This window comes from Rhinoderma darwinii, chromosome 1 (assembly GCF_050947455.1).
Source record: "Rhinoderma darwinii isolate aRhiDar2 chromosome 1, aRhiDar2.hap1, whole genome shotgun sequence".
Taxonomy (NCBI): Eukaryota; Metazoa; Chordata; class Amphibia; order Anura; family Rhinodermatidae; genus Rhinoderma; species Rhinoderma darwinii.
The window spans coordinates 324,458,947-324,698,218 of record NC_134687.1 but is presented as its reverse complement, the minus strand read 5'-3'; the positions used below and the strand labels follow the sequence as shown (position 1 = coordinate 324,698,218).

At 44.0% G+C, this 239,272-nt stretch overlaps 1 protein-coding gene across 7 annotated transcripts; it reads left to right on the top strand.

Moving 5' to 3' along the window:
* The first annotated feature begins 99,408 nt into the window (after positions 1-99,408).
* TDRD7 (tudor domain containing 7) lies at positions 99,409-199,129 on the top strand. 7 transcript variants are annotated; one of them, XM_075825634.1, is made up of 18 exons: positions 99,409-99,532; positions 109,689-109,773; positions 118,844-119,061; positions 124,709-124,850; positions 127,168-127,372; positions 128,092-128,177; positions 133,275-133,483; positions 134,356-134,936; positions 135,189-135,372; positions 157,694-157,805; positions 164,946-165,148; positions 166,682-166,816; positions 167,009-167,095; positions 168,379-168,513; positions 171,521-171,631; positions 182,643-183,124; positions 183,828-183,988; positions 198,610-199,129. In XM_075825634.1, exons 3-18 carry the CDS (start codon positions 118,849-118,851, stop codon positions 198,828-198,830), a joined length of 3,267 nt encoding a protein of 1,088 aa, XP_075681749.1. In that variant the 5' UTR covers positions 99,409-99,532; positions 109,689-109,773; positions 118,844-118,848; the 3' UTR covers positions 198,831-199,129. The 7 variants fall into 7 exon arrangements, with proteins under 7 accessions (XP_075681749.1, XP_075681752.1, XP_075681753.1 ...); XM_075825635.1 differs by lacking the exon at positions 99,409-99,532 and adding an exon at positions 99,635-99,684; XM_075825633.1 differs by lacking the exon at positions 99,409-99,532 and adding an exon at positions 100,062-100,415.
* The last annotated feature ends 40,143 nt before the right edge of the window (positions 199,130-239,272 follow it).

Sequence of the window (239,272 nt, the reverse complement as noted above, 5' to 3'; positions counted from 1 at the left end):
TCCTCGAATCCGAAGTCCAACAACCGAACCTGTAAAAAAACACAGACACACAAAAATAATCCGTAACACATAAAGAAGCAAAATTATTATTCTTACCTATCCTGGGTCCAGCGCTGAAGCCGCAATGTCAGCGAGCTGAGCCCTGTATCTAATCCAATCATGTGTGATACTGTCTGCTGAGCTGTGTATCTAATCCAATCATGTGTGATACTGTCTGCTGAGCTGTGTATCTAATCCAATCATGTGTGATACTGTCTGCTGGGCCCTGTATCTAATCGTATCTTGTGTGATACTGTCTGCTGGGCCACTGTATCTAATCCTATCATGTGTGATACTGTCTGCTGAGCCACTGTATCTAATCCTATCATGTGTGATACTGTCTGCTGAGCTGTGTATCTAATCCAATCATGTGTGATACTGTCTGCTGAGCTGTGTATCTAATCCAATCATGTGTGATACCGTCTGCTGGGCCCTGTATCTAATCGTATCTTGTGTGATACTGTCTGCTGAGCTGTGTATCTAATCCTATCATGTGTGATACTGTCTGCTGAGCCACTGTATCTAATCCTATCATGTGTGATACTGCCTTCTGAGCCACTGTATCTAATCCTATCATGTGTGGTACTGTCTGCTGAGCCACTGTATCTAATCCTATCATGTGTGGTACTGTCTGCTGAGCTGTGTATCTAATCCTATCATGTGTGATGCTGTCTGCTCAGCCACTGTATCTAATCCTATCATGTGTGATACTGCCTTCTGAGCCACTGTATCTAATCCTATCATGTGTGATACTGTCTGCTGAGCCACTGTATCTAATCCAATCCATAGTTTATAGGGTCGTAGTGCTATAGATATGCTATGCTTATACACACACTTTTTTTTGGGCGGACACATATGTATTGGGGCTATTTCCCCTGACATTTTAAGCCCTGAGGGTATGTTCACACGGCAGCGTCCATTACGGCTGAAATTACGGTGCTGTTTTCAGGAGAAAACAGCACCGTAATTTCAGCCGTAATGGCATGTGCAGGCGTCTTTCGCTGCGTCCATTACGGACGTAATTGGAGCTGTTTTTCTATGGAGTCCATGGAAAACGGCTCCATTTACGTCTGAAGAAGTAACAGGCACTTCTTTGACGCGGGCGTCTTTTTTACATGCCGCCTTTTGACAGCGGCACAGAACATCGTAAGACCCATTCAAATGAATGGGCAGATGTTTGCCAACGCTTTTGAGCCGCATTTTCGGACGTAATTCAATGCTAAAACGCCCGAATTACGTCCGTAAATAGGGTGTGTGAACCCAGCCTTAGTGACGCCCTGGCTGCTAGTGCTGCATTGTTGGGTCACTTAGGAGACCCAGCGATGCAGCTGAAAGCTGCGGACCGTCGGCCATGAGAAGTTTGCGGGGGGGGGGTAAGAATTCTTGCATCGGGGCCCATGAGCCTTTAGCTACGCCCCTGCTCCCAGTTCTAGTACTTCGGGACCTTCTAAACAGTGACTATCTTCAAGCAGACTTGGTGGCTGATAAGGTATCGCAACTATTGATCCCATTGTTTGACAAACGTCTTGAAGTGCTCCATACCTCAATAAGTTCCACGCTATCTCAAATTACTAACAATGCGCAGAGGATAGTGGAATTGGAAACTCGGGTACAAGGGACAGAACAAACTATCGCCCACCTTGAAACCGCTCTACAACGCAGCCAAACACTGGAGGCGGCACATGACAAGGTGGACGACTTGGAAAACAGACATCGCCGAAACAATCTGCGCTTCGTTGGCATCCCAGAGAATGTAGGAGGGGGAACACCTTTTAGACCATCTGACCAAGGAACTGCAAGCGGCTCTGAAACTGGATACCTTGAGTGACCCGCTGACAATTGAAAGGGCGCATCGAATTGGCCCTCCGGATGCCAACAGGGGCAATAGTAGACCGCGTCAGGTTATCTCAAAATATCTAAATTGGTCGGTGAAAGAATTCTGAGGGCATATAGACAGCAAAGGGAGTTGCGGATTCAGGGTAACAATCTTAGGCCGGATTCACACGAGTGTGTGAGTTTTGCGCACGCAAAAAACGCTGCGTTTTGCGTGCGCAAAAGGCACTTAGCAGCTCTGTGTGTCATCACCATATGATGCGCGGCTGCGTGCTTTTCGCGCAGCCGCCATCATTATGACACTCCGTTTGGATGTTTGTAAACAGAAAAGCACGTGGTGCTTTTCTGTTTTCATTCATACTTTTCACTGCTGTTGCGCGAATCACGCCCGTCCCACGGAAGTTCTTCCGTGTGGTGCGCGTGATGCGCGAAATACACACAAAGAACAGACATGTCGTGAGTTTTCGCAGCGGATTCACGCTCGTAAAAATCACGCACCTGTCTGCACGGCCCCATAGACTAATATAGGTCCGTGCGGACGTATATCCCGTTCTTCTGAATAAACCCTTACTGCGGCAGAAAAATCTTGGAACATTATCGCAAAAAAGAAGGACGTGTGTGCCCATCTGTAAAATGCTAGCGGAGAACACGAAATTTCAACTACCATATCCGGCTAAACTGAGAATTAGGCTAGGTTCACACGCACTATTTACAGACGTACACTACCGTTCAAAAGTTTTGGGTCACTTAGAAATGTCCTTATTTTTGAAAGAAAAGCACAGTTTTTTTTCAATGAAGATAATATTAAATTAATCAGAAATACACTCTATACATTGTTAATGTGGTAAATGACTATTCTAGCTGCAAACATCTGGTTTTTAATGCAATATCTACATAGGTGTATAGAGGCCCATTTCCAGCAACCATCCCTCCAGTGTTCTAATGGTACATTGTGTTTGCTAAGGGTATGTGCACACACACTAATTACGTCCGTAATATACGGACGTATTTCGGCAGCAAGTTCCGGACCGAACTCAGTGCAGGGAGCCGGGCTCCTAGCATCATAGTTATGTACGATGCTAGGAGTCCCTGCCTCGCTGCAGGACAACTGTCCCGTACTGAAAACATGATTACAGAACGGGACAGTTGTCCTGCAGAGAGGCAGGGACTGCTAGCATCGTACATAACTATGATGCTAGGAGCCCGGCTCCCTGCACTGAGTTCGGTCCGGAACTTGGGGCCGAAATACGTCCGTATATTACGGACGTAATTAGTGTGTGTGCACATACCCTAACTGTGTTAGAAGGCTAATGGATGATTAGAAAACACTTGAAAACCCTTGTGCAATTATGTCAGCACCGCTGTAAACAGTTTTGCTGTTTAGAGGAGATATAAAACTGACCTTCCTTTGAGCTAGTTGAGAATCTGAAGCATTACATTTGTGGGTTCGATTAAACTCTCAAAATGGCTAGAAAAAGAGAGCTTTCATGTGAAACTCGACAGTCTATTCTGGTTCTTAGAAATGAAGGCTTTTCCATGCGAGAAATTGCCAAGAAACTGAAGATTTCCTACAACGGTGTGTACTACTCCCTTCAGAGGACAGCACAAACAGGCTCTAACCAGAGTATAAAGAGAAGTGGGTGGCCCCGCTGCACAACTGAGCAACAAGACAAGTACATTAGAGTCTCTAGTTTGAGAAATAGACGCCTCACAGGTCCTCAACTGGCAGCTTCATTAAATAGTACCCGCAAAACGCCAGTGTCAACGTCTACAGTGAAGAGGCGACTCCGGGATGCTGGCCTTCAGGGCAGAGTGGCAAAGAAAAAGCCATATCTGAGACTGGCTAATAAAAGGAAAAGATTAATATGGGCAAAAGCACACAGACATTGGACAGAGGAAGATTGGAAAAAAGTGTTATGGACAGACTAATCAAAGTTTGAGGTGTTTGGATCACACAGAAGAACATTTGTGAGACGCAGAACAACTGAAAAGATGCTGGAAGAGTGCCTGACGCCATCTGTCAAGCATAGTGGAGGTAATGTGATGGTCTGGGGTTGCTTTGGTGCTGGTAAAGTGGGAGATTTGTACAAGGTAAAAGGTATTTTGAATAAGGAAGGCTATCACTCCATTTTGCAACGCCATACCCTGTGGACAGCGCTTGATTAGAGCCAATTTCATCCTACAACAGGACAATGACCCAAAGCACACCTCCAAATTATGCAAGAACTATTTAGGGAAGAAGCAGGCAGCTGGTATTCTATCTGTAATGGAGTGGCCAGTGCAGTCACCAGATCTCAACCCCATAGAGCTGTTGTGGGAGCAGCTTGACTGTATGGTACGCAAGAAGTGCCAATCAATCCAACTTGTGGGAGGGGCTTCTGGAAGCATGGGGTGAAATTTCTCCCGATTACCTTAGCAAATTAAGGCGGGATTCACACGACCGGGTCGTTCCCAAGCCCGAGTGTCGGCCGGTAAAATCGCCCATTTTGCCCGGCCGGTTTGCATTAAGTTTTGCATCCGTGCCGGGCCGGGCAGATCCGGACAGTGACATCAGCGGCAACTCCTGAAGGGGAATCCCCATGTGTTCGGGGATTGCGCTTCAGGAGTTTCCCCTGATGTCACTGCCCAGATATGGACAGAGACATCAAGCGCTCTGTCCAGGAGCGGAATCCCCGAAAACACGGGGATTCCGCTCCTTCAAGGAGCTAAAGTGCGACTAGCACATAGCAGAGCGGGGAGATACCTCCCCGCTCTGCTATAGTGTCGTCGCTACAGTAGTAGCAGCCGCAGCAGCTGCTGCTGCTAGCGGTGCCATCGAAGGTGTCGCCGGGCCAGGGTGCTTTTAAAACAAGCAGGAGAAGGGAGCCAGCGCAGCACTCCCTTCCATCTGCTGTTCACCCCGGCCCTGCCACACAGTGTACAGCGATGCCATTCGTCAGAATGGCATCAACTCCTCCTCCTCACATGCACTCTGCGCTGTGAGGAGGAGGAGATAGAGCGCAAGCTCCAGAAAACCCGGCCATCACTCGGGACACATCCCGGTGATGGCCGTGTATTACCCGGCCCCATAGACTTCTGTGGGAGCCGGGCGGCCGCGTACCCGGGCGAAGATAGAGCATGTCCTATTTTTTGACGGCCGGTTTTCCCGGCCGTCAAAAAAAATCGGTCGTGTGAATAGCCCCATTAGGGGTCTATTATTCCTAATGCAGCCGGGTGCCGGCCGATTTATGAACGGCCGGCACCCGGCCGGGAAACCCTGCCGTGTGAATGAGGCCTAACAGCTAGAATGCCAAAGGTCTGCAATGCTGTAATTGCTGCAAATGGAGCAGTCTTTGACGAAAGCAAAGTTTGAAGGAGAAAATTATTATTTCAAATAAAAATCATTATTTCTAACCTTGTCAATGTCTTGACTATATTTTCTAGTCATTTTGCAACTCATTTGATAAATATAAGTGTGAGTTTTCATGGAAAACACAATTGTCTGAGTGACCGCAAACTTTTGAACAGTAGTGTAATTCGTGCGTTTTAACCTCGAATTACGTCCGAAAATACGGCTCCAAAGCGCCGGCAAACATCTGCCCATTCATTTGAATGGGTTTTACGATGTACTGTGCCGGTCATTTTTGTCAAAGGATGGCGGGTAAAAAAGACGCCCGCGTCAAAGAAGTGCATGTTACTTCTTGAGACGTAATTGAAGCAGTTTTTCATTGACTCCATAGAAAAACAGCTCCAATTACATCCGTAATGGACGCTGCGAAAAACGCCTGCACATGCCATTACGTCTGAAATTCAGGAGCTGTTTTCTCCTGAAAACAGCTCCGTAATTTCAGCCGTAACGGACGTGCACGTTTGAACATACCCTAAATCGGGGGTCTCAAAATCGGCCGGGTAAGTGGGCCGCATATAGAAAAAAATGTGAAGTGGTCGGGCTGCATTACTTTTAAATTTGATACAATACAAAATTATTGTTAATCAATTAGTTATTTGAACTACTATAAACACTATATTACTATAATACTACATTACTGTAATAATACTACATTACTATAATAATACCGCTAGGTTTACATTTTGAGAGTCGCTAAATGCAGTCCGGCGGCTCAGTTAGCACACGTCAAGATTGGGCAGCCCCTTTTTAGATAGTGCCGCAGTGCCCTCGGTGGATGCTGCCACAGCAGTGCCCTCGGTGGATGCTGCCACAGCAGTGCCCTCGGTGGATGCTGCCACAGCAGTGCCCTCGGTAGATGCTGCCACAGCAGTGCCCTCGGTAGATGCTGCCACAGCAGTGCCCTCGGTAGATGCTGCCACAGCAGTGCCCTCGGTAGATGCTGCCACAGCAGTGCCCTCTGTCAGGGGCTTGCCCAGAGCTGGAGTCCCGGAGCAGAGCTGCTTCTGGCACTCTGCCTGGGATTCCAGCTCTGCTCCTGACATCACTGTCTATATATGGACAGAGATGTCAGGGGCAACCCCAGAGCTGGAGTCCCGGGCAGAGCGCTAGTAGGCTCTTCCTGGGACTCCAGCTGTGCTCGTGACATCACTGGGACTCCTGCTCTGGGGAAGCCCCTGACATCATTGTCGATGTATGGACAGCGATGTCAGAGGCTTCCCCAGAGTCCCAGAGCAGAGCCGATAATAGCGCTCTGCCTGGGACACCGCTCTGGGGAAAACCCTGACACACTGTCCATATATGGGCAGCGATGTCAGGGAATTCCACAGCGTCCCGGAGCAGAGCCAATATTAGCGCTCTGCCCGGGACTCTGCTCCGAGACTCTGGAATTCCCTGACATTGCTGTCCACATGTGTACAGCGATGTCAGGGAATTCCAGAGTCTCGGAGCAGAACCGATACTAGCGGCTCTGTTTCCCGCGGGCCGCAGATGACAGCCCCAGGGGCCGAATGCGGCCCACGAGCCGCGTGCTTGAGACCCCTGCCCTAAATGATGGAACAAGATCACTAAATATTCGATGATCCTTTAGCTGCCAGGCGACATCTTCACATGGAAGGCGGAGATTTACAATCCACACTTAGGAGAGACAGTCCCAACTTTACCATAATTCTTTCAACTTGTTAAAGGGAAGGTGTCACGAAAAAAAAAAAATTATATGTTTTTGATTTTAGTATGTTATTAAAATAAATTGTATTTGTGTTTTTGCTTTTTTGCAGCCGGACAGTAAGATGGCTACTTCCGGTCGCGGCTTCCATCCATATGTTCCGAAGCAAGGACTAGGAGCGGAGGGAGCGGCGGCGGCAGGAGCAGGTAAGTCATGTTTGTGTATGTTCGTGTTATAACCACTGTATCTAATCCTACTACACTGTGCATTTGCTAAAAAAATGGCAGCACACCGTGTTGGAGGTTTGAACATTCAACCCCCTCCTCTCTCCTGGCACTAGCCAGAATAAAGGAGGGGGCATTGTTTGAGCACACTAGAGCGAGTGAGTCTTCTCCAATTTTGCAGCATAAAGCAGTGAGGTTGCTTTACCACATGCCAATGCTGCAATTTTGGGAATTACTCCCTCTAGTGACCAGCACATGGAAATGTTATAAATTAGAATCTAAAAAGAACAATGTGTAATCATTTATATACTAACTGTTTAACTAAAAAAAATAAAAAAAAATTCTAGCGACACATTCCCTTTAAATTGCAGATGTACTATGTACTAATGCCTAAACTGTTGGTTTGTTTTTTGTTTGTTGTTTGGAGCCAGCCATGCTCTTTTCTTAACCTTGCTTATATTTCTGATACCATATGACCTACACCAAAGCCCTCGTATGCCACTTGGGGTTCAGCTGTTCCGGCAGCTCGCTGGGACAGCACTATAATGAATGACTTTACAGTGATGCCCTGGTTGACACCGCACAGATGAGTACAAACGCCGATACATACCACACTCCCTCGGGCATAACATTTTATTCATGGAACGTAGCAGGACTTAACACTCCCATAAAACAGAAAAAGGTCCTTTCACATATTAAACGCTCATCCCCTAATGTTATTTAACTCCAAGAAACACACTGGAGACAAGACCACTCTGGTACATTAAAGGCCCCCTGGCTGGAGACATGTTATACAGCCTCCCATAGCTCTTCCTCTAGGTGGGTAGCCATACGAATACGGAAAGGTCTGACCCATGTGGTGGAAAACACCATCACTGACCCTCAGGGTCGGTACCTTATACTCCGGGTTCAAATAGCAGTGGCGTAGCTATAGGGGTCGCAGTGGTCGCAATTGCGACCGGGCCCCGAAGCCTGGGGGCCCACGGCCCCCCCACCACATTTTCGTGAGGTTACTTATGTAAAAACGCTGCATAAGCAGCATTAAAGCTGGACAGATGCCGTTTTCTAAAGGACCTTTAATGACGTCATGCCCATGTGACCTGATTCACCTTTGAGGAACAGAAGCCACGCCCACCAATCAGGTCCTTCTACCACAGTATAGCAGCAGCAGAGTCGACAGAAGAAATGGCACGTCCACCTCTCAGGTCCTGGTGAGCGCTTCCTTAACCCCCTCTCTCCCTGCATCCTCCATCATCTCTTCTTTACTTGGCTCTCCTGACCCCAACTCCTGTAGGGTTTGTTACGTTTTTTAATTCACCATGGGTTTTGCCGTGATTTTCGTAATCGCGGCAAAAATGGTGCGGTTTTTCCGCGATTATGAAACTTGCAGCAAACCACACCATTCATGTCACAAATTCGAAGATTGCTTAAAAGTAGTACAAGATGCATAAAAACATTAGGCTTAGGGCTTATTCAGACGAACGGGATATACGTCTGTGCAACGCGAGTGATTTTCATGCGCATCGCACGGACCTATATTAGTCTATGGGGCCGTGCAGACAGGTGCGTGATTTTTACACAGCGTGAATCCGCTGCGAAAAACTCACAACATGTCCGTTCTTTGTGCGTATTTCGCGCATCACGCACCCATTGAAGTCAATGGGTGCGTGAAAATCACGCGCACCACACGGAAGCACTTCCGTGGGACGCGCGTGATTCGCGCAACAGCAGTGAAAAGTATGAATGAAAACAGAAAAGCATCACATGCTTTTCGGTTTACAAACATCGAAACGGAGTGTCATAATGATGGCCACTGGCGTAGCTATAGGGGTCACAGCGGTCGCAATTGCAACCAGGCCCCAAAGCCCACAGCCCCCCGCACCACATCAATAAAAAGTTACTATAGTAACTCGGGCCGCAGCACTCGTACGAGAGCTGCTTCCCTTCATTCCGGTCACACTGTGAATCGATGTCGGCGATTCACAGTGTGAGCGAGTAGTGAAATGAAGGGGAAGCAGCTGTCGTACGAGCGCTGCGGCCCCTTCAAAACAGCTGATTGGCGGGTCCCGGGAGACGGACCCCGACACATCAGCTATTGATGGCCTATCCTGAGAATAGGCCATCAATGTTTAGGGACTGCACAACCCCTTTAAGTCTACGATGTAGCAGGCTTAGAGGGCCCAGGAGACAGGATCACAGATTGTGTGATTCTGTCTGCTGGGCCCTGTATCTAAGCCAATCACATGGTAGGCTTAGATACATGGCCCATGTGTGATCATGTCTGATGGGCCCTGTATATAAGCGTACCACACTGTAGGTTTAGATACATGTCCCATGCGTGATCCTGTCTGATGGGCCCTGTGTATAAGCCTACCACACTATAGGTTTAGATACAGGGCCCAGCACACAGTAATCTTATACTACCTTGTGGTAGGCTTAGATACAGGGTCCCACAGTCTTTGTGGTTTTTTTTCTTAACTATATTACCACCGCCTTAGTAATGGCCACGGCTGATTGACAGCATCCATTGCTAAGGCGGGGCTTAGTGTTAGCCGGTGCAGAGGCTAACACTAACCCTCATTATTACGCCGGTACCCACCGCCACCAGGGGTGCTGGGAAGAGCCGGGTACGATCCAGTACCTGACCATCTGTAGTGATGGTCGGCCACTGGGGTGGCCGCAGGCTGTTATTATCAGGAGGGGAAAGGCCAAAAACAGTGGCCCTTCCCACCCTGGTAATGCTAGGCTGCTGCTGCTTTATTGTATCTGGCTGGTTATGAAAAATGGGGGGGCCCCCACGTCATTTAAAAAAAATAAATAATAATAATTGGAAAGAACGATGTTCGGTCCCCCCCCCAATTTTCATAACCAGCCAGATACAACACAGCAGCAGCAGGCAGCATTACCAGGGTGGTAGGTGCCACTGTTTTTGGCCTTCCCCAGCCTAATACTACCAGCCTGCGGCCGCCTCGGTGTCTGGCTGTCACTACAGATGGACGGGTACTGGTTCGTACCCGGCTCTTCCCAGCACCCCTGGTGGCGGTGGGTACCGGGGTAATAATGGGGGTTAGTGTTGGCCTCTGCACCTGCTAACATTAAGCCCCGCCTTAGTAATGGAGGTTGTCAATCAGCCAGCGGCCATTACTAAGGCGGTGATCATAAAGTTTAAAAAGATGCAAGCACATAGAAAAAATATTTTATTGAAATAAAAAAAAAAAAACACAACCCTCATTAACCATTTTATTGAGAATAAAAAAACGCTGTCATTGAAGTCCTCGAATCCGAAGTCCAACAACCGAACCTGTAAAAAAAACACAAACACACAAAAATAATCAGTAACTGTAATGGTGGGGGGGGGGGAAACGGACAAGTGAGCCCTAATCTACCCGCCACTCTGTCCCTGCCTACTTGCAACGACCCGCCTTAGGCGACGGGGTACAACTGGGCGGCGGTCCCTGCGCTCAGTAAGTGCATGACAAACACGACAAACAAACAAGGGAATACAAGCAAGGGAAATGGGCAGTTGCTCGCGGAAACACCGTGAGCAACAGAGTAGTGAACGAGCCGAGTCAAGCCAGGAGAGTGCGAGGTACAAAGCGAAAAGCAGAAGAGTAGTCGGTAAGCCGGGGTCTGTATGGAGCAGGATCAAAAAGTAGCAGGAGCTGTAGCTGGGCCAGGAAACCTCAAGGAAAGAATTCACAAGCACAGATGGACAGGAAGAGCAGGCTTAAATAGACCGAGGGCGGGAGCTAGCTGAGTCTGGCCAGGTTGCGATAGGCTCTCCCACTCCTAAGCCTGCCAGCCTGAGTGGAGGAAGCTGGTGTCTGTCTCAGGGATGTACACTCAGGTGTTGACTGATTAATTCTGGGAATTAACCCCGAAGCAGTGCCTGGCAGATCCTTTACAGTACCCCCCCTTTTATGAGGGGCCACCGGACCCTTTCTAAGTGGACCTGGCTTACTGGGGAAACGCAGGTGGAACCTCCTGACCAATACCCCAGCGTGAACATCCCGGGCGGGTACCCAAGTCCTCTCCTCGGGCCCGTATCCTCTCCAATGGACCAGGTACTGGAGGGAGCCTTGGACCATCTTGCTGTCCACGATCCTGGCCACCTCAAATTCCACCCCCTCAGGGGTGAGGACGGGAACAGGAGGTTTCCTCGAGGGGGCCAAGGACGGGGAGCAGCGTTTCAGGAGGGAGGCATGAAACACGTTGTGTATACGAAAAGACGGGGGTAACTCCAGCCGGAAAGAGACAGGACTGAGGACCTCAATGACCTTATACGGCCCAATAAACCGGGGAGCAAACTTTTTGGACGGAACCTTGAGACGCAAGTTCCTGGATGACAACCACACCAGATCCCCGACCACAAACAGGGGGTTAGCAGAACGTCTTCTATCGGCCTGAGCCTTCTGTATGCTCTGGGACGCCTCTAGGTTCTTCTGAACCTGGGCCCAGACTGTGCACAGATCCCGATGAACGACCTCCACCTCGGGATTGTTGGAACAACCAGGTGAAACGGAGGAGAACCGTGGATTAAACCCAAAATTACAGAAAAAGGGAGAGACCCCTGACGAGTTACTGACCCGGTTATTAAGGGAAAATTCGGCGAGGGGAATGAAAGAAACCCAATCAAATTGACAGTCAGAGACAAAACATCTTAAGTATTGTTCTAGAGACTGATTAGTCCTCTCCGTTTGGCCATTGGTTTCAGGATGGAAAGCAGAGGAGAAGGACAGATCAATCCCCAACTTATTACAGAAGGCTCTCCAAAACAATGAAACAAATTGTACCCCCCTGTCAGAAACAATATTGACGGGGACCCCATGGAGACGCAGGATGTGTTTGATAAACAAGGTAGCCAACGTCTTGGCGTTGGGTAGTTTCTTGAGGGGCACAAAGTGGCACATTTTACTGAAGCGGTCTACCACCACCCACACCACCGACTTGCCTTGGGATGGAGGCAAATCGGTGATAAAATCCATGGAGATATGTGTCCAAGGTCTCTGGGGAATGGGCAACGAACGCAGTAAGCCCGCTGGTCGGGACCTGGGAGTCTTGGACCTGGCACAAACCTCACAGGCGGCGACGTAGGCCTTAACGTCTTTAGGCAAACCAGGCCACCAATAATTTCTGGTAATGAGGTGTTTGGTACCCAGGATGCCTGGATGGCCAGATAGTGCGGAGTCGTGATTTTCCCTAAGTACCCTTAGCCGGAATTGCAGGGGAACAAACAGCTTGTTCTCAGGAAGGTTCCCAGGAGCTGAACCTTGATCAGCAGCAATTTCAGAGACTAAATCGGACTCGATAGAGGAAATGACTATACCTGGAGGCAAAATACAAACAGGATCTTCCTCCGAAGGAGGGCTGGCCATGAAGCTACGCGACAGTGCATCCGCCTTAATATTTTTAGACCCGGCCCTATAGGTAACCAAAAAATTGAATCTGGTAAAAAACAACGCCCATCGAGCTTGTCTCGGGTTTAGCCTCCGGGCAGATTCTAGGAAAACCAGATTCTTGTGGTCGGTAAGGACCGTTACCTGGTGCCTAGCCCCCTCCAGGAAGTGGCGCCACTCTTCAAATGCCCATTTAATGGCTAAAAGTTCGCGGTTGCCAATATCATAGTTACACTCCGTGGGCGAAAACTTCCTAGAAAAGTAAGCACAGGGGCGGAGATGGGTGAGGGAGCTGGTACCCTGGGACAAGACGGCCCCCACTCCCACCTCGGACGCGTCAACCTCCACAATAAATGGCTCCCTTTGGTTGGGCTGAACCAGCACGGGGGCCGAGATAAAGCACTTCTTGAGGGTCTCAAAAGCCTGGACGGCCTCAGGGGGCCAATGGAGGACATCAGCACCCTTGCGAGTGAGGTCCGTAAGAGGCTTAGCGACGACCGAGAAGTTAGCAATAAATCTCCTGTAATAGTTAGCGAACCCCAAAAAACACTGTAGCGCTTTCAGGGAGGCAGGTTGGACCCATTCAGCCACAGCCTGAACCTTGGCAGGGTCCATGCGGAATTCATGAGGAGTGAGGATTTGACCTAAAAATGGTATCTCCTGTACCCCAAATACACATTTTTCGATTTTGGCAAACAGTTTGTTTTCTCGAAGGACCTGGAGCACTTTCCTGACATGCTCTATGTGGGAGGACCAGTCCCTGGAAAACACCAATATGTCATCAAGGTACACTACAAGAAATATCCCCAGGTAATTTCTCAAAATCTCATTTATGAAGTTCTGGAAGACCGCAGGGGCATTGCACAACCCAAAGGGCATGACGAGGTATTCGAAATGGCCTTCGGGCGTGTTAAACGCAGTCTTCCACTCATCCCCCTCTTTGATGCGAATAAGGTTATACGCCCCCCGTAGATCCAATTTAGAGAACCATTGGGCCCCCTGAACCTGATTAAAGAGATCAGGAATCAAAGGAAGGGGATACTGGTTCCTTACCGTGACCTTATTCAGGCCACGGTAGTCAATGCATGGCCTAAGACCCCCATCCTTCTTCCCTACGAAGAAGAAGCCAGCACCTACCGGAGAAGAAGAGGGACGAATGTAACCCTTGGCCAGGGATTCCTGGATATACTCCCTCATGGCTTCACGTTCGGGACAAGAAAGGTTAAATATCCTACCCTTAGGAAGCTTAGCTCCTGGTACCAATTCGATAGCGCAATCGTATTCTCTATGAGGCGGTAATACTTCGGAGGCCTCTTTAGAGAAAACATCAGCGAAGTCCTGAACAAACTCGGGTAGCGTATTCACCTCCTTAGGGGGAGAAATAGAATTAACAGAAAAACATGACGTACAACATTCATTACCCCATTTGGTTAGCTCCCCAGTATTCCAGTCAAACGTAGGATTATGCAACTGCAACCAGGGAAGACCTAGAACCAAATCGTACGATAATCCCTGCATCAATAGTACAGAGCATTGCTCCAAATGCATGGAGCCAACAAGGAGTTCAAAAACAGGGGTATGCTGTGTAAAATAACCATTAGCAAGAGGAGTGGAGTCGATACCCACTACCGGAACAGGTTTAGGCAAATCAATCAGAGGCATAGCGAGAGACATAGCAAATTCCACAGACATGATATTAGTAGAGGACCCTGAATCCACGAAGGCACTGCCGGTAGCAGACCTACCACCAAAAGAGACCTGAAAGGGAAGCAATATCTTAGTACGTTTCATATTTACGGGAAATACCTGTGCGCCCAAGTGACCTCCCCGATGATCACTTAGACGCGGGAGCTCTCTGACAGCATTCTTACGCTTGGGACAGTTGTTTACTTGATGCTTGACATCCCCACAGTAGAAGCAGAGACCATTCTTCCTGCGGAATTCTCTACGTTGTTGAGGGGACACGGAGGCCCCGAGTTGCATAGGTATTTCTGAGTCTTTAGGGGAGAAACGAAGCAACGGGACTTCGGGAGGCATCATGGGGGAGTCGGAGGAAAAAACACATAAACGTTCACGTTGTCGTTCCCTGAGACGTCGGTCAAGTCGTACCACTAAAGCCATAACCTGGTCTAAGGAGTCAGAAGAGGGATAACTAACTAGCAGGTCTTTCAGGGCATTCGACAGACCCAACCTAAACTGGCACCTTAAGGCAGGGTCATTCCACCGAGAAGCTATGCACCACTTCCTAAAGTCAGAGCAATACTCCTCAACAGGTCTCTTACCCTGACGTAAGGTCACCAGCTGACTCTCGGCAAAGGCAGTTCTGTCAGTCTCGTCATAAATAAGTCCGAGGGCAGAAAAGAAACAATCAACGGAGGAAAGTTCAGGGGCGCCAGGAGCCAAGGAGAAGGCCCACTCTTGGGGCCCTTCCTGGAGCCGGGACATAATTATACCCACCCGCTGGCTCTCAGAACCTGAGGAGTGAGGCTTTAAGCGAAAGTAAAGCCTACAACTCTCCCGAAAGGAGAGAAAAGCCCTCCGGTCACCTGAGAACCGGTCGGGCAACTTGAGGTGGGGTTCAAGGGGTGCGGTGAGGGGAACTACCAAGGTAGCATCAGGCTGGTTGACCCTCTGAGCCAGGGCCTGGACCTGTAGGGAGAGACCCTGCATTTGCTGAGCCAGGGTTTCACGGGGTTCCATAATGGTGTCAGGGACCAGGGTAGACTAGGTATAGGGCTTGTGAATTTGTAATGGTGGGGGGGGGGGAAACGGACAAGTGAGCCCTAATCTACCCGCCACTCTGTCCCTGCCTACTTGCAACGACCCGCCTTAGGCGACGGGGTACAACTGGGCGGCGGTCCCTGCGCTCAGTAAGTGCATGACAAACACGACAAACAAACAAGGGAATACAAGCAAGGGAAATGGGCAGTTGCTCGCGGAAACACCGTGAGCAACAGAGTAGTGAACGAGCCGAGTCAAGCCAGGAGAGTGCGAGGTACAAAGCGAAAAGCAGAAGAGTAGTCGGTAAGCCGGGGTCTGTATGGAGCAGGATCAAAAAGTAGCAGGAGCTGTAGCTGGGCCAGGAAACCTCAAGGAAAGAATTCACAAGCACAGATGGACAGGAAGAGCAGGCTTAAATAGACCGAGGGCGGGAGCTAGCTGAGTCTGGCCAGGTTGCGATAGGCTCTCCCACTCCTAAGCCTGCCAGCCTGAGTGGAGGAAGCTGGTGTCTGTCTCAGGGATGTACACTCAGGTGTTGACTGATTAATTCTGGGAATTAACCCCGAAGCAGTGCCTGGCAGATCCTTTACAGTAACACATAAAGAAGCAAAATTATTATTATTACCTTTCCTGGGTCCAGCGCTGGAGCCGCAATGTCAGCGAGCTGAGTCCTGTATCTAATACTATCATGTGTGATACGGTCTGCTGAGACACTATCTAATCCTATCCATAGTTTATAGGGTCGTAGTGCTATAGATATGCTATGCTGTCTCCTATACACGCATTTTTTTTTGGGGTGGACACATATGTATTGGGGCTATTTCCCCTGACATTTTAAGTCCTTAGTGACACCCCCGGCTGCTTGTGCTGCATTGTTGGGTCACTTAGGAGACCCAGCGATGCAGCTGAAAGCTGCGGACCGTCGGCCATGAGAAGTTTGCGGGGGGGGCCCAATAAGAACTTTTGCATCGGGGCCCATGAGCCTTTAGCTACGCCCGTCAAATAGATAACATATCCTACCTCTTGGTTAACCTGTATGCACCAAACCAGGATCAACATGTTTTCTACACTGATATGATGCAGATCTTGTTACAGCATAAACACACAAAACATGATTATATGGGGAGATTTTAATGGGGTACAGAACACTCGGATCGAAATACTCGAGGATCACAATTGAGCTCTACTGCTGCCTCCCTGGTCCACTTTAAGGAACAATTGGGATTATGCGATCCCTGGAGAATCACAAACTTAGACGGGAATACACGTGCCATTCTGCAGCACATTACATGTTTTCTCGTATCGATTTTGTAATCTCCACCTTGCTTTTTTACACACCATCTCGCTTCCTGTATTAACCCAATCACAATTTCAGACCATGCACCTAGACATATGACACTCCAGATAGTCGCCCCACTACCGAGAACTGCATCTTGGAGATTCCCAACATACCTGGTAAACTCAGGAGACTTTAAGTCCTATTTGAGGATACAATGGAATAATTACTTGGATGATAACATGGAACACCTGGGAGACGCACCCTTGTTTTGGGCAACGGCGAAAGTCGTAACGCGAGGTCGCATAATGAGCTATATGGCACATAGGAAGAAGGTACAGCGTGACCAATTCAACACACTTCATACATCTCTATTGTCAGCTCAATTGAAATATGCTCAGGACCCAGACACCCGGGCTCAGCAAATATACTTAAAGAGGCTCTGTCCCCAGATTATCAAATCCCTATCTCCTATTGCATGTGATCGGCGCTGCAATGTAGATAAAAGGAACGTGTTTTTTTTTTTTTTTGAAAAACGATCATTTTTGGCCAATTTATGAGCAGTTTTATATTTATGCAAATTAGCTTTGAAATGGACAACTGGGCGTGTTTTTTTTCGTATTTCCAACTGGGCGTGTATTGTGTTTTTACCAACTGGGCGTTGTGAATAGAATTGTATGACACTGACAAATCAGAATCATACACTTCTCATCGTTTCCACCCAGCTTCTTTCACAGCAGACAGCGTAACGTCACCCACAGGTCCTTCAACCTGGTCGTCGGGAGTTGTAGTATTACAAATGATGGAGTAGCGAAGGTTGCTTTCCCCTGATCTAGGATATATTATAAATGCTTTATAGAGTATATGTCCGACTAATAGGGAGTCTATGGTTTTGAATGACATCTTGAAGCATACGGGGGTACGGGGGGGTTGAAATGAAGTGAGCAACACTACATATGGTAATGAGCATGAGGCAGCACTCTACCCCAATTCTATTAAAAAAAGATCATGCGAGTCGATTGAGGACTAAACACAGTGCCGCTCCTGTCCAGGTCAGGTGATCATCTCAGTGTGACTAAGCTGCAATACCAGACACCACCCATGCACAGGAGAGGCGCTGTTTCTGAATAAAAAGCAGTCATGTTTTTGGAAACCTCAAAACCGCCTTAACATATGCTGCCATCTTCCAGTCAACCCCGTTCTGAAATTAAGGATTTCACTTACAGGGGGCATTGATGTCCTGATTTAAAGCGCTCTCTACTACTCTGATCTGAGTGGCTTCAATAAGAGAATACAGGTACAACAAATATGGCTGCCATCTCAGCTCCCACGGGGCTCTCCACAACTCTGAATGGCCACTCGACATTTAAAAATTGCCATGTATAGCATCACTATATAACTAAGTAGATTTGCTCTTCAGGACCCTAGAAAAGCTGGGTGACCGCTGTAATGTGGGTCATGTTGGGTATTTTTAATTTTCCCCTTATATGACTTGGCCTCACAGACTCAGACAATCCACGGGGCTGAGATCTGATGATGGATTTGCAAAATTTGAAACCACATCTGAGGTAAATGGATTTTCCGTATAAAAGTAAAATTCAAAACCATAGACTCCCTATTAGTCGGACATATACTCTATAAAGCATTTATAATATATCCTAGATCAGGGGGAAGCAACCTTCGCTACTCCATCAGTTGTAATACTACAACTCCCGACTACAAGGTTGAAGGACCTGTGGGTGACGTCACGCTGTCTGCTGTGAAAGAAGCTAGGTGGGAACGATGAGAAGTGTATGATTCTGATTTGTCAGCGTCATACACTTCTATTCACAACGCCCAGTTGGTAAAAACACAATACACGCCCAGTTGGAAATACGAAAAAAAAAAACACGCCCACTTGTCCATTTCAAAGCTCATTTGCATAAATATAAAATTGCTCATAACTTGGCCAAAAATGATCGTTTTAAAAAAACAAAAAAAAAAAACTGTACTGTTATCTACATTGCAGCGCCGATCACATGCAATAGGACATAGGGATTTGATAATCCCGGTTAACAGCTAAACACCTTCTAGATACTTTTGCACAAACGAATGCACAATGGCAGATAAAACACACAGAGAACAGATTCTATAGATGGGGAAACAGGGCAGGTTCCTTACTAGCCAATATGGCAAAGGAGAAAAAAAACCTTACAAACCAATCCTGACACTACGTGATCCTCACACGGAGTGCTTGACCTTGGACCCAGACAAAATAGCGCACATACTCCATGATTATTTTGAAGATCTGTTCCGTGCTGCCCCGGTGGACCCAGTAACAATCAAATCTTTTCTTAATACCTTACAAGTGCCCACTTTAACAGAGGAACAGCACAATATGCTAGACTCTGTTATAGAAGAGGAGGAAGTCCGTGGCATGGTCAGGGCCTCTATGAATGGTAAAATACCAGGACCAGATGGCTTCTCCACTGAATTTTATAAAATGCTGCCTCCAGAAATAATTCCGACCTTAACTAACCTTTATAACGTCGGCTTTATCAGATTATTTCACGGACTCCAGGACTATTCTCTTGCCAAAACCCAAAAAAGATCCGGTAAACCCTCAGTCATGCAGACCCATATCATTGCTAAACACCGATTATAAATTTTTGTCTAAAATCCTGGCCAATAGATTACAGCTACTCAGTTCGGCACAAACAGGCTTCACTCCGGGAAGGCACTGCATAAAAAATTTCCGTGCGGCAGTGGCGGCCACGGTGATGGCTCAGTGCCCACAGAGCCCGGTAGCTATACTTATGAGTTTAGACTCAGAGAAAGCTTTCGATAAAATGGCGTGGCCTTTCCTGACCAAAGCCCTAATTCAGCGCAAATTCGGTGCTACTTTTCTGAACTACATAGCGCTACTACAAACGGACACTAATTACGGTTAATGGACATAATACACCTCATTTAGATATGTTCCGGGGGGGGGGCACGTCAGGGATGTCCACTTTCGCCCCTAATTTTCAATTTGTCAATAGATCCTTTGTTGAGACATTTACAAACCTCCCCAGCATTTCAGGGCAAAAAAAAAAAGGGAGGACTGGGCCGAACTCAAAATTGTAGCATTTGCGGTAGACATACTGTTGATCATCTCCGACCCAAAACAAGCCCTACCTCAGATAAATGGGGGACCGGACTGCATTTGGACGCCTTTCGGGTTATACGCTCAACATCGATAAAACTGACACTTGATTAAGGGACCGTCAAAACCTTTGTGGTCTCCTGCATACCCTTTTTGATGGCAACCGAACTCACTGAAAAACTTAGGGGTACGGATAACGAAAAATCCAATCGGATCTATATAAAACGTAATATCCGCCCATATATACAACAGTTGGAGGTTACACTGAAAGTTTGGGGATCCTTGGCCCTTTCATACCTGGGGAGAGCATACGGATAAAAAAAACGCATCAATTTCTTATATCGTACTTTTATCTGGGGGGGCGGGAAAGAGACCGAGGATAGCATACAAATTGTTACAACAACCCAAACTCAATGGAGGGATAGCTTTCCCTAACATCCGAATATATATAACTTAGCATCTTTACTTCGGGTAATAAGGGATTGGATAAATACTACATCACACTTTTCAGATACAGGATTAGAACAAAAACTTCTCCCGGACTGTGCACTACCCACCATGCTTCATTTACAGCATCATATGCTGTCGGAAGAAATAAAAGATAACCCTCTCTTGCGATCTACATGGAAGGGGTGGAATAAAATCAACGGAGAAACTCCCAATATGTGTCTGATCTCCCCTTATCTGACCTTAGTCAAGAATCCTGGTTTTCAGGATGGTGGGTCCCATGCGATATTTGGTAACGGATTTAGGGCAGGTATCAAGAACATATATTGTCTGCTGCATATTGCGGAAAAGAGGATGTACACGAGAACAGAACTTCTGCAAAAATATCCGGATGTACCGTTCCCTCACTTCATGTATTTTCAGGCGAGAATTTATATTAAACACTCTGCTACATAAACTGACAGGGATTGGAACCCTGCTGTACATGCAAAATTCAACAAACTCCTGAGTAATAGGGGAGCGATATCTCGTAACTATCAAGCTCTACACACACTTCTAGATTATGCGGAAACTTAAGTTTCCCTCTCCAAATGGGTATTAGATGACTCCACTCTAACTTATGGGAATACGGTTAGCGTTAGAGCAAGCCTATAAATATTTACCATCTGCCAGGTATTTGGAAATGAGAATAAAGATATGTCACAGAGCATACCTTACTTCCTCAAGGGGTTATCTGATGGGTATATATACTAACTCGAATTGTTTTAAATGTGGCAAGGCTGACGCAAATCTATATCACGGCTTGTGAACATGCCCGGTGATACAATTTTGGGATAGAATAAGAACTTTTACTTTAAAACACACCTGACTAACTTTGTTCCTAATGATGCCTTGTGGGCTATTTTTGGATATCTGGACAAAGGATGTTATAACTATACATGGGGAGCAGGTAAATTATTGCATATGATAGCGGCAGCGGGTTTAAAATCTATTTTGCGCACATGGTTGCAAAAACGAGCGCCGCCATTCCAATAGTTTTTGGATAAATTCAAATTTTTGTTCAAGATGGACGGAAACCTCAAAACGCAAGACTGTGCTCATAGAATCCTTTTTTGACACTTGTGGAAGAACAGAGATAAAACTACCCCAACGGATTAGGGAGGCTATCAAGACCAATTTCCAGAACACTGTGTGGTACCAGGAAAGGGTATTGATGGGATCACCACTGATGTAATAATAACAATATATGTGAAACCCGGAATTACGTGTTTGGAACCTGTTAAGCGGGTCCGCAGGTTTCCCATTAATGCACTCTGGGGCATTTATGCCTGTACCTACCGCAAGGGAATAAGGTATACAATATTTGCTGGGTGGCGGTGTTTTGGGGAATGTGGGGAGCATGGCTTGTTCTAAGCTCCTCCTAGGAACTTCTGCTTGCACTTGAGAAAAGTGCAGTTTGATTTTTGATTTGCGGTTCTTTTATTATTTTCTTTATGACTTACTGTACTGATAGGGGCATTGTTCCTTACCTAGCTACTGACATGGCAGACTCCTCTATACTTCTGATTTTTGTGCACAGGACTAGCTGCATCTTCTGCTATAGTATCGCTAGTTATTACCACAATGCCCTTGTTGCTTTGATGTTTGTTTCATTGTAAAAAAAGTGGTTTATGGTGAAAAATCACAATAAAAACATTTGTTAAAAAAAAAACAAAAAAAAACAAAACACCCAGTTGTCTATTAAGAAACTAATTTGCAGAAATCTAAAATGGTTTATAACTTGGTCAAAAATGATCATTTTTCAAAATAAAAACCACGGTTGTTATCTACATTACAGCGCCAATCAGATTATGTAGGAGATAGGGCATTTATAATCTGGTGACAGAGCCTCTTTAAGCTGGTCTTTTCCTGCTCAAGTTGCTTAGCATTCAACAAGTATTTCTGCAACAGTTGTATACCTCTTAATCTTTTCATCTTCTGAGAAATCGTTTTTTTTAAGTATCTCAGAAATTTCTAAATCGAGTCTGTGTGTAAACTAATTATGTTTGTTCTAGTTATTCAGAGAATTTCTCTGTAAACTATACAAATAGTGTTTAGGAACCATGTACATTTTCTCTGTATATTCCTTTATCCGTTAGTCAGAAGTCCAGTCAGAGGTATAGCAAAACCCAGCAGGGAGCCAATAAAAACTGCCCGACTGCTTCACAAGGTGCTTACGTTTGCCAATTGAGCATTTCCTGTTGCTTAGTGTTTTTATAACATTATGCCACTTTTTAAAAATACCTACATGGCGGTGTTTTAAGGGTATTTTGTCTTTCAGCACATTGAGCGTTATATCGCATATAGCGGTTACCAAATCATTCAAAGCACCGCACAAAATAGCCTTTGCTGCGGCAATGCGCTTGTTAGAGCTTTTAAGCTCTGCCAATTGCGGTGTATCCTCTCAGACATACTTACAGCCTTCAAAGGATCTTACACAAATGAACATATCCCAGAAAGTCAGCTCCTTTTCGATTTTTTTTAAAAAACATACAAAGAGGGATAACCTGAAGCCCCAGTTTATCCTTGAGATGCACTTTAACCCCTTGACGCACCAGGACGTAGCGGTACATCATGCATTGCAATGATTTAGCATACCAGGACGTACTGGTGCGTCATGGATGTAAACGGTCACCCTGTCAAAAGGACAAGCTAACAGAACTGTGCCATCAACTGTTTGACAGTTGATCGGCACAGTAAAACGGCAGGGGATCAATCACAACGGTCCCCTGCCGGCGATTGCAGCAGACGAACCAATCACAGCTCCTTGACAACAAAACTGGCTGTAAACATTGTTACAGCGTCTGATCTCCTCAGTGTGAAAGTGAGGAGATCGGACATGTAAGTGTGCCCACTTACCCACAAAATCACGTACAGTTACGTGATGGGCGATAGGGTGTTAGCACCTTCTCTTGTAACTGTACGTGATGAAGCAGGCTCAGAGGCTGAGCCAGTGCCATCACCGCCGAGTGTCGGCTGGAATATAATTATATATATATATATATATATATATATATATATATATTACAGCCGACAACATGCTGTAACAGCCAGGTCCGGAGCAATCGCTTCATCTAGGTGTGTGAAAGAAGTATTCGGCACACTCTTGGAAAAGTGAAAATAAACTATTATTTTATTTTCTCTGATGCCAGTGGCTTCGTGCAACGTTTCGGTCGAGAGACCTTCATCCAGCACTGAGGAGATATAGATAGAGATATATATATATATATATATATATATATATATATATAGATATAGATATAGATATAGGTGTCGTGGAAGTCAATGGCTCAAAATATATTAGACTGAAATTTAGACGAGTATTCTAACAGACTCACGCCAGGCACTTTATCCAGCATCCTATCAGTAGATTTCATACCGATATATAAATCGAGAGAGGAGAAATAACACACAGACGCTGCTGGTTTGCTCAAAATACTCCTCTGGAGTTTTATTGCCAAACTCAACTATAATAATATCATTCAAAAGGGGTGCAGACTTGAGCTTAACCAATCAGAGGCAAGGTCACAATATTTCTCTCCACCATGCGCTAAGTCACCGCATTCCAAAGGGGGGGAGGTCTTACATTTCTCAACTTTTTCTGGTTAATGTAATGGCCAGCAAAAATTCAGGTCTTTCACATCAACAGTTCAAATTTGCGTACACACCTGCAATCTTTCATCGCACAAGAAGTTTCAACATACCTTTTTGGATTTATCCTTTCATAATACTACTGGATAAAGTGCCACGTCCAGAAGATGTGACGTAATGACAGATAAATTCCGAGGCTTATGCAATACATGTGTGAATGGTATAAGAATAAGCTCCTTACCTACCACGTTTTTTTGGTAATTCACAGATGTAAAGCCACACCTCTCTAGCGACAGCTATCAGACGTGCAATCTCCCGAGTTTCGACACCATTACTGTCATGGAAGTCAAGGGATCAGAATACATTAGGCTGAAATTTAGACGAGCGTTCCAACAGACACGAACGCCAGGAAATGTATCCAGCATCCTAATCAGGAGATTTCATACCGATATATATCGAGAGAGGAGAAATAACACACAGACGCTGCTGGTATGCTCAAAATACTCCTCTGGAGGTTTATTGCCAAACTCCATTATAATAATATCATTCAAATGGGGTGTAGACTTTAGGTTAACCAATCAGACGCAATGTCACAATATTTCTTATTCAGCCAATAGCCAACCATAAGAATACTTTAAGTATATAATTCTAATTCTTCGTTAAAATGCTGACATCAGGTAACAACTGGAGACAAGCATATAATGGGCAGTTGTTAACGGATCTATCCCATGGGGGAGTTTGTTGTGCTAATGAGAAATCATTGCACTTTATGTCTGAGCGTTCAGCCAAACCGCTACAATGAGGTATAAAGACCATATTATGAACACATGAAGATAAGACATTTCCTTGAGACTCATCTAGAATTATATATATTCTCCATTTTGTAATGAACTTTCCTCTATATCTTAGTAATTCGGCATCCTGCTTGAGAATTCATAATGTAATTTCATACAGAGAATATAAGCAAATAAACCATCCTTCACATAGGTGATAGACATAAAAACAAATTCCACATACATAAATCAGGATATAGTGTGCTCATAATTCCAATTATATACAAGAAGTAGCTACAAAAAGATAGAAATATATACAAAAGGCAGTTTAAAACAAAAACAGTACTGAGCGTCAAGCACCCAGGAGATGCTCAGATTAGAAACAAAATACATGATACAAGTCACGGAGCAGCGAGTGGCATATCCTTGTTTAGAGGAAATAACGCGAATGCTGCTAGTATCTATGTAAAGTCTGTTAAGGGGGAAATAGACATGTCTCGGTAAATCGTACAAAATTATACAAGATTGGGTGAACTAGGCCAGCACTGCTGGTATACATGAAATAGGCAACCAGGAGGGGAAACAAATGTAAATTGAATCAATGGTCTAGAAATAGGCCTAGAGCAAACATAGATAACCTAAGAAGAAGTCAGGACATATGGTAAATAGTAAAAGTACATGAAGAAATTACATAGCATTGCATACAATTACATAGCATTGCATACAATAAAAGTAAGATAAGCTCTTACCTGAGCCGTACTGGGGACGGATCAGAAGTTTCACTGGCGCTTAAAGGAACAGTGTCATCACAAATTTTTTTTTCATATGTTAAAGATGTTAGTGCTTTATTAAAAACGTTTATATTTATTTGTGTGTTTGTGTTTTACTTTTTCGTATTTTTACACTTTTTCTTCCCTATGGGGGCTGCCATTTTTTGTTCCATTTCTGTATGTGTCGATTAACGACACATACAGACATGGAATACGGCAGCCACAGTACCATAGGGACTGCGAACGGCTCCCGTCCCATCCACTTCTGTGTACGCCGTCTGTGTGGGAACTGCGCATGCGCCGCTCCCACACAGTCCAATTTGAAATTGGCGCCGTCCGGCGCCATTTTCCTGTGGACCGGAAGTCGCGGCCGGACAGTAAGATTACTACTTCCGGTCGCGGCTTCCGGACTTGTGCACTTGGACCAGCGGCAGCAGACGGAGCTGACGGGCCGGAGGGAGCCGCGGCGGCAGGAGCAGGTAAGAGATTTCAATGTATGTTCGTGTTTGTGTACGTTTACTACTGTATGTAAACCTACTACACTGTGTGTTAGCTCAAAAAATGGCGACACACAGTGTAGGAGGATAGACCGTTCAAACCCCTCGTTTATCCCGGCACTAGCCAGGATAAAGGAGGGGGGGATGCTGAGAGCTCACTAGAGCGAGGGCTTTTTACCCAATTTTGCAATGCTGCAATTTTGGGAATAGCTCCATCTAGTGACCAGCAATGGGAAATATTATAAATTAGAATCTAATTTATAATATTTCCTGACTCGTGAAAAAAATAAAAAAAATTTGAACAATGTTTAATCACCTACACACTAAATGTTTAATTAAAAAAACAAAAACCTGTTTTTCTGGCAACACATTCCCTTTAAGGAATAATAGCGGCTGTCATTAACATTGGCGATTTTGGGCCAATGTTACAAAAACCATCAAAAAAGACCTCAAATGCGCATTGCGCTCTTTTACTCCCAAGCCCTGTCATACGTCCAGGCAAATGATAAATCCTTGAGGGGTGTAGGTTTACAAAATGGGATCACTTCTCACAGTTTACCACTCTACTCTGGTGCCTAGGGGATCTCTGCAAATGCGACATGGCGCCCATACACCAGTCCTGCAAAATCTGCACTCTAAAAGTAAAATGGCGCTCCTTCCATTTTGAGCTATGCCATGTGCCCAAACAGCAGTTTAGGGCCACACATGGGGTATGCCGTACTCCGAAGAAATTGGTTAACAAGTTGTGTGGTATTTTTTCTCCATAACCCCTTGTGAAAATAAAACAATGGGAGCAAGAACTACCTATTTGGGGAAAAAAAAAACAAAAAAACATTTTCACTGCCCAATTCTAATAAAATCTATGAAACACTTGTGGGATCAAAATGCTCACTACACCCATAAATTAATGCCCAGAGGGGTATAATTTCCAAAATGGAGTCACTTCTCAGTGGTTTCTACTGTACCTCAGGGGCCCTGCAAATGTGACATGGCGCCCAAAAACAGATAAATCAAAATCTGCATGCCAAGTAGCAACTTCTGCCATTCTGAGCCCCGCGGTGTATTGCCGTACTCATGAAAAATTGCTTTACAATTGTTGGGGTGCTTCTCCCTTATTCCATGTAAAAAATAAAAAAAAACATTTTAGTGGAAAAAAAAAAAACTACGATTTTACATTTTCACTGCCTAATTCCAATAAATTCAGCAAAAACACTGTGGGTTCACTATACCGCTAGATAAAATTCCTTAAGTGCTGTAGTTTCCAAAATGGGGTCATTATTGCGGGTTTTGCAAGTTTGACACTGCGCTGCAAACGATTCCAGCAAAACTTGAGCTCAAAAAGTCAAATGGTGTTCCTTCCCCTCTAAGCTCTGCTGTGTATCCAAACAGCAGTTTATGACCACATATGGGGTATTGCTGTACTCAGGGGGAAAAATTCTTTACAAATGTTGGGTCGCTTTTTCTCCTTTATCTATTGGGAAAATTTAAGCTAAAACTACATTTTATTAGAAAAATTTAGATTTTCAATTTCACCGCCTAATTCCAATAAATTCTGCAAAAAACGGCAGGGTCAAAATCGTAACTATACCCCTAGAACAATTCCTTGGGCGGTGTAGCTTTCAAAATGGGGTTACTATTGGGGGGTTTGCATGGTTTTGGTCCCTCCAGGGCATTGCAAACACTACATGGCACTGAAAACTGCTCCAGCAAAATCAGCGCCTCAAAATCCAAATGGCACACCTTCTCTTCCGAGCCCTGCCGCGAGTCCAGCCAGCAGTTTATTACCATATACGGGTTATTGCTGTAGTTGGGAGAAATTGCTTTGCCAATGTTTGGGTGATTTTTCGCTTTTATTCCCTGTAAAAATGTTTATTTTTACAGACTAACTCCAATAAGTTTAGCAAAAAACCTGTGGGGTCAACATGCTAAGTATTTTTGTGGGGTGCAGTTTCCAAAATGGGGTCACTATTGAGGGGTTTCCACTGTTTTGTCAGAGGACCGCTTCAAACCTGACATGGTGCCTAAAATATATTAAAAAAAATAAATAAAAAAAAAAAAAAAAAGGGCCCCAAAATCCACTAGGTGCTCCTTTGCTTCGGAGGCCTGTGTTTCAGTCCATTATGACACTAGGGCCACATGTGGTGGGATATTTCTAAAAACTGCAGAGTCTGGGCAATACATATGGGAGTTGCGCTTCTCTGGTAAAACCTTTGTTACAGGAAACAACAACATGTATCACAAATTAAATGGCAAAAAATTGTTATTCAAAAATTTTAAATTTCACCTCTACTTTAATTCCTGTGAAACGCCTAAGGGTTTGAATAATTTGAGGGGTGCAGTTTTTAAAATGGGGTGATTTATGGGGACTTTCTAATATATTAGGCCCTCAAACAGAACTCGTCTGAAAAAATAGCCTTTTGACATTTTATTGATAATGCGAGAAATTGCAGCTAAAGTGTGACATCGTAGAAAAATAAAATAGACATATGGGAAATGTTAGCGAGTAACTATTTGGTGTGGAATTTCTCTGTTTTACAAGCAGATCCGTTTAAATTTCGAAAAATTCTATTTCTTGCAAATTCTCAAAATTTTGGGCTTTCACACAAATACTGAATTTAAAAATAGACCAAAACTTTTCAGCAACAAAGTGCAACATGTCACGAGAAAACGATCTTCGAATCGCTTGTATAGGTAAAAGCATTCCAAAGTTATTACCACATAAAGGAACACGTCAGATTTGATTTAAAAAAATGGTCTGTGCCCTGATGGCCAAAACAGGCTGTGTCCTTAAAGAGGCTCTGTCACCACATTATAAGTGCCCTATCTCCTACATAAGGAGATCGGAGCTGTAATGTAGGTGACAGTAATGCTTTTTATTTAAAAGAACGATCTTTTTTCACAATGTTAGGAGCGATTTTGGTTTATGCTAATGAGCTTTCTTAATGCCCAAGTGGGCGTACTTTTATTTTCGACCAAGTGGGCGTTGTACAGAGGAGTGCATGACGCTGACCAATCGGCATCATGCACTCCTCTCCATTCATTTACACGGCACTAGCGATATAGTTATATCACTATGTGCAGCTACATACACAAACCCTAAGGCCTCATGCACACGACCGTAGTGTTTTTCTGGTCAGCAAATTCCAGGACCGTGTTCCGTGAAATGTCATCCGCAGTTCATCCGTATGTAATCCGCAAAATGCGGATGAAAAAAAAAAAGCCTAGGTAAAACAGGATGACGACAGAACTCATTCCCGGTCGTCGCCTAGCAACACTTCCGCAGAACTGCGGATGACACACGGAGGTGTATCCGCAATTTCCACGGGCCCATTGACTTCTATTGGCATGTCCGCATCGAATTTGCGGCCCGTAATAAGACATGTCCTGAGTTTCTGCGGCACGGATGTGCGGACATGCGGAGACCCGTCAAAACACGGATAGTGTGTATGGGCCCATAGAAATGAATGGGTCCGCAATTCTCCCGTGGATTTGCGGGGGAATTGCGGACGCAAAAACACGGTCGTGTGCATGGGGCCTTACATTACTACAGTGTCCTGATAATGAATACACATGACCATCCAGCCTGGACGTCATGTGTACTCAGAATCCTGACACTTCTGACTCTTTTCTGTGAGATTCCAGCAACTGATACGAAATCTCGTTTAAATCCGTGATCTCGCGAGATTTGGTTTCACTTGCCGGAATCTCACAAAAAAAGAGAGTCAGAAGTGTCAGGATTCTGAGTACACATGACGTCCAGGCTGGATGGTCATGTGTATTCATTATCAGGACACTGTAGTAATGTTAGGGCTTGTGTATGTAGCTGCACATAGTGATATAACTATATCGCTAGTGCAGTGTAAATGAATGGAGAAGAGTGCATGATGCCGATTGGTCAGCGTCATGCACTCCTCTGTACAACACCCGCTTGGTCGAAAGTAAAAGTACGCCCACTTGGGCATTAAGAAAGCTCATTAGCATAAACCAAAATCGCTCCTAACATTGTGAAAAAAAGATCGTTTTTTAAAATAAAAAGCATTACTGTCACCTACATTACAGCGCCGATCTCCTTATGTAGGAGACAGGGCACTTATAATGTGGTGACAGAGCCTATTTAACACCTTAAGGACATGGACTAGTTGGCACTTTCAGGACGCAGCCCCATTTTTTTAAATCTGACGTGTCACTTTATGTGGTAATAACTTCGGAATGCTTTTACCTGTCCATTCGGAGATGGTTTTCTCGTGACATTGTACTGTATGTTAGTGGGAAAAATTTGAACAATAAATTCAGTATTTGTTTGTGAAAATCACCAAAATTTAGAGAAAATGTGCAAAAATTTGCATTTTTCTAAATTTAAATGTATCTGCTTGTAAAACAGATGGTAATACCACACAATATAGTTACTAATTAACATTTCCCAGGTCTACTTTATGTTGGCATCATTTTTTGAACGTCCTTTTTTCTAGGACGATACAAGGCTTAGAACTTTAGCAGTAATTTCTCACATTTTCAAGAAAATTTCCAAAACCTATTTTTATAGATACCAGTTAAGTTCTGAAGTGGCTTTGAGGGCCTTCTATTAGAAACCCCCATAAGTCACCCAATTTTAAAAACTGCACCCCTCAATGTATTCAATACAGCATTTAGAAAGTTTAACCCTTTAGGTGTATCACAGGAATTAAAGCAAAGTAGAGGGGAAATGTACAAATTTCTTTTGTCGGAAAATCCATTTTAATCCATTTTTTTCTGTAACACAAAAGGTTTTAACAGAGAAACGCAACTCAATATTTATTGCCCAGATACTGCAGTTTTTAGAAATATCCAACACGTGGCCCTAGTGTGGTAATGGACTGAAGCACAGACCACAGAAGCAAAAGGCGCACATAGAGGATTTTGGGGCACCCTTTTTATTAGAACATATTTTAGGCACGTCAGGTTTGAAGAGGTTTTGTAGTGCCAAAACAGTGGAAGCACCCCCAAAAATACACCATTTGGCAAACTATACCCCTTGTTAAATTCCTTGAGGGTGTAGTGAGTATTTTAACCCCACAGGTTCATTGCTGAATTTAGTGGAATTTGTCCGTAAAAATAAAAATCTAAATTTTTTTTCAATAAAACGTAGAAATTATAAATTTTTACAAGGAAAAAGCTACCGCGAAACGCGCGTCGGGGCTCCTGGCGTGGAGTTCATTTTTGTGTTATTCATGCTACACCTGGGTTGGTATAGGTTCTGGGACCGTACTTTGATTCATGGTGACTTCCTGGTCTCTATTTAGCTTTGTACACACTGTACTGTGTTTGCTGCCATCCCTGTTCATATATTGATGGGCCTATTTCATGTTGTTGTGCGATGACATGGGTGTCTGAACCTTGTGTGGTTTGCAGATTTCCTCATACTATATACACACAGCTTGTTTGACTAAGTGACCCGCATTGCTGCTATATATATACAGCACTTTTGTGAATATGTTATTTTTTGAATAGCCCTTCTGTTCTCTATGCCAGTGTATTTTAAATTGTCTGTTGTATTTTAGGTCCTGATGGATAATATGTTTTTATGATTTAATGTAATAAAGGATTTATACATTTTTGCAGATACAATCTGTATTTGGTGTTATTCTTCCCTCAGTGGAGGTGTGATATGTCCTCACATTGAGCTATGGGTATTTATTGATACCATATGTATATAGGTTTTTTTATGTTTTACAGTGTTTGCCCGATAAAAATCACGGTTTAAAAAAATTAAAAAAAAAGGAAAAAAAAAAAAAGAATAGTTTGTGCCGCCATATTCTAAGAGCCACAACATTTATAATTTTCTATCAGGAAAGCTGTGTGAGGGCTTGTTTTTATCGGTACATGCGAATTTTTGATCCCTATTCATGCAATTATTTGGTAGCTGAAGTGACTGACAAATAGCGATTCCAGTATCGGTTTTTTTATGACGATCACAGTGCGGGATAAATTACATTATATTTTTATAGTTCAGGCCGTTACGGACGCGGTGATACCAATTATGCATAGTTTATTTCTTTTTTTTCTAATAATAAAAGGACTTTAACCCCTTCCCGCTCCTGGACGTACTATTAGGTCATGGCAGCTGTATCGTTCGCGCTCCATGACCTAATAGTACGTCTCGGGAGCAACGGCCGTTTCGGCCGTCCTCCCGACACATACAGGAGCTGTGACAGCTGCTGTCTCGTACAGCAGCTGTTACAGCTCCTACAGCAGGGACCGATGGCTGTGTCCCCGCTGATTAACCCCTTAAAAGCCGCGTTCTATAGAGATCGCGGCTTTTTAGGGGTTAAGCTTCCATCGCCGGCCTGCTACACGATAGCAGCCGGCGATGGTGACTATGGCAACCGGACACCAAACAATGGCGTCCGGCTATGCCATAGACGGAAGCCTAGTGGGTCCCGACAACGTCAGGACCCACTATGCTTGCTGTCAGTGAGTAGCTGACAGTTCTAATATACTGCACTACGCATGTAGTGCAGTGTATTAGAATTGCGATCAGGGCCTCATGCCCTCAAGTCCCCTAGTGGGACAAAGTAATAAAGTTAAAAAAAAGATGTGTAAAAATAAGAAAATAAAAGTTTTAAAAGTATTAAAAGTAAAAATCCCCCTTTTTCCCATATCAGTCATTTATTATTAATAAAAATATACAAACAAATAAACTATACATAATTGTATCGCCGTGTCCGTAACGGCCTGAACTACAAAATTATTTTGTTATGTATCCCGCATGGTGAACGCCGTAAAAGAAAATAATAAACCGTACCACAATCACAATTGTTTGGTCACTTCACCTCCCAAAAAATGGAATAAAAAGAGATCAAAAAGTCACATGTACCGAAAAATGTTCCTGATCAAAACTACAGTTCGTTACGCAAAAAATAAGTCCTTGCAAGGCTTTATTGATGGAAAAATAAAAAAAAGTTATGGCTCTTAGAATAAGGTAACACAAAAAGTGCATGATTGTTTACAATACTTTTATTGTTTATTAAAATTTTATTGTGCAAACGCCATAAGACATAAAAAAAACTATAAACATATGGTATTGCCGTAATCGTAGCGCTCCGCAGAATAAAGTGAATATGTCATTTATAGCGCACGGTGAACGCTGTAAAAAAAAAAATAGAATAAAAAAACAATAGTAGAATTGCTGTTTTTTTAGTCACCACGCCACCTAAAAATAGAATAAAAACTGATCAAAAAGCCGCATGCACCCCAAGAAAACTACAATGGATTCCTCAAGGGGTCTAGTTTCCAAATTGGGGTCACTTTTGGGGGGTTTCCAATGTTTTGGCTCCACAAGACCTCTTCAAACCGGACATGGCGCCTAATAAAAAAGAGGCCTCAAAATCCACTAGGTGCTCCTATGCTTCTGAGGCCGGTGCTTCAGTCCATTACAGCACTAGGGCCACATGTGGGATATTTCTCAAAACTGCAGAATCTGGGCAATACGTATTAAGTTGCGTTTCTCTGATAAATCCTTTTGTGTTATAAAAAAAAAAATTGTATAAAGAGGATTTTCTGACAAAAAAAAAATAAAAAAATTTAAATTTCACCTCTACTTTGCTCTAAATTTCTGTGAAACACCTAAAGGGTTCATAAACTTTCTAAATGCTGTTGTGAATACTTTGAGGGGGTCTAGTTTCTAAAATGGGGTGTTTGATAGGGGTTTCTAATATATGGGCCCCTCAAAGCAACTTCAGAACTGAACTGTAACCTAAAAAAATAAATAAATGAGGCAATACTTCCCTTCTTACATTATACTGATAATGAGCCGTGCCCACCCAGAGATGACCCCAGTTTTGACCGTTTGTATAAATGGAGACCCCTATTAGACCGTTTCAGTGCCCGGTTTTCCCAAGCATTCACCCCCGAGAAGTGTATTTCTATTGAGGAGTCCCTGGTACATTTTAAACGGAGGCTTCAATTCCGCCAGTACCTGCCGGGTAAGAGGGCAAGGTATGGCGTGAAGATGTATAAGCTGCGAGAGTGCATCAGGGTATACCTACAGGTTTAGGATATATGAAGGAAAGGCCACCCCCAAACCAGACTGCATCCTGGACTACAATAGGTACATGGGAGGGGTGGACTTGTCAGATCAAGTCCTGAAGCCCTACAGCGCCATGCGGTGTGGTATAAGGCTGGGTTCACACGAGCACATTAAAGAGGCTCTGTCACCATATTTTGCAACCCCTATCTGCTATTGCAGCAGATAGGCGCTGCAATGTAGATTACAGTAACGTTTTTATTTTTAAAAAACGAGCATTTTTGGCCAAGTTATGACCATTTTTGTATTTATGCAAATGAGGCTTGCAAAAGTACAACTGGGCGTGTTGAAAAGTAAAAGTACAACTGGGCGTGTATTATGTGCGTACATCGGGGCGTGTTTACTACTTTTACTAGCTGGGCGTTCTGATGAGAAGTATCATCCACTTCTCTTCAGAACGCCCAGCTTCTGGCAGTGCAGATCTGTGACGTCACTCACAGGTCCTGCATCGTGTCGGCCACATCGGCACTAGAGGCCACAGTTGATTCTGCAGCAGCATCAGCGTTTGCAGGTAAGTAGCTACATCGATTTACCTGCAAACGCCGATGCTGCTGCAGAATCAACTGTAGCCTCTGGTGCCGATGTGTCCTCGCTCGTCTGACACGATGCAGGACCTGGGGAAGTGACGTCACAGCATGATCTCTCGAGAACACGGCTGTGTCTGCACTGCCAGAAGCTGGGCGTTCTGAAGAGAAGTGGATGATACTTCTATACACAACGCCCAGCTAGTAAAAGTAGTAAACACGGCCCGATGTACGCACATAATACACGCCCAGTTGTACTTTTTCTTTTCAACACACCCAGTTGTACTTTTGCAAGCCTCATTTGCATAAATACAAAAATGGTCATAACTTGGCCAAAAATGCTCGTTTTTTAAAAATAAAAACGTTACTGTAATCTACATTGCAGCGCCTATCTGCTGCAATAGCAGATAGGGGTTGCAAAATCTGGTGACAGAGCCTCTTTAACGTCCGTAACGGACGGACGTATTTCGGCCGGAAGTCCCGGACCGAACTCCGTGCAGGGAGCCGGGCTCCTAGCATCATAGATATGTACGACGCTAGGAGTCCCTGCCTCTCCGTGGAACTACTGTCCCATACTGAAAACATGATTACAGTACGGGACAGTTGTCCTGCAGAGAGGCAGGGACTCCTAGCATCGTACATAACTAGGATGCTAGGAGCCCGGCACCCTGCACCGAATTCGGTCCGGGACTTCTGGCCGAAATCCGTCCGTCCATTACGGACGTTAATGTGCTCGTGTGAACCCAGCCTAAGAAGCCGGCCGGGCACATCATACAGATGGCATTGTACAATGTGTACGTGCTACGTCGATGTACAGGCCAGAGGGGAACTTTCCTGGAATTTCAAGAGGTGATTATCAAGAACCTAATCTTTAGGGACCAAGAAGGGGGGGCACCCAGTACTTCTGGAAGCAGGGCCAGACGCATCGTACCAGGGCAACACTTTCCAGGAGAAGTTCCCCAAACTGGCAAGAAGGGAAAAAGTCAAAAGAGGTGCAAAGTCTGCTATAAGAGGGCGATAAGGGATGACACAATATATCAATGTGACACGTGTCCCGAATAACCAGAGCGCTGTATGAAAGTGTTTTAAAATTTATCAAACATCTCTTGGTTTATAATTTACCCCAATTTTACTTGCCCTGATGCACTCCGCACATCTTATCCCCCCTCGTCTTTCCCCTCTGGGCCCTGCTGTGTGCCCAGGCAGCTGATAACAGCCACATGTAGGGTATTGCCATACCCGGGAGAACCCACATTACAGTTTATGGGGTGTAGGTCTCCGGTCAAAATGCTCACTACACCTCTAGATGAATGCCTTAAGGGTGTAGTTTTTAAAACTGGGTCACTTCTTGCGTGTTTCAACTGTACTGGTACCTCAGGGGCTTCTGCATACATGACTTCGCACTAGAAAATCCCAAGTAGGCCAAATGGTGGTCCTTTCCTTCTGAGTCCTCCCATGGGCCCAAACAGCAGTTTTCACCACAAATGGGGTATTGCGGCACTCAGAACAAATTGCGCAACAGAATGGGGTATTTTGTTTCTTGTGGAAATAAGAAATTTTCTGCCAAAACTACATATTATTTGAAAAAAATAATTTTGTTTTAATTCCCAGCCCAATTCAAATAAGTTCTGTGAAAAAACTATGGGGTCAAAATGGTCACAACACCCATAAATGGGGTCATTTGTGGTGGGCTTCTATTGCTTTGATACCTCTGTGGCTCTGCAAATGCGATATGGCACCCGAAAACCAATCCAGCAAAATCTGGATTTCAAAGAACACATAGCGCTCCTTCCCTTCTGAGGCCTCCCATGGGCCCAAACGGCAATTTATCGCCACAAATGGGGTATTGCTGCACTCAGGAGAAATTGGGCAACAAAATGGGGTATTTTGTTCCCTGTGAAAATAAGAACTTTTGATAAAAAAAATTACATCTTATTGGAAAAAATGAAATTTTTTTCATTTCACAGCCCAATTCAAATACGTGCTGTGAAAAAACTGTGCGGTCAAAATGGTAATAACAACCATAAATGAATTCCTTGAGGAGTGTAGTTTCCAAAATGGGGTCACTATTACAGGATTTCTACTGTTTTGGCACCTCAACACCTCTTCAAACCTGGCATGCTGCCTAAAATATATTCTAATAAAAAAAGAGGACTCAAAGTGCACTAGGTGCTTCTTTGCTTCTAGGGCTTGTGTTTTATTCCACGAGCGCAGTAGAGACACATGTGGGACATTTCTAAAAACTGCAGAATCTGGACAATACATATTTAGTAGTGTTTCTCTGGTAAAACCTTCTGTGTTAGAGAAAAAAAATTGAATAAAATTGAAATTCAGCAAGAAAAATGAAATTTGCAAATTTCACATCCACTTTGATTTAATTCCTGTGAAATGTCTGAAGGGTTAAAAAACTTTCTAAATGCGGTTTTAAATACTTTGAGGGGTCTAGTTTTTAAAATGTGGTGTTTTAACAGGGTTTCTATTACATAGGCCCCTCAAAGCCACTTCAGAACTCAAGAGGTACCTTAAAAAAAAGGCTTTTGAAATGTTCTTAAAAATATGAGAAATTGCTGTTTATGTTCTAAGCCTTGTAACGTCCAAGAAAAATAAAAGCATGTTCAAAAAACGATGCCAATCTAAAGTAGACATATGGGAAATGTGAACTAGTAACTATTTTGGGTGGTATAACCGTCTGTTTTACAAGCAGATGCATTTCAATTCTGAAAAATTCTATTTTTTCAAAATTTTCTCTAAATTTTGCAATTTTTCACCAATATACACTGAATATAATCGACCAAATTTTACCATGAAGCCCAATGTGTCACAAGAAAACAATCTCAGAATCGCTTGGGTAGGTTTAAGCTTTCCGACATTATTACCACATAAAGTGAAATATGTCAGATTTGAAAAATGGGCTCTGAGCCTTAAGGCCAAAACAAGGCTGCGTCCTTAAGGAGTTAAAAAAAAAAAAAAAGTTACAAAAAAAAATTTACAAAAAGTAAAAATTTTAAAATAATAACATTTCAAAATAGCCTGTCTTCCCTTTTATATTTATATTTTTTTTTAGTCCCACTAGGGACTTGAAGATCCAATTGTTGGATCGTTATAATACCCTGCAATACTTCTGTATTGCAGGGTATTATACCGGTTATGTGAAATTCACACGAACGTGTGCGTTTTTGCGCGTTGCAGTTTCGTGTGTCATAAGTGTTTGCTACGTGTTTTTCACGCATATGCCATCGGTTTAGAAAAATAAATGAGGTGGTTTTATTTTTCCCTTAATTTGCTTGATCTACTGTTGCGCGAATCACGTACAGCCCACGGAAGTGCGTCCGTGTGCTGCGCATGACTTTCACGCACCCATTGACTTCAATGGGTGCGTGATGCACAAAAAACGCTCACATATAGGACATGTTGCGAGTTTCACGCAGTGGACACACGCTGCGTGAAAAACACGGAATGTCTGAATGTACCCATTGCCTTACATTAGGTCCGTGTGAAAACACGTTCATGTAAATAAGGCCTTAGTTTCACACGGACAGGAGGCATTTTAGGTCCTGCCTCTGGCAGGACGTAATCGCCTTCAATAGTTGGCAGACCGGAAGCCTTTGTTAGGCGTCAGTTTGCCATAGCAATCACCCCCGCAAGAATCCGCCCCCACAACCGTGTAGCGGGATGGCAATGTTGCTATAACAACTTAAATGCGGCGGTCGCTATTGACTGCCGCATTTAAGGGGTTAATCTGTTCGGATCATCGCTGTGATCCGACCCGATGTTTTCCCCCAGTACTAAGGCTGCTAGTAGGAGCCTGTACTGGGAGATCACGTTTTGCGGGGAGTGCCTGTCTGCTCTGTTAGGAGCAATAACGGACTGCAGACACAAGAACCAGCTCTGCAGCCCGTTAATCTACGTGGGGTGGTCGGCAAGGGGTTAAGTTAGTGATAAAACGGTCGATATATTCAGTATTTTGTTATGAAAAACACCAAAATTTAGCAAAAAATTTGCATTCTTCTAAATGTATATGTATCTGCTTATAAAGCAGATGGTTGGACCACACAAAATAAATGCTAATTGAACATACTTTTATTTTTCTAGGACGTTACAAGACTTAGAACTTTAGCATAAATGTTTCACACTTTCAAGAAAATTTCAAAAGGCTATTTTTACAGGGACTAGTTCAGTTGTGAAGTGTTTTTGAGGGGCCCATACAATGCAAACTCCCACAAATCACCCCATTTTAAAAACGGAACCCCTCAAAGTATTCAAAAACCTTTAGAAAGTTTAACCCTTTGTTTTACAAGAATTACAGCAAATTAGGGATAAAATGTACAAATGTAATTTTTTTTGCAGAAATTTTTAATCATTTTTTTTTCTGTAACACAGAAGGTTAACAGAGAAACGCAACTCAATATTTATTGCAATAATTCACTGTATTTTAACAATATATATTGTGCTCCCACAAATATGAACATTTGAAAATTCACTGAAGCGATAAATGAGTAAAATGTATCATTTTTATTTCATAGCTATCTAAAAACAGGGGTACAATCACCACTGTGAAAAGCCCAACCGTGTATTTAAAAACGTATTAAAACACAATACTCCCAGTCCTAGTTTGTTTGCGAACCCTTTGTGACTGGGTATGTAAACAGAGATCTCAAAATATGGAATCAGCGTATAACATTGGTAAAGCAGTGGTTTGGACCCTCGTTCACACAGGAGCCTGCGTTAACCGCACCGGATTCTCCCAATGTACAGATGCACAACAATGCCACTGCCCCCTACTCAAAATTCCCTCACTTCACCCGACCCTACGCGTTTCTATACTTATCATCAGGGGTCTGTCAGTCTGGCCAGGATGCCAGCAATATATCTTCAGCAGGAGGTATTCTACTGCACAACACGGAAGCATGCACGCATAGATGTCAGCGGCATGCTTCACTCTAGGACTCTGAGTCACTATGAACTGAATACTCCGCCCCCTGGCTCCGGCAGCATACATCAAACAGCCAATCACACTGGCCCAGCGCATCCATGATGCTCAACCATGTGACTCCCGGCTGTCAGCTGACATACCCGGAAGTAACAATGTAAACAACACAGAGCATGCTGACTCAATGGGAGGCTGTAGAAGTATCTGTTTGCTACACAAACACTCATGCTATTCAAGGATGGAGTATAACACTATTAGGTTGGATATATGTTGCGGATCAGCTCAGGACCGCAATTGGACTACCACGATAGGAGCACCTACCCTGAAAATACATAATATATGGATGGAAGAACGACGTAATTGTAAACCTCACATAAAACATATGACACACTCCTGGACCCAATTGCCATACCTGCTACTTATTGATTGATATATTACAAGTGACTACACTGGGACTAGGAATGCATTACCATACCCCAACCCAGAGGACCAAAAAAGCCCTATGACTTGATATGGATTGTATATTAAATAAAACAGGTATAATTTGATTTGCTCGTTTAAACCTTCAGGATGTACGCAAGCCAGTCTGTAGATCCATTGGGCCTCTTTACGCAGAATGAGGTTATAACAATCCCCTCCCCGTTTAGGAGGACGTACCAATTCAATTGCCTGAAATTTTAAACATTCTGCCCTGCCTTGATGTTTTGCATGCACATGTTTTTATATGGAAGTATCTCTTTCATTTTTAACATCTCCAACATGTTCCCTAATCCGGCACCGAAACAGCCGTATCGTCTTGCCCACGTAATTCAGTGGGCACGGACATGTGATTAAATAGACAACTCCAGCCGTTTTGCAGTTCACAAAATCTCGGATATCATACTCAACCTTGGTGGTAACACTTTTAAATTTTTTTCCACTTTGAATGAAATCACAGGCTCTACAACTCACATCTGTGTGTACCCGGTATCTGCCTGTCTAACCAAGTACCCTTTTGGATTATTGGATCAAAACAACTCTGCATCACCCTATCCCTGATGTTTTTACCTCTACGGAACGTGACTGAAGGCCATTGTGTTATCTGATCTGCCAAGTCCGCATCGGCTCCTAGGATACGCCAATACCTCTTGAGGATTTCCATGATCTCAGATTGTTTGGAGTCAAAAGTACCTATGAGCCTAGTGACCCTTTCCTCTTGACGTTGTCTAGGGACTAAAAGGCTCTGCCTATCTGCATCCCTCGCTCCCTCATAGGCCTTTCTAATTACCCCCTTAGGGAAGCCCCTCTCCTTCAATCTGTTTGTGAGGTCATGTGCCTGTGACTCAAAATCGTCCATTGAACTACAATTTCGGCGTACTCTCATGAATTGGCCTCTGGGAATCCCACGTTTGAGGGGATAAAGGTGACAACTGTTCCATTGTAGGAAACTATTGGTTGCTGTCTCCTTTCGGTGTACTTTAGTACGTATTGTGCCTTCCTTAGTTTTAATTATCTTAAGACCTAAAAAAGATAATTCCTGATCACTGATTTCACATGTGAACCTGAGCCCTAAATAGTTTGTATTAAGGGCTGCCACAAAATTATTGAATTCCTCCACTGTGGAATTCCAGAGCAACAACACGTCATCAATATATCTAATCCAGATACCTATTGATGAAGTCCACTTGACAAATTTATCCCCAAAGACCACTGTCTCTTCCCACCAACCAAGAAACAAGTTTGCATACGTGGGAGCAGTGGGACTCCCCATTGCTGTACCACGTTGCTGATCAAAAAATACGGTCTTCAAAGATAAAAACATTCCTTTCTAACACAAAGTGTAATAATTGCAAAACAAGCTGGTTATGAGCCACATATTGAGTGCCCCTAGATTTTAGAAAGTATTCCAATGCTTCACAGCCAAGTCTATGTGGAATGGAGGAATACAAAGCCTCCACATCCAAACTCGCCAGAAATGTATTTTGTTCCAAAGTGATACCCTCAATTTGTTTTAAAACATCCATGGTATCACGTACATATGATGTGAGACCTAGCACAAAACGGACGCAGCACCTGGTCTATATATGTACTCACATTCTGGGTTAGATTATTAATACCTGATACAATGGGTCTACCACGTAGGGGAGGATAGCCCTTGTGGATTTTTGGCAGGCTATAAAAGCATGCCATAATAGGAAATTGAGGAAATAGAAAGTTGAATTCGCTAGCACTGATCAAAGACCTGCTCTTTGCATCCCGCAGGATACCTAAAAGCTCCTTCTTGAACACTGCTGTGGGGTTATCTTTTAGAATGGTGTAACAGTCAGGATTGAGCAATATGTCCTCACACATTTTCTTATAGTCTTCTCGACTCATAACCACAATGTTCCCACCCTTATCGGATGCTTTTAGAATGATATTACGTCTTTTTTCCAAAGTGGTAAGAGCTACACGTTCAGACCAAGACAGATTGTTATCAATGCCCCTCATATCCTGACTCAAAGCTTTGATCTCTTCACCCACCAAATCTACGAACAGATCTAAGTTGGTAAAATCTCCCAATGGCGGCAACTTCCTACTTCTAGTTCTTAGATTAGTAAAAGGACCCAGTCCTGGGGTTCTACTTGATTCTTCAAGTAACCCTTCCAGTGCTTCTAGTCCTTCTAAATCAGATTCCTCTAGACCCATTTCCAGACATTTTTTCCTGTTGTAATGTTTGAAAAACTTAATCCATTTTAATTTACAAGCAAACAAATTCAAATCCTTGATCCAGGTAAATGAATCAAATTTTACTGTGGGGACAAATGAAAGTCCCTTCTCTAAAAGCATGATCTCAGATGGACTCAGATTATGTTCCGATAAATTAATTATTTGTAACTTATCCGTTCCTATTCCCTTTATAAATCCTTTTGTCCCCTCAGCATGTAGTGGGAAATGGGGGGATTGTTGGATAAAAAATTATTACTGCCACTGTTGGAAGAAGCTCTGGCTCGGCCTCTATTCCTACCTCTGGCACCTCCCCTAAATTTTTGTCTACCACCACCAGTCCCAGAGAATGGGCCTACTCTTTCAGAGTCTGTTGTTTCACTCTCAGATGTAGAGGGGTCAGATTCTCTTTGACCCCTATTTCCCTGCTGATGTTGTTGCTGATTAACAAAATCATAAGCTTTTTTCTCCCTAAATTCCTTCAGATCTCTCTGGAACTGGAAGTGCTTACGCTCTTTTAGATGACAAGTAAACCTCTCTAAGGATTGTTGCAAGGTTTTATCTTTTTTATCAAAACCTGGGGTATCAACCAGAGTCTTGACTGTCTCAATCTCTTTTTTCAGTTCCACACTGATGTGATCAAACTGAATAATCTCTTCCTCAACCAAAATGTGCATAAATCTCAGTGAACTCCCTGTAATCTCCTGCTCCCACCTCTTTAATGTTAGGTGTCTTTAATCTGGGGGCTGGGGTAATAGGGACTCTGAGGCCTCTAGGCACTATTTTGTTCTTAAAGGGAATGTGTTGCCAGAAAAACATGTTTTTTTTTTAATTAAACATTTAGTGTGTGGGTGATTAAACATTGTTCAAATTTTTTATTTTTTTTCATGAGTCAGGAAATATTATAAATTAATTCTAATTTATAATATTTCCCATTTCTGGTCACTAGATGGAGCTATTCCCAAAATTGCAGCATTGCAAAATTGGGTAAAAAGCCCTCGCTCTAGTGAGCTCTCAGCATCCCCCCCCCCCTCCTTTATCCTGGCTAGTGCCGGGATACACGAGGGGTTTGAACGGTGTAACCTCCTACACTGTGTGTCGCCATTTTTTGAGCTAACACAGTGTAGAAGGTTTACATACAGTAGTAAACACACACAAACATACATTGAAATCTCTTACCTGCTCCTGCCGCCGCGGCTCCCTCCGGCCCGTCCGCTCCGTCTGCTGCCGCTGGTCCAAGTGCACAAGTCCGGAAGCCGCGACCGGAAGTAGTAATATTACTGTCCAGCCGCGACTTCCGGTCCACAGGAAAATGGCGCCGGACGGCGCCAATTTCAAATTTGACTGTGTGGGAGCGGCGCATGCGCAGTTCCCACACAGACGCCGTACACAGAAGTGAATGGGACGGGACCCGTTCGCAGTCCCTATGGGACTGTGGCTGCCGTATTCCATGTCTGTATGTGTCGTTAATCGACACATACAGAAATGGAACAAAAAATGGCAGCCCCCATAGGGAAGAAAAAGTGTAAAAATAAGAAAAAGTAAAACACAAACACACAAATAAATATAAACGTTTTTAATAAAGCACTAACATCTTTAACATATAAAAAAAAAATTGTGATGACACTGTTCCTTTAAGATAGTTCTCTAGACTCTGGATTTCCCACCAACTTCTTGTATAATCCTTGTGTAATCTAGTGAAGTTTTTAAAAGTGGATTTAAGGGACACACCCTGCGTTGTATACGCCAGTTCACACTCAGAGAAGACACTTTTTGCCTCACTCATCCATCCTTCTGTATTTAGGTCAGAGAGTGCAAAGGCTGCCATACCCAGATATATTAAATTGTATAATGAACTGTACTAATTCGTAATAATTCACTGTATTTTAACGATATATATTGTGCTCCCACAAATATGAACATTTGAAAATTGTGCAGGACACTTCTTTGCCACGTAATTTGAGCTGTTCGTCATTGAACTCAATGAAGCACAGCTCAAGATTTACGAGCGTCTCAGACGCCTCGTAAATTACGAGGAGGAGCATTTACGTGTGAAACAAGGCAGCTGTTAACAGTCTGTCTTTTCACACGTAAATGCCTCTCATCGTGTGAACATACCCTAACACACAGGACAGCCGTGATAAAAACAGCCCTGGAATTCATAAGCGACCCAAGAGCCGTTAATTATCTCATTACCATCCAAAAAATATCTACCTACGGAATGTTCACCGCGCTTTAAAGAATGTTTTATGTCCTTATGTTCTACATAAAAGTAACCACTGTATGGAAAGCATTGAAAATATTTCGGTCCCTTGTGGTAATTGTCTGATGGCACAATGGCTATGGTGTCTGGGTAAAATTTTAACCTGTACATACCCATGCAGACAGACGCCAGTTTACGGAGTTGAAAAGGATCGATCTCTCAAGTTTCCATTTCAAGTTCACCATCCGCATTAAATTTAGTCTAAGGCTGGGTTCACACGAGCATGTTACATCCGTAATGGACGGAACGTATTTCGGCTGCAAGTCCCGGACCGAACACACTGCAGGGAGCCGGGCTCCTAGCATCATAGTTATGTACGATGCTAGGAGTCCCTGCCAGACAACTGTCCCATACTGTAATAACGTTTTCAGTATGGGACAGTAGTTCCACGGAGAGGCAGGGACTCCTCGCATTGTACATAAGTATGATGCTAGGAGCCCGGCTCCCTGCAGTGTGTTCGGTCCGGGACTTGCGGCCGAAATACGTCCGTCCATTACGGACGTAACGTGCTCGTGTGAATCCAGCCTTAGTTTCCTTTCTCATTTCAATTATACTTCTGTAACAGACGCAGGCTTCTTTTAGAAATTTTACATCCTGAATACAGTATTTTTAAGCTCAGTCTGAAAATCGAATACGTAGTTTTGATTAGTGTACCAAGCCATGACTTTCACTTTATGAGGCATCATGGTTTTAAAACCATATTGGTCTACAGAAGGCATAGAACCAATGTAATTTTGATTAACCGCAGTGTTAAAAAAAAAAAAAAAAAAAAAAAAGAAGTGTGAAATAGCCTTTGGAGCCGATTAAACCCAACACCAGTGGTAACTTACAAAGACTCATGGGCAGGAAATTTAAAGAAAAAAAAAAAAAAAAGATAAACCTAAGGGTATGGTAACACGTACATGTCCGATACGCCTGAAATTACGGAGCGGTTACCAGCTCCTGAATTTCAGACGTAATGGAAGGCGTTTTTCGTGGCGTCCACTACGGACGTAATTGGAGCTGTTTTTCTATGGAGTCAATGGAAAACGGCTCCAATTACGTCCCAAGAAGTGACAGGCACTTTGACGCAGGCGTCTTTTTTAAAAAAAAAAAAAAAAGGACCATCGGCACAGTACATCGTAAAACCCATTCAAATGAATGGGCAGATGTTTGCCGACGCTTTGGAGCCGAATTACGTCCGTAAATAGGGTGTGTGAACCCAGCCTAATTCCTAAATCAGACACGGACACTAAGTAATTTACCTCCTTTGGCCAATAAATCAATTAAAAGTTTTTCTTCAAACTAGTTGTTTTACGACAAAGTAATCATACCGGCTGGCATTATGAGCTATAAACATACAGCCTTGGAAAGCAGTGTCTATAAATATTTTAAAGAGGCTCTGTCACCAGATTATAAGGGCCCTCTCTCCTATATAATCTGATCAGCACTGTAATGTAGATAACAGCGTCATACACTTCATCGTTCCAGCCCAGCTGGTTTAACTAAACACACAGCGTGATCTCGCTGTGAATGACAGCACAGCGTGATTTCACGAGATCAAGCTGTGCGGTCACTTACTCACACATTAACTTTACCGAAGTGTCTTGTGAGTGAATAGACATTGCCTCCAGCCAGGATGCAATGTCTACTCACACTCGCGATACTTCGGTAAAGCTTCTGTGGGACTTAATCACAGCACAGCGTGATCACGCTCTGCTGTGTAAGTCCCACAGAATTCAATGTGTAAGTGTGAGTGACAGCACGGCATGATCTTGCGAGGTCACGCTGTGTGTGCAGTGAAACCAGCTAGGCTGGGACGATGAGACGCGTATGACACCGATTCTTCAGCGTCATACACTTCTCTTTACAATGTCCAGTTGTCTATTAAGAAACTAATTAGCATAAGTCTAAAATAGTTCATAACCTGCTCAAAATGGATTGGTTTTATTTTGAAAAACTCTGTTTTCTACATTACAGCGTCGATCAGATTAAAGTAGGAGATAGGACACTTATAATCTGGTGACAGAGCCTCTTTAACAAAATCCTCTGGACACGTTGAGCCCGGAAATTCACAGGACTTCTCCCCCAGTTATACCGGCCTCCTGCATACACTCAAAATCATAAAAATAAAAAAAATATGTATCTGTCTCTTCCGGCGTAATGTTTCTCAAGCATCAAACGCAACATTCAAAAGTTTTAATCACGGCGTAGCAAATTTGACGTTTTAAACATTCACATTCGTGCGGCTCTACTTAGAAACTTACTTGCCGCAGTAATCACAGTATTCCTGAAGTTCACACTAATTTTTTTTCATGCGGACCATATTTATGTGTGCCTTTAAACAATTGTTCGAACGACAAAACGTGCGGCAGCTGGGGCACCTAGGAGACAGCTTCCCTCAACACAAGTTTTTCTTTGACAAGCTTTACAAAAACAAACGGCACGAATGGTTATTTTTGTGTTGAAAGGGCGTGTGGCAATAATCGCAAAAGTAATTAAAGCCAAAAATTGCATTTACGTTTTGGATACTGTAGTAATGCTCCGCATCATGCAATAGAAACAGAAATTTGTCTTTGCAGTGAGTTGTTGCGTGGAAACACGACCATTCACCCTGGTGATAATAGACCTGAACGGTCACATTCAAATGCAGGTAGGTCGCTAAAACTGACTAGCCAGTCATCAGGTATGCCCAAAGCCTTATGAATTTGAGGCCCTCGCCAACAATACAGAGTCAACAACCTTTTCGGTGTCTAAAAGGGCACAGAGACTGGGAGCCAGACAAATTGTTTTCGGTTTTATTTAAATCATAAAGCCAACGCCTTTGTTTTAATAATTCAACTGTAAGGGGGTCGATCGGAGTAGTCTACGGGTCATAACACCTCCGACTAGGTTTCTAACAATTTTATTAACGAGTCTTAATGTTCAATGCCTGATAATTTCAGCGTTACTCTGGAGTAAATTGGTGACATGGTTCTTTTGGTAGACTACAATTAACAATTGAGGCAGTCATTGGCGAGTCTTAACTGAACAAAATCAGTGTGCCCCACATCAGCCCTCAGTCAGTTTAAGAGCTCCTGGATAGCGTTACGCACACCCGGAGAGCCATATCAAAGGACTGTAGACGTTCTATATTTGCAAGTCTGAAGTGCTGATCACGCTCAACAGCGTTAAAATTGACAGAATCCCTACGGTACGAGTTGAGCAGCTCCAAAAATACAGGGTCTTCTGCAGCACCGTTGGGGTTGTTCAGTTCATGTTATACGGGTACTTCTTCAACAACATTCTCTGGGCCAGGAGACCCTTGGCGTACGGGCGATGCATGCAGCGCTTTTTCATTATGTGTAGGGGTGTTAGACGTTCTACTGGTAAAGACACAAAATTCTCAGGAGAATATTTCCAGAATATTTTGCATACTGTAAGGCACTTTTCCACGTTTAAGACTAGTTAAGATTTTTACCGCTTTCTTGACAGACCTACGATACCTGTAGATAAGAATATTAGGCACACAAATTGAAGGTGGAAAAAAAATAAAATATTTTGAACTTTTGATGCCAGTGGCTATGTGCAGTGTGACATTTTGTTCACAGTGACCATCAGACAGTGATAAGAAAAAAAACAAAAAATACACACACAAAAAGTTCATGTAGAATATATACACAATTAGGTAACATGTACACAGGCATTTGAAAACCATATCAAACGATGCTTCTTAGTAATCTTAACAAAATTATGCAATTGAATCCTCATATATGCTTATATAATATTCATAACTACATGTTGTAGCCCAATACGATATGTCCGTCTGTTAATCTTCATAAAATTCTCATAAGTCTTTTTTTTTTTTAGAAATCCTGTATGAGTATTCAATTGCATATTTTTTGTTAAGACTACCAAGAAGAATCGTTTGATATGGTTTTCACATGCCTGCGTATCTTACCGAATTGTATATTTTCTGCATGACATTTTTGTTTGATATAGATGACGCAAATATATATTTTTGTCCTACTATCACAATGTATCTTTATAGTGCCTGATGTAGGTCAATGTGATCGAAACGTTGTACTGTATATAACCACTTGCATCAAAAGGTTAAAAGTAAAATAATTTCTTCCACCTTCAATTTGTGTGCCAAATACTTCTCTCTATCGGATACTGGGTTGGGCCCCTATTTTTGCACCTACCTGATCTTGTGCTAACTGAACTGCTACGCATCCACTATACCCATAGTTAGTTAGTCATCCGTGTGTCATCAACGGTTCTCTACAACATTTAAGACAGTCCCGAGACACGTCTAGTCAGAGTTGTTCTAGTGCTTTTAAACCTTTGTGAAAATCACCGCTATACCATGTGATTTTCAATTCAGAACGTTTCGATCGTTCGAGAGTACCAAAAACCTAAAGAAAGTATTATGCAAATCGACAAAAGCTCTAGCAAAAGCCTCCAAACCCCGCCGGAAATTATATTAATCTACGAGACACTCTCCATCAGAACAGATGGTAGCTGGCTGAGTGAAGTCTTTGCTCCATAAATCTATCAATGGTCTTTCGTTTAAGTTAATTTCGCAAGCTCTCAGGCAAGTGATGCCACTTTTAAAAATTCTTTTTTTTGGCAGGGTTAAGGCTTTTTCTAAGTTTTGCTACTCTTCAAATAGAAGCACAATTATTAAAGACACCCGGCCACAACAAATCTTGAACACCCCTTATTCTTTGTTCGATCTCGCTTTTTATAATCGGCCTCAAAAACGGTTTCCCCAAAGTGCCACTGCATAAATTCATATGTTATTGTCACACTATCTATATTTAGTTTTGAAGCTTTTGTTTGACTTGTAGTTGTTGGTTTCCCATGTGGATTCTCTCTAGACTCACAATCATAGGTTTTCTTTTAGTAATTTCTGATCACCGACGAACGCTCTAGAAGATTCACCGTAGGCTTTGATGTGTCGTATGCAAAGGTTGAAGGCTTTTCGTTATCAGTCGGTTAAAATCTGAACATCTAGCGTTGCGTGCTAAAGACCATCATGAACCTGTAGATACATTACATATAAAATTAGTACGTAGTAGGAAAACAGAAAGCCTAGTGGTGCTTGCTAAAGACTGTGTAAATTAAAACATCTAAAATTAGTTCATAGTAGGGATAAATAAAATAAATTATATATATATATATATATATATATATATATATATATATATATATATATATAAATAAAAGAAATTACTTGGTTCATGAGTTGCTGCACCCTGTAATTCTCCATACTTTGCAGTAATCAAACTGGTATTAAAGAAAGTCGCCAGTCCTTTTTTTCCATTCCCGCAATCCGTGTCCTGCTTGATTAGCAGTCTCACTGTTTTGAGTCTGAAAACACAGATTGTCTCGTGTAAGCCTGCAGTAAGCACCAGGAGCCAGAGAATATACATTACTAGGGCAACAGATAGTCATCAAAAAGGAAGAGTTCTAAAATGAATGTAAAACACATACCTACAACTGGTCAGTGCACAAAATACAGTAAATATCAACGCCATGTGTATATTTTGCATACATAAAAAAAGGCTTGTAACCGATAAAAAAAAAAAAACATACAATTAAAAAGTAATCAAAAACTACACTTTACAGATTTACTATTAAAAATGCGGTGCTACCATTAAAAATATTTGTAACAGCTAACAACGACTTGCAGAGGCTTAATTTTAAAGCTAAAAACAAGCAACAGGTGTTGCCTTGTCCATTGGGGTTTGTAGAGTTCTGTGTTTGTAAGGCTGGATTCACACGTGCACATTACGTCCGTATGTATTTCGGCCGCAAGTCCCGTACCGAACACACTGCAGGGAGCCGGGCTCCTAGCATCATAGTGATGTACGATGCTAGGATTCCCTGCCTCCCTGCAGGACAACTGTCCCATACTGTAATCATGTTTTTAGTACGGGACAGTAGTTCCACGGAGAGGCAGGGACTCCTAGCAATCGTACATGACCTGCCTAGGTAGAGTCGTGTGTTAACCTTAGACCATACTATCCCCCCCACCCCCACTTAGTAAAGACACATGACACCGAGGTTGGATGTGAAATGGCCACAGCAGCCGTTTATTAATTTCAGTTTTATGAAAACAATTTAAATCCGAAACATTCGGATAACTAGTTAGGAATCCACCAGAGAATTCCTCCTAATAATTCACATGACCCAACATGGGTCAGAATCATAAATAACAATTAAACGTTAACATTAACCCGAGCAGAGGAAGTCCTTGAAGCCCCTTCAGATGTTCCTTATTAAGAACACACCGAATTAGCCATCTGCAAACCACCAATTACCTCCAGCCGTAAACCAGCTCGGAAGCACCGTTCACCTCTGCAGATGGCTCCAACCACTAGAAGTCCACTTCAAGGGGATAACACCCGATGAAGCCCTCAAGTGATATACCGACCACTAGAAGTCCACTTCAAAGGGATAACACCCGATGAAGCCTTCAAGTGATATACCTTCTACCAGAAGACCACTTCAAAGGGATAACACCCGATGAAGTCTTCAACCATGTACCTTTTTTGGGGGACGCATACCCCCGATGCGACCCCCCCACCATTTTGTACTGACTGGCCTCAAGGACTCCCCCCGCCACAGCGAAACAGGCCTTGACCCCCTTAAGCCTGTGAGTTCCTCCACACCACCACCGCCCTTTCTATGCCTTCTGCTATCGCCAAGCTCCACAGATCAATGCCAACCTCGGTCAGATGAACCCCGTCACTTCTCCAGAAATTCCCCACTCCTGACTCCAAATCCCTATGCCTTACGCAAATGCCCCCGTTCTTTGCCACAAAACGGGACACCGCCCGGTTAACCTTTATGCGAGCCTTATTGACTCTCTCCACCGATCTAGCTAACCGCCAATGCTTTCTTGGGACTATGTCCGACCACACTACCACCAACTTGGGATAAGATACCCACAAACACAACATATCATGTTTGATATCCCGCACCAACTCACGAAAAGGGCGGACTCCTAAGTCATTCCCACCCACGTGCAACACTAAAACCTCCGGAACCCTATCAAGCCGCGCATATGTCTGGAATTCCGCCAACACCCTGTTCCACGACATACCTCTAAAACCCAGCCAATGCACAACCGCATCCTGTCGCGGAATGCGTAACTGGCGACCATCCGGGCGGACGTCCGCCCTCAAAGCCCCCCAGTGCACGTACGAATGACCCATCAACCACACCAGACAAGGAGGCGAATCTGAAACGGAAAAAACAATTAGGCACCACCAATATAACATTTGTAAAGCGTAAACAACCCCAATCATAACATATGGGGGCGGACATAGGACTTAAACCTTTTAGACTCCCAACGACCAATACGCCTCACCCCTTCATCATCCAACCCCCAGCGCCCCGCTTCCGTTGCTGCGCCAATCCTGAAGGAATGAGATGAATATGACCCTGCCGCAACACCAACTGCCGCCAAACATTTTTTAAATACAGCTCCAAACTGAAACCTGGACAAAAACGACCCGTCCACATGACGTAACAGAGGCAAATCTGGAGACCCCCCGTTTTGCGTAAAACCCCGCATGCACTCTACAGGGCACATGACCGACCCCGGGAGGGCGAACAAAACTATCAGCTTTCCCTTCCCTACTTGGTCAGTTTTTGATCGACGCAACCATACCTCTAGCCGATCTGCAAATAGGCTCACCTCCCCAGATCTCAGCCCCCCTGCCCGTTTTGTACTTGGCGACACCAACTCCCCTATTCTAAATGCTCCAAAAAACGCTAACGAAAAAGCCAATCGAAACAAAACCATTTCATCTGCAGAACGACATACCGATGCTAATGAACCGCCCAAAGAGTTAAGCAAAGCAAACGACACCGGCCTTCTACTATCCGCCTCCACCCTACCTCGACGCAACCCCTTCAAAGCCTGCGATACCAGAAATTCCTTCGATACATCCCGAAAACCCCGCAGCTTAAACCCAAACGCCACCGCAGATATGAACCGGTTCACCTTCGCTACTGAAAACCCCGACTCCCAGGCGTCCCCTAACCAGTACAAAAGTGCCACCAACCTGTCTCTATCCGTATTGACGTCACCCAACTCTCTTAACCACTCCTCCCACTGCCTCCAACAAGCAGCATACGCACTCCACGTCGCGCGCGCCAAAGACCTTTTTAACAGCTGCTCTACGGGACCGATACCAGATCCCACAGATGCTCCGGACACGCCAACCCGAGACGTTCCGCTCCCGGTGCCAATTGCCGAAACCGGTCCCACTGCGAGCGAGAAAGAGCATCAGCGATACAATTCTGAACACCTGGGACATGCACCGCCACCACCCACGCGTTCAATGACAAACACACCAACACTAAATGTCGCAACAATTGAACTACCGGAGGAGAGGACGCCGTGATGTTATTAATGGCCAGCACCACCCCCATGTTGTCGCAGTAAAAACGGACCTTCTTATCCCTGAGCCTGTCCCCCCAAATGGTAGCCGCCACCACGATGGGAAACAGCTCGAGCAGGGCCAGATTCCGCGTGAGTCCACTGGACACCCAGCTAGCCGGCCATTGACCCGCGCACCACGGACCTCCCCCATAAGCTCCAAAACCACCCACCCCAGCCGCATCCGTAAAAATATTCAAATCACTCGTATCCTGCGCAGGCGCCATCCATAGCGAGCGACCATTGTACTGGCCCAAGAAGTCATCCCAAACCTGAAGATCAGCTCGGTGCTCCTCCTTGAGCCGCACAAAATGATGCGGCGCGCGCACTCCTGCCGTTGCCGCCGCCAACCTCCTACCAAACACCCTCCCCATCGGCATAATCCGGCAGGCGAAATTCAACTTCCCCAGCAGCGACTGAAGCTCCCTCAGCGCCATTTTCTTCATTCTACAAGCCCGTCGAACCTCCAGCCTCAAAGCCCCCAACTTATCCGCCGGGAGCCGACACTCCATTGCCACCGAGTCAATTTCGATTCCCAAGAAACAAATCGTCGCTACCGGGCCCTCCGTTTTTTCCGGCGCCAAAGGGATCCCAAAATCCCTCGCCACCTTCTGTAGTGCATGAAGCAAATTACCGCAAACCGGCGAACCCCCCGGGCCAACGCACAAAAAATCATCTAAGTAATGGATCAACGAGTCGACCCCGGATACTCCCCTCGTTACCCACTCCACGAAGCTAAACGCCTCGAAGTATGCACAAGAAAGAGAACACCCCATCGGAAGGCACCGATCCACGTAAAAGGCCCCATTCCAAAAACAACCCAACAGCCGTTGGCTTTCTGGATGGACCGGCAACAACCTGAACGCCGCCTCGATGTCGGTTTTTGCTAGCAGCGCCCCCGGACCCGCAGCCCGCACTAACCCCACCGCCTTATCGAATGAGGTATAAACTACGGAACACAACTCGTGATCAATCCCGTCATTTACCGACGAACCTTTGGGATACGATAAATGTTGAATCAAACGAAACTTTCCGGGCTCGCGTTTAGGGACAATACCCAAAGGGGACACAACTAAATCTTTTACCGGCGACTCAACAAATGGCCCCGACATGCGCCCCAACGAAACTTCTTTTAACAACTTTTCCGACACGACTTCCGCATGCAAGTAAGCCGATTTTAAATTCCTCCGCGTAACCGGAACCTCATAAGGAGGCGGAGGAATAACAAAACCAACACAAAACCCTTCATAAAGCAACTTAGCTGCCGCCCTATCCGGATACTCACTTAGATAAGGGGCCATCCTTTCCACCCTCACCGGCGACACCCCCTTGACCAGCCCCGTGCTGGTTCCCTGACCTCTTTTTTCGCATACATTTTGCCGCCCCGTGTGATGCACCATTACACTCGGAGCACACGTGCTTGAACTTGCACGTGGCCCCGAACTTGCACTGACCTTCATTGAATTGCCAGCAAAACCCCGCCTTTCCCCCGCCGCTTTGTCCACTCTGACTAAGCTGGCCTCCCTGGCCACCGCTCCCGGGAAAGGGCTGCCTAACCGGAGCCGTAACCCGTAACCAGAGAGCAATATCCTTCTGGTCCCACCGAATCGCCGGCCGAACCGCCTTCCGCTGACGGAATTGCTCGTCATATCGCAGCCACGCCTGACCCCCATACGCCCTATGAGCCTCCCCAATGGCATCAAAATAACAAAATAACGCCGAACAATTTTCCGGCGCCTTTTCCCCTATCACACTAGCCAATATGGCGAACGCCTGCGACCAATTAACGAACGTCTGCGGGATAAGCCTATACCGCCGCCGTTCCTCCTCGTCCTTTTTACTCTCATCCCGCTTGCTCTTATCCAAATTAAATTTAGCCAGCGGCAAGAGAGAAAAAATTTCAACATATTCGTCTTTCCAGATCCGATCACGCACCTCCTGCTTTAAATGCGCCCCCAACGGACCCTCAAAACAAACATACACCTCCCCCCGAGCACGATCGTCCATACGCACTCGATCGCCGTCCTTCTGTGCCTCGGTCTGTACCGACACCGCGACCGCCTCTCTAACCGCCACCACAGGACGCGCCTGTAACGATCCCACGTCCCTGGGGCCTTCCCAAACTACTGCAGGAGACACTTCCGTTACTACCGGCGCCGCTGCCCTATCCAGGCGCCCCACCAGCTCCCTTAAGCAACCCACTAAGTCTGCCAAACCCGCTCCGTCGCGTCCGCCCGCGCCACTACCGGCCCCCGATGCAATGCTAGCCGCCCCCCCGCCGACACCTGACATAAAAATCGCTGGATAAGACAAAGATGGAGTTATACACTCACCGGGCTGCACAGGCGCTGTGTTCCCGTCAGCCGGACCATCCTGACCTCGACGATACACGTCCAGTTCACCTTCCTCCAGTTCTTCTCTCGCCGACGACTGTCCCTCCCAACGACATCTTCGGAACGGGGATGAGGACGCGCTGACCGATGGGCCGGCAACCTGCCGCCCGACCGCCGGGACCCAGACTTCCGACCGGACCTGTTGCCTTGACGTCGCTGCAGATCTAGTCGTCCGTCTAGATGATCCTGACGAAGCCTGCCCCCTGGCCGGAACATCACCATGCGGGGCGGCCGTACCTTGTTCTCCAAATCTTCCATCTGATGGGGGAGGGGTGACAGGGAGCCCAGCCTGCGACTCCCCGCTTACCGCCGGACCCCGTCGCGGCCTGGGATTCCTGCCAGGACGCAGGGCCTGGGAAGGGGCGGTCCTCCCAGCTGCCTGGCCTGCAGCGTCCGGGATCGGGCTCCCTCTGCGACGCCGTGTCCGCGGGACTACCTCCGGACTGAGGCGCTCTGGAGGCCGGGACCGCCGAGAGGGACGGGTCGACCCAGCCTGCGTCGCCGTCACCCCTGGCACCGCTCTCTGCCTGCCCAGCGCAGGAGCGGTTGTTGCCGACTCCCCCCCCGCCGCCATAGCCATGCTCGTAAGGGGGCCGGGGGAGGGGAGCCTGTCCCTTTCAACAGACCCCGAACGCCGTGCCCGACGTGGCGAAACGGCGTCCGGGATCCTAGTTATTGCAGCCACGGTCTCCTCTAGCCATCCGGGACCGTGGTGCACAGCAGCGGCACGCAGCCGCTCTAACATAAGGGCTTCTGCCATTACTAAAAGCCGGGCAACGGGGAGCTTACTTGCTTCTTATGTTACTCCTCCCGCTGCTTCCGGCTCAATGCCGAGAAACAGCGGGAAGCGCAGTAACGGCCCCCCGTCCCCCTTAACTCCTCCCCGTCCCTCCTTCAGCTCCTACCAACTCTCCCTCACCTAATTAACCCTTTCCCTACCAGGACGGTCATGTCGGCCTCCCTTCACCCTGCTGCGTCCAGCCTCTTCTTAACTATGATGCTAGGAACCCGGCTCCCTGCAGTGCGTTTGGTCCGGGACTTGCGGCCAAAATACGTCCGTCCATTACAGACGTAATGTGCTCGTGTGAATCCAGCCTAACACAATCTAACCCCATGTGTCTTACAAAAAATTAAAAAAAAACTGTTGACAAGAAATTCTATGACCTTTAAACTTTCCAGTTAGGAAATTCAGCATGTCATACATTCTGTTTCAAATAATAATAATAAGTCAAAGAAAGTAAGACCAGTCTGATTGTGTTTGATTAATATAAAATGTTTATTACACATTCAGTTTGAGGCACGGGTCATCATTTTATAACAGTCACACGTTTGCATTATCCGCCGTGATAAAATTCTAAGATTTATAAGTCGTCGATATTTTAGCACAAAACTTTCCACTACATGGTCACGGTTTTAAAGATTTGTTTAAATAAATTTAATATATTTTTAAATGACAACCCTTTACACATTTTAATGATAAAAAATATGCAATATCGTCCGCATACAGAGGAGAGTGCTCTGAAATTGTGTTTTGAAACCACGTTGGTAGAATTTTTATGTAAATAGGTCAGTATTTCTTAAGGGTATATCAACTCAAGGGGAAAGCCAATACGAGTCAAAAAAAAACTCCCTGCTTTTCAGATCTAATGTAAAGCACCAGCCAGTGCTCGTCCAGCCTTCTAGAGTCACGCGCATTTACAATAAAGGCCGCAGGCACCACATTCAGTTTATGTCCTGGTAGCAAGTCATAAGGCAGCACACCTAAATATTCCATGAGTGTAGGGGTTCCTATTTAAAATACATAAAGCATGAACATGCTGGAGATTACGCATATTTTAGAGAAAATCATAAACAACTTCGACTCTGAGTGATTTCTATGATATGATAATATATGGAATATTTGATAACATTAATTGTTCTTTCCAAAAGCACTTGACAAGCATATTTCAACTCCCATTGCGAATGAGTGAAAAATGTCTGGCACCTTCCTTATCCGGTGATAAATCAAAAGCCGCCAGTGTATAGCCGTTCAGAAATTCTTCTCCGTTTATCAGTAACCCGCTATCTGCATTTTGCTTCCTCGCTATATGCACCAATGACATGTATTCTCTAACAGAGTTACCATTCTCAAAATCAGGTTGGAAATGCTTTGTGGGTATTTGCTTACCATTCACATAGAGAGCCACAAAATGCATGCGATTATGTTTAAAACAGAGGATTTTGATCATAGGTCCCTGAAAACGCGTCGTTATCAACAAATCAGATAATAACCGTTCTTGGTAACGGTCCCAGAAACAGATTTTTCTGGCTGCATACACGACTGCCGACAGGATGCTGAAGACCTTAATGCTTACACGATCAATAGCGTGTTTTGCGTTACTCCTTAAAAGGCCTTGTGTGTGGCCTAGGCATACCACGGGAGAGATCTGTACTCTTGACAAAGCGTTTAGAATCTGTATCTTGAAAGGCTCAGCTTCAGCAGACAGACAGAATTTATCCTTCCAACGGGTAAATTTTATGTTCAGATCGACGCCATTTAAAATCAACTTTTCTTGGAAAAATAAGCCACTATGAAGGAGGTCCCAGAACTTTAACAGCTTTACTGCGATCAGTCATTAGCGCAAGTTTTGTGAAACCGGTGTTAGCGCCACCAATTTCGTGTTTCTGGTGCTGTCCTGGTGTGTACTTGTAAAAAAAAGTCAGTTATGAACTACGTGGATAAAGCGTCCGAGCTGTAGTAAAGGAATGTTTCTATATGGGCTCTATACGGATACAGGCTGTTAGAGGTTTCACTAGGTGACAGACTTATATCTCAATCTAATTGAGCTAAACAACGTCGCTATGGGGTAATTGGTCAGGACTCCATCAGCTATCGGTGTATTGTCGGTTTTAACGATTCAGAGCATTAAAGAGAACCTTTGACCTGCCCATATACGTCTCACTTAAAAAAAATTCCCATCTTTCTTCGTTATTTACAGATCGATGCCATTATATTTGGCACCTGATATGTAAATAAGCCCCTGAACGGTCAATGGGGCGTTTCTGTCTAACTAAATGGCCGAGACAGAGAGCGCTCTAAGTAGAACCACCAGTCTGTATGTGTACTCGCGGGAGGGAACACAGAGCAAGCTGCCCTGACACTGCCTGTAGCGGATTGGACAGTGTCAGAGCGGAGACATCACGCCCACTGCCATTTAGATAGAAACGCCCCATTGACAGTTCAGGGGCTTATTTAGATATCGGGCGCCAAATATAACGGCACCGATATGTAAATAACGGAGGAAGTTAGAAAAATGATTTCAAGTGAGTGTTTGTGAAGCCTTTCCTATAACATGCTGCACATGTATGGGCAGGTGAAAGGTTCTCTTTAAGTAGAGTAGCGTGTTGTTTAGGTCTAAATAGTGTTAACCACTGCTGGCTATGTAGAAATCGAGTGGTGTGGCTTCTGCTATGGCAGCTAGCGGTTGAACTTCGACGTAAGGCTTTTTTCAATGCTGGTCTGCGTAGGCTGTATTTTGAAATAGGTCCCGTTCTGATTTGGCACATTCAACGGATGCATTATGAATGAAAGCCATGTCTGCTAGAGTTCTCGCCGTAACGTTCAAAATATGTTATGAACTTCATGGCGGGCATTTTTTTTTTCTTTTTATTGTTTTAGGGTCCAACCCTGTTGCTATGGGTTTGGGTCGCTCTCCATTGTACTGCCTTTGTGCTTCCGTTTCGTTTTAGGATTGTTCTTCGAGATGTAAACTAATCCTGAACCTTCCTGCGGCTCTCCAGACATTTCGTTCATCATAGCGGCTGAAACACGACATCTTGAATGATAACGCTTGCAGCACTTTTCACGTGAGATTTTACTATTTCCAAACGACACGTTTTCCTGAATAAACTTTGAAAGACACCACCTAAACCACGACCAGACATGTACACATTACCGTGAAATCCTGGTAAGCCGTTACCGGCCTGTGCCCTATAGTAACTAGTGTAAATATGCAGCTCCCCATAGTTTTTGGTTTTTCCTTGACCTCCTCAGCAGCAGCACCCATGGGGGATATTCTATCCTCCTAGAATATAGGACAGGTGGTATCAATTTATTTGAATTAATTGGCTACCCTATAAGAGCTAGCCTCACAGCTGGTCACATAGGGTTTTTTCTTCTGTCCTCTCTGAAAGGACAGGTGGTGTCTCTGAGAAGCGACAGGGCTGGGAAGTATATTTTTATTTATGCTCCATTTTCTTCCTTGTTATTGTGTACACTTATGCACACGTGCATGGGTGTGTGTTGCTTTGCTGTCCTCTACTTGTTCCCTGTCTTGGAATCTTTCTAAGACTAGGGAAAGAAGTTGCCTGTAAACTTATAGAAAAAACCCATCAGGATTACCTGTATTGTTCAGGAGGTGAAACTGCCACCTAGCAGTATCCGGCTTTCTGAGTCCAGGATGCTGGGTATAGAGGATCCGTCTGAGCATGCGCCGGCGTGTATCTTGCCGCCGGCGACATTTTCCTGTAGACAGATTGTCTCTACTATTATGATTTACTGCACATGCGCCTATTCTCGGCCGCTGAGAAGGGACACTAGAGAGTATTATTTAAATCAGCCAGGAATGTTCAGCTCCCTGACCGCTCGCCCTGGCTGATCCTGGTATTGCAACTGCAATTTAAAAAACAGGTACAGTTCTCCCTATCTTAAAGTACCTTTTTTTGCTGAAGTAGTGTTTCCCTTCTAGTGTGCTGATTGTATAGTCTCTATCCACAGATATCTAGCCAAGGCTCTGGAGATAGAGGATCCGTGAGGAAATCCGCTGGAAAACGCAGGCATTTGTCCTGCAGGGCATGTGATATTCTACTGCCATATGGTAGCGAATATTTTTTCTGTGCCGATTGCAGATCCAACGAATTTCCCATGTTATTATGGATGAAAGATTTTGTGCATTACTCCATCTCTGAATTTAGGAATCCTTCTCCCATGAGGAGAAAAACAAAACAAAAAAAAAACAGGAGAATCATCTCAATCCCATCACAGACCCAGACAGTTAGGGGAAGTAGTCTCATCCCCTAGGGAGTCAGACATTGTGGATGGTTTCAGGGTCATCGATGAACACTTCCCCATCCGAAAGACGATGACGAGGAAATAAATCTCTTCCCTATAGAAAAGACGTCCAGACTCCTTAAATCCATCCGCTCAGATGAACGAGTGCAATATGATGAAATTGGGGAAGATTGATTGCCCAAGAAAGTCAGGGCATTCAAAGTTGACTCCATCACCAAGATATTAATGGAAGTCCCCAGACAAAGGTCCCATTCTAAATAAAAAGGTTTAAAACAACGTTAGTCATTGATGATAAAGATAAGGAATGGGGGGACCCCCCTAAAGTTGATGTTGCGATTGCAAGACTCTTTAGACGTACAATGGTCCCCGGTGAAGACCGTTCAAATTTTCATGATCATACGGCCTGCAGAAATCGATAGTGCTTTACGAAGAGGGTACCTAACAGCCACAGCTCAAGCAAAGACCGTATTAGCATCTTATACTATCGCAAAGAATATGAGATCATGGCTCCTCCAGATGGAGGAAGACAGACAATGACGTTCCACGAGACAACATTCTAAAAAGTTTTAAATAGGTCTCATTAGCCTCAGATTTTCTTTGCGACGCCATGGTCCAGCAGTCCAGATTTGCAGCAGCCCACGCAATGGCCCTATCATCAGCTGGTAGGAGATCCTGGATAAAACCATGGGGGCAGATGTGCACTCCAGGAATGCACTTTGCTCAATGGAGTTTCAGCCTAGTAGGCCGTTTGTCAGATGGATTCTCTAATGTAGAATCTAATTCTGCTCCAAACAAGGTAAATCTCTCCCTCAGTCAGGGAAACACAAATTGAGAACCTCCTTTCGTGGCCTGTCTAGAGGTCAAAGCCGAGGAGGGAGACAAGATTGAGGAGGAATTTTGCCCTCTAACAGTATACAATGCTCCTAGAGAGGCTATATAGACGTCAAAGGTAGGGGGGGAAAAAAAACATCCAGCCCCTGGCAGGAAGCTGGATTTATGACGCCAGAGATATACCTGTAGGAGGAAGATTGTCATTATTCCCCAATGGGAAAAGGTCTATAAAAGGACCTTTGGGTGCTAGACATAGTAAAAAATGGCTACAAGATAGAGTTCGTATCGCACCCCCCAGACAGACTCCTTACCACTTCAAAATTTGCCATAACCAAACAGTCTCCTAGAGGGCTATTCTAGAGTTTATTGATATGAAAGCTCTAGAAAAGGTTCCCACCGCAGAACTCCAGACAGGAGTTTACTCAAGAGTATTCTTAGTTCCAAAGCAAGCGGGGAAAATGGAGAACAATAATAGATCTCAGATATCGAAACAATTTTATACGCAGAACAAATTTCCGTATGGATACCATCCGTTCAGTACTCTCTACTGGACAAACTGGATTTTCTCGCCACAATAGACCTAAAAGATTCTTATCTCCACGTACCGATTCATCCAAGATACTGGAAATTCCTGAGAATTGCCATCTGGATGCAGAGAGTTGGTACAGCTACAATTCACATCTCTGCCTTTCGGGATATATAGTCGGCCCCCTACGTGTTCAAAGTCACGGTGGCAGTAGTAGCCAGTTTCAGGAGGGAAGGTATTTCCAGAATACCCTATCTGGACTACTGAATTGGCTTTTATCAGCTAGAGGCAGCCCTCAATACTCATCTACAAATTGTGCTGTCAGAGATTCAAGCATTGGGATGGCTCAATGGGGGAAAATCCCACATTCAGCCATTGCAAGAGAAACAGTTCCTGGGATTTCTCTTGAATACACAAATGATGATCTACCTTCCACCAGAAAGACCGTCTTATACAGGAGGCCACACGGCATCTCAGTCAGATCAGGCCAGTATCAATTCGTCTAATGATGAGAGTTCTGGGTCTTATGACATCGGCCAGCGAGGCTATTGAGTGGGCGAAATGGCACATGCGACCTCTACAGAAGGAAATCCTGCAGGTTTGGAACCGACACATAAAAACTCTGGAAATCACTGTATTGGCCAGAGACACAAGAGCCTCCCAAAGATGGTGGTTTCGTCTAAATGACAGATCCTTTGCCCCCCAGTCGTGGGTCCAGCTCAGGTTGGGGAGCTCCTATGGCAGGACAAATGGTGAAAGGCAACTGGTCTCCGACCGAGAGATGTCTATCCTCAAATCGCAGAGAGATGCGAGCAGTCACGAGAGCCCTTACATATTTTCACCAAACTGTCCAGGGGAAGCGATCAGAGTTCGCTCCGACAATGCGACCAGTCTCCTACTTGAACCACCAGAGAGGCACCAGATCCATAGCCCTTCTTATAGAAGTGGCACCAATCCTATCGTGAGCAGAAGTTTATGCTCAACAGCTGATGGCTGTGCATATTAAAAAAAAGGGACCCTCAACATTATAGTAGACAGGCAGAACCGCGACCTTCCACTACCAGTAGAATGATCTCTAAACCAACAAGTCTACTATCAGATAGTGGAATTCTGGGGTCAGTCACAAGTGGACCTGATGGCCACACGACAGAATGCGAAGGTGGACCTATTTTGCTCCCTGTTCAGGGCAGACAAGCCGTGGGTCATAGACGCTCGATCCATACCATGGAAGTTCCACCTGGCATATATATTCCCACCTATCCCGATGTTCCCGTTTGATCTTCTGTAAGACCTTTGGGATCAAGTCTCGACAATTGCCATCTGCCCTTTCTGGCCAAAAAGAGAGTGGTTCTCCCTACTCATGTCAATGAGCAAAGGAGTCTTCTGCGTTCTGCCTCAGATTCCATCCCTTGTGACAAGGCAATCGCTATTGTCCCCATCTAAACAGTCTCCAGTCGACAGCATGGAGGTTGATCACTCCCTTTTAGCCAGATCAGGCCAACAGTCATCAACACCCTCTAAGGGTAAGTTCACACGCACGGTTTTCAGATGTAATTCGGGCGTTTTACACCTCGAATTACGCCTGAAAAAACAGCTCCATTACATCTACAAACATCTGCCTATTGCTTTCAATGGGTTTTACGATGCGCTGTTCCCACGAGGTGTAATTTTACGCTTCCTGTCAAAAGACTGAGCGTAAAAAGACGCCCACGTCAAAGTGCATGTCACTTCTTGGGACGTTTTTTGGAGCAGTTTTTCATTGACTCCATTGAAAACCAGCTCCAATAACGCCCGCAAAATACGCAGCGAAAAACGCGAGTTGTTAAAAAAAACGTCTGAAATTCAGGCGAAAACAGCTCCATAATTTCAGATGTATTTAGTCACCGTGTGAACATACCCTTGCAATCTAGAGGAGTTGCGACCAACAAAACCTATGGCAGGATTAGGTTGGCATTTTTGAGATGGTGCAAAGACCACCAACATTCCTCCTCCTCCTCCCCAGCCATCCAGAACATACTGGATTTCCTACAGGAGGGTTTTGACAAAGGGCTCAAGCCAGGCACAATTAAGGTACAAATATCAGCCTTCTTAGGCAAGAAACCATCTGAACCCCTCATTCAGAGATTCATAAAGGCAGTCCAGAAGATCAGACCAACTGTAAATGATCCAGTCCCTAAGTGGGATTTGTGTTGTGCTCAATTACCTCTGAACCCCCATTTGAGCCCTTGGAGTCGGGGACATTGAAATATCCATCGCTAAAAGTGCGTTTTCTAGTAGCTATAACTACAGCCAAGAGGGTCAGTGACATACAGGCTCTTGGATCGGCTGAACCTTCTCTACTTTTTCTTCAGGACCGTGTCCTGATGAGGACATTAACTTATTTCACCCCAAAGGTGCCTTCAATTCAAAACATTAACCAACAGATTGAGTTACCCGTGTTCTGTCCAGAGCCATCAGAAGAAGAATGGAAACTGCACTCATTGGATGCTGGTAGAGCCTTAAAAACATATATTCAAACCAAAGAGTTTAGGAAAACTCACCATCTTTTTCTATCATTTCAAGGCCAAAACTCATCCAAGTCATCCCTGTCCAGATGGATAAGGGAGGTGATTACTATCTGCTACACGCAGGCTGGGTTACAGACTCCACAGAGCCTCAGAGCTCACTCTACTAGAGCCGTATCCACATCATGGGCAGAGGAAAGCTGCATTCCAATCGATCAGATTTGCAGAACAGTCTTGTGGACCTCTCCACATACGTTTGTAAAACATTATAAGCGAGATATCCGAAAAGATGGAGAAACGGCTTTTTGTCAAGCGGTCATTTTGTCCGCAATTCAAGAAGACCCACCCTAAAATGTTTACGTGCTACATCCTCATGGGTACTGCTGCTGAAGTCAAGGAAAGTGTAATTTCTACTTACCGTAAATTCCCTTTCCTTTAGTCCTAGCAGCAGCACTCCATTCCCCCCCCCCCCCCAATAAAATAGGTTTCATTCAATAGACCTTATGTCTGTTTTTTTTTTCTTTTACTGTTATATATGCACGATGTGACCAGCTGTGAGGCTGGCTCTTATAGGGTAGCCAATTAATTCAATTAAATTGATACCACCTGTCCTATATTCTAGGAGGATAGAATATCCCCCATGGGTGCTGCTGCTAGGACTAAAGGAAAGAGAATTTACGGTAAGTAGAAATTATACTTTTTTCAAACTGTTTACATTGTCTTATGTTTTTTTTTTAGTGACAGTTTCCCACAGGGCGGGAACATTTATAACTTATCAGAGCTAGGATATCGGTAGTAATAGTAAACATTTTGATGCAGAAATTAAAAAAAAAAAAAAAAAGTTTTAACAAATGTACACATTAAAAATGCTATGGTATAAATTAAACTCTGCTCCCCATAGTTTCTCACGACTGCCATGCCGTCTTTTTAATTAGTACGTGCCTCTACATCAGGCAAAAGTGTAGTTTAACACCTTAACGACAAAGGACGGATATATCCGTCCTATGCAGGAGTTAGTTCCCGCATAAGGACGGATATATCAGTACTCTGATCGCGCGGGTACTGACGGTGTACCCACGTGAGCATCGGCAGGAGCACGGCTGTTATGCACAGCCTGGCTCATGCCCCAACTGCCGGAATCGAAGCACGCTTAGATTCCGGCAGTTTAATCCATTAGATGCCGCTGTCAATAGCAACAGCGGCGTCTAATGTGTTTGACAGGGGGAGGGAGCACCCTCTGTCACCCCATCGGCGCCCCTGTAAATAAATCGCCTGGGCTTGGCGGGTTTCTATGGCAGAAACAAACTAACAAAGGCCCCCAGGTCTGCCTTCAGCAACAGTTTTACACTGTCAGTATACCAAAGCATTATTGCCTAAGTATACCAAAGCATTATATCTGCAAACTAAAGATCGCAACGTAAAGTACCCTAGTGGGACAAAAAAAAAAAAAAAGTTTACAGTAAAGACCTTTCTTTCCCCAGAAAGTGGTCAAGTGTCAATACAAATAACACACATAAGGTATTGCCGCGATCGTAATGACTAACAATAAAATGAAGACATTAAACGGCGCCCAAGGGAAAAAAAATAACATTTTTCTCCCATTGTTTTTTGTGTTTTAATTAAATTGGCGGTTTAAATTAATGTGTTAAATTGTTAGAGCCGTTACGATCACGGTGATACCTTATATGTGTAATTTATAAAAAAAAATAAAAGTTACATCAATAAGTTCCATGTACACCATAATAGTACTAGTGAAAACTACACCTTGCCCCGCAAAAATTAAGCCCATGTACGGCCACATGACGGAAAAAGAAAGAAGTTACGGCGAAGTTGGAATGCGGCGATGCAAACAAGCACATTTTTAAAAAAATAAAATAAAAAAAAAAAAAGGGTTTATTGTGCAGACGTAGGAAAACATAAAACTTACATATTTGGGATCCCGTAATCGTGCCGACCCATAGAATAAAGGGAACAGGTTATTTACTCTGCATAGTAAACGGCATCAATTTACAACGTGACAATCAATTCTGGAATAGCTGCTTATTTTCAATTCTCTCCTAAAACAAAGTTAAACATATTATATGCATCCAAAAACGGTGCAATAGCAAAATACAAATTGTCCTGCAAAAAAACGAGCCCTTATACGGCTATGTTAATTGTTAAATTAGTAACAATTTGTGTGGTATTACTGTTTTGCAAGCAGATATGTTTACATTTAGAAAAATGAAAATTCTCTAAATTTTGGGGTTTTTCAGAAATAAATACCAAATTTAAAGTCAACCAAATTTTTTCACTAACATAAAGTACAACATGTCGCGAGAAAACAATCTCAGAATCGCTTGGATAGGTAAAAGCATACCCAAGTTATTACCACATAAAGTAACACGTCAGATTTGAAGAAAAAAAATGAATAAATAAAAATTAAAATAAAAAATCGGCTGTGTCCTGAAGGACAAAACATGCTGGGTCCTGAAGGGGTTAAGCCTACCATGCGGTAGGCTTAAATACAGGGCCCCAGCAGACAGTAATCTAGGTCTGTTTAAGATTACTGGCTGCTGGACCCTGTATCTAAGCCTACCTTAGATACAGGGTACAAACAAACAGTATCACACTTGCACATGGGCCCTGTATCTAATCCTACCATGTGTGTTTGGCTGTGTTCACATCACCGTTGCTTTCCGTTGAAGGGTTCCGTCTGAGGTTTGTCGGGTAACCCCTCAACGGAAAGGCAAACTGAAGCCTCAGCTTCCGTTTCCCTTACCATTGATCTCCATGGTGACTGAAACGTTGCTAAAGGTTTCCGTTTGTCACTGTTGGGACAGGGTTCAGTTGTTCTTGACGCAACCATTAGCGCAGTCGACCGCGCTATTGATTCCGTCAAAACGGAAGCCCCCCAATCCCAAGAACCACCTTTGGATCAGGCCTCTTAACTACGCCCCTGGCCTAGAGTTAGTTCAATATTCTCCAGCTTGGTTAATAAACAGCCTTGACATGCTCCTATAATACCCACCTTTCTCTCACTGCATCGGCTGCCCATAAAACTGAGAATTACTTTTAAAATTTGCTTGCTAACGCTAAAGCCACTGAGGATTTGTTGCAGACATTTCTGCGACTGAATATCAATTCCATACATGTGAAGGGTTGTTTCTGCCGCAGGTGCATAGATTTTTGCTTCCCCATTACAAATGAATTGGACAGTTGCAGAAATGTCTGCAACAAATCTGATTAAGATCTGTTCCAAACTTGTACCTCCCTAATCAGGACCAGGCCCGAGTGGGTCATTTGTTTTTGAAGAAATTGGAAGAGTTCACCGAGGGCGTTTTAATTGTGGGAGGAGATCTTAATTTGACTTTTGATTCCAGGCTTGACACCTCCTCGGGTAGGTCTACTGTTCCTAAGTCGCACTTGGGGGCACTAAAGACTGATGCATTCCATGCAACTGATTGACTTGTGGATGATTCTGCACCCTCAGGTAAGAGTATACTTTCTTCTCCCCACTGCATAATATGTATAGTCGGAGAGACGCTTTTTTGATTAGCCACCATTTTCTTACCTGGCATCCTACTTCTGATGTGGGCCCCGATATGGTCAGATCATGCCCCTGTGTTTCGGACTCTTACATTTCCTGACTCTGTGCCGAATTTCCAGTCATGGAAACTTAATGATAAACTTATTACGAGATACAGTGTGCGTGTCGGCCCTTAAGGATTCGCTTTCGGGTTTTTTTGAGGTCCATGAGCATGACTCTACTCCCTTGCCATTCCAGTGGGAGGCGCTGAAATGTGTCATTAGAGGAGTCTTGATACAACATGGGGCACGATTGAAGCGGGAAAAAGGGGTAACTATTGCGCGTCTCCTCACTCAGATACGGGACTTGGAATCCTGTCATAAACGGGTTCCATCTTCACAGGTTTTTGCGGATCTTACTACAGCGAGAGAATCCTTACGCTCGCTGATAGATTAGTCCCACGCCCAGTTCAGGGCTCGGATGAGGAAGCACTCCTATGAATTTGCGGACAAGTGTGGTAGGTCTTTGGCACGCATAGTACATCCCCGTACACAAGCGTCCTACATCCCTAAAATTATATCTCCTTCGGGCAGTGAGGTTCATGACCCGGTTGGTATTACTCATGGCTTCAGACAATATTAAAGGCCAATTTCACGATATGCAGGCGGAGGTGTTACGGGATAAAATCGACCGTTATGTGCATAATACTGCGTTGCCATCCTTTGAGGATGGGGAGGCCTTGGGGCTCGAGGAAGAATTTGTGGAATCGGAAGTGGAGCGTGCAATTGGAGACTCACCCTTGGGCAAGAGTCCGGGGCCCGATGGGTTTAATAACAAATTCTATAAGACGTTTAAGGATCAACTGGCTCCTTTTTTGAGGAAAGTCTTTAACTGTGTCTTCCTCGTGTCCCTTTGCGCCCCAGTCCCTCGAGGCTCATATCACCCTCCTACCAAAACCAGGCAAGGATCCGACATCGTGCGCTAACTTCCGGCCCATATCATTAATCAATGTCGATGTAAAACTTTTCGCGAAGTTGCTTGCCTCTCGTCTGTCACCGTTACTGCCTGGCTTGATCCTGGATGATCAGGTGGGGTTTGTATGCGGTAGGGAAGCGCGGGATAAGACTAACAAGACTCTCCTTTTAACATCATACTGCCAATCCCGTAAGATACCGATGTGCTTACTCTCGGTGGATGCCGAAAAGGCCTTTGACAGAGTGCACTGGGTGTTCCTCCGCAGTGTTCAGACGCAGGTTGGCCTTGGCACTACTATGGTGGATAGGATAATGGCCTTGTACCATAGGCCTACTTCTCGAGTTCGTGTTAACGGACTTTTATCTGACTCTTTGTCGATCGCTAATGGCACGAGACAGAGGTGCCCACTCTCGCCCCTTTTGTATGTTCTGGTCATGGAACACCTGGCCGTGGCACTGCGGAGCAACCCTAATGTTAATGGTGTACGGGTTGGCTCACAGCATCATAAACTGGCGCTTTATGCAGACGATCTCCTAGTGTATATTACAACTCCCATGATTTCTTTGCCATCTTTGACGGAGGAATTTGAGCGTTGGTCATTTAAGTAATTTTAAAGTCAATTATTCTAAATCTGAGGCCTTGAATATATCCCTGGATGCTCCTCTGGCTACCCATCTCGCTCGGGTTTTCCCATTCAAATGGCAACCAACGCCCTTAAAATATTTGGGGGTGCATGTCCCCACGCAGCAGTCGGACCTGTATGCTCTGAATTACACACCCATTCTGCAGCGTACCCTGAAGGAATTGGCGGAGTATGGTGGGAACCGTATGTCATGGTTTGGGCGTATCAACGCGGTTAAAATGGATATTTTGCCCAAATTTCTTTACATCTTCCAGACTGTCCCTATTGTAGTACCATCGGGCTTTTTCAAGACCTTACATAGGGCCATAACTAAATTTGTGTGGGGATCCTCTAAGCCTCGCATCTGTTTTGCTGTCCTTAGTCGGCCAAAGGTAGACGGGGGCGCGGGTCTTCCAGACTTTAAACGATACCATCAAGCTGCAATGATTATGCGCGTTGTAGATTGGTTCCGCTCAGAATCGGGTAAGCAGTGGGTGCGCATTGAAAAAGCTATGTCTCCTCTTGCATTGCCCTTTCTGCCGTGGTTGTCTGTCCTTCAGCGACACGTGCTTTCTTTGCCTTTCCTCACACGTCAGTTCCTTGTGGTCTGGGAGCGAATCTTTGGTGCCGCGGGCCTTATTCATTGCCCGGGTACTCTGACAACCCTTCCTTCCCCCCGGCGGTGGGTGTTAAAACATTCCTCTGTTGGGGGAGAGGAGAAGGTGGATATTTGGCTGAGACTCTTACTCCTGACGGTGCCATCTTATCAATGAATGCTGTCTCTAGGGGCCTACCCGGGGAGACGATGAACCTGGTGGTCCTATTTACAGCTACGCTTTTACCTTTCTTCCACGGGTGACTCTTGTTTTGCTACAGGATAAGACTCCTCTGGAACATTATCTATCCTTGACTACTGCCCCTTCCCATGTGTTGTCCTATTTACATGGGATCCTTCTGCCCAAATTCTCGTTCTCTCAACTGTCCTTCACTACTGCGTGGGACGAGGAAATGGGGGTTCAGCATTCGGAAGAGGAATGGGGTACTTTTCTTTTTAGCTCACAAGCTCCCCAACGTCTTATTTCGCTCAGGAAAAGAACTACAAGATACTTACCAGGTGGTACCGTTGTCCTGCGTTGTTGAATAGGATATTTCCTGATGTGTCTGCTGATTGTTGGAGGTGTGGGGAGGCTCCTGGAACCATGTTGAATATTTGGTGGGATTGTCCCAAGCTACCTCCCTTTTGGGAAAAAAAATGTTGACCTAGGTAACAAGCTCTTTCACACTGAGGTCCCAACCTCGGCTTCTATTGGATTGCTTTCAATGGTTCCTGGATCACTCCCACACCTCAAAAAGGGTGTATTTAGGCATTTCTTGACTGCGGCGAGAACGGTGATACCTCGTCACTGGAAGTCTCATACTGTCCCTTCTTTGATGGAATGGGTAACGGAGGTGAACGGGATAATGAGGATGGAGGAGTTGCTGTCCGCTGATAGGGGCAAATCTGTGCTCTTTGTCCAAACGTGGGCAGTGTTGTCTGGATTCTGGGGTGGTGCTGATCTATCTCTCTGGCTGGATGGAATGTTCTGAACAAATTCCGTGACCCTACTCTGTGCGCTTTGTCTGTATGTGTTTCCCTTTGTTGTCTGGTGCCTTGTGTTGGTGTGATATCACAATTGTGGCACTTATACGTACCAACTCTTATTTCACTGGGGCCTGGTCCCCTGACTATTGCACTATCTTGCTGTGCACATGGTACAGTCAGTACCACTACATTTCGATATATACTTAATTTGGATGGTCGGGAGGCTACCTCCCACTGATGTTTATATACTGTTCTTACATTGTGAAAGTTTGTATATTGCACTGCGTGCACATTTTTTGGCAAAAATGTACAATGTTTTATATGCGGTTATATTTTCAAAATAAAAATCTTGATAAAGAAAAAAAAAAGAAAAAAAATAGATCTGTTCCAGAAGGAAAAAAACAAAACAAAAACCACATGTGTGGGTTAGGTTCCTTAAAAAAAAAAAAAAAAAAAAAAAAAATCATCTTGATGGAACGGTTTCAATCTTTTAGATTATTCTAGAAGTTGGAATCTCATATAGATGAATGGGTTCATCAAAGGATCAATGGTGAAAGTCAGCCAGCAACAGTGATGCTTACATTATAGTGTGTCTCCAAAACGATTAGTTTAATTCAATTATATGCCAAACATGCTAAAAACTAAATGTGTGAAAGTTGTCTGCATTACAAAAGGCATCAGCTATATGCTATGTCAGGGCAGACAGGCCGGAGTCATAGTGGACCACCTTTGACACTACCACTATCTGAACCAAGAAAACAACTGATAAGGGGGCCATCTGCTGTCTACATAACTTAATGGCTGGTTATGACTCAGAAGGCTTCACAAAATATCCCAAAGATAACGTAATACAATAGGTCTCTCTTCACAAATCGCAGTTTAGCAAAGTTTTGATGTTTTTGTTTTTTTTTACCAGAAACAAGGATTGAATCCAAAAGGTAGCAAAGAAATTACATTTTATGAACATGGTCAAGGTAATAAACAGATGAGGCTTCGTTCACATCTGCGTCAGGGTTCCGTTCAGGCGTTCGTCGGGGCTTTCTGTCAGAACGGAACCCTGACAAACCATACATTTCCGTTTGCATCACCATTGATTTCAATGTTGACGGATCCGATGCAAATGATTTCCGTTTGTCTCCGTTGTGCAAGGGTTCCGTCGTTTTGACGGAAGCAATACCGTAGTCTACTAAGGAATTCCTGAACGAAGCCCTGACGCAGATGTGAACGAAGCCTAAACTAGGTATTTCATGGCCAACCACTTTGTGCATCTATATTAATTTGAATAAATATACAAAATAATAATTTGTCAGAAATTGCTGTAATTCTATTCATAAATCTGCTCCACTATCACATTGCCCCCCATAAGCACCAACCAATTTTTCCCCAATATGAGACTCAAATGAAAAGTGTGTAATATTAGACTGGAGGACAGGATTTTCCATATACAAATTCTGCCTCATTTTCACAACAAACTTAGAGACTCTGTCACCACATTATAAGTGCCCTGTCTCCTACATAAGGAGATGGGTGCTGTAATGTAGGTGACAGTAATGCTTTTTATTTAGAAAAACGATCTTTTTTCACAACGTTAGGAGCGATTTTGGTTTATGCTAATGAGCTTTCTTAATGCCCAAGTGGGCGTATTTTTACTTTCGACCAAGTGGGCGTTGTACAGAGGAGTGCATGACGCTGACCAATCGGCATCATGCACTCCTCGCCATTCATTTACACTGCACTAGCGATATAGTTATATCACTATGTGCAGCTACATACACAAGCCCTAACATTACTACAGTGTCCTGATAATGAATACACATGACCATCCAGCCTGGACGTCATGTGTACTCAGAATCCTGACACTTCTGACTCTTTTCTGTGAGATTCCGGCAAGTGAAACGACATCTCGTTTAGCTCCGTAATCTCGCGAGATTTCGTTTCACTTGCCGGAATCTCACAAAAAAGATTCAGAAGTGTCAGGATTCTGAGTACACATGACGTCCAGGCTGGATGGTCATGTGTATTCATTATCAGGACACTAATAATGTTAGGGCTTGTGTATGAGGCTGCACATAGAGATATATCTATATCGCTAGTGCAGTGTAAATGAATGGAGAGGAGTGCATGATGCTGATTGGTCAGCGTCATGCACTCCTCTGTACAACGCCCACTTGGTCGAAAGTAAAAATACGCCCACTTGGGCATTAAGAAAGCTCATTAGCATAAACCAAAATCGCTCCTAACGTTGTGAAAATAGATCGTTTTTTTCAATAAAAAGCATTACTGTCACCTACATTACAGCGCCCATCTCCTTATATAGGAGATAGGACACTTATAATGTGGTGACAGAGTCTCTTTAAATGCTGCGGAATGAAATTTCACAGAATTTCAATTTCTGCATGTCTTTTCTGAAGTTTTTTTTATGCAGGGTGCATGAAATGTGTTTACAGTAGCATCACAGTGAATGAGATTTAAACGCTACAGAATTTCTGCATGCAAAATGTATTTACGCTACTTTCGGCCTTACCCTTAGGGTATGTTCACACGCCCTATTTACGGACGTAATTAAGGCGCTTTACGCCTCGAATTTCACCCGAAAAAACGTCTCCAAACATCTGCCCATTGAATTCAATGGGTCTTACGGTGTTCTGTGCAGACGGGGTTTTTTTTTTTCTGTCAAGAGATGGCGCGTAAAAAGACGGCCTCCTCAAAGTGCATGTCCCTTCTTGGGACGTAATTGTAGCAGTTTGTCATTGACTCCATTGAAAAACAGCTCCAATTACGTCTGTAATGGACGCCGCGAGAAACGCGTGTACTTGTCAAAACGTCTGAAATTCAGGAGCGATTTTCGCCTGAAAACAGCTCCGTAATTTCAGACGTAATTGGTGTTGCCATGTGAACATACCCTAACAACCAGCCTAGAAACTTCAGATAGGCATACAGGGGGAGACTTATGAAGACTGGCGTTTCATGCGCCAGTCTTAACCAATTCATTCGAGTAACGACAGCGGCCGGGCGCCATCCATTTCCCAAACCGAATAATACCCCGAATGATACTAGTGGTCCTAGTGACTAATTGAAACTAAACCAGAACAAGAAACAAGTCACGACCAGGTGTTTGAAAAAATACAAATAATCTTTATTAAAGTCAATTAGACACATGGAGACAACGTATAACACTTAGACATAATAAAATGCCATGGACCCTCGAACACAAACGGAATCCGAACGTAAAAGCAGAGTAGCCCCCCAGATGTAAAAATGGTCTGACACAACCTATATATGGCTAAAGTGCATAAGTACATATTAATGAGCAGGTACTAGGCATGGTACGCTTTGCACAGATGAACACATAAATAAGTATAGAGAATATATATAAGGTACAGTCTAAGTAAAAACGACATATAAAGTAGTATACCTACACCTGCGTATAAGAAGATAAATAGGAGATCAAGACCAGGAGGGGGACCTCTGCTTAACCCAACGCGCGTTTCGCTGGTGCTTCGTCAGGGGTTGATGTCCAAATGCCCCAGTTACCCCTAGATATACCTTCCTCAATGATGTTTTACCGGTAAAATCACAGCTGTTTCCTATCGGGTGGTTAGGTGTTCAGCGTCGGTCACCAATGACAGACGGCGATACATCCCGCCCACCCACGATAGCGTCCTATCGTGTAGTCTTATGTCAAAACAGTCCTCCTCCCAGAACCGCCTCCATCGGTATAACCACACCAGGCGGGCGGGGGAATGAAATCAGGCCGCCCGCTCGATGTGGAGCTGCCGAAGGTCAGAAGCAGGGATATAAAGAGGAATGAAATTAGAAGTTTAGTGGCAATCCAGTTTTGGCCCAAGGTAGAACTATCTATCCTGATCATTAAGGTGAAAAAATAGGTTAAAAAAAGCCCAGCCGATCACATTAAACAGCAACAGCGGTTGTGAATGTGAGAGAAGTGAGGAAACGTGAAAAAATATCAACAAAAATGATTAGAAAATAGGATAACACAACAACATTTTTGTTGATATTTTTTCACGTTTCCTCACTTCTCTCACATTCACAACCGCTCACTTTGATCATATGTATTTTGTGTATATGTAGGTACATATATGTATGTATGTATATATATATATATATATATATATATATATGTGTTCATGTATGTGTGTCTAGGTATATGTATGTATATCCTTGGTCACTTTTACTTTCTTTCCTCTTTTCATTTTTTACTTTTCACAGCATTACTGGTTAGTTCCGGTACTGTGTTTCAGCTCTGAAGTGTGATATGGACTTGGATAGTCAGCTTCAGCACCTTGGACAGTGACTGCTCTAACTCTCTCGGTTATTTAGCTTTGACGGCTGTGCTGAGCATTTCAGCACGTTGGACAGCGACCTCGGCTCTTAATGCTTTGCTATGCTCTCCAGCGTGTTTAACAGCAACTGCTGCTCTCACGCTGGACTGTCACCTAGCAACGGGACGCCTTGTCCCGCTGCTGCTGTTTAATGTGATCGGCTGGGCTTTTTTTAACCTATTTTTTCACCTTAATGATCAGGATAGATAGTTCTACCTTGGGCCAAAACTGGATTGCCACTAAACTTCTAATTTCATTCCTCTTTATATCCCTGCTTCTGACCTTCGGCAGCTCCACATCGAGCGGGCGGCCTGATTTCATTCCCCCGCCCGCCTGGTGTGGTTATACCGATGGAGGCGGTTCTGGGAGGAGGACTGTTTTGACATAAGACTACACGATAGGACGCTATCGTGGGTGGGCGGGATGTATCGCCGTCTGTCATTGGTGACCGACGCTGAACACCTAACCACCCGATAGGAAACAGCTGTGATTTTACCGGTAAAACATCATTGAGGAAGGTATATCTAGGGGTAACTGGGGCATTTGGACATCAACCCCTGACGAAGCACCAGCGAAACGCGCGTTGGGTTAAGCAGAGGTCCCCCTCCTGGTCTTGATCTCCTATTTATCTTCTTATACGCAGGTGTAGGTATACTACTTTATATGTCGTTTTTACTTAGACTGTACCTTATATATATTCTCTATACTTATTTATGTGTTCATCTGTGCAAAGCGTACCATGCCTAGTACCTGCTCATTAATATGTACTTATGCACTTTAGCCATATATAGGTTGTGTCAGACCATTTTTACATCTGGGGGGCTACTCTGCTTTTACGTTCGGATTCCGTTTGTGTTCGAGGGTCCATGGCATTTTATTATGTCTAAGTGTTATACGTTGTCTCCATTTCCCCATGGAGCATAAAATGAACCCCTTAATGACCAGCCTATTTTAGACCTTAACGACAAAGCTATTTTTTAAGTTTTTCCATCGTCTCATGATTGATTTACACGAGCGTGTGCGTTTTGCGCACGCCAAAGGCACTTAGCTGCGTGTATCAGTGTATGATGCGTGGCTGCGTGATTTTCACGCAGCCGCCATCATTATGACACTCCGTTTGGATGTTTGTAAACAGAAAAGCACGTGGTGCTTTTCTGTTTACATTCAGAGTTTGACAGCTGTTGCACGAATCACGCAGTTCGCACGGAAGTGCTTCAGTGCAGCATGCGTGGTTTTCACGCACCCATTGACTTCAATGGGTGCGTGATGCACCCATTGACTTCAATGGGTGCGTGATGCACGAACAGTGCACAAAGAAAGGACATGTCGTGAGTTTTACGCAACGCACTTGCGCTGTGCAAAATTCATGCACTGTCTGCACTGCCCCATAGACTAATATAGGTGCGTACGGCACGCGTGAAAAGCACGCGCGTATATTACGCTCGTGTAAATGATGCCTTACTCAAAGAGCTATAACTTTTATTTTTGCGTCGACATAGCTGTATAAGGTCTTGTTTTTTGCGGGACAAGTTGTAATGTTTAAATAGCACCATTTTGGGGTACATAAAATGTATTGATTAACTTATTAACTTTTTGGTGGGGAATAGAAAAAAAACCCTGCAATTTCTCCACACTTTCTTTGCATCCTAAATTTACGCCGTTTACTGAGTGATATAAATAACACAATAACTTTATTCAGCGGGTTGTTGTGATTGCAACGATACTAAATTTATATAGGATTTTTTTATGTTTTACTACTTTTACACAGTAAAAACATTTTTTTTTCTCAAAATAATTTGTTTGTCTCCATATTTGAAGAGCCATAACTTTTTTTATTTTTTCGCCGATGCAGTTGTGTGAGGGCTTTTTTTTGCGGGACGACTTAGTTTTTATTGGTACCATTTTGGAGTAGATGCAACTTTTTGATCACCATCACATTTATTTTTTTTTAAGGCAGGATTCAAAAGAAAACAGCAATTTTTGCATTGTTTTTTACGACGTTCACTGTGCGGGTTAAATTATGTAACAACTTTATAGTTGGGGTCGTTATGGACGCAGCAATACCAAATATGTGTAACTTTTACTTTACTTTTTTAATAAAGTAGTTAAAGAGGCTCTGTCACCAGATTTTGCAACCCCTATCTGCTATTGCAGCAGATAGGCGCTGCAATGTAGATTACAGTAACGTTTTTATTTTTAAAAAACGAGCATTTTTGGCCAAGTTATGACCATTTTTGTATTTATGCAAATGAGGCTTGCAAAAGTACAACTGGGCGTGTATTATGTGTGTACATCGGGGCGTGTTTACTACTTTTACTAGCTGGGCTTTCTGACGAGAAGTATCATCCACTTCTCTTCAGAACGCCCAGCTTCTAACTAGGCTGCGTCCTTAAGGGGTTAAGGGAAAAAAAAGTGGGGTTTCTAAATTATTTTTTTTTACTAGTCCCACTAGGGGACTTTACTATGGGATCGCCCGATCACATTTATAATACACTGCAATACTTCTGTATTGCAGTGTATTATGCCTGTCCGTGCAAAACGGACCGGCATCTGCTAGGTCATGCCTCTGGCATGACCTAGCAGGCATACGCTACAGGCAGACCTGGGGGCCTTTATTAGGCCCCCGGAGACACTCGGCGATCTTTGAGACTCTCTCCAAAACAACTCCGATGCAGCGCTCGCTATTGAGCGCCGCATCTGAGAGGTTAAACGGGTTAGAACAATACGGATATCGATCTCACCAGTTAGAGCAGGGATGCCCCCTGATTGAACGGCTCCCTGCTCTGTTTATTTATTCCAATGCAGCGCCATAAAAAGGGCTATTGCATCGGAATAAAGCCGGTTAGTGGCCACCGTAAAAACACTATGGGGCAGTCACTAACGAGTTAAAAAAATAAAATAATTATACTCACCTCAACGCTTCTCTTTGCTTCTCCCCACAGGGTCCCCTCAGCATGCCGTGACTTATACAAGGTCCTGACCCCATTGGTGCAGCAGCAAGGTCCTGAGTGTGATATCAAATACAACATCCGGACGCTGCCTGGCATCAGTAGTTCACAATAGCTGCGGCATGCTGAGGAAGCCTGAGAGAGGTATTTTGTTAAAAAAATAAAATAAAAAATATTAGAACACTGGCAAGATTAGTACCAATGGGAGAGAAGAAAACCTCGACCGCATATTCACTATGCTATACTTAATCTATTGCAGATCGGCACAATTAAAATTTTTTATTAACATGAGGTTCTTAGTTTACATTTTGATCGAACTGTATGAGCCCACTTGCCACTTCACGGCGACCTCTTTGAATACTACGTCACTGAGAGCGAAGTGATTAGTCATGCAGTCCACACCGGTCGTGCTCAGTGACGGAATAGTAAGTCACGGGGAAAATGCATCGCCATTTTCCGCCAGCGCGTTCACGAGCTGTGACAGCTGCTGTTTCAGACAGCGGGCTATCACAGCTCAATACGCCAGGACTTGTCGCGATGGTCCCGCCTCCTCGATCGCCGCTATTGGTCAGTCAGTAACTAACTGTCCAATAGTGGTGATTGGTCTCTTCACTTCCTCTCTCTGACACCACATCCTGCTGCAACCGCCGTGAACGCCTCTGTTGGAGATAGCGAGGCATTCAGAGCTGTTGTGAGGAGAGAGAGAAGAGCAAAAAAAAATAAAAAAAAATTATGCTTCCCATCTCCCCCATCCACTACCCACTCCTGTACCCTTCCTTGGGTTCCCCCCATTTTTTTGGTCAGTGATCACGGACCACGTCTTAGTCTTCAGGACCAATTTATTGGTCCCTGGGGATTACTTTTTTTTTTTTCATTTGTTTGTTCAGACAATTTAACTGGTTAGTTTAGTATTAGTGTTAGCTAGTGTCAGGGAATCGTCAAAAAGCATAGTTAGATCTAGCGTCATCTCGGAATAATGTAGTTAGGTTTAGGGCTTATTCAGATGAACGTGATATACGTTCATGCAACGTGCGTGATTTTCACGCACCTCGCACGTACCTATATTAGTCTATGGGGCCGTGCAGACAGTCCGTGATTTTTACGCAGCGCGAGTCCGCTGTGTTAGGGTATGTGCACACGATAACTGCATTTACGTCTGAAATTACGGAGCGGTTTTCAGGAGAAAACAGCTCCGTAATTTCAGACGTAATTGCATGTACTCGCGTTTTGCGAGACGTCAATTACGACCGTAATTTGGAGCGGTTCTTCATTGGAATCAATGAAAAACGGCTCAAATTACGTCTCAAGAAGTGTCCTGCACTTTGACGAGCCGTCTTTTTTACGTGTCGCTGTCAATCAATGACAGGTCGTCGGCACTGTTCGTCGGCGAACCCATTCAAATGAATGGGCAGATGTTTGCCGACGTATTGGAGCCGTATTTTCAGACGTAAATCGAGGCATAAAACGCCTCGTTTACATCTGAAAATAGGTTGTGTGAACCCAGCCTAAAACTCACGACATGTCCGTTCTTTGTGCGTATTCTGCGCATCACGTACCCATTGAAGTCAATGGGTGTGTGAAAATCACGTGCACCACACGGAAGCACTTCCGTGGGATGCGCGTGATTCGTGCAACAGCAGTGAAAGGTAGGAATGAAAACAGAAAAGCACCACGTGCTTCTGTTTACAAACGGAGTGTCATAATGATGGCGGCTGCGCGAAAAGCACGCAGCCGCGCACCATATGATCATGACACACGGAGCCGTTTAGTGCCTTTTGCGCACGCAAAATGCCGCGTTTTTGGCGTGCGCAAAATGCACACGCTCGTGTGAATCCGGCCTTAGTGTCATTATTAGAAGTTCAAATAAAAATCTAGATCGGTTTAGTTTTCGGAACCCTCGCCCTAGTTAGGTTTAGTCTCAGGGAAGCCCACTCGTTCTATAAAAACACCAAGACTCTGCTTGGGCAAACTCAGAAGGGGTGAGAGCAGGGCACATTCTAGCAGCAACATATTGTGTGTCAAGTACAAGGACAAGAGAGAGGTCCTTGTATTGACAATACATGGCCACACCAGTACCCATGTACCTGTACGAGGTACCAGTACAGAGACCCCCAAACCAGACTGCATCCTGGACTACAATAGGTACATGGGAGGGGTGGACTTGTCAGATCAAGTCCTGAAGCCCTACGGCGCCATGTGGTGTGGTATAAGAAGCTGGCCGTGCACATCATACAGATGGCATTGTACAATGTGTACGTGCTACGTCGATGTGCAGGCCAGAGGGGAACTTTCCTGGAATTTCAAGAGGTGGTTATCAAAAACCTAATCTTTAGGGACCAAGAAGGGGGGGGGGCACTCAGTACTTCTGGAAGAGAGGCCACACGCATCATACCAGGGTGGCAACACTTTCCAGACTAAGTTCCCCAAACTGGCAAGAAGGGAAAAGGTCAAAGGAGGTGCAAAGTCTGCTATAAGAGGGGGATATGGAAGGACACAATATATCAATGTGACATGTGTCCCAAAAAAACAGGGCTCTGTATGAAAGTGTTTTAAAATTTATCATCCATCCCTTGATTTTTAATCTACCCCAGTTTTACTTACCCTGATGCACTCCGCACAGCTTATCCCCCTCATTTTTCCCTTCCGAGCCCTGCCATGTGCCCAGGCAGCTGTTAACAGACGCATGTAGGCCATTGCCATACCAGAGAGAACCCACATTACAGTTTATGGGGTGTATGTCTCCAGTGGTATATGCTGGGCACAATATATCAGTCACTGAGTTGGCATATATGTATAGAAAATTGCAAATCTCACTCTGCACAATCTGCTGCGCATTATCTTTTACACAATACCTGTGGGGTCAAAATGCTCACTACACCTCTAGATGAATGTCTTAAGGGGTGTAGTTTTGAAAGTGGGGTCACTTCTCGGGGGTTTCAACTGTACTGGTACCTCAGGGGCTTCTGCATACATGACTTTGCACCAGAAAATCCCCAGTAGGCCAAATGGTGGTCCTTTCCTTCTGAGCCCTCCCATGGGCCCAAACGGCAGTTCATCAGAACAAATTGGTTATTTCCACACTCAGGACAAATTGGGTAACAAAATGGGGTATTTTATTCCATGTGAAAATAAGAAATTGAGCCAAAACGACATCTTATTTTAAAAAAATTATATATTTTTTTTAAATTCACAGCCCAATTCAAATAAGTGCTGTGAAAACACTGTGGGGTCAAAATGGTAACAACTATAAATAAATTCCTTGAGGGGCGTAGTTTCCAAAATGGGGGAATCCTACTGTTTTGACACCTCAACACCTCTTCAAACCTGGCATGCTGCCTAAAATATATTCTAATAAAAAGAGGCCCCAAAATTCACTAGGTACTTCTTGGGTTTGTGTTTTAGTCCACGAGCGCAGTAGAGCCACATGTGGGATGTTTCTAAAAACTGCAGAATCTGGACAATACATATTTAGTAGTGTTTCTCTGGTAAAACCTGTGTTACAGAAAAGGTTTTAATAAAATTGAAGTTCAGCAAGAAAAATGAAATTTGCAAATTTTGCCTCCACTTTGCTTTAATTCCTGTGAAATGCCTAAAGGGTTGAAAAAAAACAAAAACCTTTCTATATGCTGTTTTGAATACTTTGAGGGGTCTAGTTTTTAAAATGGGGTGTTTTATGGGCGTTTCTAATACATAGGCCCCTCAAAACCACTTCAGAGCTGAGCAGGTGAACAGGTACCTTAAAAAACAAAAAAAAAGGCTTTTTAAATGTTCTTAAAGATTATGAGAAATTGCTGTTTATGTTCTAAGCCTTGTAACGTCCAAGAAAAATAAAATAATGTTCAAAAAACGATGCCAATCTAAAGTAGACATATGGGAAACGTGAACTAGTAACTATTTTGTGTGGTATAACCATCAGTTTTACAAGCAGATGCATTTAAATTCAGAGAAATGCAATTTTTTCAACATTTTCTCTAAATTTTGCTATTTTTCACAAATAAACACTGAATAGATCGACCCAATTTTACCACTAACAAAGCCCAATGTCTCACGAGAAAATCTCAGAATCGCTTGGATAGGTTTAAGCATTCCAAAGTTATTAACACATAAAGTGAAATATGTCAGATTTCAAAAATGGACTCTGAGCCTTAAAGAGGCTCTGTCACCACATTATAAGTGCCTTACGATCTCCTACATAATGTGATCAGCGCTGTAATGTAGGTAAGTGTTTTTTTTATTTAGAAAAACTATCTATTTTCACCAAGTTATGAGCGATTTTAGCTTTATGCTGATGACTTTCTTAATACCAAACTGGGCGTGATTTTACTTTTAACCAAGTGGGCGTTGGGGAGAAGTGTATGCCGCTGGCCAATCAGCTTCATACAATTCTCTCCAGTCATGTACTCAGCACATAGTGATCCTGCGTTGTTCAGTACCTACTGTCAATTACTAACCTAACACTTTAACGTTACTGAAGTGTCTTGACAGTGAATAGACATCACTACCAGCCAGGACGGGATGTCTATTCACAATCCCGACACTTCGGTAACGTTTATATGGGACTTACAGCCATGGCCAGCCTTAGCTTCGTGCGGTCACACAGGGCGCCGGCCGCCATGCTGTAAGTGGGGGCACTAGTGGGTGAATTTCTCCCGCTCTGCAGCTACTGCTCGCGGCGCAAGCAGATCAGGTGTCACTCACTGACCTCACTACTGGCTGCCGCGACTACCGCTCCCCTGTTCACCCTCTCCCCCTCCTCGTCTTACGTCCTGAGTGATGATCAGGCGTGATGACACTCAGGACGCAAGACAGAGCAGGACCGTCCTTGACTTCAATGGGTGCGTGATGCGTGAAAAACACACAAATATAGGACAGGTCGTGAGTTTTACACAGCGGACATACGCTCATGAAAATCACGGACTGTCTGAACGGCCCCATTCACTAACATAGGTCCGTGCGAGGCGCGTGAAAATCACGCGCGTTGCACGAACGTATTATACGTTCGTCTGAATAAGCCCTAAAGGTAATTTCACATTACATCCTGCCCATCCGTGTAATGTATGCGCCGGGAAAGCTCCCAGAACGTATGATAAACAGTCCCATACACCTGATGGAGGTTAAAAAAAGCCTCAGTTCAGGTGGGACTGTGCTATTTTATGCAGTGGCGTCCAGCAAAAAAATAAATAAACGATACTGTATGTTTTTGTGTCTCCATATAACGTATGCGCCAGGAACTTTTCTGCCGCATATGATAAATGGACAGGCAGGATGTAATGTGAAAACAGCCTTACCAAAACATAGGCCTTGTTCACACTGTGCTAAAAACGGCAGAAGAAAAAAAAAACAAAAAAAAAAAACACTGAAGCAGAACGCCTCCCATTCCCAATCTGCCCATTGGGAAAACGGCATTCTGTTCCAACAGGGCGTTTTTTACGCAGCAGTTTTAAAAAAAATGGCTGCGGAAAAATACAGCCACGAAAAAGTGCATGTCACTTCTTCGGCCGTTTTTCATAGACTATAGAAAAACAGCTCTAAAAACGGCTGTTAAAAACGCGACTTTGAATAAAAAACGGCTGAAAGTCAGGAGCTGTTTTCCCTTGAAAACAGCTACGTATTTGGAGACGTTTTTTTATTTTGTGCGTGCACATACCCTTAAAAACATTTAAACTACAGGTCGCTTTTGACGCGTTGTCATCACGTTTTTTTTACACTCAATCAGAACTCCCATTGACTAGAGAAATTTGGTGCGATTTTGGCACGTTTTATGTGCCAAAGAATTGACCCGACTACTTTTCTCATGCGACACATTTTTAAACAAAACGTGTCGTATGCACTAACAGTGCGCTATTCCATTGATGTCAATGGGACGCTTAAACCAAGCATTTTTTACACGTTTTTTCGGCATGACAAATGCACAAACAAAAGCACCAAATGCCGACAATACATAACAATGATAGAGAGTGGGGGGGGGGCACCAAAGGGCAATTCCGCACAGGGCACCCTGTAGCCCAAGGCCGGCCCTGCTTACAGCACATCAAGCGTGATCTCGCTGTAAGCTGTCATTTACAGCGTGATCTCGCGAGATCACGCTTGCTGTGCAGCAAGTCCCACACAAACGTTACTGAAGTGTCAGGATTGTGACTAGACATTGCGTCCTGGCTGGAGGTGATGTCTATTCACTGTCAAGACACTTCAGTAACGTTAATGTATGTGTATGTAACAGCACATAGTGAACAACGCAAGATCACTATGTGCTGAATATATCAATGGAGAGAAGTGTATGACGCTGATTGGTCAGCGTCATACACTTCTCTCCACAACGTCCACTTGGTCAAAAGTAAAAAACACGCCCAGTTGAGCATTAAGAAAGTCATTAGCATAAAGCTAAAATCGCTCAACTTGGAGAAAATAGATTGTTTTTCTAAATAAAAAGCACTGTTACCTACATTATAGCACCCATCTCATTATGTAGGAGCTAGGGCACTTATAATGTGGTGACAGAGTCTCTTTAAGGTCCAATACAAGGCTGCATCCTTAATGGGTTAAAGTGGGTCCCTACTCTATCAAGTGCAGTATTGCATGGCAACCAGTGTCACTACAACACCTGCACAGGGAGCAATCCAGAAGACTAGCGACACCCATGCTGCCAGTCTAAGCCACCTTGGCTCTGCATCACGTTGCCCCACATCCCGCCACGGATACAGCACTACTGACCACCAAGAAAAGTGAACAGATGGAAAAAGCTCACCTTTCCTTGTAGTGTCTGCGGCCAAACTGAGAACAAAATCGGCAGAAACTCCTATGCAGACTCCTGCTATTTAAAACCACCTGGGCCAAATGGGTGGAGTGCCGGTACCAGGGGAAAAAGAAAAAAGAAAGACCATATATAGTCACAAGGGGAGAGAAGAAAACCTGGACCGCACATCCACTTGCTAGACTTGATCTATTGCGGATCGGCAAAAAAAAACTTATGAACATGAGGTTCTTAGTTTACATTTTGATCAAGCTGTATGAGCCCACTTGCTTCTTCACGGCGACCTCTTTAAAGTGGGTCCCTACTCTATCAAGTGCAGTATCGCATGGACACCAGTGCCGCTGCAACACAACACCTGCAGAGGACCAAAAAATATTGGAACACTGGCCAGATTAGGGTCAAATGGCAAAATATTGATGGGATTAGGTCATAGAACATTGATTTCACCGATGTTATGGCCTTATTCACACAACTGTGACCGATTTGCGTACACAAAAAAACTTGTGTGTTACGTCCGTGTGGTTTCTGCATTTCATCTGTTTTTCTCCCATTTTTATTCTGTATTTCTTCAGCAACTGACCTGTGAAAAACGGATGTCATCCTTGTGCTGTTTGTTTCTTTTCACGCACCCACAGACTTTAATGGGCGAGTCTGATCATGGACAGCAGACTGACAAGAAACACGTTCATGTGAAAAACGCCTAAGAACGGGAAGGGTTTAGGCGTATTCTGGGTTTTCTATAGCTGTCAATTTCAAGAGGACGATACCAAGCCTGATTTCCTATTGCCAATGGGACTACAATTGGCCAATTTTTGGATTCCAGCAGTTGGAGCCCCACAAATACATACTATTTGTTGATGATGTCCAAGAAAGGTCTGAAAACGGCTTATAATTTTTCGATTCCATTTCTAATTGTCTCGATGCCATAAATATCATTAGCAGAGTCATTATTGGTTGTATGAGATTGAATGTCATTCCTAGTATGGCAGTTGACATGTTAGGCCATGTTCACACGTTGCGGAATCTTTCCAGATTTATGCGGAGATTTCGCAACAAATCCGCTATGACGTGAATGTTTTTTTTTATATTCCATTCACATCTCTAGCAAAAATCTACACAGAAAAATGGCCGCATATTTTAATGGCCGTTGAAAAGTAGCAGATTACTTTATGGAACTTAAAGGGTTATTCCCAAGTTGACTCAAATTTTTTTTTTTTAGACATTCTAAGCAAGAAATGAATTTTAAAACATTTGCTGTTAAAATGTTTTCAAAATTAATTCCCTAAGTACCTTTTTTTTACACTTGATAACTCAGTAAGTGCTGGTTATCTTTTCTAAAAAGGGGCGTGAGCGGCTCGATGTCAATCAAGCCGCTCCGCTCTGCAGTGTGCGCGTTCCCGACGTTGCTAGATACTGTAGTTCTAGCAACATCGGGAGAATGTTCGTCTCAAGCGGGCATGGTAAGCCCGATTGAGACGAACTTACCGTGAATGTCAAATACACTACACTACACTACAGTATATTCACCCCGTTTCGGCAAACAACTCCCCCCCCCCCCACCCTGTCGCTACATGTAATGTTTGTATCTGCCGCACCGATGCTGCATCAGCACCCGGCGAACAACAAAAAATATATTTAAAAAATAAACTCACCTAAGACGTTCCTACGGAGCTCTGAAAGGTCCCGTCACTTGCCATCTTCCTTCTTCTTGGCGCCGCTCGCATTCATAGTGACAATGCGTTGTGGCGCAGATGACGTAATCATATCAGGCACACGTGATTACGTCATCTGCGCCCACCGCTCTGTTATTGTGAATGGGAGCATTAGAAGAAAAGTGACGGGACCTTTCAGATCTTGGTGGGAACGTCTTAGGTGAGTCTATTTATGTATGTATGTGTATATGTGCATGTATGTATGTTTGCATGTATGTATGTTGGCATGTATGTATGTTGGCATGTATGTATGTATGTGTATATGTGCATGTATGTATGTATGTATGTATGCATGTTGCCATGTATGTATGTATGTATGTGTGTGTATATGTGCATTTATGTATGTTGTCATGTATGTGTATATGTGCATGTATGTATGTATGTATGTATGCATGTTGCCATGTATGTATGTTGTCATGTATGTATGTATGTATGTGTGTGTGTATATGTACATGTATGTATGTATGTTGGCATGTATGTTTGCATGTATATATATATGTACATGTTAGTATATATGTGCATGTTAGTATGTATGTACGTTTGCATGTATGTATGTTGGCATGTATGTATGTGTATATGTGCATGTATGTATGTATGTATGTATGTGTATATGTGCATGTATGTATGCATGTTGCCATGTATGTATGTATGTATGCATGTTGTCATGTATGTATGTATGTATGTATGTATGTATGTGTATGTATGTATGTTGGCATGTATGTATATATTTGCATGTTAGTATATATGTGCATGTTAGTATGTATGTTTGCATGTATGTATGTTGTCATGTATGTATGTATGTGTATATGTGCATGTATGTATGTTGTCATGTATGTATGTGTATATGTGCATGTATGTATGTTTGCATGTATGTTGGCATGTATGTTGTCATGTATGTATGTATGTGTGTTGTCATGTATGTGTATATGTGCATGTATGTATGTATGTTTGCATGTATGTATGTTGGCATGTATGTTGGCATGTATATGTGTGCATGTATGTTTGTTTGTATGTATGTATGGTTGCTTGTATGTATGTTTGCATGTATGTATATATGTGCATGTTAGTATATATGTGCATGTTAGTATGTATGTTTGCATGTATGTATGTATGTTGTCATGTATGTATGTATGTAAGTTGTCATGTATATATGTTGTCATGTATGTATATATGTGCATGTTAGTATGTATGTTTGCATGTATGTATGTTTGCATGTATATATGTGCATGCTTGTATATAATATATGTATGTATGTTTGTATGTATGTTTGTTTGTATATATGTCTGTATGGCCATGTATGATACTGTCTGCTGGCGCCCTGTATCTAAGTCAACTTGGCGGCAGGCTTCTATACATGGTATAACAGTCAGTATTGGGCCTCATTTACACGAGCGTAATATACGCGCGTGCGACGCGCGTGCTTTTCACGCGTGTCGTACGCACCTATACTCTATGGGGCAGTGCAGACAATGCGTGAATTTTGCACAGCGCGAGTGCGTTGCGTAAAACTCACGACATGTTCTATAATCGTGCGTTTTTCGCGCATCACGCACCCATTGAAGTCAATGGGTGCGTGAAAACCACGCATGCCGCACGGAAGCACTTCCGTGCGAACTGCGTGATTCGCGCAAGAGCTGTCAAACTGAATGTAAACAGAAAAGCACCACGTGCTTTTCTGTTTACAAACGTCCAAACGGAGTGTCAGAATTTAGGGATGAGCGAACCGAACTTCACCGGGTTCGGCCGAACTCGTTTTGACCGAACCCGGCAAAAAAATTTCTGGTACGCGACGTCAGGAGACAGTCACTGTCCAGGGTGCTGAAAGAGTTAAACTGGTTCAGCACCCTGGACAGTGACTTCCGATCACAATATACATGAACGTGTAAAAAAAAAAAGAAGTTCTGACTTACCGATAACTCCCGGCTTCTTCCTCCAGTCTGACCTCCCGGGATGACAATTCAGTCCAAGTGACAGCTGCAGCCAATCACAGGCCAAGCACAGGCTGCAGCGGTCACATGGACTGCCGCGTCATCCTGGGAGGTGGGGCCGGATGTCAAGAGAGGGACGCGTCACCAAGGCGACGGCCGGGAGACCGGACTGGAGGAAGCAGGAAGTTCTTGGTAAGTTTGAACGTCTTTTTTTTATTCACAGGTTGCTGTATATTGTGATCGGAATTCACTGTCGAGGGTGCTGAAAGAGTTACTGCCGATCAGTTAACTCTTTCAGCACCCTGGACAGTGACTGACGTCGACTAGCCTCATCTCTATGATGGCGGCTGCGCGAAAATCACGCAGCCGTGCATCATACACTGATGACACACGGAGCTGTCAAGTGCCTTTTGCGCACGCAAAACGCTGCGTTTTTTTGCGTGCGCAAAACGCACACGCTCGTGTAAATGAGGCCTCACACATGAAAGTGAAACTAAGCCTACGACATGTTTTATTTCTTTTTTTTATATCTTTTTTTTTACAGGTTTGGTGTCTGGACTACGTCGGTTTCGAGGACTACGTAGATTACGTTTTTTTTTTCTACAATAAAATGGTTAACCCCTTCCCGCTCCTTGACGTACTATTACGTCATGGCAGCTCTATCGTTCGCGCTCCATGCCGTAATAGTACGTCTTGCAGTTAGAACAGCGGTGCGCGCGCCCAGCGCGTTCATGCGCTGTGATAGCTGCTGTTTCTGACAGCAGGCTATCACGGCATAATGGGACGGGACCATTTACTATGGTCCCGCCTCGCCGATCGCCGCTATTGGCTAGTCAGTGAGTAACTAGCCAATAGCAGCGATCGGTCTCATTCAGCACAGCAGTGCTCGAGCCCGGCGTTCCTGAGCTGTGAAAGCTGCTGTTTCTGACAGCATGCTATCACAGCATAATGTGCCGGGACCATTTACTATGGTCCCGCCTCGCCGATCGCCGCTATTGGCTAGTCAGTGAGTAACTAGCCAATATCAGCGATCGGTCTCATTGAGCACAGCGGTGCGCGCGCTCGGCGCGTTCATGAGCTGTGATAGCTGCTGTTTCTGACAGCAGGCTATCACAGCATAATGGGCCGGGACCATTTACTATGGTCCCGCCTCGCCGATCGCCGCTATTGGCTAGTCAGTGAGTAACTAGCCAATAGCAGCGATCATTCTCGTCACTTCCTCTCTCTGACCTCACATCCTGCTGCAACCGCCCTGAACGCCCTGTTGGAGTTAGCGAGGCGTTGAGATCGGTTGTGAGCAGAGAGTCAGAGAGAAAAGAAGTGAAAAAAAGTTTCTAAAACAACGTTTTTTTTGCTTCCCACCACCCCATCCACTACCCACTCCTGTTCCCTTCCTCTTTGAGTTCTACCCACGTTTTTTGGTCAGTGATCTCCTATCACTGACCACTTTTCAGTCTTCAGGACCACATTTCTTGGTCCCTGGGGATTTTTTTTTCATTTTTTTCTATATAAAACAAAAAAAAAAATATAAAAAGAAAAAAAAGAAACAAAAAAAAATTGTTAGTTTAGCCAATTTTGAAAATTTAACTGGTTAGTTTAGTATTAGGGTTAGTTAGTGTCAGGGAACCGTCAAAAAGCGTAGTTAGGTATAGTGTCAGGGAATTTAGCGTCAGGAATCGGTCACCGTAGATAGGCTTAGCGTTAGGGATCCATCACCGTAGTTAGGTTTAGCGTCAGGGAAGCTCGGAATAATTAGATAGGTTTAGTGTCAGGCACCCGTCACCGTAGTTAGGTTTAGTGTCAGGGAAGCTTGAAATAATCTAGATAGGTTTAGTGTCAGGGAATCGTCGCCGTAGTTAGGTTTAGCGTTAGGGAAGTCCACATAAAATTTAGTTAGGTTTAGTGTTAGGAACCCTCGCCCTAGTTAGCTTTAGTGTCAGGGAAGTCCACTTGCTCTCTAAAAACAAAACACGCATTTGTGCTAATTGTGCTATCCTATTGCTCCCAGTTAGGGATTTATTTTTTTGCAGTATATAAATTTTGTCTTAGCACAACAAGCATGTCCCAACGGACATTTACTGCTGAAGAGGCGTATGCATTTCTGGCCTCCGACACAGACTCGTCGGATGGCGATACACTATTTTATTTGTCTACCTCCTCATCCAGCGATGAAGAGGAGGGACCCCCTAGGAGACGCCCCAGGACCACCACCATAGTAGAAATCCCTGAGAGAAGTGACCCCACAACAAGTGATACCCCTGAGCGAAGTGACCCCATTTGGACGCCCACACCAGACCATTATGAACCCCAAATCCCTGAGTACACGGGCAGCCCAGGGATCAAATTTAACACGGCAGGGTTCAGTGAGATGGACTTTTTCAAGTTCTTCTTCACTGATAACTTTATAGAGCTAATGGTCACCCAGACTAATTTATATGCCCAACAGTATATCACCAAGAACCCCAACTCATTTTATGCCCAATCCCAGAGGTGGACTCCTGTAGACGCATCAGAGTTGGGCAAGTTCTGGGGACTGCTCTTGAACATGGGGCTTCTAAAAAAGCCATCCATTAGGACCTACTGGAGCACGGACATCCTATACCACACCCCGATGTACCGTATGGCCATGTCCAGGATGCGTTATGAGGCAATACTTCGCTTCCTACATTATGCCGATAATGAGCAGTGCCCACCCCGAGATGACCCCAGTTTTGACCGTTTATATAAACTGAGACCCTTATTAGACCATATCAGTGCCCGGTTTGCCCAAGCATACACCCCCGAGAAGTGTATTTCCATTGATGAGTCCCAGGTACATTTTAAAGGGAGGCTTCAATTCCGCCAGTACCTGCCAAGTAAGAGGGCAAGGTATGGCGTGAAGTTGTATAAGCTGTGCGAGAGTGCATCAGGGTATACATATAAATTCAGGATATATGAAGGGAAGGACAGCAGTATTCAGCCCCCAGAATGCCCCCCCTTACTGGGAATTAACGCAAAAATTGTGTGGGATTTGGTGCACCCACTGCTGGACCAGGGTTACCACCTCTACCTGGATAATTTTTATACCAGCGTCCCACTCTTCAAGTGCCTCGCTTCCAGAAGGACTGCGGCATGCGGCACTGCTAGAAAAAATCTTAGAGGCCTCCCTAAAACACTGCTTGGGCAAACACTCAGAAGGGGTGAGAGCAGGGCACATTCTAGTAGCAACATATTGTGTGTCAAGTACAAGGACAAGAGAGATGTCCTTGTATTGACAACAATACACGGCCACACCAGTACCCATGTACCTGTACGAGGTACCAGTACAGAGACCCCCAAACCAGATTGCATCCTGGACTACAATAGGTACATGGGAGGGGTGGACTTGTCAGATCAAATCCTGAAGCCCTACAGCGCAATGCGGAAATCGAGGGTGTGGTATAAGAAGCTGGCCGTGCACATCATACAGATGGCATTGTACAATGCGTACGTGCTACGTCGATGTGCAGGCCAGAGGGGAACTTTCCTGGAATTTCAAGAGGTGGTTATAAAGAACCTAATTTTTGGCGACCAGGAAGGAGGGGCACCCAGTACTTCTGGAAGCGAGGCCACACGCATCGTACCAGGGCAACACTTTCCAGGAGAAGTTCCCCAAACTGGCAAGAAGGGAAAAAGTCAAAAGAGGTGCAAAGTGTGCTATAAGAGGGGGATAAGGAAGGACACAACATACCAATGCGACACGTGTCCCGAAAAACCAGGGCTCTGTATGAAAGATTGTTTTAAAATTTACCATACATCCCTTGATTTTTAATTTACCCTGATGCACTGCGCACAGCTTATCCCCCTCATCTTTCCCTTTTGAGCCCTGCCATGTGCCCAAGCAGCAAATAACAGCCACATGTAGGGTATTGCCGTACCCGGGAGAACCCACATTACAATTTATGGGGTGTATGTCTCCGGTGGCACATGCTGGGCACAATATATCGGACACTGAAATGGCATATATGTATAGGAAATTGCAAATCTCACTTTGCACCATCTACTGCGCATTACCTTTTACACAATAACTGTGGGGTCAAAATGCTCACTACACTCTAGATGAATGTCTTAAGGGGTGTAGTTTTTAAAATGGGTTCACTTCTCGGGGGTTTCAACTGTACTGGTACCTCAGGGGTTCTGCCTACATGACTTAGCACCAGAAAAGCTCCAGTAGGCTAAATGGTGGTCCTTCCCTTCTGAGCCCTGTCGTGTGCCCAGGCAGTTAATAACAGACACATGTAGGGTATTGCCGTACCCGGGAGAACCCACATTACAATTTATGGGGTGTATGTCTCCAGTGGCACATGCTGGGCACAATATATCGGACACTGAAATGGCATATATGTATAGGAAATTGCAAATCTCACTTTGCAACATCTACTGCGCATTACCTTTTACACAATAACTGTGGGGTCAAAATGCTCACTACACCTCTAGATGAATGTCTTAAGGGGTGTAGTTTTTAAAATGGGTTCACTTCTTGGGGGTTTCAACTGTACTGGTACCTCAGGGGCTCTGCCTACATGACTTAGCACCAGAAAAGCTCCAGTAGGCTAAATGGTGGTCCTTCCCTTCTGAGCCCTGTCGTGTGCCCAGGCAGCTAATAACAGCCACATGTAGGATATTGCCGTACCCGGGAGAACCCACATTACAATTTATGGGGTGTATGTCTCCAGTGGCACATGCTGGGCACAATATATCAGACACTGAAATGGCATATATGTATAGGAAATTGCAAATCTCACTTTGCACCATCTGCTGCGCATTACCTTTTACACAATAACTGTGGGGTCAAAATGCTCACTACACCACTAGATGAATGTCTTAAGGGGTGTAGTTCTTAAATGGGGTCACTTCTCGGGGGTTTCAACTGTACTGGTACCTCAGGGGCTTCTGCATACATGACTTAGCACAAGAAAAGCTCCAGTAGGCCAAATGGTGGTCCTTTCCTTCTGAGTCCTGCCATGGGCCCAAACATCAGTTTATCACCACAAATGGGGTATTGCCGCACTCAGGACAAATTGGGCAACAAAATGGGGTGTTTTATTCCTTGTGAAAATAAGAAATTTTGAACAAAAATTCCATCTTAATGGAAAAAATATCATTTTTTTAATTTCACAGCCCAATTCAAATAGGTGCTGTGAAAAAACGGTGTGGTCAAAATGATAACAACAACCATAAATGAATTCCTTGAGGGGTCTAGTTTCCAAAATGGGGTCACTTCTGGTGGGTTTCCATTGCTTTCATACCTCTAGGGCTCTGCAAATGCGACATGGAACCCGAAAACCAATCCAGCAAAATCTGGACTCCAACAAACACATAGCGCTCCTTTCCTTCTGAGTCCTCCCATGGGCCCAAACGGCAGTTTATCACCACAAATGGGGTATTGCCGCACTAAGGACAAATTGGGCAACAAAATGGGGTGTTTTATTCCTTGTGAAAATGAGAAATTTTGAACAAAAATTACATCTTAATGGAAAAAATATCATTTTTTTAATTTCACAGCCCAATTCAAATAGGTGCTGTGAAAAAACGGTGTGGTCAAAATGATAACAACAACCATAAATGAATTCCTTGAGGGGTCTAGTTTCCAAAATGGGGTCACTTCTGGTGGGTTTCCATTGCTTTCATACCTCTGGGGCTCTGCAAATGCGACATGGAACCCGAAAACCAATCCAGCAAAATCTGGACTCCAACAAACACATAGCGCTCCTTTCCTTCTGAGTCCTCCCATGGGCCCAAACGGCAGTTTATCACCACAAATGGGGTATTGCCGCACTAAGGACAAATTGGGCAACAAAATGGGGTGTTTTATTCCTTGTGAAAATAAGAAATTTTGAACAAAAATTACATCTTAATGGAAAAAATATCATTTTTTTAATTTCACAGCCCAATTCAAATAGGTGCTGTGAAAAAACGGTGTGGTCAAAATGATAACAACAACCATAAATGAATTCCTTGAGGGGTCTAGTTTCCAAAATGGGGTCACTTCTGGTGGGTTTCCATTGCTTTCATACCTCTGGGGCTCTGCAAATGCGACATGGAACCCGAAAACCAATCCAGCAAAATCTGGACTCCAACAAACACATAGCGCTCCTTTCCTTCTGAGTCCTCCCATGGGCCCAAACGGCAGTTTATCACCACAAATGGGGTATTGCCGCACTAAGGACAAATTGGGCAACAAAATGGGGTGTTTTATTCCTTGTGAAAGTAAGAAATTTTGAACAAAAATTACATCTTAATGGGAAAAATATCATTTTTTTAATTTCACAGCCCAATTCAAATAGGTGCTGTGAAAAAACGGTGTGGTCAAAATGATAACAACAACCATAAATGAATTCCTTGAGGGGTCTAGTTTCCAAAATGGGGTCACTTCTGGTGGGTTTCCATTGCTTTCATACCTCTGGGGCTCTGCAAATGCGACATGGAACCCGAAAACCAATCCAGCAAAATCTGGACTCCAACAAACACATAGCGCTCCTTTCCTTCTGAGTCCTCCCATGGGCCCAAACGGCAGTTTATCACCACAAATGGGGTATTGCCGCACTAAGGACAAATTGGGCAACAAAATGGGGTGTTTTATTCCTTGTGAAAATAAGAAATTTTGAACAAAAATTACATCTTAATGGAAAAAATATCATTTTTTTAATTTCACAGCCCAATTCAAATAGGTGCTGTGAAAAAACGGTGTGGTCAAAATGATAACAACAACCATAAATGAATTCCTTGAGGGGTCTAGTTTCCAAAATGGGGTCACTTCTGGTGGGTTTCCATTGCTTTCATACCTCTGGGGCTCTGCAAATGCGACATGGAACCCGAAAACCAATCCAGCAAAATCTGGACTCCAACAAACACATAGCGCTCCTTTCCTTCTGAGTCCTCCCATGGGCCCAAACGGCAGTTTATCACCACAAATGGGGTATTGCCGCACTAAGGACAAATTGGGCAACAAAATGGGGTGTTTTATTCCTTGTGAAAGTAAGAAATTTTGAACAAAAATTACATCTTAATGGGAAAAATATCATTTTTTTAATTTCACAGCCCAATTCAAATAGGTGCTGTGAAAAAACGGTGTGGTCAAAATGATAACAACAACCATAAATGAATTCCTTGAGGGGTCTAGTTTCCAAAATGGGGTCACTTCTGGTGGGTTTCCATTGCTTTCATACCTCTGGGGCTCTGCAAATGCGACATGGAACCCGAAAACCAATCCAGCAAAATCTGGACTCCAACAAACACATAGCGCTCCTTTCCTTCTGAGTCCTCCCATGGGCCCAAACGGCAGTTTATCACCACAAATGGGGTATTGCCGCACTAAGGACAAATTGGGCAACAAAATGGGGTGTTTTATTCCTTGTGAAAATAAGAAATTTTGAACAAAAATTACATCTTAATGGAAAAAATATCATTTTTTTAATTTCACAGCCCAATTCAAATAGGTGCTGTGAAAAAACGGTGTGGTCAAAATGATAACAACAACCATAAATGAATTCCTTGAGGGGTCTAGTTTCCAAAATGGGGTCACTTCTGGTGGGTTTCCATTGCTTTCATACCTCTGGGGCTCTGCAAATGCGACATGGAACCCGAAAACCAATCCAGCAAAATCTGGACTCCAACAAACACATAGCGCTCCTTTCCTTCTGAGTCCTCCCATGGGCCCAAACTGCAGTTTATCACCACAAATGGGGTATTGCCGCACTAAGGACAAATTGGGCAACAAAATGGGGTGTTTTATTCCTTGTGAAAGTAAGAAATTTTGAACAAAAATTACATCTTAATGGAAAAAATATCATTTTTTTTATTTCACAGCCTAATTCAAATAGGTGCTGTGAAAAAACGGTGTGGTCAAAATGATAACAACAACCATAAATGAATTCCTTGAGGGGTCTAGTTTCCAAAATGGGGTCACTTCTGGTGGGTTTCCATTGCTTTCATACCTCAACACCTCTTCAAACCTGGCATGCTGCCTAAAATATATTCTAATAAAAAAAGAGGCCTCAAAATGCACTAGGTGCTTCTTTGCTTCTGGGGCTTGTGTTTTAGTCCACGAGCGCACTAGAGCCACATGTGGGACATTTCTAAAAACTGCAGAATCTGGACAATACATATTTAGTAGTTTTTCTCTGGTAAAACCTTCTGTGTTACAGAAAAAAATGGAATAATATTGAAATTCAGCCAGAAAAATGAAATTTGCAAATTTCACCTCCACATTGCTTTAATTCCTGTGAAATGCCTGAAGGGTTAAAAAACTTTCTAAATGCTGTTTTGAATACTTTGAGGGGTCTAGTTTTTAAAATGGGGTGTTTTATGGGGGTTTCTAATACATAGGCCCCTCAAAGCCACTTCAGAACTCAAGAGGTACCTTAAAAAAAAGGCTTTTGAAATTTTCTTAAAAATATGAGAAATTGCTGTTTATGTTCTAAGCCTTGCAACGTCCAAGAAAAATAAAAGAATGTTCAAAAAACGATGCCAATCTAAAGTAGACATATGGGAAATGTGAACTAGTAACTATTTTGGGTGGTATAACCGTCTGTTTTACAAGCAGATGCATTTAAATTCTGAAAAATGCAATTTTTTCAAAATTTTCTCTAAATTTTGCAATTTTTCACCACTAAACACTGAATATATCGACCAAATTTTACCACGAACATGAAGCCCAAAGTGTCACGAGAAAACAATCTCAGAATCGCTTGGATAGGTTTAAGCATTCCGACGTTATTACCACATAAAGTGAAATATGTCAGATTTGAAAAATGGGCTCTGAGCCTTAAGGCCAAAACTAGGCTGCGTCCTTAAGGGGTTAATGAGGGTTGTGTTGGGGGTGCTTTATTTCAATAAAATATTTTATCTATATCTTTGTCTTTTCTTTTCAAGTTTTATTACTACCACTTTAGTAATGGCCGCTGTCGGAGTGACAACGTCCATTACTAAGGGGAGGCATAGTGTTAGCCGGTGCAGAGGCTAACACTAACCACCATTATTACCCCGGTACCCACCACCACCAGGGGTGCCGGGAAGAGCCAGGTACGATCCAGTACCCGACCATCTGTTGTGATGGTAGGGCTCTGGGGCGGCCGCAGGCTGGTATTATGAGGCTGGGAAGGGCCAAAAACAGTGGACCTTCCCACCCTTGTAATGCTAGGCTGCTGCTGCTGTGTTGTATCTGGCTGGTTATAAAAGTGGGGGGGACCCCATGTCATTTTTTTTAACATTATTTATTTATTATTTTTATTAAAAAGACATGGGGTTCCACCCAATTTATCATAACCAGCCACAAACAACACAGTGTTATTAGCCTGGGAATGTACTAAACAAGTGGCCCCTCCCACCCATGTAATGCCAGGCTGCTGCGGCCTTGTATATGGCTGGTTATTAAAAATGTGGGGGACCCGTCTATTGTTAAATTTAAAAAACCATTTTTATAACCAGCCCGATACAACACAGCAGCAGCAGCCTAGCATTACAAGGGTGGGAAGGTCCACTATTTTTGGCCCTTCCCAGCCTCATAATACCAGCCTGCGGCCGCCCCAGTGCCCGACCATCACAACAGACGGTCGGGTACCGGATCGTACCAAGCTCTTCCCGGCACCCCTGGTGGTGGTGGGTACCGGGGTAATAATGGGTGGTTAGTGCTAGCCTCTGCACCGGCTAACACCAAGTACCACCTTAATAATGGACGCTGTCAATCAGCCAACTGCCATTATCTAGGCACTAATAAAGTTTGAAAAAAAAACACAAATACAATTTTTTTTTATTGAAATAAGAAATCCCCAACAAAACACTCGTTAACCATTTTATTAAAATTCGCAAAAAACGTAGATCTACGCAGTAGTCCAACGAATCGAAGATGTAGTCCAATCGGTACATCAAAATCTGCAACAACATAAAAAAAAGTTATCAATGTGAACAATACCGATACTTATACTCACCTACACACACACACAAACAACCACACACAAACATATACACAAACACATATAAACACACACCCATATATTACACAAACACACACAAACACATACACACAAACACACACACACACAAACATACACATGTACACAAACACCCATATATACACAAACACATAAACACATACACACCCACATATACACAAACACACCCATATATACACAAACACACACACACACATACACAAACACACACATATACAAAAACACACAAACATATACACACAAACATATGCACAAACACACCCATATATACACAAACACACACATAAACACAAACACACATATACACACAAACATATACACAAACACATGTACACAAACACACCCATATATACACAAACACACATATACAAACACACACATATACAAACACACACACAAACATATACACAAACACATGTACACAAACACCCAAATATACACAAACACATAAACACACAAACACACCCACATATACACAAACACACCCACATATACACAAACACACCCATATATACACAAACAAACACACACACACACACATATACAAAAACACACAAACATATACACATGCACAAACACACCCATATATACACAAACACACAAACACAAAAAAACACACATATACACACAAACATATACACAAACACATGTACACAAACACACCCATATATACACAAACACACATACACAAACACACACATATACATATACACAAACACACCCATATATACACAAACACACCCATATATACACAAACACACACATATATACACAAACACACATATACACAAACACACACATATATACACAAACACACATATACACAAACACACATATACAAAAACACACACAAACATACACACAATCATATACACAAACACACCCATATATACACAAACACACACATAAACACACACATATATACACAGACACACAGATATATATATATATATATATACACACACACACTTACCTTTAGCGGAGCGCAGACTTCTCCACGCGACAGGTGCCTTCCACTGCATCTCCTGCGCATGCGCCGAGATGCGCGTTCACGAGTAAATGACATCCTCTGCTCAGGACGCAGAGGATGTCATTACGCATGCGCGGCCACCGCTAAAGGTAAATAGCGGTGGCCGGGAACCTAGGCAACGAGTAAGATACAAAGAGGGACCGACCGCAACTTCAATCAAGAATATCAAGAAAACGACATCGCTGGACGACGGACATGTAATTAGAAAACTTCTTATTTTTACATGGGGGAGCTTCCTAGATACAGAAAACGACATCGCTGGGCGACGGACAGGTAATTAGAAAACTTCTTATTTTTACATGGGGGAGCTTCCTAGATACAGAAAACGACATCGCTGGGCGACGGACAGGTAATTAGAAAACTTCTTATTTTTACATGGGGGAGCTTCCTAGATACATTTATCAATTTGGGAATAACCCTTTAATTGGAGCGAATCTGCGTGCAAATCCGTGACAGACCTCAAGTTTCAGCTGTGGATTTCTGACACAGATTTCCTTGAAAATCCATGGCAAATTTGCTTCTGCCAATACTGACCCGTACATGCTTTGGGCCAGCTAGTGAATTTATTTAGGGCCACTTGATGCTTTTAGGGCCACCTTATGCATCAATGATGGTTAATTTTTATTTATATAGAACAAAAAAGAAAACCTACAGAATACAACAACAACAACAAAATGTCGTAAAATCTTGGCCGTCTCGCATTATGACAAAAACACAACGTTCTGTTTTTAATCGCTTCTGCTATTCCCCCCACCCACCGCATATCGATCCACGAGGAGCGCTAGGACCGGAACACCGCACTGGGCCGGGTGACCGGCACACGTGTTAGAGGCGGGTAGAGGGCGGGCGTTTGTCGAGGACGAGGAAGAGGGATCGGGAAGACGAAAGTGAAGAGAATCCACGGTAGCTGGAAACGAAACTGATAGGGAGGGGTCGTGTGAATCCAGTGAGCCTCATCCACTCCCGCGTCAGAGACACAGCCGGGCATGTCAGCTACCCGCCATCACTGAGCCCTCCCGGGAGAGCCACGGCGGGGCCGTTACTATCACTGGCGTGCGGCAGAAGACAACTGACACCCTGGTAAACGACGTTTGTATACGGCGGTATGCTCTGTGTGTGGTGGTATGCTCTGTATGTGGTCTAATGTTGTGAGTGGCACACCCTGTACTGGTCAGCGCAGCATAGATGTGCCAGGGGCTGCTGAGGAAAGTCTATGGAGTCCTGTAATTGATAACATGGCTGTGGGGAAGCCTTGTGTGGGCGCACAGGTGTGTAGGGAAGCTTCAGGCCTGCTCTGCCGGAGCTAAACTGGTATAATCCGGCATCTATTCGTTCACAAACTCTGATAATCCGGCGCTTGTTTACAGCATTTCACAAAACCAGGTGACCGAGCAGAGAAATCCCATTGTTTATCCTCTGGAAATAAATGAAGGGATCGTGTTATAATATGTGGAAGAATTTCATTTTGGGCTGTTTTAAGATTCTTTACTCTTTCAAGTGAAATGTTTCAATATTTGTTTATGTCTGTATTATTGGCTAATTCATGCTGCCATTTATGCTGTACTTTCCTAAAGTGGCGACGCCGAACGTATTGTCAATCTATTCTTCTGAATTATGCCACCTGATGGTTCCCTTGTTTGTGCTTAGATGTCCGTTACTCATGGAATGACACATCCCAAAGGAGAGGGTAGATCTCAGAACCGCGCAAAGCTCTAGTGCCCGCGTCTATATTATTATACACAAAGTGACACTGTGTGTGTGACAAAATAGAAGCGGGCCCTATACTACGCGGGGTTATCGAAACAATTTCAGGGCGCAGACTGTAACCCTTTTACATTTGGACTGGCTCACAACATAACTAAGTTTATTTGTGTTTTTACCTACTGGAGGGTTGAGGGGCAGTGCCTTGCTGAGATGCCCCCCCCCTATAATTCAATAACAGGTGGGGGAGGTCTTGGGGGTTCTGATATTTTAAGAAAAGGGTACGGTTGGACTGGGTGCAGCATTCTGATATATACCCCGTATCTGCCCTGCCTCTCTGCATACGTAAAGATTGGCAAATCCATATAAGCGTATGTACAGTAAGTACATGTATATGTAGAAGCACCCACCTCTAACATAGGCATGTACCTGGATGTGCAGTTATATCTAAAGTTTAAATAGGTAAGGTATTGATCGTAAGGGCACGGGTTGTTCTGAACTTCTTATCAGTAGTGTTCATTGGACTCTGCAGTCAACCTCTCCCAGACTAAAATGACTAATAACAGGGAATATGTTTAAATTAAAGGGGTATTTCTATCTTAAAAATGTATAATGTATCTACATGAATGACTGATAGGTGTGGTTCCCATCTATAGGGAGAACGAGGGTACCATCTATAGGGAAAACGGTGACGTGATCAAAGAGGGGAGTTCCCTTTGATCTTGCCGTGGTCACGGACCGCGGCGGTCAAAGGTTAAACAGCTGGGGCCCAATTGTTTTGTATTCTGCAGGCTGCTCTAAGATCAGGAGCCTATAAGTCAATGGAATCTGTTAAGGTTAGTTAGAAAATGGGTCTGTAACACCTAGTATGGATTTCATATTTAAAAATATAAAATATGACGCCAATGTGACCGATCAGGACTAACTTGTGCCTTGTGTTTGATTATAGAAAAAGTTGTAAAGTCACCATTCATAAGTTTATCGTAAACCCTGCAACGCTTTAATAAATGTTCATTAGGACAACCCTGGTCCATATGCCATATTACAGTGTATATAGACCTCACGACATGGGGCCCCTCTGTTAGCCAGAGCAGAGAGCTGCCGCAGAATAGTTTCTGCTCTGGTGGACTTAGCGTGTTCATGCATAACGTGGTTGCCTATTTGTATGAATGTGTTCCTGTTTACACGCACTAATATTTTATTAGGAGACAACCAATTCTCTTCTTTGTAATATAAAATCATCCCGTTCCCTATAATGGAGTTGTATTTCAGTTGCTGTTCACACACTACAGTTGTTATGGTTGTAGTGATTGACGGACAAATCAGTTTTCTGGCAAATTTCATTTGATCCATAAACCATTTACACATGCACACTTAGGCCCCATTCACCTGTCCTGGAAAAAAAATCGGTGCAGAAAAATGAATGCGCCGTGGTTCGTTATTGTACGGATTCTGTACAGAAAAACTGCCCGCTAACTCCATTAAATTACAATTTGAAGCAAAAATCTAAGTTTCTTCCGTGGATTAACTTCAAAATCCACAATGTATTTTCTAGTTCATATTCTGACCTTGTGACCATACCCTTAATCCCTTCCCCACAACTTTCATACATCTACAGTGATGTGGGAAAGTACTTTGCGCAACCCACTGTAAATGTACGACACAGGCTCTGGCACTAAACCCGTGGCATTAGCAGCTGGTATAGGTTATACCATACAAATGGCACCCTGCTGCAATGGCTATGATCTGACATAACTCTGATCCCAGCCCTTAGATACCGTGGTCAATAGCGATCGCAGGGTACAAATGGGTAGTCATGGCAGCCAGGGGCCTACTGAAGGACCCCAGATTTGCCATCTTAGTATATTTATTATCCCTTTAAATGTACACTAACTTTTCTAGCAACTTATGCAAATTTAATAGTATACCTGATATAGATCAACTTTGTAGTTTACTTGCTGTTAAAATATAGTTTTATCCATGCAAATTCTGTGTGAAGTTACTGCCACTAGGGGTCTCCCTTCCTGTAATCTGCTGTCCGGCTGTTGTCAAGCAAAGTTTGTCCCTGGTTACAGAGCAGAATTGACTGTCTGTAGAAGGTGTGAGTATGTCTCTTCACTGTCTGCCTATATATGTCTATGGAGGGGCAAGTGAAAGCAGAAAGAGAGTGACTCGGCAACACACGCTGCTGAGGGTAGGCGTGAGCAGGGGGAGGAAGTAGGAGCAGAGTGAAACACACAGACGTGGTGGTAAGGCATCTGTCACCCCAGTGCTGGATTCTCAGCTACACTGCTCATTACTGCTGTATAATTTCCTCCATGCTGCAGCTTCTATGTATATGTGAATTATAGTGCCTACAGAGGGGAAACTGCTAATTAATGTCCTATAATGGACAGAAGTTATTCCATGTACACACATATGACGGCTTATTCAGAAATGTTACCTAAAGATACCCTTTAAAGGACGGGTGTCGCGGAATTTTTTTTTGATATATCAATTTGCTTTTAGTGTTTTATTAAAAAATGTTTTATTTATTTGTGTGTTTTGTTTTACTTTTTTTTTTTATTTTTTCACTTTTTCTTGTCTATGGGGGCTGCCATTTTTTTTTTCCATCTCTGTATGTGTCGATTAACGACACATACAGACATGGAATACGGCACATACAGCCCCATAGAGAATGCGAACGGGACCCGTTCCATCCACCATGCTGTACGCCGTCTGTGCAGGCCCATAGCAGTCTATGGGGTTCCCGTAATTACGGGTGACTACGTGTGTGCACCCGTAATTACGGGAGCGTTGCTAGGCGACATCAGTTAATAGTCACTGTCCAGGGTGCTGAAAGAGTTAAACGATCGGCAGTAACTGTTTCAGCACCCTGGACAGTGACTTCCGATCACAATATAGATCAACCTGTAAAAAAAAAAAAAAAGACGTTCATACTTACCCAGAACTCCCTGCTTTTTCCTCCAGTCCGGCCTCCTGGGATGACGTTTCATCCCATGTGACCGCTGCGGCCAATCACAGGCTGCAGCGGTCACATGGACTGCCGCGTCATCCAGGGAGGCCGGACTGGATGTCAAGAGAGGGACGCGTCACCAAGACAACGGCTGGGTAAGTATGAGTTTCTTTTACTTTTTCTGCAGAAAGGGCTGTCCCATCTCTATCCTGCACAGATAGAGAGAAGGGTTGCCGATTACTGCAGTGCAATTTTGCAGCGGAAACGTGCCCGTAAATACTGGTGCAATACGGGTCGAATACGTGTGACCAAGGACCCGTATTTACGGGAGGACAAAAATACGTTCGTGTGCATGAGGCCTAAGACAGCAGTCTGGCCTTGCCCTTATATTAATTACATCATCAGCTTTTTATTTTATTTTTTACACACTATGGGAGCCTATTGGCGACGTATGACACTTTAGGCTATGTTCACACGGGGTATTTTGCCGAGTTTTTTGACGCGGAAACCGCGTCGCAAAACTCGGCAGAAACGGCCCGAGAACGCCTCCCATTGATTTCAATGGGAGGCGTCGGCGTCTTTTTCCCGCGAGCAGTAAAACTGCCTCGCGGGAAAAAGAAGTGACATGCCCTATGACTTCAATGGGAGGCAGGAGAAAGCGTATATCTCGCTGTTTTATGCCCGCGGCGCTCAATGGCCGCGGGCAAAAAACGGCGCGATAATTGCCGCGAAAATCGGCGTGCAGGGAGAGGAATATCTGCCTCAAAGTTCCAAACGGAATTTTGAGGCAGATATTCCTCCCCCAAAATACTCCGTGTGAGCATAGCCTTACGCTTATACAGGCAGTCAGAGGTATAAGTCAGGAAATCCAACCTCCGATGGAAGGCTTAAATGTGAACTAGGCCTCGCTTGTTGGGTTGTTTTCTATTGATGTCTGAAGTTCCTTTTTGTTTCTGGCTACAAAAAAGGAATCAAACTGTCTCCTGGCGTGGTGTAACTGACTGCTAGTAATTTGCCCATCCCTGGATTAGTATGACTTTCATTTGCGTTTGTTTATTCTTGCCAATAATGACGTTGTTTGTTACTGCACCTTTTATGCTATGTGTAGTCTGGCAGATCTCATGCTGTCAGTCAAAATCTGCCTGTCCTAAGCACTGCCGGCAGCAAATTACAGATCTTTACGGTATCACGTTAAGGCCCTGTTCACACAGGTTTTTTGCAGGCCGTTCACACAGCACAAGCAGCTGTGACACTCAGTAGCTGATTGGACAGTGTCACAGTGATAGTAACATTCCCCCTTGCCATTTACACGTCCCATTGACCGTTCAGGGGGTTATTTACATATCGGACACCAAATATAACGGCACCGATATCTAAATAAGGGTATGTTCACACGGCAGCGTCCGTTACGGCTGAAATTATGGGGCTGTTTTCAGGAGAAAACAGCTCTGGCATTTCAGCCGTAATGGCATGTGCAGGCGCTTTTCGCTGCGTCCATTACGGACGTAATTGGAGCTGGTTTTACATGGAGTCAAGGGAAAACGGCTCCATTTACGTCTGAAGAAGTGACATGCACTTCTTTGACGCGGGCGTCTTTTTTTTACGCGCCGCCTTTTGACAGCGGCGCGTAAAAAAAAATGACCGTCGGCACAGAACATCGTAAGACCCATACTAATGAATGGGCAGATGTTTGCCAACGCTTCTGAGCCGAATTTTCGGACGTAATTCGGGTCTAAAACGCCCGAATTACGTCCGTAAATAGTGTGTGTGACCCCAACCCAGCCTTACGGAGGAGGATAGGAAAATGTTTTTAAAGTGACAGGGTTTGTGCATCCCTGCCCATTACATGTGCAGCTGAGTGCCAAGTGACAAGTTATCTATAAAGCTGCAACCCCTATAGCTCCGCCACTGGGTACGATTAGATACAGGGCTCAGCAGACCGTACACACATGAAAGGATTAGATAAAGGGCCTAGTAGACCGTATCACATGTGATAGGATTAGATACAGGGTCCCAACAGACAGTATTCTTATACTTACCCTCCTCGCTCCTGAATCAGGTCCTCTATTTCTCCGAACGCAGTGCGGGTCTTGACTCCATTCAGCGTCCCGTCGTTCGCGCTTGTGAAAGGCGTCAGGACTTAACGTTGCGCCCAGACAAGACGTAGGTGTGAGGTGGGTAAGTATGTTGTTACGTAACGGGAGTCTGTAGTTTACTACATAGGCCCCACTTACTATAATAACTGTGGATAGATGTAATGCAGGGTGTGATGGCCCCCCTGGCTTCGGGGGCCTGGTCGCGGTTGCGACTTGTGAGCCATATAGGTACGCCACTGGTAACACGTCTATAGATCACACAGGATCCACCATTGACAATAGGTGATGGACACCGCTCCCCTCCTATCCCTTCCTGCACAGTGACCCCTGCACAGATCACAGAGCATGCATAGACATCTCCCACACAGTCAATTGGTTCCCTCCTGTTCCTATGGTCCATGTGGCTCTCTAAATGCTGTTCACAGAAGCTCAGGCAAAACAGCTACAAGTTGTGCTGCCATGGCTGATCCGCCTCAAGGGTGGCTTTATACGCAGGGTTTTTTAGGAAAAATGGCACGTTCAAAATCGCAGGCTGGCTTTTTTTCCAGAATTTAGTGCCGTTTTTCTCTAAGATCTCCCCAGGTTTCTCTTGCCTTGTTAAGAAATGCATGTGCCAATGTGTGGGTTTTGTTTTTTTTAGAATAAATCATGTGTTGCAAAGAGGAATCTTTGCATTACGTGATTTGCAATGTGAAAAACGCCACCTTAAAAAAAATATATGGTTGTAGTAAACTCCATAAAAACCGCATGTACCATTTTACAAAAAAAAAAAAGTGAGGTTTTTGCGACTTTTTTTTTTTTGGGGGGGGGGCCAAAAAAAGCCACGCAAGAAGTGTTTGAAGGAAGCCTTAACCCCTTAATGACCAGCCTATTTTAAACCTTAATGACCAAGCTAATTTTTACCATCGTCTCATTCCAAGAGCTATAACTTTTTTATTTTTGCGTCGACATAGCTGTATAAGGTCTTGTTTTTTGCAGGACAAGTTGTATTTTTTAATAGCACCATTTAGAGGTACATATAATTTTAGGGATGCACGATGCATCGAAACTTCGATACTGTGCATTCCCAAACGGTTATTCCCAAACTGTTATTTCACGTATTTCGATACTAAGCTTTGCGGCCTCACCGCTCCGTATAGTAACACATGAATGTATGAGAGCGGGGCTGCGGCTGTGTAATACAGCCACTGCCCCGCTCCGGAGTCCTGACAAGTGCGCACCGTCAGGTTGATGCGATACGACCAGCCCTGCACTAATGAGCAGCGACTCTGAAGACAGAACATGGCGGGCGCACTGCAAAACACACCCATATTCTGTCTCCAGTGCCTGCCCTCATTAGTGAAGCGCTGGCCGCATCTCCTCATGCTGACCACACGCGCACTTATGTCAGGCAATGGTTGTATTACACAGCCGCAGCCCCGCTCTATAACGACGGAGATCAGAGAAACCTCTCATCTCTGCCGCTATTCCCCTGAATTCTGCGATCAAAGCTGACTGCAGCATTCAGGAGAAAATGAGAAGGGGGATGCCCATGGATCGCATCACAGGGAATTCCTGTGATGTGATCGAAGGCCATACCATATATGGGCAGACAGCCCAGTGTTCATTGAAGAACCCCAGGGCTGTCTTACCATATTTCCTGTTAGGGCATACTTAGGTATGTCCTAACCACTGCCTGTGTACTATACGTCCGCAGGCTAATGTACTGACATATATCTGATATATGCCAGTACGTTAAAGTTTAAAAATAAAGTAAAAACATGAAGTAATATTAAATCTAAAAAAAATACACATACACCTTTTTTTACAATAAACATTAAAATAAGTCTCAATACATAAAATATACACATTCGGTATTGGCGCGGCCGTAATAACCTGCAGAACAATTATTTTTTTGCAGCATTTATGATGTGTACGCTGTAAAAAAAATAAAATTTAAATTATTTTCACTTATTAATGTGAGGCACGAGGTGTGATTCATTTAACCTCCATGTGCCTCACATTAATAGTAACCCCATCATGTAACTCACACATTAACCCATTATGACTGAGAAACATGATGGGGTTAATTACTATTAATGTGAGGCACGTGGAGGTTAAATTCAGCATCACACCTCAAGCCTCACATCAGAAAATGGAAGAACTTTTTTTATTACTGTTGGCAAAGTATCGTTGTGGTATCGAAATCGCAATACTAAACGAAGTATCGGTATCGAAGTCCAAATTCTGGTATCGTGACATCCCTAGTGGATACAGATATTTTTGGTAGTGTCTTCTTATCCCTATATAATTTATTGATGAACTTTTTTTGGGGGGGGGGGGGGTTAGGAAAAAAACGGAGATTTCGCCACACTTTTTTGCGTCCTAAATTTACGCCGTTTACCGTGTGGTATAAATAACACAATAACTTTATTCAGCGGGTTGTTACGATTGCAACGATACCAAATTTGTTTAGATTTTGTATGTTTTATTACTTTTACACAGTAAAAACACTTTTTGTTTTCAAAATTATTTGTTTTTGTGTGTCCATATTTGAAGAGCAATAACTTTTTTTATTTTTTCGCCGAGGCGGTTGTATGAGGATTTTTTTTTTTTGCGGGACGACTTTTAGTTTTTATTGGTACCATTTTGGAGTAGATGCGGCTTTTTGATCACTTTTTATCAAATTTTTTTAAGGCAGAATTCACAGAAAACAGCAATTTTTCCATTGTTTTTTATATTATTTTTTTTGCGACGTTCACCGTGCGGGTTAAATAATGTAAAAGCTTTATAGGCGGGGTCATTACGGACGCGGCGATACCAAATATGTGTAACTTTTTAACTTTATTTTGTTTTTTTAATAGTAAAGCATTTTGTAAGGGTAAAAAGTGGGTTTTTAATTTATTTTTTTCATTTTTTTTATTAACTTTAAACTTTTTTTTTTTTTACTTTTTACTAGTCCCACTAGGGGACTTTAATATGCAATCATCCTATCGCTTTTATAATACACTGCAATACTTCTGTATTGCAGTGTATTATGCCTGTACAGTTTAAAATGGACAGGCATCTGCTAGGACATGCCTCTGGCATGACCTAGCAGGCATTCACTACGGGCAGATCTGGGGGCCTTTATTAGGCCCCTGGCTGCCATCGGAGACACAGACACTCGGCGATCTTATCACCGGGTGTCAGTGGGATGAGAGGGAGCTCCCTCCCTCTCTTCATAGCGAGCGCCGCATCTGTGGGGTGAAACAGGTGAGATCGATACTTATATCGATCTCACCTGTTCGAGCAGGGATGCCTCCAGCCCTCAGCTACCTCTGAGAGCAGGGAGATTTAACGGCTCCCTGCTCTGTTTATTCTGATGCAGCGCTGTGAAAAGGCGTATGCATCAGAATTAAAGCCCATTAGTGGCCGCCGTGAAAAGGCGTATTGGCGGTCACTGACGGGTTAAAGAAATTATTATTTTTTTTGTTGCGGAAATGAATAATAAAAGTAAAAACTTGCCCGCACAGTATCAGACTACAGGATTTTCTGCATATTTCTGAAATAGTCTTGTAGAAATCTTGCATAAAACATAGGGTTCGTTTCTTAATAATCCCGTCCATTTTTGTCTAACAGTTGCTGAGGGGCGGTGCTTAGCGTTCCTGGTCTTTTGTTGCAGACCTCAGTGGGGGAATACTTCTACTGCAGCCAGTTGCCTTATGTAAGTTCAAATTTTGTCCACCGTGGAACCCTCTAGAATATGCAGTAAATTGTCATGTATTGAGTTACCCAAAGGAGTATTTTAAGCCAAGGAGGAGCACGTCATTTATAGTAATCCAAATGAATATGTGGTGTAAAAACTCAATATTTTATGCAGGGAAACAGTACTTATACGGTAACAGGAGTTAACCCCTTCCCGACATCCGCTATATATATATATATATATATATATATATATATATATATATATATATATATATATATATATATATATATAAATATAAATAATATACAGCGCACGTTGGGTGAGGGAGTATGGAGTGGGCTCACGGGTTGAGCCTGCGCCATAGAACGAGTGTCTGCTGTATTTTACAGCTGAGACTTCAGTGTAACGAATGGGATCCTGCTTGTTTAACCCCTTAAATGCTGAGGTCGATTGCAAACGCTGCATTTAAGTGGTTAGAAACAGGGGGAGGCCCCCTGTAACATTGCAACCACACTCACTCACACTCACTCACTCACTCACTCACACACACACACACACACACCCAAACCCCGTGACGCGATTGCGGAGTGACGATGGTTGGTATGCCACCTCTGGCAGGTCTTCATAGTGTCAGTATGACGATATACTGCAATACATTAGTATTGCAGTATATTATGCAAGCATTCCAAAGACTGCTGGTTCAAGTCCCCTCGGGGGGACTAGTAAAAAAAAAAAAAAAAGTTATTTATATAATATATTAAAAAAGCTTTAACTGTATCTAACATTTTCCCCCTAAACGCAATGCAAAGAAAAATTAGCATAACTGGTATAGCCGCATCCATAAAAGTCGTAACTATTACAATGTCGTTATTTAGCCCACACAGTGAACATCGTAAAAAAAAAAATTATTTTAAAACTCCTGAATTGCTGTTTTCTGTTGACTTCATCTCCCACATAAAAAGGAATAAAAAGTGATCGAAAAGCCTCATATACCCCAAAGTAGTACCAATAGAAACTACAGCTCGCAGCGCAAAAAATAAGTCATCATACCTACCGCTCAATCAACAAAATTATATTTTTTTTTTATGGCTCTCCGAATATGGTGACAACTCCTATTTTACTTGTAGCAATCCGTTTTTTTTTTTTTAAATTGTAAAAGTAGTAAAACATAAAAAAACTATAAAAATTTGGTATTGCCGTAATTGTATTGACCCGCAGAATAAAGCGAACATGCAGTTTTTACCGCACGGTGAACGCAGTATAGACTAAACCCTCCCAAAAGATTGAGAAATCGCAGGTTTTTTTTTCCTATTCCACCCCTAAAAATAAAAAAGTTGTTAGAAACGTAGATGTGACCGGTAACAGCTCGATCCTGCATGTCAGAGACACGCAGAACCCGCTGAAACTGAACCAGTCAGTGCCGCTGACCTGATGGATTTAGGTCCTAGCGCAAGATACAGATGCTGTGTATACAAAGCAGCTGTATCTCAAAAAGTAAAAATAACTTTTAATAAAAGGTATTTAGAAAGTTGCACCAAATTAATTATTTTTTTTAAAGGTGTACATACCCTTCAAATTGGCATTACCAGGGTAATCGGTTTATGAATACAAAGGGAAAAGTTGTCTTTTCCACTGTAGATGATTATGGTGGATCACACAATAACCTCTCGCTCTGCGCCAGATCATCATTTTGAGCTGCCAATGAATTCCCCTATTTATATGTAAAACGAGTACATTGAGATGGTCTGAAGCCAATGTGGTGGTGATTCCCAAGCACGAGTACAGATGATTGTGGGGGGACACATACTGTAGTGAGGTCCCCCCATGTGGGCAGCCATTCAGCTGTTGTGAAACCACAACTTCCTGCCTGCTCCATCTCTTTTGCTCCCATGTGAAAGTCACCAAAGGTCAGGAGTCATGTGGTGACCAAGGTCAGAGCAGCCTCCAGGAGATGCCGTCCACACGACAGTTTTCTGGGCCCCATGTTGGGAAAAAAAAAACCTGCTTAGGCCTCATGCACACAAACGTATTTTTGTCCTCCCGTAAATACGGGTCCTTGGTCACACGTATTTGACCCGTATTGCACCAGTATTTATGGACCCGTGCCTGTAAATATGGGTCCGGTGTCGCCAGTTTTCCACCCGTATTTACGGGTACGTTTTCGCTGCAAATTTACACTGCATTATTCGGCAGCCCTTCTCTCTATCAGTGCAGGATAGAGAGAAGGGACAGCCCTTTCCGCAGAAAAAGTAAAAGAAATTCATACTTACCCAGCCGTTCTCTTGGTGACGCGTCCCTCTCTTGACATCCAGTCCGACCTCCCTGGATGACACGGCAGTCCATGTGACCGCTGCAGCCAGTGATTTGCCCTGTGATTGGCTGCAGCGGTCACATGGGATGAAACGTCATCCCGGGAGGCCGGACTGGAGGAAGAAGAAGAGTTCTGGGTAAGTTAACTTTTAATACTATTAACTCCAGCGGTAGTCACTGTCCCGTGTGCTGAGAGTTACTGCCGATCAGTTAACTCTTTCAGCACCCTGGACAGTGACTATCCCCTGACATCGCCTAGCAACGCTCCCGTAATTATGGGTGCACACACGTAGTCGCCCGTAATTACGGGAGCCCCATAGACTTCTATGGGCCTGCCCGTGCCGTTATTACGGCCTGAAATAGGACATGTTCTATATTTTTCAACGGCACGGGCACCTTCCCGTAAGCAAACGGGAAGGTACCCGTAGCTAATAGAAGTCTATGGGCCCGTAATTACGGCTCGTAATTACGGGCGTTTTTACGTTCGTGTGCATGAGGCCTTACTAAGCATCAGCAGAACCCTTCTCTTCCCCAACATCTGCTGTCGGTGAGTCGGGACGCCTCCATACGCATTAGATGGTCGGCAGGTTTGGCCGACATACGTCTAAGGCCCCCTTCACATCGTGCTCGTGCCCTATGTTTATCGTGTACTTTGGGGAAAGCTTCTAACATCCACGATAAACATGTTCATAGGGCTACATTAGCCCGATTGAGACCAAAAGAGTCTCTTCTTTTGGTTTGTCGGGCTTGAATACATCAGTATACCTAATATACAGTATACACCAGTCATCATAAATGACACTATACATTTGTTGTGCAGGTTATTACGGTCCCAACGATACCAAATGTGTATATTATTTTATGTATTGGGACTTGTATTTTAATGTTTATTGTAAAAAATTTGCATTTGTGTGTATGTGTGATATATATAGTTACATAGTTACATAGTTAGTACGGCTGAAAAAAGACACATGTCCATCAAGTTCAACCAAGGGAAGGGAAAAGGGAAGGAAAAATTTCTACACATAGGAGCTAATATTTTTTTTTTCTAGGAAATTATCTAACCCTTTTTTAAAGCCATCTACTGTCCCTGCTGTGACCAGCTCCTGTGGTAGGCTATTCCATAAATTCACCGTTCTTACTGTAAAGAAGCCTTGTCGCCTCTGCAGCTTAAACCTTTTTTTCTCCAGACGGAGGGAGTGCCCCCTTGTTTTTTGAGCGGGTTTTACAAGGAACAGGATATCACCATATTTTTTGTATGTGCCATTAATATATTTATATAAGTTAATCATGTCCCCCCTTAGTCGTCTTTTTTCAAGGCTAAATAGGTTTTTAATTCTTTCAATCTTTCCTCATAACTTAAATTCTCCATGCCCCTTATTAGCTTCGTTGCTCTTCTTTGTATTTTTTCCAACTCCAGGGCATCCTTTCTATGAACTGGAGCCCAGAACTGAACTGCATATTCTAGATGAGGCCTCACTAATGCTTTGTAAAGTGGCATTATTACATCCCTGTCCCGCGAGTCCATGCCTCTTTTAATACACGACAATATCCTGCTGGCCTTTGAAGCAGCTGATTGACACTGCATGCTGTTATTGAGTTTATGATTTACAAGTACACCCAGATCCTTCTCAACAAGTGAATCCGCCAGTGTAGCGCCCCCTAGGACATATGATGCATGCAGGTTGTTGGTACCCAGATGCATAACTTTACATTTATCTACATTAAACTTCATTTGCCAAGTGGACGCCCAAACACTTAGTTTGTTTAAATCTGCCTGTAATTCATGAACATCTTCCATAGTCTGAACTATATTACATAGCTTGGTGTCATCTGCAAAAATAGAAATAGTGCTATTAATCCCTTCCTCTATATCATTAATAAATAAGTTGAATAATAGTGGTCCCAGCACTGAACCCTGGGGTACACCACTTATAACCGGTGACCATTCAGAGAAGGAATCATTGACCACAACTCTCTGGATACGGTCCTTGAGCCAATTCTCAATCCAATTACAAACTATATTTTCTAAACCTATAGTCCTTAATTTACCCATTAGGCGTCTATGGGGGACAGTGTCAAATGCCTTTGCAAAGTCCAAAAACACTAAATCCACAGCGGCCCCTCTGTCTAGACTTCTGCTCACCTCTTCATAAAAACAGATTAGGTTAGTTTGACAACTTCTGTCCTTAGTAAAACCGTGCTGGCTGTCACTTATAATGCTATTTATTGTCACATAATCCTGTATATAGTCCCTCAATAGCCCCTCAAACATTTTCCCCACGATGGATGTTAAGCTTACTGGTCTATAATTACCCGGGGAAGACCTAGAGCACTTTTTGAAAATAGGCACCACATTTGCCCTGCGCCAGTCCCTTGGCACTATACCAGTCACTAGAGATTCTCTGAATATTATGAAAAGGGGGACAGAAATAACTGAACTAAGCTCTTTAAGAATTCTAGGGTGTAACCCATCTGGTCCCGGGGCCTTGTGCACATTTATTTAATTTAGCTTGGACCATCTCTACATTCATCCAATTCAGTATATCAACTGATATATTAACAGCACTGGCACCGGCTACATCAGCTGCTCTTTCTTCAGTTGTATATACAGAGCTAAAGAACCCATTTAGTAACTCTGCCTTCTCTTGATCCCCTGTGATCAACTCCCCATTACCATTATCTAGGGGTCCTACATGTTCAGACCTTGGCTTTTTTGCATTTATATGCTTGAAGAATTTTTTAGGATTTGTTTTACTATCCTTGGCCACCTGCCTTTCATTTTGTATTTTTGCTAATTTTATTACATTTTTACAGATTTTATTAAGCTCTTTATATTTTACAAAGGCTACAGCTGTACCCTCAGATTTGTATTTTTTAAATGCCCTTTTTTTGTCATGTATTGCCCCTTTCACAGAAGGTGTAAGCCATGTGGGGTTTAATTTGAGTCGTTTATACTTATTACCTGTAGGAATAAATTTTGCACTATAATAACTCAAAGTAGATTTGAAAATCTCCCATTTATCATTTGTTCCATTATTTGACATTAGTTCTTCCCAGTCTATATCCTGAATTGCAGCCCTCATCCTGGGGAAATTGGCTTTCTTAAAATTAAATGTTTTTGCCCTCCCAGCCTGTGTTTGTTTTTTAGAGTATAGGTAAAATGTAACTATATTGTGATCACTGTTACCGAGGTTTTCACGAACATTGACATTCCCAACAAGATCTGCATTATTAGAAATGACCAGATCCAACAGAGCTTCACCTCTAGTCGGGTCTTCCACAAACTGGCCCATAAAATTTTACTGCAACAGGTTGAGGAAATGTCTCCCCTTTGCAGTTGAAGCCGAACCATGACACCAATTAATATCCCGGAAATTAAAATCTCCCATTATCACTACAGTACCCGCCTGTGCAGCCCGCTCCATCTGTTTATATATCTGACCTTCCATCTCCTCAGTTATATTGGGGGGTCTATAGATTACACCAAAAGTAATTTTTTCAGTGTTTACCTCTCTTTCTAGTTCCACCCACAAGGTTTCAACCTCCTCACAGTCTTCACCCACTATTGTCTCTTTCACACTCGCCTTCATATCACTTCTCACATACAGACATACACCACCACCTTTCCTATTTGTCCTGTCTTTACGAAAAAGTGTAAAACCCTGTAGATTTACAGCCCAGTCATGTGAAGAGTCCAGCCATGTTTCAGCAACACCAACTATATCTATATTTTCTTCCAGTATCAAGGCCTCCAGCTCCCCCATTTTGCTTGCTAGACTTCTGGCATTTGTGAACATACACTTTAACTTGCCTGTCAGTTTTTCACTTTTATTATCAGAAATGTGATTTGACATTAATCGGTCCTTTTTATTTACACTGCTGTTTTGTAATGAAAGGATCTCCTTATCTTGTTGTCTAGTCCTCTCCCCACATTCTGTTTCTCCCCCCACCAATATAGTCTGACCCCTCTCTAACCTGGCTACCCCTTTTTTTTCTACATTATTTATTCTTAAGGCTCCTCCACCTACCATTTATTCTGTCGTTGGTACCGACATGGACCACGACAGCTGGATCATCACCAGCCCCTCCCATCAATTTGTCCACCCGTTCCACCACATGCCGAACCCTGGCACCAGGGAGACAGCAAACCATTCGGTTGAGGTGGTCTTGGCGACAAATAATTCTATCCGTCTTCCTGATTATAGAATCCCCTACGACTATCAATTGTCTTGGCTTACCTGCATTACCATCCCGCCGACTACTAGCTGGGCTGTTCTCCCGGCTGTTAGGGAGATCAGTATCCACTAGGGCTGCCATTTCTGAGACTGACACCCTCGCATCATCACCCAACTTGGCAATTTTGCCTGGAATGTCAGAAACCGGAGCGGCCTTCCTTTTCTTTGACCCCTTTCTACTGCCCCTAACTACATTAACCCAGCTACTTACCTGATCCTGCTCACCCATGTCTTCACCCTCCAGTTGTAACCCACTAACTGCATGCTCTGTGAGCAGCAAGCTCCGTTCAAAATTGTCTATCCTCCTCAGTGTTGCATTCTGCTCCTCCAGATCTCTAATACGAGCTTCCAGGTGAACAATATGCTCACATCTGCCACAGAGATATTCAATTGGAGATAGAGGGCAGGGTAGGATCCAGCGCTGAGACGTTTAAAATGGAATTCAGTTTTCCAAGTTTAATGTATTCGTTAAAAAGGGAAGTCCAGTGGTATCAGGTCCTAGGCGTGCATGAAGTGAAGGGAAGAAAAAAACAAAAAAAAAAACAGAGATATTCACCCTGGAACTCCGGCTCCGGCATTATTTCATTTTAATGTACTGGCCTATATCTATATAGTACACAGGCAGTTGTTAACGCTATAAATGTGTTATTACGGTCGCGACTATTACCGAATGTGTGTATTTTATGTATTGAGACTTCTTTTAATATTTATTGTGTGTGTGTGTGTGTGTGTGTGTGTGTGTGTGTTTTATTTTTTATTTAACATTACTTTATTTTTACTTTTCTATTTTTAAACTTCAATGTATTGCCATATATCTATATGCCAGTAGATTAGCCTGTGTTCTAATAGTACCTAAGTATGCCCTAACAGGAAATATTGTCACAGTCCTTGTTTTTTTTTAATGGACCCTGGGCTGTCTGTCCATATAAGGTATATCCCTGGATCGCGTGTCAGGTATTTCCTGTGACGTTATCAAAGGGGGTTCGCCCTTCTCATTTTCCCTTTGAATACCGCATTCAGCTTTGATTGCAGCATTCAGGGGATATCGGCTGATATCCAAGGTTTTTCTGATCTCTGCCATTAAAGCGGGGCTGCGGCTGTGTATTACTACCATTGACCTGCTGCTGATCAGCATGATGTAATGCGGCCGGAGCTGCTCTGAGTGGCGCCGTGGGTACTTAAGACCGAGCATTGGGGGTATTTTGCAGTGCTTGCGCCATGTTCTCCATCTTCAGGGCTGGTGCTGCCACTCATTAGTGCGGTGCCGTCTGCATCACATCATCCTAGTCACTAATTTCATATAATTATCTTTATACAGCGCCAACATATTCCGCAGCACTTTACAATTCAGAGGGTTCATGTACAGACAATATCGACATTCCATAGTGACAAAAATAATTTACAATTCAAGCAAGAGGAGTGAGGACCCTGCTCACAAGAGTTTACAATCTATGAGGAAATAAGGGAGACACAAAATGTAAAAAAGTACCTAAAGAGGCTCTGTCACCAGATTATAAGTGCCCTATCTCCTACATAATCTGATCAGCGCTGGAATGTAGATAACAGCAGTGGTTTTTATTTTGGAAAACGATCATTTTTTAGCAAGTTATGAGCTAGTTTAGATTTATGCTAATTAGTTTCTCAATGGACAACTGGGCGTGATTTTACTTTTTACTAACTGGGTGTTGTACAGAGGAGTGTATGAGGCCGACCAATCAGTGACTAATCAGTGTCCTACACTTCTCATTGTTCCAGCCCAGCATGATCCACAGCACAGTGTGATTGTGCAGTGAAAGAAGATGGGCTGGAACAATGAGAAGTGTATGAGGCTGATTGGTCAGCCTCATACATCCCATATTCTTATTGTAAAGCCAACTTGTGAGTGATGTAGTAAGTGAGGTCAAATAGACACGATACATTTGGCCATACATTTATAATCCTGGCGAGAACTGCAAAAGGGTGGGGGTCATTATTTTTATCGCTGCTTTGGATCATCCCAAAAAATTTGTGTGAAAAGATGCCATTTTTTGGATTGATATTCTTTTGGTTATTGATGGCACTTTAGGCTCTGTTCACATCTGCGTTGGGGTCCTGTTCTGCCGGAGCTTTCCGTCAGAACGGGACCCTGAACAGACACAAACTGACGGGAACGGACACCAGAGGTTTCCATCACCATTGATTTCAATGGTGACTGATCCGGTGCCCGTGGTTTCCGTTTCTCTTTTGTGCACCGGAACCGTCGTTTAGTCGACAATGGGTCCGGTGCACAACAGAGACAAACGGAAACCACGGGCACCGGATCGGTCACCATTGAAATCAAGAGTGATTGAAACGGAAACTCTGGTGTCCGTTTCTGTCTGTTCAGGGTCCCGTTCTGACGGAAAGCTACGTCAGAACGGGACCCCAACGCAGATGTGAACAGAGCCTTATTTCTTCCTGACCTATTTAGCATTTGAAAGATAAGGCATGTTATCCTATTTCATACTATACTTGTTGGCTTGGCATCTCACGGTCTTCTTTTTCTTTTTTACCTTTAGCAAAAATGCTGGAGCCGGAGAAAGAGCTAGTTGCAAAGATGCTGCGGGCAGTCTTGCAGTCCAACAAAAATGGTGTGGCTCTGCATCGTCTACAAAATGAATATAAAGGTCTCACTGGAGAATGGATTCCTTTCAAAGAAATGGGTTTCCACACACTTGATGCGTATCTAAAAGCTATTCCAACTGTTGTGAGGTTGGATATCGGCCGAGCTGGTGAGGTAATGTGCCGTTCACACTGTATTATGCAACGTGAATTGTTTAATAATTTAATTTTTTTTGCAAAAAAAACGTTTATTTTGAGCAGCGATGAAGAAAGTGTGTGTCTGGGAAAATGAAGTAAGCTACTCTCCTTGAAAAAAATGGTTGAACTGGGTTCTATATGTTGAATGGAACCAATCTGGGCCAGTGGGAAGAGGGTGTGGCTGAAAAAGGAAATGATCTCTACGATGGTTTGCACTCTCACCTTTCCAAAATTAGAATATTCAGAAGTGTGGTATAAAGCAAAATTCCAATTAAAGGGCTATTTCCAACTAACACCTATGTGCAAAACTGGGATCCCTGCCTGGTGACGCAGTTGCCCTATCCCGGCGGAGAATGAATGCAGAGGTGTGCGTGACTTTCGTTCAGTTCTTCGGGATTTATCTAAACAGCCGAACAAGTGACCCCGTTCTCCACGTACTGTTGGTGTGGGCATAGTTGCCAACAGTCCAGAATCTGCTGGTACTGTCCCTATTTCCTAAGGGTAATCACGGCAAATATCTGTCCCTGCTACTGTCCTGCAAAGCCGTTACCTACTGGATTAATCCAATAGGGGAGGCTGAAAGTCTGCCTGAAGAAGGGGACCTTGCAGAGGCATGGTTCAGAAGACTAGAGGCCTTGAGATTTGGCAGAGCGTATCTTCCTACTACAAGGACGAAGCAGATCAGGCCATGCAATGATGCCTGCCAAGAGAGGCTGCTGGGCACCAAGGAGACCAGAGTACAGCACATTAGGGAGGTTCTACCCCCAAATTTGGCGACAGGTACCACTGCCAGGGAGCTTCCCATTTGGCTCCAGAGACTGTCCAGCTAATAAATCTCCTCCCAGGGACTCAACACTCAACAGGGACTTTAAAAGGATCCCTATGCGCTGATTAAATGAATGGAGAGGAGTGCATGACGCTGATTGGTCAGCGTCATACACTCCTCTGTACAACGCCCACTTGGTCAAAAGTTAAAACACGCCCACTTGGGCATTAAGCAACTAATTAGCATAAATCTAAAATCGCTAATAAAGTGGTGAAAACAGATCTTTTTTTTTTTTTTAAAAATAAAAAGCATTACTGTCATCTACATTATAGCGCTGATCTCCTTATGTAAGAGATAGGGCACTTATAATGTGGTGACAGAGCCTCTTTAAGGCTGGATTAAAAAATGCAGCAATTTTTGCATGGTTTTTTATGACGTTCACCGTGCGGGCTAAATGACGAAATAAGTTTATAGTTGGGGTCGTTACGGACGCGGCGATACCAAATACGTGTAACTTTTTTACTTTGTTAATAATAAAGCAGTTTGTAAGGGGGAAAAATGGGTTTTTCATTTCTTATTTTTTTTCACTTTTCTTAAACTTTTTTTTTTTTTTTTTTTTTTTTTACTATTCCCACTAGGGGACTTAACTATGCGATCCTACGATCGCATTTATAATACACTGCAGTACTTCTGTATTGCAGTGTATTATGCCTGTCTGTGTAAAACGGACCGGGATCTGCTAGGTCATGCCTCTGGCATGACCTAGCAGGCATACACTACAGGCAGACCTGGGGACCTTTTATTAGGCCCCTGGCTGCAATCGGAGACACAGACACTCGGTGATCTGATCACCGGTTGTCAGTGGGATGAGAGGGGAGCTCCCTCCCTCTCTCAAAACCACTCAGATGCGGCACTCGCTATTGAGCGCCGTATCTGAGGGGTTAAAGCGCTGCTAAACTTTTGCAAAAAAAAAAAATTTAAACTGCTATTATGTCCCTCTGTGACTTCATTACTCACAGAGACCAGTGCACACAGTCTCTTCCATGAACTGTGTAGTGTATAGAGGCCGAGAGACCTTCTTGACGTCACGATGGGGGCGTGCACATCTGACGTCAGGATGGGGCCACTACCCACCTGTACTCCTAGGCAGCAGAATCCGTACACTGATACATTCAAACGGTGTACGGATTTCTGCTAGCAACAGGAGAAATACAAGAAATAAAATGTGGTAGAAAAGTGTCAGTGGCCATTTAAAACGCATATAACACAAAAAGGAGCCCAAATTCATTAATAAAGTATATTACAAAATATATTTATATTACACATGCTGCTAGAAAATAAAAAGTTGATCGAACGTTTAGTTACGCTTTAAACGGGTGAGATCGATACTAATATCGATCTCACACGTTTGAGCAGGGATGCCCTCAGCTACCTCTGGCAACTGAGAGCAGGGAGATTTAAAGGAACAGGGTCATCACAATTTTTTTTTTAATATGTTAAAGATGTTAGTGCTTTATTAAAACCGTTTATATTTATTTGTGTGTTTTGTGTTTTACTTTTTCTTATTTTTACACTTTTTCTTCCCTATGGGGGCTGCCATTTTTTGTTCCATTTCTGTATGTGTCGATTAACGACACATACAGACATGGAATACGGCAGCCACAGTCCCATAGGGACTGCGAACGGGTCCCGTCCCATCCACTTCTGTGTGCGCCGTCTGTGTGGGAACTGCGCATGCGCCGCTCCCACACAGTCCAATTTGAAATTGACGCCGTCCGGCGCCATTTTCCTGTGGACCGGAAGTCGTGGCCGGACAGTAAGATTACTACTTCCGGTCGCGGCTTCCGGACTTGTGCACTTGGACCAGCGGCAGCAGACGGAGCGGACGGGCCGGAGGGAGCCGCGGCGGCAGGAGCAGGTAAGAGATTTCAATGTATGTTCGTGTTTGTGTACGTTTACTACTGTATGTAAACCTACTACACTGTGTGTTCGCTCAAACAATGGCGACACACAGTGTAGGAGGTTAGACCGTTCAAACCCCTCGTTTATCCCGGCACTAGCCAGGATAAAGGAGGGGGGGATGCTGAGAGCTCACTAGAGCGAGGGCTTTTTACCCAATTTTGCAATGCTGCAATTTTGGGAATAGCTCCATCTAGTGACCAGCAATGGGAAACATTATAAATTAGAATCTAATTTATAATATTTCCTGACTCGTGAAAAAAATAAAAAAAATTTGAACAATGTTTAATCACCTACACACTAAATGTTTAATTAAAAAAAAACAAACATGTTTTTCTGGCAACACATTCCCTTTAATGGCTCCCTGCTCTGTTTATTTATTCTGATGCATTGCCGTAAAAAGGCTATTGCATTGGAATAAAGGCCGTTAGTGGCTGCCGTAAAAACCCTATGGAACGGTCACTTACGGGTTAAATTGCGCTTTGTGACAGGGTTGCTAATCACACTTTTGTTTTTTTTTTGTTTTTTTCCTTTTTAGTCCGTGTAGGACTTTTTTTTATATTAAAAATGCACCTGCATGTTTTTTTTTATTGATGAATTAATAAAAATATATATTTTTATTGGAAGTTCTTGGTCCCGCATATATTTTCTTCTTTGGTGTTTTGTATTTATGGTGAAGCACATATAATCTGTGGAGGAAAACTTGTAAGCTCTGATTGAAAAATCTCTCTGCTATGTGCTGTATCGAGTTTTTATGATACAAATCCATACCTATGGATTAATTTCAGGTTTCAGGACATTTTCCGTATGGATACGTCATGGAAAGTCAGTGCTTCCCGCATTTTTCTGTATCCATACGACAAATGGTGGACACCGGCTCAGAAGCTGAGTCAGTGCCACCATCACCGGATGTCAGCGGTATCTTACAGCTGACATCCACCTGTAATGGCGGGGACTGAAATTAGCTTAGATCCGCGCCATTAGGATATTTCCTAAAACTGCAGAACCTGGGCAATAAATATTGAGTTGCATTTCTCTGGTAAAACTTTGTGTTACAAAAAAAATGGATTAAAAATTTATTTCTGCAAAAAACAAAATGAAATTTGTAAATTTCACCTCAACTTTGCTTTAATTCTTGTGAAATGTTCTCAAGGGTTGAGAAACTTTCTAAATTCTGTTTTGAATACTTTAAGGGGTGAAGTTTTTAAAATGGGGTGACTTATTGGGGGTTTGTAATATAGAAGGCCCTTAAAGCCACTTCAGAACTGAACTGGCCCCTGTAAAAATAGCCTTTTGAAACTTTCTTGAAAATGTGAGAAATTGCTGCTAAAGTTCTAAGCCTTGTAACGTCCTAGAAAAATAAAAGGATGTTCAAAAAATTATGGCAATCTAAAGTAGACATATGGGGGATGTTAATTAGTGATTATTTTGTGTGGTATAACTATCTGTCTTAGGCCTCATGCACAATTCCATCACCGTTTTTCACGGATCCGTGTGTCCGTGATTGGAACAGTGTACTTCCCGTGTGTACTCCGTGTACACTTCCGTGTTTCAGAGAGGAAACTGAAACCCGTTCACACTATGTACACAATATTGTGAGTGCCGCACATGCTATTCTCTGTCCATCGGTACTCACTGTCCAGGGTGCTGAAAGAGTTACTGCCGAACAGTGCAGCCCTTTAACTCTTTCAGCACTCTGGACAGAGACTACCGCTGAACAGGGAATACCGTTAACAATATAGATTAATGGTTCATTTAAAAAAAAAAACCTGCAACATAAATAAAGTTACTATTTACCCAGAAATCCCTGCTTCTTCCACATGTCCGGCCTCCTGAGATGACGTTTCAGACCATGTGACCGCTGCAGCCTATCACAGGCTGCAGCGGTCACATGGACTGCCGCGTCATCCAGGGAGGTCGGACTGGATGTCCGAGGAGGGACGCGTCACCAAGACAACGGCCGGGGTATGTTTGAACTTATTTTTCTTAATATCGCTGCGTTCCAGCACTGATCAGCAGCCTCTTCTCTCGATCAGTGCTGACAGAGAGAAGGGGCTGCCGATTAGTGCAGTAGCTTTCTGTATGTGTACCTCTGCCCGCCCGGCCGTTGCTAGGCAACGGCTCCGTCACACACACGGATGCCCTCCGTGTGCCTTCAGTTTTTTTGATGGCCCCATTGACTTACATGGGCCTCACGGGCACGGAATCTCAGACAAAAGTAGGACATGCTCTACTTTTGTCGGAACGGAGCAACGGGACCGTCAAAAAAAGTGAAGTGTGCATGGCCCCATAGAAATGAATGGGTCAGGGTGCTAGCCATCTGAAAAACGGCTAGCACCCTGAAGAAAAAGACTGAAGTGGGCATGAAGCCTTACAAGCAGATGCATTTAAATTTAGGAAAATGCAAATTTTTGCAATTTTTTGCTAAAGTTTGTTGTTTTTCACAAAAAAATACTTTATGTATGGACCAAATTTTACCACTAACTTAAAGTCCAATGTGTCATGAGAAAACAATCTCAAAATCGCTTGGATAGGTAAAAGCATTACGAAGTTACCACATAGTGAAACATGTTAGATTTGAAAAATGAGGTTGTCAGGAAGGTCCTAAGTGGCCGAAGAGGGAAGGGGTTAACGTATTTTTATTTACAGGGGGTGTGGTTAGTGTGTCTTTGTTTATGGTGGGGGGGGGGCCATTTTTCTGCCTGTAGACTTTTGAAATGTAAACCTAGTGCTGCACATGTAAATCAAATAAGGCCCGTAAGGCAACTCATGTACTTTCATGTTATCAAAGCTTGATAGTGTAGTCATAACTGAATTTCAATTGATAAATGATGGAAATTACAACTAAAATGTATGTTGTGGTGTGTTTTTTTTATTTTATTTATTTTTGTTATTCCAGTTAACATGCCATGCTGTGGTCTGCAGAGAAACTGCCCAGATTGCAGAACTTGTGGCACGCCAAAGATGCTCAAAGAAGAAATCGGGTGGTCAAGTAAATTGCCAGATGAGATTGAAATATTCCGCCCCTATAATACATATTGGTAAATCACTTTTTCTTTATTCGTGTTTATGAAAATGTGATAAATACAAGCTTGCTTTCATGCTACACAGAAGTTTTTTTTATTTTTTATTAAGGGAAGTATTTGATAGAAGTGTATCTCTCCTTGAACAAGTACAGTTTAAAAAGTGAAATAAATTCATGTTATAGCGCCCACAATGTAATAAACTCCAGTCTAACTCCACTCAAAAACAAAACCTGAAAATGCAGGCTTAACAGTCAGTACCCCCTTAGGGTATGTTCACACGTAGTCAACCAAAACGTCTGAAAATCCAGAGCTGTTTTCAAGGGAAAACAGACCCTGCTTTTCAGACGTTTTTTACCAACTCGCATTTTTACCAACTCATTTTTTTACCAACTCGTTTTTGGAGCTGTTTTCATTGGAGTCTATGAGAAAACAGCTCCAAAAACGTCTGAAAGAAGTGTCCTGCACTTCTTTTGACGAGGCTGTATTTTTACGAGTCGTCGTTTGACAGCTGTCAAACGCCGACGCGTAAATAACAGGTCGTCTGCACAGTACGTCGGCAAACCCATTCAAATGAATGGGCAGATGTTTGCCGACGTATTGTAGCCATATTTTCAGACGTAAAACGAGGCATAATACGCCTCGTATACGTCTGAAATTTGGCCGTGTGAACATACCCTTACCCTCCACTCGCTTTACCTGGTTATTGGCTGAGATCTAGAAAGCGGTTTGCATGGTCATCACACTGGGAAACTGCTTTGTGTACCTGTGCCTGCAGCATTGACATGGAGGTAAAATTGGTGGTCATCAGTGTTTCTTTTCCTAACTAGCAAAATATTAGTTCAAAGAAAATACAGTTATTTTTGATGGCTTGGAGCTACATGGCATGCCACATGGACAAAATTCGGCTTTCCATTGGGTGACCCCCAAATATTAGAGCCCTGGGCCCTTGTGAGCATGACATGGAAAGAATAGGAGTTTGTTCTTAAAAGAGTTATCTCCATCACACAAATTAATGGCATATCACTTTGAGATCGGTGTGGGTCCCAGCAATCGGATCCCCACCGATCACGTTATCACTTTGTGTGAGATTTTAAGATTGAAGGGGCCGCAGCACTAATTTAAGAGCTCATTCAGACTAGCGTAAAACTCGTCCGTGTGCTGTGTGTGAAAATCACGCACCGCACACTGGCCCATTGATTTTAATGGTGCCATTCACACATGCAGGAGTTTTCACACAGCGTGTGTCCTTTGCATAAAACTCACTGCATGTCCTATAGTGGTGCGTTTTTCACGCACCTATCGCCCATGGAAGTCAATGGGTGCGTGAAAACCATGCGCCGCACAAGGATGCACATCAGTGTGCGGTGCGTGATTTGCACATCAATTCAATTGAAAAATAATAAGAAAAAAAAAAGTGCTTTGGGAGTGCATGAATAATGCATGCCACTCGCAAAACACTCTGATGCATAACTGACCAGATTCACACACGTGAATCTGATAGCTCGTGTGAATGTTTCCTCTTCGCCGTTGCACTGCTCAGTTCCCTGCAAAGTCAGGTGGCCAGGGCACCGATGTGCAGGGAAAAACAGTGAAGCAACGAAGTCCTAGTTCAGTGAGATGGGATCCACCTGACTGTTACATTTAATTGGTTATCTGCATTGTTTAGCAGTCCGTGCCATTTTCACTTTAAAGTTACAGATCTAAGGCTTCGTTCACATCTGCGCCAGGGTCCCGTTCCGTCTGAGCTTTCCGTCGGAACGGGATCCCGACTGACACACACAGAACCCAAAGGTTTCCGTATCCATCACGATTAATTTCAATGGTGACAGATCCGTTGGCAATGATTTCCATTTGTCTCCATTGTGCAAGGCTTCCGTCGTTTTGACAGCATCAACAGCGTATTCGACTACGGTATTGATTCCGTCAAAACGATGGAACCCTTTCACAATGGGGACAAACTGAAATCAATGGTGCTGGAAACGGAAACCTATGGTTTCCATTTGTCTGTCAGGGCTCCGTTCCGACGGAAAGCTCTGTCAGAACAGAGCCCTATCACAGATGTGGACGAAGCCTAAGTTAATCGCACTGCCAAATTGCTCCATTGAACTGGAATATTTAATTTTCTGTCTTGAATGTGTTTGTTCGTTCTCTATTAAAAATCAAAATAATGTACTATCAATAAATACAATGATCTAACCAGCGAATTTAATACAGAAGGCGAGGCTCAGCCATACCCTGCAGCATAAGTTGCACTATCCGCTTATGACTGCATCTGGTACACATGAAGGTAGATCCATTTAAACTGACACCTAAACCTTACTTTTTGTCTTAGGAAAGCCTAAAGCGATGCTTAGAAAACCAGGTTTTGCTCCGTACCAAGACAGAGTTATAAGAAAGCCCATACCTTTGGTTGTGAGGGGAAAGAGTAATGTTTGGAGTGGCCGGCCATCGACGGACCTTACTCCTGTACATGTAGCGCCCATTTATGGATCTGGACTTGTTCGGGAGGTGCAGAGGCACCCGACCATTACCAACCGGTGAGACCACACTGTAAATAAGTAGTGTGTGTGTATGTATATATATAATTGTTTCTGTTTTCATCAGGATACTTAGGTGCTAATGTGGTGGTTATTTTGTTTGTAAAAAAAAAAAAAAAAAAAATGGACCTGACGTTAATTGTTTTTTATCTTGAGGTTTGGAGGAATTCGGTCTAGTCAACTATAGTATATGCTATTGTGTTCTATTCATGCTCTTATTGGTGCCCAGCATCCGGTGAGTTAAAGAATACACGGGCGCTTCAATAGCCGTTTTACACAGACTACTTTCTCTTTTAGCTGATTCATGCCTAACTGGAGAGCAGCTTGGCATGCACATTCGCTTAAATCATCTCTTTTTTCACTGTTTGTCACATCCGAGGGCAATGATGACTATCATGTGCTTTTATTGTCGATTTTGTTTAGTAATCCCTATGGAAAAATTTGTGACGATGTGTCACTTATCATTGAAACAAGCTGAATACAAACAGATTGCACATCCAGTCTCTGACAAAGAGAGTGTTAGGTTTTAGTGGGTCAACAGAACATTACAAATGAAATGCAGACTTTTCAAAGCTGTGTCATTTTCTTCATTTATACAATTTTTGAGTAACTTCTGGAATTTAGTTTTTTCCTGAGGTGGCTAATTGGTTTGTGTAGAGTAAGCAGAACAATTGATTTTTATACATTTATTCACCAATATTTATTTATATTCCTTACAGGCCAGAAAAAAGAGTAAGTCTTCCACCCCGATTCCAGAAAGAGGTCAACCAATATACAGTACAATACCCTGTCACAGATTCTAATGGTAGGAGGCTAGCAAAGTGTTTTTTTTGTTTTTTTTTTATGGTTTCTTTCTTAATAATTTGACCATCTGCCATTTGTAGAAAAAAAATTTTTTTTATTTATTTGCTTGCATTTGGAAAGTCCTCAGACCCTTTCATGTTGAGGCTTTGTGATAAAGTAAAAAAAATTCTTGCTTTTCCCTATAATTCTGCATTAAATATCCCATAATGACTAAGTGAAAACAGAATGTTCGTAATCTTTGCTAATTTATTGAAAAGGAAAAATTAAATCATAGCTTTGACATAAGTATTCAGACCCTTTACTTAGTACTTAGATGAAGCACCTTTCGCAGCGATAACAGCCTTCAGTCTTCTTAGGTATTGCACTCCTTTATTTTGGGATTTTTTGCAGTTTATCTCTGCAGATTCTATTAAGCTCTGTCAGGTTGGATGGGACAGTCAGTGTACAGCCATTCTCAGGTCTCTCCAGAGATGTTCAATTGGTTTCAAGTCAGGGCTCTGGCTGGGCCTCTCAAGGACATTCACATAGTTGTCCCTAAGCCACTCCTCTGTTGTCTTGGCTGTGTTAGAGTCTTCGAGTCATTGTCTTGTTTGAAGTAGGGATGTCACGATACCAGAATTTGGACTTCGATACTGATACTTCGTGTAGTGTTGCGATACTCGATCCTAAAATTATACTTTTGCCAACAACAATAATAATTCTAAAAAAAAAGTTCTTCCATTTTCTGATGTGAGGCGCGTGGTGTGATGAATTTTGAACCTTCATGTGCCTCACATTAAGGCCGGATTCACACGAGCGTGTGCGTTTTGCGCACGCAAAAAACGCGGCGTTTTGCGTGCGCAAAAGGCACTTAACAGCTCCGTGTGTCATGATCATATGGTGCGCGGCTGCGTGATTTTTGCGCAGCCGCCATCATTGTGACACTCCGTTTGTATGTTTGTAAACAGAAAAGCACGTGGTTCTTTTCTGTTTTCCTTCATAGTTTTCACTGCTGTTGCGCGAATCACACGCATCCCATGGAAGTGCTTCCGTGTGCTGCGTGAAATACGCACAAAGAACGGACATGTCGTGAGTTTTACGCAGCGGAATCACGCAACTGTCTGCACGACCCCATAGACTAATATAGGTCCGTGCGAGGCGCGTGAAAATCACGCGCGTTGCACGGACGTATATCACGTTCGTTTGAATAAGCCCTAATAGTAATTCCATTATGTTCCTCTCAGTCATAAAGGACAACATTGGGTTAATGTGTAATGTATTAATGTGAGGCACGTGGAGGTTCAAAATTCATAATACCTCGTGCCTCACATTACATAACCGCATAAATATAAATAACGCTATAAATGTGTTATTACGGTCGTGTCTATTACCGAATGTGTATATTTTATGTATTGAGACGTGTGTGTGTGTGTGTGTTTTTATTTTTTATTTAATATTACTTTATTTTTACTTTTAAACTTCAATGTACTGGCATATATCTATATGCCAGTAGATTTAGCCTGTGTTCTAATAGTACCGAAGTACGCCCTAACAGGAAATGTGGTCAGACAGTCCTGGGGTCCTTCAGTGGACAGTAGGCTGTCTACCCATGTATAGTATGGCCCTCGATCGCGTCACAGAAATTCCCTGTGACGTGATCCAAAGGGCATCCCCCCCCCCTTCTCATTTTCCCGTGAATGCTGCGGTCAGCTTTGATCACAGCATTCAGGGGAATAGCGGCGGAGGTCAGAGGCTTCTCTCATCTCTACCGTTAGAGCGGGGCAGTGGTTGTGTAATACAGCCATTGCCCCGCTCCTGACAATAAGTGTGCGCATGGTCAGCATGTGGTGATGCGGCCGGCACTGCACTAATGAACGGCGGCACAGGCACGGAAGACAGAACATGTGGGTGTTTTGCAATGCGTTCGCCATGTTCTGTCTTCAGTGCCAGCAATCATTAGTGCAGCGCCGGCCGCATCACATCATGCTGACCGCGCGCGCACTTATCAGGACTCAGGAGCGGGGCAATGGCTGTATTACACAGCCGCAGCCCCGCTCTCGTACATTACTATACTAAGCTGTGCGGCCGCACAACTTCGTATCGAAATACATGAAATAACGGTATTGAACCATTTGAGGGTGCACGGTATCTAAACAGTATCGACGTTTCGATGCATTGTGCATCCCTAGTTGGTAGGTGAACCTTGGGCCTAGTCTGAGGTCAAGAGCACTCCAGATCAGTTTTTTTATTTAGATTATCTCTGTTCAATGCTCCATTCATCTTTCCCTCAACACTGACCAGTCTCCTTGTACCAGCTTCTGCCACCCCCATGCTTCATTGTAGAGATGGTAATGGGCAGGTGGTGAGTGCCTGGTTTCCTCCAGTAATGATGCTTGGAATAGAGGCCAAAAAGTTCAAACTTGGTTTCATCAGACAACAAAATCTTGTTTCTCACAGTGCTCTTTTGCAAACTCCAGACAGACTTTTACTGAGAAGAGGCTTATCTCTGGCTACTCTGCCATAAAGCCCAGATTGGTGGAGTGCTGCAGTGGTGGTTGATCTTCTGGAAGTTTCTCCCATCTGCACACACGATCTTTGGAGCTCAGCCAGAATGACCATTGGGTTCTCGGTCATCTAGTTTATCAAGGCCCTTCTCCCAAGATTACTTAGTTTGGTGGAGTGGCCAGCTCTAGGAAGGGTCCTGGTTGTTCCAATCGTCTTCCGTTTCAGATTTATGGAAGGCACTGTGCTCTTGGGTCTGCGCTTCCACACAATCCCTGACCGTTTCTTACTTAAAGGGAATGTGTTGCCAGAAAAACATGTTTTTTTTTTAAAAAATTAAACATTTAGTGTGTGGGTGATTAAACACTGTTCAAATTTTTTTTATTTTTTTGCACGAGTCCAGGTAATATTATAAATTATTTCTAATTTATAATACTACCCATTTTTGGTCACTAGATGGCACTGTTCCCAAAATTGCAGCATTGCAACATTGGGTTAAAAGCCCTCGCTCTAGTGAGCTCTCAGCATCCCCCCCTCCTTTATCCTGGCTAGTGCCGGGATAAACGAGGGGTTTGAACGATGTAACCTCCTACACTGTGTGTCGCCATTTTTTGAGCTAACCCACAGTGTAGTAGGTTTACATACAGTAGTAAACACACACAAACACGAACATACATTGAAATCTCTTACCTGCTCCTGCCGCCGCGGCTCCCTCCGGCTCGTCCGCTCCGTTTGCTGCCGCTGGTGCAAGTGCACAAATCCGGAAGCCGCGACCGGAAGTAGTAATATTACTGTCCGGCCGCGACTTCCGGTCCACAGGAAAATGGCGCCGGACGGCGCCAATTTCGAATAGGACTGTGTGGGAGCGGCGCATGCGCAGTTCCCACACAGACGCCGTACACTGCAGTCAATGGGACGGGAGCCGTTCGCAGTCCCTATGGGACTGTGGCTGCCGTATTCCATGTCTGTATGTGTCGTTAATCGACACACACAGAAATGGAACAAAAAATGGCAGCCCCCATAGGGAAGAAAAAGTGTAAAAATAAGAAAAAGTAAAACACAAACACACAAATGAATATAAACGTTTTTAATAAAGCACTAACATCTTTAACATATAAAAAAATAATTTGTGATGACACTGTTCCTTTAACCTGCTCCTGACCCATAATTTGCCGGCACATCATGGAGCGGGGAGGGGATGATGTTTGGAGCGGGCTCACTCGCTGAGACCGCTCCATACACTGCAGGTGTTCGCTGTGTTTTACAGCTGAAACGCTGCTCTAACAGGCAGGAACAGCGATGGCGCTGTTCTTGGCCGTTTAACTAGGTAAATGCCGCAGTCTATAGCAACCGCAGCATTTATAGGGGTCTTCCCGTAAATGTTAGATCGATGCGGGTCCCACCTCTGGGACCCGCACCAATCTCTAGAACGGGGCCCCCTAAACCCCATTCTAACTTACTCGCTCCGCTGTCTCCCGGCAACTTCCTGGTCAGGTGGTCGGGAGTTCCGGAAACAGCCGAGTGCTCGCTGAGCTATGCTGTTTCCGTAACTCCCATAGAAGTGAATGGGAGTTACATTAACAGCATAGCACCGCGAGTTACGCTGTTTCCGGGACTCGGTAGCTCCGAAAACCGCGTACGTGGTCGTTACGAAAACAGCTTAACTCGCTGAGCTACGCTGTTTCCGTAACTCCCATATAATTTAATAGTACTTACGGAAACCGCGTAGCTCAGCGAGTTACTGAAACAGCGTAGCTCAGCGAGTTACGCTGTTTCCGTAACTCATCCATGTATTTCCCTAGGGGGAACTAATAAAATGTGTAAAAAAAAAAAAAACAAGTTAGATACATTTTCAGGAGTGTAAAAAAATATTAAAAGTTAAAAAAAAAAACCTTTTCCCAGTTTTTCCCCAAGTGCAATGTAAAAAATAAAAAAAAAGTATTGAAATAAAAAGTGATAAAAAAAATCGTATGTACCAAAAATTGGCTCTCAGAATGTGGTGAAACAGAACAATTTTTTATTTTTTTTTTTTTTTTTAACAAATCGTTTTTGCTTAGTAAAATATGACATTTTTTCTTATTTTCTGTTGTCTAAAACCTGGGTGCGTCTTCTACGGTATATTAGCATATTTGGAATGCAGTCTGTGGCTCGCAGGCCAGGGATACATGTAAGGAGGCTGTCCTGACAAAACAATACATTTTTAATAGCCAAAAACATACATATTTTTTCACCCTGTGGAGTGTCGCTGCTTTGTTGGACATGCTGAAAAGAAAAAAAGCCATGGCAACCAATGTGATTTCACCTCTTATTTTTCAGTGGCTCTTTGGAAAATAAAACCAAAGACCTGCTTGTTTGTCTTTGGCAACTAGCCCACTTTTCCTTTGCACCGGTTTTGATTAATTTCTCCCATTTTGGCTTTTGCTTCCTAAAACCTCCACATAAAAATCAGTGGAGGCCCATAGTAGTCTACGGGTGTCCTATTACGATCCCTTGCAACTCAGTCTATAGTATGGCCATGTGCATGACGCCTGAGCCTTTAAATCTTCCATTGTAATTCTTCGTTAAAGGGTTCTCTATGTGATTTTAATTTCACTGTTTGTTTTATTGTCTGTTTTAGCAAATGAGACACATTCTGGCAAAGCTCCTCTCCTTGGCAGTTTCCATCCCAACCTGTCCTTAATTCAGAGCAACCTGCGTGATCTGTTCAGCAAATACAGCAATGGTATTTTTTTATCCACGCTTCCAAATGTATACAAGGAGACGTTCCATCATGATCTGGGCGATGAAGTGTTGAGACAAGTTGTTAATTGGAGCCACATATGCACGGTATGGGACCTCAGTGTTTGCTATACCTTCCAGCATCTTTGCCTTTCTCACACTTTCTTTCACATTTTGTTTCTGAATAAGATCTCTTTTAAATCTACTCCGCTTGAGAATTGAAATCTATCACAATTACTGGGTCTGAGGGTACTTCTCATATATCTCCAGTTTTATACTGTGTGTACATTTTTCTGCAAAGGGTTATCATGGAAAGTTCCTTTTTAAGGTTCTTGGTTTGGTAATATTTTGGAAATTGAGTTTTGCATTGATAAAAAAATAAAAGCAGGCAGGATTGTGCACATTACATGATAAAAATGTGATAAATTACAATTTTAACAGTACCTTTTGTTGTCCAAGAATAGTTGTCATAACCGTAATAAACAGTCTATTTCATTCACAACCAATTTAGGTTCTCGAGGTGCCCCTTGTTAAAGTAGCTTTCATTTTTCTGTAAATAAAGTATATAATGTAACGTTCTGCACGTTCCAGTCTACTACTTTGTGTTTCTTCAATTCCTCGTTGTTTTAAAGATCTGATTACTTTCGGTGGATAGAAAACTTTGCGTACATTTCTAGGTCCTCTACATTACCCCCACTGCAAAATAAAGTTGGGAAACTACACAATACAACCGACCATTGACAGCTGAAAGATCTTCTGACCATTTTATGCATTTTTGTAGTAAAAGCTTTTTTTTGTGTCCTAAGCTAGTCCAATGCATTAGATGAGTCTTTCACTGTTTCTCATGAATTTCTAGAATACTTGACACCTCTGCTTTTTAGTTTTAAATGGTAATAATATCACAATGCTGGGTTAAGAGCAGATATATGGATGAAAGGTTGTAGAGAAAAATAGCCTAATGATAGAATTTATTCTTTCAGGTGCAGAAGCTCATAAGCAATGGTCATACACAAGTACTTTTATGTTCCCCAACAAAAACCCCACAAATGCCTCAAAAGGTTGCCCAGCAACGAAACAACGATCAGGTTAAACTAAATCCTACCATTGGCCAGACAAAGTCGGCTTCACCCCAGAACCAACCTGCAAACACGGTACCTCATTCTGAACTTAAGCAGAAAGTTTCTGAACTCTTGACCCACTATTGCAGTGGTCTCTGGTTACATGCACTTCCCAAAGTCTTTGAGGACACTTTCAAAATAAAATTTCCCTCTGATGCTCTTAACATGGATGCACTTTCCGAAATATCCAGCGTGGACGTTGTTTCTGAAAACCCATACAAAGCAATCCTTTATCTCAAGAGCCCTCAAAGCGGAGGACAAAATCAGAACCTTTTGGTTATGAATGAAGAGCAGAAGAGTGATGAGGAGCCTTCTCCGATAGAACAGTCAGAAGAAGAGAGTGACATAAATATGGCGCTGCCACCACCACTGGTTTTTCCACCAGAAGCCTCCCCCTCTGTTCTTGTTGTCGAATTAAATAACACACAGGAAGTTGTCATACGGTGAGTGCTCCCAATTGTATGATTTGTGTTTGCAGTGGTACTTCTGTGCATTTTTTTTTTCTTTTTTCAAGCATTGTCCCTAAGATGTCAGTCCCTAAGATTTTTCTTTTTTATGTATCCTAACCACACAAACTTTACCAAAGAAGGAATTCACCTGTGTATATACATCAACATGTGGAAGATTAGCTACTGGTTTTATTCTGAAGTCGGCAGGAGACAATCATAATATGAGATGTATTTTTCATACGTTAGGTATGTTGGCAAGGACTACTCTGCTGCACAAGAACACATGGAAGATGAAATGAAGGAGTTTTACAGCAAGAATGCATCACCTGTGAAATTGAGCTTCTTAAAAGTGGGACAGCTTGTGGCTGCTAAAGTAGAAGAGGAGACATGGCTGCGTGCTCAGATATTGTCTGTTGAAGATAAAGTTAAGGTATGTCCTTTCCATGGCTTCTAATTTTTTCATTTATAGGACTTGATTGTTGAGGGGGACTTTAAGTATTACACTGTTATATACAATTCTTAAACGGAAGCATTGAACACGGCAGTATATGGCCAGTATTGTATGTTTTTCGTTAATCATTGGGGGACACAGCACCATGGGTATATGCCTCTGCCACTAGGAGGCACAGGAAAGTGTTTTGGCTCTGCCCAGACTGGCCATACCCTTTCCACAGACACTGGCTATTTAAGTTTTTAGTCTATTGTCATAGGAGGAAGACATGACCAGATACTCAGGTTTGCGACTTTTTATTTCTTTATTTATTTTTCCTTGGCTGCAGAAGGGTTTTCAGCCTGTTTACAGCCTATGTCCGCCCCGTGTGGGTGTCGGGGAACCAGGCAGTCCTCCGCTCTGTTTCTATCCCTCCTCTATTTTTTCTGCTGTCTAGGGAGGTGCTGTTTGTCACTTTCTGTAGGGGCTTTTTTCTTGGGAAGGGATTACTTTTCTACGGGTACTTCTGCAGCTTTGTTTCTGGTGCTTTGTGGGACGCCATTTTTGCTGTTCACGCCGCTCGTCCTGCAGTCGCTGCGGCCTGATTTGTCTTGCCTAGGCTGCAGTCGTTTCCTTCATTTTTGTGTTGGCCCCCTGATGTGACAGGTGTTACTTTTCAGCCTATGGTTTGTGGGCGGGGTTTAAGTCTCTAGAATGCCGGCATCCTCTCCTGACAGGTGCCATTTTCAAAATGGACTTGAGGACTTCAGCAATCTGCAGCTCATTTTCTTTGAGCCATCCGTCTGTACATCCACAATGGTGGTTAATTTACTTCATTGCTGCTTTCTTATTTCTTCCCCCTTCTTTCATCGGGAGGATGTTACCAAACAGCCTGTACAGGTGCGCAAGGTTACTTTTTATGCCTGTGGCGGCTGTGATTATAAAGTTTACTCGCAGCCTTCTCTTTTGGTCGCACGATTTTCACTCCATTCCCAAACTCTCCTCGCGGGAATCATTTTTTTCAGACCAAACAGGAGGACAAACCAGACCTTCGACTCCAGATAGCTATTTTCAAGCCTAGATTGGCTTGGCAGCCAAGGCCTCCTAATAATGAGACCCTCTGCGGAAGTCCAAGTGGGGGGGGGGGGGGGCGACCACTTTCATTTTAGGAGACTGCGGTCGTCACGAAACCAGAATTTGGACTTCGATACCGATACTTTGTGTGGTATTCCGATACTCTATACCGAAATGATACCTTGACAACAATAATAACAAAAAAAAGTTCTTCCTTTTTCTGATGAGACACATGGTGTTAGTAACTTTGAACCTCTATGTGCCTCATGTTAATAGTAATTAACCCCATCATGTTCCTCAGTCATAATGGACAGCATTCGGTTAATGTACCGACATTTATATTTTATGTATTGAGACCTATTTTTATGTTTTTTTTTTGTTTGTTTTTTTAAACTTGAATGTACTGGCATGTCTATATGCCAGTACGTTAGCCTGTGTACTGATAGTACACAAGCAGTTGTTATGACATACCTAAGTATGCCCTAACAGGAAATATGGTCAGACAGCCCCAGGGTCCTTCAATGAACACTGGGCTGTCTGCCCATATATGGCATGTCCTTCGATCGCGTCACAGGGATTGCACGGTATCGAAACAGTATCGAAGTTTCGATGCATCGTGCAATCCTACAGGAGACATGGCTCGCTCATGTGGATTATGCCTGGGTTCGATAGGTGTCTACAGGATGCAAAATAGTTTTTAAATCTTCCTCCTTTTTCCATTTTCTTTCTCTCTCTACTCTGGATCGAGCTTTTCCCAGGCTGTATATTCACGTCTCCTATGGAAGGTTATTGACCCAGTTGTTTAGCTGGAGTAATTTTAAGCGTTCTATTCCAATCTTTTTACGGTTTCCAAGAATCACGGCTCTTTGTCCAATCCAGGACTTGATGAAGTAGAACCGCTACGTTCACGTTCAGCAGTTTTACATGAAATCCTTAAGCTTGGTTATCGCATCACTGGAATAAGGTGAATTACACTCTCCTACTGACATTCGCAATACATACCTTCATATCCCCATCGCAAGAACACACCGTTTCATGTGTTTCGTGGTGGGTCAGCTACATTTTCATTGTCACACTCCCTTTTGGGCTCTCTACGGTTCCTCGGCTCTTTACCAGGGTCCTGGCAACGCTCATGATTCTTCTCTGCACCAAGGGAGTCACTGTCATCCCTTACCTGGGCGACCCCTTGCTAAAGGCACTTTTCTGAGGGGTCAATCTTCGCGGTCTCCAGATCTCTTTGGACGATTTGAGAAGATCTGGATAGGTCGTCAAGGAGGAGAAGTCCTCATTGGTCCCAACTCAGAGCATGAAGTTTTTAGGAGTGATACTCTACACCAGGACAGCAGGGGTCTTTCTTCCGATGGATAAGAGCCTCCGGTCTCATTGGGGTAGCTATTTGCCAGGACACGCCTTTAATCTATCTGTTATTTCATGCGAGTCCTGGACAAAATGGTGTCGCTGGTGGATCCATGTGAACAATTCCACTCCAGGTCTCCAGATGTAAAAAAAAATTCGCATTTGTGCAATTTTTAGGACTTGCTGGACAGGTTGATTCTCCTGCCCTTTTGGGTTCATCCAGAGTTGAGAAGGTGGGAAACCGCATCTCAATGGGTCAGTCTTTTCCTGCCCTCCAGTGGCTGGTCATCTCAACGGATGCTAGTCTGGGCAGTTTTCAGTCTTCACACAGTTCGGGGAACTTGATTGCAGGAAGAAATGTCATTGTAGATCAAGCTGTTGGAATTGAGGGCAATCTACCTAGTCCTCTCCCACTGGGCTCTTCTTCTGCAGGATCGGCCGGTTAGGATCCAGACCGACAACTTCATGGTGGTTGCGTATTCTCTCTGATCCTACTGTGGGCGGAGCAACATATTTTAGAACTGTCAGCTGTCCACGCACCAGGAGTGGACAATTGGCCGCATATTTTTTCAGCCAGGAGAGTTGTCTTTTCGACTGAGGGTACTTCGTAAACTGTGCCAGAGGTGAGGATTACCCAGATGTCAATCTATTTGCGTCCCATCTCAACCACAAGGTTCTAAATTAGATGTCAAGGGCACGGGATCCCTGGTCCATTGCTGTCTACACGTTGCTGACTCCATGGAGAAAGTTCTCTCTCTCTAGTGTATCTCTTCCCTCCACTTCCAAATCTTGCCCAGAGTGCTCAAGAGGGAGGGCGTACCCCAAATTATGGTGGCTCAGGACTTACGCAGACAATCTACCTTCTCGCAGATGCGGTATGGTATCTTCCGCTTCTTCTAACCTCCTTTCCTGAGGTCTGCTGTTCCACCCCCACTTTACCTCCGATGCATTTAACGGCGTGGCTATTGAAGCCAAGATTCTGATGGCCCTGGGTCTCTCTGAGCCAGTCAACCAGACAATATTGAATTAGCCAAGGTGTACCACTGTATGTGGAAGGCTTAATTCTGGTGGTGTGAACACAATAATTTCCATCCTATGAAATGTTCCACACCTACAGTCCTGTCCTTCCTGCAGTCAGGCCTTGAACAGGGACTTGGTTTATCGTCCTTGAGCGGTCAGATCTCTGCTCTTTCCATTCTTTTTCAGAGAAATTTGTCTCAGGTGAATACTTTTTTTGCAGGGTGTAGCTAGGGATGGGCGATTTATGACCTAAATCAAAATCACGATTTATTGAACATGTAAACTTCATTTACAATTAATGAATGATTTTTAGGCCACACTCTTTATTTGCATGCCACGCCATTAAATTAATATAGATCCCCTAAGCCTGGTGTTTACTACTGTGTATAATCTACCCCCTAACACTGCCCCTCCAACAGTATAATACTTCACAACTGCCCCCATGCAGTATAATGCCCCACAGTTGCCCTCCACATGGTTGCCCTCCACGCAGTATAATGCCCCAATAGTGCCTAATAAAAATAAAACCAAAGCAGAAAATTACCACAGCACTGGACCACAAGTGGGTGCACGCCTCAATAGGACCGGATCCGTGGTCGCCAATATCAGATAGACAAAATAGACGAGGAGACAGCACTTCCAAAATATGTCAGCTTTTTAATCACCCGTGCGACGTTTCAGTCCAGCAGGAGAAAAGTCCTGCTGGACTGAAACGTCGCACGGGTGATTAAAAAGCTGACATATTTTGGAAGTGCTGTCTCCTCGTCTAATAAAAATAAAACACATACTTGCCTTACCCTGTTCCAACGACGAGTGGAGAGAGATCCCTCTGCCCCTCCAGTCTGCGTGGCTCGGCACGCATATTTTCAGATTCCGCTGGACTTCTGCCATATACCGGCACTTCAGGCATCCTATTCCACAGTGTCCTCAATGCCCGCCCCATTTACTTTTTCTTTCGCCTCAATGTCTGCCCCATTTGCTTCTTGTTTACCCTCAATGCACTTGTGCCATGGCGAGTAGACCGTGCCCACCCCACTGGTATATACACAGATGATGGGGCTTATATACAGGGACCCCCATCATCCATGCATATACAATTACGGTGGGCATTGTCTGCTCGCCGTGGCGTGGGCATTGAGGCTAAATAAGAAGTTAACCCCTTAATGACCGGGCCATTTTGCACGTTAATGACCAAGGATTATTTTTGTTTTTTTCACGGTCGCATTCCAAGAGTCGTAACTCTTTTTTTATTCCGTCGACATAGCCGTATAAGGGCTTGTTTTTTGCGGGACGAGTTGTATTTTGTAATTGTACCATTTTTAGATGCTTATAACATATTGATTAACTTTTATTAACTTTATTTTAGGAGAGAATTGAAAATAAGCAGCTATTCCAGCATTAATTTTCACGTTATAAATTTACGCCGTTTACTATGCAGCGTAAATAACATGTTAACTTTATTCTATGGGTCGGCACGATTACAGGGATACCAAATATGTAAAGGTTTTATGTTTTTTCTACGTTTGCACAATAAAAACCCTTTTAGAAAAAAATTACTTGTTTTTGCATCGCCGCATTCCAAGAGGCGTAACGTTTTTATTTTTCCGTCGATGTGGCCGTATGTGGGCTTGATTTTTGCGGGACAATGTGTAGTTTTTATTAGTACTATTTTGGGGTACATAGGACTTATAGATTAACTTTTATTTTATTTTTTATGGGGGGAATGGGAGAAAAGAGAGAATTTTGACGTTGTTTTTTGCGTTTTCTTTGGACGCCGTTCATCCGGCGGTTTAATTAATATGTTCATTTTATTGGTCAAGTTGTTACGAACGCGGGGATACCATATATGTGTATGTGTGATTTGTTTTGACCGTTTTACTAAATCCACTTTTTGGGCCAAAAAAGTAGTTTTATTTGACTTTGACTGTAATTATTTATTTATTTTTTTCACAAACTTTATTTAACTGTTTTACATTTTTTTTTTTTTAGTCCCACCAGGGGACTTCACTATGCGATGTGCCGATCGCATATATAATGCTTTGGTATACTTCGTATACCAAAGCATTATTGCCTGTCAGTGTAAAACTGACAGGCAATCTGTTAGGTCATGCCTCCGGCATCGCCTAACAGGCAGATGCTGAAGGCAGACCTGGGGGTCTTTGTTAGACCCCCGGCTGTCATGGAAACCCGACGGCGACCCGCGATTTGTTTGCAGGGGCGCCGATCGGGTGACAGAGGGAGCTCCCCCCTCTGTCAAACACATTAAATGCCGCTGTCACTATTGACAGCGGCATTTAATGGGTTAAACTGCCGGAATCGGCGCGCGCTTCGATTCCGGCAGTTGCAGCAGGAGCCAGGCTGTGTATAACAGCCGTGCTCCTGCCGCTGATCGCGTGGGTACAGTCTCAGTACCCGCGCCATCACAGGACGGATATATCCGTCGTCCTGCGCGAACTAGCAGCTGCTGAGGACGGATATATCCGTCCTTCGGCGTTAAGGAGTTAATGGGGTGAGCATTGAGGCGGAAAAAAGTAAGTGGGGCAGGCATGGAAGACACCGTGGACAAATAGGATGCCTGAAACGCCGGTATATGGCAGAAGTTCAGCAGAGCTTAAAAATATGGGTACATAGCCGATCGCAAAGCGGCACAGACAGGTGTAATGATGTCACTGCCTTGCGCCGGTCTACACCAAGCTGTGAGCGGCCGGCGTTACATATTGAATAGTAGAGCAGGGAACTGACCGCTCCCTGCTCTACCATAGGATTTAAGTGTATCTGCGTCCTGAGGACGCAGATACAGTTGAAACTAGAAAAAAAACTAAATGTGTAAGATGTCGGTTATCTGCACTGAACTTCGGTTTTATTCATACATTTTTTTCGATTTTAATTGTTCAGTCCTAGGTGTAGCTCATATGGCCCCTACTTCAGACATTTTATTGAGCCTTGGTATCTTAATTTCATTCTCCGAGCTCTTCAGGTGACTCCTTTTGAGAGACCTCTCGCTGCCTCTCTTTTCCTAGATGGTAGCTTGTCTTGCAAGTCACTTTTCCATAAAACCTGTCCGGTCTTTTCTACCGACGGTAGTCTCTGCCTGCCATATTATTGAAGAGATTTCTCATCCAACGGAGTGGGCTTTACATTGCTGTGATTTGGTGAGACCAATCCAAGCCTACTGTATCTTGCTGTGACGGTCGTTTTGGCATTCCAAATCTCTTTTGTTATTCCTAAAGGGCCACGCAAGGCCATGATTTCGTGTTGGCTCTTGTCTGTAATTGTAATAAACTTTCGGTCCAAGGCTGCAGTTCCTCCACTTCGGGTTACTGCCCAGTCTGTAAGGACTGTTGGTGCCTCCTAGGCAGTCGGGCATAAAATATCCGTTGCTTAGGTCTGCAAGGCTGCTATCTGGGCTTCGGTGAACACCTTTGCGAAGTGTTTTTACCAGCTGGTCTGGGTTTCAGAGTGTTGCAGGCAGCGGTGTTAGGCGTATCCCATGGCTATATTTAAAAAAAATAATTTCTACCCTCTGTGACTGCTTTAGGACGTCCCATGGTGCTATGCCCCCCAATTATTTACAAGAAAATGTGATTTTTGTGTTCTCTGTAAAATCGTATTTCTCGTTGAATACATTGGGGGATACAGATTCCACCCTCTTATTTTTTTTTTTTTTTAATCTAGGCCAGAACCTGTAGTTTTGTTCTAGTTTCTCCCGGAACCGTGGACATGTTTGTATTTTTCCTACTGCTTTTGTATAAACTGAATAAGCCCGTGTCTGGGAAGGGTATGGCCTGCCTGGACGGAGCCAAGACTTTCCTACCTAGTATTACCTTCTAGTGGCAGGAGCATAAACCCATGGTGCTGTGTCTCCCAATGAATTCAATGAGTAATAGATTTCACAGTGAGTACAAAAATCGTGTTATCCTTTTATCCATCATCTATAAAGCTGACTGGTGTCCGATTTTATAAAGTATTCCGGATTAACAGTTAGGGCTTATTCAGACGAACGTATAATACGTCCGTGCAACGCGCGTGATTTTCACGCGCCTAGCACGGACCTATGTTAGTCAATGGGGCCGTTCAGACAGTCCGTGATTTTCATGCAGCGTGTGTCCGCTGCGTAAAACACACGACGTCCTATATTTGTGCGTTTTTCGCGCATCACGCACCCATTGAAGTGAATGGGTGCGTGAAAATCACGCGCAGCACACGGACACACTTCCGTGTGACGCATGTGATTCGCGCAACAGCAGTAAAAACTGAATGAAAACAGAAAAGCACCACGTGCTTTTCTGTTTACAACCATCCAAACAGAGTGTCATAATGATGGCGGCTGCGCGAAAGCCACGCATCATACTCTGCTGACACACGGAGCTGTTGTGGACCTTTTGCGCGATCAAAACTCACACGCTCGTGTAAATCCGGCCTTAGGCATAGAAAAGTTCCCACTAAACTTCTATGCCAAAACATCAACTTACTTGGATGGTTAACTCTACATAGACCTACCACCTTGAAAGGTGCAGTATAGTAGTAGTCAGTATTTTGGAGAAGTGGTTTCTGAGTTCAAGAGGACTTGGCATTCAGTGAAAAGCTGGCTTTGCTAATTTTATTTTATTTTTTTAAAGGTTTGCTGTAATTCGTCGTCTGTTTTTTTTGGTTTTTTTTGCAGGGGGAAAGCTGGAATATCTACATAACATGTTACATAAGTGTCATTAAGATGGTAGAATGTAATCTTCATTTTGCGTTTTGAAAAGTACAAATATTTAGGGTTCGCTGCAGTTCTCAAAACGTCCTAATCCAGTGTTTTGTTTTGTTTTTGGTGGTTGTTGTGGTTTTTACACCATTGACAACAGTGGGGGGAGTAAAGTTTTTACATGCGGCACCACCATTATGGGTTTTTCACAGAAGCAGTTCCAGGATAATTATATTGCACTGTACATTTAGCTAAAAACATGTACTAACAAGTAGGGGTGTCACAATACCAGAATTTGGACTTCGATACCGATACTTCGTGTAGTGTTGCGATACTCGATAATAAAACGATACTTTTGCCAACCATAATAATACAAAATAAAAAAAGTTCTTCCATTTTCTGATGTGAGGCGCGTGGTGTGATGAATTTTGAACCTCCACATGCCTTACAATTAATAGTAATTAACCACATCAAGTTTCTCAGTCATAATGGACAACATTGGGTTAATGTGTGAGGTATATGATGATAATTACTATTAATGTGAGGTACATGGAGGGTCGAAATGTATAATACCTCGTGCTTCACATTAATAAGCGAAAGAAAGCTGTTTTTTCTTTTATAACAGCGTAAACATGACGCTATAAATGTGTTACTACGGTCGCGACGATGCCGAATGCGTATATTTTATGTATTGAGACTTATTTTAACCCCTTAAAGAGGCTCTGTCACCACATAAGTGGCCTATATTGTACATTATGTGATCGGCGCTATAATGTAGATTACAGCAGTGTTTTATATTTAGAAAAACGATCATTTTTGAGTTATGACCTATATTAGCTTTATGCTAATGAGTTTCTTAATGAACAACTGGGCATGTTTTACTTTTTGGCCAAGTGGGCGTCGTACAGAGGAGTGTATGACACTGACCAATCAGCGTCATACACTTCTCATTAATTTACACAGCACATAGCGATATAGCTATATCGCTATGTGCAGCCGCATAAACACACTATAACGTTACTGCAGTGTCCTGACAATGAATATACATTACCTCCAGCCAGGACGTGATGTTTATTCAGAATCCTGACACTTCGCTAATACAATCCCGACACTACAGCACAGGAAGCGTAATCTCGCGAGATTACGCTGTAAACTGTCATTTCAAACGAGATTACGCTTGCTGTGCTGTAGTGTCGGGATTGTATTAGCGAAGTGTCAGGATTCTGAATACACATCACGTCCTGGCTGGAGGTAATGTATATTTATTGTCAGGACACTGCAGTAACGTTATAGTGTGTTTATGTGGCTGCACATAGCAATATATCTATATCGCTATGTGCTGTGAAAATGAATGGGGAGAAGTGTATGACGCTGATTGGTCACTGATTGGTCAGCGTCGTACACTCCTCTGTACAACTCCCACTTGGCCATACAGTAAAACACGCCCAGTTGTTCATTAAGAAACTCATTAGCATACATCTAATATAGGTCATAACTCCGTCAAAAATGATTGTTTTTCTAAATAAAAAAAACTGCTGTAATCTAAATTACAGCGCCGATCACATCATGTACAATATAGGGCACTTATAATGTGGTGACAGAGCCTCTTTAACCCCTTAAGGACGCAGCCTAGTTTGGGCCTTAAGGCTCAGAGCCCATTTTTCAAATCTGACATATTTCACTTTATGTGGTAATAACGTCGGAATGCTTAAACCTATCCAAGCGATTCTGAGATTGTTTTCTCGTGACACTTTGGGATTCATGTTCGTGGTAAAATTTGGTCGATATATTCAGTGTTTATTGGTGAAAAATTGCAAAATTTAGAGAAAATTTTGAAAAAATTGCATTTTTCAGAATTTAAATGCATCTGCTTGTAAAACAGACGGTTATACCACCCAAAATAGTTACTAGTTCACATTTCCCATATGTCTACTTTAGATTGGCATCGTTTTTTTAACATTCTTTTATTTTTCTTGGACGTTACAAGGCTTAGAACATAAACAGCAATTTCTCATATTTTTAAGAAAATTTCAAAAGCCTTTTTTTTAAGGTACCTCTTGAGTTCTGAAGTGGCTTTGAGGGGCCTATGTATTAGAAACCCCCATAAAACACCCCATTTTAAAAACTAGACCCCTCAAAGTATTCAAAACAGCATTTAGAAAGTTTTTTAACCCTTCAGGCATTTCACAGGAATTAAAGCAATGTGGAGGTGAAATTTGCAAATTTCATTTTTCTTGCTGAATTTCAATATTATTCCATTTTTTTCTGTAACACAGAAGATTTTACCAGAGAAATACTACTAAATATGTATTGTCCAGATTCTGCAGTTTTTAGAAATGTCCCACATGTGGCTCTAGTGCGCTCGTGGAATAAAACACAAGCCTCAGAAACAAAGGAGCACCTAGTGCATTTTGAGGCCTCTTTTTTATTAGAATATATTTTAGGCAGCATGCCAGGTTTGAAGAGGTGTTGAGGTATGAAAGCAATGGAAACCCACCAGAAGTGACCCCATTTTGGAAACTAGACCCCTCAAGGAATTCATTTATGGTTGTTGTTATCATTTTGACCACACCGTTTTTTCACAGCACCTATTTGAATTGGGCTGTGAATTAAAAAAATGATATTTTTTTCCATTAAGATGTAATTTTTGTTCAAAATTTCTTATTTTCACAAGGAATAAAACACCCCATTTTGTTGCCCAATTTGTCCTGAGTGCGGCAATACCCCATTTGTGGTGATAAACTGATGTTTGGGCCCATGGCAGGACTCAGAAGGAAAGGACCACCATTTGGCCTACTGGAGCTTTTCTTGTGCTAAGTCATGTATGCAGAAGCCCCTGAGGTACCAGTACAGTTAAAACCCCCGAGAAGTGACCCCATTTTAAAAACTACACCCCTTAAGACATTCATCTAGTGGTGTAGTGAGCATTTTGACCCCACAGTTATTGTGTAAAAGGTAATGCGCAGCAGATGGTGCAAAGTGAGATTTGCAATTTCCTATGCATATATGCCATTTCAGTGTCTGATATATTGTGCCCAGCATGTGCCACTGGAGACATACACCCCATAAATTGTAATGTGGGTTCTCCCGGGTACGGCAATACCCTACATGTGGCTGTTATTAGCTGCCTGGGCACACGACAGGGCTCAGAAGGGAAGGACCACCATTTAGCCTACTGGAGCTTTTCTGGTGCTAAGTCATGTAGGCAGAACCCCTGAGGTACCAGTACAGCTGAAACCCCCGAGAAGTGACCCCATTTTAAAAACTACACCCCTTAAGACATTCATCTAGTGGTGTAGTGAGCATTTTGACCCCACAGTTATTGTGTAAAAGGTAATGCGCAGCAGATGGTGCAAAGTGAGATTTGCAATTTCCTATGCATATATGCCATTTCAGTGTCTGATATATTGTGCCCAGCATGTGCCACTGGAGACATACACCCCATAAATTGTAATGTGGGTTCTCCCGGGTACGGCAATACCCTACATGTGGCTGTTATTAGCTGCCTGGGCACACGACAGGGCTCAGAAGGGAAGGACCACCATTTAGCCTACTGGAGCTTTTCTGGTGCTAAGTCATGTAGGCAGAACCCCTGAGGTACCAGTACAGTTGAAACCCCCGAGAAGTGACCCCATTTTAAAAACTACACCCCTTAAGACATTCATCTAGTGGTGTAGTGAGCATTTTGACCCCACAGTTATTGTGTAAAAGGTAATGCGCAGCAGATGGTGCAAAGTGAGATTTGCAATTTCCTATGCATATATGCCATTTCAGTGTCTGATATATTGTGCCCAGCATGTGCCACTGGAGACATACACCCCATAAATTGTAATGTGGGTTCTCCCGGGTACGGCAATACCCTACATGTGGCTGTTATTAGCTGCCTGGGCACACGACAGGGCTCAGAAGGGAAGGACCACCATTTAGCCTACTGGAGCTTTTCTGGTGCTAAGTCATGTAGGCAGAACCCCTGAGGTACCAGTACAGTTGAAACCCCCGAGAAGTGACCCCATTTTAAAAACTACACCCCTTAAGACATTCATCTAGTGGTGTAGTGAGCATTTTGACCCCACAGTTATTGTGTAAAAGGTAATGCGCAGCAGATGGTGCAAAGTGAGATTTGCAATTTCCTATGCATATATGCCATTTCAGTGTCTGATATATTGTGCCCAGCATGTGCCACTGGAGACATACACCCCATAAATTGTAATGTGGGTTCTCCCGGGTACGGCAATACCCTACATGTGGCTGTTATTAGCTGCCTGGGCACACGACAGGGCTCAGAAGGGAAGGACCACCATTTAGCCTACTGGAGCTTTTCTGGTGCTAAGTCATGTAGGCAGAACCCCTGAGGTACCAGTACAGTTGAAACCCCCGAGAAGTGACCCCATTTTAAAAACTACACCCCTTAAGACATTCATCTAGTGGTGTAGTGAGCATTTTGACCCCACAGTTATTGTGTAAAAGGTAATGCGCAGCAGATGGTGCAAAGTGAGATTTGCAATTTCCTATGCATATATGCCATTTCAGTGTCTGATATATTGTGCCCAGCATGTGCCACTGGAGACATACACCCCATAAATTGTAATGTGGGTTCTCCCGGGTACGGGAATACCCTACATGTGGCTGTTATTAGCTGCCTGGGCACACGACAGGGCTCAGAAGGGAAGGACCACCATTTAGCCTACTGGAGCTTTTCTGGTGCTAAGTCATGTAGGCAGAACCCCTGAGGTACCAGTACAGTTGAAACCCCCGAGAAGTGACCCCATTTTAAAAACTACACCCCTTAAGACATTCATCTAGTGGTGTAGTGAGCATTTTGACCCCACAGTTATTGTGTAAAAGGTAATGCGCAGCAGATGGTGCAAAGTGAGATTTGCAATTTCCTATGCATATATGCCATTTCAGTGTCTGATATATTGTGCCCAGCATGTGCCACTGGAGACATACACCCCATAAATTGTAATGTGGGTTCTCCCGGGTACGGCAATACCCTACATGTGGCTGTTATTAGCTGCCTGGGCACACGACAGGGCTCAGAAGGGAAGGACCACCATTTAGCCTACTGGAGCTTTTCTGGTGCTAAGTCATGTAGGCAGAACCCCTGAGGTACCAGTACAGTTGAAACCCCCGAGAAGTGACCCCATTTTAAAAACTACACCCCTTAAGACATTCATCTAGAGTGTAGTGAGCATTTTGACCCAACAGTTATTGTGTAAAAGGTAATGCGCAGTAGATGGTGCAAAGTGAGATTTGCAATTTCCTATACATATATGCCATTTCAGTGTCCGATATATTGTGCCCAGCATGTGCCACCGGAGACATACACCCCATAAATTGTAATGTGGGTTCTCCCGGGTACGGCAATACCCTACATGTGGCTGTTATTTGCTGCTTGGGCACATGGCAGGGCTCAAAAGGGAAAGATGAGGGGGATAAGCTGTGCGGAGTGCATCAGGGTAAATTAAAAATCAAGGGATGTATGGTAAATTTTAAAACAATCTTTCATACAGAGCCCTGGTTTTTCGGGACACGTGTCGCATTGGTATGTTGTGTCCTTCCTTATCCCCCTCTTATAGCACACTTTGCACCTCTTTTGACTTTTTCCCTTCTTGCCAGTTTGGGGAACTTCTCCTGGAAAGTGTTGCCCTGGTACGATGCGTGTGGCCTCGCTTCCAGAAGTACTGGGTGCCCCTCCTTCCTGGTCGCCAAAAATTAGGTTCTTTATAACCACCTCTTGAAATTCCAGGAAAGTTCCCCTCTGGCCTGCACATCGACGTAGCACGTACGCATTGTACAATGCCATCTGTATGATGTGCACGGCCAGCTTCTTATACCACACCCTCGATTTCCGCGTAGCGCTGTAGGGCTTCAGGACTTGATCTGACAAGTCCACCCCTCCCATGTACCTATTGTAGTCCAGGATGCAATCTGGTTTGGGGGTCTCTGTACTGGTACCTCGTACAGGTACATGGGTACTGGTGTGGCCATGTATTGTTGTCAATACAAGGACATCTCTCTTGTCCTTGTACTTGACACACAATATGTTGCTACTAGAATGTGCCCTGCTCTCACCCCTTCTGAGTGTTTGCCCAAGCAGTGTTTTAGGGAGGCCTCTAAGATTTTTTCTAGCAGTGCCGCATGCCGCAGTCCTTCTGGAAGCGAGGCACTTGAAGAGCGGGACGCTGGTATAAAAATTATCCAGGTAGAGGTGGTAACCCTGGTCCAGCAGTGGGTGCACCAAATCCCACACAATTTTTGCGTTAATTCCCAGTAAGGGGGGGCATTCTGGGGGCTGAATACTGCTGTCCTTCCCTTCATATATCCTGAATTTATATGTATACCCTGATGCACTCTCGCACAGCTTATACAACTTCACGCCATACCTTGCCCTCTTACTTGGCAGGTATTGGCGGAATTGAAGCCTCCCTTTAAAATGTACCAGGGACTCATCAATGGAAATACACTTCTCGGGGGTGTATGCTTGGGCAAACCGGGCACTGAAATGGTCTAATAGGGGTCTCAGTTTATATAAACGGTCAAAACTGGGGTCATCTCGGGGTGGGCACTGCTCATTATCGGCATAATGTAGGAAGCGAAGTATTGCCTCATAACGCATCCTGGACATGGCCATACGGTACATCGGGGTGTGGTATAGGATGTCCGTGCTCCAGTAGGTCCTAATGGATGGCTTTTTTAGAAGCCCCATGTTCAAGAGCAGTCCCCAGAACTTGCCCAACTCTGCTGCGTTTACAGGAGTCCACCTCTGGGATTGGGCATAAAATGAGTTGGGGTTCTTGGTGATATACTGTTGGGCATATAAATTAGTCTGGGTGACCATTAGCTCTATAAAGTTATCAGTGAAGAAGAACTTGAAAAAGTCCATCTCACTGAACCCTGCCGTGTTAAATTTGATGCCTGGGCTGCCCGTGTACTCAGGGATTTGGGGTTCATAATGGTCTGGTGTGGGTGTCCAAATGGGGTCACTTCGCTCAGGGGTATCACTTGTTGTGGGGTCACTTCTCTCAGGGATTTCTACTATGGTGGTGGTCCTGGGGCGTCTCCTAGGGGGTCCCTCCTCTTCATCGCTGGATGAGGAGGTAGACAAATAAAATACTGTATCGCCATCCGACGAGTCTGTGTCGGAGGCCAGAAATGCATACGCCTCTTCAGCAGTAAATGTCCGTTGGGACATGCTTGTTGTGCGAAGACAAAATTTATATACTGCAAAAAAATAAATCCCTAACTGGGAGCAATAGGATAGCACAACTAGCACAAATGTGTGTTTTGTTTTTAGAGAGCAAGTGGACTTCCCTGACACTAAAGCTAACTAGGGCGAGGGTTCCTAACACTAAACCTAACTAAATTTTATGTGGACTTCCCTAACGCTAAACCTAACTACGGCGACGATTCCCTGACACTAAACCTATCTAGATTATTTCAAGCTTCCCTGACACTAAACCTAACTACGGTGACGGGTGCCTGACACTAAACCTATCTAATTATTCCGAGCTTCCCTGACGCTAAACCTAACTACGGTGATGGATCCCTAACGCTAAGCCTATCTACGGTGACCGATTCCTGACGCTAAATTCCCTGACACTATACCTAACTACGCTTTTTGACGGTTCCCTGACACTAACTAACCCTAATACTAAACTAACCAGTTAAATTTTCAAAATTGGCTAAACTAACTATTTTTTTTTGTTTCTTTTTTTTCTTTTTATATTTTTTTTTTGTTTTATGTTTTATATAGAAAAAAATGAAAAAAAAATCCCCAGGGACCAAGAAATGTGGTCCTGAAGACTGAAAAGTGGTCAGTGATAGGAGATCACTGACCAAAAAACGTGGGTAGAACTCAAAGAGGAAGGGAACAGGAGTGGGTAGTGAATGGGGTGGTGGGAAGCAAAAAAAACGTTGTTTTAGAAACTTTTTTTCACTTTTTTTCACTTCTTTTCTCTCTGACTCTCTGCTCACAACCGATCTCAACGCCTCGCTAACTCCAACAGGGCGTTCAGGGCGGTTGCAGCAGGATGTGAGGTCAGAGAGAGGAAGTGACGAGAATGATCGCTGCTATTGGCTAGTTACTCACTGACTAGCCAATAGCGGCGATCGGCGAGGCGGGACCATAGTAAATGGTCCCGGCCCATTATGCTGTGATAGCATGCTGTCAGAAACAGCAGCTATCACAGCTCAGGAACGCCGGGCTCGAGCACTGCTGTGCTGAATGAGACCGATCGCTGCTATTGGCTAGTTACTCACTGACTAGCCAATAGCGGCGATCGGCGAGGCGGGACCATAGTAAATGGTCCCGGCCCATTATGCTGTGATAGCATGCTGTCAGAAACAGCAGCTATCACAGCTCAGGAACGCCGGGCTCGAGCACTGCTGTGCTGAATGAGACCGATCGCTGCTATTGGCTAGTTACTCACTGACTAGCCAATAGCGGCGATCGGCGAGGCGGGACCATAGCAAATGGTCCCGTCCCATTATGCCGTGATAGCCTGCTGTCAGAAACAGCAGCTATCACAGCGCATGAACGCGCCGGGCGCGCGCACCGCTGTTCTAACTGCAAGACGTACTATTACGGCATGGAGCGCGAACGATAGAGCTGCCATGACGTAATAGTACGTCAAGGAGCGGGAAGGGGCTAATACTAAACTAACCAGTTAAATTTTCAAAATTGGCTAAACTAACTATTTTTTTTTGTTTCTTTTTTTTCTTTTTATATTTTTTTTTTTGTTTTATGTTTTATATAGAAAAAAATGAAAAAAAAATCCCCAGGGACCAAGAAATGTGGTCCTGAAGACTGAAAAGTGGTCAGTGATAGGAGATCACTGACCAAAAAACGTGGGTAGAACTCAAAGAGGAAGGGAACAGGAGTGGGTAGTGGATGGGGTGGTGGGAAGCAAAAAAAACGTTGTTTTAGAAACTTTTTTTCACTTTTTTTCACTTCTTTTCTCTCTGACTCTCTGCTCACAACCGATCTCAACGCCTCGCTAACTCCAACAGGGCGTTCAGGGCGGTTGCAGCAGGATGTGAGGTCAGAGAGAGGAAGTGACGAGAATGATCGCTGCTATTGGCTAGTTACTCACTGACTAGCCAATAGCGGCGATCGGCGAGGCGGGACCATAGTAAATGGTCCCGGCCCATTATGCTGTGATAGCATGCTGTCAGAAACAGCAGCTATCACAGCTCAGGAACGCCGGGCTCGAGCACTGCTGTGCTGAATGAGACCGATCGCTGCTATTGGCTAGTTACTCACTGACTAGCCAATAGCGGCGATCGGCGAGGCGGGACCATAGTAAATGGTCCCGTCCCATTATGCCGTGATAGCCTGCTGTCAGAAACAGCAGCTATCACAGCGCATGAACGCGCCGGGCGCGCGCACCGCTGTTCTAACTGCAAGACGTACTATTACGGCATGGAGCGCGAACGATAGAGCTGCCATGACGTAATAGTACGTCAAGGAGCGGGAAGGGGCTAATACTAAACTAACCAGTTAAATTTTCAAAATTGGCTAAACTAACTATTTTTTTTTGTTTCTTTTTTTTCTTTTTATATTTTTTTTTTTGTTTTATGTTTTATATAGAAAAAAATGAAAAAAAAATCCCCAGGGACCAAGAAATGTGGTCCTGAAGACTGAAAAGTGGTCAGTGATAGGAGATCACTGACCAAAAAACGTGGGTAGAACTCAAAGAGGAAGGGAACAGGAGTGGGTAGTGGATGGGGTGGTGGGAAGCAAAAAAAACGTTGTTTTAGAAACTTTTTTTCACTTTTTTTCACTTCTTTTCTCTCTGACTCTCTGCTCACAACCGATCTCAACGCCTCGCTAACTCCAACAGGGCGTTCAGGGCGGTTGCAGCAGGATGTGAGGTCAGAGAGAGGAAGTGACGAGAATGATCGCTGCTATTGGCTAGTTACTCACTGACTAGCCAATAGCGGCGATCGGCGAGGCGGGACCATAGTAAATGGTCCCGGCCCATTATGCTGTGATAGCATGCTGTCAGAAACAGCAGCTATCACAGCTCAGGAACGCCGGGCTCGAGCACTGCTGTGCTGAATGAGACCGATCGCTGCTATTGGCTAGTTACTCACTGACTAGCCAATAGCGGCGATCGGCGAGGCGGGACCATAGTAAATGGTCCCGTCCCATTATGCCGTGATAGCCTGCTGTCAGAAACAGCAGCTATCACAGCGCATGAACGCGCCGGGCGCGCGCACCGCTGTTCTAACTGCAAGACGTACTATTACGGCATGGAGCGCGAACGATAGAGCTGCCATGACGTAATAGTACGTCAAGGAGCGGGAAGGGGCTAAGGACCTATGACGAAAATACACATCATGGAGCAGGGGGGTGAGGTTTGGAGCGGGCTCACGTACTGACACGCTTCTCTAACAGCCAGGAACAGCGATCGTGCTGTTCCAGGCCGTTTAGTTGAATGCCGCGGTCCAGAACAACCTCGGCATTTAAACAGTTAGATGGGGCAGGCCCCTCCGACAGCCCAATGACCCCCCCCCCACAGCGCGATCGGGTTGTGCCGATGGTTGTCATGGCAGCGCGGGGGCCTAATAAAGGCCCCCAGGACTGCCTTCTGTCTGCCTCTGCTTAGGCATGCCTCCAGCATGGCTTAGCAGAAGCCTGTAAAAATGACACTATACTGCAATACATTTGTATTGCAGTGTATTGTACCAGCAATCTAACGATCGCTGGTTCAAGTTCTCTAGGGGGACTAATAAAATGTGTAAAAAAACAAACAAATGTTAAAAGTTCAAAAACGCCCCTTTTCCCATTTTTCCTCAAGCAAAAAGTAAAAATAAAATTAAAAAAATTGGTATCGCCGCGTCCGTAAAAGTCTGAACTATTATAATATACCATTAATTAACTCGCACGGTGAATGGCGTATTAAAAAATAAATTAAAACACCCAAATCTTTTTTTGGTCACCTTAGCGCTGAAAAAAAATGAACTAAAAAGTGATCAAAAAATCGTATGTACCAATAAAAAGTACAGCTCGTCCCGCAAAAAATAAGCCCTCACACCGCTCAATCGACAGAAAAATAAAAAAAAGTTATGGCTCTCAGAATGTGGTGAAACAGAACAACTTTTTTTGTTAAAGGGAATGTGTTGTCAGCAAAACATGTTTTTTTTTTTTTTTTAGTTAAACAATTAGTGTGTAGGTGATTAAACATTGTTCTAATTTTTTTATTTTTTTTCACGAGTCAGGAAATATTATCAATTGGATTCTAATTTATTATAATTCCCATTGCTGGTCACTAGATGGAGCCATTCCCAAAATTGCAGCATTGCATGTGGTAAAGCAACCACATTGCTTTATGCTGCAAAATTGGGTAAAAAGCCCTCGCTCTAGTGAGCTCTCAGCATCCCCCCCTCCTTTATCCTGGCTAGTGCCGGGAGAAACGAGGGGTTTGAACGGTCTAACCTCCTACACTGTGTGTCGCCATTTTTTGAGCTAACACAGTGTAGAAGGTTTACATACAGTAGTAAACACACACAAACACGAACATACATAGAAATCTCTTACCTGCTCCTGCCGCCGCGGCTCCCTCCGGCCCGTCCGCTCCGTCTGCTGCCGCTGGTCCAAGTGCACAAGTCCGGAAGCCGCGACCGGAAGTAGTAATCTTACTGTCCGGCCGCGACTTCCGGTCCACAGGAAAATGGCGCCGGACGGCGCGCATTTCAAATTGAACTGTGTGGGAGCGGCGCATGCGCCGTTCCCACACAGCGGCGTACATGTTAGTGGATGGAACGGGCCCCGTTCGCAGTCCCTATGGGACTGGAGCTGCCATATTCCATGTCTGTATGTGTCGTTAATCGACACATACAGAAATGGAAAAAAAAAATGGCAGCCCCCATAGGGAAGAAAAAGTGTAAAAATAAGAAAAAGTAACACACAAACACACAAATTAATCCAAACGTTTTTAATAAAGCACTAACATCTTTAACATATTAAAAAAAAATTTGTGGTAACACTGTTCCTTTGAAGAGGCTCTGTCACCAGATTATAAGTGCCCTATCTCCTACATAATCTGATTGGCGCTGTAATGTAGATAACAGCAGTGGTTTTTATTTTGAAAAACAATCATTTGTGAGCAAGTTATGAGCTAGTTTAGATTTATGCTAATGAGTTTCTCAATGGACAACTGGGCGTGTTTTTCCTTATACCAACTGGATGTTGTACAGAGGAGTGTATGACGCTGACCAATCAGTGACTAATCAGTGTCCTGCACTTCTCATTGTTCCAGCCCAGCATGATCCACAGCAGTGTGATTGTGCAGTGAAAGAAGCTGGGCTGGAACAATGAGAAGTGCAGGACACTGATTAGTCACTGATTGGTCAGCGTCATACACTCCTCTGTACAACATCCAGTTGGTATAAGGAAAAACACGCCCAGTTGTCCATTGAGAAACTCATTAGCATAAATCTAAACTAGCTCATAACTTGCTCACAAATGATTGTTTTTCAAAATAAAAACCACTGCTGTTATCTACATTCCAGCGCCAATCAGATTATGTAGGAGATAGGGCACTTATAATCTGGTGACAGAGCCTCTTTAACAAATTGTTTTTTTCTTTGTAAAAGTAGTAAAATATTAAAAAAGCAATATAAATTTGGTATCAATCGTATTGAGACGCATAATAAAGTTCAGTTGTCTTTTTTACCGCATGGTGAAAGCTGTAAAAACAAAACCCAACAAACAATGGAGGAAGTTAGTTTTTTTTTTCCCCAAATTCCACCCCACAAATATAATTTTTTCCATTTCCCAGTACATTATATGGTACTTTAAATGGTGCAAATCGAAGCTACAGCTCCTCCTGCAAAAAATAAGCTGTGTGTGTATTTTTTTTATTTAACGTTACTTTATTTTTTACTTTTAAACTTCAATGTACTGGCATATAGCTACTGACATTAAGTGCGCGCGCGGTCAGCATGAGGTGATGTGGCCAGCGCTGCACTAATGATCGGCGGCGCAGGCACTGAACAAGGGTGTGTTTTGCAGTGCGCCCGCCATGTTCTGTCTTCAGTGCCAGCGCTGATTAGTGCAGCGCTGGTTGCATCACATCGCGCTGACCGTGCGTGCACTTGTCAGGAGCGGGGTAATGACTACCACAGGGTTGTTAAAGACTTGTTCTTCCTTGCGCAACGTGTGAAAAAATTGATGAAAGGGAGTACAAAGGGAATTCATGTTTAATTCTACCTTTTCATGTTGAAAATGTTTTCCTAACTACAGGCTGCATGTCATAGAGCAGGATGAGCTGAGCAGTTTGATATAGTTATTTTATTGATTTTAATCCCAATCTCCCTGGGTTTAAATTTGGGAGGAGGCAAATGTCCTACTCTATAAGTGACTGCTATCCATGTATGCATGCTTGCACAAGGAAGGCTGTCAATCATTGAATGAGACCGCCCACTGGACTCCTACACCAGAATGAGCAGGGATTAAAATGAATAAATTATAAATCCTATTCCATCTTTTTCCATAAAGCTATATATCAATCTGCTCCGCTCCTCCTGCAGATGCACAATAATCTAATGAATTAGAGGAGTGCGTGATATCTGTAACTTGGTGCAACTATAGGCATCTCCTCCATACTGGGCCGTATGTGTATGTTCTAAAATAATTTGTTTAGAACTTTTTCTATTTTTTTGTAGAATTATCAAGGTTGATTAAGTAATAATTTAAGGAGGGCCCTGTTCACATGGAATTCTTAACGGCCAAAATTGACTTCAATGGGAGATGGAGGTGTTTTTTACCGCGAGCAAAAAAATGCTTGCGGGAAAAAGAAGCGGCATGCCCTATCTTGAGGCGTTTTCCGCCTCAAAAACCCCATTGAAATCAAGGGGAGAATGAAATAAACGCGGTTTGTTTGTTTTTTGCCGCGATTTTTGAAGTTTTTTTGGCAAAAAAACGCTTGCGGTTATCCCATCTCTCTGTTGAAGTGAGAGCTCAAAAAAACACGTCAAAACAACTTAAAAAAAAAACTGAGCTTTGCCTGCAGAAAAAGCTCCGTGTGAATATACCCTAAATGTGCAATATGTACAATAATGTGTGGACTGTGTGTAACGAAACAAATAGTTCACATTTGGCTAAAACCGTTTCTATGAACAAATATCTAGTTAGCTATGCGGTATAATGTCCCAATTGTATTTCTTTTTTTGCAGATATTGTACGTGGACTATGGATTTAATGAAGTTGTGGATTGCACCAGAGTTTGTCGGCTAAGCAAACCGTTTTACACTCTTCCATTCCAGGCTTTGAAATGTAGACTAGCAGGTACAGTCTTCTTTTTTTTTTTTTTTCTTTTTTTCTTTCCTTTCTTTCTTATTAGGGTGCGTTCACATATGTCAGTTTTTTTAGTCCCTCAAGTGATTACAACTGATGCAAAAATGTATCCGTTGCCATCAGGCTTTTTCACGATTTTTATTACAAAACCATCAGTTGTCGTTAGTGGTCATCAGTTTTTGCCATCCGTTTTTACCAAAAAGGTCTACCAAAAATGTGGTCTAGGCTCTGAAAATGTGCCAATTTCATAAGAGTGGCGCATAGTCTGTGATGGATTAGATACTTGTTGTGTACCATGTCAGGGCTCTCCTTCTCTGCTCCAGCCTTGGCGCTACACTGAAGTCTGACACACATTGTAATGTCACATGTGTCTTATTCAGTGCAGCGCCAAGGCTGATGCTAAGGCCTTATTCACACGACAGTGAAAAACGGCCATGTGATGGCCGTCCTTTTAACGGCTTTCACATGGCCGTTTTCAGAACAATGATATTCTATGGGTGCATTCACACGGCCGTTTTTTTAACGGCCCGTGAATAATGGCCGTCAAAAAATAGGACATGTCCTATTTTTGGCCGTTTTAACGGCGTGACGGCCCCCATAGAAGTCAATGGATCCGTTTTTAACGGCGGTCAATACATGTAACAACCGTTAAAAACGGATCTGTTACATGGGGACTGGCAAGGGAACTACTAGTACCCTTGCTGGCTATCGTTGGCATACTCACGTTTGCGGCGCTTCTTCACGTGTGGTCACTCGTCTTCATGGGTTTGAAGGCGCCTCGATGACGTCATCGCCCCGTCGCGCTGCCTTGCCAGATCCCGTGCAGACGAGTGACCACAAGTGAAGAAGAGGAGAGACGGCGCTGCTCTCGTGAGTATGTGGCACAATCTACAGGGAGGCTGGTGTGGCATCTACAGGCAGGCTGGTGTGGCATCTACAGGGAGGCTGGTGTGGCATCTACAGGGAGGCTGGTGTGGCATCTACAGGGAGGCTGGTGTGGCATCTACAGGGAGGCTGGTGTGGCATCTACAGGGAGGCTGGTGTGGCATCTACAGGGAGGCTGGTGTGGCATCTACAGGGAGGCTGGTGTGGCATCTACAGGGAGGCTGGTGTGGCATCTACAGGGAGGCTGGTGTGGCATCTACAGGGAGGCTGGTGTGGCATCTACAGGGAGGCTGGTGTGGCATCTACAGGGAGGCTGGTGTGGCATCTACAGGGAGGCTGGTGTGGCATCTACAGGGAGGCAGGTGTGGCATCATATACAGGGAGGCGTGTGGCATATACAAGAAGGCTGTGTGGCATCATGTACAGGCAGGCTGGTGTGGCATCATGTACAGAGAGGCTGGTGTGGCATCATGTACAGGGAGGCTGGTGTGGCATCATGTACAGGGAAGCTGGTGTGGCATCATGTACAGGGAGGCTGGTGTGGCATCATGTACAGGGAGGCTGGTGTGGCATCATGTACAGGGAGGCTGGTGTGGCATCATGTACAGGGAGGCTGGTGTGGCATCATGTACAGGGAGGCTGGTGTGGCATCATCTACAGGGAGGCTGGTGTGGCATCATCTACAGGGAGGCTGGTGTGGCATCTACAGGGAGGCAGGTGTGGCATCATCTACAGGGAGGCAGGTGTGGCATCATCTACAGGGAGGCAGGTGTGGCATCATCTACAGGGAGGCAGGTGTGGCATCATCTACAGGCAGGTGTGGCATCATATACAGGGAGGCGTGTGGCATCTACAGGGAGGGGTGTGGCATCATATACAAGAAGGCTGTGTGGCATCATATACAGGGAGGTGTGTGGCATCATATACAGGGAGGTGTGTGGCATCATATACAGGGAGGTGTGTGGCATCATATACAGGGAGGTGTGTGGCATCATATACAGGGAGGTGTGTGGCATCATATACAGGGAGGTGTGTGGCATCATATACAGGGAGGCTGGTGTGGCATCATATACAGGGAGGCTGGTGTGGCATCATATACAGGGAGGCTGGTGTGGCATCATATACAGGGAGGCTGGTGTGGCATCATATACAGGGAGGCGTGTGGCATCATATACAGGGAGGCGTGTGGCATCATATACAGGGAGGCTGTAAATAGTGTCTAGGTGAACATGTGACCTTCCTTTGGTTGTTTTCAGGGGGTTGGGACAAAAAAAGCCTGACCAATGAAATTCATCAGTTTTTTTAACGGCCATGAAAAACTGATGCAAAATGGATGTCAAACGGCCATTAAAAACGGACAGATGGACTTGAAACGGATGAAAATTTAGAGACAAACTGATGCAAAATGGCCATGAAAAACTGACAGTTGATCAGTTTTAAATGGACATTTTTTTTCACTGTCGTGTGAATAAGGCCTAAGAGGGAGCGCCCAGAAGGCAGCTGCTGTGCACTGACCTCCGATCAAATCTTTGAAGCAGCCACTGGAGCCCTGAGAAGAAGCCAAACACTAGCCCTAACTTCAGGGAGTAGATGGTTTTTGGTGCCATTACAGCAACCCAATGGCACCGTGCATCTCCTACCCACCCCAAACCACGCAGGGTTTGGGTGTCAGCTGTTAAAAACCGCTATCTAGGTTTTTGACGGCCGTTTTGCATCCATTCCGTGTTTTTCCGTTTTGCATCCGTTCAGTGTTTTCAGTTTTTGACACATTTTTAAAAACCAATAAATTTCATGTGTAGATAATGAAACCGTGCCCTCTGTAGATAATGCAGTAGTGCCCTCTGTATATAGTGCCACACACCCCCTGTAAATAATACCGCAGCACCCTCTAGACAGTGCCGCACATGCCCCTGGAGATGGCGCCACACATGCCCCTGGAGATGGCGCCACACATGCCCCTGGAGATGGCGCCACACATGCCCCTGGAGATGGCGCCACACATGCCCCTGGAGATGGCGCCACACATGCCCCTGGAGATGGCGCCACACATGCCCCTGGAGATGGCGCCACACATGCCCCTGGAGATGGCGCCACACATGCCCCTGGAGATGGCGCCACACATGCCCCTGGAGATGGCGCCACACATGCCCCTGGAGATGGCGCCACGCATCGCCCCCCTGGAGATGGCGCCACGCATCGCCCCCCTGGAGATGGCGCCACGCATCGCCCCCCCTGGAGATGGCGCCACGCATCGCCCCCCCTGGAGATAGCGCCACGCATCGCCCCCCCTGGAGATGGCGCCACGCATCGCCCCCCCTGGAGATGGCGCCACGCATCGCCCCCCTGGAGATGGCGCCACGCATCGCCCCCTGGAGATGGCGCCACGCATCGCCCCCCCTGGAGATGGCGCCACGCATCGCCCCCCCTGGAGATGGCGCCACGCATCGCCCCCCCTGGAGATGGCGCCACGCATCGCCCCCCCTGGAGATGGCGCCACGCATCGCCCCCCCTGGAGATGGCGCCACGCATCGCCCCCCCTGGAGATGGCGCCACGCATCGCCCCCCCTGGAGATGGCGCCACGCATCGCCCCCCTGGAGATGGCGCCACGCATCGCCCCCCTGGAGATGGCGCCACGCATCGCCCCCCTGGAGATGGCGCCACGCATCGCCCCCTGGAGATGGCGCCACGCATCGCCCCCCTGGAGATGGCGCCACGCATCGCCCCCCTGGAGATGGCGCCACGCATCGCCCCCCCCCCCCGGAGATGGCGCCCCGCATCGCCCCCCCCCCCCCCCGGAGATGGCGCCCCGCATCGCCCCCCCCCCCCGGAGATGGCGCCCCGCATCGCCCCCCCCCCCCGTAGATGGCGCCCCGCATCGCCCCCCCCCCGTAGATGGCGCCCCGCAACGCCCCCCCCCCGTAGATGGCGCCACGCATCGCCCCCCCCCCCCCGTAGATGGCGCCACGCATCGCCCCCACCCCCCCCGTAGATGGCGCCACGCATCGCCCCCACCCCCGTAGATGGCGCCACGCATCGCCCCCACCCCCGTAGATGGCACCACGCATCGCCCCCACCCCCGTAGATGGCGCCACTGAAGCTCCCTCCGTCCAGATTATCGGCAACGGGGATTCCGCTCAATCAGTAGCCACTGACTAGTCAGGGGGTCCTCAGTGAGGGAATCCCCGGCCACAGCGTTGGCAATGCTCTGGCCGGGGATTCCTCTGCTTCACGGCTCCCTCTAGCCTGTCAAGGGCTTCCCCGAGCACAGCACTGTGCCCGGGGTATTCTTGGCAAGCGGAGGAGCTCCCTCCGCTCATCTGCTCTGAACTCATGCTGAAGCAGGGACCTGATCGTTCCCTGCTTCAGTATTCAGTTCAACCGTGTCTGCATCCTTTGGACGCAAACACAGTCGACGGCGGAACATACCCCCCCCCCCCCTGAGCAGCGGGACACCGCCCGGAATCCAGGACGGTCCTGCTGAATCCGGGATGGGTGGTAGTCAGGGGCTCTGGAGCGGAATCCCCGGCAATGCTATGACCGGGGATTCCGCTCCTAGCTCACATCCAACTTCCCGCCGGGTGCTGCCGGAAGGTGGATGCGGCAGCACCCGGCGTACATCCAGCCACCATTAAAATAGATGGGATACGGCGCCGGACATCCCTGGGAGCCAGAACCAAAAAACGCTGCAGGTAACGTTTTTGGATCCGGCTCCCAGGGAGGTACGGCCCCACAACGGATGTCCCCTGTGCCAGAACAGATCTCATAAAAAGCTATTGGATGCGTTCTAGCATCAGTTTTGCCTTGAAATGAATGGGATGCGGTTTTTTGCGTGTTTTCGACTAGGTTTCTGCGTCAAACGTGTCCAAAAAAACTGTGAACTGACCCTAATTTTTATTATGTAGCTTTGACTGTGTGTAGGGGGAGTAGATGTTACGGAGCTCTGTATCAGAAAAATAAACCTTCAAGCCCTATAAAGACATTATAGAATTAATCTATACAGACTTTTAGACCTAGTTACAAAATTGTGTTCAGTTGTGTAGACATTTATTTTTTTGTTTTGGTTAGACCGTTTAGAAAAGAGGACCAAAACAAAGAATTTATTAGTGCCAGTTCGCGGAAACTGTCGGAAAATGCGCCAAAAAACGCCCGACAATGCCTCCCATTGACTTCAATGGGAGGCGGTTTTGTCCCACGAGCGGAAAAACTGTCTCGCCAAAAAAAAGCGACCTGCCCCTTCTTCGGGCGTTTAAGTCTCTGACATCAATGGGAGGCTGAGAAAGCGTATGTTTCGCTGCGTTTTTTTTTGCCTGCGGCGCTCAATGGCCGCGGCAGAAAAACGCGGCAAACTGCGTGCAGACAGATCAAAATCTTCCAGACGCAATTTTGAGGCAGAATTTTCTGCCTGCAATAAACTCAGTGTGGACATAGCCTTATTGTAGGCGCCCTAATTCTAAAAACAAGAAGTGGCTGTAAGGGTATGTTCACACGCTTAAAGAGGCTCTGTCACCAGATTTTCAAACCCCTATCTCCTATTGCAGCAGATCGGCGCTGCAATGTAGAGAACAGTAACGTTTGTTTTTTTTTAAAAACGAGCATTTTTGGCCAAGTTATGACCATTTTTATATTTATGCAAATGAGCCTTTCTTATGTACAACTGGGCGTGTTTAAAGTTATGTCCAAGTGGGCGTGTATTGTGTGTACATCTGGGCGTGTATTGTGTGTGTACATCTGGGCGTGTAGTGTGTGTACATCTGGGCGTGTAGTGTGTGTACATCTGGGCGTGTAGTGTGTGTACATCTGGGCGTGTATTGTGTGTGTACATCTGGGCGTTTTTACTAGCTGGGCGTTGTGAATAGAAGTGTATGATGCTGACGAATCCGCATCATCCACTTCTCCGTTACCACCCAGCTTCTGGCAGTTCACAGACACACAGCGTGTCCTCGCTCATCCGACGCGATGAAGCTCCTGTGGGAGGAAGTGAGTGACGTCACAGCGTGATCTCGCGAGGACACGCTGTGTGTCTGTGAACTGCCAGAAGCAGTGGTAATGAAGAGAAGAGAAGTGGATGATGCTGATTCGTCAGCTAGTAAAACAAGTAAAAACGCCCAGATGTACACACAATACACGCCCAGTTGGACATAACTTTAAACACGCCCAGTTGTACATAAGAAAGGCTCATTTGCATAAATATAAAAATGGTCATAACTTGGCCAAAAATGCTCGTTTTTGAAAAAAACAACGTTACTGTTCTCTACATTGCAGCGCCGATCTGCTGCAATAGGAGATAGGGGTTTGAAAATCTGGTGACAGAGCCTCTTTAACAAAAACCGTCTGAAAATACGGAGCTGATTTCAGAGAAAACGGGCTCTGATTTTCAGGTGTTTTTGAAGCTGAAAATGAAGCTTCTTTTAAGCTAAGTTCACACAGTTTTTTGACGCGGAAACCGCGCCAAAAAACGGCCCGGAAATGCCTCCCACCTCCTTTTTTTTTTTTTTTTTTCTCCCCGCGAGCGGTAAAACTCGTGGGAAAAAGAAGTGACATGCCCTATCTTCGGGCGTTTACGCCTCTGACCTCCCATTGACTTCAATGGGATGCAGAGAAAGCGTATTTCGTTTTGTTTGTCTCTGTTGTGCACAACAGAGACGTACGGAAACCATGGGCACCGGAACAGTCACCATTGAAATCAATGGTGATGGAAACGAAAACCTCCTGGTTTCCGTCGGTGTAAGTTTGTGTCTGTTCAGGGTCCCGTTCTGACGGAAAGCTCAGACGAAACATCAGAAAGGGACCCCAACGCAGATGTGAACGAGGCCTTACTTTTCTTTTATTAGTTTTTTTGTTTTATGAACCTCACAGTATTCTGTATTGCTGCTCTTGTGACATCCTAGTGCCGTGATGTACTGTCTTCTATTTTATTGTATATGTATTGCTTGACTCCGTTGTATGCTTTTGCCACTTTTTTCTTTTTCTTTTTACAGTTCATGTTTATTAAAATTTGAATAAACATTGAAACATAGGTGCACATTCACTTTATCTTTTGGCAGTATCGTTTCCTCATTTCCTGAAACCTTGTCTTTACTATTTAACCTAGTCAAGAAATGGCTTCCATGTTTCTGTAGCAGCATCCACCTTCTCCACTATTTACGGATGCGCATTGCGCTTTGCTTATGTGGGCATTAACATATTTGTAATGTGACCTGTAACTACATTATAATTTCTGCATGTATGTATTTTTAATTTGACAGGTTTGGAATCTTTCTGTGATGACCCACTTCTTGTGAAAGCTGTGGAGGTTAAAGCCTGTGGTAAAATTCTTGTTGTTGAGTATCTTCAGAAGACTGAGAAGCCACTTATTCTACTCTTTGACACATCAGGGGATAAAGATGTAAACATAAATGCGGTCTGTCTTCGGGAGTTATCTGATAATTCTTTGCGTGTACAGATGAAGGTAAGCAACCCAATTTTGCAGCAGTAGTAATGTTCAAGATGAAAGCTTCTTTCACTTGCCAGATTTGAGACAAAAATATTATAAATGGCTCCCTGTTTGAACTACCAACCCTATTTTAGTTGCATCATTATACAAGTTGACCAATTTGTAAGGAAGCAAACCACTGAGTTCTGCATGTTCAAATATCACCTTACTAAGGCAATGACTTGTATGGCAGCTGGATCACTCCTGGTTGCCATACATTTTAAAGGGAATGTGTCGCTAGAATTTTTTTTTTTTTTTTAGTTAAGCAGTTAGTATATAAATGATCACACATGGTTTTAATTTTTTCACAAGTCGGGAAATATAAATTAGATTCTAATTTATAACATTTCCATGTGCTGGTCACTAGAGGGAGCAATTCCCAAAATTGCAGCATTGGCATGTGGTAAAGCAACCTCATTGCTTTATGCTGCAAAATTGGAGAAGACACACTCGCTCTAGTGTCCTCAAACAATCCCCCCTCCTTTATCCTGGCTAGTGCCAGGAGAAAGGAGGGGGTTGAATGTTCGAACCTCCTACACTGTGTGCCGCCATTTTTTTGAGCGAATGCAGTGTAGGAGGATTAGATACAGTGGTAATCACACAGTATAACACGAACATACACACACATCACATACACAAACATAACTTACCTGCTGTCGCCGCCGCTCCTAGTCCTCGCGTTTGAACATATGGCCGGAAGCTGCGACCGGAAGTAGTCGCCTTACTGTCCGGCCGCGGCTTCCGGTCCACATGAAAATGGCGCCGGATGTCGCTCTGCCGAAGACCTTCCTTTTGGTCTGTGTGGGAGCGGCGCATGCCCACAGAGACGGCGTACGCTATAGTGAATGGAACGGCTCCCGTTCGCATTCTCTATGGGGATGTATGTGCCGTATTCCATCTCTGTTTGTGTCATTAATCGACACATACAGAGATGAAAAAAAAATGGCAGCCCCCACAGAGAAGTAAAAGAAAACACACAAAAACACAAATAAATAAAATTTATTTTAATGACATACTAAAAGCAATAACCTATAAAAAAATGTGTGACACCTTCCCCCTTCAAAGGACCGATTGTATGCTGGCTTGGAGGCTTCCTCAGGCAGCAGCAATCTAGTGTTCTTTGGCATAATTTCATTGTGGTTCGCCTACTAGAGCCCTTAGCTAGTATACACTTGTGTTAGTGAGGACTTGCAGCAATTTTATATGCCAAACGTTATCAGGGCCCCATTTTAATTTTATTAAAGTGTACCGCTCAGTATGTTATGCCTATACAGTGGCATATGTTGCAGCCTTTTGTCGGAGGTATGCGTCAGGAGATCCTACTAATGTACACCTCCGACGTAGAGCTGTACTGTGATTTGAATAGAGCCTTGCTCAAGGATTTGTTCACTCTAATGAGTATTTATTATCCATAATTTGCAACCCGATGTTAAAATGAGTTTTATACATAGACATTACTTTTGAAAATCAACCAATTTTGCCTCTTATTTTTTTTTTTTTTTTTTTCAGGTGAATGCTTCATACACAAATGTGATTGTGACCAACGTTTGTTCTAATGGTACCTTGTTTTGTCAGGTCCCTTCAAAGGGTTTGACTAAACTAAGCGAGATACTGCATAAAATTGAAGCTGAATTCGATTCAAAGGTATGCCTAAAAGTTGTGAGCTGTTATGGTGACAAATGCAAAAAATTTCAGCCGCCAAATGACAAAGGCCGAAATCATGGTCGAGTTAGAATAGTTTAAAATGAAGAGGATAATGTTTTACCTGAATGTTGCTTTGTACATTGATCAGCGTTAGTAAATGCTTTTTTAAAAATGTTTTCCTTATTTTTTCAGACTGTTCCTTCTGATTTATTTGTATCCGTTCCATTCTGTGGAAAAATATGCTTGCTCTACAACAAGGGTAAATGGGCACGTGTGGAGGTAAGGGCTCTAATTTCATACATATATATATATATATATATATATATAACACGTATGCATGCAAGATTAAAGTAGTGTAGCGTAGGATGCAGTAAACTAATGTCGTAAAAATGCATTCTCATGTCCATAACACTAGATTAACGGTTATGGATGTTTTTAGGGGTGTAACATTTAAAGAGGCTCTGTCACCAGATTTTGCAACCCCTATCTCCTATTGCAACAGATAGGCGCTGCAATGTAGATTACAGTAACGTTTTTATTTTTTAAAAACGAGCATTTTTGGCCAAGTTATGACCATTTTTGTATTTATGCAAATGAGGCTTGCAAAAGTACAACTGGGCGTGTTTACAGTAAAAGTACAACTGGGCGTGTATTATGTGCGTACATCGGGGCGTTTTTACTTTTTACTAGCTGGGCGTTAGGAATGGGAGTGTATGATGCTGACGAATCAGCATCATCCACTTCTGTTCGTTAACACCCAGCTTCTGGCAGTGCACAGACACACAGCATGTTCTCGAGAGATCACGCTGTGACGTCACTTCCTGCCCCAGGTCCTGCATCGTGTCGGCCACATCGACACCAGAGGCTACAGTTGATTCTGCAGCAGCATCAGCGTTTGCAGGTAAGTAGCTACATCGACTTACCTGCAAACGCCGATGATGCTGCAGAATCAACTGTAGCCTCTGGTGCCGATGTGTCCTCGCTCGTCCGACACGATGCAGGACCTGTGAGTGACGTCACAGCGTGATCTCTCGAGAACACGCTGTGTCTGCACTGCCAGAAGCTGGTCGTTCTGAAGAGAAGTGGATGATGCTTCTCGTCAGAACGCCCAGCTAGTAAAAGAAGTAAACACGCCCAGATGTACATACACAATACACGCCCAGTTGGACTTTTACTGTAAACACGCCCAGATGTAATACACGCCCAGTTGGACTTTTACTGTAAACACGCCCAGTTGGACTTTAGCAAGCCTCATTTGTATAAATACAAAAATGGTCATAACTTGGCCAAAAATGCTCGTTTTTAAAAAATAAAAACGTTACTCTTATCTACATTGCAGCGCCGATCTGCTGCAATAGCAGATAGGGGTTGCAAAATCTGGTGACAGAGCCTCTTTAAACAAAGAATAGAATGGCGAACTGTTAGGTGAGCTAGGGTTCGTAAAAGACAATACAATTATCTCGAAGTATCAATTGTATGCTCAATTAGTTAGTTTACTCTGGAAAGTATTTTGTTCAAGTAAAATGAATGATAATGGTTTGCTTTTCAATTTTATTTTGTAGATAACTAGTGTTCACAGTAGTCGAGCTCTAGATGTTAATTTCCTAGATTCTGGAGCAATTGCTTCAGTGAAGGTGTCCGAACTTAGAGAAATTCCATCTTTGTTTCTACGAGACCTAATCTCCATACCACCTCAGGTAACGGTCTTTAAAAATAACCACTCAACTAAAATAAGGTTTTAATATTGGGAAGAGTTACAAAGCAAAATGTGCCCAAAAACTGACATACACTGCACAAAATTTGTTAGGGTCAGTTCACATCAGCGTTGGTCTTCCGTTCAGGGGTTCCGTCGGACGTTTCCGTCGGGTGAACCCTGCAACGGAAAGTCAAACTGAAACCACAGCTTCCGTTTCCGTCACCATCGATATCAATGGTGATAGAAACATTGCTAATGGGTGCCGTTGGTCACCATTCCGTCAGGTCAGTCGACTGCGCTATTGATTCTGTCGTTAAAACAGAAACCAGCCGGAATGGTGACGAACGGAAACCATTAGCAATGTTTCCGTCACCATTGATATCGATGGTGACGGAAACGGAAGCTGTGGTTTCAGTTTGACTTTCCGTTGCAGGGTTCACCTGACGGAAACCTCCAACGTAACCCCTGAACGGAAAACCAACGCTGATGTGAACAGGCCCTTAATGTGTTTTTAGACCCTCCCTTTTTTTTTTTTTTTCTTCTACCTCATTTGAGTTATGAAAAGTGTGCAGAAAAAGGGACTTGGCAAAGAGGTCTCATAAAATGTGGAGCGCGCCATTCTGTTGGTGTAAAATGTTAGTGTAAAGTACGGCAGCAATGAGGTGGCATAAGGAAAAGTACCAAACTTATCTAACTGTGTGTGCGCCACAGTGGTAAATCTGGTGTAGTTTCTGCCTGTCTAGTCTAGTTTTATGGTCTATCTTTGAAGTGTAGCTAAACGTTCGACAAACTTCTGACATGTCATAGTGACGTGTCAGAAGTTTAAATTGGTGGGGGTCCGAGCACAGAGACAACCACCAATCGCTTGAACGAAGCAGCTGAATCGCTCGTGTGAGCGCTCAGCTTAGTGTCTGTTGGGCTTTTTCCCGGAAAGCCAATGTATCGGAGTACGGGCTCATACACCGCGTTCCAAATTGTTATGCAAATGTTATTTTTCGCTGATTTTCCTAAATAGTCGATGCAAATGACAGTCCGTATAATCTTCAAGCCATCAACCGTTGGAGTATAATGCAAATTTTATTGAACAAATCTCTTAATGATAACAGATTTTTTTTTTATTTTTTTTTTATAAGTAAAAAAACTCAAAATGCTCTGTTTCAAATTATTATGCACAACAGAGATCAAAACATTTTAAAGGTTGTAAAGAGAACTAAAATGGTCATTTGTTGAATTTGCAGCATCAGGAGGTCATATTTACAGAAATCAAAAGCTCTTTCAATCGAAAAAAACTTAGCAGACCAAGTTACATGTAACATAGGATCCCTTCTTTGATATCACCTTCACAATTCTTGCATCCATTGAATTTGTGAGTATTTGGACAGTTTCTGCTTGAATATCTTTGCAGGATGTCAGAATAACCTCCCAGAGCTTCTGTTTTGATGTGAACTGCCTCCCACCCTCATAGATATTTTGCTTGAGGATGCTCCAAAGGTTCTCAATAGGGTTGAGGTCAGGGGAACATGGGGGCCACACCATGAGTTTCTCTCCTTTTATGCCCATAGCAGCCAATGACACAGAGGTACTCTTTGCAGCATGAGATGGTGCATTGTCATGCATGAAGATAATTTTGCTACGGAAGGCACGGTCCTTCTTTTTGTACCACCGAAGAAAGTGGTCAGTCATAAACTCTACGTACTTTGCAGAGGTCATTTTCACACCGTCAGGGACCCTATAGGGGCCTACCAGCTCTCTCCCCATGATTCCAGCCCAAAACATGACTCTGTCACCTCCTTGCTGACGTCGCAGCCTTGTTGGGGCATGGTGGCCATTCACCAACCATCCACTACTCCATCCATCTGGACCATCCAGGGTTGCACGGCACTCATCAGTAAACAACACGGTTTGAAAATTAGTCTTCATGTATTTCTGAGCCCACTGCATCCGTTTCTGCTTGTGAGCATTGTTTAGGGGTGGCCGAATAATAGCTTTATGCACACTTGCAAACCTCTGGAGGATCCTACACCTTGAGGTTCGCGGGACTCCAGAGGCACCAGCGGCTTCAAATACCGGTTTGCTGCTTTGCAATGGCATTTTAGCAGCTGCTCTCCTAATCCTATTAATTTGTCTGGCAGAAACCTTCCTCATTATGCCTTTATCTGAACGAACCCGTCTGTACTCTGAATCCGCCACAAATCTTTTCACAGTATGATGATCACGCTTACGTTTTCTTGAAATATCCAATGTTTTCATACCTTGGCCAAGGTATTGCACTATTTCACGCTTTTCGGCAGCAGAGAGATCCTTTTTCTTTCCCATATTGCTTAAAACCTGTGGCCTGCTTAATAAAGTGGAACGTCCTTCTTAAGTAGTTTTCCTTTGATTGGGCACACCTGGCAAACTAATTATCACAGGTGTCTGAGATTGATTAAAATGATCCAAAGAGCCCTAAGACACAATACCATCCATGAGTTTCATTGAAAAACTAATAATGAAATGTTTATGACACTTAAATCCAATGTGCATAATAATTTGGAACACTGGGTAATGTGTACCCCAAAATGATAAAACTTGTCCCTGCAAGAAGGTTGAAGTACTTCTCCCTCTGCTAAGAACCAACTATTAGGGGGAGTTTTTTGACGCGGAAACTGTTACGCAAAACGCGCAAAAAAACGGCCGAAAATGCCTCCCATTGATTTCAATTGGAGGTGGACATGCCCTATCTTCGGGCGTTTACGCCTCTGACCTCCCGTTGACATCAATGGGAGGCAGAGAAAGCGTATTTTGCAGCGTTTTATGCACGCGGCGCTCAATGGCCGCGGGCGAAAAACGCTGCGAAAATCGGCGTGCAGGGAGAGGAAAATCTGGGAGCATACGTTCTCTATAAAATGCTAAATATTTTTGAAGTTTTTTAAATTGTGGTTTCAAGTACAACAATACAGCAGATATTACATGTAACAGTTCTGCCTTGTTTAACCTTTATTTTGAATGGATATTTTTTGGGTTCTTAGGCCACAAGGTGCTGCCTAGCTGATCTTCCCCTTAACATTGGCATGTGGACACCGGATGCAGTTTTGTGGCTCCGAAACACTGTTCTAAACTGTGCAGAATGTAGTATCAAGGTAATTTTGGTTTTATACAAAGTATTCAAAGTTTCCTTTCAGAGTTCTTTCATTTTCTGTCTGCCTATAAATAGGCATCATGCACATGCACAAGATTTGTTGCAGTATTTCTGCAACTGTCCCATTTATCTGTTTGGGACTTGCAGAAATCCATACACAAGCTGCAAAAAACAACTCCATTCACATGTAAGGAATGTTTTTTTCTTGAATTTCTGCCATGTGAATTCACCCTCCAGCTTAGGGCCTGTTCACATCAGAGTTGGCTTTCCGTTCCAGGGTTCCGTCGGAGGTTTCCGTCGGGTGAACCGTGCAACGGAAAGTCAAACTGAAACCACAGCTTCCGTTTCCGTCACTATTGGTATCAATGGTGACGGAAACATTGCTAATGGTTTCCGTTCGTTGCCATTCCGGCAGGTTTCCGTTTTTACGACGGAATCAATAGCGCAGTCGACTCCACTATTGATTCAGTCGTTAAAACGGAAACCTGCCGAAATGGTGACGAACGGAAACCATTCGCAATGTTTGTCACCATTGATATCAATGGTGACTGAAACGGAAGCTGTGGTTTCAGTTTGACTTTCCGTTGCGGGGTTCACCTGACTGAAACCTCCGACGGAACCTCGGAACGGAAAGCCAACGCTGATGTGAACAGGCCCTTATTGATGAATGGGCAAATATCCTTTTGTTATTTAGAAAACATTATATCTTTACTGATATGCACTATTGTTAAAAGAAGCATAAATCCCAATGTTCTTAGAGAATTAAAAATATTAAACAGTGTACTTTTTGTTTTTGGAATGGTACTACATAGTAATTTAAAGCATATACAACATTCAGCTATAAAATTAAAACCACTGACAGGTGAAGTAAATATCATTGATTATCTCATTACAATGGCATCTGTCAAGGGGTTGGATATATTAGACAGCAAGTGAAAGTCCTTTCTTAACACTGATGTGTTTGTAGCAGGAAAAATAGTGAAGCATGAGGATCTGCGGATACTGCCACAGTGCCCTCTACGGATGATGCAACACACCCCTAGATAATGCCAGTGTCCTCCGTAGATAATGCCACACCCCCCCCCCAAGTACAAGGCTCCATTGGGGCTCCCTCTAGGAGTGGAATCCCCAGCCAGAGCGTAGCCGACGCTATGGCTGGGGATTCCTCTACTGTTGGAGCCCCTGACGTCACTGTCCGTACACAGTGACGTCAGGGCATCCTCCTGGACCGGAATGTGAGATCGGGCAACCCCAGAGCCGGAGTCCTGGAGCAGAGCACTAGTATTGGCTCTGCCGGAACTCTGGGGAAGCCATTAACATCAGTGTCCATATATGGACAGTGATGTCAAGGGCTTGCCCAGAGCTGGAGCCCCGAAGCAGAGCCGCTTCTAGCATTCTGCCTGGGATTCCAGCTCTGCTCCTGACATCACTGTCAATATATGCACATGGATGCCAGGGGCAACCCCGAGCTGGAGTCCCGGGCAGAGCGCTAGTAGGCTCTTCCTGGGACTCCCAGCTGTGCTCCTGACAACCCCGAGCTGGAGTCCCGGGCAGAGCGCTAGTAGGCTCTTCCTGGGACTCCCAGCTGTGCTCCTGACATCACTAGGACTCCTGCTTTTGGGGAAGCCCCTGACATCACTGTCGATGTATGGACAGCGATGTCCGAGGCTTTCCCAGAGTCCCAGAGCAGAGCCTATACTAGCGCTCTTCCCGGGACTCCAGCTCTGGGGAAACCCCAGACATTGCTGTCCATATGTGGACAGCGATGTCAGGGAATTGCAGAGTCTGTACTAGTGGCTGTGTCCCGTGGGCCGCAGATAACCACTCCAGGGGCCGCCTGTGGGCCACGTGCTTGAGACCTCTGCATTACACTTATAGGTGTACACAGTGTGGTTTGTGTATTTCTTTTCCTTTTACAGCAGAGAAAAGCTTGTAGGCCTATCAGATATTGACAAGTCCAGCCAACTATTCTGAACTGTCCCCTTCCCTTTACTGCAGGGAACAATGTTGGATCATTATATAAATATCTTTAGATATATCAGCGTTTTTTTTTGTTATTTGCTCCCTGGATAACCCCTTTAATAATTTCTATCCCTTTTAGTTGCTGCTGAAATAGCTAGCATTAGTTGTTCCTGTAATGTATTACTAAAGCAATATCCATTTTTCTCCACAAGTTGCACTGATTTTTTTTTTTTTTTTTTCTATAACAAATGTTTTTATTGTGATTTTCACCATAAACAATTCTTTACAATGAAACAAACTTCAAAGCGACAAGGGCATTGTGATAATAACAACGAGTGATACTATAGCAGAAGATGCAGCTAATCCAGTGCATAAAAATCAGAAGTATAGAGTGGTCTGCCATGTTAGTAGCTAGGTAAGGAACAATGCCCCTATCAGTACAGTAAATCATAAGAAAGAAAATAAAAAAATAACAACAATTCAAAAATAAATCAGCACTTTGCTCAAGTGCAAACAAAAGTTCCTATGTGGAACTTAGAACCAGCGATGCTCCCCACATTCCCCAAAACACCGCCACCCAGCAAATATTGTATACCCTATTTCCTTGCGGTAGGTACAGGCATAAATGCCACAGAGTGCATTAATGGGAAACCTGCGGACCCTCCTAACAGGTTCCAAACACGTAGATCCGTGTTTCACATATATTGTTATTATGACATCGGTGGTGATCCCATCAATACCCTTTCCTGGTACCACACAGTGCTCTGGAAATTGGTCTTGATAGCCTCCCTAACTCGTTGTGGAAGAACAGAGATAAAACTACCACAAGTGTCAAAAAAAGATTCTATGAGTCTTACGTACTGAGGTTTCCGTCCAATCCATCTTGAACAAAAATGTGAATTTATACAAAAACAATTGAAACGGTGGCGCTTGTTTTTGCAACCATGTGTGCAAAATAGATTTTATACCCGCTGCCGCAATCATATGCAATAATTTATCTGCTCCCCATGTATAGTTATAACATCCTTTGACCAGATATCCAAAAATAGCCCCCAAGGCTTCATTAGGAACGAAGATAGTCAGGTGTGTTAAAGTATAAGTTCTTATTCTATCCCAAAATTGTTGTATCACCGGGCATGTCCACAAGCTGTGATATAGATTTGCGTCAGCCTTGCTACATTTAAAGGGAATGTGTCGCAAATTAAACCTTTTTTTTTTTAAGTGTCGTTACTTATTTCTATTATATTTTGTACGTTTTTTTGCTGTATTTTTTTTTTTTTTTTTTTCCGTATAGTGGAAAGTATTACAAATTAAATAATAATTTGACATGTTTTCCAATGTTGGCCACCAGGGGGAGCACTTCCCAGAATTACAGCAAGGTGAATAAGGCAAAGCAACCTGACTCACAGCTGCTGTAAATGTGGGAGGGAACCTCACCCCCCCTCCCTCTCACAAGCCAGGAAAAGGTGTCTTCAAATTGCTAAGGAGTGTCCGGCAGCCATATTGGGTGTGATTCTGCAGCTGGAAGAAGTTATAGGACACACCAAAAGGCTAAGTGTATGTTCACACGCTTACTAAACAAAGGGAAAACAGCTTCTGATTTTCAGCCATTTTTTAATCAAACTCGCGTTTTTTTAACGGCCGTTTTTGGAGCTGTTTTTCTATAAAGTCAATGAAAAACGGCTCCAAAAACGTCCCAAGAAGTGATATGCACTTCATTTTGGTCGGGCGTCTCTTTACGTGCCGTTTTTGGAAAACTACCAAGTAAAAAACGCCCTGTCGGAACAGAGCGCCGTATTTCCCATTGAAACCAATGGGCAGATGCTTGTAGGTGTTCTGCTTCCGATTTGATCAGCTGAAAACATTGTGTGTGAACATACCCTTAGGGTATGTGCACACGCTAACTGCATTTACGTCTGAAATGACGGAGCTGTTTTCAGGAGCAAACCGCTACGTCATTTCAGACGTAATTGCTCGTACTCACGTTTTGCGAGGGGTCAATTACGGTCGTAATTTGGAGCTGTTCATTGAATTCAATGAAAAACGGCCCAAAATACGTCCCAAGAAGTGTCCTGCACTTCTTTGCCGAGGCTGTTATTTTACGCCCCGTCTTTTGACAGCGACGCGTAAAATTACAGGTCGTCGGCACAGTACGTCGGCAAACCCATTCAAATGAATGGGCAGATGTTTTCCGTCGTATTGGAGCCGTCTTTTCAGGCGTAAATCGAGGCGTAAAACACCTCGTTTATGCCTGAAAATAGGTTGTGTGAACCCAGTCTTAGAATGATGAAAGTGAAGTGAATGACTTTTCAGTTGACCGGTTCACACGCTGTGTATTTGACATGTTTTTCTTTGCACATTTTACGTGCGAAAAAACACATAAAAAACGCTTGATTCCACTTGATTTTGCGTGTTTGGGGGATTTGAGTGTGTGTGTGGGGGGGGGGGGGGGTAGCTCGCCGCTGATTCTTCAAAACAGCTGATAAGCGGCTATGAAGTATCAGCGGCGCCCGTGCACACTCCGCTCTACCACACACACACACACGGGAAAAGTCTTAAAGGGGTCGTCCAGGAAAACATGGCGCCGAACCTGTCCTCAGGTCGTGTGTGGTATTACAGCTCTGTCCTATTCACTTCAATGGAGGTGAACTGCAATACCAGACACAACCTGAGGACAGGTGCGGCGCTGTGTCTCCAATCCGGACACCCCTTCTGTCCTGAGATGACCCGACGGGGGAGGCCAGAGCCACCCACTGCCATCACTGCAGACAGAACCACACAACTACGGCATGAGGGCAGGGCTTGTCCTGAGTGCACTGTCTCTTGTTATGGACAGATTTATAGTCACATGAACCCCGTTTGATGAATCGGTAACCTAGGTCCGATCACATGACAGAGGGGGATCACCAAAAACCCTGTGCACCCTCAGCCCGTCCATCCAGCCCTTTCCTGGTTATATCTGCATCTGGGAAAGCTGGGTGACCACCAGGATGTGACTAATGAACCTCTCACACTCCAGTGGGAGGGGTAATGGTGGTCACCCAGCTTTCCCAGACCCCTGAATGGTAAATCTCTCTAGTTGTGCTGAGACTGTTTGGGGATGTGACTAATGAATGTCAGGGGTGGGGGGGCCCGTCGGGGGTCACGAGAGCGGCGGTCTGTGAGATAGAGAGTGGGACATGCAGAGACACAGACCTTACCTGCAGTACAGCTGGTCTTCAAGATGGCGCCTGCTCTCTCCCTTCAAACAGCTGCTCTGCTCTGTGTGACTCTGACCTGCGTCTGCGCAGTACAGAGCCATAGAGCAAAGTCAATGGAACGGCTCCCGTTCATTGACTCCTATGCACTGTAGCTGCCGTATTCCATCTCTGTATGTGTCGTTAATCGACACATACAGAGATGAAAAACAAAATGGCAGCCCCCATAGTGAAGTAAAAGTTAGAAAAAAGAAAAAAGTAAAACACACACAAATAAAGAAAATGTATTTTATAACATACTAAAAGCAATATTATATAAAAAAAAAAAATTTTGCGACACCCGTCCTTTAAAACAATTCGAGTTCGTATATATACACCCATCAGATAACCCCTTGAGGGAGTAAGGTATGCTCTGTGACTTATCTTTATTCTCATTTCCAAATACCTGGCAGATGGTAAATATTTATAGGCTTACGCTAACAGTAGATACCCATAAGTTAGTGTGTGTGCAGCTTGATAGTTACGAGATATCGCTCCCCTAATACTCAGGAGTTTGTTGAATTTTGCGTGTACAGCAGGGTTCCAATCCCTGTCAGTCAGTTTATGTAGCAGAGTGTTAATATAACTTCTCGCCTTAAAATACATGAAGTGAGGGAACGGTACATCCGGATATTTTTGCAGAAGTTCTGTTCTCGTGTACATCCTCTTTTCCGCAATATGCAGCAGACCATATAAGTTCTTGATACCTGCCCTAAACCAGTTACCAAATATCGCATGGGACCCACCATCCTGAAAACCAGGATTCTTGACTAAGGTCAGATAAGGGGAGATCAGCGGAGAAACTCCCAATATGTGTCTGATTTTATTCCACCCCTTCCATGTAGATCGCAAGAGAGGGTTATCTTTTATTTCTTCCGACAGCATATGATGCTGTAAATGAAGCATGGTGGGTAGTGCACAGTCCGGGAGAAGTTTTTGCTCTAATCCTGTATCTGAAAAGTGTGATGTAGTATTTATCCAATCCCTTATTACCCAAAGCAAAGATGCTAAGTTATATATTCGGATGTTAGGGAAAGCTATACCTCCATTGAGTTTGGGTTGTTGTAACAATTTGTATGCTCTCCTCGGTCTCTTTCCCGCCCCCCAGATAAAAGTACGATATAAGAAATTGATGCGTTTTTCATCCCCAGGAGTGAGCTAAAATGGGAGTGTATAAAATAAATAAAAGTCTGGGTAATTCTGTCATTTTTAGTAAGTATGCTCTCCCCAGGTATGAAAGGGCCAAGGATCCCCAAACTTTCAGTGTAACCTCCAACTGTTGTATATATGGGCGGATATTAAGTTTATATAGATCCGATGGATTTTTCGTTATCTGTACCCCTAAGTATTTCAGCGAGTTCGGTTGCCATCAAAAAGGGTATGCAGAAGACAAGAAAGGTTTTGATGGTCCCTTAAGCAAAAGTGTCTCCGTTTTATCGATGTTGAGCGTATAACCCGAAAGGCGTCCAAAAGTAGTCAGGTCCCCCATTATCTGAGGTAGGGCTTGTTTTGGGTCGGAGATAATAAACAGTATGTCATCCGCAAATGCTACAATTTTGAGTTCGGCCCCATCTTTTTTTATGCCCTGAAATGCTGGGGAGGTTTTTAACCCCTTCAGGACTGAGCCTGTTTTGGCCTTCAGGACGAAGCCGATTTTTCAAATCTGACGTGTCCCTTTATGTGGTAATAACTCCGGAATGCTTTTGCCTAGCCAAGTGATTCTGAGATTGTTTTCTCGTGACATATTGTACTTTATGTTAGGGAAAAAATTTGGTCGATAAATTCAATACTTATTTGTAAAAAACAAGAAGATTTGAAGAAAATTCGCAAAAATGTGCATTTTCTAAATTTAAATGTATCTGCTTGTAAAACAGATAGTAATACCACACAAAATAGTTACTAGTTAACATTTCCCATATGTCTACTTTAGTTTGGCATCGTTTTTTGAACATTCTTTTATTTTTCTAGGACGTTACAAGACTTAGAACGTTAGCAGCGATTTCTCATATTTTCCAGAAAATGTCAAAAGGCGATTTTTACAAGGACCAGTTCAGTTCTGAAGTGGCTTTGAGGGCCTTATATATTAGAAAGTCCCCATAAATCACCCCATTTTGAAAACTGCACCCCTCAAAGTATTCAAAACAGAATTCAGAAAGTGTTTTAACCCTTTAGGTGTTTCACAGGAATTAAAGCAAAGAAAAGGTGAAAGTTACAAATTTCATTTTTTTTTTTTTTTTACAAAATTCATTTGTAATAAAAAAATGTCTATACCACAGAAGGTTTTACCCGAGAAATGTAACTTATTATTTATTGCCCAGATTCTGCCGTTTTTAGAAATATCCCACATGTGGCCCTAGTGCGCTAATTTACTGAAATACAGGCCTTTAGAATCAAAGGAGCACCTAGTGGATTTTGGGGCCTCCTTTTTTTTTTTAGCATATATTTTAGGTATGTCAGGTTTGAAGAGGTCTTGTGGGGCCAAAACAATAAAAACCCCCAAAAGTGACCTCATTTTGGAAACTACACCCCTCAAGGAATTTATCTAGGGGTATAGTTAGCATTTTTAATTTTTTCAAGGAATAAAAGAGAAAAAACACCCCAACATATGTAAAGCAATTTCTCCCGATTTATAGCAATACCTCATATGTGGTAATAAACTCCTGTTTGGACCCACAGCAGGACTCAGAGGGGAAGGAGCACCATTTGGATTTTGAGATTCTGATTTTGCTGGAATAGTTTTCAGTGCCGTGTCGCGTTTGAAATGCACTGGAGGGAACGAAATAGTGGAAACCCCCGGAAAGTGACCCCATTTTGGAAACTACACTCATCAAGGAATTTTTCTAGTGGTAGAGTTAGCATTTTGACCCCACAGTTGTTTTGCTGAATTCATTGGAATTATTCTGTAAAGGTAAAAATCTACTTTTTTTTCTGAAAAAAGGTAGCCATTTTTAATTTTCACAAGGAATAAAGGAGAAAAAGCACCCCAACATTTGTAAAATAATTTCTCCCGATTACGGAAATATGCCATATGTGGTAATAAACTGTTGTTTGGACCCACAGCAGGGCTTAGAAGGGAAGGAGCGCTGTTTGTCTTTTGGAGCTCAAATTTAGCTGAAATGGTTTTTGGGTGCCATTTCGCATTTGCAAAGCCCCTGAGAGGCCAAAACAGTGGAAACCCCCAAAAGTGGAAACTACACCACTTAAAGAATCTATCTAGGGATATAGTGGGCATTTAGACCCCACAGGTCTTTTGCAGGATTTATTAGAATAGGGCCGTGAAAATGAATATCAACATTTCTTCCATTAAAATGTTGCATTTTTTCAATTTCACAAAGGATAAAGGGGGTAAAAGCTGCCCAACATTTGTAAAGCAATTTCTCCCGAGTACGGCAATACCCCACGTGTGGTCATAAATGGTTTTTCATTAGAAAGTAATTAACCCTTTCTGGACTGATCCATTTTTTTCTTTTCCTTTTTTAGTTTTTTCCTCCCCGCGTTCCAAGAGCCACAACTTTTTTATTTTTCAGTCAATAGAGCGGTATGAGGGCTTATTTATTGAGGGACCAGCGGTCGTTTTTATTGGTACCATTTTTTGGTACATACAACTTTTTGAGCACTTTTTATTACATTTTCAGGTAGAGCCAAGGTGACCAAAAAACAGTGATTTTGCCGTTTTAAATGCTTTATTTTTCACGTGAGACGCTCCATACATCACCCCCCACACTAAGACATTCTATGTCGTGGTGCGCGCAGGGGTTAATGTGCAGCGTGAAAATTAAAATTTTCCACTCATGCCATTTTAGTGCACTATATGTTATGCCCAGTTTGTGCCACTGAAGACAAATACCACATAAAATATTAACCCGGGTTCTCCTGGGTATGGCGATGCCATATCTATGGACGTAAACTGGTGTTTAGGCACGCTGCAGGGCTCAGAAGGGAGGGAGCGGCATTTGGCTTTTGGGGCGCAGATGTAGCTTGGTAGTAGTTCTGTTTGGGGTTTTACTGGTGTTTCAGTTTATAATGTGGGGGCATATGTTATCTGTGCGGGGTACATCAGGGTACATGTTATCTGTGCGGGGTACATCAGGGTATAATAATGCAGTAAATAAATAATAATCCGCAGATATGTGGCCGGTGTCGCACTGATAAATGGCGCCCAATCTTATCCGCTTTTGGAACACTCTGCACATTTTGCATCGCCATATTCTGAGAGCCAGAACTGTTTTTTATTTTTTCTCCACCGGAGCTGTGTGAGGGTTTATTCTTTGCGGGACAATCTGTAGTTTTCATTGGTACCATTTTGGGGTACCAGAAATTTTTTTTTGATCACGTTTTATTCCATTTTTTGGCAAGTAAGGTGACCAAAAACCATAAATTCCGACAATGTTTTTTTTTTTTTTTTTTATGGCGTTCACCCTGGGCTATAAATTACCAAATTCTATACTGCGGGTCGGTACGATTACGGCTATACCATACGTATATAATTTTTTTATGTTTTGCAGCGTTTGTGCAATAAAATCCCTTATTTATAAAATAAATTATTTTCTGTGTCACCATATTCTGAGAGTGATAAGTTTTTTATTTTTCAGTCAAAAACGCGGTGTAAGGGCTTGTTTTTTGCGGGACGGGTTGTAGTTTGTATTGGTACCATTTTGGCGTACATGCGACTTTTTGATCACTTTTTATTGTATATTTTGGGAGGGTTGTAACCAAAAAATTGTGATTCGGGCACTGTTTTTCGTTTATTTTTTTCGTGGTGTTCACCGTGCGGGAAAAATAATATTACAGTTTTATAGATGGGGTCGTTACGAACGCGGTGATACCAAATATGTGTACTTTTTTTAACGTGTTCATTTTTTTCCTATAATAAAAGACTTATTATAGGAAAAAAAGCAGTTCATGTTTATGTCACTTCAAACTTTTATTTTTACACTTTTTAGAAACATTTTTATTATCTTTTTTTAACTTTTTTCACTTGTCCCACTAGGGGACACTTAGACTTGCTTCTCTGATCGCTGCTGGAACACATTACACTACACACGTAGTGTAATGCATTCCAACTGTCATTGTGACGAAACTGTCACACTGACAGGAAGCATCGGAGGACCGGCCGGAGGCTGATCCTTTGAGGCTTCCGTACATGGCAACCCGGAGGTCATTGTCTGGCCTCTGGTTGCAGTGAGAAGGATCGCCAGCCCCCGCAAATACATGTGGGGGGCTGCCGATCCGCTGTAAACCTCTTCAATGTGGTGATCGCAATCGACCACCGCATCGAAGGGGTTAATTGCTGATTTCAGCGGCGACAGGCCGCTGATCGGCAACGGGGAGAGCAGGGCAGACACCCTGCACAGTTAACCGCCGCTGCGGTGTAGCGCCGCGCGGCGGTTAACTGTCAAAGCACTGACGTTACTGCACACATTGACATGCATTAACGTCAAGGTGCGGGAAGGGGTTAAATGTCTCAACAAAGGATCTATTGACAAATTGAAAAGTAGGGGTGAGAGTGGACATCCGTGCCGTGCCTTTCGGAAAATATCTAAATGAGGTGTATTATGTCAATTAACCGTAATTGTGGTCCTAGTGTCAGTTTGTAGGAGCGCTATGTAGTTCAGAAAAGTAGCACCGAATTTGCGCTGCATTAGGGCTTCGGTCAGGAAAGGCCACGCCATTTTACGCTTTCTCTGCATCTAAACTCATAAGCATAGCGAACCGGGCTCTGTGGGCTCCGAGCCATCACTGTGGCCGCCACTGCCGCGCACTGATTTTTTAAAAATTTTTGTCATGTTTAATTTTCTGTCATTCTCTTCACAGGTAGTGAAAATGGATGAATTAAAAAACATAGCGTACGTTTACCTCTTCACATCAAGGGCCTCTATTGATCCTGAACGTAGCATCAATCGCCAAATCAGTAGTGAAGAGTTGTGGAAGCAGCAGAAGAATGTATTGCCCAGTACTGCATCGCACTTGCCAAAAGGCAGAGGACAAGCTGGAACACTGGTAGCAGTGTCCAGGAAAGATCAAAGCAACGTAACAAAGCAACCTGTCATAGAGCAAGTCACCACAGGCCCTGCCTTAGATTTGCCACCACCTCTACCTCTGCCTAGGTCTGGTGAGCACATTGATGTCTTTGTGTCTGTGGCCTGCCATCCTGGCCATTTCGTCTTCCAACCCTTGCAAGAATTGCACAAATTAGAAGTACTTATGGAAGAAATGCTTTTACACTACAGCACCACTGAAGAGAAGCAGACGGATGTGGAGAAAAATAAACTCTATGCTGCAAAGGTGGATAACAAGTGAGTATCTTGTGTACAGAATACACTGCTGTAATTTGCCATTAGAAAACCTCTTAACACATCCAAATAATTGCTTGGAGAATGACCTGTATCACCTACATGGTTACAAAGTGCATCGCTGTAGGACTGTTTGCACTACACTGCCTGCAAGAAGATTCTACGCTATCATAAGGCAGTAGGGATCTTTGGTCTTCAACATCTTAAGGATTTACTATTAATTGGTAGATAAGAGTAAGGCCTCATACACACGAGTGTAGCCATGTGCACGGCCGTGATTTTCGGGTCGGCCGGCTGCGGACTGTCAGCCGCGAGTCGCCCACAAATTGCGGTCCATGCACATGGCTGCGGCCATTATTTTCAATGAGCCCGGAATGCAGAAGACGGCCATAATAAGGCAGGTCCGTTCTTTCTGCGGTGCGGGCTCCCGAGCCAAAAATTACGGTCGTGTGCATGGCCCCATAGAAATGAATGGGGCCGCAATTCTACCGTGGATTTTCGGGGGAATTGCGGCTGCAAAAGCACGTTTGTGTGCATGGGGCCTAATATAGAGGCATGTATACAGATATTCTAGAAACAAAGATCCTCTCTGTAAAAATACTGCTTTGTGTTTATGAATATCAGGTTGTTCTCAATGCATGGAACTGAGGCAGCAGGCACATTCACAGCATATCTTGTAAACATCTCTTGTGTTTTTTGTTTTTAGGTGGTACAGGGTTATTTTGAAAGGAATACTTACAAATTATCTGGTGTCTGTGTATGAGCTTGACTATGGCCGACATGAGCTCGTTAATTCCCGCAACATTCAGCCTTTGATTAATAAATTCAGACAGTTACCGTTTCAGGCTGTAACAAGTCAGCTAGCAGGTAAGTAGCTGGAATAAGTTGCTCACTTCTTGTAATCTTTTATCTAAATGGAGTTTTAAATTTGACAGGGTTAGTAAGGGTAAAGGTCCTCTTACATGGCCCCTCCTGGGCCGTGTAAACGAGCGCCCATCAACGAGGCGCTTGTTACTCCGATCGCTCTCCCCCATACATTATCATGCCAACAACGATAGTATTTTACATATTTAAAACGATATGATCAGCAGATTAAAGTTTGCTCGTTCATATGCTGATCGCTCCCCTGTTTACACAGGGAAATTATCGTCAAGGAGTGTTCTATGAACCAGCGTTTGCCCGATAATTGGCCCGTGTAAAAGGGTCTTAAGCCCAGACGTGGTACATTTGCTGTGGATTTGCAGTACAGTACGAGTGAATGGGGTTTTCTAAACCGCATCCACATGCAGGGGTAAACACATGCTTGGAAATCCGAGCATGCTGCGCAGCATGCTTGTGTGGAAAAACTGGATTCTCACAGCGGAATTCGTACTTTGCAATGCATAAGGTGAAAACTGCGGCAAAATGCACATTGGCCTTACCTCTACTTTTGTTTGAGTTAGGGGAGGTACAATATACGCGGCTTCCTGACCTTATTCAAACTGCGGCCAAGGGGTGGGGGTGTGTTTTTTGTTTTTTTTGTGTGTTTTTTTTTGTGTGTTTTTTTTTTGTGTGTTTTTTTTTGTGTGTTTTTTTTTGTGTGTTTTTTTTGTGTGTTATTTACATAAGACTATTTCCTGGAAATTATTCCCGTCCTGCTCCATAATAGCATGTTGCAGTTTGTAGCGTGTTAACGCGACCTGTTACAGCACTGTGATGACGTGGGCTTTAACCCCTTAACGACCGCCAATACGCCTTTTCACGGCGGCCATTAAGGGTACTTATGTCAGAGTGCCGCCTTTTCACAGCGCTCTGACATAAGCCCTGCACGGGTGTCCTGTGCCGGCTAGACCGGGTATTGAGTGGTCTGAAGACAGCCGGACACCTGCACTAACTGGTGGGATCGATCTCACCCGTTTAACCCCTTAGATGCGGTGCTTAATAGCCAGTGCCACATCCAAGTGGTTTTGGAGTGAGGGTGCTCCCTCTCTCACCCCATCGGCACCCTGCAATCGCAGGGTGCCAATGGTTTCTATGGCAACCGGGGGCCTAACAAAGGCCCCCAGGTCTGCCTGTGGTGGATGCCTGCGAAGCCATGCCTGAGGCATGACCTAGCAGGTGCCTTGTCCGTTTTACACTGACCGGCAATAATACTCTGCAATACAGAAGTATTGCAGTGTACTATAAAAGCGATCAGAAGATCGCACAGTGAAGTCCCCTAGTGGGACTAAAAATAAAGTTGATCAAAGTTTAATAAAGTTAATAATAAATAAAAATCCCAAATAAAAAATGAAAAACCCACTTTTTCCCTTTTTATAATACTTTAATATGAATAAAAAAAACATTAAAACATATTTGGTATCGTTGCGTCCGTAATGACCCCACCTATAAAGCGATTATGTTATTTAACCCGCACGGTGAACACCGTAAACAAAATAAAAAACAATTCCAGAATTATTTTTTTTGAAGGCTTGATGAACAGAAAACCGCGTGATAAAAAGTGATCAAAAAGTCACATGTTCTTCAAAATGGTACCAATAAAAACTAGAAGTCATCCTGCAAAAAACAAGCCCTCATACAGCTGCATCGGCGTAAAAATAAAACCATTGACTTTTTTAAAATGTTTTTTACTGTGTAAAAGTAGTAAAACATACAAAATCTATATCAATTTGGCATTGCCACAATCGTAATGTCCCACTGAATAAAGATATTATGTTATTTATACCACACCGTAAACGGCGTAAATCTAAGACGCAAAAAGAGTGGCAAAATTTGGTTTTTTTCCATTACCCCCAAAAAAGTTAATCAATAAATTATATGTACCCCAAAACGGTGCTATTAACTTGTCCCACAAAAAACAAGACCTTGTACAGCTATGTCGACGCAAAAATAAAAAAGTTATGGCTTATGGAATGCGACGATGGAAAAACACAAAAAATAGGCTGGTCATTAAGGGGTTAAAAGCTGAGCCGGTGCCATCAGTTGCTGTTGTCCGCTGTAATGTACATCTGACACTTTACTTTAATGGCTGGAACCGGAGAGCGCTGTTTAGACCCCAGGGTGGTCAATGCTCCCTAATTAATTCAATGGGGATGTCAAACCCGCAAAAAAAAATAGGCAAGTGTTGCGGCGACTTTTGAACTCGGGGGGAAAAAAGCTTTTTTTTTTTTTTTTTTTTTTTTTTGTTGACATTTTAAAGGCATGGTGTCGCCCCAAAAACATGTTTTTTTTTTAAAATTTAAACATTTAGTGTGTGGGTGATAAAACATTGTTCAAATTTTTTTTATTTTTTTCGCGAGTCAGGAAATATTATAAATTTTTTCAAATTTATAATACTACCCATTTTTGGTCACTAGATGGAGCTGTTTGGAGCTAGTTCCCAAAATTGCAGCATTGCAACATTGGGTTAAAAGCTATCGCTCTAGTGAGCGCTCAGCATCCCCCCCCTCCTTTATCCTGGCTAGTGCCGGGATAAACGAGGGGTTTGAAAGGTTTAACCTCCTACACTGTGTGTCGCCATTTTTTGAGGTAACCCACAGTGTAGTAGGTTTACATGCAGTAGTAAACACACACAAACACTAACATACATTGAAATCGCTTACCTGCTCCTGCCGCCGCGGCCCGTCCGCTCCCTTTGCTGCCGCTGTTCCATGTGCACTTGTCCGGAAGCCGCGACCGGAAGTAGTAATATTACTGTCCGGCCGCGACTTCCGGTCCACAGGAAAATGGCGCCGGACGGCGCCAATTTAGAATAGGACTGTGTGGGAGCGGCGCATGCGCAGTTCCCACACAGACGCCGTACACGGCAGTCAATGGGACGGGAGCCGTTCGCAGTCCCTATGGGACTGTGGCTGCCGTATTCCATGTCTGTGTGTGTCGTTAATCGACACACACAGAAATGGAACAAAAAATGGCAGCCCCCATAGGGAAGAAAAAGTGTGAAAAAAAGAAACAGTAAAACACAAACACACAAATGAAAATAAACGTTTATATTAAGGCACTAACATCTTTAACATATAAATAAAATATTTGTGATGACACTGTTCCTTTAAGGATTCGCAAGAAATACCTGCTGTCAATAGTTGCATCGTTGGAACAGGTTTCTTCCGTCCGTCAACATTCGAGATGCTTTCCTTCACATACCTACCACTAGCGCTTCCTTCGTTCTCGTCGTTTTCATTTGTCACCCTATCCTTTGGGTTCCACAGGTCTCCACCAGGGTCCTGGGGACTGTTATAGCACTTCTCCATGCCAGGGGAGCTGCTGTTTTTCCTTACCTGGGCGACCAGGTGGAAGCACCCTTAAGACGGGAGAAGCTTCAGTCTCCACGTCACCATAGACCCGTTACTAAGTTTCGGCAGGATCATCAACCAAGAGAACTCCACCATGGTCCGATCTCAGAACATGAAGTTTCTGGGAATGAACTTCTACACCAGGTCGGCAAGAGTCCAAGTGAGGAAAAGACCCTTCAACAGCAGTGGCCCTTCTTATCCGAAACACTACCTCTTCCATCTGTTTTTCATGCAGGTGCTGAGAAGATTGCTATCGACCTTTTGATGCAGTACCACATGTGCAATTCCACTCCAGGTTTCTCAAGGGAGTGATTCTTTCACAATGGGACAATTCTCAGACTTCTGTGGACAAATTGTTTCTCCTGCCCTCTTGGATTCGTCGGGCGTTGTACTGGTGGAAGCTCTAGCTGGGATGATCCTTCCTTAACTCAAGTGGCTTGTCATGTCAACAGATGCCAGTCTGTCTAGTGGGGGAGGGGCACATTTTGGCTTCCACACGGTACAGTGCATCTGGTCGAAGGAGTCCTCATCCATACAAGATCAACCTTCTGGAACTGAGGGTGATCTTCCTGGCCCTCTCCGATTGGGATAAACTTCTCCAGGGTCGCCCTGTCAGGATGATCAGAACAACTCTATGGTGGCTCCCTATTGAACCATAATGGCGGCACCTGGAGTCGATCGCCTCTGTTTAAGTCCCCTCTGATTTTTTACATTCATGTTCCAGCTCGGTCAGCAGGCCACAAGCCAAGAGTTAAAAAAGACTGGATCCAGGAAAGTGGTCTTCTGCAAAGTTATTGGAATATCTCTGGGTGAGAAGTGTGCATCCCATATGTGGATCTCCTTTGCGTCATGTCTAAAGCACAAGGGCATGGGACTATGCGACCAGGGCATGGGACAAGTCCTGTCTCCTGTTTGTCCTTCCCTCCGTTCTTGTTCAAGGTGCAATCCTAGTGGCCCCAGACTGGCCCTGCCAGGCCTGATACATTAATGTACTGTACTCTACTGGTGAACGCAACTTGGCCTCTTTCAATTCGACCCAACCTTTTCCCAAGTTGCACTATTCCACCTCACTTTTCATCAGATGCATTTAATGTCTGTTCAACCAAGGTTCTGAGGGCCTGGTGTGTGGGGGGGGGGGGGGGTCGGGGTCTTTTTGAGCCAGGCCATCCAGACCATGTTAAAGGCCAGAAAAACCTCAATCAGCCAAGGTGTACCACTGTACATGAAAGGCCTACCTCTCCTGGTGCGAACCGCTTAGACTCCATCCGATACTATATAGTTACATAGTTTGTAAGGTTGAAAATAGAAATGGGTGCATCAAGACTAATCTATAATCCTACCATGTTGATCCAGAGGAAGACAAAAGCCCTTTTTTTTTGTTTTTTTGGCATGTTCCATCTTTCTTCATCTCGCCTTCCATATCAATGAAGAGATTGTTCTCCCGTTCTTCTGCCCCTCCCGATCTTATCCGAAAATGCCAGTTTTGCCTTGACTTAGCAAGAGCAGTCTGCATCTCTTCTCGCTGCAATGGAGTCGTTTTAACGCTCCGATTTTCTCTTTTGGCCGCTTCTGAAGGGACCATGCAGGGGGCACAATCGCGCATTGGATTCAGTCTGTAATTTCGGAAACCTTATAGGTTCACGGGTAAAGTTCCTCCCCTTCGGGTCACTCCCCATTATAGTAATGCTGTTGGTGCCTCCTGGGTTGGCAGGCATCAAGCTTGAGTTGCTTACGTCAGCAAAGCTGCTAGCTGGGCTTCGGTGCACACCTTCAACAAATTTTTCCGAAATTCATTCTCTGGCCTTTTCTGAGGCTAGTCTGGCTTGCAAGGTGCTTGCAGGCAGCTGTTAGGTGGGTCGCATGGCTGTGCTCTTTTTTTCTTTTTGTTCCCACCCTCTGGGACTACTTTAGGACATTCCATGACTCGATGTCCCACCCCAATGAGAAAATATGATTTTGTACTCCCCATAAAATCTTTATCGTATTCAATGGGTTACACTGATTCCGCCCTCTTGTTTGGTTGTTTCAGGCTTTGGGACCTGTTAAATTTTTTTTTATTATTATTTATTTTTACATATATTCAGACTTGACAAAAAGGCCCCATACAAACAATTAACAATAACTACTATTCTACCTTTCTTTCTTCCCCACAGATCTTTGTTTTCAATATAAACAACATCTCTAGGTTATATCATCTTGTCCTTCAATAATAAACGTATTCAGCAAACAAAACAAAAAAAATTAAAAAAAATGACCGGTTATTCCTAACTTTTCTCCAGGGACCTTGGACAGTGTTTTGTTTTGGTTTTTATTTTTTTTGGTGTTCTGCTTCTGTACAAACTTCTTAGAGGGAATGTAAGTTACTTTATTTTTATTATATTTTTTTAACTTTTTTTTGCTGTATTTTTAACCCGTTAGTGACCGCCAATACGCCTTTTCACGGCGGCCACTAACGGGCTTTATTCTGATGCATATGCCTTTTTACGGCACTGCATCAGGATAAAGTAAACAGAGCAGGGAGCCTCTGGCAGCTGAGGGCTGGGGGTGTCCCTGCTCTGCCGTGTGAGATCGATATTAGTATCGATCTCACCCGTTTAAACCCTCAGATGCGGTGCACAATAGCGAGCACCGCATCTGAGTGGTTTTGGAAAGAGGGAGGGAGCTCCCTCTCTCTCCCACCGACACCCGGTGATACGATCGCCGAGTGTCTGTGTCTCCAATGGCAGCTGGGGGCCTAATAAAGGCCCCCAGGTCTGCCTGGAGTGAATGCCTGCTAGATCATGCCGGAGGCATGACCTAGCAGATGCCTGTCCGTTTTAAACGGACAGGCAGTAATACACTGCAATACTAAAGTATTGCAGTGTATTCTAATAGCGATCGGAGAATCGCATATTAAAGTCCCCTAGTGGGACTAGTAAAAAAAAGTTTAATAAAGTTAATTTTAAAAAAAAGTGGAAAAAAAAATGAAAAACCCACCTTTTCCCCTTACAAAATGCTTTACTATTAAAAAACCAAAATAAAGTAAAAACGTTACACACATTGGTATCGCCGCGTCTGTAACGACCCCGACTATAAATCTATTACATTATTTAACCCGCATGGTGAACGCCGTAAAAAATGTAATAAAAAAATATGGAAAAATTGCTGTTTTCTGTGAATCCTGACTTTAAAAAATTTGATAAAAAGTGATCAAAAAGTTGCATCAACTCCAAAATGGTACCAATAAAAACTACAAGTCTTCCCGCAAAAAAAAGCCCTCATACAACCGCATCGGCGAAAAAATAAAAACGTTACGGCTCTTAAAATATGGAGACACAAAAACAAACAAATTTGAAAAAAAGCGTTTTTACTGTGTAAAAGTAGTAAAACATACAAAAACTATACAAATTTGGTATCGTTGCAATCGTAACAACCCGCTGAATAAAGTTATTGTGTTTATATCACACGGTAAACGGCGTAGATTTAAGACACGAAAAAGAGTGACAAAATTTCAGGTTTTTTTCTATTTCCCCCGCCCCCCCCCCCAAAAAAAAGTTAATAAAAGTTAATCAATAAATGTCCCCCAAAATGGTGCTATTAAAAAATACAACTTGTCCCGCAAAAAACAAGACCTTGTACAGCTATGTCGACGCAAAAATAAACAGGTTATAGCTCTTGGAATGCGACGATGGAAAAACGTAAAAAATGGCTTGGTCATTAAGGTTTAAAAGAGGCTGGTCATTAAGGGGTAAATTCTTCCACAAGGTGGAAAGTATTAAAATGTAAATAATAATTTGACATGTTTTCCTTTGTTGGCCACCAGAGGGAGCACTTCCCAGAATTACAGCAAGGTGAATCAGGCAAAACAGCCTGACCTACAGCTGCTGTAAATGTGGTAGGGAGGCTCACCCCCCCCCCCCCCCTTCCCTATTTTTGGCTACAAGCCAGGAAAAGTTGTCTTCAAATTGCTAAGCAGAGTCCAGCTCAGTTTTGGGAGGGTCTTTGGCAGAAGCTACAGGACACACCAAAAGGCTAAGGGTATGTGCACACGACCACGCAAAATACGTCTGAAATTACGGAGCTGTTTTCAGGCGAAAACCGCTCCTGAATTCCAGACGTTTTTGCATGTACTCGCGTTTTTCGCGGCGTCTTTTACGGACGTAATTGGAGCTGTTCTTCATTGGAGTCAATGAAAAACCGCTCCAAAAACATCCCAAAAAGTGTCCTGCCGTCTTATGACAGCGACACGTAAAATTACACCTCGTCTGAACTAGGGATGCATCGAAACTTCGATACTGTTTCGATACTGTTCATCCCCAAACAGTTCAATACTGTTATTTCATGTATTTCGATACTTAGCTGTGCGGCCGCACAGCTCAGTATTGTATCACAGAATGCATGAGAGCGGGGCTGCGGCAGTGTAATACAGCCATTGCCCTGCTCCTGAGTCCTAACAAGTGCGCGCTGTCAGGATGATACGATGCGGCCAGCGCTGCACTTATGAGCGGCGGCACTGAAGACAGAACATGGCAGGCGCACTGCAAAACACCCCCATGTTCTGTTTTCAGTGCCTGCGCTGCCGCTTATTAGAGCAGCGCCAGCCGCATCACCTCATGCTGACAGCGTGCACACTTGTTGTCAGGAGCGGGGCAATGGCTGTATTACACAGCCGGAGCCCCGCTCTATAACGGCGGAGATCAGAGAAACCTCTCATCTCTGACGTTATTCCGCTGAAGGCTGCTATCAAAGCTGACTGCAGCATTCAGGGGAAAATGAGAAGGGGGAATGCCCCTTGGATCTCGTCACAGGAATCCCTGTGACGCGATTGAGGGACATACCATATATGGGCAGACCGCTCATGGTCCATTGAAGGACCCCAGGGCTGTCTTACCATATTTCCTATTAGGGCATACTTAGTACACAGGCAGTTATTAGGACATACCTATCAGTACACAGGCTAATGTACTGTATGTGTATATGTATGTATATATATATGTGTGTATATGTATATATATATATATATATATATATATTTATATATTTTATTATTTTTTTTATATATGTGTGTGTGTATGTGTATATATATATATATATATATATATATATATATATATAAAAAATATGCCAGTACATTAAAGTTTAAAAATAAAGTAAAAACATATAAAGTAATATGAAATAAAAAAAATACATACACATTTTTTTTACAATAAACATTAAAATAAGTCTCTCAATACATAAAATATACACATTCGGTATTGGCGCGGCCGTAATAACCTACACAACAATTTTTTAGCATTTATGAGGAGTACGCTGTAAAAAAAAAATAAAATAAAAAAACTGCTTTCTTTCACTTATTGTGGGGCACGAGGTGTGATGAATTTAACCTCCATGTGCCTCACATTAAGGCTGGTTATATACGAAGCTAGGAATCCCTGCCTCACTGCAGGACAACTGTCCCGTACTGTAATCATGTTTTCAGTACGGGACAGTTGTCCGGCAGCGACGCAGTGACTCCTAGCGTCGTACATAACTATGATGCTAGGAGCCCGGCTCCCTGCACTGTGTTCGGTCCGGGACTTTGCGGCCGAAATACGTTCCGTCCATTACGGACGTAACATGGTGGTGTGAACCCAGCCTTAGTGTGAGGCACATTCAAAATTCATCACACCATGCTCCTCACATCAGAAAATGGAAGAACTTTTATTTTTTATTTTTTTTAATTACTGTTGGTAAAGTATCGTTTTGGTATTGAAATCCCAATACTACACGAAGTATCGGTATCGAAGTCCAAATTCTAGTATCGTGACATCCCTAGTCTGAACTGAGCATCGTAAGACCCATTGCAAGCAGACGTATTGGAGCCGTCTTTTCAGGCGTAATTCGAGGCGTAAAACGCCTGAATTACGTCTGAAAATAGGTTGTGTGCACATATCCTAAGAATGATGAAAGTCAAGAGGGAAGACGCTGTGGTGAATTAGTTTTCAGTTGACAGGTTCACACGGCTTGTATTTGACTTTGTTTTTTACGCGCCGAAAAACGCGTCAAACGCTTGATTAAGCTTCCCATTTTCATCAATGGGAAAGCGCACTGTTAGTACATGCAACACGATTCTTTACGCGAGCGTTTTTAAAAAATGCATTGTGGAAAAAAAGCATCTTGTCAATTCTTTGGCACGTAAAGCGCGCCAAATGTTCCCATAGTCAATGAGACTCCTAATTACGCAAAATGCGTCATAAAACATGTTAAAAAAAGCCGGCATTTTAAAAGACTTCACAAGAAACGCTAGTGTATTTCACATGTCTAAACGTTGTCCGGTTTTTTTTTAACCGGCGTGTGAACATGCCCTAAGGGAATTATTTTTCATTGGCCTGTAGTTTATATTGCGGTGCAGGGGAGAAGACAGAAGTCGCTGTAGATTTTTGGGTTTTATTTTACTAACTTTATTTTGAAATTTTGCAGGTTCTGCTCGACTAGGTCGTAGATACGTTGGACTACTTCGATCTACATTTAAAAAAATAAATAAAATGGTTAACGAGGGTTCTGCGGGGGAGTTTTTATTTGAATAAAAAAAATGCTTTCTTAGGGTGTATTCAAACAGTGCGGTTTTGCCGCATATTCGACACGCAACCAAAAACCGCATCTAAAAAATTGTGGTAAAAACGCGTGCGCTACTCTGTGGTTTTCGGCTGCGCGGGAAAGACGCGGCAAAACTGCACTGTGAATACACCGTTAGGCCCTGTTCACAGTTTTTTTTTGCAGGCAGAAAAAAAAATGTGCTTCAGAATTCCATCAGGAATTTTGAAGCCGAATTTTAAACTGCCTGCACTGTTTTCGCGGCAGTTTTCGTTCGTGGCCATTGAAGCTAATGCAAGAACCATGAGCAAAAACGCCTCCGAAAAGATTTCAATGGGAGGTCAGAGACGGAAACCGCAAGAAAGGAAATGCCGCTTTTTTTTTCCCCCCTGTGAGTGGTCAAAAGCCACCCAGGAAAAACCCGCCTCTGCCTCCCATTGAAATGCAGGAAGATTTCGGGAGTTTTATGGTGCGGATTCCGGTGCGATTTACGCATGGAAATCTGCGCCAGCAAGCTCTGTGTGAACAGGAAGTTATATCCCTGTTATTTAATACTTTATTACCACTATAGTAATGGCAGTGGTATGTTTGACGTCCATTACTAAGGAGGAGCTTAGTGTTAGCCAGTAAAAAGGCTGCAACTAACCCCGCAAGGAAAATCGGAGTACGATCCAGTACCGGACCATCTGTAGTGATGGTCGGGCACTGGGGCGTCCACAGGCTGGCAGTATTAGGCTGGGAAGGCCTAAAAAAAACTGTGGTCCTTCCCACCCTGGTAATGCTAGGCTGCGGCTGGTTTATTGTATCTGGCAGGTTATGAAAAATGGGGGGGGGGGGGGCGCCACGTCGTTTTCGTCCATTTATTTATTTAACCAGCCAGATACAATAAAACAGCTGCAGCCTATCATTACCAGGGTTGGAAGGGCCACAGTTTTTGGCCTTTCCCAGCCTAATAATACCAGCCTGGGGTCGCCCCAGTGCCAGACCACCACTACAGATAGTCGGGTACTGGATCGTACCCGGCTCTTCCGGATACCCCTGGTGGCGGTGAGTACCTTGGTAATAATGGGGGGGTTAGTGCTACTTTTTTTTTACTGGCTAAGCCTAAGCCGCGTCTTAGTAGTGGACACTGTCTAACAGACAACTGCCATTACTAAGGTGGTAATTAAGTATTAAAAAAACCACAGACGTAAGAAAGTAATTTTTTATTGAAATAAAAACTGCCCCACACAACCCTCTTTCACCATTTTATTTAAAAGTCGATAAAAAAATAAAAGTTAGTAATATGCCGCTGCATCTTCATTCCTTCCTCCAACTGTGAATCGCCATATAGTTACACGGTGGTTCACAGTAGGAGCAAGGAACGATGCCAATCAGCTGTTTTGAAGGAACGGCAAGCGCCGCCGCTCCATCGAGCACACCGGTTATGTTTCAGGGGGGGTGTGTGGGGGCACTCGATGGAGCAGCGTTGCTCGCCGCTGATCCTTCAAAACAGCTGACAAGCGGCTGTGAAGGATCTGTGGCGCTAGTGTGCCGCTGATCCTGCATAGCCGCCAATCAGCTGTTTTAAAGGAGCAACAGCGAGCGCCGCACCCCCCCGCACCTCTTACCTGCAGCCGATCTTGTCCAAAATGTCACTGGCTTTCCCCCTACAAGCTTTTACACTGGGTCGCTCTGAACTGCGCATGCACAGTACCGAGCGAGACGGCACAAGCACAGGATGTAACGAACGGGAGCCGTTCGATATGTCCTATGCCCTGTACCTCTCATATTCCCTCTGTGTATGTGTCGTTAAGACACATGCACAGATGAAATAAAACATGGCAGCCCCCGGTGAATTAAAGTGTTGATGATAAAAAAAGGACATATAAAATTTTAATAAATAAAAACACAAATTACTAAAAATAAAAAAATGTATGACACCTTTCCTTTAAAGAGGCTCGGTCACCAGATTTTGCAACCCCTATCTGCTATTGCAGCAGATAGGCGCTGCAATGTAGATTACAGTAACGTTTTTATTTTTAAAAAACTAGCATTTTTGGCCAAGTTAGGACCATTTTTGTATTTATGTAAATGAGGCTTGCAAAAGTCCAAGGGGGCGTGTTTAAAGTAAAAGTCCAACTGGGCGTGTATTATGTTCGTACATCGGGGCGTTTTTACTACTTTTACTAGCTGGGCGTTCTGACGAGAAGTATCATCCACTTCTCTTCAGAACGCCCAGCTTCTGGCAGTGCAGACACACAGCGTGTTCTCGAGAGATCACGCTGTGACGTCACTCACTTCCTGCCCCAGGTCCTGCATCGTGTCGGCACCAGAGGCTACAGTTGATTCTGCAGCAGCATCAGCGTTTGCAGGTAAGTAGCTACATCGACTTACCTGCAAACGCCGATGCTGCTGCAGAATCAACTGTAGCCTCTGGTGCCGATGTGTCCTCGCTCGTCCGACACGATGCAGGACCTGGGGCAGGAAGTGAGTGACGTCACAGCGTGATCTCTCGAACACGCTGTGTGTCTGCACTGCCAGAAGCTGGGCGTTCTGAAGAGAAGTGGATGATACTTCTCGTCAGTAAATCATCCCTCCTCCGAAAAAAAGGACCATTAAGAATCAAGTATCCCAAGATGGTACCGCTGGTGCAGGACAAGTTGTATCAATGGTACAACTTGTCCTGCCAAAAGAAACAAACTCTAGAGCACCCGTTGATGTGAAAAATAAGAGTGTTTGGGATCTTGGAATGCAGCTGCAAAAAAATTATATATAACTTTTTTTTTTTTTTTTTTTTTTATTGAGCAAAAGTATAAAAACATTTTTTTAAAAAATGTGTACATTTGTTATTGCCAGAATCATAGTAACCCACGAAATACGGTTATCATTTATACTGCTGTAGAAGCAAAACCCAAACAGCAATGGCAGAATAGCTGTTTTTCCTTACCGCCCTCCTTAAAAAATAAAAAAATAAAATAGTTATACAGTACCCCAAAACTGTGCTGTTCTAAAAACCCATTTTCCCGCAAAAAAACAAGCTCTGATATGGCTACTGAATGTAGAGATGAATAAACGGAAAGAATTGTTACATCCAAAATAGGCTACATCCTTAGGGGTTTAAAAACAAACTACAGCTGTATAAATAAGCTGTTTTTGTGGAGAGGAGTTTTACTGCGCGACTACCTCAGTGTGTGAACGGTAAACTCCATGCTGACCTAAGGCAACTTAGTGCTCCCTCCTGTGTCCAATAACATTTATGGTTTTCCAATCCACCAAAGTCTACCGCTGCACCAAACACGGGAACGTTTCTTCAAAAAAGTATTACCTCCAGCATTACAAAATACAGTCGAGTTGCATTATTATGACCGCCACCTAATATCCAGAGTAACTGCTGTGTGCAGCACAGACAGCAGCTAGAAGGCCTGGGAGGTTGTCTCAGGTATCTGGAGCCATGCTGATTGCAGTGCTTCCCACTTTTGCTGGAGGGTGCATAGGGGCGGATCTATACAACGAAGACTATCGAGGTGGTCCCACAGATGCTCAATTGGGTTTGTCTGGTGAATTAGGGGGGCCAGGGAAGTACTTGGAAGTCTTGGTCGGGCTCTTCCAACCACTGTCTGACATTTCTAGCTGTGTGACAATGTTGAATTGTTATGCTGAAAGATTCCATCTGCCGCAGGGAAGAGAAACCGCATGTATGGGTGGAGATGATCTGCAACAATGGATTCATACCCGAACCGGTTCAGAGTGCCCTCCACATGGATGAGTGGGACCAGAGAATGCCATGGAAAAAATTCCCCAGAGAACGGTGCTGCTGCCACCAGCTTGTGTTCTTCCAGCAATGGTTGCACATTGTTTGTTCTGATGCTTCCCACCTGAAGTCCATCCGTTCGATAAAGCAAAAAATTTGACTTTTTTGAAGAAACGTTCTGAAGTCTGGTGCACTGGTACTTTTTGCTGGATTGTAATACATACCGGAGAATGGTAGAACCCAGAGCCACATTGCACCGCTGATCCCACTTGACGGTTCTGAGTAGCCCATACATTTTTGGAACAGTCATTGTTTTATTTGCCGATGCACTGAACTCTATTGTCAAGGTGCAATGCTTGGTGCTATTTTCTGCATAGATTGAGAGGTAAAAGTGTATAATTTGAATAAAAAGGGTTGGAAAATTACCTTGTTCACATTCCTGCTTCCTAATTGGTCCTGACAGATTGGTGTTAATGGGCCCATCTGCACCGAATTAAAAGATGTTGAAAGGGCTCACATGACACGGGTTTGCCCGTGTCTACTCTGATTGGGAGGGCTAAAAGTTTTATTGTGATATACAAATTATCGTAACTAGGGACAAGGCCCTTTCTGCAAATTACTTGTTCCATTTCTAAATATTCAAACACTATTTAAATCTCAAATACTGCACTTAGATTGTCACCATGCTAGAGGTCATGAAGGTAATGGATTTTGTATGTGGCACTTTATAATTTTTCTAAACTATAAACTGATAACCTGGTGTAAAAAGATTACAAGCAATAGTCGGCGAGTTTGAAAATAATCGAGAAAGATATAAGGCTCCTATGTGCACATATTCTACCTCCAACTTTACTTTAGTAGAACTTCAAATGATGTGTTATACGCTGTTCAAAAACTGAGGCTATTTCTATAAACAGAATTTTTTTCACTAGGTGTCAAGCGTGAGCAGTGGTCTGAGGAAGCTGCAATTGTGTTCAGAAACCACGTGGAAAAGAAGCCTCTTGTGGCGCTCATACAAGAGATTCACGAAAGCACGAACTCCTGGGATCGAAAGGTTGTGGCTTACATTGTGGACACCACTTTACCGGACACTGATACCTGGATTCATGATCTGATGTCAGAATACCTGGTTGAGCTTTCCAAATCTGACTAACTCACTTTCTCCATATTCCGCCACAGATCTTTAAGTAGCAATAACTGATATGCATCTAGAAGTCTTTTAAGAAGTTAACTTGTTCACTATTGTTCTGATTTGATGAACATTATAAAGTTTGAATAACTTAAATTTGTTTTCTGTGAAAGATATTTAACACGGTAATTTTGTTTACATTGTTTAAAGAAGTTGATTTTCTGAAGCGTTGCACATTGTTTAATACCGTAGCTCTATAAAGTTGGAATATAATGCATATTGTAACATTTATTTAACAATAAAAGGCAAAAAAGTGCTTTAAACGCTCTGCTGCTCAATTCAATAAGAATTTCACAAGATCTATAAATATTTGTTTGTATACTATTTTAAATAATGAGCACAAACACAAGTGTTATATCAAGGTTCTTGATTCTAAAGGCTCATTCAGACTAACGTGACTAGCGTCCGTGTGCTGCACATGGAAATCACGTGCAGAACACGGACACATTGATTTGAATGGGGCCGTTCACACATGCAGGAGTTTTCACGCAGCGACAGTCCGTTGCGTCAAACTCCCTGCATGTCCTATATTGGTGCGTTATTACGCACCAACGCGCACAAGGATGCATATCCGTCTGCGATGTGTGATTTGCGCATCAATTCAATTGAAAATAATAAAAAGTGCTTTGTGAGTGCGTGAATAACGCATGCCACTCACAAAGCACACTGATGCACAACGGACTAGGTTCACGCGCGTGAATCTGATACGCTCGTGTGAATGTAGCCTAAGGCCCCATGCACACGACCATGCCCGTAATTACTGGCACGGATAGCCATCCCTTTTTTTAGGGGCCATACTCCCATAAATCATGGGAGCACGATCCGTAAAATTAAAAAAATAAGACGTCCTATTTTTTTTCGGCAAGCTTCTAGAAATGAATGGGCACGTAATTATGGGCAGTTTTACGGTCGTGTGCATGGGGCCTTAAGGATGTATACTGGCCAGTTTTTGAATATTCACAACTACATAATTTGACACAATCTCATTGACACAAGCATATTCAAATACAGTTGAAACATGGACCTAAATTTTAACATGTAATACACTGGTCCTCTAGTGACGTTCTACAAGGTTTTATAAGACTCAGACTTACTTTTTCCGTCACCGTTGCCCCATTGTACCCCTGAGGACACCATCTCGGTGAAACATGTTGGGGGGGGGGGGGCCTTTGAATGTTTTTAACATACCATCAGCTCAGAATCAATTCTGGGATAACGGTCTGCAGACGCCTCCCTCTAGTATAGACCGTATATTCTGCTGCTGCTAGCAGAGACTGCCCATTACATCTATATGAGTGATAACGTTTCTGGGCTCATGGGTTGTTTTTAGAATATAGGCTACGTGGCTTTAATAAAAGTTATTTTCATTATTGGGAATTATGTGAATAGAACAATTCAATACCTTCTGTTAGTTGCCTTATAGGCAAATTTGTTAAAGTGTATCTAAACGTTTGCCAAACTTCTGACATGTCATAGTGACATGTCAGAAGTGTAGATTGGTGGGGGTCCAAGCACTGAGACCCCTACCAATCGCTAGAACAAAGCAGCTGAAGCGCTCGTGTGAGCACTCAGCTGCTTCGTGTCTGTTTTGGCTTTTTCCGGAAATAAATGTATTGTGTACGGACTCAATAGAAAGTCTATGAGCCCGTACTCCGATACATCGGCTTTCTGGAAAAAAACGAACAGAAACAAAGCGGTTGAGAGCTCTCACAAGCTCTTCAGCTGCTTTGTTCCAGCAATTGGTGGGGGTCTCCGTGCTCGGACCCCCACCAATCCAAACTTCTGACATATCAGAAGTTTGTCAAACGTTTAGCTACACTTTAAAGGTTTTGTCATAAAATTGTACCTGCCACCTACTAGGGCAAATATTTTATATTTTTTCTTTATTTTTTGTTTAGTGTGCTGCACCATAGTTACCTCTAATACAATATTTTGATTTCTTACAGTTGAAATACTAAACCTGAAAAATCATTCTACTAGTTTTCCCACTTCTGGGAAGAAGATTTGCAACAAGTATTTGCTAAATTATTGTACTCTCCAGGCTGAATCTCCTGCTATCCGTTTTAAACTTCTGACAGGAGATGTGGCTCTCCTCATTGGAGGTACACTTTAAGGCCTCATTTACACGAGCGTGTGCGTTTTGCGTGCGCAAAAGGCACTTGACAGCTCCGTGTGTCATCCGTGTATGATGCGCGGCTGCGTGATTTTCGCGCAGCCACCATCATAGAGATGAGGCTAGTCGACTTCAGTCACTGTCCATGGTGCTGAAAGAGTTAACTGATCGGCAGTAACTCTTTCAGCACCCTCGACAGTGCATTCCGATCACCATATCGAGTAACCTGTTTTAAAAAAAAGAGGTTCGTACTTACCGAGAACTTCCCGGCCGTTGCCTTGGTGACGCGCCTCTCGACATCTGGCCCCACCTCCCTGGATGACGCGGCAGTCCATGTGACCGCTGCAGCCTGTGCTTGGCTTGTGATTGGCTGCAGCTGTCACTTGGACTGAATTGTCATCTCGGGAGGTCAGACTGGAGGAAGAAGCCGGGAGTTATCGTTAAGTCAGAACTTTTTTTTTACACGTTCACGTATATTGGAATCTGAAGTCACTGTCCAGCGTGCTGAACCAGTTTAACTCTTTCAGCACCCTGCACAGTGACTGTCTCCTACCGGGTTCGGTCAAAACGAGTTCGGCTGAACCCGGTAAAGTTTGGTTCGCTCATGTCTAAGACACTCCGTTCGGATGTTTGTAAACAGAAAAGCACGTGGTGCTTTTCTGTTTACATTCAGTTTGACAGCTCTTGCGCGAATCACGCCGTTCGCACGGAAGTGCTTCCGTGCGACCTTCGTGGTTTTCACGCACCCATTGACTTCAATGGGTGCGTGATGCGCGAAAAACGCACGATTATAGAACATGTCGTGAGTTTTACGCACTCGCACTGCGCAAAATTCACGCATCGTCTGCACTGCCCCATAGAGTAATATAGGTGCGTACGACACGCGTGAAAAGCACGCGCGTCGCACGCGCGTATATTACGCTCGTGTAAATTAGGCCTAGGGCTGGATTCACACGAGGTCATTACGTCCGTAATTGATGGACGTATTTCGGCCGCAAGTCCCGGACCGAACACAGTGCAGGGAGCCGGGCTCCTAGCATCATAGTTATGTACGATGCTAGGAGTCCCTGCCTCGCTGCCAGACAACTGTCCCGTACTGTAATCATGTTTACAGCAACTTCTCCCGAGTAAAACAATACCCCACATGTGGTCATAAACGGCTGTTTGGACACACGGTAGGGCTCAGAATGGAACTAGCACCATTTGGATTTTGGATAGTGTCTGGGCGCCATGTTACATTTGCTGAGCCCCTGTAGTACTAGTACAGTGGAAACACCCCAAAACTGACTCCATTTGGGAAACTGCACCCCCTGAGGAATCATCTAGGGGTATAGTGAAAATTTTGATCCCAAAGGTTTTTTGCTGAATTAATTAGAATTAAGCTATGAAAATGAAAAATAATTTTTTTTTTTCCAACAAGATGTCGTTTTAGATCAACATTTTTCATTTTTACAAGGAATAGAGAAGAAAAAGCACCCCAACATTTGTAAAGTAATTTCTCCCGAGTAAGGTAACACCCCATATGTGGTTATAATAGGCTGTTTACGTATATGGGAGCATTCAGAAGAAAAGGAGCGGTATTTATCTTTTGGAGCGTAGATTTTGCTGGAATGGTTTGCGGACGCCATGTTGCATTTGCAAAACCCCTGATGTACCAAACAAAAGTGACCCCGTTTTAGAAACTACACCCCTAAAGGCATTTATCAAGGGGTGTAGTGAGAATTTAGACATCACAGGTGTTTTTCAGAAATGAATACGCAGTGGATGGTGCAAAGTGAAAATTGCAATTTTTCCACTGATCTGCCCATTCACCGCACAAGATGTTGTGCCCCTAGAGAATTTTACCCCATAAATTGTTAAGCGGGTTCTCCCGGGTATGGTAATGCCTTACTTGTGGCCATAAATTGCTGTTTGGGCACGCTGTAGGGCTAAGAAGGAATAGACCGCCATTTTGAGCATGGATTTTGCTTGGTAGTTTTGTTTGAGTTTTGCTGGTATTTCCGTTTATAATGTGGTGGCATATGTAATCTGTGCGGAGCACATCGGGGCATATGTAATCTGTGCGGAGTACATCAGGGCATAATAAGAGGGTATAATAATGGGGTAAATAATACAATTATTCATAGATGTGTGTTACGCTGTGAAGCGATCCGTTATGCGCAGGCCGGTGTCACACTGATAAACGGTTTTCTTTCTTATCCCCCTTTTGTAACGCTCTGCACCTTTTGGGGACTTTTTCTCCTTCGTAGTTTGGGAAATATTACTGGTAACGTTTTGCGCTGGTATAATATGGGCGCCCTCGCTTCCAGCGGATGTGCTATGTCCCTTCCCTTTCCTAGTTCCTAAATACTAGGGCCCTGAAACTGAAGGAATGTTCCCCTCCGGCCTGCGCATTGAGATGTTTTTTCATCACCGCATTACTAGTGCCGTAACTTTTTTATTTTTCAGTTGATTGAGCGGTGTGCGGGCTTGATTTTTGCAAAACGGGCTGTAGATTTTATTGGTATCATTTTAGAACAGATACGACTTTTTGATCACTTTTTATTTCATTTTTTGGTAAAGGAAATTACCAAAAACAAGCAATTCTGGAATCGTTTTTTATTGTTTTTTTTATCGGCATCCACAGTGCTCCCTAAATTACATGTCAGCTTTATTCTGCAGTCGATACGATTACGGCGATACCAAATTTATATAGTTTTTTTTATGTATTGCAGCTTTTGCACAATAAAATCACTTTTTTTATAAAATCATTTGTTTTCTGTGTCGCCATATTCTAAAACCCATAACTTTTTAATTTTTTCGTGCACAAAGCGGTGTCGGGGATTATTTTTTGCGGGACGGATTGTCGTTTTTATTAGTACTATTTTGGAGTAAATGTGACTTTTTGATCACTTTTTATAGCATTTTTTGAAAGGAGATGTGACCTAAAAACAAAGATTCTGGCGTTGTTTTTCATGTGGTTTTTTTTACGACGTTCACCGTGCGGGATAAATTACATAATAGTTTTGTAGTTTGGGTCGTTACGGACGCGGCGATACCAATTATGTATAGTTTTTTTAATTTTTACGGTTTTTCCCATAATAAAAGACTTACTATGGGAAAAAAGTCAGTTTAGCTTTATTTTTATTTGAAATGTGTGTGTTTTTATTGTTTTACCACATTTTTATTAACTTTTTTTTACTTTTCTGATTTGTCCCACTAGGGGACATGAGGGCCTGATGCCCCGATCGCTACTCTAATACACTGCACTACATACGAAGTGCAGTGTATTAGCGCTGTCAGTTATTCACTGACAGCAAGCCTATGAGGACTCGCCGCAGGCGGGTCCTCATCGGCTCCCGTACAAGGCAGACTCGGACGCCATTTTCTGGCGTCCGATTGCCACAGCAACCCAGCGATTGCATCACTGGGTTGCCGATCGGGTGAAAACCTATCAGATGCTGCGCTCTATTGAGCGCAGCATCTGAGGTGTTAATCTGACGGATCGGAGAATAGCTCCGGTCCTGGCAGTTACAGGAGGGTGCCAGCTGTATAATACAGCTGTCACCCCGCGGTGATAGTGCCGGCTCTGCTTCTGAGCCCGCACAATCACTGCGCCGTACATGTACGGCGCTTTGCGGGAAGCACCTCCCGACAGCGCCGTACATGTACGGCGCATGTCGGGAAGGGGTTAAAACAACACTAGGGATTTTAGCCAAGCCAGAGTATTTCAAGGCATCTTGTTATGGGTTGGGCATGGACTTACAGGGAAGCTACCTCCAAGAGGTGGCACTAGAGTAAAAATTCTCTAGATGGAAAACAAATGTGCGTTTTTTCCCCATGGAGCATTGCCTGTAAGACTTCATACCATCTGTGTTTCCTTAATGAGAACCATTATACCGAGTATTGCTCATGCAAAATAGGGAGTAATTTGGTTAAGAAATTGCTAAATACACAATTTGACTACATAAGGAGAATCTCTAATACTAGCGATGTTTAATATATACACCGCATTCCAAATTATTATGCAAATGTTATTTTTCGCTGATTTTCCTAAATAGTCGATGCAAATGACAGTCAGTATAATCTTCAAGCCCTCAACCGTTGGAGTATAATGCAAATTTTATTGAACAAATCTCCTAATAACAGATTTTTTTTTTTAGAAGTAAAAAACTCAAAATGCACTGTTTCAAATTATTATGCACAACAGAGATCAAAACATTTTAAAGGTTGTAAAGAGAACTAAAATGGTAATTTGTTGCATTTGCAGCATGAGGGGGTCATATTTACAGAAATCAAAAGCTCTTTCAATAAAAAAAAACGTAACAGGCCAAGTTACATGTTAACATAGGACCCCTTCTTTGATATCACCTTCACATTTCTTGCATCCATTGAATTTGTGAGTATTTGGACAGTTTCTGGTTGAATATCTTTGCAGGATGTCAGAATAGCCTCCCAGAGCTTCTGTTTTGATGTGAACTGCCTCCCACCCTCATAGATATTTTGTTTGAGGATGCTCCAAAGGTTCTCAATAGGGTTGAGGTCAGGGGAACATGGGGGCCACACCATGAGTTTCTCTCCTTTTTATGCCCATAGCAGCCAATGACAGAGGTATTCTTTGCAGCATGAGATGGTGCATTGTCATGCATGAAGATAATTTTGCTACGGAAGGCACGGGTCTTCTCTTTGTACCACGGAAGAAAGTGGTCAGTCATAAACTATCTACTTTGCAGAGGTCATTTTCACACCGTCAGGGACCCTAAAGGGGCCTCCAGCTCTCTCGCCATGATTCCAGCCCAAAACATGACTCCGCCACCTCCTTGCTGATGTCGCAGCCTTGTTGGGACATGGTGGCCATTCACCAACCATCCACCACTCCATCCATCTGGACCTTCCAGGGTTGCACGGCACTCATCAGTAAACAACACGGTTTGAAAATGAGTCTTCATGCATTTCTGAGCCCACTGCAACCATTTCTGCTTGTGAGCATTGTTTAGGGGTGGCCGAATAATAGCTTTATGCACACTTGCAAACCTCTAGAGGATGCTACACCTTGAGGTTCGCGGGACTCCAGAGGCACCAGCGGCTTCAAATACCTATTTGCTGCTTTGCAATGGCATTTTAGCAGCTGCTCTCCTAATCCTATTAATTTGTCTGGCAGAAACCTTCCTCATTATGCCTTTATCTGAACGAACCCGTCTGTGCTCTGAATCAGCCACAAATCTTTTCACAGTACGATGATCACGCCTAAATTTTCTTGAAATATCCAATGTTTTCATACCTTGTCCAAGGTATTGCACTTTTTCACGCTTTTCGGCAGCAGAGAGATCCTTTTTCTTTCCCATATTGCTTGAAACCTGTGGCCTGATTAATAATGTGGAACGTCCTTAAGTAGTTTTCCTTTGATTGGGCACACCTGGCAAACTAATTATCACAGGTGTCTGAGATTGATTACAATGATCCAAAGAGCCCTAAGACAATACCATCCATGAGTTTAATTGAAAAACTAATAATTAAATGTTTGACACTTAAATCCAATGTGCATAATAATTTGGAACACCGTGTAGTCTGTATAAGATGAAGCCTCCAAGCTAAAGGCATGTATTCAAAGTGCTTGCTGACCAGGACTAGTGGTAGTGTAGTGGATTGACTGTGTTGATATCCAGCTCAAATAGAGCACAAAGTAAATTGTGCACTTTTCTGATTTAAGTAGCTTTACGGTAATACATTAATGAGATTTACCATGCCTTAGTAATTCTTATGCAACTATCAAATCGATGTGGCTTACCAGGCTGACAGTCCTTGGCAGAAGTCCATAAAGAACAAGATCCTCGTGCAGCTCGAGGAATTAATGACGACACCAATAAAACTGCTTAACATCTATTCATAGTTAATAGGATGGACAAATACTGTGCTGGCATTTGATAAGGTATTATGTTAGATTTAACGGTTACTATCTGCCTAGTTCAACTACAGGTAAAGAAGAAAAAAAAGACCCTGCAGGACTCGCCTACAGAAAAGTATGTATGGTACGTACGTATATATATATATATATATATATATATATATATATATATATATATATATATATATATATTATAATATGAAGAGCACACAAAGTGATGATTTTAGCAAATCTTTCGGTTTTATTTGATCAAAAATTGATGCCAGAGGTTTAGTGCGACGTTTCGGTCGTATATTAGACCTTCATCAGGCACTACAAAAGCAAAATATATTGCGAAACAGTAGATTAGCATCATGTGGATAGATAGATATACAACATAAATCAAGGTAAGGAGAGAAATAAAAGGGGGGGCATAAAGCGTACATAAATGAAGACCGGTATCTATGGCATGTGCATGTTACCTTCAGGTCTTTATCAGAAATACAGATACAGAAATTAACTCTTTGCATGTTACCTTCAGCTACAGACAGTCCTTCTCTAATTTTCACTGTACCGTCATATCTTGACCTTATACAGTGAAGGAAATAAGTATTTGATCTCTTTCTGATTTTGTAAGTTTGCCCACTGTCAAAGACATGAACAGTCTAGAATTTTTAGGCTAGGTTAATTTTACCAGTGAGAGATAGATTATATAAAAAAAAAAAAACTGAAAATCACTGTCAAAATTCTATATATTTATTTGCATTGTGCACAGAGAAATAAGTATTTGATCCCTTTGGCAAACAAGACTTAATACTTGGTGGCAAAACCCTTGTTGGCAAGCACAGCAGTCAGACGTTTTTTGTAGTTGAGGATGAGGTTTGCACACATGTTAGATGGAATTTTGGCCCACTCCTCTTTGCAGATCATCTGTAAATCATTAAGATTTCGAGGCTGTCGCTTGGCAACTCGGATCTTCAGCTCCCTTCATACGTTTTTGATGGGATTAAGGTCTGGAGACTGGCTAGGCCACTTCATGACCTTAATGTGCTTCTTTTTGAGCCACTCCTTTGTTGCCTTGGCTGTATGTTTTGGGTCATTGTCGTGCTGGAAGACCCAGCCACGAGCCATTTTTAATGTCCTGGTGGAGGGAAGGAGGTTGTCACTCAGGATTTGACGGTACATGGCTCCATCCATTCTCCCATTGATGCGGTGAAGTAGTCCTGTGCCCTTAGCAGAGAAACACCCCAAAAACATAATGTTTCCACCTCCATGCTTGACAGTGGGGACGGTGTTCTTTGGGTCATAGGCAGCATTTCTCTTCCTCCAAACACGGCGAGTTGAGTTAATGCCAAAGAACTCAATTTTAGTCTCATCTGACCACAGCACCTTCTCCCAATCACTCTGAACCTTTAATGGTTGGTAGGGGATCAAATACTTATTTCTCTGTGGACAATGCAAATAAATATATATAATTTTGACTGAGTTTTTTTTTTTTTTTTATATAATCTATCTCTCACTGGTAACATTAACCTAGCCTAAAAATTCTAGACTGTTCATGTCTTTGACAGTGGGCAAACTTACAAAATCAGCAAGGGATCAAATACTTATTTCCTTCACTGTATATACAAGCACAAAGACACATTCACAAACAGACCCATATATATATATATATAACCAGTACAGATATTGTTGTAGATTTCACGTGCAGCCCTATGTAACACCACAGGTAACACAGTGATAACTCTCTGAGTACAGATAATGTAGTAGTGTTAGGGTATGTTCACACGGCAGCGTCCGTAACGGCTGAAATTACGGGGCTGTTTTCAGGAGAAAACAGCTCCGTAATTTCAGCCGTCATGGCATGTTGAGGCGCTTTTCGCTGTTTTTCCATGGAGTCAATGGAAAATGGCTCCATTTACGTCTGAAGAAGTGACAGGCACTTCTTAGACGCGGGCGTCTTTTTTACGCCCCGCCTTTCGACAGCGGGGCGTAAAAAAAATGACCGTCGGAACAGAACATTGTAAGACCCATTCTAATGAATGGGCAGATGTTTGCCGACGCTCTGGAGCCGCTGTTTCGGACGTAATTCGGGGCTAAAACGCCGTCCTATATAACACTACAGATAACACAGTGATAACTCTCTGAGTACAGATAATGTAGTAGATGTTCAAGCAGAAAAAAATGGGACATAGATAACCACAAAAAAGGCCGTACTTACTAAGTGGGTGGGTGAAAACCCATTCCCAGCAGGACGCAGACAGGTCAAAAAATGCTGCAGAAGGAGGGTGCATTAAATAGTGATAGCCACTCCCACTAGTCTTGAGGGGAGTGGCGAACTAAGTGCTCACAAGTGTGCGATAAATGAGTGTCGGTGTTAGTGTAGTGCTAGGGTGTGAATGTATGGTAAAAAAGAAATGTGTATGTATGGAAGTGTCAGAACTGTGTGATAATGTAATAAAAATAAATAATAAATAAATGTGATGAATAGGGGTCAGTGCTGGGAATAGTACATGGGGTGTCAGTACTATGTGTAATACGTGGAGGGATAATGTGCTGGTCGTCAGGCAAAGCATATCTTGCCGAATCACAGCCTATTTGTAACGCCGCTACTGTTAGCTAAAGCGGGCTGCTCTGCATGCCAAACCAAACGCCAGCACATCATGCCCTCCCAGCATATAAGACCTGGCTGCGTCCTGAAAAAAAGTATACATAGTAAAAAATATCCATGAAACAACCCAACGTCAAGGGTCCTCAGTGCCTTGCGAGTCCCTAACTAGAACTTTTCGTTCCTAATTTAAAAACACAAGCAGAAAAAAATGTAGTAGATGTTACCTGCAGTCCTATGTAACACCACAGATAACACATGGGTATATAAGGGTTAGCAGGGAATATAAAGGGCAGTAGGGTATATAGGGGACAGAAGGCTATATAGGGGCACACGTTTTTACAAAGAGACAAACACATGCAGAGACATATACACACACACTGTAACATATACACATACGAACACAGAGAAACATACTGTATACACAAAAACACATACTGTACACACACACACACACACACACACACACACACACACACTGTAACATACACATACAAACAGAAATATACTGTATACACACACACACACACACACACACACACTAACATATACACATACAAACACAGAGAAACATACTGTATACACACACACACACACACACACACACACACACACACACACACACACACACAGTAACAGTAACATATACACATACAAACACAGAGAAACATACTGTATACACAGAGACACATACTGTATACACACACGGCTGTTATTTACTCCGTGTGTGTGCAGAGCACAGAGTAGTGTGATCTCTTGGCTCTTCCTGAAGCTGATCGCTGCTGCAGGTGTCCGACATACAGGGCGCCAATCAGCAGCATTCAGCTGCTCTGCGGCGCCCCCAACTTTCCTACCACCTAGTTGCCCCCCCCCCCAAGCTGCCGTTCCTCCTACTACACCTCCTGGCAATGTGGATCCTCAGTCTACACCTCTTGGCAGTATTGACCCACGTGTTTCTTTGCCACTTCCTGACCTCTATGATGGAGAAGCAAGTACCTGTCGTGGTTTTCTTAATCAATGGCATTACGCTCCTGCTCTGCGTTTGGTACCTCGTACACTCCTGGTTTGACTCGACTCGTTCACTACTCCTGTTGCTCACGGTGTTGCCGTGGGCAACTGCCCCATTTCTCTTAGCTTCTGTGTACCCTTGTCGGTTTGTCTGTCGTGCACATATTGAGCGTAGGGACCGTCGCCCAGTTGTACGCCGTCGCCTAGGATGGGCCGTGCAAGTAGATCTAGAGTAGATTAGTGCTTACCTGTCTGTCTCCCTACCCCGACATTACAACTGCATACCCGGTGGTGAAATGTCCTGTCTGCTCCTTCCAGTATCTGGATCCGTCTACAAAATACTGAACATTATAGTTAGTCAAAGGTACATCAGTGACATCTGGTAACCCTTGGGCTTCAAGTTGCATTAAACTGTGACAATCAGGCTCATGTTCCATATCAAACAAGTCATTGTCATTTGCAAATTCGTATATTAAGGGTCTGGCATCCCCCCTTTCTCTACAACCATAGGCATAATAGTGATGGTTGTGTGGGACTGTGTGGTCTTAGATAGCAGTACACCTATATAGAAAAATTACAATAATAATGAGACTGTTTCCTAAGCACATATATCAACATATTGCAATAGACAAGTGGTGGAGTGTTTGGGGGACCACTTATCCAACAGTTCTTTCATTGCACGGATGAAGCACCATCCAGGCATATTGTTTGCCTCTATGCGTGAAGGCAAAATATTGGCAACAATCTAGGGACAGTGTGATAGAGAAAAATGCATAATTACCAATTTCTTTCCTAATAAATTAGCACTATCTTTTATATAGTCTGTGCTTGTTGTAATATTTCACTTGAGGGAGAGATCAGCAATTTACTTTCTAACACACTGCTCCCCGCCCCCTTGTCTTTTACCACTTCCCTTTTCTTATAGAAACTTTAGCAAGCCAAAATGCTGAAAGGAAACTGCTGTATTTATAACTCTAATACCTGATTTTACACAGATAACTTTAATTACTTAAAAAGTCAGTCTATTTACACAATCTTATACTTCATTTCAATGTTCTAGGACTTTTTACACACAAATTTTACATATAATAACAATAATTTGAAATTCAATTAATTCAGTTCTGAATCTGGATTGAGAAAAATATCTCACATCAAAACAGTACACAATTTAATTTGCTCCTCAGACTAGTCTGCGACACACAACCTGTATACACGGACACACACTGTATACATGTCTACATCATACTTCTCGTCCTAATCCGCCTTACTCATTGCAATGTACCTATCTGTATTACTCTTTATCATTACTAGTACAGTCACTCTTATTGAAAGCTATTATTTTATGCACATATTATTCATATCAACATATATAACACCCTAGCACTACACTAACACTCATTTATCGCACACTTGTGAGCACTTAGTTCGCCACTCCCCTCAAGACTAGTGGGAGTGGCTATCACTATTTAATGCACCCTCCTTCTGCAGCATTTTTTGACCTGTCTGCGTCCTGCTGGGAACGGGTTTTCACCCACCCACTTAGTAAGTATGGCCTTTTTTGTGGTTTTGAAGTTATCTATGTCACATTTTTTTCTGCTGGTGTTTTTTAGGAACGAAAAGTTCTAGTTAGGGACTCGCAAGGCACTGGGGACCCTTGACGTTGGGTTGCGAGCTTTGCGTATTTTGGCCAAAATAACAACTAATACCCCATGTTTCATGGATTTTTTTACTATGTATACTTTTTTTCAGGACGCGGCCAGGTCTTATATGCTGGGAGGGCATGATGTGCTGGCGTTTGGTTTGGCATGCAGAGCAGCCCGCCTTAGCTAACAGTAGCGGCGTTACAAATAGGCTGTGATTCGGCAAGATATGCTATGCCTGACGACCAGCACATTATCCCTCCACGTATTACACATAGTACTGACACCCCATGTACTATTTACAGCACTGACCCCTATTCATCACACATTTATTTTTTTATTACATTATCACACAGTTCTGACACTTCCATACATACACATTTCTTTTTTACCATACATTCACACCCTAGCACTACACTAACACTGACACTCAGTTATCGCACACTTGTGAGCACTTAGTTCGCCACTCCCCTCAAGACTAGTGGGAGTGGCTATCACTATTTAATGCACCCTCCTTCTGCAGCATTTTTTGACCTGTCTGCGTCCTGCTGGGAATGGGTTTTCACCCACCCACTTAGTAAGTGCGGCCTTTTTTGTGGTTTTAATATAACTAAGACCCAGTCTTAGTACCTAAGATCCAACTTAGGTTTTTATCACATAACCTTATAACATCTAAATATGAAAAATAATAAAAACACATATAAACAAAATTATATTACCGTTATTGAGATGAAAACTCGAATCCCCAATTCTCTTGTCTATGTTCCTTTAGAATCCGTCACTCCACCCCGTCCATCCCATCAGACTGGCTTCTGTTTGACAGCAATTCAGCCGTAGGTCTTTAGATTTAGTGAGTTCATTGAATAACTCACTGTAACGTCCGTGGTCGCTGACCACGAACTCCTTCCATCCAGTCGACGCCCTTCTCTCAAGAGATGTCTGCACATACGGCCGTCCTGCTCCACAGTGACCACCAGGGTGCGCTCATGAGCTCAGTCCAGACTTGAGAAGCCAGAGCACAAGCATGTTGGTGATTGAGCTACTTGGTCCAGAGCACCCTGGGCTATAAGCCCCATCCTCCCACGCCTGAGCTTTGTTGTTGTATTCCTAGTCTGTCTTGCAAATAGTCCCCTAGTGTTTCCTGCTCCCAGTGTTTCCTGTTCCTGTAAGCTGATCTAGTGCCGTGCTTAGCTGTAGCCATGCTGTATACCACGCCTGTCCTGCTTCTCCACGCCTGACGTCTACCTGCTGCCTAGTTCCTGCCAAGCCTGCCTTGCTACTGTCCGAGCTGCCACAGGTACCCTATATAAACTATAGACTCTGACCTGCGCCCTGTTGGCCAGCTGCCATACCACCAAGGCGGTACGGCCCTGTGGGTCCACGAACCCTACGTGACACTCACCCCGTGCACGGTATGCAGTCTTTGAGAGGACAAGGGTCTGGAGATATTGGTTTCCGCCTCAAAGGACCAAAATGTTAGAAGAATTTTCCTTACTTATCAATAATGATTCAAGTTTTCACCTGAATAAGAGCTTCATTTTATTCTTGCGGCAAGGAGACAAGTGGCAGATCAGCAGTTGTCTACCTTCATTACATAAGCACAGGTTTATATACACATATCGAGGCGTATTGCAATTCAGACATAACTCAAAACCGTTTGTGGCTTTCCTGTCATATGAAATGTTTTACACCTCAGAATGGGATTTGGCCACAGTTGGACTTCCTCTGGAGATTGCAATCCTTATTCAGAAGTTCAACTGTCTCACACACTTGATCAGTTATAAGTACAGCATATTTAACTCTTTGTCAGCTAAAGTATAGTCTGAGAAGCTTGCATGCACATTTAATATCCATTACATAAGTAAGAATAAATTTAGAATAAAACTTTCCTAACAATACCCTATACCTAATTGACACTTATATGTTCTGTATGTCAGTATATATCTTTATAAGTAAATTTGTGATGTTCCACATTTTAACAGCTTAATAAAAGCTAAGTTTCATATTTACTCCTTCTGTACGTTTATAATATAATCCTAACTGGAAGGAATAACGGGAACCAGTCCGTTGATTACTAAATGGGAACTTTACCTATCTAATCATAATACATAGCTTAATATAGCTAGCTTTTTGTCCGATGTACTTGATATAGAACAGTGGGTCTCAGAAGCGAAGGAGGTCTTTTCTGAAAAGGGATATGGTGAGAGCTCACCTACCCTGAATATCAAAGGGATCTTTAGGGAATTAAGGCATATAAAGATTTTATTGTGTCTTGATGGGAGATACAATCCCTGAAAAACTATATAAAAAACGACATAGTACCTAAAGGGTTAAGTATAACAATATCACCAGCTGAGAGGATCAGAAATGTGACATTGATGAATAAATGGGAGAAGGAAGCTACCTCGAGCTCCCTTAGATTTATGAGCATATTTCTGGATGAAGAAAAAGCATCCAGAGAGGGAAAAGTGAAAAGACTCAATGAACTAAGAGAACAAGCCCTAAAATTAAAGACTGACACACAATTTTAAAAAAAAGGAGAGCATATTACAGGGGATTATAGAACGCTTCCAACACTCTATAAGAGATGGAAATTACTCCCAATTTATAAGGGATCTTCAAGAGTTCAAAGAAAATAGGGCCTACACTTTCCTGAATAAAAATACATGTAGAGACATAGAGACTGAGATATCGTCATCTGAAGCAGAGGTCTCAGACCATGATAGAGACCCTGTACATGTGGAAAGAGGGGGCTATGGAAATAGAAGAACTGGAAATCGTCAGAGGGGACAAACTAGAGGGGGAAACAGAGGTAGGGGACCCCAAACAAATCAACAGGATTTTCTCCTACGACCCCCATCGGCCGGCCAATACCAACTAAGGAACAGAAATCAATACACTACGTGACACCAAACAATTCTAACACCATTACTAAAAATGAAGTGATCAATCTCTCTACACATCCTCTCACTCAAATTCAAATACAGGTCCTGGAGAGGGGCCTGTCCTTTGTCCCGACCGAGAAATTTGACTCCTTTGTCTGGACCAGGGACATAGCCCTATTCTCCAGAAAACTGCACTGGCATAAATTTTTTAGTGAGAGAAATAAAAGGACTTGTCAGGACTTTAATTTGGATCATGAAGATCTAGCCACAGCAAATGACCTTGCAGATCTCTTGGAAGATAACATCAGAGACGGAAGCAAGGGTCCTTTCACTAATCTAAGATCGACAAGTACCAAAATGCAACCAATATGTAATAACCCAAATATAGAGATTTTCGGGAGACTAGTAGAGAAGGATCTAAGGGCTCTTGAAGGCCATGAACCTAGACATAGAAATATGACAAGGGAGGAATCCAGAACTCTGAATAATCTCACACTATACGGAAGGGTTTCATAGTGTGTCCACTGATTCCAAGACTAAGGGCGTCTCCATCCTGATTTCTCGCTCTCTTCCCTGGGAGCATGTGGAGACTCGCACAGATGGGGCGGGACAATATCTCTTCGTGAAGGGTAAGCTGGATAACACTCTGTACACACTGGCCTCATATTATCTCCCTAACAAGGGTCAGGTTGCCTTCTTGGAGAAGGTCCTTGTGGATCTGGATGACTTTCTGGAAGGCACTCTCATACTGGGGGGAGATTTGAATGCCACTTTAGACCCCACATTAGATTCCTCCCGAGGGCATTCCTCTTTGCCTAGGTCGGTACACCGTCGCATTCGTCGGCTGCTGCATGAGCATCAACTTGTTGACACGTGGAGGCTTATGCATCCCTCGGCCAAAGATTACTCGTTTTTCTCGGCCCCCCATACCTCATACTCTAGATTGGACTACTTCTTTCTACGCCATCCCCACCTCTCCAACCTCACGTCCGCCTCCATAGACGACATCACTTTCTCGGATCATGCCCTTATTACGCTTACTCTAGCTCGCCAAACGACCAGCCCGCGTCCCTGGCAGTAGCGACTGAATGAATCGCTCTTACAGGACCCGGCAGTGGTATCGGATATTCTCAGGGAACTATGGGAGTACTTCGACAGTGTAGGAGGCACTTCTACGAATTTAGTAACAAACCAGGTAGGACTTTGGCGTGGGCACTTAGGAAAACACGTTCAAGTACCTATGTTCCGCACATTCTTGGCTCCCATAATAGGCACCTACAGCTTCCACAGGATTTCACGGAGGCCTTCCGTGCCTACTACCACTCGTTATATAATCTCCCTCAAGAACCTTCCTCCCCGGGTGGCGGCAGTCACTTGAGAAAGATTGAGCAGTACCTCCGGTCCTCGGGGATGAAAAGCATCCCTTCGGAGGCGATTGAAGCCTTAGAGGCTCCCATTTCCTTGGACGAGTTGGCACTGAAGGATTCACCAGTGGGGAAGGCCCCGGGTTCGGATGGCCTGCCGTTACAATATTATAAGACATGTTCAGACGTACTCTCGCCCCACTTCCTGCTTGCATTCAATTCACTCACAGAGGGAGGTACCATTCCCCGGGAAACGTTGAGGGCACACATCACGGTGATACCAAAGGAGGGTAAGGACCCCTCCATGTGTCAGAATTACCGCCCTATTTCCCTGTTGAATGTCGATCTTAAACTCTTTGCTAAGATTCTGTCCCAAAGGCTGTCCCCGCTACTTCACAATGTGATACACAATGACCAGGTGGGCTTTATGCCCTTACGGGAAGCACGGGATAATACCACACGAGCAATTAACCTCATGTACCAAGCGGCCGCTTCCGCACTTCCCACTTGCTTTCTGTCGACGGAGTCAATTGGGAATTTATGTTGGCTACCTTGCGCCATATAGGGTTGGGGACACATATGATGAACTGGATTTCGGGTCTCTACTCCTCCCCATCAGCTCAGGTTAAGGTTAATGGACACCTCTCCTCTTCACTCGCAATCTCTAATAGAATGAGGCAAGGCTGTCCCCTGTCTCCACTGATTTCTATCTTATGCCTGGAGCCCTTCCTTTGCCACATTCGCTCCAATCCGGATATTGCGGGTGTAGCCTTGGGAGGTAGGTCCCATAAGGTCGCTGCCTTTGCGGACGACCTTCTCTTTTTTTATCACCGCCCCCAGGATTTCCTTGCCTAACCTGATGGCGGAGCTGGGTGAATACTCGAAACTGTCCAGTTTCAAGATTAACTACTCGAAGTCAGAGGCGCTTAACATTTCGTTGCCACAGACTCTTGTGGCCGATCTGTCAGAGTCGTTTTCCTTTAAATGGGCTAGGGATTCGCTCAAGTATCTGGGGGTCAGGCTTCCGAGTGCCCTATCTTGCCTTTATGTGGTGAATTTACCTTCACTTCTTCAACGGGTTAAGAGCGATTTGGATTCTTGGACGTCGGGTACCTTTACCTGGTTTGGTAGATGTGCAGTATTTAAAATGAACATTTTACCACGGATCCTGTACGTTTTTCAGGCGCAGCCGATACATATCCCACGCCCCTTCTTTGAGTCTCTGTTGTCCATGCTTCATAAGTTCATATGGGCGGGGGAACCTGCGCGTATTGCCAAATCTATGCTCTTTCGTGCAAAGTGAGAGGGCGGTGTTGGTCTACCGGATTTTGTGTCCTATCATCAGGCCTCCCACTTGACACAAATTCTGGATTGGTTCAGACATACTGAGACTAAAGAATGGGTGTCCATGGAACAGGTCTTTATGGAAGTTCCTCTGCAGGCCTTACCATGGTTGGGCAATCATGTCCCTCTGGCGGCAAGGACACATCCGACAATTGGGCCTACTCTGGCGATTGCGGCACGGATCTTCCCTCGGAAAGAGATCTCCCCCTCTCCCTCCCCGATGTTCCCGGTTTTGGGCAATCCCGCATTTCCACCAGGGCGGGAAGGAGGTCCCTTCCAGCACTGGTTGAAGGCAGGTAAAAGACGTACGGCCCAATTTTTACACGTTGAGGTGTGGATGAGTAGCACTCAGCTGGAGTCCATGTAAAGGATCTGCCAGGCACTACGTCTGTGGATACTCCCAGGATTAATCAGTCGACACCTGTGGCCAGACCTCTTAGACTGACACCGGCTCCCACCAATCAGGGTGGCAGGCTCAGGAGTGGGAGAGCCTATCGCGGCCTGGTCAGTCGGAACATAATAACAAGCCCATACCTAGTCTACCATTTCCCCTACGCTGACGCTATCATGGACCCCCTTGAGACCCTGACCCAGCAGATGCAGGGCCTCTCCCTACAGGTCCAGGCCCTGGCTCAGAGGGTCAACCACTCTGACGCTGCCATAGTAGTACCCCTCACCTCACCTCTAGAACCCGACCTCAAGTTACCTGACCGGTTCTCAGGGGACCGTAAGACTTTTCTCTCCTTCCGGGAGAGTTGCAGACTTTACTTCCGTCTAAAACCTCACTCCTCAGGTTCCGAGAACCAGCGGGTGGGTATCATTATATCCCGACTCCAGGAAGGGCCCCAAGAGTGGGCCTTCTCCTTGGCTCCTGACGCCCCTGAACTTTCCTCCGTTGATCGTTTTTTCTCTGCCCTCGGACTCATTTACGACGAGACTGACAGGACTGCCTTAGCCGAGAGTCAGCTGGTGACCTTACGTCAGGGTAGGAGACCTGTTGAGGAATACTGTTCTGATTTTAGAAAGTGGTGCATAGTTTCTCGGTGGAACGACCCGGCCCTAAGGTGCCAGTTTAGGTTAGGATTATCTGACGCCCCGAAGGATCTGCTTGTTAGCTACCCCTCTTCTGACTCCCTAGACCAGGTTATGGCCCTAGCAGTACGACTTGACCGACGTCTCAGGGAACGTCAGCTTGAACGTTTTAATGTTTTCCCCTCTGACTTCCCTGCGATTCCCCCCGAGGTCCCGTCTCCTCGTTCTTCCACGGAAGACTCGGAGGTACCTATGCAACTCGGGGCCTCCATGTCCCCTCGACAACGTAGAGAGTTCCGCAGGAAGAATGGTCTCTGCTTCTATTGTGGGGATGACAAGCATCTACTGAACACCTGTCCCAGGCGCAAGAATAAGCAACCGAAAAATGTGTGTTTGGGGTACAGGAGATACCATTTTTGGGTCAAATCCTCACTCCTCATGAATTCCGCATGGACCCTGCCAAGGTTCAGGCTGTGGCGGAATGGGTCCAACCTGCCTCCCTGAAGGCGCTACAGTGTTTTTTGGGGTTCGCTAACTATTACAGGAGATTTATTGCCAACTTGTCGGTCGTCGCTAAGCCTCTTACGGACCTCACTCGCAAGGGTGTTGATGTCCTCCACTGGCCTCCTGAGGCCGTCCAGGCTTTTGAGACCCTCAAGAAGTGCTTTATCTCGGCCCCCGTGCTGGTTCAGCCCAACCAAAGGGAGCCATTTATTGTGGAGGTTGACGCGTCCGAGGTGGGAGTGGGGGCCGTCTTGTCCCAGGGTACCAGCTCCCTCACCCATCTCCGCCCCTGTGCTTACTTCTCTAGGAAGTTTTCGCCCACGGAGAGTAACTATGATATTGGCAACCGCGAACTTTTAGCCATTAAATGGGCTTTTGAAGAGTGGCGTCACTTCCTGGAGGGGGCCAGACACCAGGTAACGGTCCTTACTGAGCACAAGAATCTGTTTTTCCTAGAATCTGCCCGGAGGCTTAATCCTAGACAAGCTCGATGGGCGCTATTCTTTACCAGATTTAACTTCTTGGTTACCTATAGGGCTGGGTCCAAAAATATTAAGGCTGATGCACTGTCACGTAGTTTCATGGCCAATCCTCCTTCTGAGAAGGATCCTGCTTGTATTTTACCCCCTAGTATAATCATTTCTGCCACTGATTCTGATTTAGCCTCTGACATTGCGGCTGATCAAGGTTCAGCTCCCGGGAACCTCCCTGGGGACAAGCTGTTTGTCCCCCTGCAATACCGGCTAAGGGTACTCAGGGAAAACCATGACTCCGTACTATCTGGTCATCCTGGCATCTTGGGTACCAAACACCTCATTACCAGAAACTATTGGTGGCCTGGGTTGCCTAAAGACGTTAGAGCTTACGTCGCCGCTTGTGAGGTTTGTGCTAGGTCCAAGACCCCTAGGTCCCGACCTGCGGGCTTACTACGTTCTTTGCCCATTCCCCAGAGACCTTGGACCCATATCTCCATGGATTTTATCACCGATTTGCCTCCATCTCAGGGCAAGTCGGTGGTGTGGGTGGTAGTAGACCGCTTCAGCAAGATGTGCGACTTTGTGCCCCTTAAGAAACTACCTAATGCCAAGACGTTAGCTTCTTTGTTTGTTAAACACATTCTGCGTCTCCATGGGGCCCCAGTCAATATCGTTTCTGACAGAGGGGTACAATTTGTTTCCTTATTTTGGAGAGCATTTTGTAAAAAGTTGGAGATTGATCTGTCCTTCTCCTCCGCCTTCCATCCCGAAACTAATGGCCAAACGGAAAGGACTAATCAATCCCTGGAACAATATTTAAGGTGTTTCATCTCTGACTGTCAATTTGATTGGGTCTCATTCCTTCCCCTCGCCGAATTTTCCCTGAATAACCGGGTCAGTAACTCGTCAGGGGTCTCCCCGTTTTTCTGTAATTTCGGGTTTAATCCAAGGTTCTCCTCCGTTTCTCCTGGTTGTTCCAATAATCCCGAGGTAGAGGACGTTCATCGGGAACTGTGCACAGTCTGGGCCCAGGTTCAGAAGAACCTAGAGGCGTCCCAGAGCGTACAAAAGATTCAGGCTGATAGAAGACGTTCTGCTAACCCCCGGTTTGTCGTCGGGGATCTGGTGTGGTTGTCGTCTAGGAACTTGCGCCTTAAAGGCATGGTGTCGCCCCAAAAACATGTTTTTTTTTTAAAATTTAAACATTTAGTGTGTGGGTGATTAAACATTGTTCAAATTTTTTTTATTTTTTTCGCGAGTCAGGAAATATTATAAATTTTTTCAAATTTTTCAAAATTTATAATACTACCCATTTTTGGTCACTAGATGGAGCTGTTTGGAGCTAGTTCCCAAAATTGCAGCATTGCAACATTGGGTTAAAAGCTATCGCTCTAGTGAGCGCTCAGCATCCCCCCCTCCTTTATCCTGGCTAGTGCCGGGATAAACGAGGGGTTTGAAAGGTTTAACCTGCTACACTGTGTGTCGCCATTTTTTGAGGTAACTCACAGTGTAGTAGGTTTACATGCAGTAGTAAACACACACAAACACTAACATACATTGAAATCGCTTACCTGCTCCTGCCGCCGCGGCCCGTCCGCTCCCTTTGCTGCCGCTGTCCCATGTGCACTTGTCCGGAAGCCGCGACCGGAAGTAGTAATATTACTGTCCGGCCGCGACTTCCGGTCCACAGGAAAATGGCGCCGGACGGCGCCAATTTCGAATAGGACTGTGTGGGAGCGGCGCATGCGCAGTTCCCACACAGACGCCGTACACGGACGTGAATGGGACGGGAGCCGTTCACAGTCCCTATGGGACTGTGGCTGCCGTACTCCATGTCTGTGTGTGTCGTTAATCGACACACACAGAAATGGAACAAAAAATGGCAGCCCCCATAGGGAAGAAAAAGTGTAAAAATAAGAAAAAGTAAAACACAAACACACAAATGAATAAAAACGTTTTTATTAAAGCACTAACATCTTTAACATATAAAAAAAATTATTTGCCATGACACTGTTCCTTTAAGGTCCCGTCAAGGAAGTTTGCTCCCCGATTTATTGGGCCTTATAAGGTCATTGAAGTCCTCAACCCTGTATCCTTCCGTCTGGAGCTGCCCCCATCCTTTCGCATACACGACGTCTTTCATGCCTCCCTCCTTAAACGCTGCTCCCCGTCCTGGTCCCCCTCGAGGAAACCTCCTGTTCCCGTTCTCACCCCTGAGGGGGTGGAATTCGAGGTGGCCAAGATTGTGGACAGTAGGATGATCCAGGGCTCCCTCCAGTACCTGGTCCATTGGAGAGGATACGGGCCGGAGGAGAGGACTTGGGTACCTGCTCGAGATGTTCACGCTGGGGTATTGGTCAGGAGGTTCCACCTTCTCTTCCCCACTAAACCGGGTCCTCTTAGTAAGGGTCCGGTGGCCCCTCATAAAAGGGGGAGTACTGTAAAGGATCTGCCTGGCACTACGTCTGTGGATACTCCCAGGATTAATCAGTCGACACCTGAGGCCAGACCTCTTAGACTGACACCGGCTCCCACCAATCAGGGTGGCAGGCTCAGGAGTGGGAGAGCCTATCGCGGCCTGGTCAGTCGGAGTTAGCTCCGCCCCCTGTCCATTTATACCTGCCGTTTTCTCTTCCTCATTGCTTGTTATTCTTCTTGGATTCCTGGCCCCACTGCTGCCTTTCTCCAGCCTGCTTCTGCCGTGCTTCTGCCTTGCTTCAGTTCCCGCTTATCCTGCTTCGCTCTGCCCCTGGCTTGCTTCCTGCTCCGTGCTCTGCGTTTGTATACTCCACTACATTCCGATCCTGACTGGCTCGTTCACCACTCCGTTTCCTCACGGTGTTCCGTGGGCTACTGCCCCTTCCCTTGCTTGTTCCCTGTTTGTATCCCCTTGCACTTAGTCAGCGTAGGGACCGCCGCCAAGTTGTACCCCGTCGCCTAGGGTGGGTCGTTGCAAGTAGGCAGGGACAGGGCGGTGGGTAGATTAGGGCTCACTTGTTCCCTTCACCTCCTTCCTGCCATAACAGTCCATGTCAGATCCGGTCTCTTTCTCTTTTTGGCAGGTTACCCAATTGAGACACTTTCTCGTGTCCTTAGCTGACCCAGCGGCGTACTCGCGAGATAACTCACCCTTTGAACTCTTATGCACGGGCACAATTCATCACGCACTGTCTAAACTCTATGCTTTTCTGATCTCTCCCTCCACCCTATCCACACCTTCATACTTGCTTAGTTGGGAGCGGGACTTAGGTCTAACATTTACCTCGGAGCATAAGGATCGCCTGTTCCACATGACACATAAATCATCTCTGGCTAGCAGATTTCAAGGGTATAAGATTTTGTCTCGTTGGTATAGGGTGCCTTCCAGATTGCATGTGATGTTACTGGCGTTGTGTTGGAGATGTGGCGACCATGTGGGTACTCTCTTACACATTTTTTGGGACTGCCCCATGCTGATGGACTTTTGGTCTGAGGTATGGCGCATTTCCTCGAAATTTACGGATTTTCCCCTCCCGAGATCACCGGGCCTCTTCCTGCTCCATCTGTGTGAGGTGCCTTTATCTGCATACCGACGGTCAGTGGTGCGCCATCTAGTGAATGCAGCCCGGGCATGTGTTCCCGCGTTGTGGAGACAATCCTATCCCCCGACTGTGGGCATGTGGTTTGGTAAAATTCAGGAGATCATGAGAATGGAGGACCTCACGGCATCAATGAAAGGATCCCATGCCACCTTCCTCAAAACGTGGCGTGAATGGATTCGCTTTCAATCCTCAGAGGAATACAAGACCGTCATGGCTTCTTGAGCTTACCCAGTGGGTCCCATGGGTCAGGTCAGTTCTTTCTCCCTTCTCTCTTTTTTCTGCCTTCTTCCCTCTTTCGTTGCTCTGCAACGCTTTACTGCTCTTCCTTACGGGTATATATGCATGGCTGCGGGTTCAGGATGCATACCAGAGCTTCTCTAGTCTCAATGTTTTCAGCGTTTTGTGATATTTTTCACTGTGATTATGGTGCCTATGTATTCCCAGTTGTTGGCCTGCGAGCCGATGTTGGTGCAGCTTTGCTTTACACCTTAACACAATGTTCTTATGAAAACGGAAAATAAAAGAATTTGAAAAAAAAGTATCGAACTGGTATCGAAATCGCAATACTAAACGAAGTATCGTTATCGAAGTCCAAATTCTGGTATCGTGACATCCCTAGGTGGGAGGCGAATATAGTCTTTGTAGATACCAAAAGCAAATGGCATGAATCAATAGGCCTATTGCTGAGATTCATTGATGATATTTTTATCCTATGGATAGGTAACCAAGAAGAATTCCAGGACTTTGTTCGTGACTTAAATACTAACCAAATAGGACTTAGATTCACCTCAGAGAGTGATAGAGATAACCTGGCCTTCTTGGATGTGAGAATCTCCAGGGGGGATAAAGGTAGGATTATAACCGATGTATTCAGAAAGTCTACCGCAACAAACCATATGCCCTAAAAAGAGCTCCCACCCATATGCCCTAAAAAAGGGTATACCTAAGGGACAATACCCTCAGCTTCAGGAGGAACTGTTCCAACATGAAGACTTTCTTACTACAAGCAGAGGATTTGAGAAACAGGTTTCTACAGAAGGGATACCCCAAGAGAATCCTGAAAGAAGCATTTAACAATGCAGTGGGAATGAAAAGATGTGACCTTCTGATACCCAATAAAGCAAAAGAACAGAGAGACAACATGATGCGCATCATAGGGACATATGATGGTTCTCACATAGAAGTAAGGGAAATAATTAACAAGCACTGGGGAATACTAATGGAAGATGAAGACCTTAGACAGGCTATAGGTGAGAGACCCCAAATCACATTCAGAAAAATGAAAAAGCCTGAAGGATAAACTAGTGCGAAGCCACTATGTAGATGAACCCCCTGAAACATGCTGGCTAAACAGGAGACCCCTGGGGACCTTTAGATGCGGTAGATGTCTTGCCTGTGAAGCAGTTGAGGTATCTAGGGCATTTACTAGTGCGACGACAGGCATTGGATACTTGAATAAACAATTTTTTAATTGTAAATCTAGAGGGTTGATATATTTAGCTAAATGTACTTGCCCTAAAGATTACGAGGGGAATACTAAACGAGAGTTCAGGAGACGCATCAAGGATCATTATAATGATATCATAAACAAAAGAGACACTACGATATCAAGACACATATGGTCGGCACATGGGGGAGACCCCAAATCCATCAGATTCCAGGGTATACAACATATTGAACCTAGCCCTAGAAGCGGCAACTGGGATAAATTATTATTACAGACAGAATCAAGATGGATATACAAGATGAGATCAGTATCTCCAGACTGTCTGGATGAAAATGTGAATTTTGCTTGTTTCCTTTAAGGATTGGGTTTTCTGATATAACTAGGAGTCAACTTGGCCTAGACAATATCTAACATTGGAATGATGGGTAATGAATGATTGACTATACCAGGGGTCTCAAGCACGCGGCCCACGGGCCGCATGTGGCCCCTGTGGCTGTCATCTGCGGCCCGCGGGACACAGAGGCGCTAGTATCGGCTCTGCTCCGGGACTCTGTGGAATTGCCTGACATCGCTGTCCACATATGAACAGCGATGTCTGGGGCTTCCCCAGAGCCGGAGTCCCGGGCAGAGCGCTAGTACAGGCTCTGCTCCGGGACTCTGTGGAATTCCCTGACATCGCTGCCCATATATGGACAGTGTGTCAGGGTCTTCCCCAGAGCGGAATCCCGGGCAGAGTGCTAGTATCGGCTCTGCTCCGGGACGCTGCGGAATTCCCTGACATAGCTGCCCATATATGGACAGTGTGTCAGGGTCTTGCCCAGAGCGGAGTCCCGGGCAGAGCGCTAGTATCGGCTCTGCTCCGGGACTCTGTGGAATTCCCTGACATCGCTGTCCACATATGAACAGCGATGTCTGGGGCTTCCCCAGAGCCGGAGTCCCGGGCAGAGCGCTAGTACAGGCTCTGCTCCGGGACTCTGTGGAATTCCCTGACATCGCTGCCCATATATGGACAGTGTGTCAGGGTCTTCCCCAGAGCGGAGTCCCGGGCAGAGTGCTAGTATCGGCTCTGCTCCGGGACTCTGTGGAATTCCCTGACATCGCTGTCCAAATATGAACAGCGATGTCTGGTGCTTCCCCATAGCAGGAGTCCCAGGCAGAGCGCTACTACAGGCTCTGCTCCGGGACTCTGTGGAATTCCCTGACATTGCTGCCCATATATGGACAGTGTGTCAGGGTCTTCCCCAGAGCGGAGTCCTGGGCAGAGAGCTAGTATCGGCTCTGCTCCGGGACGCTGCGGAATTCCCTGACATAGCTGCCCATATATGGACAGTGTGTCAGGGTCTTGCCCAGAGCGGTGTCCTGGGCAGAGCGCTAGTATCGGCTCTGCTCCGGGACTCTGTGGAATTCCCTGACATCGCTGTCCACATATGAACAGCGATGTCTGGGGCTTCCCCAGAGCCGGAGTCCCGGGCAGAGCGCTAGTACAGGCTCTGCTCCGGGACTCTGTGGAATTCCCTGACATCGCTGCCCATATATGGACAGTGTGTCAGGGTCTTCCCCAGAGCGGAGTCCCGGGCAGAGCGCTAGTATCGGCTCTGCTCCGGGACGCTGTGGAATTCCCTTACATAGCTGCCCATATATGGACAGTGTGTCAGGGTCTTCCCCAGAGCGGAGTCCCGGGCAGAGCGCTAGTACAGGCTCTGCTCCGGGACTCTGTGGAATTCCCTGACATCGCTGGCCATATATGGACAGTGTATCAGGGTCTTCCCCAGAGCGGAGTCCCGGGCAGAGTGCTAGTATCGGCTCTGCTCCGGGATACTGTGGAATTCCCTGACATAGCTGCCCATATATGGACAGTGTGTCAGGGTCTTCCCCAGAGCGGAGTCCCGGGCAGAGCGCTAGTATCGGCTCTGCTGCGGGACACTGTGGAATTCCCTGACATCGCTGTCCACATATGAACAGCGATGTCTGTGGCTTCCCCAGAGCGGAGTCCTGGGCAGAGCGCTAGCATCGGGTCTGCTCCGGGACGCTGCGGAATTCCCTGACATAGCTGCCCATATATGGACAGTGTGTCAAGGTCTTCCCCAGAGCGGAGTCCCAGGCAGAGAGCTAGTATCGGCTCTGCTCCGGGACTCTGTGGAATTCCCTGACATCGCTGCCCATATATGGACAGTGTGTCAGGGTCTTCCCTAGAGCGGAGTCCCGGGCAGAGCGCTAGTGTCGGCTCTGCTCCGGGACTCTGTGGAATTCCCTGACATCGCTGCCCATATATGGACAGTGTGTCAGGGTCTTCCCAAGAGCGGAGTCCCAGGCAGAGCGCTATTATCGGCTCTGCTCCGGGACTCTGGGGAAGCCTCTGACATCGCTGTCCATACATCGACAATGATGTCAGGGGCTTCCCCAGAGCAGGAGTCCCAGTGATGTCAGGAGCACAGCTGGAGTCCCAGGAAGAGTCTACTAGCGCTCTGCCCGGGACTCCAGCTCTGGGGTTGCCCCTGACATCTCTGTCCATATATGGGGCACTGTGGCAGCATCTACAAGTGAGTGTGTGTCAGTATCTGCAGAGGACACTGGCATTATCTAAGGGTGTGCTGCATTATCTACAGAGGGCACTGTGGCCTTATCTACAGAGGGCACTGTGGCCTTATCTACAGAGGGCACTGTGGCCTTATCTACAGAGGGCACTGTGGCCTTATCTACAGAGGACTCTGCGGCAGCATCCACAGAGGGCTCTGCGGCAGCATCCACAGAGGGCACTGCGGCAGCATCCACAGAGGGCACTGCGGCACTATCTAAAAAGGGGCTGCCCAATCTTGACATGTGTGTCTGCCAAACGCTGCCAACTGAGCCGCCGGACTGCATTTAGCACTTAAACTGGAAAGCTGGATTGTTGAAATAAGCACGTGGAGAAATATCTCAAATTTTAAACCTAGCGGTATTATTATAGTAATGTACAGGGTGGGCCATTTATATGGATACACCTAAATAAAATAGGAATGGTTGGTGATATTAACTTCCTGTTTGTGGCGCATTAGTATATGGGAGGGGGGAAACTTTTCAAGCTGGGTGTTGACCATGGCGGCCATTTTGAAGTCGGCCATTTTTTATCCAACTTTAGTTTTTTCAATGGGAAGAGGGTCATCAAACTTATTCAGAATTTCACAAGAAAAGCAATGGTGTGCTTGGTTTTAATGTTACTTTATTCTTTCATGAGTTATTTACAAGTTTCTGACCACTTATAAAATGTGTTCAAAGTGCTGCCCATTGTGTTGGATTGTCAATGCAACCCTCTTCTCCCACTCTTAACACACTGATAGCAACACCGCAGAAGAAATGCTAGCACAGGCTTCCAGTATCCATAGTTTCAGTTGCTGCACATCTCGTATCTTCACAGCATAGACAATTGCCTTCAGATGACCCCAAAGATAAAAGTCTAAGGGGGTCAGATCGGGAGACCTAGGGGGCCATTCAACTGGCCCACGACGACCAATCCACTTTCCAGGAAACTGTTCATCTAGGAATGCTAGGACCTGACACCCATAATGTCACCCATAACTTGTAAATAACTCATGAAAGAATAAAGTAACGTTAAAACCAAGCACACCATTGTTTTTCTTGTGAAATTCTCGATAAGTTTGATGTGTCACATGACCCTCTTCCCATTGAAAAAACTAAAGTTGGATACAAAATGGCCGACTTCAAAATGGCCGCCATGGTCAACACCCAGCTTGAAAAGTTTCCCCCCTCCCATATACTAATGTGCCACAAACAGGAAGTTAATATCACCAACCATTCCCATTTTATTTAGGTGTATCCATATAAATGGCCCACCCTGTAGTAGTAGTATTATTATTATTATTATTATTATAGTAATATAGTGTTATAGTAGTTCAAATAACTAATTGATTAACAATAATTTTGTATTGTATCAAATTTGAAAGTAATGCGGCCCGTCAACTTCCCATTTTTTCTATATGCGGCCCACTTACCCGTCCGAGTTTGAGACCCCTGGACTATACCTTCCCTCACCTTTGATCAGAATAACTGTAAGGACTACAAAAGAAGTGATCTGATATGAAACATAATAATGTGACAATGGGACATCTGATCACCTGTACAATACTCTCTACTCTGAGTATACATGGATGTTGTTCTGTTATATATATGTATCCACATCCACATGTGTACATGTAGCTATGACAAACATGAATAATTATGTACATGTAGATATGATTAATATGACTAATGAATTCAGTCTAGTGTAGAAGATGGTCAAACTGACTACAGACTGACTCTGATGTAACCTGATCCCTGCAGGGAGAAGGAGCACGACAAGTCCAAGCTCTGGAATTAGTCTCTCTGTATATGTATGGGAAGCATTATCAGGAATTTCCTTTTGGTGTGTAAGATGTGTATAATAGATCTGGATAGACATCTCCAATAATATAAGAGCCATCCTATTTGAACCTGCAAGATTAATAGCAACTGAGCACAATGTTCTGGACGACAAGCACTGATAGACAAAGCTAGAGGCCAATAGGGGTGATGCAAAAACACCCCCATACTGACGTTGACATAATCGGTCCAATGATGAAGTTAGAATCACGGAGGGTGATGACGATACTGAAGCTCTCCGCTGATTGGCAGTTTAACGGCCGATCCTCCAGATGGGGACGGTCCAACTGAAACATAAAGCATGTGAGAGCGAGGCGCTCGCTGCCACTGCCAAACACTAGCAATTTAGACATTAGTAACTCCAGACTTCTCCCTGACGGGTGAAACGCGTATGAGTAGGAGTTATATCTAGTGAAATGTAACTGTTAGATATCAGGGATGTGTTCCAGTTCACAATTTATTGGCTGAATGCAGACCTTACCTCAATACCTCACAAAGAGCTAGACTACGCATATAGAGGGGAGGGGAAGGATGCAATATACGATCTTCGTATAAGACTCTGTGTAATGATGGGGATAGGGAAACAGACAAGTGAGCCCTAATCTACCGGCCACTCAGTCCCTGCCTACTTGCAACGACCCGCCCTAGGCGACGGGGTACAACTGGGCGACGGTCCCTATGCTCAGTAAGTGCAAGACAGACAAACAGACAAGGATACACAAAGCTAAGGGAAATGGGGCAGTTGCCCACGGCAACACCGTGAGCAACAAGAGTGGTGAATGAGCCGAGTCAAACCAGGAGTGTACGAGGTACCAAACGCAGAGCAGGAGAGTAGTCAGTAAGCCAGGGTCAGTATGAAGCAGGGTCAAATAGTTCAGAAGCTGCAGCAGGGCCAGGAAACCAAACGAGAAGAATCACAAGCAAGGAGGAACAGGAAAGGCAGGTATAAATAGACAGAGGGCGGGAGCTAGCTCCGTCTGGCCAGGCTGTGATAGGCTCTCCCACTCCTAAGCCTGCCATCCTGAGTGGTGGAAGATGGAGTCCGTCTCACAGACATAGAAACAGGTGCAGACTGATTACCTATGGGCGTTGACACAGAAGCTGTGCCTGGCAGATCCTTTACAGTACACCCCCTTTTATGAGGGGCCACCGGACCCTTTCTAGGTGGACCTGGTTTATTGGGGAAATGAAGGTGGAACCTCCTGACCAATACCCCAGCGTAAACATCCCGGGCGGGTACCCAAGTCCTCTCCTCAGGCCCGTATCCTCTCCAATGGACCAGGTACTGGAGGGAGCCTTGGACCATCTTGCTGTCCACAATCTTGGCCACCTCGAATTCCACCCCCTCAGGGGTGAGAACGGGGACAGGAGGTTTCCTCGAGGGAGCCAAGGACGGGGAGCAGCGTTTAAGGAGGGAGGCATGAAACACGTCGTGTACTCGAAAAGATGGGGGCAACTCCAGTCGGAAGGAGACAGGATTGAGGAATTCAATGACCTTGTACGGCCCTATAAACCGGGGAGCAAACTTCTTGGACGGGACCTTAAGGCGCAAGTTCTTAGACGAATCACAAGCAAGGAGGAACAGGAAAGGCAGGTATAAATAGACAGAAGGCGGGAGCTAGCTCCGTCTGGCCAGGCTGTGATAGGCTCTCCCACTCCTAAGCCTGCCATCCAGAGTGGTGGAAGATGGAGTCAGTCTCACAGACATAGAAGCAGGTGCAGACTGATTACCTATGGGCGTTGACACAGAAGCTGTGCCTGGCAGATCCTTTACACTCTGACTATACTCAGAACAAAAATCTTAACAAAGGAACCAATACGCTATACCTAATTGACATTTATATGTTATGTATGTCAGTATATGTCTTTATAAGTAAATGTGTGATGTTCTACGTTTTAACAGCTTAACCCCTTCCCGACATTTGCCGTATGGGTACGCCATGGAAAGCTATGACTTCCCGCAAATTGCCGTATCCATACGCCAAATGTTTGGCACAGGCTCAGAAGCTGACATCCGGCTGTAATGGCGGGGACCGAAATTAGCTTCGATCCCCGCCATTAACCCCATAAGTGCAGCGCTCAAACGCGAGTGCTGCACTTAAGGTGTTAGCAGCTCATCGGAACCCCAGCAATAAAATTGCCGGGGTTCCGTTGGCTGCAATGGCAACCGGGGGCCTAATACTGGCCTCCCGGTCTGCCTAGCACCGAAGCAAGTCAAGATCCCCCCGGCGGCGGACCCTGATCGGCTTCCGTAGCCGCCGGCAAGATGGCGCCGACTCAGGAGCTGATCCGGCATCATCAGCGGTGGAAGTCAGCTGTATGTTACAGCTGACATCCACCTGTAATGGCAGGAACCAGAGCTAGCTCCGATCCCTACCATTAACCTCTTCGATGCAGCAATCGAAAGCGATTGCTGCATCGTAGGGGTTACTAGCAGATCGCCAGCCCTGACAGGCAATCAGGACTGGCGACTGCTGCTATGGCAACAGGAGACACAATGGCCTCCAGATCTGCCATTACGGAAGCCGATTAGGCCCCGACAGGAGGCGAAGCCTAATCGGCTTGCTGTCAGTGAATAACTGACAGATGTAATACATTGCACTACGTAGGTAGTGCAATGTATTAGAAAAAAAACATCAGACAGTTGGAACTTCAAGTCCCCTAGTGGGACTTGAAAAAAAGTGTCAAAAAAAAAGTATAAAAAAGTGTAAAAAAAAAGTGAAAAAAATAAAAGTTTGAAAACAATAAAAGTTTCAAGTAATAAAATAAAACACAATCGCCCTTTTTCTCTTATCAAGTCCTTTATTATTGAAAAAAATAAATAAACCATACATATTTGGTATCGCCGCGACCGTAACGACCTGAGATATCAAAATATTATATTAAAGCGTAAAAAAACAAACGTAAAAGACTATACCAGAGTTTCTGTTTTTTGGTCACTTTGCCCTACAAATATTGGTTTAAAAAGTGATCAAAAAGTCGCACGTATCCAAAAATTGTACCTATAAAAACGATAGCTTGTCTCGCAAAAAACAGCCCTCATATACCTCCGTCGACAAAAAAATTAAAAAGTTATGGTTCTCACAACTTGGCGACAGAAAAAATACATTCTTTTTACAAAAGTAATTTTATTGTGCAAAAAGTTGTAAAACATAAAAAAGTTCTATAAATTAGGTATCGCCGGAATCGTACTGAACCACAGAATAAAGTTAACATGTAATTTATAACGCATGGTGAACGCTGTATAAAAAAAACTAACAAATTTCTGCCAGAATTGCGCTTTTTTGTTTACCTGGCCTCCCAAAAAATAGGATAAAAGGTGATCAAAAAGTCGCATGTACCCCAAAATGGTACAATAATCGCTACAGCTCGTCCCACAAAATAACAGCCCTCATACCACTACGTCTATGAAAAAATAAATTTAGTTATGGCTCCAAAAACTCAGGAAATAAAAAATATGCAGTTGTGCCCGAGGGGAACATTTCTTCTGTTTCAAGACGCGATTTATCAAGGACCTAAAATTAGGAAACCAGGAAGGCGAGGGCCCAAACATATCTGCTGGAATCGAGGGTGCCCGTATTATACCAGGACAACACTTTCCCAGCAAAATTCCCCAAACTGCAAAGGTGCGGAGTGTGGACCAAAAGGGGCATAAGAAAGGACGCCATATATCAGTGCGACACTGGCCTGTGCAGAAAGGATTGCTTCACAGCGTAACACACATCTATGGATTATTTTATTGTTTTTTACCCCATTATTATACCACCTGACTATGCCCCTGATGTACTCTGCCCAGCATACATATGCCCCCACATTATAAACGGAAACACCAGTAATACTAATCTACTACCAAGCAAAATCCGCTCTCCAAAAGCCAAATGGCGCTCCCTCCCATCTGAGCCCTACAGTGTGCCCAAACAGCAGTTTCCTTCCACATATATGGCATCGTCATACACGGGAAAACCCTTTTAACAATTTTTGGGGTGTGTGTCTCCAGTGGCATAAGCTGGGCATGACATATTTGCCACTGAAATGGCATATCTAGGGAAAAATATAAATTTTTAATTTGCACCATCCGCAGCGCATTCATTTATGGAAAAGACCTGTTCGGTGAAAATGCTCACTACACCCCTTAATAAATGCCTTGAGCGGTGCAGTTTCCAAATGGGGTCACTTCCCAGGGGTTTCTTTTTATTATTTCAGATCTGAGCCTCTGCAATTGTGAACCAATACTTTTTGTAAATCGCCAAATTAGGCCTCAATTTCGCATGGTACACTTTCACTCCTGAGCCTGGTCGAATGTCCAGGCAAAAGATTAGGGCCACATGTAGGGTGTTTCTAAAACTGGCAAACACCGCATAATAATTAGAGAGCTGTCTTGTTATGGTGGCACAAGCTGGGCACCACATATTGGCATTTATATGGAAAAAATCCCATTTTCACTCTGCAACATCGAGGGCACACAAATTTTTACAAAACACCTGCAGGGTTAACATGCTCACTACACCTCTAGGTAAATGCATTGAGGGGTGTCGTTTCCAAAATGGAGTCACTTCTAGGGGGTTTCCACTGTTTTGGTCCCACAGGCGCCCAGAAACCAATCCAGCAAAATCTGCAATACAAATGGCGCTCCTTCCCTTCTGAGCCCTGCCGTGTGCCCAAACAGCAGTTTATGACCACATATGGGGTATTGCCGTACTCGGGAGAAATTGCTTTACAAATGTTGGGTTCTTTTTTTCCTTTATTTGTTGAGAAAATTAAAAATTTTGCGCTAAAGCTACGTCTTATTGAAGAAAAAGGATTGTTTTTATTTTCATCGCCCAATTCTAAGAAATTCTATGAAACATCTATGGGGTCAAAATGCTTACTACACCCCTAGATGGATTCCTCAAGGGGTGTAGTTTCCTAAATGGAGTCACTTTTTTGGCGTTTTTATTGTTTTGTCCCCTCAGGGGCTTTGCAAATGCGACATTGCCTCCGCAAACCATTCCTGCTAAATGTGATCTCCAAAAGCCAAATAGCGCTCTTTCCATTCTAGCCCTGCCGTGTGTCCAAACAGCCATTTATGACCACATGTGGGGTACTGTTTTACTCGGGAGAAATTGCTTTACAAATGTTGTGGTGCTTTTTCTCCTTTAGTCCTTGTGGAAATGAGAAAAAAATTAGCTAAACCTACATTTTCTTTGAAAAAATGTAGATTTTAATTTTCACGGCCTACTTCCAATAATTTCTGTAAAAAACCTGTGCCGTCAAAATGCTCACTATACCCCTAAATAGTTTCCTTGAGGTGTGTAGTTTCCCAAATAGGATCACTTTTGGGGGATTTCCACTGTTTTGGCACCCCAAGAGCCCTTCAAAGCCCCGTGCTTCAGTCCAGTAGCACGCTACGGCGACATGTGGGATATTTCCTGAAACTGCAGAACCTGGGCAATAAATATTGAGTTGCATTTCTCTGGTAAAACTTTCTGTGTTATAAAGAAAATTGGATGAAAAATTAATTTCTGCAAAAAAATATGAAATTTGTAAATTTCACCCCTACATTCCTTTAATTCCTGTGAAAATTTTAAAGGGTTAAGAAATTTTCTAAATGCTGTTTTGAATATTTTGAGGGGTGAAGTTTTTAAAATGGGGTGACTTTTTTGGGGTTTCTAATATATAAGGCCCTCAAAGCCACTTCACAACTGAACTGCCCCCTGTAAAAATAGCCTTTTGAAATTTTCTTGAAAATTTGAGAAATTGCTGCTAAAGTTTAAAGCCTTGTAACGTCCTAGAAAAATAAAAGGATGTTTAAAAAACTATGCCAATCTAAAGTAGACATATGGGGGATGTTAGTTAGCAACAATTTTGTGTGTTATAACTGCCTGTCTTACAAGCAGATACATATAAGTTGAGAAAAATGCAAATTTTTGCAATTTTTCGCTACATTTTGGTGTTTTTCACAATTAAATACTGAACATATTGAGCAAATTTTGCCAGTAACATAAAGTCAAATGTATCACGAGAAAACAATCTCAGAATCGCTTGGATAGGTAGAAGCATTCCAAAGTTATTACCACATAAAGTGAAACATGTCAGATTTGAAAAATGAGGCTCTGTCATGAAGGTCAAAAGTGGCCAAAGCGGGAAGGGGTTAAAGGGAATGTATCACCTTATATTTTTTATTTAAAATATATTCGTTCTCTAATTGTTTTCTATTTTTATGTTTAATGATTGTATTTGCTATATTCTCTACATGATTATGAGGTCGGCTATCTGGCATGAGTTGTATGAATCTTAACACACAACATTAGGTCAGATCTATATAGAAAAGTGTTGGAAATCTTTGATAAAGGTGTCATGCTTGATGCATCTGTGAAGCCATAACTAATTTTTCTGTCACATTTGTATGTGTGGTAAAAACTACTGCAGGGGCTTCATAAATATGGTGCTTGGCAAGGTGTGTATTTTTCCAATGTATCTAATGTACATTATTCCAATGTAATGCACCTGAAAACTGCCATTAATACATTGATAAATCTGCTCTACTGTTAAAGCAAATTGAATGTCAATCAGAAAAATGAGGTAGATTTAGCAATACTAACATAGTGACATTGTTTTTGTTCTGCTGCATGTTTTTGTTTTTTTAACAGTTTGCACCAAGAGATCCATCAGTGTAGCTCCATAGTCACAATATAATGACAACAAATGTAAGTTTCAGAATTTTATCATGATAGATGATCTAGAACTACATGCAAGGTGTTTGTGTGGTATGGGAAAACTACATGTAAGAACCATGGTCACAGTTTCACAAAAAAACAGTGAAGTAACTGTCATTGTAAAAACACTGCAGTAAAACAACATTTTAACATGCATTTATTGCAGTTCAGTAGTGGGTGGCTTTATGCCACACCACAGCTGCCAAATATACTATATGGCCAAAAGTATATAAGCACCTGATCATCACACATATATGAGCTTGTTGGACATCCTATTCCAAAACCATGGATGTCAAAAGGGTTGTCCAGGATTAGAGAAACATGACTCATTTCTTCCAAAAACAGTGCCACAGATTGTACGTGGTATTGCAGCTCTGTCATATTCAGTTCAATGGACTGGTGTGGCACTGTTTCTGAACCTGTATAACCTCTTTAATATTGGGCCCTCTTTTGTGGCTATTATACCCTCCAATCTTCAAGATTTTGGAGTGTCTGGAGAAACTGTGCCCATTCAGCCAAAAGAGCATTTCTAATGTCAAATACTGATGTTGGACGACAATCTCTGACTCGCAATCGGCATTCCAATTTATAGCAAAGGTATTGGATGGGATTGAGGTCAGGTCTCTGTGCAGGCAACTTGAGTTTCTCCACACCAAACTTGTCACACTTTGTCTTTATGGACCTCACTTTGTGTACAGGGGCACAGTCATGCTGGAACAGGAAAGGGCCTTCCCAAACTGTTTCTACAAATTTGGAAGCACACAATTGTCCAAAATGTCTTTGTATGCTGTATCATTAACATAACCAGTCACTGGAAATAAGGGTTCTTGCCCAAACCCTGAAAAACAGCCCCAGACCATTATCCCTCCTCCAACAAATTTTTAAGTAGGCACTATGCATTCAGGTAGGTAGCGTTTTCATGGCATCCGCCAAACCTAGATTTGTCCATCAGATTGCCAGATAGCGAAAAGTTATTTATCACTCCAAAGAACACATTTCCACTGCTCCAGAGTCGACCATGGAAACACATTTTATAAAGCTCTTATTGCACAGGTCTCGTGCTTTTGTCACTTCCAGAGAAGGTTTGAACTCTGTAAAGAGTGATACAACAGAGGATAGGCCATGTCTGCACGCCGTGCCCTTTAGCACACGGCGGCCTTTCTCTGTGAGTTTGCAGGGTCTACCATTTCGCGGCTGAGCTGTTGACGTTTCTTAGATGCTTCCACTTCACAATAATAGCACTTACAGTTGACCGGGGCAGATCAGAAATTTCACAAACTGACTTGTAGCAAAGGTGGCATCTTATGACTAGGGATGTCACGATACCAGAATTTGGACTTCGATACCGATACTTCATTTAGTATTGCGATTTCGATACCAATTCGATACTTTGCCAACAGTAATTTAAAAAAAAGTTCTTCCCTTTTCTGATGTGAGGCGCGTGGTGTGATGATGAATTTAACCTCCACGTGCCTCACATTAATAGTAATTAACCCCATCATGTTTCTCAGTCATAATGGGTTAATGTGTGAGGTACATAATGGGGTTAATTACTATTAATGTGAGGCACATGGAGGTTAAATTCATCACACCTCATGCCCCACAATAAGTGATCGAAAGCAGATTTTATTTTTTTACAGTGTACACATCATAAATGATGCAAAAAAATTGTTGTGCAGGTTATTACGGCCGTGTCAATACTGAATGTGTGTATATTTTATGTATTGAGACTTATTTTAATGTTTATTGTAAAAAAGGTGTATGTGTATTTTTTTTATTTAATATTACTTTGTTTTTACTTTATTTTTTAAACTTTAATGTACTGGCATATATCTATATTACAGTACATTAGCCTGTGTACTGATAGTACACAGGCAGTTGTTAGGAAATACCTAAGTATTCCCTAACAGGAAATATGGTAAGACAGCCCTGGGGTCCATCAATGGACCCTGGGCTGTCTGCCCATATATGGTATGTCCCTGTGATCGCAGCATTCACGGGAATAACGGCGGAGATGAGCGGTTTCTCTGATCGCGGTTATAGAGCGGGGCTGCGGCTGTGTAATACAGCCATTGCCCCGCTCCTGACAACAAGTGCGCGCGCGGTCAGCATGAGGAGATGCGGCCGGTGCTGCACTAATGAGCGGCGGTTCAGGCACTGAGGACAGAATATGGGGGTGTTTTGCAGTGCGCCTGCCATGTTCTGTCTTGTTCCGCTCATTAGTGCACTTGTTATCAGGACTCAGGAGCGCGCAATGACTGTGGCAATGACTGTATCACACAGCTGCAGCCCCGCTCTCATACATTCATGTGTTACAATACTGAGCTGTGATGCCGCACAGCTCAGTATCGAAATCCATTAAATAACGGTATCGAACCGTTTGGGGATGTAGAGTATCAAAACAGTATTGAGGTTTCGATGCATCGTGCATCCGTACTTATGACAGTGCCATGTATAGTCACTAAGCTCTTCAGCACTACCCATACTGTTTGTCTATGAAGATTGTGCGGTTTTATGCTTCATTTTATGTACCTAAAACGCCCGAATTACGTCCGTAAATAGTGTGTGTGAACCCAACCTAACTCATAAGGGCAGGTACATCATTTCCCATCAGGACGCAGATAAATCAAAATGCTACATAGAGGGAGATTACACAGGTGAAATATACTGATGAACAGACATTCTCACGCCTACTATTCGTGAGGGGGGGTGGCTGCTTAGTATTAACATTGCACACAGATATAGCTTTTAAAAGTGTGTCAGTCACATTGTTATGGCATGAGTGTGTCTGTTCATCAGTATATTGCACCTGTGTAATCTCCCTCTATGTAGCATTTTGTTTTATCTGCGTCCTGCTGGGAAGTGGTGTGTGTACCTGCTCTTATGGGTAAGTATGGCCTGTTCAGTGATTTTAAATTAATATAGTTATTTTTCAGTGATTTGTTTGTAATAGGAGTGTAGGGACTCGCAATGCAATGGGGACCCTTGACGCGGGTTGCGAGTTTGCGTATTTTGACCAAAATATCAACTAATACCTCATGTTTATCATTGACATTTATCGTTTATCATGGATATCTTTTCAGGATGCAGTTGGGCCATGTATTGCTGGGGGAGAAAAGTGTGTTAGTATATTGTGTGGTGCATTTGGATAGTGCTGGGCAGCCTGCCGGGTCTAATAGTATGGGCGTGACTGATAGGCTGTATGCCAGCATGATCCACTAAATGTAACCATGTGACTGACACTTTGAAAAGCTATATCTGTGTGCAATTTTAATACTAAGCAGCCACCCCCCTCATGAATAGCAGGTGTGCTAGTGTCTGTTCATCAGTATATTGCACCTGTGTAATCTCCCTCTATGTAGCATTTTGGTTTATCTGCGTCCTGCTGGGAAGTGGTGTGTGTAACAGCCCTTATTGGTAAGTATGGCCTGTTCAGTGAATTTAAATTAAT

What these genes read in the sequence shown, in the direction of transcription:
- TDRD7 (XM_075825637.1), top strand. Translation starts at nt 118,849, where the DNA reads ATGCTGGAGCCGGAGAAAGAGCTAGTTGCAAAGATGCTGCGGGCAGTC. An exon ending in CGCCCCTATAATACATATTG is followed by an intron (nt 124,851 to 127,167) that starts GTAAATCACTTT and finishes TTTTTGTCTTAG; the next exon opens with GAAAGCCTAAAGCGATGCTT. An exon ending in TAATCTCCATACCACCTCAG is followed by an intron (nt 168,514 to 171,520) that starts GTAACGGTCTTT and finishes TTGGGTTCTTAG; the next exon opens with GCCACAAGGTGCTGCCTAGC.